The sequence below is a fragment of the Panthera onca genome, chromosome D3, assembly GCF_046562875.1.
Source record: "Panthera onca isolate mPanOnc1 chromosome D3, mPanOnc1 haplotype 2, whole genome shotgun sequence".
NCBI lineage: Eukaryota > Metazoa > Chordata > Mammalia > Carnivora > Felidae > Panthera > Panthera onca.
Window position 1 is genome coordinate 33,576,315 of NC_138350.1, and position 279,049 is coordinate 33,855,363.

The following is a 279,049-nucleotide window of genomic DNA, read 5'->3' on the forward strand; positions in this document are numbered from 1 at the left end:
GATCTTTCAAATATCACGGGCACTCCAAAATGCCAACCGGTAACTGATGTAAACTCTCCAGTAGAGAAACATCGGTAGTACATCAGTAGCATGTGGAATGGGAGATTCACCTCTTAAAATCTCATGATCTAACATTGATTTGGTGACGACTGATGGGCAAAGCTGTTCCTTTGGCTGGGCGGAGATCAAGGACCCCAAGTGGATGCCTGGACACCCCCCTTAGGACTTTGGCTCAAAAGGAATCTCTGAGGCCGGAGACGATTTTCATCCGGCTGGAAGCAGATCTGTCTTCAGAATGTTCACCTAAGCATTTTGTGCAGGAGAACAACAAATCCAAGTTTCATTATCACCGTCCCCTTCAGGATTCCAAAATCCCTCCTGAAATACAGGCCATGGTGGCAAATCAGCCTGCCTTGAAAGAAGGGGAAAAACCGAGGAGGTCAGAACGCAGAGCACCAGGTGTTTTCCAGAGGTGTTTCAGTCCCCCATGTCCCAGATGCGGTCAGCTCTCCCCGGCTTATGGAGGGCGTCCATCCACAGTCAGGCCCCGCGGCCCTCAGATTTACGATAACCTTAGCACACACGCCTCCTACAGTGCATGTTTTTAATTGAGATGCTCTCCACATGTTTCTGGGCATTCTTTCCTTTACACAGTGGCTTGGGCAATGCAGTCAATTAACTCAAGAGCCAATGCAGAATGCTGGGAAAAGTCGTCTGGTTGTTTTGTTTTGTTTTGTTTTGTTTCGGTAAGTCTTCTGAAAATTTTCACCAGTTCCATCTGTGTTTATCAGTGTCAGTACCCGCCCCCCAACTGTCCTTCTGAGACCAGTGTTGAGACCTGCAGCTTAGGCCTCTGCCCAAGTAGAGTTTGTGAGCCAGCGCGGATTTTTCACAGAAGTCCACTGTTGAACTGAGATGGAGTGGCCTGGAAGTGTGAAAATTACATTGGGCTCCCCCCAGAATTTACTTTTGATGCTCTTGTCAAGGGCAAGACTCATTGTCACAGGCCAACTTGAAGTACACACAAATGTTACTTGTCTCTTCCTTAAGGGAGACCCCCAAGTTCTCACAGACCTCCGTGCCTGTGTTCAAAGCCATCCGTCAGTAACAGCGTATAGGCCGCTCACGTCCAGCCTCAAAGCAGGCTTAGCTCGGGGCGCCTGGGTGGCTCAGTAGGTTAAGCAGCCGACTTCGGCTCAGGTCATGATCTCACAGTCTGTGAGTTCGAGCCCCGCGTCGGGCTCTGTGCTGACAGCTCAGAGCCTGGAGCCTGTTTCAGATTCTGTGTCTCCCTCTCTCTGACCCTCCCCCGTTCATGCTCTGTCTCTCTCTGTCTCAAAAATAAATAAACGTTAAAAAAAAAAATTAAAAAAAAAAAAGAAAAGCAGGCTTAGCTCAAATTGAGAGGAGATCAAGGGATTGAGGAGGACTAACCTAGTCGGCTGGGCTTTGCAATCACCTGGAGCAGGAACCGGAATATTTCTAACACTCAAAAATGCTAGATAGGGGGACTGCTGGAGATGTCCCAGTGCGATCAATGGCTTACCACTTTTTTTTTTTTTAAATGAGAAACGAACAAGCCAAAAATCTTTTTAAAAGTGAAATTATAGGGGCGCCTGGGTGGCTCAGTCGGTTGAGCGTCCGACTTCGGCTCAGGTCATGATCTCGCGGTCCGTGAGTTCGAGCCCCGCGTCGGGCTCTGTGCTGACAGCTCAGAGCCTGGAGCCTGTTTCGGATTCTGTGTCTCCCTCTTTCTCTGACCCTCCCCTGTTCATGCTCTCTTTCTCTCTGTCTCAAAAATAAATAAAATGTTTTAAAAAAAAAAGTGAAATTATAGAAAGATCAAGACAGAATTAAAGCTTTCTTCAGGCCATTCAAATGTTCGGTGTTTAGAAAACGCTTATCCAAACCCTGGGACTTATCAGAGGCGGTTGAGAACCCAGTGACATAGTCCAACCTCCATATCTCCCAAAGGAGGTAGCTGAGGTGGCAGGGGAGCGAAGAGGGTTCCCCACGGTCACACAGCAAGGCAGGGGCAGAGCCTGGTGGAGAAGCGGCATCGTCCAGCCCTTCCTCTACACCCCATGACCCTCCCACTCCTGTCCCTCCAGCAGCAACTCGCTGGCTTAGAGTAGCCAGATACTCTGGTGTTTCAATAAAATGGCCTTAAATCTCTCTGTCAGCTCCCGAGAGCTGGAAGCCAGGCTGTTTCTAAGCCTTCATTAAACATGAGTGTGTAGAAATCCAGGGAAGCAAAAAGACTCCTCAAGGGCTCTGGCCGTATCTTAATAGCCTCAGCCTCCCTTGCACACCACGTGTGAGTAATAAACGTTTGTTAAATCGACAAAAGTCAAAGGGGTGGCCTTGGCCTCCGGGTTTCCTTCTTTTTTTTGCTTTGTCCCTTGTCTTGGGCCCCAGGCGCAGAGAGTATGTTAAACACACCTTCCAGGTCTCAGCACCTTATCACTATCACTTTATCACTATCTGTGCAAGGTGCCCTGATTGTGTTTGTTTCTTTATTCATCCTTTCCTTTCCTCAGTCCTTCTTTTCCTGGGGAACTAGGACCCTGCCGGGGCAAGGCACCTTTACCTCTTATTAGTTGTTAAGTAACAAGTTTCTGGCCCTTCCAAATATTGCAAGAATTTTATTGTGTGCTCTGCTTAGAGCCCCAGAGATCCTGATAATTTTCTATAAATCCAATCTGTTTATTTTGACGGTGCAAAAGCTTAGTAAAGCTAGACTTTCCTTCATCCGAATGGTCGCAGCATTTAAAGGCATTCGCAGATTTGTTGTTCTGGTTATTGAGGTCATAGATAAGTAAATGCAGAGAGATGGGATGTGTTTCTTAGGAATGCTGTACCCCTTTCTGTCTTGGTGCACTTAGAGAAGATTCTTTATTGCATGAGGCATAAAGAACTTCAGAAAGGGGGGAAGGGGTACGAATAAAGGAGACTGTGTCCTTCAGTTTGGCTTGAGGAGAATATGGATAAAATATGGGATTTTATCTCATGCTCAGGTATTAATTAGTCTCTAGTAATTCATAAATAATACTTGAATATGCTTAGTCAATTTGTTAACTTTCACATACATGTGTGTATATATACACATGTATGTACATGTATTTTTGTGTGTATATACATATATACACATATATATGTCATTTGGCAATTTGGCTAAATGTACTCAACGTACATATATAATATAACCATGTATTAACAATAATGAAGTGAAATGGTACAAACCACTTCCCAGTAGGCAATGGTACAGCCTTTGGAAAGCAATGTGGCAACTACATTTCAAGAAACATAACAATATTTACAACGTTTGATTCAATCATCTCTCTCCTGAGAATTTATTCAGGAAAAGAGCCTATAGGAAAAATTCGAAAAAGGAGAAAATTTACATATTCATTATAGAAGCTCACATTCTAGTGAAATAGCTAAACAAAAACTTCAAGAAAGAAAGAAAGAAAAGCGTACCGGTTGTGGAAAATGCCATGATGTAAGTAGGGTGATCCGACATGATAGGGAAGAAGGGGGGTGCTTTCCGTGGGGTGCTCAGGGAAATCCTCTCTAAGGGGGTGGCAGTTGAGTGGAGACCAGTTTACGAGAACAAACCAGTCATGTGAAAAGCTTGGGCAAGACCATCTGCGAGAATGCCAAACAGACGTCTTGAGGTAGAAGGACGCTGGTCAAGAACAGGGTAGAGCAGCATGACCAGGATGTAGACAGCAAAACGAGAGTGGCAGGAAGTCGAGTCACAGAGGCAGATGATGTGATGTGGCAAAGCTTAAGGACAAGCCATGCTATTTACACCACTCCACGAGGACTTCACATGCCTATTAAAACAAGTTGAAAGGACTGTGGCTCAGTCGGTTAAGCATCCGACTTCAGCTCAGGTCATGATCTCACAGTACGTGAGTTTGAGCTCCACATCAGACTCGATACTGTCAGCTCATAGCCCACTTGGGATCTTCTGTGCACCCCCTCTAGCTCTGACCCTCCCCCACTCACATACACGCTCTCTCTCTCGGAACAATAAACATTTAAAATTAAAAAAAAAAAAATCAAAGGAAACATAAGAAAAATTTTAAAACTGATGTGTGGAGTTTTTCTTTCTTAGAATTGGTGTTAAGATTTTTATATTATCCACACACAGAAATTAAGATGCCCTTGACTAAATATACAAAAAGTATTGCACCATCACGATGTGCAATAAATCGTCCTTCATGCTCAGCCTGCAGAGTTGACATAGATGTTTCTTGAAAGGAGTCGTCTGTGCTGTGGTGTTGTCTACACTGCCAACCACAACAGTGAGGCACCATGAATCCGTCAAATTGAATCTGCCTTGAGAATTGGGTTCACCTTGGCAAACACCAATAAGCACCATTGTATGGTCTTTAACCCTGTAGGAGAGTTGCTCACGGTGTGAGGGAAGAATTCCACTAATATGAGATTTTTGTTTTTGTCTTATTTGCTTTAATTGAGACACAATTGACACGTAACATTTTATTACTTTTAGATTTACAACATAATGACTTGATACATGTATAACAGCAAAAGTTCAGTTAACATCCATCACCAGGTATGCTTAAAAACCAGTTTTTTCTTGTGATGAGAGCTCTTAACGATTTACACTCTTAACGACTATAGTCACCATGTTGTATTACATGCCCAGGACTTATTCACCTCAGAATTGGGAGTTTGTGCCTTTTGACTACCTTTCACCCATTTTGCAAACCTTCTAACCCCTCTGGCAACCGCCAATCCCTTCTCTGTATCTGTGAAATGAGGTCAGTTTTTGTTTCTTAGATTTCACAAGTAAGTGATATCACACAGTGTTTGTCTCTCTCTGGGTGACTTACTTCACTTAGCAAAAGACCCCCAAGGTCCATCCCTGTAGTCACAAATGGTAGGATTTCCTTTCTTTTTTCCTGGTTGAATAATATTCCTGTGTGTGTGTGTGTGTGTGTGTGTGTGTGTGTGTGTGACATCTTCTTTGTCCATTCACCCATTGATGGAAACTTACATTATTTCGATGTTTTGGCTATCGTAAATAATGTTGCACCAAACATGGGGGTGAAATACCCAGAAGTGGAATTGCTGTAGGGTAGTTCTGTTTTTAATTTTTTGAGGATCCTTCAACTAGTCTCCACAGTGGCTGCACCAATTTACTTTCCCATGAAAAACATGAAATATTATTCTGAGAAACAGACTGCAATGAATCAGATGACCAGGCTTACCTCAACACAGACAATGGACAATGCCTGAAGCCTTTTACATGTTCCAAGAGAAACAAAAATGCTTTAATAATCAATATTTTAACATCAATCAATGGAATATACAGTTAGTGCTCACAGTATCAGTGTGCTTGCACACATTTCCCAGGCTTTTTGCCTTTAGGTTGGCTGTGTGACCAAATATGGCATACAAATGTGAGTGGCAGTGAGGTATCCCCTCTACCTGGGCTGACCAAGTGTCTAGCATGATTTCTCTACAGGTTTTTTCCCATCCATCTGCTGAGAGGGAAAGGGTCCGAGGTGGCAGAGCACACATGGAAGAGACACAGATGTCCAAGTCACCACGTGGAAGAGAGCTTCCCAGAAGTGCTGCTGGATGCTGTCAGATTCTGTACATGAGAATGAGACTTTGATTGTGTCAAACTGCAGAGAGCTTTGGGTTACTTGTACCAGCAGCTAGCCTTTATTGCCCTTCTAAATCATGACGTGCTCTGTGAGATGTACCTGTAGAGTCTCCCCACTCGCTCTGCTTGATTAGAACTCTGCCTTCGTAAAGGATTGAACCCTGTGTTCCTTTGGAAGACACCAACCGTATTTCCCAATCTCCATTATTATGTCTACAGTGGAAAGAGAAACCATAAGATTCTCTGAAATGTAGAAAACAAAACATGGCCTAATATACTTGCGCCGCCAACTTGACGTTGCCTGTGAAAATCCAAAGAGCTCTAAGTTCCAAATGGTGCCTTTGCCTGGGGTTTTGTTTTCCTCTCATGTTGTTCCCTTTGCCCGAAGTGCCTTTCACCCTCTTCTCTGCCTGGCACAATCCCACCATATTTCAGGGCCCAACTCAAATGTCAAGTCTTCTGTAAAGCCTTTCTCTAGCTTTCTCTTGCCCCAGGCAAGATTAATCACTCCTTTTCTCTGTCCTTGCAAAGGTCATAGATGACTTCCTAACTGGCACATCCAATGTCTTATTTTCAGCCTATATCCTGTTTGACCTCTTTAGCATTTGTTAGTATTGAAAATACCCTCTTTAAAAAAATCTCTCTTCCCTTCGTTTTTAAGATTCTACTTGCCATGGATCCTGTGACTTTCTTTTCTTTTCTTTTCTTTTCTTTTCTTTTCTTTTCTTTTCTTTTTTTTTTAAACCATATTTCCCAACAACTTCCCTGGCTCCACCTATGCTCTCTCCTCAGATATTGATGCCTCCCATGGTCTACCCTAGGTTCTCACTCCACCAACTCACTGAAGACTTCTCATCTTCTCATCTGGTTTCTGTAACCAGCAATAAGCCAAAGACTCAAGGGTTATATCTCCAGCTGAAGTCTCTCCTTGGCTCCTGCCCCTTATTTCCAATCATCCACTAGAAATCTCTACCTAGATGACTTCCAGCCACTGCACAAAATAAACTAATTTCCTTCCTCCCCGAGCATGCTTTGCCTCCTGTGCCCTTATCTCAATTAGTGGTCTCTCCAATTGTTAGCTTCCCAAGCTAGTAGCCTCAAGGGTCCTTGTCGACTCTTCCCTCTTCCTTATCCTCCACATGCAATTTATACCAATTCCTATTAAAAGGTCCTTTATGTAAAGAAAAGAATGTGGATGGACTTTGATGTTAGAGACTTACATTCAAATTTTGACTCAGCCACTTACCAGTTATAGGACTTGGATCAAATTACTTAATCTCTCTGAGCTTGTAATTTCTTATCTGTAAATAGGGATAATAGTCAGATATGGAACTCTCCACAGTGTTGCAAACAGTAAATGAGAAAACGCATGAAAAATGTCTAGTGTAGGCAGAGCAGATACTCACCAATTTTAATTTTTTTTTTTCCCCTAAAAAACCCACATTCCCACTGCCTTCTTAGTTCAGGACTTCATCACCTCTCACCTGCATTATTGAGATGGCCATAGAAAGAGTCCTTCGGCCTCTCTTCTCTTCCCTGCCCTCAGCCCCAAGCAGTCTGATTTTCCAAGTGCTGCATTCTGTGCCTTTCTCACACACAAATCAGTCACATCTCTCCCCAGCTGAAAACTTTTGCTTAACTCCCAGAGATAAAACTGCTTATCATCTATCTATCTTCTATCATCTCATCTTTCCCTGACCACATCATGTCTGTTCTAGTTAGAGCTCTTTTGATTGTAAGGTACAGATACTCACTCAAACTAGCTTAAAAAAAGGGGGAAGTTTAGTGCAAGGGTGCCAAGAGCTCTTGGAAAGGCAATGACATTGGACCAGGTCCAGACCTAAGCAGACTGCCAAGCCCACTCCCCTCCTTCTGGCCCCAGAATATGGAATGTAGTAAAATGTAATAAAATAACTTTTTTGCTCTTTATGAATGTTTAAAACTAAGAGAGTAATCCCCAGGTGCCAGGAATAAGGAACTCAAATTCAAAGTAGTTAGTAGGAGATGAAACCCACATAGATTTCCATGGCTCTGCTGCCTGCAGGATGCATGTGGGATCAAGAGAAGCAGACCAGCACAAGAGAAGCTGGATCCTATCTACTGCATAAGGTCCCTGCATAAAGTCAAAAAGGGCTGAGAAAACAATGGCAAAAATTCTGCCCATTGGCCTGGGTAAGAACCAGAAAAACTTGCCATTCACAAAAGTTATGTTTGGAAAAGGGATTATCTGGTGGTAGTCAGAGCCCAGGATTGTGCCATGCCTGTGCACAGAGCTCAAACTTGGGCTTTCTACATGATGCCAGGAGCTCAAGAAAAGAAACTAAGTAGTGAAACCCTCCAGGCCAGGCAGAAGCAAAACCTAAGCCTTACTGTGCAGTGGCTCCTGAAGCCTGGCTCATTTGCATGTCCCAGAGAAAGCAGCACGTGCCAGAGAAGCACTCTCAAGGCATAATGACAATGACACAGGGAAAGGAGTCCCAGGTGCCACAAGTGAGATACCTGGTGCCCCTAGCACTAGGGGAAAAACCAAAATCCCAAATAAATGACTATTATCATTAGAACTTCATATATATATGTAACTATTAATCACCTCAAATTTGTCTTTTTATTTATTATTTGTGTCACCCCTCTAGAACGTAAGTGCTCTGAGGATAGTTCACTGCTATCTTGCACTGAAGAGGAAGGCACTGAATTAATATTTATTTGAGGAGTGAAAGGGGCCTCTGCCTGTGTGGCTCAGTCGGTTGAGCGTCCGACTTCAGCTCAGGTCATGATCTCACAGTTCGTGGGTTTGAGCCCCACGTCGGGCTCTGTGCGGACAGCTCAGAGCCTGGAGCCTGTTTCAGATTCTTTGGCTCCCTCTCTCTCTGCCCCTCCCCTGTTCACGCTCTGTCTCTGTCTCAAGAATAAATAAACATTAGAAAACACTAAAAAAAAAAAAAGAAAGAAAGGGGCCTCAATCAATCTTCTCTTTACACATCAGAGAACAGCCTCATACCAGGCAAACAGCACCTTAGTAAACTTTGAAAAGTAATGTTCTTATTGGCTTATAACCCCAGATTCATCATTAAAACTTTTAAATGGAAAATTTCAAACACATGCATTGGAGAAAATAAAGAAGCTCTATGTGCCCATCACACAGTTCCAACAATTATAAATTCATTGTCAATCTTGCTTTATAAAGTAAACATTTTTTTCAAGTTCACAAATAAAGGGGAAAAAAAGGATTCCATGAGGCAAGAATGGAACCCTACAAAATATGAGAAATCAAAATGAAAAACAACATATTAAAAGTGTAGAAAAATAGGTTATATCATTAGTTTCAAAAAAAACCTAACTAGATGGATAATTGAATAGAAATTTAGACACAACTCAATAGATACTTAAACTAGAAAATGCCTCTGAGTAAATCACCTAGAATATAGGGCAAGAGGCAAAAGGATGGAAAACATTAAACAAAAAAATCAGAGGCTGAGAGGTTGGAATAAGATGTTTCAGAAAAAGCAAATGGTGGTGGAGAAGACAGTGAGTCTTCCAAAGCTGGAGACAGAAGTTTTCAGATGTGAAAGAATACCCTGGATCTTTAGCAGAATCCATACAAATAAATGGAGTCACAGGCTCACAGTCCTGTGACTGTGGAACAAACACTAAAAGACAACGAGAAAATCTTAAGAACTGCCAGAGCTATAGCTACAAATTGGTAAATACACCTCACGGGTAAAATCAGCTTGTTGCCACCCCAAATTCATTCTCTCTTTCCATCTTAACATAATCATTTTTTGTTCCAAGCAGTACATCAGATTAAGCAAACAACAGCAGTCAAAAAACACACTTGGTTTTAGCTTCCCCCTTATGCTGGAGTGGCCACGTGACAAGATTCTAGTCAGTGAGACATGGATGGAAGCTCCCACCTCTGGAAAGTCTTTCTTTTCTGATACAGGCATTGCCCCTTTATATAATCTTCATGGATACAGCCCAAATTTCTTTAAAAAAATTTTTTTAAACATTTATTCATTTTTGAGAGACAGAGAGAGACAAAGCATGAGTGGGAGGAGAGGGGCAGAGAGAGAGGGAGACACAGAATCTGAATCAGACTCCAGACTCTGAGCTGTCAGAGAGCCCAATGCAGGGCTTGAACTCACAGACTGTCAGATCATGACCTGAGCTGAAGTCTGACCCTTAACTGACTGGGTCACCCAGGGGCCCCTATATGGGCCAAATTTCTAATTGCTTCCTCTTGTGAAAAGAGTGAGAGACCAAGGAAGAAAAAACAGAGAATATTCAACATTAAATTTAAGTTGTAATTTCTTGTTTTATAATGTATATATCTAGAAAAAAAACATAGCAAATATTTAACATTTGCTAATCCTGGGTAATAGCTATGTGGGTATGTTAAAATTTTGTCTATACATTTTTTTTTAATTTTATAATATTAAATCCAAAAGAAAGAAAAGAATTTCAACACAATGACAGGGCTCCTGAGAACAGAAATGAGAAGGTTCCAGGAGCTGGAGGCTAGTCTCCTCTTGGGGTCTCCCAGAATGAGGGAATGGAAGACGATGCATGAGAGCTCTGCTTCCTCTGTATGGCCTCTCCTTCATGGTCTCTCCTTCTTACTCCATTCTCCCATGGCTCATTTTCCCTCATGACTTTGTATACCCAGGCTCAACCTCAACTCCCTCAGCACCACTATTCATGCAAACTCATTCTCTCAGTTGCCCAGATAAGCACAGCGATCTTTGGTTCCCAATTTGGTCACTCAATAGAGACAACAATGCTAGCTGCTGCCTGAAGCTTCTCCATCCAGGCTGCAAGTCATAGAGCCCTATCCCAGTTATAAACCAGCTGCTTTGAAATCAGATATCTATCCCTGGTCCACTCGGTGTGACCAGGGGCTGGATTCCTATGGCACCGATGTGGGAAGTGGCCCCCATAGGTGGGTGGGGAGATGATGGTCATTTTCCAAGAACAATTCTCTCAGGTGGTTTCCTCTTCCTGAAACACACCTCCCCTGCCTCCTTCAGCCCCTTCTCTGCCTAGCAATGTGTTCTTCTTCAAAAGGGAGATCATACTTTTCTAGAAAACCACCCTAACTTCTTCAGGCAGCAGTACACCCCTCCTTTATGCTTCTATAAGCACCTTGTACTTACCTCTATGTACTATGCCACTTACATATGGAATCATAACTATCTGTCCACTTGTGTATCTCCTGTACTGGACTGTGATCATCTCAAGGCTAAAGACGGTATCTTAGCTGCCCTTGTATTCCCAATGCCCATTGTTGTCCCTACTGAGTGACTCAATAAGTGGCCACCATTTAACCTGTGAGCCAAGCCTTTCTAGTAAGTACTCTACAGCATGCTCATAATACGGAGAGTTCACAGAGTGGTGAACCTTGAGTCCAGTTCTCTCAACTTACAGATAGGGAAACTGAGACTCTGGCAAATGAGGGAACTTCACAGGGTCACATGCCTGGTAAATGGGAGCACTGGGTGGGAAGGCGGTCTCCTTTCTCTTCATCAATCATGCAGGAGCCCTTAATAGCACTACCCCTTCTAAGGGCAGTGCTCAAGATGACCCTCCCCAACCCCGTTAGGTCCCGGTGAACTCTAAAAATGGAACCCCTCTGTGTGTGTCATCATGTTTAAAGCAGCTTTGGAAGCATATAAACATTTCTAAGACACACAGTGCTCCATAGTATCACTCTTCTCGTTCTTTATCGGAAGTACCCTCAATGCACACCAGGTCCTCCCTAAGAAAGGTCCAGGCACTCAGGCTCTGACATTTGTGTCTGAGGCCCTCTCTGGCCCACGGTGACAGGCAGAGAAAGGACAGATGTGACTCCCTGGCCCTGGCACAGACCATTCCAGCTTATGACGCCGATCTGCCCTGCAGCCCGTTCCACTGTGTTGGAATAGGGCCATGCTTGCACAGGAAGCTTTGTGTATCACTCCGCACTGTGGGCAGGAACCCTGCAAAGCCCTTCCTATGACTGATAAACAGTGTTTGGTTTGGATCAAGAGGAAAAATAAGGCTCTCAGGATAATAGAGGCGGATGGGGAAAACACAGGACTACAAAATGAGAGCAAAAGAAGATTATTGCTTTGAACCACTCATGTGGTAACTAAGTCTAGGAACAATGAGGGTTGCAGCGGAAACAGCGGCATTGGGAGAGCAAGCTTCCTTCCACCAGCTGTAGTCAAAGCTGTAGGTTCTCTGGGGCAGGGAACTGGTCTGTGCTGTGTTGTAGCTGCCAGAGGACAAACAGTGCAGGTTGAGTAAGATCCTCTTCAAAGGACCAGATCCCAGGACTTCAGCCACCGTGGCTCACAGGGAAAGGTATCCCCTCACACAAATGGTGGCATGAGACCATCTGAAAGGAAGAAAAAAGCAGATGGTTAGGCTTTGCTTACAGTGGTTACATCCCTCTCTAACAATAGAGAGGTTGTATTATTTGTTTTTGTTGAACTGCTTTGGGTGGGCAGTGGGTGGCGGGTGAGCTCCCCCTCACAAAGGACATGTGTGAGGAAATGCCCTCCCTGTCTGACCAGCTCTGGGAGATGTTGTTTTGCAGAGCGAGTAACACAAGTTGAGGGAGAAAGGAAATTGTTCGGGGTGTTAGGAGGGAATTTGAGAGGCCAGGAGAGGGATGAGTAAGAAGAGAAACAGCTGGCAAGGGGGAGAAGCTTGAGGGGTGGGGAATAAAAGAAATGTTTGATGGGGAGTTCCATTTACCCTGAAGAATGGGCTGTGACTTTTCTTAACATATTCCTTTCTTCCTAAGACCCTGTGGGGATGGGGTTTGTTCTGTGGGATGCTGAGTTTGGACCAGGGTGGGTGTGGGGTGAGAGCTGAGCTCTCTGTGGCCTGCCCAGCTGGGTTATACTTTTAAATAAATTGTTTCTGTGGAACTTCCCATGCCAGGATCTCAGGCCTTTGACAAAAGTGCCAACTTGGCACGAATAAAGGAAAATAATTTCTTCCCTTATCTCTACTCCCAGAGCTCTGCAATTGTAGTTAAAACTAGATGATTTATTAATAATTTAATGCAGTATAGTACTTATTGAGAAATTTTGTACTTTGTTTTTCTCGGTGGCAGACTCTAGGGAAGAATAGAGCTGAAAAAAAGAGAGGTCACTAGGCAGGGCCTAGGATAAAAAAAAACCAAAATAAGACTTTTTTTTAATCCCCATGGTCTAGGCCTGCTGAGGATAAGGAAGCCAGGTTGACTCAGAGTAGGGGTGGATAAAGTCTGGCAGATGGAAGGCTGAAGAGGGAAGGGATTGACCAGCAAAGCAATGGGAAAAGAACAGGGCAGGGGCAGGGAAATGGGCTTCCTAGGGCAGGGGTCAGAGCTGGCTGGTGGGCGGGGCTGGAGTTGACTCAGATGGGATGGCAACATGGGCACCTGTGAGGCCCCAGGAGCCGCCATAGTCAGCACAGGTCAGTCACTCTGCATTAACAAATACACCTGAAAATTCTGTGGCTCCACACAACACATAAAGTGAGTCAAGTTGCTCTAAGTTAGCAACTTTCCCAGGCAGTTGCCTTTCATGTGGTGACCTGAGAACCTGGGCCGCTTCTATCTTGTAGCTATGCCTTCTAGAACACGTGACTTCCAAGGTCATTGCAGAAGGGGAATGAGATGGTAGACCTGTATGCCCAGTATGGTGGCTACTAGACCCATGAGGTTATTTGAGTTTAAATTAATAAAAATTAACTAAAATTAAAAATTCAGATCTTCAGTGCCATAAGGCTAGTGGCTATCATAGTGATCAGTGCGGGTATGGAAAGTTTCCATCATGGCAGAGAGTTCCGTCAGATAGAGCTGGTGTAGAGAGTCACATAGGCTCTGGGGTCACTCTGGGAGGTGATGTACATCACTTCTGCCATATCCCATTGGCGAGAAACAGTCTTTTAACCTCAACCTCACTGCTATACAAGGTGAGATATATGTGTGCCAGGGGAGAAAGTGGAATTGGTGAGTTACTGTATCTCATCTCTCTCAGGAGCTGTCAAGGGGTCTTCCTGGCCTGACTAGGAGTGACCCAAGAACTGCCCACCTAAGGTGCATCAGTGAGCTCAGGGCAAGCACCTACAGCAGAGCAGAGGCCACAGGGTGGGTCCTCTCCAGTGTCTTGTACAATCCAAAGGTAGAGCAGGAGCAGGGGAGGGACAGTTAGAGGCAAGGAAAGCCCTGAAAAGAGATTTTTCTAAGCTTTTTTTTTTCTAATGTTTTCTAATTTTTCTAATTTTTTCTAAGCTTTCTGAGTAAGAAATTAAGTCGGATTTTATTTGATTTAGAAAAATAAAGAAATCAAGGATTTTTTTCCACTTCATCTGCTCTTGGGCAACTTGCATGTTATGTTTCTCTGTCTTGCGAAAGCAATGAGGGGCAGCCAACGTGTTCCTAAGGGTTAGAGCTGGGAAGACTAGTGATGGGCCTCAATGACATCATGCATTGAGTGTTCTCAGCCATCTGAAACGCCCTGTCATTCCTCCCTTGGAGGTGATGTGGATTGAGGGGGAAAGCAGAAACTTTAAAATCCAATAGGTCAGAGTTCCGTTTCTGTAATGGAAGCCGGGTCCCCAAAGTAGGATTGGGATGAGTGGGATCTGGGCAGCCTGACCCAGTGGCCACAGATATAGTCCATGGTACTACAGGGAAGGAATACAGAGACTGCACACTTGGGGCACAGAACCAAGTCTAGGTCACAAGGGCACCAAGACCAAAACTGGGAAAGCAGTTCAGGATGTCAGAAGCCAGGAAGATCAGAGAATATTCAGGAAGCACAGTGCAAGGTAAGTCAGGGCAAAGGGTTCCCATTAAATTCTCTGATCACCATGAGAATAGGATCCAATGATCTTGACCAAAAAGTACGGCAGTGATCTGCCCCGGACAGACTCTCAATCTCTCTGAGTCAGTTTCTGCATCTTGACCAATGGAAATGGTCATTCCTGCCTCCAGTTGTGGCAATGAAGACTAAGGGACATCCAACAGTTTTCTTACTTTAATCTTCTTTTATTGTTGGTTTTTATTCTACCATATCTTTTAAAACCTAGTTAAAACCCTGAGTCCTTCATGGTGTTCATGTGTGTGTGTGTATGAGGCAGTTTCTCCAACTAGAATATGAGATTGTTACAAGTATGGAACGCTCTTGGAGTACATTTACAATAGGTCTTCAATGAGTTATTTTGCTCCGGTGGGTAAGCTAGGGGCCTTACTGTTCAAGCATGAGGTCTATTTTGGACAGTGTATAATTCACATAAGTTGTTAATTGATAACCCAGACATTATTCTGGGTCTTTATGTCAAAGAAACCCAGTTCAGAAAGCACGAGAAGTTATTCTCTTGAAAGTGTGAATCTCAACATCAAGGCTTATCTCTAGAATGCTGTGGCTAATTCTGCCCACAAGCATCAGGAAGAACATTCCACAAAAAGTCCAGAGGGACATGGATGGGTTGTGTTCCACCATGGGGATGGACTTCTGATGCCTGGGAACAGAGGCTGTGAGACAATGGGATGATGATGCCAGGGGAAAGCCCAGCTCAGTCAAAAGCACTAAGCTAAACAACAGAGACTCCTTAAAGTTTGAGGGAGGTTGTCTTGGTGACAAATAGAAGGAAACATTGTTTACTACGCAAGCTGTAAACATATGGAACAAATTATGCTGAGGATGTCAGGGAAAATTATAAATAGATTCAAAATAGATTCAGATAATTCATGCATACTAGGCCTAATTAATAGGATCTTAAGGGAAATTTGGGAATATTCTATAGGCCTTACTAATATTTGGAGATCAACTTCATATAGGAAAAGTGCAAAACTCACTCAGCACACATCTCCCAGCACCCAGGACAGAGATAAACTGATAGGGGGGATCACTAGCCTAACATTTTATGGCTTTTATTAGGTTCCTTTCTTTTTATGTCTTGGAGTCAAGAGCCATGGAGTTGTTCTACGCTGAATGGGATTAAGTGAATTTAGAGAGCATGGAAGGGTCGCTTGAAAAAATGGTTTATATTTCTGGGAGAAAAGATACTTTACCAGTACTAAATAATTTGTAAATACAGACAACCTCCCCCATTCCAAATAACCCAGTTAAATCAACCTTGGCATTTATTCAACCTCCAAAGCAGTCCATATGGCCCTGATGTGCGCCAATTAGATGTGTATTACTACCAGCCGTCAGAAGCTTATCTTGCCCTGGAGACAGGAGTAAGCCTGTGTTTTTAGCCACCCTCAAGCAGAAAATGTGAGAGAGAAAGGAAGTGGGTGGGGTCTACTGGTCCTAGACATAAAAAGAACAATTAACTTGAATAGAGAAGGGAAGGATTGAGGTTGAGAGGAGCTTCAGAGATGGTCCAAAGTGGACCCACCTTCTCAGTTTGTGGCTTAGAACAGGAGGTCAGAGGAGGGGAGATAACCAGCGGAGGATGCAGGGGAGGGGTGGATAGGTGAAAACTCTGGTCTTCCCTTACCTCCCATCCAGGACTTCCAGGACTAAACAATTTCCATGCTGTGCTGATTAGCTTGAGTCTGGAATGAAGAATTATATATATTGATGTCTAGAATGGAAACTGAAATGATTCCAGGATTTTGTTGGAAATGCTAACATTAAATAAAAAGGTGTAGGTTTAAAAACAGTTTCAAGAAAGTTTGGACATGCTGTCATTTGGAGCAATGCATTCAAGGAGATGTTGGAAAGCAGATGACCCATCAAGCTGATCAATAATAATACTTACCTTAAGAACACAAAGTATTATTCCTGTCCCCTCCTGCACAAAAGAAGGCTTTCCCATATAGGTAGAGCTTGGTTCCTGCTCTACAGTGTTAGCTTCTTCTGTTTTCATGGACAGTAGAGTTCTGACTATCATAATCTTTCTATTTTTGCTCAAGGAGCATATGAAGGAATGTTGCATAAGATAAGCATATCATTTGTTGGATACTTTTAAATGCTGACACTCATGATTTCTAGGAGATTAAAGTCCATTCTAACTACTTCCACTGGGGAACCCATTGTCAACACGGTGACATTTCAATCTTGTTTGACCTTGACCCATGATAAGAACCACATTTTATGTCACAACACAGGACACAGGCATACACCCATACACACAACCGAAATACAGGTTTCATAAAATAATACTTAGCCTCACTACCCAAGAGCCACTCAGGCACCTCCTATTCTCATTGTTCACTTTTGTAAATGCTAGTCCATGTTTTTATTACCCACAAATGGTCATGACCGGTAGGGGGAAACCCTAAGTATGAGAAGACTGCACATGCTCAGTTCACCCCTCGTGGACGCCATCTTCTAAGCCAGACCCGAGCAGCGAGCGGATCTGACAGATAATGGGATGCACACTTTTTCCCATTGCTACTTCCAGCATGGGGTTCCTACACGGCCCCCCTCCTTTTAGGAACCCCAGAAGGAGGCACTGCCACACCCCACATGTGCTCCTGGTTGGACTCAGTTGATGGCCTGAGATCTCCCTTGATTTTCCCTTCCCATAACCATTACCACTTTCAGACAGTGCTTGGAGCAAAGTGCTCAGTGTGACTCAGCAAATGCTGATGGACAGAATGAGGAACCAGTCTACTCATCGTTTCTTTGTGGATTTTATCTTTTTTAATGTTCATTCATTTTGAGCGAGACAGAGAGAGAGACAGAGAGAGAGCAGAGGAAGGGCAGAGAAAGAGGAGAGAGATTCCCAAGCAGGCTCTGCGCTATCAGCACGGAGCCTGACATGAGCCTCCATCTCACAGCCCTGAGATCATGACCTGAGCCAAAATCAAGAGCCAGATGCGCTTAACCGACTGAGCCACCGGGCACCACTCTCTATGGACTTTAAATCATTCCATCCTATTAATGATGTACAAATCAACTTCACAAATGTCATGAAATAACTTAGAGACGCATAATCAAATTGTGCCCAAAGCATGACCTCATACCATTGATGGATTAGATGTATATAAATATTAGACAGACAGGCAGATAATGAGTGGTTATATATGACAAAAACTCAACTAATCAAAACTCTTAAATAATTACATTTTTATTTATGCTACTCATTTTCCGGAAAAATAAATAAATGAGCAAACTGGGAACAGAATTTTAAAACATCTATAGTTCCTTACAGCTCATGTCCATCCCAGTCTCCTGCCTCTCAAATAACTCACAATACAGCACAATATGAAGGAATATTCATAATACAGGACTAATTTGAGTGAATTTGGATTGGATTTTTGAGTGAATCGGCGAAAGTCAGAATTAATTAACTAATGCCTTTCAGAAAGGTGTTATAACAAGGACTGAACCAAAGGAGATTTGACCTAGTTAAGTAGAAAACTGAATTTTAAAGTGCTCCATTCATTGGAAGGAGAGGGGGTGGGGATTTAGCATTTCAGAAACCATGAAGTGATAGCTTCATATGTAACACCCACAGCTCTCTCATAAGTCGTGTATGACTTTCCCACCTTAAAGACAAGCAAACTGAGACTCAGAGCTTAAGTCTCACCATCACTAAGAGGCAGGGCTAAGAGTGAAACACAATGATTCATTGGCTCCAAACCCATGCTTCAGAAAACTTTAACTCCACCCCATGACCTCCTGGAGAATAGTTTGTTTATGCTTTGCTCTCCCTCTCTCTCTCTCTCTCTCTCTCTTTCTTTTTTACTCTCAGTGTGTTGATGAATTTCACTTCATAAATTGTAACTGCTGCTCCTTTAACAGTGGTGATAGAAAATAAATCCAAATTCTCGATCTCCAACCACAGTATCATTAAGGACCTTCACGTCTCCACCCTCTGTGTATTGCAAACTATACATCCAACATGGTGAGTACCCCCGACCCTGGTGCTGGCCTCACTAGGTTGTCACTCTGCCCTGCTTTTTGTAGGTCCACGGTGCATTCCAGCCTGTGTCCCTGGAGCCCCCCACTCTTTCCACATAGGCTGAGTCCCCACAGCCTCCCGGTTGGCCTGCACCTGGGCCAGGTAGGCCAGGCGATCAGTTACCTCCTACAGTTCCCGTATCTGAAATCAGCCTCTCTTTCCCACTAATGGATCCCGCAGGGAAGGAGGTTTCTAATGACTAAAAGTAAATGAGGTTGGGTGCACATTTATGATGCAAATAACAAAGATTGTGATAATTCTGGACCAAATAACACCTGTCTGGCCACTATTCAATTCCCGAACTTACTGTGTTCCCCGGAAAGCTGGCCTTAACCTCTGCACAAGACTCAGCTGGGATTCTACTAGGCTGGGTATCGGGCCAGCTCCTCCCTGGAAAAGCTCAGTGCATTTCCCCATGGGTATGGACAACTATCTCTGGGAAGACATTCTATTTAAAAACCTGTTGGTGTGCTGGTTCTGTGAAATTCTACCTAATTTAAACGCTGGACAAACTTCTCTGGCAGGCATAAATTCAGAATCCTGGAGAGTGACACGGCTGAGCTATAGGTCACATTCGAAAGGCAATACTACTTATGCTCCCTCCTGGGACAAGCCAAGGACACCAGATAAGCTTGAAAAGCCTAAGCATTGGCCAGCTTCCTGCAGAAGTTTCTAAACCCCTGCCTTTCCCAACAGGACTACTGAAAAGAAAGATGAAGCTCCCCAGGATGCCAAGAAGGTCATTTGCCCAAGGCCTCACAGAGAGCCAGGAGAAGGTTCTGGGTGTGAACGAAGCTCTCTGGCCTGTCCTCATACTCAAAATGGAAGGGACAAGTCAGTGCAGTTGGGGATTCCGTTCCTCTAATTATTCCAGTTACCAGAGGCTTTCATATCTTTTCCTTGTCATCCTAAATGATTCGTTTTGAGTGCTGAGGTTTCATGTTGAAAATATAATGAGAACCTTCGTGAGTTTGGAATGAGATGCAGAAAAGTGCACTGGTAGCATTTCTCTGGGGACTGCGAAAGGGAAACCCTGGAGGTGGAAAGTGGATCTGGTACCCCTGGGGGACTCTTGGGTCACCGAGCAGCACACACTTCCCTGGGTTCCAATTTTCCAGCTCTTTTCTGAGAAATGTCGCTTGCCTTTGTCTTATAATCGTGGAGAAGGGGGAGACACACTGTGGGAAAAAGCAGCGTCTGGTACTACTAAGTAATTATTTGGAATGAGAGGTTGGCCATCTTATAAGTAGCACTGGGGAGAAAAGGGAGGTCAAGAAGAGGGCGGCCAAACAGAAAAAAAAAAAAAATCAACTTTTCTAGATGCTACCAGAAGAAAATCAGGCGTGTTGGGTTGGGCTTTGTGGGTGCCCAAATAACCAGGTAAAACATTTTAAATACAGCTAATATAACTATTTTGAATTTGTGATGCCGAACAACTAGCTTGTCTGGTATCTGCTCCTGCTTGGAAACCTCGCAAAGAATGAATATCTACTCTGCACCATGGAGATAGAATCTTTTCAGAGACTTTTCCTGGAGGCAAGTAAATTGTGCCCCATTGAGTGCTTCAAAACGTGCCGATTTCAAAAATCTGTCCTCCCTTTATTTTTTTTTTTTAATTTTTTAATGTTTATTTTTGAGAGAGAGACAGACAGAGCACAAGCAGGGGAGGGGCAGGGAGAGAGACAGAGAGACAGAATCTGAAGCAGGATCTAGGCTCTGAACTGTCAGCACAGAGCCTGACGCAGGGCTGGAACCTGTGAACCATGAGATCATTAGCCAAAGTCAGATGCTTAACTGACTGAGCCAACCAGGCACCCCAGTCCCCCCTTTATTGTTTGATTACCAGATACAACTTCGCATATTCCCTGTTCTTCGAGAAATTTCTGGGGGTGCCTGGGTGGCTCAGTCGGTTAAAGCATCTGACTTCTGGTTTTGGCTCAGGTCATGATCTCATAGTTTGTGAGTTCGAGCCCCCAAATGAGCTCTGTGCTGACAGCACAGAGCCTGCTTGGGATTCTCTCTTTCTTCCCCTCTTTCTCTCTCTGCCCCTCCCCACTGGCTCTCTATCTCTCTCTCTTAAAATAAATAAAAATAAACTTAAAAAAAAAAGACATTTCTGAATTCACAGCACAGCCAACCGAAATTTGTGGTCTCCATTCGTGGGTGTTTGGGGTCCAGGGGAAACTAACCTTGCTGAGATGCCCAGGTCAGGGCTCTACACTGGGCAAGGTGTCCCCAGGGACCTCCACAGCTGCTCCAAAGAATCACAGCACAGCAAGTATCCCTGTCCACTGGCCTTCTATGTCTCTCCACACATTTGTTTGACCTTCCTCAGTGGCATCCACAAAAGTGAGGACCATTCTTTTTGGACCAGAGCTGAAGGAGAGGAAGGAACTATTCTCTTCATGGGAATGAACTTATCCCTGTTCTTGGGGGAGATGAAGTCTAGGACCTTGAAGACAGTAAGAGTGATAGTTTTGCTCATTTTCAAACTCTTAACACCACCTTTCCAAGCCATAGAAGTAGTCAGAAATAACTACATTAGAAACAGAATGGAAAATGATGTTACTTATAGATACAGTTCCCATTTACTAGCCCCAAATTCATTCAATAAATGCTACTATTCTTGGTTTACTTGCCTCAGATGCCCTTCAGAGGGTGTTACCAAGTGAACAGATTATTGCTGATCCTGTGAGTGGCTGAAGTTAGATGGAATCAAGTCTGTTGAGTTATGAGGTGCCTCTGTAAACTCTCTGGAGCAGGAAGAGGGTGCTGCTGCTGGGCTTCTGCCTCCATACCCACTGCAGGCAATTCTGCAGGTTATTTGGAGTCTATGCCAGTCCCCAGCCAGCCCCAAGACTGTAGGACAGCTCCCTCCTGCCCTGAAAGACAAAGCACATCCCCTTTCTCTCCCACTCCCCCACAAGGACCTCCCTCACTGGGACCAGTTGCCTTCCCTACTTGAAGGGCGATGAAGTGAACTGCTTTTCCTGCAGAGCAAGAGGGAGAAGGGCAGCAGCGTTTTACCACCTGCAGTCCGTGTGCCACTTGGAGCAAATCTTGAGGTTCCCTTGGCATTCAAAGAAGAGGACCTTAGCCCCTCCAGTCACCACAGTTCTGCAAGGCGTATTAGAGATGAAGCCAAGTTTTTTCGCCACTTTGCTAAGTTCCTAAGCCACAGTTCTCAGTTGTAGGACATGATTTTGAAATTGGCGCAGAACTTCACAATTTTATTTCTGTGATATAGATGAGTATCCGGGTATTTACATCCATATATACGTATTGGTAAGACAGATGATTTGCATTTGGAATATGTCCTGAAAACCCAGAGCAGTCCTACACTAGCTAAGTTGGAAATGTTCTAGGAGGACAGAAGCGTAACTGTGAACATGAGCCAGCCTTAGAATCCTGTTGTTCCTCTTTTTAATGTTTACTTCTGAAAGAGAGAGAGAAAAAGAGAGACAAACCTGTGGTCCTAAGGGTTGGTGGAGCCTTCAGGCACTGGGCAGGAAGGGCTGAACAGCCAATGCTCCATGGTGGCTGCTTCCCATGCCACATGCAGCTTGTTGGGACGTGCCATTCAATGGGGTCTATTCGCAGCTTTGTTCCCAAGCAAGAAGCCATGCTTGCTGCAGAAAAGACTTAGAATGTTCCTCTGCAGCTAAGGGAAAAGAGAATACAGAAGCTGGCCCCAGATGCCGCACAGAGAACACAGCTAGAAAAAGAGAAACAGATTCACGACCCAGAGAACTTCAGCTTGAGGCACAATGAGCTAAAGCTCTGTCTCCAAGGTCTCTCCTTTCATTGGCTAATGTGGGACCCAGGCTCCCACATTTGTGAAAAGGTGATTCTGCTGGGCAGCCAGGTGAAGAAACTCTGATTTAGAGCATAAGTAATAAGTCAAATACGGTTCCTACCATGGTGTGACTCCAGCATTCTCAACAAATCTGTTTGTTGCTTTCAAAGGGCTCTGAGTTACTTGTTCTTAATAAAAGCAAATAAAATCCAAACCGTCCTCAGTTACCATTTCTCACTTATCAGACTGGCAAGAGTCCAAAGATTTGACAATCCACCCAACGGGGAGGTTGTGGAAAAACGAGACTCTCCTGTATCGAGGATGGAAATGTAAGAACCATAAAGCCCCATGGAGGACAATTTGGCAAGATCTAGTGGACCTTCAAGTGCATTTACTCTTTGACCTCATAATACTGCTTCTGGGAATTTATCCTACAGAAGGATTTGCACACATATTTACAAAGCTATCCATCGTAGCATTGTTTGTGATAAGAAAAGACTTGAAATGAGCCAAGCATCCATCTACAGGAGACAAGCTGACTAAATCATGATACCTCTAGACAAAGGAATACTATGCAGCTATGAGAAAACAGAGAGGACACCGTCTAAAGAGAAACGTGGAAAGATGTCAGAGCCTAGTGAAAAGGGAAAAGTGCAGGGGACTGGGCGTGGATGAAAGTGGTGAAAAGGTACAACCCCCAAGTTATATAGTAAATAAGTCATGGGATATAATGTACAGCAGGGTGACAGATAGGTAACAATTCTGTATTGTTTATTTGAAAGTTGTGAAGAAAGTAGACCTTAGAAGTTCTCATTACAAGAAAAAAATTGTAACTATGTGTGATCATGGATGTTAATTAGACTTATCATGGTGATCTAGATTGTATATGGAATCATTATGTTGTACACGTGAGACTGATAAAACCTATGTCAATTATATCTCAATAAAAAATCAAAACTAAATTCAAAAAAGGAGAGGTGCAGGGGCACCGGCGTGGTTCATTTGGTTGAGCGTCCAAATCTTGATTTCACCTCGGGTCATGATCGCAGGGTCATGGGATTGAGCCCCACATTGAGCTCTGCACTACTCATGGATACTGCTTAAGATTCTCTTTCTCCCTCTGTCCCTCTCCCCTGCTCAAGCTATCTCTCTCTCTCTGTCTCTGTCTCTGTCTCTCTCTCTCTCTGTCTCTGTCTCTCAAATAAAAAAATAAAAGATGGGGCACCCGGTTGACTCGGTTGAGTGTCCGACTTCAGCTCAGGTCTTGACGTCTCAGTTCGTGAGTTTGATCCCTGCATTGGGCTTGCTGCTGTCAGCTCAAAGCCCACTTTGGATCCTCTGTTGACCTCTTTCTATCTGCCCCCCCCCCACACACACTCTCTCTCAAAACTAAACATTTAAAATAAATAAAGGAAAGGTACAGATAATATAATAAGAATTGGTGGATGAGAGGAACACATTTGCTCATATTTCCATAAAGAACTAGTAGAATAATATATGGGAAGCAGAGATTATGGGGAGGAAATAATGAGGTGATAGAGAACAGGGTGGAAGGGAAGATGTGGGAGTCAGAATCTTCAATCTATACTTTTTTATATTTGACTTTTGAATCATGTATTTTGTTCCTTTTTCTTTTTCTTTTTTAATGTTTATTTATTTTTGAGAGAGAGAGAGAAAGCACAAGCAGGGGAGGGACAGAGAGAGAGGAAGACACAGAATCCCAAGCAGGCTCCAGGCTCTGAACTGGCAGCACAGAGCCCAACACAGGGCTGGAACCCATGAACTGTGAGATCATGACCTGAGCTGAAGTTGGATGCTTAACCGACTGAGCCACCCAGGTGCCCCTGAATCATGTCGTTTGTACCTGACTTTGAATCATCTGAGTTACACACACACACACACACACACACACACACACACACACACACACTGGATGATCAAATATAGATATCTAAACTGGACAAGTTTTACTTGATGATTAGGGTCAAGATTATGGCACCCAGAAAGTGCAAAATCAAGTGATTCGGAACTTTAACAGAGATTTTTTATTTCTTTTTTGGAACTGGTATGCTCTCTGTCAAGATTTAAAAACTGGAATAGAGCTGTTAAGATTTACTCAAAGCAGCTTCAGAGTTGAAGAAATTTAGAAATAAATTATCTTGCCCATTTCTTTTTCAGATGGGGGCACTCAAGTGCAGAGAGTTTCCGTCACATGCCAAGGGTCACACAGTTAGGGGCAGAAGCAGCTCTGCAGTTATGGCACCAGGCCCTAGCTCACTGCTCTGTGTTCACTCCTAGGTCCCATGACAGAATGGAAGATGGACTCCAAGACCATCCTCAACATGCTGTTAGCCCTAAACTGGAGATCCAGTGGGGAGAGATGAGACAAGGAAGTGAAATACTTGTAGACTGGAGAGGAGAAAAAGAAGAAATTTAATAAAAGTGAATCTTATGTCTAATAAATTGGAAAGGAGACAGCTGTTCTCAATCTTTAGTGAAGAGGGAGCTAGAATTTATGCCATAACATGAAGCATAAAATAAAAAGAGGAAACTCCTAATCTGGTTATAGGTGAAGACATCATCAGAAAGCTGTGATGTCGCCTTCACTGGAGGTCTTTATTTTTTTTAAGTTTATTTTTTTGAAAGAGAGAGAGAAAGACAGAGTGCACAAGCAGGGGAGGGGCAGAGAGAGAGAGAGAGAGAGAGAGAGAGAGAGGATCCCAAGCAGGCTCCACGCTGACAGTGTGGAGCCCAGTGTGGGGCTCAATCACATGAACTTGGCGATCATGACCTGAGCCAAAATCAAGAGTTGGTTGTTTAATGGACTGAGTCACCAAGGCACCCCTGGAGGTCTTTAAAAAGAGATTTTATTTTGTCTCCTGTAGTTCTTCCTAAATTATGTTTCATTTAACATATTTCTGCAATTTGAGAAAAACCTCACCTAAGGCACCTGTATGGTCCCTCCAATACACACACCACATACTGACTGTGGAGGCTGTGACCACTCCTTCAGCACCCTTGTGGACAGGGGCAGGAGGCTGTGCTCAGAGCAGCACCCCCCACCAAGTTTCTGGGATGGGGGTGTGACTGGAGCATAGAGCACAGCAGACTGCATAGTGGTGAAGAGTGTGTGTTCTGAAGTCCCATTACCTGGGTCCAGTCTCAGTTCTGCCACTTGTACGTCAGCTGTGAACCTGACAAGTGACTTGAGTTCCATGTAACATGTGCATACCATTCAAACCTGTGACACTCAGCACAGCACTTGGCCCGCCATGTATTTTGTGGCAGAGTCTGCTGTATTCCTCACCGGCACACAGCTAGACTGTCCCAGCATCTCCTGTGGGTTGGCAGGTGGTATTGACTGAGTTCTGATCCATGGGAGGAAGTGATGTGTGATGGCAGATCTAGCCCTTAAAACTTCCTACACACTTGCCTTCATGCTCTTCCACCTCTGGCTTTATGCAAATGAGGGAGGAGAACCTGAAAGCCACGAGTTGAAAATGACAGTGCCACAAGAGGAAAAAGAACTGGGACTTGCATCCTTACTTGGAGAAGAGCTATTCACTGACAGGGAAAACCCGTTGGAAACTATTACATGAGAGACAAGAAACCACCATTCTTTTGAGTCACTGGCATGATAGCTTTGTAAGTCACAGTGGCTAACATCATACCATAACTTATCTAGAGAATGATTGAGGACAGTAGCCTTGGGGGTGACTTCTTCAGTCTGGCATGAATCGATGTTTCTTTCCATGGTCCAGAGCAGACACAGAAACCACTGGCCATTTTCCACATGAAATTAGTCATTGATGAAGTAACATGAGGTGTCCCACGCAGCACAGGAAAAAAAAAACCCTTCTATGGGTAAACATTTGCTGAATGAATGAATGACCTTCATGCCAACTCTTGGATACATGAAAGGCTATGTATGATTCATTATTTTATGAATAATCTATCTTGTTTGCTACATATTTGACTTGTATTAAATACTAAATTGAATCAGATAGTTATTTCTTTCCCTGTGTGCCATCTCTCATAAAGACTTTTGGCACAGGATATTATTATTTCATTAACATGAAACAATATACGTCAACGTTGACAAGAAGTTGGTATATTAACCTGAAAAGCTCCCCTTTCCCTAGTTGCCAAATTCCTGATCCTTTGAGTGTCCTTCACCCCTGAAGCAATGGCCAAAATGAGACAATAAGTCCCTTTGTCCCTCGGCCACGTGCCTTCTTCATGATCCCATGGCAATCCCATGGGAAACCATGGCAGGTCAGTCTCTTTGACGCTTTCTTAGGGCCCTCAAGCAGCTTACACATCATAAGCCTTTTTCACATTCAAAATAGCTTCTGACTTCATGTTCAACGTGGGACTCATGCACTGAGCTGTCATGTTGGGTCAGGAATTCTTTGTCCTAATTCGCTGAAGTCCATCTTTTTCATGAATATTTCATATATATCTATTTCCTGTCAGCAAGAAAGTAATTTCTAACTTCCTATGGAACACATTTTTCTAAGACCAATTCAGAGACATTCCTCAACACCCTGTCTTGATGAATAAATAAATAATTGGATGTTGACATGTTGGTTGGATAGATGCTCATCTTCTGTAGCCTCTACACCTACTTCTCAGAACCTTGGAAACCTCAGAATCTTTGTGGGTCTCTGGAGACTATGCTTCAGGAGTTTGGAATTCAGACCAGGTGGTCCTCCAAATGGTCAGCTGTGCTCCTCAACCAACGCTACAGGGAAACCATATTGAAAAATGTATACTGTGCAGGCAAAGGCATACAGACCATTTTCTCATAAATAGGAGCTATTGGAAAAAATCAAATAATGGAAGATGTCATGCAACATTTTCCTTTTCCTCTTAGAAGATCTGAAAAGTCTAATTTGAAATTTAGGTTAGTTAGATTTTATCAACATCTTAAGTTTGAGGTGAGATTTTCGCGGCAAGCACAGTTTTTCGTCAATTTTTTTCTTCCCTCTGGAATGGTCATGGATATTTTGCCTAGCTTTTCCAGTCCGTAAACATTGTCTGCTGAGCATCATTTATGACTAGTCTGTGACTGTTTTGGAGAGTATGTGCATGGGCTTTCTTAAAAGCAGCAGCATTTCAGGTCAGAATGTCATCATTTGTTCATTCAAGCAGCAAGCCCAGCCAAATGGCAATGACCCCATGACACGTAAATATTAATATGAAGAAACAATCTTTTTTTCACCTAAGGTAGTTGTAGCAGATCCGCCAAGAGCTTGCTCTGATCTGTTATTCATTCATACTGTGTGGAATCCATCGGATTCCATCTACGTATAGCCCTGTAGGGAGAAATCACAGTGGCTTTCATCCAGCGAGTCTTGGCAGGCTCCTGCTATACACTGTTATTTGATTAAAGATTTGGCATATGAGCTAAGGTAAGCCTTTTTATGGCGTTATCCAGAATGAGCTTCCTAGTAAATGACATACCCCTCAAAGAATGCTTCCAAAGAGGCTGTCCTAACGCTTTCTGTGGGTAGAAATTTCATGTGTAGCCCGCTTACTTTATTTTGCAAACCTGGTAGAGTACCACTAACCCACTCCAGCACTTCTTAAACTTGGACCTGGACCTCCTGGATGTGCAGGTGGGAAAATCCACAGAGGCTCTGTGATTGCAGAAGAATGAATGGGAAGGAGAAATGCTCTATTCTGGGCCCTCCTCCTTCTTTCCATTCTGCCTAAATTTTTGACTCAGCTGTAAGGGCAAGAGGAAGACTAGAGGAAAAGGGACCCAAGCAGCTGTTGGCCATGGCAAGCCTGTAAGAAAAGCTAAGGAGCCTTTTGGAAAGTGGAGAGTTGTCAAGTGATGAGAGATCTGTCTTGGGGTTCTGCCTAAAAGGACACAGCGAATTTTAAGGACTCTGCCTGTTCAAAAGGCCCACAAGCCATCAAGGCCATTCAGGAGGACTGAGTCAGCCCCACCTGGTCAGGCTCAGTCCCGCAGGAGACCTTACTGGGGGGGAGAAGCCAGTACAGCCTTCCCGAGCGAGTCACTGGGAGACACAGAGCCAGAAGACAGTCCTGGCCTGAAACTCAAAGAGCCTGGCTTCATTCCCTTTCCAGAGTCCTCTCATTGCACATTGCCCAAAATATTCCCTCCAGTTCAGCAAGACAGGAGCCCCCAAAAGGTGGACATCAGCAATACTGGAAGCTATAGAGATTAAGTTCCCTTCTGCAAATGAAGTCTTAATGGGACTGTCTGGGAAGTTTCACTTGAGACAGCAAAGATCTCACAAGCATTTCGGACCAAGGGGTTCCGAGTAGAGAAGCCACACCCCCCAGACTACAAGAATTTTCCAGGCAGAGTTTCACAAAGTCTCATATCCCTCTGAGGCTCCTAGGTCAGCAAAGTCAGAAACACCCTCACATGCCAAAGGCAGGAGATGCCCCTTGCCACCTGCGGGCATGGTGACCCCAGGGCTCTCCCACAGCCACTCTAAAGCCAGCCTCTCAGCTTCATACCCTCCTGGCTGCAGGAAGGACCCCACCAAGAGGGCTTATGATGGGCTGGTAGGGGGGCTGCTGGCCTTGCCTTTCAACTCCATAGAGGCTGGGAATATAAAATGAACACCGTATTTGAAATGCTTTGGTGATTTTTTTTTTTTAATTTTTAAACTTATTTTTTCTCTCGTAACTCCACTTACCATACACACCGGGAAAGGATAAGTGAGAGAGGGAAGATTCATTTTCTGAAATTGCACTTATGAATTTCTATCCTTGAACAATGATGTTTTCAAAGTTTGGGCAGATGGCTCAAGCTTCCAAAATCTCTACACTCACGTCAACTCTTTTTTTAGAGCCACTTTGGAACTATCTGGGGACGAGAAAGAATATTTGAAATCAGGGATACCCCGGAAAATCCAAGCCATATGGCCTAATAAATCCCTGCTTCTTGTCGCATGAGAGCTGGCATGGGTCAGCAAGGGCATGGGGACAGGAACTGTACTTATACTTGTCCCAAGGGCCCCAGGGATGCCTTCCCTCAGACCGTCTGTGGGTCTCTCTCCAGCTTCCTGCCTTTGACTTTCCCCAGATTCTTTGTCCCATAGAATTCTTTTTCTTTCCCAAGTTAAATTGCTTAACTCTGTTTTTTAAATTGAGTTATAATTGACATTCAACATTATGTTAGTTTCAGGTGTGCAACGTGATGTAATATTTGTATCTGTTGTGAAGCGATCACCACCATAAGTCCATTTAACATCCATCACCACACATAGTTACGAAAGTTTTTCTTAGGATGAGAACTTTTAAGATCTACTCTCTTAGCAACTTTCAAATATGCAATACAGTATTATTAGCTGTAGTCACTATGCCATACATTACATCCCCATGGCTTATTTCTTTTACAACTGGAAGTTAGTACCTTTTGGCTCCCTTTACCCATTTCTACCCACCCCAAAATCTGTTCTCTGTGTCTATGAGCTCAGTTTTTTGGAGTTTTTTTTTTTTAAAGATTCCACGTAAAAGTGAGATCATAACAGTATTTATCTTTCTCAGTCTGACTTATTTCACTTGGCATGATGCCTTCAAGGTCTACCCATGTTGTTTCAAATGGCAAGATTTACTCCTTTTTATGGCTGAGTAATATTCCATTGTGCACATATACCACATCCTCTTTATCTCTCCATCCATCACGGACCCTTGGGTTGCTTTCATATCTTGACGATTGTACATAATCTTTCAGTGAATATGGGGTACATATATCTTTTCAAGTGAGAGTTTCCATTGGCTGTGGGCAGATAACCAGAAGTGGGATTGCTGGATCATGCACTAGCTCTATTTTTAGTTTTTTTGAGGAACCTCCATACTGTTTTCCAGAGTGGCTGCTCCCATTTACGTGCCCACCAACAGTGCACAAGAGCTCCTTTTTTTCTTCACATCCTTGCCAACATTTACTTCTCGTCTTTTTGATAGTAGCTATTTTGACAGGCGTGAGGTGATATCTCATTGTGGTTTTGATTTGCATTTCCCTGATGGTTACTGATGATGAGCTCCCTTTCCTGTACCTGTTAGCCATCTGTATGTCTTCCTTGGGAAAATGTCTATTCAGATCTTGACTGTTTTTTAGTCAGATCGTTTTTGTTCTTTTTGGTTTTGTTCTTTGGTTTTAAGTTTTATCATTTCTGTGTTGTATATTAACCCCTTACCAGCCATGATTCACAAATATCTTCCCCCATTCGGTAGGTGGCCTTTTTATTTTGTTGATGGTTTCCTTTGCTGTGCATAAGCTTTTTAGTGTGATGTGGTCCCACTTGTTCATTTCTTGCTTTTATTGAATGTCACACGGAATTCTTGAAAGCACGAGCTTAAGGGTCATGCAGGCCCCACCATTAACTGGCCAGTGACTTGGTACATTTTACCGAAATCCTCTAAACCTGTGCTTTCCTGGTACAGACTCAATCCTCAGTAACTCTTAGCCATTATTAATTGCAGTCTTTCTGTAGATTCTGAACCAAATGAGAATTATGCACAGGAATCAAAGATCCACACACCAGATGATTTTCAGGGAAAGCTGGGATGGAGATCAAAGCAGTTTCCCACTCCTTTCTTGTTAGGCTGAGACTTTGGGATACACTCAAGGGGAGAGTTGGGGCTGCATAGAGGTCATTGCCCACCAGACACATGGACCAATGACTTGCAGAGGAAAGTGCGCCCAGGAGCCCAGGACAGAGCGCAGTGGTTCAGGCAGTGCCCAGGTTTGTTTAGCACCTGGAAGCAGAGGTGATGGGAGAAAGCTTGTAGCCAGAGGTAGGTTCAAGATGAGAGAGAGACAGAGAGACCTAGGCCATGCATCCTACCTTGGAAAAGACAGAATTCTCATCTTGTGTGCGAGCAGGAATGCAGGGAGGGGGACAGGATGGTCCTTCTTCTACTCGTGGTGGTCTCTTTACTATTGTTTTCCTCTTTGGCCGAGGATGACCACACAAGGACCCTTCTTATGAAGAGAGCCTTTAGCTCCCTCAAATAGATATGGGAACCACCAGGGTTGCGTGTTCAGGAAGGCTGTGGATGCCAGAAGCTGTCATTAGGATATGGTCCCCTCCTGCACAAGTGGCACTTGTTGCCTGGGGTTCCTTCCCCCACCCTTTCTTTCTGTCTTTCCCCCCAGTGTCTTCCTCATTTCCCCCCTGAAGAATCCCCCAGCTCGGAAGTGAACAAAGATGGAGGCTGAAGCGCGTGCGTGGAGTCTCTGAGACGGGCCACGAGGATGTCGAAGGTCTGGGAGAAGGGCTCCGGCCCAGGTAGTGCTCATCCTCGGAAACTGCCAGAAGGAGGGGGCATGCTGATAAGGTTCCCCATAAAATAGGCAGGGGAGTGTAAGATAACATCCTACCACTTCATCCCTGACAGTACTACCTTCTTTCTTTAGATCTGTTACCCAGAAGCTAGTCCATGTAACAAATACAGGTAGGCGGAGGGACCACTTCATGAAGAGAGATCCTCTCCACGCGGAGAGGGTGGCTGGGATGCAGGCGAGGCCAGGCCCTCCCCAGATGTCCTAGGGCCAGCCAGAAGCTCGCGGTTCTCCACATCACCCTTCCCGAAGGCCTCTTCTTTCTCATTTGGCATCGTTGAGGCCTCTAAATGTCACTTGTTCTTTTTCCCTTGGTTGATTTTTCCCTTTCAAAACAAAAGTTCCTTCAAGCAACTGCACTTCCACCAGGAGAAAATTCTCCAGTGCTTCCGGTTCTGAAAAACAGAAAATGCTCCAAAATAAAACCCATTGTTAGGCTGCCCGGGAGCTTCTGCTCGGGGCGGGAGACGGGGAAGCGAGGGCGGTGGGGCGGAGGGAGTCACTCCTTCAAAGGCCTTTCCATCTGGAAAGGGCAGTGCATGGGGGTGTTTGGAAAACCCTGGGCACAGGAAATGTGAACTCTTAAAAAACAAACAAACAAGCCAAACAACAAAAGAAAACTGCATTATTATCCCAAAGCGATCTGAATGGAACCACATGGGTCTTCTGGGTGAACAGAGCCCTGGGCCTGTTCTTTGTGCCCTGGCCAAGCCAGCCCCTCCTTGAATTCGAAGCAGGCAGTCCTGGGCAGACCCTCCCTGCAGGCTCCCCCCCCCCCACCCTCTATCCCCTGGGGCCACCTCCCTGTGTCCTTCTTGTCAGGGGCGCCCTCCAGCCCTGTGAGACCCCCTCACTTCGTGGCTTGTTGGATGAGCTCCTTCACCAACCTGTGCGTGAAGGACAGGCCTCTTGGGCAAGGCTACAGTCTCACCCGGGAAAGCTGGGAGTCAGGAGAAGGATTTGGCCAGGAAGAGGGAGGAACCAGAGTAGGGGGCACCAGCCACCAGGCCGTGTGCAGGGAGTGGGCGGCTGGCATATCCTTTGCAAAGCCATTCTCCTCAGGAGTGTGGCATGAACCCAAAACGACTTTTACCCAACCACCTGCTTTCGGCCGTGTTCTCCATTCCCCGGTCGGAGCTGCCTCTGTATTTAGAGTAACAACTTCTATTTGGAGAAAAGAATGTTTTAACTTTGGTGGCTGGACCAAAGGGCTTTTCTTACCTTGTGTTTTCCCAGTGGAATGGTGCCATTAGAGACCACTTGAGCTGGAAGGATCTCAGAGCTCACCCAGGCCAGCTTTTCCACCTTACAGACAAGGAAATGCAGTCTGACGTCAAAGGGACAAGTGGCCCTGGCGCCTGACTTTCCCAGGCCTCTGTGCAGGCTCTCTCCCCCTGGGCCACACCTCTCACCGCGGCTGTTGTTGGCTGTTGTATTTTCCATTCCAGCCGTAATATTTGCAGCATGGTGACAGTGCCCCTGTGGGTGTCTCCAGGTAGAGTATGAGGACCCTAATGCCTTCTGCACACGGTGTGTGTTTAACAAATGCGTCTGAACGACAGGCACCGCAGCCTATAGGAAACTCACCCAATGTCCCCATCAGGTCAGACCTGCCCTTCTTGGATAACCTCCTCTCTGAACCCTTCAGTGTGGCCTGTAATGCTCCCCAGATGTCCCATGGAAGCAGCCAGGAGAACCAGGCCCCGGAAGGGAAGTGTCAGCCTTGCAAGCCTGAGGCCCCAGAACTATCTTTGCACGGATGTGTCTGCAGCCAAATGAGAGTTTCCGGAATTTGAACACACGACACAGATTCAACGGAGTTGATTGGATGGGATGCCAGTGTAATTAACAGGAAAAAAAAAATCTTTTCAGGAAAAGCACGTTTGGTAATTTCTCTGAGCGGTAAACAAGCCAACACAAACAGCAGACTCCAGGGGCACCAACCAGTAAACTCCAGTCAGGTCAGCTTCTCTAATCTGGTGAGTTCTCTTATTCCATCCTGTGCCCTGAGAATGCATTTGTCCAGAGGGAGGGGTGACCCCAGAACGATCAAAGGAAAAGGTTTCAGAGGACTTTTTAAAGTGATGTTTTTAGGGGCGCCTGAGTGGCTCAGTCGGTTGAGCATCCGACTTCGGCTCAGGTCATGATCTCTGTGAGTTCGAGCCCCGCATCGGGATCAGTGCTGACAGCTCAGAGCCTGGAGCCTGCTTCGGATTCTGTGTGTCCCTCTCTCTGCCCCTCCCCTGCTCATGCTCTGTTTCTCTCTCTGTCAAAAATAAATAAACATTTAAAAAAAAAAATAAAGTGATGTTTTTAAACACCTGGACAACTAAGAGTTCCTATGGAATTGTGAGATACAAAAAAACACCAGACTACAGCGACCTGAAGGATCCTATCCCAGGTCAGGGAATGTTTGTGAACGGGAAGCTCCCAGCTGGCCTGCTTGCGGAACTAACTGAAGAAGACCTGAGCAAAGGAGACAAACAGCAGGCTCTGGTCACAAGCCATCCACACTCTGTCACTGGCGAGTGACTCACCGGTGCTGCCATGCTTTCTCCTCTATGAAATACAACCTGCCCGGTCCACCTCATGGGGCTAATATGAAGATCGAAGAAAAGGCTCACGTGAACGTGTTCCAAAACACTGAAGCGTGATAAAAATCCAGCAATCTGGTTCCATATGACTGGCCGGTGACTGAACGAAGTAACGCCAGTGACGGGAAAAAAAGTAACGAAAGTTATGTTCTCCTTGCATGAAAAAATACTGCTAGTAATTGTGGGGCATTCTTCAAACTTACTCATTGAAGTAGATCTCTGTGGCTCTAGAAGCCAAAGAATAAAAGCTCTCTCGCAGATGCATGAGAATCGGGCAGTGGCTTGAACTTGGTTTTCCCTCCTCTCTGACAGAAGTGAGACAATTCTGCTCACTATGGCTTTGTCTCTGGAATCCTGATCCAGACTGTACCTAATGATTTTTACATCGCAGCTGAAAGCAAAGTTTTCGAACTTTTTTTTTTGTCTAATTCCTCCAGAAGAGCAATGCCTTTTGTATGGACTGAAGAAGCTCCCAGAGGAAAGTTGGGAAGCTTGGGAGATCAAGAGGATGCCAACATCTCTAGACCCATAATGTAGTCGGGGCAATGAGCTATCCAAGGACAGGTGAACCTTGGAGACGCGACCTCTGAGCTACAGCCTCCCCTCCCTCCACAGCCAAACTGGAGAATCTGGCACCGGCTTTATTAAGATGACCTGAAGGTTTGGGGCGCCTGGGTGGCTCGGTCAGTTAAGCATCCAACTCTTGTAAAATAGTAGCTAAGTCATTCGGCATCAAAGCATGAGATCAGCAGTGAAAATCAGGGTTTAGTACGTACCCTCTCAACTCCTCTCCGTCTCCACTCCCTCTGGGTAAAGAAGAAAATAGCAGAGCCTGCCAGACTTTGTGAAATGCAGCATTGCACACAGCCATGTCATAAAGGATCCTGCAAGAGCTAAATATCCGAGAAGCAATTCAAATGCCATTGACTTAACAGAAACCGACCGGGCTGTTTTTATGAACGTATCTAAATCATATCACATGCTTCAGGGGCTGGTTTTAAAAAGAGGCTCCAGGACCTTTTGCCCTTACAGAGAGCCATGTGCTTCTTTCTACACACTCAAGCCTGGCTGCAGTGGGTGCATTCCCCTCTGTGAATGCCTCTGGTCTGTCTCCTAGAGTGCAACGCTAGGCTAGGGGCTTGGGCTAAATGGGTCCCCAAGTGCGCACTTGACACATTTTCTTCTTTTGTTCCTCTAAGAAAGGAATACACATCTTAATGTCTGCATTTACCTCAGCTGGTTTGGTGGGTCCCAACTACAGAAACTGGGCCAGGTAGGGACTTGTTTACAACATATGCCCCCAACATACAAAACCCACATGGATGCCGCTTGGCTGCACTCTCAGATCCCTGGTCCAGGGCTCCGGGAGCCCCGGCAGGGTCCGGGCCTAACAGCAGCAAATAGAAGGAAGCTAACAAATGGGCCATAGGGGTGGTGCGGCTTCCGGGAATGACCGATTGCCATCTGGGGTAGGGGGTGGGGGTGAGCAAGGGAATGCAGGGGAGTGAGTGGTCTACTCAGAAAGACTAAAGTTCCAGACACAGGAGAGGGTCTTATTTCCTCCAAGACCTTTGGAAGACTTGGAGAAAATTTGATTTCAAAGTCTGACACCAGAACGGACGCATGGTTTTCGACTCAAGCAGGAATTCACACGGTCCTGATGGAGTCCTAGCACAGAGGACATAGCTCACCTCACCTGGCTGCCCTGGGAGATCAAACGCTCCCCTCACCCCAGGGGTATCCGTCTGGGGGCCAGGTCCCATGGACTTCTTCACAGCCTCGTCATTCTTTCCAGACTGGACCCAGCTCTGCATGCTGTGTGGAAACTGCCTGCTTACAAAACACTCTGACCATTGCCAGATGTGGGCACCTGGCCAGCTTTTACATAATTCAGCCTTTTCTTTGCTCAAGATGGTACAATTTAAAGGAGCCTTAGAAGTTAATGTGTTTTAACCTCCTCCCCACCTCTCTTCACGCTTCTCCTCATCTCGGCAGCGGACTCTCCTCACCCCAGCACACGGTGGCAGGGTATTGTGTGTGCTCGACATCAGTACGTGTGGCTGGAAAGAAGAAGACCACGCATTTCCCGTAAGCTTGCTCAAAATGAAGACAAAAATAACTGGGAAGATTTGCTGTCTGCCTCCCATTGCCCAGGCCTTGTTTTCTACACATGTCTCTCCCCAGAGTTGTCAGCTCTCGAATACTCAGTTGGAAAGCTCAATGCTCAGGAATGTGAGAGGGGATGCAAAGCCCAGCATGGTGGAAGGAGATCAATTTTATTCCTGTCATCAGAAGTAATCTTTTATAATTTAAAGTTACTCTTCTCATGTAAGAAGATCAAAGCAGTGCACAGAGCCCTGTTAAATGAACACCGACAAATGTATATTTGAAAGTCAGGGTTGAGTTGGGGCTTTCCCGCTGATCAAGCAAGGTCGTAGGTTCTGGGAATTCTCATTCCCATTTCATTTCTTCACTCAAGTGAGTGGGTTGCATTGCTTTTCGTGAAGATTCAAGCCATGCTCGCTTTTGTCATCTGGGTCTCATCTGAAAGACTGTAGGGCAAGGGAAGCCACAAATTTTCTCTGAGACATATGCTCAAGCACGTATGTTCAGGAATACATACATCCCTGATGTATGGGGATGGCAGACTCAATCTCTCCTCTCTGTCTCTGTCTATCTCTGTCTCTCCCTCCATCTCTTTCTCTCTCTCTCTCTCTCTTTCTCACACACACACACACACACACACACACACACGCACGCACACACACACACTACAGCTGACTCAGCCTCTCCCAATGAGAACAGAATGTCAAAAATCCAACTGATATTTCATCTTTCCCACTTGGTTGACTACGTCCAACTCCAAGTAGCCAGCAGAATCTGTCACCCATACATGGGAAACAGAACGTGCAAGGTCTCGGGCACTGCACTGTGTTGAGGAAGAGAAGCTTGTTTCAAAATGTGACTACAAAGTCGGCATTTACCTAGCAATCTCCAGGCCACTCTCCATGGCCATTACACTGACCATGAATTTTTCTTGGAGCTATCTTACTACTGACAAATAATTGGATTGGTAAATAGCCTTAATGGTTTCTCTTAGTTTAGCCAAGATTAAAACCAGCTCTTTACCTACTTTTAAAACGCACACACATTTTTAGGGGACTGAAAAATGTTGAGAAAGATGTTCTTTTGGTCTGCATTTTGGAACTCATGTATCTGAACATCTGTTTCTCTAATGGCCTTAGAAGTGGAATGGACAGGACTTCTGTCTAGGATTTATGGATTGGCCAGTGGCAGGGAGTCTGAGAACCATCCTCTAGATGTATATCCAGTTTGATTTTGCAGACCAGTTTCAGACCGTATGCAGTGGGATGTGTTTAAACCCGGTAAAATCCCATTGCTGATATCAATCAAGCCCAGGAAAACAAAAGGAGGAAAAAAATTATCTTGTCCAAAAGCCAGTCCACAGATCCGCCATGATTAGAGCTTTGATTGCCACATTAGAAAACCAAAGTGGTCATTCCATGATGGGGAAAACATTCCCTTGGTCAAACATCAACTGCTCAGAGACTCTGATTTACCTAATACAGGGCCTGTGGTCATGAGCAGACACTATAATAAAACATTTCATATGCTCTCTCATTTACCCTTTAGTGTAGCTGAGGGATATAGGCATGGTTATTTCCCAACCATAGATGGACCAATGAACACTAGGCTGGAGGCTGCCTGTAAAACCCAGTGACCTCCTCTATTGGACAGGTGTGTGCTTCATCCTTCACACACCCAGCCCCCCAAAATTGGGCAGCCCTGCTTTGTGACGCTCTTGCCCCTCCAAAATCATTTTTCACGGAAGTATGAGGGAAATTCCAAACTCCTCCCAATGTGATGGCTACTGCTCCATGATTTCTCCTTACATTTACCAAAAAGAGAGTACAGCCTTGATTCCTCTGATGGTACCTGATTTAATCCTGGGTTAACCCGGGGAGGAAGGCTGAAATATGGCTATTTTGGAAGAAACCTTGGAATCCCTCTTCCAACAGGAGCAGAATCTCTTTTCTCAGGAAAAGAGCTTGAGCTCTGGATCACCACTCATTGGCAACCACCTGGCACCACCGATATAATGGAGGAGACATCAGTTCTTGAAAGGGATTGGACGATGAGACTTAAGGATAATGCACATAGAGCTCCTAGTTCATAGCAAGCCAGCAATAAATGGCGACTTTTATCATCATTTTTTAAAAAAACTAGAGGCAGTGGTATATTATGGTTACTTGAATTTGGGAGGTTAAGTTTGTTTTAACCAGAAAATTCTAGTTGTTTCCATCCTCCATGTGGAAGACGTTTCTAAAACATATGCGTGCACTTATTTTCCTGCCACAGAACTGAACACAATTGAATTTTTCTGTGATGATTAAGGATCTGGCTGTGCCCCGGGCAATCATTCTGAGAGCGAAGGCTTCTCATTGTTCAGCACTTAGATACAGATGTGGGAAGTCGTGCAGACCCAAGGATAGGCATCAACCCCTCCAAGTTAGTCGGTTGTTTGTTTTAAATAAATCTCTGATATCAGAGCACTTTACTAGGGTTTGCCTTTTACTTATCAAAGCAGGTTGGGAACTATGTGTAAGGGTTGGCTGCGTTCCCAGTGGAAGGTTGGCTCCTAGTTAATCCAAGTTTTGTTTATTCTTTGTTTACGATGCACATGAGTCTTCCCCAAGTAGAAGGAAAGTTGTGTCAATGGCAGAAGCCCAATTTCAGCTGAACCCAAGACCAGGCTAGACCTTTATAATCAGACTGCAGTCAGAACTCCTTAAAGTCATCTGTCTGCCCAAATTTATTTGTAACGCCGAGCACTTTCTAAGGAAAGGGGAAGTGGAGATGTGGGAGGTGGGAAATCAGCCCATGTTTTTCTTATTAAGTCCTTATGAAGGTTATAGACATCAATCACACATTCTGGGAAAGGAGACACACATTTTGGTTGGCCCAAATCACTTAAGTTCTGGATTGAAACACTGAGGGGAGGAGTATTGGTCTGACTCAGGAGGGGATGGCCACTGTGTGTCCCATACCCTGTAAAGCTCTGTGACTATCTCCTAGGGTGCCTTGAACACCAATACCCTTTACCAGACAGCAGTCTGATGACTTAAGTGTAAATGAGTCAGAGACATACGGATTGCATTTCCCTGAGAAAATAGATCACTTTAAAAGCAAAGGGGCAAAGTGCTTGGGAAAATGTATTATGGGTTCTGTCAAGGCCAAAAAGGAAGTAAACGACTTCAGATATTCTCTAAATGCCAAATGTGAGCAAGCATTTTGAAGAAAGCTCTCTATGGGGGTGTGTATACACAATCGTGTAAACGACTCAGCTTGGGAACCTCACCAAGATGATGTACATCCGTGTATCATCTCAGGCCTGGAGAGTGATTTTTGCTAACAGCCAAAAAGAATATACACAGACAGGGGCACCTGGGTGGTTCCATTGGCTAAGCACCTGACTCTTGATTTCGGCTCAGGTCATGATCTCACGGTTGTGGGATCAAGCCCCGTGTTGGGCTCTATGCTACCAGCATGGAGCCTGCATGGTATTCCCTCTCTTGCTCTCTCTCACTCTCTCGCTCTCTCTCTCTCTCTGCCACGCAGAGATAAATAAATAAATGAATGTTTTTGAAACAAGAATATACACAGACAAGACAATAACGCTGACTAGTATCAAACATTAGAAACCGGAATTTAATTCAGTGTCTCCTGTGAGAAAACCATTCCCACTTCCCATCCCACCTCCCCTTTTTTTTTAACATTCTGAGTTTAAAAATCAAATGGGAAAATGAATGCAAAGGTTTGCTGTGTGATTTGGGTAGGGAAACAAACAAACAAGCAAATGGGAACCCTTAAAAATGCACAGCTGTAAGTGGATGCTGCTTTAATCAGGCTAAATTTTAACAACCTTTTTAGACGGTTGTCAAAATGGGTGGAAGAGAAATCCAGAGAATCACCCCTCACAACCAAGTTGCCTAGGGATGAAGTGATGGTGAAACCTCAGTGGCCCACCACTCCCCCCATTCCCATCCCATTCCCATCCTCCAAAGCTGGGCTCTAGGGAGCAAGGAAGGGTTCACTGGTGACCTACGAGATCTGTCTTGAGACGGCCCTACATTATCTTCTAAGCAATGACTCACCAACAGCATCATACTGAGAGCTTGGTAGGACGAGAGCTACAGGACGAAGAATCTTGGAGGACAAACCAGGTGGGCAGCCCAACTACAGCCACCTTCAGTCTGCCTTCCAGCCCCCTCTAATTCCTCCTAACCCACACAGGACAAGAGTATTTGTATTTATTGCCCTGGTTGCCCTAGGAACTCTAATGTGATCTCTTGCTCTCCCTCCCTGTCTGCTTTTCATTGAGTCCCCTTTTTTTCTCCCTCTTCCCGTCTCGAAAGTATCTCTGGGTCTTTATCTTTTCTTGAGTATTTCTTCCTCCGTATGGGTTCTTCTCTGTCTCTATCTGCTTCTGTCTCCCTCACCTTCTCTCTCTCAGCTGCACTGTGTTTGAGAAAACAAGGCCCATGGCCACCCCTGCACTTAGGCAGAACTGCCTCCATGAGAACTGGCTGCTTCTTCTCCATGTCTCAGTTGGGGAGAAGGGATGCTTCTCATTTCCTCTTGACGTTCCTTCATTTGAAGGCATCTCTATTTGTGTAACTTCCACACCTGCTCCTCCCCATGGGAAAAGAATGGCCTAAGAGGGTGGGTGGGTGTAGCAGCCTCACGTCTTCTCCCGCTCAGAGGCTGGCTCTGTCACTTCTCCCCACAGTGTTGCCTGAGTCAGGCCACCATACCTCCTGGAAGGGGGTACAGAACGCAGGCACACTAAGGCAGTCCTCAGAATCAGCCTTGTCAAAAACAAAGATGACCTTTCAGCATGCCATCAGAAGACTCCCATGCCTCATTTCTCAACTGGGTGGGATTAAGGCTGACATTCATTAGACTCCCACAAAGGCCCTCCCTAAGCCCTGATACCCAGAAGTCTTGACTCTGTGCCCCGGAGTGCCCCTGAATGTGTCTCCACTGTGGTCTGCACTCTGTCTTCACTTCTCAAGACTCCCCCTCTTTATCTTCTGCAGTAGTCATTACTTTTCTTCGCTGATACTTGATTCCCCTCTGCTTCTGGCACATAGGAAGACATATGTCTTCACGTGTTGAAATTAGACCCTGGTCTTATGTTTTCTGACAAAACGTGACATACAGGATGATTGCTTTCTAATGTTACCCACACCACAGGGGAATTTTACACACGATAAATGAGCCTTTATAGTTCGAAGGCCCTGATCAAGGAGATCTTTGTTATTACAGCGCAACCTCATCCGTCCTGACTGATACATATTCCTTGTTTTGTCTCGCTCAGTCCTAAGTCTCTGTGTCTCAACTCTGTTTTCATCATTTTACCAACACATCTCCATCTACTATCCTGGTTTTTCTCTGCCCCTCTAAATCACCTGGGTTCCTTTTTTTTTTTTCCTTTATGATTTGTGTTTATAGCTAACACAAACAGATTGGCTTTTATTTTCAGCAAAGATGGAAGAACATAATTTAAAGAGAGAATATTCAACAGACATAAGAAAAATACTTTTTAAGCCCTGAAATACTTTAAGTATTAACCTAAAATAAAAGACAGAGAAAGAATGTGTATTTGCTCATCTCAGAAATCAGAAGAGAAGGGATGTTTCTATAGCCTTAATAAGTCTGAACTACAAGTCCATGTAAGAATAGACACACCTCTTGGACAAATTGGAAAGAAACTGACAAACTCCCTGTGGCCTTGAAACCTTGAATTCCTCAATATATGAGGGAGAAAAAAAACAGAGAGCAGAGTGGCATCTCAGCATTTATTCTGCAAGTCAGTCCTTCCTGACCGTACAGCTTAAAGGCAAGCAACAAATTTCAGAAGGGGGAAAAAAGCACTTACCCTCCCTCTTAATGCAATCCCACCTTAAATTCCCAGTAGAACACAAACCTCATGTTGGTGTTATGGATAAATTCTGAAAAGCATCTGACAGTAAGTGTTTATACTTGGCGTGGCTACACCTTTTTACTCGCAGGAGAGGAAATCCCCCCAACTATTACCTGCATTTGACCTCCCCACACCAAATGAGAGCCTTCCTGGCTGCTCTCTCCAGGATGCACGGACCCGACTTCATTTCTGGGGCAACGGTAGCAGCACCTGAACCCAAAGCCTTATTATGTGTTTCTCTGTGGTTAGAGGCCAGGGGGACGCCCCCTCCGACACCCTCCATGGCACTAAATAAAAGAATTAAACCTTTTCCAGGCCAAGCCCCACATTGTCTATCTGGGAGAGTTCAAGGCAGGTTGGTAAATGGGATGACCTGCTCTAGGCTTGCTCCCAGATGTCTTGAAATTCTTATCAGGGGTAACACGGTGGTCTCTGAGTGGCAGAACGGCTACCCCTGCCTGGGTAGCAATTATGGGCCAGCCTCAGGCAGAAGTGAAGTAGCTAGAACACATTGTGCCCCAACTTCTTTTTAACACATGCTGCCTATAAATGATTCAATATTTCATACACTTCTTTAAGGTTTATTAAATATCAAAACAAAAACCCAGAGGAGCTGTTAGACACTCTCTGACTCGCCCTCCTTGAGAACCGCTGTGCTCGAATTTCTAGCCCTTTTCTTATTAACGGTTTTCTCTTCATCTATCTGTTTTCAACATCCACCCGTCTACACTCTATCCGTTTATTCAATCAGCAAATACTTATTAAGCACTTATTGTCCACTAAGCTGGGTTCTGGGCGTTAGACAGATGAAGTAGAATAAATCATGATCCTTGCTTGCGGGGAAGATAAACAGAGACAATTTTATTAGACTGTAGCCAATTCTCTGGTAAGGTGCGTGCTGGGTAAGAACCAAGACCTGCACTTGTCCCAAAGGTGGTGGGAGGCAGTGTTGAGGAAGACTTCCCCAAAAGGACGAAAGCTTTGTCCCTCTCTCTGTGCCCTGTTCAAACCTATTCACCAACACTTTCATTCAGACCAAGATAAAAATCACAAACTCTCACATTATCAAAATCTTAATTATCAAATCAAATTATCTTGACTGTTTAGTCCAATGTTACCCAAATGTACAATACAGAAAATTGAGGTTGGTAAAGATCAGCCGCTGGTCCTTAGGTGCTTAGGAGCAGGACAGGGACAAGAGAGAGGTTATACTAAATAACCAAAAACTTTGATCGGTCTCCCTTCCAGCTACCCCTCTCTGCATAACAAACAGCCGCGGAACAAGAGCAATCATTTATTTCCCTGATGAATCTGCCACCCGTCTGGGCCTGGCAGGGACAGCTTGCTCTAATCTGCGAGGCATTGGCTGGGGTGAGTGTCCCGAGCTAGAGGGTCACTTCCAGTGCTTGCTATGGGCTGGCCGCCCAGCCTCGGTTCCTCTTCTCCCGGGCCTCTCCACGGCGCTTCTTGGTCTTTCTCACAACATGGCTGCTGATTCCAAATGCAAGTGTTTGAGAGGCAGGAAGCGGAAGCTGCCAATTTCCTAAGGTCTGGTCCCGGAAACTGGCACAGCATAGCTCCTGCCATATTCTCTTTCTCCAAAATCCAAGGCAGTGGGGACATCGACCTCATAGTGGGAAGAATGGCAAGGGATGTTTAGCCATCCCTAATTCGCTACATCTGCCTAAATGATTTTGCATTTTGATGGACTTCAGAGACTTTGTTAAAAAGAATAAAAACCAAGTGCAAGGATAGTGGGAACAGCTTGCGGGTAGCCTTTGGCACTTGTGCTGCAGGCTGCTGCAAGCTCCTTCAGGGGCTTTTCAGGCACCAGCCAGCTGATGAAAGCAAAGGGGGGGGGGGCAGAAAAAGATGGGGTTTTGTGATCAATGAAGTTACCCACGCAGCCCCCTTATATGTACATGTAAGGTACCCACACTTTGCTGCTTATTAGACTAACCTGAGACCCTTCAAAAAAATAGAGATTCCCACCGCCACCTCAGATCTATTAAACCACAATTCCCAGAGGTGGCCAGAAAGCTATTTTTAAGAAAGTCCCCCAGGTGAGGGGAGGCAGTTCTGCGGTCAGCACCTGTTTGCAAATCCAGACGTTGAAACTGCTCCCAGAATCTCTGGCACTTGGTGGGGTGAGGGCCCTGCATATTTTTATAGATGTTTTAAAAAATGATGAAACTGAGGTCCAACGCTCTCCCGTCCCCCAATTATGAATTCCACTGTGGCTGTGAAAAATTATTCTGAGATAAGATAAAGAACCGAAGGAAATGTATGGTTCTTTCTGGTCCAAGAGCTCTGCACTGGGAAATACCAAGACACTGAGGCCAAAATAAAAGCCCAGAGGATGGGGAGGAGAGACCTGGCTCACTTTGGGGCTCCAGTATAATTATTTTGAAATTCGTTCATGGTGTTGCATGAATACAATAATTCATTCTCTTCTGTTGCTGATCAATACTCCACCATATAACTAGATAACAATATGCGAACCCATTCATCTGTGAGTGGCATTGGGGGTAGAAAGCAATCAGATTCTCCCAAAAGACCCCACCATACCAATAACAGAAAACACACTTTATTACTGAGTCAGCTTTAATAAGTTTATATGCATGTAGCCAAAAACCGACTGCAAAGTTTGGGGGGAAATCTGACACATTATATGCAGCAAAAGAAAATGAAAACCAAAAATGTCTCTTATCTTCCAAAGACTAAATCACTGCTCGTTACCACATTTCCTGTGAGAGAGTCTTGAGCTAATTCCTGAGAGCCGTCTGCTTGGCCAGGCCAGAGAAATACCTTTACGTTGCAGCACTGGAGACGGGGCTCACTCTCTAGAAACATGTACGTCTATTCCAAACAGAGCAGGGACTCAGATTTGCTACGTCTCTAAGAAAACACTCTAAAAAGAACAGAAAGGGAACATGGTCTCTTTGCCCTTAATCAAAAGGAGAAAATAATTTTCATTTATCCTTACAATGAACGTTTGGGTTGTATCCCGTTTGGGTTATTTCAAATACAGTCGCCATGAACATTCACTTATGGGATTTATGTCTCTGTTTCTCTTGGGTAAAGACTTACTACAAATGGAAAGGCTGGGCGGGGTTATACAGCGGGCTTATGTTTAACTTGAAAGAAACTGCCAATAGGTTTTCCAAAGAGGCTGCACCATTTTATTATTTATTTATTTATTTATTTTTAATTTTTTTAAATGTTTTTATTTATTTTTGAGACAGAGAGAGACCGAGCATGAGCAGGGGAGGGGCAGAGAGAGGGGGAGACACAGAATCGGAAGCGGGCGCCAGGCTCTGAGCTGTCAGCACAGAGCCGGACGCGGGGCTCGAACTCACGAAGTGTGAGATCATGACCTGAGCTGAAGTCGGACGCTCAACCGACTGAGCCACCCAGGCGCCCCGAGGCTGCACCATTTTACATGGCCTCCAGCAGCCTACGGAAGTTCCAGGTGGTCCATATCCTTACCAACACTTGGCAGCTTCTGTATATTTAACTGTCACCAAGCCAAAGAGAGCAAGTGGATATTCTGTTATACGTTTCATTTTTCTTTCCCTGATACAAATCATGTTGAACACAGCTTCCTGTGCTTACCAGACATTTGTGTGTCTTCTTTTGGAAGCGTCCCACTCTTTTGCCCACTTTTTCCTTGGGTTGTTTGTAACTGAGCTGTACGAGTTCTCAATGTATTCTCTATACATATCCTTTGTCGATATTTCCTCCTGGCCTGAGGCCTGCTCTTTCGCGTTCTTATGGTATCTTTGGGGGGAAAAAATTAATTTTAATGAAATTCAATTAACAAAAGGTACAACTGATCTCAGACTTCTGGCCTCCAGAAGTGTGTGGCAGATTTCTATTGGTTTAGGCCACCGGGGTTGTGGTGATTTTTAGATCAGCCTCGGGAAACTGATCCACCTGTTAGGCTGGTTTCAGTCTGCCCTTGGCAGGGGTGGCTCGGGGGTTAGGCTGAAATGCGTGTGGATTTATACACAGAATTAGCAGAGCCTCTGACTTGGTTTCCCCCTCTGGGATTATCCTACCCTTTTTTCATCGGCAGAGCCCCCTTTTCCTAGCTCCTCTGGCAACAAAGATAGAGTTTCTATTAAAGTATTCAGCTTTGTATTAAAGTATCCATGACTGGGGCGCCTGGGTGGCGCAGTCGGTTAAGCGTCCGACTTCAGCCAGGTCACGATCTTGCGGTCCGTGAGTTCGAGCCCCGCGTCAGGCTCTGGGCTGATGGCTCGGAGCCTGGAGGCTGTTTCCGATTCTGTGTCTCCCTCTCTCTCTGACCCTCCCCCGTTCATGCTCTGTCTCTCTCTGTCCCAAAAATAAATAAAAAACGTTGGGAAAAAATTTAAAAAAAATAAAAAATAAAAAAAATAAAGTATCCATGACTGGGACCTGCTCTCGTGTGGCATTATTTCTCCAAGTTTGCCTCTTCTCCATTGCTGCCTGCTCCTGTTTACTTTTCAAACCGCTAGATAGTTGTTTTTGCGGGTTGCCTAGAGCTTTTTGCTGTCATTGGTGAGTGCGAAGGGGCGTGGGGGGCTCGTCGGCACGTCTATCCCATCACAGTCAGTCAAGACCCGACGTCTTGCTGTGGGACACATGAGACGGTCCACCCAGAGCAAATCTTTGCTTTGGTTGTTCAGTTCCGTGGTCGATCTTGAAATCCTTAGCCTGGGAGATGTGGAAAGCGAGTGCAGAAAATGTCAGCCCCAACTAATATATTTCACGGGTAATTGCTGTTTGTTACCCTTTGCTGTTTGTATCAATACCCGGCATACAAAATCAGTTCTGCTCACAATTAGCTAATTAAGAAAATAGACCATTCTGGGGTAAGGAGGAACAAGTAACCTTTCATGATGACTCACCCCAGGCAGGGTGCTTGGTGCTCAGGACAGGAACGAAGTTCAGGCATGAATTTCTACGATGTTTGGGGGGAAAGTCCGTAGTGAGGCAACACTGGATCGGAACCGTAAAGATGTTCAGGTTCCAACAAATGGGGGGTCGGCCGGGTCACTCCAGGTCGGAAACACTAGGTAAGCGGGTCTCAGAGGTTGGAGGTGCCAGGCGTGGTGCCAGAAGGATGGCAGTCTGGTGTGATGAGAGCCCAGGGTGAGGCAAGAAGGCCACCCTGACCCACAAAACTGCCTGGCCACAGAGAAGCCGTGGCGGGAGTTCAACAGCAACCGCCTTCGACCTGATGGGGCCAGAGTCACAGCAAGGTGCCACGGTGAGTCAGGGAAGGGATGTAGTTCTTCTGACAGTGCCTGCTTTGCTTTTCCTTTCATACGGGGATCGGAAACGGCAGGGAGTGAGCCTGGCTCTGTTACGACAGCGGAGACGGTAGGTGTGCACAGCAGAACTGTGGACCCATTGCTGTCTTCTCTTTTCTTCCGTTTCCCAAGTCTTTCGGCCAGATAAGCTGGGGGAGGGGTTCTGGCACGTGCAATCCATCCCCAGGGGACCAAGTTTCTCTGTGACAAAGAGAAAACGGCACGTGAGGCGTCCAAGTGCCAGCTGATGTTTCCAAATAACAGTAAAAAGTGTTTTCTGGCCACCACCCAGCATCCGGACAAGCCTCGAGTCTGGGCCGACCAATGTATCGTGCCCAGAGGGAAAGCACCCAGCTGTGGCCTCCTCGGGCCTTATTCTCAGGCGACCGTCTCAGCAAAGGGACGGGGTTGCCAGCACGTCCTCAAACGGAGTAACAGCTCACGACATGGTGCCACACGTTCTGACCAAAAAAAAAAAAAAGAAAATTATCTCAATGTTCTACAACTTTAATCGTTTGGTTCCTCCCAGCCACCCAAAAGAAAGAAAGTTATCGTTTTGAGTACAATCCTAACTTTGATGGTTGCCAACAGGAACAAGCAGTTGGAGCCCGTGGGGACCGTAGGTGTGGAGCCATTGGCAATCTGATGTGCAAGAAAATTTAAGAGTCAAGGTTATGAACCATTGTTCCTAGCAGGTTGTTGATATATATGCTACTTGTAACCCACTTCAGTAAACAACAATGAAAGAAGAGAGCCTCCAGGGATACAGATGTACAATTAAAATTGAAATTTGGCGGGGCGCCTGGGTGGCTCGGTCGGTTGAGCGCCTGACTTCGGCTCAGGTCATGATCTCACAGCTCTGTGGGATCGAGCCCCACATCGGGCTCTGTGCTGACGGCTCAGAGCCTGGAGCCTGCTTCGGATTCTGCGTCTCCCTCTCTCTCTGCCCCTAACCCACTTGCATTCTGTCTCTGTCTCTCTCAAAAATAAATAAACATTTAAAAAAATTTAAAATTGAAATTGGGCATTGGGGCGCCTGGGTGGCTCAGTCGGTTAAGTGTCTGATTTCAGCTCAGCTCATGATCTCACGGTTTGTGAGTTTGAGCTCCACCAGGCTCTGTGCTTACAGCTTGGAGCCTGGAGCCTGGAGCCTGCTTCAGATTCTCTGTCTCCCTCTCTCTCTGCCCCTCCTCTGCTGGCACTCTGTCTCTCAAAAATAATTTTTTTTTTTAATCAAAATTAAGGGGGCGCCTAGGTGGCTCAGTCGGTTGGGCGTCCGACTTCGGCTCAGGTCATGATCTCACAGTTTGTGGGTTTGAGCCCTGTATCGGGCTCTGTGCTGATGGCTCAGTGCCTGGAGCCTGCTTCGGATTCTGTCTCCCTCTCTCTCGGCCCCTCCCGTGCTTGCGCTCTGTCTCTCAAAAACAAAAACAAAAAAATAGAAGTTAGGCACTTTGGAAAGACCAATTTTGATGTTTTCTGTAGAAGTCGACTTCTACGGTAGAAGTTGGACGGCAAATGCCCAGGATTATCATCATTGGCATAGCTGGTTCGTGTAAAGTTTCATCCTAATAAGGAAGGTTAGTGCTGTCATTCCCGGACTCCTGGTAAGGGCTGACTGTTTGTGTCCCCCACCTCCCCAAAATTCATATACCAAAACCTTACTCCTCAATGGCATAGATTTGGAAAGTGACTCAAGGTTAGAGGGTAGAACACTCGTGATAGGATTAGTGCCCTTGGAAGGGACACGGGACAGTGAGCTTCCTGTGTCTGCTCTCCACCCCGTAAGGACACAATGAAAAGTCAGCATCTGCAACCTGGAAAGGGGTCCTCACCAGAACCCAATCACCCTGGCACCCTGATGTCAGACTTCCGGTCTCTGGAACGGTGAGAATAAATGTCTGCTGTTTATAAGTTGCCCAGTCCATGGAAGTCTCTTACAGTAGCCTGAGCTAACTAGGAAACATCCTTGGGACATCTTTCATCTATAGGGTCCTTGGAGACCCAAGAATCTTCCACAGTAACGACCTCTGCAAGTGCTTCTTCCTAGTCTTTTCTGCCCACAAATAACCCTACCCCCAGGTCTGTCTCTGCCTTAGGGTCCCGTGACACCTGCAGCAGCCGGGATTCCATCTGACCTTTTCCACTGCCACACATTCCTACCTGCTCCCCTCCTGGCCTGACCTCTCCTCGGCCACACACATGCCTGGTCCTCGAGGGAAAGGTGGCATCCCATCATCCACCTGCCCCATCAAGGCCTGACCGCTAGTGCCTGGCCTCCGTTCCTCCCCTGCCACCAACTTTCTCAAGTTCTGGCTCTGTGTGGAAGATGCACAAGAGGATGAGATCATGGCCCCGTCCTTAAAGACCTCATGGTCAGATGTGGAGAAGCCACCATGGTACCCGTGAACTCAGCAACTTCTGTGAATCAGGTATGGAAGAACAAATCCATTCGTGCTGGCCAGCAAAGTGGTGGGAGCCAGGAGGCATGGGAAGGTGAACTTTGTTTGCACTGCATTCTGTACAATGAGTAGTATCTTACCAGGTAAGAAGGGCCCCCAGTAGAGGAAGCAGGCATGGGGGAGCTCAGAGAAAGTCTACGTTCTGGAAGTGGCTAACAACCAGGTCCAGGAGATAATGCACATAAGGGCTGAGTAACGGAGGATGGCTAGAACGGCTGGCTGAGCCTAGCTCCTGCCATAGTGAGGTGCTTGATCCTCATCCTGCGGGCAGTGGGGAGTTGTAGAGGCTTTGTAAACAGGGAGGTGACAGACATCACTAGTGACAGTGTGGACTGAAGGAGGGAGGGATTAGGAAGAGGGAGAGGCAGCTCGAGCCTCCTTCCTCTCTCCTTCCTCATTCCTAAACTACATGCAGACAAACAGCTCTCTCTAATCCCCCCCTCCCTGTCCCTGAAGCTACGCCCCTATACTTGGACGACAGCCCCTTCCAGAGTCACTGTCCCCATATACTTCAGTTAACTCCTTAAAACATGACCGCATTCATCCGCCATTTGGAACCTTCTGGACCTTCTGGAACCCAGGTCCACATCACCTTACCCCTGTTGTCTCCATCTATAAATCCAAGGGGTAACTGGAATGGCCATCTTAACACAGAGGGTCAGGGGCCTGTGGCACGTCCAGTGTCCAGGAAACAGAGATGAAGTGACAAGAAGCCAGGGAGCCCGGGTCAGAGTAGGTGGCCTGCATGGCAAAGCCGAGAAGCTCCTTCGACCTGGCAAATTGTTCTTAGGCCAAGCACTCTGACCCAGGTTCTTCCTGAGTTGTGTTACTCGGTCATCACAACCCGAAGGTGGAGGCTCTATTGACCCCATGTTACAGACCAGGCAGCAGAAACACAGAGTGCCGTACTCTCAGATCAGATCCCTGTCCGTGAAGGGGCTGGGACCCAGCTGTCCCAAAGCCAGGGTCTTCATCCTGACAGGCATCCACTTCTCCAGCATCAAACAAGCACCAGTCTCCCTTTTTGCAGGTTCACGCCAACCCGGAGCAACTCTGGCCTAGGATTGCACAGCCACGCTCTCTCACCTGGACCCAGCTTCGGAGTCACGGGGTAATAGAATTTTGCAGCAACAAGGAATCCAGCTGTCTCATTTACTGGAAAGTTCAGTGACTTGCCAGGGTCACATCCTAGTAAGAGTCAGGACAACAAAATCTGAGGACCTTACTTCATTCCAAGCTCAAGTCTTTCTGGGGGTCATCTCCCCTGGGCCGTGACATTGCATTTCTTTTCCTTCCTTTTCTAAAGTGTTTCTCCTGAGTTTCTTCTGGTGTTCGGAAAATAAACACCAGGCTAAGTCAACACCACCTCTATCTCCTGAAAAATGATGTTTTGCTGGTCTGTTTCTGAGACCTCATGTGATTTCCACTGACCATCTTGTAACTATCAAGTTTACACCTGAAACTTTCAATAGTCCCAAGACTTTTCACAGCAGTTTAGAACATACGTTCTACATGAGTACTTTTTTAAAATGTTTATTTATTTTTGAGAGAGACAGCAAGACAGAGTGCAAGCAGGGGAGGGACAGAGAGAGAGGGAGACAAAGAATCTGAAACAGGCTCCAGGCTCTGAGCTGTCAGCACAGAGTCCGACGCGGGGCTTGAACTCACAAACTGTGAAATCATGACCTGAGCCAAAGTCGGATGCTTAACCGGCTGAGTCACCCAGGCGCCCCTACAAGAGTATTTTTAATTGAGTTGGACTTTAGCTGTAACATTTGTTTGATGAAAACGATTACAACAGGTGCTCTGTGTCAAAAAATGAAACCTCTCAGATATTATAAATGCAAAATGACAGGAAAATGTCTTAGAGCTTAAAAAATGTCTAATGACATCTATGAAGGAAAATCATAAAGCAGGAAAATGATTCTAAATTAATATGAAAAACCATTTTGATTTTTGTGTAGAGCCATCAAAAATTGTTTCATTGTATCTCAGATTTTGAAAGATTCCACTTCAGTAAAAGGGAATTGATTCTATTGAATATATAGCTCCTAATTGAATTAACAGGTGCTGATAACCACTAATCTATTTATCTTGGAAAGAAAATCAGAAAGACATCCATAGCCTTTATATACATGTAAGAGTACACAGAATTTTCTAGACCCAACCTTATCTCAAGGTTTCTGAGATTATTTTAATTATTATTTTAAGTTTTTCTACAGCTACTTTTTTAAAGTGTATTTATTTATTTTTGAGAGAGAGAAAGAGAGAAAATGAGCAGAGGAGGGGCAGAGAAAGAGGGGGACAGAGGATCCAAAGCGGGCTCTGCTCTAACAGCAGACAGCCCGAGGCGGGGCTTGAACTCACAAACCGTGAGATCATGACCTGAGCTGAAGTCAGAAGCTTAACCACCTGAGCCACCCAGGTGTCCCCACAGCTACTTTTTTGAGAAGGAGGAGAGATGACATTTTTTTTATTAATCAAGACAGTTTTTGTCTCCATCCTTGAGACGGTGTCATTTCTCTGTTACTTCCCATGTGTTGAGGGCCAACTCCAGTTGAAGGAACTCCACAGAACAACCACGCTGTTTTTTCTCCAACACCCTTGTATTACAATGATTATTCACCTGATGGGTGATAGGTGGGGTTGGCTGCTATATTTGAGAACTGGAAGTATAGTTTTACTTTAGACCAAACATACACCCCAAATAACTCAGTTCAGGACCTTTCTTGGCTCTATCAGTCATCACATAATCTTCCATGATTTCTGAAGGATGTAGAAACTGATGAAGCTCAACTAGTCATTGTAAAGAACAACAACAAAATATATCCGTTATTGTAGAATTCCCGGAGTATATGTCAAAATAGCCCATAGAAACCTCTGATAAAGAATTACCCATTGCAATAAGATTTTACCTGGATGAATACTCCACAGTACTCTAAAAAAAAAAATCACTGGTCAGTTAAAATCTTCAAAACCTTTCACTGAAACATAAAAATAGAAATCTCAGTTCTGAAGAGCTGGATCTGAAAGAATTACTATAATTGAACTGCATTTTGCTGCTGTAAGTATGGAATAATTGTTTCCAGGCTAGTAAATTTTGTTTAATCAGGATCTTTGTAAATAATTTGAATATATCTGGTGGCTACTAAATTTTGGTTTGGAGAATTTTTGTTAAGTCCTAAGAGTAAAAAAGTTTAAAAGTAATCTGAAAATCATGGTTTTCTATTTTCCAAAAGAAGAAATACACACATTTAAAATATGTATGTATATGACATATACATACATGTAGAGGATATATAAATTAATGTTTCCTCTGATCTTTAGGAAATGCTCTTATCAGCGATGGCAAAACGTGTTCTCAATTCTGAATTAAATGTATACATTTCTTAGGAAACTTTCAGAGAGTTTGAAGTGAGTCTGCTTTCATCACGAAGTCATGGCTCATTCATTCATTCAACTCTTCATGAATAATAAGCATCTTGGTTTGCTTAATTAAGTCGCAGTTTAACAAAGACCATCAAGGCAGTTTTAATACAGACACCCGGAGAAAGAAGACACCAGCTGACCTTGTAAATGGAAATCCTGGGGCACTACTTCCTCCCTGGTTCACCTGAAGAGGGTTGTTTTAATCTCTCAGTGGTGGGTGGATCAGTCAGTTAAGCAGCTGACTCTTGGTTTGGGCTCAGGTCATGATCTCATAGTTTGTGAGTTCAAGCCCCCTGTTGGGCTCTGTGCTGACAATGCAGAGCCTGCTTAGGATTTTCTTTCTCTCTCTCTGCCCCTCCCCTGCTCCTTCTCTGTCTCTCAAAATAAATAAATAAACTTATAAAATATGTATGGTAGGAAGAGCCTCTCCATGGTGCCTCTTCCCAGCTGTAAAATTGATTTCAGTATTTTGAGTGTTCTCTTTTCTTTCTTCTTTCTTTCTTTCTTTCTTTCTTTCCTTCTTTTCTTTCTTTCTCTTTTTTAATGTGGTGGGATGGGAATAAGAGTTTGAAGCTGAGATCCTGGCCCAAAATGAAAACTGTATCTTCACTGGTGAGTCTGGGAAGATTGGACCCAGAGGAGATCCCAACTCCTTCCTCTCCTCACATCCATGGTTTGTGTCTACAGGTGTGGAAAGTGCCAGACTCCAATTTAGTTCTGTGATGAAAAAAGCACAGAGCATAAAAGATGATGATATCTGGACTTCAGAACAAACCTTGGATCTAGAAGATATTTGGAAACCTTTTGTGGGTTCCATACAGAGTTGTCGTGACTCCATCAGACGAGCTAGAGAAGCTGGACATCTGTACAGAAGGATCTGAAGTGCAGTGTGGTCTGGGCTCTCATATCACCCTTTCTCTCTTCCCTGTTTTCTTCCATGTGCCTTAATTAGTCAAACTGAAAGAGTATGTGTGTTGTTTCTTGGCTAAACCAAGTGAAATGATTGCTGTCATGATTAAAATTCCCAGAGGATTTCTCAGACTGAACATTTTTAAACCAATATGTATGAGAGGAAATCCAGTTGGTTGGTTGGTTTTTAAATGTTCTATGTGCCCTTACTGAACGCTACATACTTTATTACAGTTTTCTGTTTATTTCCAAAGAACACTTAGAGCTCTGAATAGAATGAGACAAAAGAATAAGGGCAGGGTTGCCTGGGTGTCTCAGTCGGTTGAGTGTCTGACTCTTGATTTTGGCTCAGGTCATGATGTCACAGTTCATGGGATCGAGCTCCACGTTGGACTCTGTGCTGACAGCACAGAGCCTGCTTTGGATTCTCTCTCTCCCCTCTCTCTGCCCCTCCCTCATTCTCTTTCTCTCTCAAAATAAAATAAACTTAAAAAGGGGGGGGGGGGGGCAGAAAAGCAACCGAATGGCTTCTTGGGCTGACAACAATGGTGGTTTCTTCTTCATCCTGCTCCCAGGCTGAGAATCAGTCAGTTGGGCTGAATTCTTCTTAATGGTCAAGTCAGTGGTTTGCGACAGTTTGAGATAGATAATAGGAAGGCTCCCGGCAATCCTAATTCACTGGATGAGTTCACCAGTCCCACCATTTTGTTGACCACTTTTGGAATCCGTCCTACTGTCCTGTCACAGGGGTGACATCTCCCCAGCAAAGACACAGGAATGGAAGCTAACAGCATCGAATATTCTGACTCACGACACTTCTAGATGTCTGCGTTGCCCTTCTTTTAGCAAAGAGATGTGGGTGAGGGAAGGGTGAGAAAACTCCTTCTCCAGAAGACTCTTGTTTTCTAGTATGGCTCCACACAGCAAATGTGCGAGAAACACCTACTGAGCAGCTCACACCTGGGTGCTGGTAAGGTGCATGTGAACGAAGCCCAAGCCCATGTTTTGGGCAGTAGCCACGTAGACACATACAAAGGAACCTAGCCATCGTGGAGGCATGAAATAAGTGTGGGGGTTGCCTAGGGGAGGCAGAGACTAATTCTGCCAGGAGAGTATTGAACCATAACAAATCAGGCAATGTTTTTTGTTTTGTTTTGTTTTGTTTTTAATCCTCTAAATTTAAGACTGGATGAGCAACCAACCAGCTGGAAAACTCAGGCTAAGCCTTCTGGTACCCACCCAGGCAGAATTAATCCAGGGGTCTTCTCTCTTAGCACTTTGTTTTTCTCATTAAGTGCAGCCCTATCACATTGTGTAATAAATAGGAAGCTGGTTATCTGCCCGTCTACCCCCATTCCTGCCTCGCAAGACCAAACTCCCGGTTGGTCTTTAATGCCTACTGGTATGAAATGAATGAGCAAATAAACAAAGCTGCTGCTACCTGCTCCTTTGGGGTTTCTTGAAACTGTGTTCATATATTTAAATCAGCCCCTTTCTTCCAGATGCTCAGAGACTAAGGGTGAGTCCTGCATTTCTTCCTTATTTCCTAACTATAATTTATTACAATAGAGCAAGGCATCGTGAGATCATTTCAAGAATTTTGGCAATTTCATGGTCAGATGGAATGGGCAAGGGTACTACTCCGTTACCCACTGGAATACAAACAGAAAGTGCATAGCAAATAGAAGCTTGAAATAAACACTTATTCAACCTACACGAATATAGGTTTCTTTCAAAGCGTTTACAGTATGCAAGACGAGCTAAATGGAGTCCTTTGTGGAATTAGTGTTTTTGAGTCTTTTCCAAACATTTCTATGTTCCCTTCTCTTTTCATCAAGGCATTAGTTTCCCACCTTTGGTACAAGATTAGAAAGCCCTGGTGGTCCTGCTTCTTTCTGTATGTACAGAACAAACAGTGACTCATTGTGTGGCTAACGTGTCCAGACAAAATTTGAAGAGAGATCAGAGGGGGGTGTGTGCGTGTGTGCATGCGCGTGCGTGTGTGTGCATGCACGTGTGTGCACAAGTGCACACTCAATTTGTATATATTTGTGGGCCAATTCAGACAATTAACATTCTTTCTCCTGCTACAGAAAATGAGTGTTATTTTTATCTTTAAACATTTATTTCCCAGAAAGGCTAAAGAAAAAGCAAATAAACTCTTTACTACAGACACCATTGGTAGGGTGCCTTCGGGGGATGCAAATTATCTTCCTTTACTCCATCCTCTGGAGAATAAAATTGATAAAAATTGATATTATTGTAACAGAGGAATTACCCTTCTGAGTTCTCCTACTATTTGAGCTTCTAAAATAATTTATAGTTTGGGGCTTTGTTATTTTTGTCGTTTGTCTTTATGTCTTAATAATATTATTTTGCTAATATTTTGACATATTTGTCTTCATAGACACCAGTTTGTCTTTGCTCATTGGTTTATGGGATCTATTTGACCAATGCTGATAATGGCAAGGAAAATGTTGATGGGAGGAACCAGGCAAGGTCCCCAGGGCCTCTTACATGGCATTATACACGTATATGACAAGCCTATGACACAGGTTTTATTATTCTCCGCTTTATTATTCTCTGGGGGGAGTTGAAGTTCAGAGAAGTTACGAGACTTGCTCAAAGTGACCTAGAAAGCAGGGTTCCATCGTGGGCTGCCACTTCTCCCCCTCCATCTGGTGTGCCCGAGAAAACTCATCCCCATTCCACGTTTTTGACTTCTACATAAATACACTGATGGTGGGATACCTGGGTGGCTCAATCGGTTGAGCGTCTGACTTCAGCTCAGGTCATAATCTCACTCATGACTTCAGCCCCACATCGGGCATGCTAGTGTCAGCACAGAGCCCACTTCGGACCCTCTGTCTCCCACTCTCTCTGCCACTCCCTTGCTCATGCACTCTCTCTCTCTTTCAAAAAAATACATAAACATTTAAAAAATTACACTGATGATTTCAGCCTGGATAGCTCTGCAGACTTCAGACATATATATCCAACTGCCAACTAGAGATTTCTACCTGCACACTGCAAAGTTTCCAAGTCCAGATCTGGATTCATTGTCAACACAACTTCAGAGTTTGTCCAACTCCCATACATTCTCTGTTTAATTGATGTCTCTACCTTAGCCCGGGGGCTAAGATTGTCAGATTTGGGGGGTGGGAGTGGGGAATGTATATATGTATATTGTTTCAAATCTTGCACGGGGTATACTTACTCTAAAAAACTTCGTTGTTTATCTGAAATGCGAATCTAACTGGGTGTCTTCTGTGTGAAGTGGCCATCCTACCGGGTAGCCAGCAGTGAGTGTGGGATCCATCCTCATGCCCTCCCACATCCTCACCTCGATATCATCAATTGACCCCTGCTGATTTTACTTCCTGAATGCTTCTCAGAATCACCTCCTCCCATCGGTCTTTATTCCTATAACCGCTGCCCCATCCGAGCCCTCATCAACCCCACTATGGATGTTCACTTCCAAAACGTTTTCCCTGTTGCTTATGTTGCTAGTTCCTCCAGACTTTAATCAGAAAGACCCTTCTCTGTCACACAGTTGACTAGCCCATGTCTTTACTGGGTCTCTTCAAAAGCTTCCCGACCCCCACAGGAGCAGTTCTCAGCCCTACGTGCACGTCAGTCACCCAGTTTGAGAAACAAACAAACAGCAACACAGCCAGACCCAGTCCAATTAAATAGACCTTTTGTACCGGGGCTGAACATTTTACCTTTTTAAAGCACCTCATGGTGATTCTAATACTCAACCAGAGTGAAATACCGAGTTCATGCTCTACAGATCCCTCCATCACCTGGCCCTGAAGATGTCATCGACCCTGCCCTTGCTACTCACCCCTGTTCACGTTTCACACTCCAGGAACACAGGCTTGCTTCTAGATCCTCCCACACACAAGGATTCCTTATCTCCATCCCTTTCCTTTCTGCCCAGAATGCTCTCTCCTCTCCCTTTGTCCCACCTTTCTGTGACCTCCTAACTTTCGTTCAGATTTAAAATTCAGATCATATTGAAGAGGGCATCTTTTGGGATGAGCACTGGGTGTTGTATGGAAACCAATTTGACAATAAATGTCATATATTAAAAAAATAATAAAATAAAATAAAATTCAGATCAAAGGTCATTTCCTCCAAGAAGACTCCCCCCACCCTTATCATTGATTCTACCCCCTGCCCTCACAGGGACTTGAGAAAAGCACCCATTCTGTATCCTTCCTCATATCACTTTCCTTCCTACATATCACATATCCTTCTACATATCACCTCTACACTTGTCAGATCTTTAAAGAGCAGCTACTATGTCCCCGCACACTTTTTTATGTCCAGAACCAAGCATATTGCCTGATGGTGTATTTGAATGAATGAATGAGTGAATGAGTGAATGAATGAATGAATGAACAAATAGTGTGGCAGAACCAAGATTCTAACCCAGTCTTCTTAAACCCAAAGCCTGTGCATCCCAAAACCATATAGTAAAATTTGTTTTATTGCCTAATAAACTGAAATTCAACACTCTCCACTTGCAGTAGACAACAACGATCACTTATTTATGTTACGAATCATGGTCCAAAAGCCAGGTCCCTAACACATCAGCCCCCTTGTCGTGTTCGCATGTTTGCGTACGTGGCTCTCTCAGCTCTCAATGCCTTTCTCCCTTTGCTCAGGCAGGCTTCAGCCTTCAGCTAAAATACTTTAATCTTGGGAAGACTCCGAGGTCTTCTTCACTCCCCCAAATAAAGCCATCCATGTTCTTCTCCCTGTTTCTAAAGCATTTTGTGCTCACTTCAGCTATGGTCCTAATTGTTTGGGACTCTGAATGTTCAAATGTGTGTCTTCCCACTGGGCTAGAAGCTCTCTGGGGTCTTGTGCAACTTTACGCAAAGCACAGTACGAGGGCTTAGTAGATTTCTGTTTCGGAATTATTACGTTCCACAGAATTTTGTGAAGGCTATTTTATATTGTTCCAATTCCTCGAAAAACTGGTAAGATCACCTCCTTCCATGGCACTGCTAAGTGACTAAGAATTTACACTACTTTCATCTCTGCTTTTTTATTTTAAGCAGTTTCAACTGTGTGGTCAAGGATTCTTTCACTTCCCAGGGAAAGTCATAAGCACTTCCTTATAAAGAAACCTCTGGAGCTTTTTTCACCATCCACTACCTGCCTACCAATCGACAGTTGTAATTGGATTGGACAAAGCTGGGAAAACAGTGTTTGTCCTCCACAACAGGATTCCCCCAATCCTTTTGCCATGGTTAATTTCATACGGCCCAGAAAGCATGCAATTGAGGCCAGAGCCAGGAAGAAGCAGCGTGCACTTCCCTGCTAAGCCTTTGATGTTCAGTCTTGGCTCTGTTCCATCTCTACCCCGGGCGGGAGCCACAGCTGGCCACCATGTGCAAAGGCAAGTATGGGGGAGGGTGCCGGTCTGTCGCCTGAGCCAAACGTGGATTCCACAACCGATGTGGAAAATCCACATCCTCTGTCTGATAAGCGCACAGCGTGGGCATCATAACGTCAGTCAGTCCTGGATAACCTGAACGTCCTGGGTTCGATTCCTTGCCCTGTCACCTCTTAGGGACTTGATCCTAAGCAGTTTCCCAAGGCTCTCTCAACTGATATCTGCACCATGGAATCAACTTTCTTTAGCTCAAGTGTTGCCGTAGGGCGTACGAATGAACCGCATGGAAAATCCCTATACGACTAAATCACGGTGGGTGCTTGAATGTTTGCACACTTTCCAATTCCTTGCCCTTCCAGTAGAAAATTTGAAAACAATATACAATTAACAAAGGCCCCTTCTACATCAGGATGTCTAGCAAGCAACTTCCATCTTGGTGAAAAACATCTATCCCCTCGGCATCTGAGGGTGACGATGTGCCCAACTCCCGGGCAGAGACGAGTCCCCCTTCCTTCCTCTTCTGAGCTTTGTCAGGACAGAGAGACCCTGAGGAAGCCTAGGAAGCCTCACCCCTAGATCCCTCTCGCTGCTACTCTTCCCTCCTCTTGCTCATCACTGCCGGAGTGACCAGCAGCAGCCTGTGAATCTCAGGTTCTTGTACAAGTCCACATTTGGTTATGACTTCTGATGTCCAATGAATCTCTCCAGCCTTTTTACCAAGTGACTCTGGGAGCCATGAACATTTCCTGAAGAAGAGCCTTCTGACACCTTCATGACAACCAGCCTTCCCAGTGACCGTCTAGGAGACATCCCGACCCTTAAAGGTGGGGGTGGGGCTCGAAGCCCCTGGGAGGTGTCGTGCGTGGTGCCCTGGTGCAGGTCTGGAAGAAAGGGAGGTGAGTGGACAAGCCAGGGTGGAAAGATGGTGTCTTACTCCCCTCTCCCCGTCTCTCATCAGTGGGGTCGCCCGCCCGGCAGCTGCTGCCCAAGTATTGGAAAGACTGGTCTCGGGAGAGAGTGAAATCCAGGCCTTTCAACACAGGATACTCAACTTAATCTCTAGACCTAATCCACTTAGAGAATTGCTTTTAAGTCCCATTTGAAGTGACACAGAGGCCAGGACTAAGGCAGATAAGCCCTTCCCACTTGGAAGGGCTCAGCCACACTAGCACCCTACCGTCAGCCTTTCCGAGGCCTGCCCGCTCGCATTGCTCACCATGTTGTGATGTACGTGTTAACGCAGGGGACACGGCCAAAGGAACCGCGTCTCTGGGAGGTAGGGTCCTCCGACTTCCTTTCCGTCACTGGGAGCCAGGGTGGCACTAACTTCCTGCCAGCCACCACTGGGCCCTCAGGAACAGCTAGCTCCATGAGCAAAAGAAGAAAATGCTACTTGGGGGTGCCCTGGATCATTTTCCACCCACAAGGGGGCCCAAATCTCTCAGGCTTAGGTGCATTGTCCGAAAAAATAGTGACCGCACTCTAAAAACAAATAGAGGATGCTGGGCTGTGAGTTTCTGGCAGATGTTCATTCAGATGCAGAAAGCAAACAACACTCTCCCCGAAGCTCTTCCGGACAGGCCCAGTCCCGGGGCCCCACTGTGAACGCGGGCCACGGGCAGCCAGACGGCACAGCCAACAAATAAACTGATAAATAAATAAAACGAAAATAAACCTCCAGAGTGATTATTTCCAAAGACATAATAGAACCCAGACAACAGAGACATTAATTCATAAGGAGGAAAAGAGATAGTTAGGCCATTTCCTCTCCTGTCCCCCCTGACTTTCACACTGATCCCCACTTTATTTTAAGAACTTGCGTAATTTAAAAAAAATTTTTTTTAACGTTTATTTATTTTTGAGACAGAGAGAGACAGAGCATGAACAGGGGAGGGGCAGAGAGAGAGGGAGACACAGAATCCGAAACAGGCTCCAGGCTCCGAGCTGTCAGCCCAGAGCCCGACGTGGGGCTCGAACTCACGGACCGTGAGATCATGACCTGAGCCGAAGTCGGACGCTTAACCGACCGAGCCACCCAGGCGCCCCTGAACTTGCGTAATTTTAAGAAAGCAAAATTAGTACTTCAGATACTTGAAGTCAATGGAGTACTTGCCCTCTCTTCTTAGGATGTGAACGCTGGAGGGAGCGCTCCTTTTCCCAAGTTTCCTTTCTTCTGTAAAAACAAAAGTGTGCGTGCACATGTGAGCAAGTGTATGTGCGTCTGTGAGAGCGCGTGTATCTTTTCTCCTACCACAAAGTTTGTAAATGCTGGCCTTAGTTAGGCCCTTGAAATGGTGTGGAAAGTCCAATGTGCAGTCACAGTGCACACTGTTGGGTCTAAGTGTGCAAACACGCTCTGTTTCAAACACAGCCTGGCTGTGTGACATCGGGTAGGACTTGAACCTATGCGGGTCCCCGTTTCCTCCTCCATAACACAAGCCCATTGCGGGACACAATCTTGAAATCTACTCTCCTAGTAAGTTCTGTGAGGCTGAGAAAGTCCTGATTTTCTGGACCGATATGGGAAGGGCTCCTTTCTTTACAAAGGAAGACCTTTCGCCAATCGTATTTCGGGAGACAGAGACGACATCCCAGCGCTCATACGGATCAGTGATTCAACTGGCCAAAACTCCATCCACACTTCCACTTTTAGGAACATGTGGTTTGCAGTAACCTCCTAAGGAACTTACTGAGAATCAGTTAGACTCACCGGATAAGAAAGTCAGGTCAATTAAAACTTAAAAATACAAGGGCGCCTGGGTGGCTCAGTCAGTTGGGTGTCCAACTTCGGCTCAGGTCATGATCTCACGGTTCACGGGTTTGAGCCCCGCGTCTGGCTCGCGGCTGTTAGCACGGAGCCTGCTGTGGATCCTCAGGCCCCCTCTGTCTCTGCTCCTCCCCCCCCCCTCACCATCTCTCTCAAAAACAAATAAATATTTTTTTTTTTTAAATTAAAAGTTGAGGTTTGTCTTTAAATGTGGGATCTTGAGCTCATCACAGTCCCAGACCATCCCAGACCACTTCTGCTCATCTTTGTTTCCCCAGTCCGGCACCTGCATCCAGGAGGTATCCTGGAGATGTTTACAGTTGAACTTCGGCCACTACCAAGTCACAGGTGAGAAACAGGCGTGAGCAAGTATTATCCCACCCAACTCCAGAATGGCTGGTGCCCTTTCAAAAGAGTTCACTGCTCTTTGGGGGGATTAAAGCATTTCATATAAATCCTGTTTATGTTTTCCCAAGAGTGTGTTTAAAGTATTCAGACACAAGTAAATGTGCCTGGCCTCCTAATCTTACCACAGAAGATAAAAGAAACTTTTTCCTTTTGAAGTGAGTAGGTAGCAGCTCCATTTATTCTTCGGTTTCCCTGGAAAGGACCAACTGAGCCAAGGGTGTTGGAATGTGGAAGAGGAAACTGGAGATGGCAAAACCATTCCCCCGCCTCCCCCCACCGCCCAACCAGGGCCTCTCTGTTTTCACGGCCATGGGGCCTGACACCCTCCCCCGGGGGGTTTATGTCTTGCTGTTCTCAGCTGGCAAGGCCACAGACCCCCTGCGTGCCTTTCCTATACGTAGGTCCAGGGCCACCTTGGACATGTGAATCCAACAGAACAAGTCAAGGGGTCCACAGCCAGCCTGAGTCAAGGCTGGAGCCCATCCTGGGGAAGAGTGAGTTCTATGGAGGTCTCGGTCAGGCATGGGCTCATGCGGATGAACCCAGGGTCCTCATGTCACCTGCCCAGACAACTAAGCCTCTCCTTGCTCTCTGAGGATTCTGAGATGTTGAAACTGTCCTTCTCCAAAACCATCCCCGACCCAGACACCCTTTCCCATGCCCGAAGCCCTAAATGCCTAGTGCTGGGAACGCATTTATATTTGCATCAGGTATAGATGATGTGTGAGAGCAGTTTTAAGAATCTTTATGATAGGAGGGACACCTGAGTGGCTCAGTTGGTTAAGCGTCTGATTCTTGATTTAGGTTCAGGTCATGATCTCATGGTTCATGAGTTCTAGCCCCATGTGGGGTTCTGTGCTGAGTGTGGAGCCTGCTTAAAATTCTCTCTCTCTCTCTCTCTCTCTCTGTCTCTTTCAGTCTCTCTCTCTCTGTCTGTCTCTCTCGGGGCTTCTGGCTGGTTCAGTTGGTTAAGCGTCCAATTCTTGATTTCGGCTCAGGTCATGATCTCAAGGTCCGTGAGTTTGAGCCCCGCGTCAGACTCCACACTGACGGGGCACAGCCTGCTTGGGATTCTCTTCCCCTCGCTCTCTGCCCCTTCCCCACTTGTGCTCTTTCTCTCTCAAAATAAATAAATAAATAAATATATTTTTTAAAAATAATCATTTTGATAGGAGGACTTGCAAAGAGGTGATGATATCAACTCCCAAAGTGAAGGAAACAGTACAAGGAGGGGCAGGCTGAAGGTGACAGCAGCAGCTGCCACCCACCTTCAGCTGGCTCCCCCTGCGACCCCACGGCCCACCTGGCCGCGTTCCTTCTGCTTGCTGGAACCCGGGGCCGAGGGTCTTGAAAGGCCAGAAGTCTCCAGCCTCGTGAAAATGACAGCGACTTTCCCAGCAAAAGTGAGGTGGGGGCCCCGCCTCCCCCTGGAACATCTCGGTCCACAAGCTCCCTCACTCAGCGGTGCAACCTGCTGAGGGGTGTCCAGGACCCCCAAAGTCAGGGCAGAGCTCACTCAGTGCCCATCGCTCAAGCAGAGCAAACCGGTTTCTTCTTTGTGTCCCTGTGAGCTGTGTTTTTTTTTCCCCTAAAGGTGACCTAGGAGAGCAGTACCCATCACCACTGGCTCCTTCAGATGGGAAGGCTGGCTCCCACGGTTTATTTGAAACAATCGTGTGGTGGTTTGGGGGGCCGTGAACTACAAATTCTCAACACTTGTGACCTTCACCTATTTGCCTGCTTATGGTCCAAGAAAGCACCCGGGGACTTGCTGAAGCCGTCATCATGTGAACCCTTTACCTGGCTGTGGGTTCAATCCTCCTCTGTATTCTGCAGGAGAATGTTGTTCCATTCCTGAGTTCTCCACGTAAACATAATACCGGAATAAATAAGCTTTTCGCCACTGAGGACGACTGACTGAAACGCCATGCCCTTCCCTTCACCTACACAGCGGCCGCTTTCACCAGGAGGCTGGGGAGTTGGTTCTAGGCCAAGGGTTTTCCAGTATTTGGGAGGGTAACTGCCTAACTCGCCTAACTCCCATGTTCAAAGCTCAGTCCGCCTTCCTTTGTTTTCCTTGGTCCCAAGTCGTTCTCTCTGAAGCTTCATAAAAACTCTGAATATTCATGAATGGGCTCACTCAGATTCTTTCTTCTGGGCCTCAATTCCATCACTCCTTAGAATAAACTGCCTAATGAGATCCAAATCACTCTGATGTTACTGATATTTACTGGCAGATAAAATATCCTTCTGGAGATATTTAAAAGACCGTGTACACACAATACATGTTAAACCAGAACGACCTGGGATCTACATGGAACATGTTTCACTTCTTCAAAAAACCCCAATAGAAAGCCCTGTCTGGGAACATGACATGAATCGGGGTTTGCAGCTGGAGGTTGTTTCATTAGAAATTATTAGAAATAAAAACCTATCTGGAACTATGGTGGACTTCACCCCTCTATGCCTTGCTTTATGGAAGAAGACAAAATGGCTGCCTCTGAAGGAAATTTGGGAACATGGTATTTCCACTGATTTGCTGAAGTCAGATATCTCATATTGTTCTTACTCTACATATCTTACCCTTCCGTCTCCTTCAGAAAAATATAAAATGACCGATATGGTGCGTCATGTTTTTTCTTCTTGCCCACACACTGTTTCACAGACTTGGACTTCTCTTCAACGGAGAATCTGTGTCCTCTCAACCACATAGCAAGGAGAATTATCCATGAGATAGCCAAGAACCAGCTAAGAATGACGGTCAGGAAGTCCCTTTATCGTATCGTGGAAACAGAAGTAAACTTAGAACGAGCAGTGGTCTCAGAGCCTAACTGTGACACTGTGAAGGTCACATGTAAGGATCCATTTGCTATCTATAAAAATGCTCAAGAGCGGCCCAGGGAAATGGGTTCACTTCTGAAATTAGCCAAGTGCCCACTTGCATGAGGTTCTGCGATCAGCGAAGCAGCCTTGGGGGAGAGTGTATTAACTCTTCCCGCCCACATTCCAGCTGACTCCAAGGCCAAGGGAGGGGAGGAAGCGGATCTAATTCTGCATGAGGCGTGGGCTTCTGGGAACGCCCTTCCACTTCTCCCAGGAGGCCCAGGATGGCAACCGGGACCAGGGAGGGGAAAATGACCTGCATCTGTTTTATTTTGGATCCGTTTAAGTGCCTGTCAGATGTAAGGGAGGCTTGGTCAAGAGCCCTCACGCAGAGTCCAGGGAATATTTGTTCACCAAATATAGACACCTCGTAGGCCAGCAGGCGAGGCTATTCTGGTGTAGCCGGTGAATGGCTGATGCTGAGTTATCCCACTTGAATATCGGAACAAAATAATGACAAAGGACTGTTCAGTGGGACAGCTATTACTGCTCATCTGAGAGGTGTGAGAGTTAACCAAGAGAAGGCAGGAGTTCCCCATCTCTCCAAGCTTGAAGGTCGCACTTGAACAACAAATACGTTTGGGCGTTCTACGCGGTGGTAGTTGTATCTCTAGGATCCACCGATTGGAAACACGTAAGAGGACAGTCATGACAGAAACCTGTCGTGAGTCAGTAATTTGCAAATAGATTTGTATTTACCAATTACAACAATATCAACATACATTTGAAATGTAGTGTGAGAATATCATTTTAAGTCTCCAAATGAAGGTAGTATGTACCGAAACTCATCCCCCTGCGGCCACCGTCATTTTCTCTGAAGCTTCATAACGACGCTGAATTTTTTTTTCATGTTTATTTATTTTTGAAGGAGAGAGAGACAGAGTGTGAGTGGGGGAGGGGCAGAGAGAGAGGGAGACACAGAATCCCAAGCAGGCTCCAGGCCCTGAGCTGTCAGCACAGAGCCCGACAAACTTTCTTTCAACAGTATGCAGACATATACATATATGCATATTCACACATGCACATATACATATGCACATACATACAAATATATACATATGTACACATACACACAGATACATATATATAAAGATTAGATAAGAGCTGACCTGCCTTGACTAAAGGGGGTGCAGGGAGGAGAAGGCTTCTTGTCTCCCATCTTCTCGGGACTCCTTTGAGCGCCTCCTGCAGCCTCCTACCTTCTTGGACACGTCTATTTTTCCAGAAGAAAGTTCTGCCTTCACCATTCAAGGGAAAACCCACTCTTACTCTGTGACACTTGTCACACTCGGGTATTTGTGTCAAGATGACTGCCCTCCATGTGACAGATGGGCAGATGAGCCTCTAAAATAGAAATACCTTAGAGGTCCTGTCTACTTTTGAGACTATTTGGAGGGCTTTGTTCCTTCAGAGAGGAATTTTGGTCCCTTTAGACATTAATATGAGAAAGCTGACATTTGTTTGCATTTTCAAAGGCAAAAAGGGTACTCCTAATATATTTCCACTAGGAATTGGACATTGGCCAGGTCAGACGACCAGGGTGTCACCATGATTCCTTTTGCAAGAATGAACATGAGAAATGGGGAAGACCATAAGATCATAATGGAACCAAAACCAAGCTGCCTTATGACACAGAAAATGCTGGCAGATTTAGCCTAACACAGCCCAATGCCATTAATAACAGTGTAAGATTTCATTGACTCTGGTGATAGCGTCAGGAGCAGCTCCAATGGAACACCGATAACATAATCAGTGATTGCAATCGGTAGCCTGGCCCAGGAAGGCCTGGCAGTCATGGTGATCTTGACCGGACGTGACGAATGGCTACACCAGGACCCAGGCATTTCTTGCCCGTCTAATTTGCATCGCAACCAGAAAAATCTAAAAATCTGTCCCAGCAGATGGAGGGCAACTCCCTTGATACAAGCACCTGAACGTGACAGGGTGAGAGCAACTTTTCCCTTGTAAGGTGAAAGCCGTAGACCCAGTGGCCCGAGAAGCAGTGACCTTTCTGCAAATGTGGACTCGCCCAAGCATGGCTGGTGTTGACAGGAGGCACCCAGGAACCCCACGTTAAAGACCAGTGGCTGACACTCTGAGGCTGGCCCGGGCCTCCAGGTCTAAGAACACTTAGCTGCTGAGGTCAAGATGAGTCCTTGTTCTTCCCGACCTTGTACTGGGTAAGAAGGGGTCTTTCCTGATATGAGGGCAAGTGTCTGGTTGAGGTGAGAGCCCACTCAGTGCCCTGGGATGCCAGTCAATCCCCTTTGGAGTGGAGCCGGCATCCTAAAGCAGAGGCACATGAGGTAGCTGCTTGGCACGGAGCTTTGGCAGTGGGATTCACTCAGCACTGAGGTCAGCGGGCAGCATGGTTGGTAACAGAGAGGAGAGGAGAGGACAACCAATCCTAACCACGGCGGCGTGGGAGCCACTAAATCAGAAGGGAGGACGGGCTGACAGGCTCCCTGCAGAGACAACGGGGAGGCATGTTCCGGTCCTTGGAGACAACAGGGATTATCTTGAGTAGACTGTGCAGACCTGCCGAGCAGGGGACAACCTCAGCAGTGACTCAGGCAGGTGACTCATCCGGAAGCCACGGAGGAGATAAGCTGAGATGATACAGGGAAAGTTGCATGTTCTTTGCAGCTGGTTAGAAGATCCAGCATTAGGAGTCCCAACCTTAACCAAGTGCTCTGGGCCAGCCCGGAATAATGACTATTTCAGAAGCAAGACCATTCTGCACAAGAGACGGACAGGAACTAGAAGGAGGGGAAGGGCAAGTAAGATGGCCAAAGCCCCAAATGCCAACTTAAAAAAAATTTTTTTTCATGTCTATTTGGGGTTTTTTTTGTTTTTAATTTTTTTTAATGTTTATTTATTATTGAGAGGCAGAGAGACACAGAATGTGAGCAGGAGGGGGGCAGAGAGAGGAGGAGACACAGAATCCGGAGCAGGCTCCAGGCTCCGAGCTGTCAGTGCAGAGCCCGACGCGGGGCTCAAACTCACAAACTGCGAGATCATGACCTGAGCTGAAGTTGGTCACCCAACCAACTGAACCACCCAGGTGCTCCTGTTTATTTGTTTTTTGAGAGAGAGACAGAGTGTGAAAGAGGGAGGGGCAGAGAGAGAGGGAGACACAGAATCCGAAGCAGGCTACAGGCTCTGAACTATCAGCACAGAGCCCGATGTGGGGCTCGAACTCACGAACCGTGAGCTTATGACGTGAGCCGAAGTGGGACATCAAACTGCAACTATTTTAAATACCTACAAGGCTTCTAAAGATCTGGACTTATATTTCCAATAATAGTGATAGCTAACATCAGACCCAGTACTAAATGCTTTCTATATTTATCCCAGTAACAACTTATGGGCAACCCTTCGCTTACGATTATCTCTATTTTGCAGATGAGGAAACTGAGGCTTGGAAAGAAAGGTCATGTGACTTGTTCAAGGTCATACGGCTCATAAGAGGCAGACGAGGCTTTGACCACAGGACCTTCGGTGCCTAGATCCTTCGTCACCAGGATATACCAACAGTTACACAAGTCTTGCTCAAATTTGGGTAGCAGAACTGGGCCCTGAACTTTAGCTAAAGTCTCCTAAAATTCTGACTCTAACTCTAAGCCCTCTGGAAAAGGAGAAACAATTAGAACGTCAAAAGGAGTTCTGAGGTGTCCATGAAAATCCTTAAAAAGTTATAACAGGGCAACGTCAGGGAGATACGAATGAAAAGTTTTTAGAATGTCATATTTTGAGGGTCTAACTATGATGATAGAATGAAAAGGAACTTCAGTTAATGACACAGAAACACAAGAAAATTCATTGAAATAGGAGAAGTTTTTCCTAATCAAGAGGCCCTGTAGGTTTGTGGACACTTTTCCAAAGGCAGGTCATGGAAAGCTCATTAGCTGAGTCATTTTGAATGGAACCAGACAAAGTGTCCGCAAACGTCCAGGAGCGCTCTCTCCCACATCGGACAAAATGACCTAACTGGGCTTTTCATCTCCCATTGTAAAGAACTCATTTTTCCACAGGGAACTGCACAATCAGTTCATCATCCTTCCCTGTCCTTTAGGTTCATAGAAAACGTGAAGCTAGAACATAACGGTGCCCTAGAAAATGCAAACAATTGTTACACTGCATTATGCTAAAACCTTTCTATTTTTTGGTAATCCAGTAAGAAGCAATTTTTTTTTTATTCGAGCACATGTAAAAACAATGTCATGGAAATATCCTGAACGGTATAGAGTGAACTGAAAAATAAACGGTCTGTACAATTTTGAAGATACCTATTTGGCATCATGATGGCTGCAATGAGAGCATTAAAACCCAGAACTTCGGGGCGCCTGGGTGGCGCAGTCGGTTAAGCGTCCGACTTCAGCCAGGTCACGATCTCGCGGTCCGTGAGTTCGAGCCCCGCGTCGGGCTCCGGGCTGATGGCTCGGAGCCTGGAGCCTGTTTCCGACTCTGTGTCTCCCTCTCTCTCTGCCCCTCCCCCGTTCATGCTCTGTCTCTCTCTGTCCCAAAAATAAATAAAAAACGTTGGGAAAAAAAAATTTAAAAAAAAAAAAGAACCCAGAACTTCATTATTTCAGAAATACAGTTTATCGTTAGCCTCTCAGTTCCATTAGACTGATTATTTAAATTCTGGGGAGTGACAGCTATGCATAGAAACACCCTACGTATGATTACGAGGGGCTTTGCTACATTGCCTATCAGCCACATTGGGCCAAGTTCCGGGGGGGATACACACATAGACACATAGACACAGGCTCTCACACTTGCTGGCTGCCTTTTATTATTATTATTTTTTTATTTTTTTATTATTTTTTTACTCCCTCTTCTTCTCCTCCTCTTTTCCCTCTCCCCCTGCGCTCCTCCTGCTTCTCCTCTTTCTCCTCCTCCCTCTTTCGAATGGCAAGAACATTCACAATTCTCCAAAGAATGGTGTTGCTGGGCTACTATTATCTATAACATCAATGATCACCTCCGAGGCTAACGTCCAGGGGCCACTGTAAGATGCAAACACCAGCTCCCTCAGTTCTGTTGGGTACTCACCTCTTCAGAAGTTTCAGTCTCTCCTCTCTGGAATGAGCTCCTCAGATACCTCGGGGCTTGGACCTAGTCCACAGGCAGAGTAGACAGAATGTTGCAAGCCTTCTAACAAACGAGCTAGGTGCCCCAGGAGGCATGGTCAGTTGAATGTTACCTCCAGGGACTCTGAATGTGGAAGGGAGAGGGTCTCAGCCTGGGAATTATTTTGCCCACATCTTCCTGCTTGTTCTGAAGGAAATACTATCCCCCAGGAGGCTGAGGCTGTTGATGGCTTTCCCAAGCCCCCACGCCTCTGTCAGGAGGGATAAGGGGGTCCCCGGACTCACTCTGCCATCTGGCAGGGCGGCCCGGCAGAAAATTTCAGAGACCTAAACAGCAGGAATTTCAGGAAACGTATGAGTCTGTCCACAGTCTTCTGTGTGTTTTTTCTCCTCTCTCTCTTCCACTGTTCTTTATAACTCTTTCCTCCACCCCTGTTCTCTCTACACCCCCCTCCTTCTCTTTACTTATTAGCCTCATCCCCATTCCTTCTCTAGGATCCCAGTTCTCTGTCTTCTCCTGGTTTTCAGCAGCCTGGGGAGAAAGTAATCATTCCCAGGGGGAAAAAATGCCTCCACCCTCAATTCCTGCAGCGTTAGGGCTTAAAGGTTACACTGGCCTCGATGGCACTGCCTGCCTGCACACTGTGATCCAAGCTTTGTGCTAACGTGATGGTGGCAGAACCACCTTCTCCACCCGCTGCTGTTTCTCCCATCTGGTCACTTGGGTTGTGTAATTCAGACACAGAGCGTGAGGCATGGGCACTTGACCAGTCCGATCCTGGAACTGGAGCTGCGGGGGTCTGGGACCAAGCACCCAGCATGCAGAGAGGGTGTGCCCATCAAGCAGAGAGCACATAACGAGAGGTCCATGGCCGAGGGCAGGCCAGGATGTTCAGGGAGCAGGGTATAGGCCCCTCTCCTGGTTCTTCATTGTCTCAGCTCCTTGGAGTCCCTTCCCTCCGTGGCCTCTGCTGTCTTTCCCCCAAGGACTGGTCTGAGCAAATTCTATCAGCCTCACAAGACGTGAATGCCCAAAGACTCCCCACCGCCCTCTGGGGATGAGCCAGGGGAGCAACACGGTGTGGCAACTCAACCTCATTGTCTGGACGGTTGCCCGCCAGGGGCACTGCGCAGCTGAGGCTTAGCATGCCTTAGCGTCCTTCCCTCTCAAGGCTCCTTCTGTGGCGGACTTCTCTCGTGTCTCTTTTACAGACACTGGGGGCCCAAGGGGAGTTCAGAAATGATCAGCTGCTGGGGAAACGATACACATTTAAAGTTCTACAGACACATTTCCAGAAACACATCTTTTGCATGAAGAGACGCACACCATCTCATTTACCCTCAAAAATGTCAGCAGGAACTTCTCGTTATAAAATCTTTGGCCATATAAGTGTCTCAGGAAAATATTCCCTGAGCGTACTGTGAGGTCTATAAGGAGCAAGAGGAAGAAAGCCGACAGAGGCAGAGACAAAGGCCACCTACGCCAACAGCTTGGCATCGGGATGCTGTGCTATCTGGATGGCAGATTCCACTGAGAGATGAACAGAGAGTCTCTCCCCGCTCTGGGGGAAGGACCCCATTTTAAGGTAACGTAAATGGTATTTGAGAAATGGTGCGTCTAAGGTGGAACCAAGGACTGAGAATCATTCTGCCAAGAATATCAAGAGCATCTTCGTGTAAATAACCTGTGACCTCATCAGTCTCACTGGATTACCCCGGACAAAAGGAAAATTCTGGAAGGGCCTGAGGCTTCTGCCCCAGTAGGACTACGGAGATGGCATTGGAGACCCTGCCAGACGTGGTCTGAGCTGAGTGCTATTAAGATACTGCCAACACGACCTCGAATCACCCTACACTCTGTGCACTGAGAATTAAGCCATAAGCAAGCCAGATTCCGCCCTCAAGAAGCTGATATTCTAGAGGGAGAAGAGGGCAAGTAACCAGCGGAACAAATTTTACAACTGGGACAACTTGAAGATGCTTCTTTCATAACAGGTGTCCCTCCTCTGCCTGAGAGGGTCAGACACGACTTCTTCCTGCAAAGCATATCTACGTTTCCAACATGCCTCCGCACCTCCAAATGCAATAGCTTTCATTAGAGTCCTACAGGGTTACAGCTCTAGGTAAAAAGGAAGCTCGTGATTGGTTTTTCCATTCGGGGGGATGGCATGAATCTGCCATTTTTGATGCTTCATGACTTAAGAGCAGACTGCTAGGGGTACAGAGTCTCGGAGGCCATGAGTCAGTAGAAAGAAAAGGCTGTCTAAATCAAGAGACCTGGGTCTACTTGCCATCTATCCATCTTGGCAGAGTCACTTAACGGCAGTGTCCTCGTTTGTAAAATGAGTCCAGTGTTGCCCGCCCTAGGAATCGATGCATCTGGCGGGGCGGTAGCAAGGATCCAACAAGTTCAAGTAGATTCGTGCACGTTCATGAACCAAGAGGTGCCACACACACAAAGGGAGGTTGCTCTCAGTGGCAGCTGCACCACCCGGTGGGCTTATAAGGTTATCATTCTTATTCAAGGAGATCTGGTAGGGGCCCTCGTTTTAAAACTGAAGGTCTCGAGTCCCCAAAAGCCCCCCAGTCCCACATGGCTGGCCCGGTGCCCTCTAATAGTGCTGGCAAATCAGACCTTGAGTTTTAATCTCTCATTTACTCCAAACCTTCCCTTCAAGCCCAGGTTAGTAGTTCATTAACCTTTTATATTTTTTTTAGTGGTTATTTATTTTTAAGAGACACAGAGTGTGAGTTGGGGAGGGGCAGAGAGAGAGGGAGACACAGAATCCTTAGCAGGCTCCAGGCTCCGACCTGTCAGCACAGAGCCCGACGCGGGGCTCGAACTCACAAACCGTGAGATCGTGACCTGAGCCGAAGTCAGACATTCAACCGACGGAGCCACCCAGGTGCCCCTCGTTAACCAACAACATCTGGACTTCACTTTGTCGAACAAGGAAATAGAATTAAGAATGGGTTTTCTACGTTGGTGCCGTGTTAGAACTACCTAGAAAGTGCTTACATTTTTCCATTTGGGGGACGCGCCCCACAGCGATGATTACATCGCAATATAATTATTATTCATTACTAAATGACAGTCTTTGGAAGGTAGCGCCCAGTCACCCGCGTTTGGCTTGATGTTGTGTTGTTATTGCCGCTCTTTGTCTCTGGGTGACTCCAACATGCAGCCAGCACCCCAAGTTCGAACTCTGTCCCTTCTCCCCCCCCGCCACTTACAGGAGGTCCCCGATGGGCCGTGACACCGTATCATTCAGAACGTGGTAACCTGAAGATGAATGTGCTCCGGCTGCCTGACTTCTCTTTTCGTGCGTTTGCTGTAATTGTTGCTGAGAGTTCAGGTGCGCTCATGTACTAAGGTTGTTATTAGTCTGAAAGTTGGGAACGCTAGTGGCTTTTGTCAGCAACCCACGTATTTGCATGACTAGCTCTGCTGCTAATGAGAAGCAGCCTAGGCGTTTTTTGAAATGCCAGGTGAAGTACCCAGATAAGATGGGAGAGCTAGAGACCAAATTGTACTGCCACCAAAATGCACCGTCTGTTGGTCGTGACCAGCACTCCCCTCCCCAGCCTACCCCCCTTCCAGATGTGTGAGTCCCCTGCAGACAGAAGCTCTGGGGTTCCGCGCCCCCCTCATAGGCCCTCAAGGGAGCCCCGGTGCCTGGCCAGACTCGTATGAACACAAAAGGCTTTTTGCCTCTCTTTGAGCAGAAGGAGGGGTGGGGGTGAGGGCAAGCTGTTCTTTAGAACTTGCTGCCAGAATGAGATATGAAAATAGACGTAAAGACAATTTGGGAATAAGGTAAACCTTAAGTCCAAATAAAAGGACTGACTTTAATTTATAATGTCATATTTCAAAATGACGTATCCCCTAATAACTAAAACGATAGAGCGCGGGCCACGTGACCTGGGACTGAAGAAAAGCCGGTGTGGGCATTCATAAAACTCGGCAGATGCAGACGGCGTCAGACGCCCAGGGAGGGAGGGTCTGGCCATTGGCAAGATGAGGGTTTCCCAGACCTGTCACCAGCAGCTCCGTCTGTGGCCTCGTCGTCTTGTCTTGCCCGTGAGTGACTTCACCCTCTGCCCAGTCCTCTTCATGTAAATGGAAGGTTCCAACCATTCCGTGAATTAATCAAAGGGTAAATGGCCAAGTGACGCTCCAAGATTCTGGCTCTGAAGAGCAACCCGTCTCTGACACAGCAGGCATCTCCCAGCAGGGCCTGGCAGTGCCGAATGTTTATACTTCCCAGAGTAACCCTGGTAACCCAAGACAATGTGCCTTCTGGCGTGCCTTCCTGGTCCCCGGCATATGGCTCTTGCCCAATGAGCGGCTGCCCTGCTTCTGCCCTCTACTCCTCCAGGGTCCCTGTCCAGAATATCCTCTGACCCCCACCTCCATTATCTGGGGCCCGCCACCCCTCAAGCCCCAGCCGATGCCCCGCTCTGAGGCCGCCCTGCCTCAGCCACCCCAGCTCACAGCAATAGTAACGGAACGCACTCAGGGTGCTTGCGCCACTAGTCTGAAATTCACAAAGCACTGAAACAACAAAGGTTTTTCATACTTCATTTAGCAGCAAAACCTGACCTGAATCAACACAAGGCTATTTTTAATCTTTGTTCATCCTACTTAGTATGAATAGCCGTACATTTCTCTGCAGAAATATTAACATGCTCAATTATGGGGCACAGCCCCAGGCCCTGTCGTAAGATTTATATAATACGTGGCATATTCACCATATTCCCTCTCCAAAGTATGAAAATTCTGAATTCTGAAACACACTGGGCCCTGGGGCTTTCAAATAAGGGACTGTGGACCTGTGTTAACACTTAGTTGGCTGTTACTCAGGTCAGGCACTGTTCTGGATGCTTTCCACATCCAGTTTTCTGCAGAAAATGTTCCACCACCAAGTTAATTACGAGGAAACTTCACAAAGAGGGAAAGTTACATTGACACCATACTGCTGGAGGCTTGTTTGATTTATAGGGTCTTTGCTGGTTGACTAGGGGAAAACACTGAAGATTTCTGAGCCAGAGAAAGGTAGGTTCAAAATGTCTAGGTTCATTCTGTTTTGAAACACCTGTTGATACAAGTCTGTGATCTGAGGTGTGTATTAGGAAGAGTCTCTGGTCAGTGGGAGCCTTACCATCAAGGGACTGGGGAGGAGAAATCTTGGAGCCAGAATAATCAGTTAGGGTAGCATCAAAATTGTCTTGGAAAAGGGGTCAAAGGGAACAAAGAGAGAACGGAATGGAATGTTAGTCCAAGGACATGGCCTCAGGCATGTTCCCAGGGCCAATGCTTAGGCACAGGAAGCAAAGGAGAGCTCCAGCTACCAATTCCGGGAGCTGTGTGGGAAGCAGAGCCTGGGGAGAAAGCGGGCTTGTAGTCATTAGAGCCAGGGCATAAGAGCCAAGCAGGGAGGGCTTCGACGTGGGAGTGATGTGGGTGTCACCAGTCCCCCCCTCCCCCCCCCGCCGTTGAGTGGCCTTTGAGTTCACTCAGCGACCCTGAGAGTACCCTGCCCCCTCTCTCTCTCTCTCTACCCCAGGCTCCATGCTTTTGTGGCTTCCTGTGCTGTATTGAAACAAACACGTTCCCAGGAGGCAAGGAAGAATCAACAAGTCAGGGGCTTTATGAGGAGTGCATTTTGCTAAGCCCCCAGAGGCTGCCCTGGTGCTCAGGCTCAAGATGCAGCGGCAGAGGTCCCTGGGGACAGGACCGTCCCTCGGGCCAGCACTGTGGTGACGTGCAGGGTGGCTCCAGGGGTCTCAGGCGTGAGCTTCAGAGAATGGGGACCCACGGGCTGGTGCTCACACACAGGATGGCTGTCGGGTGACACTTGGGACGCACACACAGCAAACGTGTGTCAGTGTGAATGAGCATGAACGAGTACAGAGACATCGTTCCCTGGAAGGAAGAAGGAACAGAGAGGTTTTAAGGGACAGATGATAGGTAGAAGAGATTTTGGAAAAGGCCAAAAGAGGAATTGTAGCTGTCCTAGCGTTTTGTACATCGGATTTGTGATTCCTTCTAGGTAACTTTCCTGCAGAGATTCTGGTAGGGGCTGAAATTCACCTATCAGGCTTTGAAGCCTACCTCTCAAGCTAAAGAAAATTTGTAAAAGGACAAGAAAGAAACCAACAAATAGGAAGAAGGCAGGAGATGTGAGGGGTTTGGGGCAGATGGGGTTCTGAGCACCGTGGCAGCAGTCAGGACCCTGAAGAGGACATCAGCCAGCGTGTGATCCTGTCTGGGGTGATCCAGTGACCAAAGAACACCTGCACCTGCCATGGGCTCACTGTGCCCCCACGTCACCCCGATCTTCACCCACACAACAGCCTGGGTTGCAGTTGCCTGGGGACTAGAAGGAAAAGGGCTTTGTCCCAACTTGAAGTCAACACTGAGGGAAAAAAAAACCCAAAACCCAGAGAATCTCCACAGAAGGCAAATCTTGAAAGCCATCGGGAATTCAAGGGGACAAGAAATCAGAGTGAGACGTGGCGACCACGAGATCAAAAGCTCCTCAGAATCTTGCAGAAATGTGGAGGAGACAAAGCCTCACTTTGTTGATAAAGATCCCGCCGTGGCTGGAGAAATGCAGGGGTGGCAGATGCTTTGATGACATTTCCGATTCAGCTCTTGCCTAAACCTTATCAAATTGGATTTTCTACTTGGACAAGCCAGGGAAGTTTATTTCGGCCAGTGGTTTTGCAAATGCATTTTGCCCCGCCTCGGAGTGGTTATTCAGGCTATGTCTTAGCCCAACGCCTGGGGATAGAACAGGTGCAAAGTGGTACAGCCATGGTTGGAAACAAGCAAGTGGGACTGGAACCCGGGTGCTCACAGGATCCTGCCCCCCTACCCCAGGCCTGAGGCAGGCCCACCCACCCCGTGGGCAAGGCTGGGGCAAGGGTACAATGGAGGCCTGTTCTTCCCACCTCCGTCCATCCTGGCCCTCCCGGAGAATTGCACACATGTCTGCGGGCACACTGGCCTGTGAACAGCCCCTGCCTTTGGGGTCAGCTTGCAGCCCTGGGGACCAGAAACATGGTCTAGAGGATGGGGCACAGGCTCTGGGTGGGCACGTCTCCGTGGCGTTTGAAGCCCCTCCCCACCGTGAGAGGGGCCCAGCAAGGAGAACAACAAGAGTGAGGGCCCCTAAGCTGTGGGGCTCAGGCTGGAACACCGGCCTTTGGACCTAGGCTCCAAGAAGCACATTTGCAAAGCTTAGACTTCAGCCAGGACTAGAGAGTTCGGTGAGACCCCTCCGCCACCCCCACCCCCGCCCACACATCAGGAGCCTGACTGGATAGGATTGCCTTGCCCTCCACTCTATCTGCACACCGCAGCCCTGAATAATCTTTCTTACATGTAAGTCTGCCCATGACCCTTCAGCAACGAGGCCAGGCCAGGTTCCTGACCACCCATCTACCCTCTTGCTGCAGACCACCCCTGACGCCCCTCCATGTGTTCTGGACAACTGGCGTACAGTTCTCTCTGCACGCTCGGCACTCTCCTGCCTCTGCCGTTTTTGTTTTTGTTTTTGTTTTTTTGTTCACGCCATTCCAGCCACTAGAACACCTCCGCCTTTATGGCTTCCCCGCTCAGCTGTCCCCTCAGTGTTGTGCATTCTCGATGGAAACTCTGCACCGTAGCTGCCTCCTGGTCCCCCCCAGACCCTGCCCTAGACCCTCATCTTCTGGCCACAGGCTCTGCAGCACATTCATCCGTGGGGCTTACGCAGGAAGCACAGAGGGTGTGTGGACCGGTCCTTGGTAACGTGGACTGGGCAGAATTTAACAGACATAGCCCTATACCAGGGTACGAAAACCCGGCCTTTAGAGAGACACTTCTTCAGAGAAGAAAAGAGATATGGAAGCAATCTTCGGGTGCCTGCTGTGTCCATCATGGGGTGTTTCCACAGGTCTCCTGAGCCCGGACCCGGATCACCACAAGCACAGAGCCCTCGGGGCCCTTTGGCTGCACTCAGCACACGTCCAGCTGACTTCCAATTCTGGAGTCTCTGTTCTATCCCATTGGTCTATGTGTCTGTTTCTGTGCCAATGCCGTGCTGTCTTGATGATTATTACAGCTTTGTAGTAGAGGCTAAAGTCTGGGATTGTGACGCCTCCCACCTCGGTCTTCTTCTTCAACATGACTTTGGCTCTTCGGGGTCTTTCGTGGTCCCATAGAAACTTTACCATATGTTTTCAGTCTTATGTGGATCCTGAGAAACTTAACAGAAGACCATGGGGGAGGGGGAGGAAAAAAAAATAGTTAGAGAAGGAGGGAGCCAAACCATAAGAGACTCTTAAAAACTGAGAATACACTGAGGGTTGATGGGGGGTGGGAGGGAGAGAAGGGTGGGTGATGGGCACTGAGGAGGGCACCTGTTGGGACCAGGTCTCCAAGGTGCTTGCTGAGTGGTCACCGATCAGCTGAGAGATGTTCCAGGTGCTTGCTGAGTGGTCACCGATCAGCTGAGAGATGTTCCACGGGTAAGGACTGGAAGCAACAAATCCCGGACCATTCCCCGTTGGGCTTGCAGATGGCCGTTACCGAGTTCCCAAGGGACCTCTGTCCCAGCCCCTGCTCTAGCAAACACAGCAGCTGGCGCCAAATCCGCCTCCAGCCGACTTGCTTTCCTTTCTCCCCGGAGTGAAGGGGACGGGCTCACAAAACGAATCTCATCAGCTCCTGGGAAAGTGATCCGTGCGTCACCAGGCCAAGCATGGTAACAGTAACGCTGGTTGGAGGGATTAGCAAGGAAACCCAAACCTGCTATTTTCTGGCTCCACCGACAGTACCTGTGAGGATCAACCAAGGTGCGGTCCTGCGAGGAGCCCGCCCTCACGGTGTGGCTGCTCTGATCCCGGGAGGGCTTGGGGTCGCCAGCTGCTCAACGTTTGATTTGTTTCAGAAACTATTGGAGCCTCTGCGTTTACAGTGAGACACACACACGTCAAGAGGGAAGTCGCTCAGTGACAGCACCTGCCTCCAGCTCTGTTGTCTGGGACGCTCCGGGAAAACGTCTACGGGGCCCAGCGTGGCCTGAAGAAATGCCGCCCCCCCCCCCCCCCCCCGTTCTGCTGGCATCCGCCACCATATGTGTCTGCTGAACACCGTGAATAGATGGGGTTGACCTTCTCATCCAGGCTCTGAGACAACACTGAAATTGAAATGCAGTGTTTGAAAGATAAGTCGTTTCTGACGATGACAGCACGCGTATCTGTAAAATATAACATATGATCCGTCAGAAAGATACAGCAATCATGAGCCAACATAGCCGCCCTCCTCAAAAGCAAAGTGTTCAGAAGTTTTAAGAGAAATGGACAAATTTGTAACTATAGCAGGATACATGGCATGCCTGTCTGAGAAATTAATAAATAAGTCAACAAAAGTTAAGTGGGCTATTTGCATATGATATAGTAATAAAATCTAAGAGGTTGGTTGAATATGATAAATAAATATAATTATTGTTTACCCAACGAATAAATTCTTTTCAAGTACACATCAAAGATTTGGAAAATACACACACACACACACACACACACACACACACACATTAAGTTCAAAAGAAGTGTTAATAAATGGAAGAGAATTTTTTCTGACAAATTGGCAATTATTTTAGAAACCCACATTGAAAGGTCGTTTAAATAGATATATTTGAAAACACTAAAATTGCACTCTTATATAACTCCAGGTTAAGAGAAGTCTTAATAGAAATTATAACATATTTAGGATGGAAGTGAAAGTATTTCAGTGTGTATTAAAAGTGATACATAAAGGAATATTTATTGCCTTGAAGTAGATATTAAAAATTTTTAAAAAATAAATCCATGTCAGTGGACTAATTGCTCAATTCAAAAACTTGAAGAAGTCATGAGATGTAAACAATAAAGATAAGAGCAGGAGGGGAGGCTGGGTGGCTCAGTTGGTTATGTGTCTGACTTCGACTCAGGTCATGATCTCGTAGTTCATGGGTTCAAGCCCCTCATTGGGCTCTGTGCTGACAGCTCAGAGCCTGGAGCCTGCTTCAGATTCTGTGTCTCCCTCTCTCTTCCCTTCCCCTGCTCTCTCTCTCTCTCAAAAATAAATAAACAGTAAAAAAACCTTTTAATAAAATAAAATAAAAAGATAAGAGCAGGAATTGATGAAATAGGAAACAAATATATAATAGAGATCAACAAAAACCAAAGCTACCCTTTAAAAAACTAAGTAGGACAAACATCCAACCAGAATTACCTAAACAAAGAGGAAAAAAACCAAAATTACTAAGATTAGTAATACAAAAGTGGATACTATAAAGATTTTTAAAATTCCAGTAAGAAACAATGAATACTTTTTATACTTTCATACTTCCAACTTGAAAAACTTGGAAGAAATGGCCAACTTTCCAGAAAAATATAAAGTTACACATACATCTAAATCAAATGTAAATATGAATGAAAATTTTATTCAAGAAGAAATAGAAAGCCCAAGTGATCACATAACCATTTCAGAAACTGATCTAGAAATCAAAAGTCTCACACCCAAAAGACACCAGACCCCGGTGGCTTTCCAGGGGAGTACAGTGCAAAACATTTACAGCCCAGTCACATTTATGAAAGCACAGATCTCAAAACATTGGCAAACTAAGTTCACAGTATGAAGAAGCAGATGAAATCATAAAGATGTTGCACTTGATGCAGGAATCCAAGGATGGCTTGAAATCCATCTCGAAAGAATGTAGAAGCTGTTGCCTACATATCCCTGGCCAGCAAGGGCAGTGGGAGACCCAGGTTCCTTTTAGTCACTGTTTTCAGATCTAGAAGATATCTATGTTGAACATGTTCTAATTCATTAAAATGTGTTGGACGATAAGGAAATCTTGTAATCAGAATACGTTGTTGTTTTTGTTTTCGTTTAATTTGTTTAAATGTTTATTTATTTTTGAGAGAGAGAGAGAGAGAGAGACAGAGTGTGAGTGGAGGAGGGGCAGAGAGAGAGGGAGACACAGAATCCGAAGCAGGCTCCAGGCTCTGAGCTGTCAGCCCAGAGCCCAACACAGGGCTAAAACTTAGGAACCGTGAGATCATGACCTGAGCCGAAGTCAGACACTTAACCGACTGAGCCACCCAGGCGCCCCGACCTTGTTTTTGAAGTGTGTGGTTTGTGATGGCTATCTTTTCTTTTCAGTTGCCTAAATGATTCGTGGCGTGCAAACGCCGCGCAAGTCTACGACCTGCGAACTGGAGAAAAGAGATGTCAGGTGCAGTCTTTCCCCGGGAAAGCCCCAACAGTTGGAGCCAACAGCATCACTGCTACATTCAGCCTCCTTCAGTGCACGGGCCAAGGTCTGAAAGCTTCGGCTCACTTCCCCAAGTGCTCACCCTCCCTTAGGGCCTCAAACCCCCCGGTTCACAGTCACACCATGCAAACCAAGCCCAGCAGACAGGGCTGCTCATGTCCACGGCTGTTCATCAGCACCTCCAATTGAGCAGGCGGCTTCTAGATATGGTGCTTCTGTCCCAGGGAGTCAATGATAGGCTTTTCCAGGAAGCCTGGGGCAACAGAGAAGAAAAGGCACCTGTGTTGTTGTTGTTGTTCTTTTTTTTCCCTAACGCTCACAAACCAAATGGAGGAAAGAGAGACAGACAAGAAATCTACACGGGGATAGTCGGTTGTCTTTTAAGTAATCCCTCGAATTGTTGATAATACTCTCGATACCTTTGTGTGGCTGTAACATGTAAACTATGAAAATAGTTCCTATTCCCCTGGTTATTGTGGTATGTGATGCCAGCTTTATCCAACTCTTGACAAAATTTTCCCATTATTGTATATCGTATTCCTGTTTATATTCTAAGTCGGGAAAATGGAAAAAAATATTAAGCGCTGTAAGTGGGCTCCAAGATAGCTCATATTATTCCACTGATACAAGTTGAGCTCATTCATACCAGTATCCTCCCCTGGGGTAGGATTCCACAGTGGGTCTGGAGCATGGCCAGGGCTGTTGGACCCCTGAGGTCACCTCGGTATGGAGGCAAGAGGAGGAAAGAAGGGCTCGCCATACTCTTCTTGCTCCTCAAAGAACACAAAGCGCAGGCGACCCCTTTTGTCCAAATCACCTAACAATACAGTACTTTTCATCTTTTTGTACACAGTCCTGAGACACAAACCAGGTAAGATCGTTTCTTTGAGGAGCAGATAAGCAACGTTCTTTCTCTTAGTGCACACTCCTTCTCTGGACTTTTTGTAAAAAAAAAAAAAAGAGACTAAATCTATTACCTCATCAAAAGTAAGATAAGCTAAAGTGAACTTTTGTTGCTGAAGGCCCCTGAGGTTTGGGGCTTACTTGTTAGAACAGCTTGCCTAGTAGAGGCTGACTAACATAGGTATCTTAGCTCAAACTAGTATAGGAAGGCTCTGCTTTAAAAATTGAAGCATAGCTGACACATAATATTACAGTAGTTTCAAGTGTATAACATAGTGATTGAACAATTATATACATTATGAAACACTCGCCACGATAAGCGTATTAGGGTATTATTGAATATCTTTCCTAGGCTGTACTTTTCATTCCCGTGACTTATTTATTGTATAACTGGAAGTCTGTACCTCTTAATCCCCTTCACCCATTTCACCCATCCTCCTGCCCTCCACCGCGTTGGCCACCACCAGTCTGTTCTCCGTGTTTCTGAGTCTGTTTCTCTCTCCATTGTTCTTTGTTTCTTTCGTTGTTTTTAATTCCACGTATAAGCGAAAGCATACAATATTTCTCTGTCTGTCTGGTTTATTTCATTTAGCATAATACCCTCTAGGTCCGTCCACGTCGTCTTAAGGCTCTTGTCAAAAACGGGACCAAAGAAAAAGAGCATAGGAATAGTCCACTTTGATGGGGAGACAGTAGTTAGATGTGGCCTATTCCCAAAGTAATTTATGGTGGATAAGTCAGTATATGGGGCCCATGGGGAGTTGAGCTTAGAGAATGTGAAACAAATTTTAGTCATCTGTGAGATGTTTATTGAAGTTTCCTATCCATCCCAACATTCGAAACAATTTAAGTGTCTACGACAGTTACATAAATTGCGGTAAATGTACTTTACCATTGCTGTCTAGCCATCGAACACTATAATTATAATTATAAAGATTAAGGAACCCTGGAGAATCTTTATGATAAACGTGAAGAAAAAATACAAACGTTTTTGTACAATCATCTAGAAATAAGTATGCCTATGAACAAATACTAGAACAGAACACAAAAACATTTTAAAAATCTTAACTTTTTGTTGTTTTAAATATTTAAAATATTCCTTTTACAACAATAAAAAAATACACAAGAACAAATTCACTAAATCAAACTGTTCCAATACCAAAAAGAAATGTATGGACTTTAAAAATTATCGACAAGAGGCACTTGGGTGATTCAGTCAGTTAAGCATCCAATTCTTGATTTTGCTCACGGTTTCATGAGTTCAAGGCCCACATTGGGTTCTGCCCTGGCAGCATGGAGTCTGCTTGGGATTCTCTCTCTCCCTCTCTCTCTGCCCCTCCCCTCTCATACGCATTCACACACACACACACACACACACACTCTCTCTCTCTCAAAATAAATAAACATTAAAAAATTGTTTTAAATAAAAAAGTTATTGACAAAATATTTGCATTTTTAGACTCTAACTTCCCTGCTACCATGTGAATTACTAGGAAGGACTCCATCATTTTTGTGGTTCCTTTTTAAGAAAGGCAATATTGGGGCGCCTGGGTGACTCAGTCGGTTAAGCATCCGACTTCAGCTCAGGTCACGATCTCACGGTCCGTGAGTTCGAGCCCCGCCTCGGGCTCTGGGCTGATGGCTCAGAGCCTGGAGCCTGCTTCCGATTCTGTGTCTCCCTCTCTCTCTGCTCCTCCCCCGTTCATGCTCTGTCTCTCTCTGTCTCAAAAATAAATAAACGTTAAAAAAAAAAAATTAAAAAAAAAAAAAGAAAGGCAATATTTACCCTCATGTTAATGGTCCTAAAGCCACATGACTTCCTATAGACTGGCTCTGCCGATGTTTCTCACAAGACCAGAAATGAACATTCATCAGATGGAGGACAGCACTTCTTTCCCTCAAAAAAGGACCCTGTAAACAAACTGCGATTGCTCGATGGCGTCTTTAACGTTTCTCCATTGGGAACATCCTGCTCGACCTTTTGCGTCTTAAAAAATAACAGGAGTATTTATAACTTCATTTGATAACTGCCTTGATTACATCATTCTTGTGCTTTCATGGATTTGTGTTTACAAATGATTGAACTCTGGCTTACATATTATCCAAGCTCTGCACGATTGTCATCAGTAGGGAGACTTAACTGCATTCATTTTATATCCAGAACGGTCAGCCCTCTTGACTCCACCCCGAAGCAACAGGAATAACATCCTCACCCCTGCCCCCACTCTTTGAAGAGCTCCCAGGGCCTGCATTCTCCTTTGGAAGGAGATACGGTAAGGTACGTAGTACCTTAGATACCTTAGGTACCGTAGATACGGTAAGATACGGTAGGGAAGGTTTCCATGTTAAAACTCAAGTCCTAATCCTTGGCTCCAAATTCCAAACCACACAAGGAATTCCAAGTAGCAGCATTTTTTAATTTTCCAGTTTTACCGAGATATGGTTACATATAGCACTGTAGACGTTTCAAGCGTCCAGCGTAACGATCTACATGTATCATGAAATGTCCGCCATAATAAGTTTAGTTAGCACCTCTCGTTTCATACAGATACAAAAAGAAGCAAGAAAAAAATCAGTATTTACCTTCTGAGGACCAACTGAAATTCCTACATGGAAGGAAAAAGACAAAGTAAAATCCATAAGGAGGATTATAATAGATGTGGCCTACTTCAAAATCGATCTCCAGTGATTCCAGAACCTGATTCCTGCACAGAAAGCCAGTTACAGTTCTCCCCGTGGAGATGCCAACACTATTTCCAAAGAGACAATCTGCCACATGCCTAGACATTCTGATTTTTGTGTTATCTTTCACACTACCTGTAAACTTCTTACTTGGGTGTCACATATTAGAACATACATCACTCAGTCCTGTGATTTTTCCTATCAGCCTATTAATGTCTAAAAATGAGACAAGATGGACTTGAGACAAAAAACACTCTTCTTTTGGTTACACATCAATGCTTCTCACCCTTTGCTCTATTTTTTTTCCATAGATTTCTAAGTCCCAGCCAAGCTTTTTCCCCATAAAATATTACTCATCAAAAATCGATTCTTTCACTATGTTGTACACCTGAAACTAATATAATGTCAGATGTCAACTACACTACAAAATAATTTTAATCCACTTTTTCAAAAAATTCTCTTTGCTTTTCCAAAATTCTCTTTGAATCTCTGCGCACAAGATAAATTAGAAATAAAGCAAGTTGACCATTTGAATTTGTTCATCAGAAAACACATGTATTAGAAAAGGTTGGGTTATGCTATGGCTACAAATAACCCCCAAACTTCAATGACTTAACAAGACAATGGTTTATTTTTCATTCATGCAAATTCCACTCCAGATCCAGGCAACTCTTCAGAGCATCTACCTTCATGCAGTGGCTCAATACTCCAGGCTGAGAGACACTTCTATCGCTAATTCTGCAAGGGATACAAAAGTTATAGAAGGTCTCACAGTCAATTGAATGTCGCTGCATAGAATTGTCGTCTTCCTGTGTGTTGGGGATAGGAGGAGAAAAAGATATGTAAGGTCCCCGGAAATCTCTGCCACATATAAATAATAAAATTGTGTATAAATGAGATCATCACACCCTCACTCAAAAAGTGTCTAAAGCTAGCTTAGATTTCCAGTCATCGAGAACAGCACTGTTCAATACAAATATAACGCAAGCTATCGATGTGAGTCATGTATGTACTTTTAAACTTTCTATATAGCCATATGAAAAATTAGTTCCTTTAGTAAAAAGGAACTAATAAGATTAATTTTGAGAATATATTGAAGGGTCACATGGGTGGCTCAGTTGGTTAAGCATCCAGCTCTTGATTTCAGCTCAGGTCATGATCTCACAGTTTGTGAGTTCGAGCCCTGCATTGGGCTCCATGCTGGCGGTGTGGAGCCTGTTGGGATTCTCTCTCTCCCTCTCTCTCTCTGCCCCTCTCCTGCTCTCTCTCTCTCTCTCTCTCTGTCTCAAAATAAATAAATAAATTTTAAAAAGAATATATTGTACTTACCCCAATATACTCAAAATATTATTTTATTATGCAATCAATCTATTTTAAAATTAAATATTTTCCTTTCTTTGTACAAAGCGTTCAAAATCCAGTATGCATTCTGCCTTGCTCGCACACTGTAATTCCAACTAGCTGCATTTCAAGTGCTCAGTGGACAGCACAGAAGTGGAATGTAGAGAAAACTATGTTCATTGACCACCGGCTTGCCAGACATTTGCATAAATTGGCATACTTAATTCTCATAACACTACTATGAGATAAATAACGTTGTCTCCATTTTTTTAATTTAATTTAATTTTTTTTAATTTTTTTAATGTTTATTCATTTTTGAGAGACAGAGCACGAGCAGGGGAGGGGCAGAGAGAAAGAGAGAGAGAGAGAGAGAGAGACAGAATATGAAGCAGGCTCCAGGCTCCGAGCTGTCAGCACAGAACCCGACATGGGGCTCGAACCCACGACCTGTGAGATCATGACCTGAGCCAAAGTTGGACGCTTCACTGACTAAGCCACCCAGGCACCCCACGTTATCCCCACTTTTAAAACTAGGGCACTAAGGTCTGGAGTAGTCTAATAAGAGACCCAGAACTATGTGGTTCATGAGTGATTTAGACAGAATTCAAAACTATGTCTAACTCCAAAGCCCATGCTTTTCTACTTTTTCCCATATGGAAATTTAGAGTCAAAAGAACAAACCAGACATTGAAGCACTATTTAGTAAGCACTGGTATCGTGCTTTATGGCTCTATTGTTACTTCCTCTAGAAGATGTCTAATTTCATCTTCTCTATAATTAGGACTCAATTGAACCATCATTTCCCTCGGCATTTTAAAAAGCAAATCATTTCTCTATTCTTAAGTATCTAGGTGTGGCAGAAGAGGAAGAGGAGGCAAAAGAAACAAAGGATGAAATAGAAGGTAAGATCAGCCCAACTAGGATAGGGGAGGCATTGACGTCACTACTCTAAAACTTAGAGGAAAGTTTCAAATAGCTTCAAACAAACCATTTTGTTATATATCTCATGATTTTGTGAGTCAGGAATTCGAGCAGGGCTTGGCTATTCTTTTCCTTTCAACAGGGCATCAACAGAGGTCGTTCAGGGGTGGATGGGCTGGTCTGGAGGGAACAAATTGGCTTTGGGCAGGGTCAGTGGAAGGCTGGCTCAGCTGGCCCACCTAAGCTCCCATAAAGCCCACCAGCATGGCAGTATCAGGGTGGTCAGACTTCCTTCATGGTAGCTCAGGGATCCAAGAGAGAGAGTCTCCCGGTCTAGAGCAATATCTGAAGGTCTCCCATATTACTTCTGCACATATGACAGCTTCAAAGGAGGCTAGGAAATGTCTTTATTCTGGCCATGTTCCATCAGAAACTGGGACTTTTCTATCACTATAGAAAGTGGGGAATGTATAAAGTCTGGAGCCAACCCACAGACCGTCACCTAGGCTTAACTGCAGAAGCTGAGAAGTTGAAAAACCAGACAAACACCTAAAGAATGAAGTCACAGTCAACAGGGGCTAACCCAAGCATCCATTCTTGTCCTGCCTTTGTCCCATCAGATGGGTGGAACAGGACAAGTGCAAAGCCAGGTGGGGTGGAGCGCCATCAGCCTGGGAGTCAGTCCGCAGGTGGCTGGGCCCCTCTCTGGAATCATGGGCTGGAGGCTTGGATAAACTCATGACTGCAGTAAAAAGGACAAGCTTTCCATGCTAGAGAGACTGGAATAAATGTTAGGGTTTCGAGAATAGAGGAATGCAGAGGGAAAGACAGACACCTATTTGATCCGATACTCCTGAAAAGTGGAAGCTGGTTCCAGCAGCAAGGAAGACAGCTGGGTTATGAGGAGGGAAGCCCAAATCTGGAGTCAGACATGCACATACCCAAAGTTCACAACTGACATTTTCTTTTTTTTTTTTTTTAAATTTTTTTTTAATGTTTATTTATTTTTGAGACAGGGAGAGACAGAGCATAAACGGGGGAGGGTCAGAGAGAGAGGGAGACACAGAATCGGAAACAGGCTCCAGGCTCCGAGCTGTCAGCCCAGAGCCCGACGCGGGGCTCGAACTCACGGACCGCGAGATCATGACCTGAGCCGAAGTCGGACGCTTAACCGACTGAGACACCCAGGTGCCCCACAACTGACATTTTCTTAAAATCTTCTGTGTGGATCTGAAAACTCAGGAGGGCAGAGCCAACAGAGGCCATGTGCCCCCCATCTCGAAGGAAAGACATGGTGGAGTCTGTGAGTAAAGCTGGGCCTCACAGTCTGTCCTCATCACTCCATTTTCCACAGTTGTACTTTTCAACCATCTCAGAAAAAAAAAAAAATCCAGAAAGTTCAATGGCTCCAAGTTTGGAAACCAAATAGTCATTAACATGAGTGAAATCAACATAGATCCCAGACTGGTCCTTTTTGAGTTTCTTTTGTATCTTCAAAAGCCCAATTCTCCTGTCCCATCTGGGACATTTAAAAAAAAAAAACACCCAAAGAATATTCTTTCAAGTGCATTGCCCATGCAGCTAGATGATTATTATCCAGACTATTAATTATTATTATGGTTACTACTGACATGATTTCTACGCTTTTCTGGGTGCCTGTCCAATCCCACATCTCACCACCGCAGCCAGTGTTGGGTTTCGCCTGGGAAACAGATGTCCGCACACAGATCTGAGCAGGCACAGACACTGAAGGCAGCCGAGCTGAGTGTGTTGGAGAGCAGGTGACAGGATCAAAGGCAGGTGAGCAAGTTTACATCCCCAGGAGGACTGGAATGCACAGGCCCAGTTGCTTGCTGACGAAGCATGGTTTCACCAAAACATTTACTCCAGCGAAGCCTAAGAAAGCAGAGCCTAGGTGTAGAGAGAAACGCAAAGAGTGCATTGAAGAGCAAGGCCAGACCACAGTGAAGGAAGACAAAAAACCCATGCCATCCACCATGATCCAGGAGAGAGCGGTCAGATAGTTCTCAAAAGGAATGCAACCAAAAATCCAGAAGTGCATCTAGACCCTACCTATCTGACTGTGCTTTTTCCTATGGTATTTTGGTTTCTGTTTTTCGTGCTGACGTTTCTGCAAGCCACATTACATAAAAGTTGCTAGTGTGCGTGTCTCTTTCCCTTCCACTAGGTAGTGAACTCCTCAAAGACAGGGCCTAGGGCTTCCTCATCTGGTTTCTCCCACACCAGGCACAACACTTACAACACAGCAAGATTTAACACAAAAAATGATTTCATCGGATTATGGGCCAAAAGGAAACATCTTTAAAGACTCAGAGTTGTAATGAATCTGGGGTATTATGAAACTGGCAGTTCATCGCTGATGGGGGAGGAGAGAGCCCAGGAGGGAGAGTGGCTGTGAAGGCCCCCAGCAGCCCTCTGTACGCATGCTCAGAGATGCCTCCACATGGACAGAGGTACCTCCACACAGACACAAACACACCAAGGGCACACCTCCACAACCACAAACCCGGAGACACCACCACACAGATGCCAGACCTTCCATGCAGAGTGATTCAGCCCTTCCAGAGAAGTCTCCTCCCTTCCTCTTAGGGTTCAAATGTCCCCCTGTGAGGGGCAATGATTGATCTTGGAGAGTGAATGCCATTATGAAAGCCAGGTATTACAGGAAGTAGATCAGACAGTGACAGTGCTGGGACACTGGGGCACAGCACTGGACTGTGAGGTGTTCAGCTCATGGCAATGGCAGGCTGATGTCAAGGCTCCCAGGAGGCCAGCAGGTGGCGGGGCGTCCAGGAGCCTCCAACATTCTACGACTGGAGAGTCACGCAGGCAGCCTGGAGCCACAATAGACATTTGGAATGAGGGAGGCAGGCTCTGGATTAGGGGGATAATACTGGAATCTGTGTGCATGCTACCAATGCAAATGGTATAAAGCAAAAAAAAGAAGAAGAACAACAAGAAGAAGAAGAAGAAGAAAAGGAAGAAGAAGAAGAAGAAGAAGAAGAAGAAGAAGAAGAAGAAGAAGGAGAAAAGTGGTGGAAGGAGAGATCTCGTCTCTGGGCATTGATGAAATGGGCGAATACCAATATAGAACCCAAGCTGCCATGATTATGAACTCACAGAGGACAGAACTCCCTCAGTGTCCGGGAACCCCAGGAAGCTAGTCCAGGGCCCACGGGTAAGAAAAGGCAACCAGTGGCTTCAGGTGACTGGGAATGAAGGGGCATGAAACAGGGTAGACTAGTCATTGCAACAAACAACCAGCAGATCTTGGAGGCTCAGCCCAACAGACATTTATATTCTGGGTCAGTGGAGGAGGCAGGCATGATCTGAGTCATTTGACTCACAGAGTCCCTCCCTTCCTCCATCTTTCATCTCCCTCTTCACCTCTTAGAGTCTTCCCCAGGGTTCTCTGCGTCTGGTCAGCAAAAGACAGAAGGAGAGAGCTTGGATCACATTTGGGAAGGCTTCACTTTTGCCCACGCTGGCCAGACTCAGTGACACGACCGAGGAGAAAGTCTTGGAGGAAAAGGAAGTGGGGCAAGTCAAAGCAGCAGCCCTTGGAGAGCAAACATGCCCAGAACACATGAGATCTGAGGCCGTGGAGCAGGAAAAGGTCAAAGAATAGAAATCAGGAAGGTACTGGTGGCACGGTGGCTGATGGTCATGACGTGTTGGGCCACTCACCAAAGCATCTGCCTGTATATCGGGATTGGACAACACAGCACTGTAGATGGGCTGGAGGAATCTGGGACAGTCTTTGGAGGACCCAGGAAGGATGCAATAAAAATCAGTAGCAAACAACAATGACAAACACAAGAGACAAGGTGCAACCCATCAAGGCAAGCTCCCCGTATGTGTGGCTGCGGTCGAGAATAACTCAGACAAGACACAGTTATTGAGAAAAGTAAAGAGCTGATGGCTCCATAGAGCCAGGGAGGCGGAGAGGAAAGACAGTGGAACAAGATTCCCGTCCACTTCCCACCCATCACATCTGCCATAAAGACCGTGAATAAACTTGGCACAGGGAGATCCGCACAGCCCTGGGTCCCACGTGTATATTCACAGTGGCTTTGAGGGGGTGGGGTCTGCACTCAGGTACCTGTCACCTTGTAGGGGTCTCCATGTAACAATCCACACGTGTTGTGTGGTGCCTTCCCATCCATAAACTCTGAATGTGACTTTGTGTTTCTAATGGTTCCACAACTGCCTGGAGAAGAGCAGGGGCACGCTTAAAACTAATATCTGGAGGGAAGTTATGAAATATTGCAATTGCTGTGCCCATTTGGGGGGAAAGCACCATTGGAAATAGACACATCATCCCTTTCTTGGAAAGATAGTTGATCCAAACCACCTCAGATGGAAATGATTTCTCAGTATATGGCTATGGAATATTTTCTGTCTTCAGCATCTCAAAAGTCCCAGGTAAGGTAAGGGCAATTAACCAGAGTCTTCTCTCTGATTTTAGTCCAGATTTGAAAGCTTGTCTCATCCAAGCTTGTCTAAAAAAAAAGAAAGAAAGAATGAAAAAAAAAAAAGAGCTTTTCCAAAATCCATTTGTCAGAAGTTTCCAGGTAACGATGGCCAAATCAAGACGACGTTTATGAAAGTTTGGGCAGAAATCAGGTCATTAATGATACTGGGCTTTGTTTCTCTGCCAGCCAGTGTGGCAATACACTCAGGAAGGCAGGAGTTAAAGGACCAGTGTGGACCATAGGGCTCTGTCCCTCCAAAGTGATATAGAGCTGCAAAGGTGCCTTCCAAGGGCCAGTGCCGGCCTGAACAGTTTCACTGTAGTTCCTGTTCTCCTCCCAGACATTTCTTCTTCAGCTACCTGCAGGCTATCACAGTGTCACAGAATGAGACTCCAGCAGCGACCAAGTGAGAGCCAATTTCCAGAATGAATCCCCCCTTCTGCTCATCCCCAATCTGCCAATCCCAAACTCATAGAGGCTAAAGAACACAAGTGAGAGACTCAGTCCTGGGCCGCACCCCAGTAGTTCTCAACTGGAGGCAATTTTGTCCCCAGAGATATTTGGCAGTGTCCAGAGACATTTTTAATCGTCACCATTGGAGGATGCCACCAGCATCCAGTAGGTAGAAACCAAAGATGTTGCCAAACATCCTATAATGCACATTGTGTTAGGCCAGGCTGCCATAACAAATCCCCAGACTGTGGGGCTTCAACAACGGAAATTTATTTTCTCAGAGCTCTGGAGGCTGAAAAGTCCAAGATCAAGGGACCGCATGGTTTGGTTTGCAGTGAGAGGTCTCTTTCTGGCTTGCAGACAGCTGCTTTCTCGCTTTGTCCTCACATGGTTCAGAGAGAGAGGGCAGGGGGTAGACAGAGAGAGAGAACAACCTCTTTAAAAATCCTTTTTTAAAAAAATTTTTAAAGGTTTGGTTCATTTTTGAGAGACAGAAAGACACAGAGCGTGAGCAAGGGAGGAGCAAAGAGAGACAGAGACAGAATCTAAAGCAGGCTCCAGGCTCCGAGCTGTCAGCACAGAGCCTGATACGGGGCCCAAACCCACGATCCGCAAGATCATGACCTGAGCTGAAGTTGGGAGCTCAACCAGCTGAGACACCCAGGCACCCTGAGAACAAATTCTTTAATGTCTCTTCTTGCGAGGCCGCTAATCCCATCATGAGAACCCCATCCTCATGAACTCATCCAGCCCTAGCCACCCCCCAAATGCCCATATCCAAATACATGACATCAAGGGTGAGGACTTCTACATGTGAATTAGGGGCAATGAAAACATTCAATCCATAACAGCACACAGCAAGGAATGATCCAGCCAAAAAAGCCAATAGAACAGTTCCAGGGCTGAGCGACCTCGTTCTCACAAGAATAAACCAGTATTCTGAGTTTAGCTTTGCCCTTCAGAGCCTCAGCCAGACCACTGTGCCAGAGTTTATGCAAGATTTAATGCACCATTGCTTCAGGCCAGGAGACCCACATTGCAGCAAAGAAGGTGTGGGACTGGGCCCATGACTGTGAGATCCGTGTCCACATCCCGTATCTCCCCTCCCAGAGGTCAGCCTGCTGAAGGCATAGCTGAAGGGCCAGCTCAGAAGCAACACTCACGAAGGCTCATGCCATACTCCAGGCACACAGGATACACACAGAATCAAAGACCTTGATATTGCACTGCACCCCTAAAAGGGTGAATATATGGGTCCAGGAATCAAGGGATAATAGCAAGAGTGGCCCCACCTGCCATCACCCCCAATGACCCACGAGGGGAGGTTTTGTCTCCCATGCCCAAAACACTGGGCTTTGCATGGCAACGGGTCTTGGTCTTCCAGGGAGCACGCTTTTACTTGGACACCGTCGCAAGAGTCTCCATGAATCGTAATCTCAACAGCCACCTACGCAGTCAAGGAGAGAAGTCACCATCCAGGCCTGATCATAGGCAGAGGTGAGGTTGCTGGTATACAATGGTGACGAGAAGAGCAGTCTGGCCCCTCAGTGTGTGACTGGACGTGGACGAGGATAGCAAATCCGGCTGGAGACAGAGGTGGTGACCGGGACCTCGGGAATCAGTCTCTAAGTCAAGGGCCCAGGTGAGACACAAAGACTACAGAGGTGGTGGCTGAGACTCCAGAAAATGAAGGAATGCGGCAGTGGGTGCTGTAATATGTCCCATGAGCCTCCTTGCTCTGTTTCACCTGAGAAAGAGAGGAGCCCCGGATTGTGGAGGAGTTGCCCCCCAAGAGTGTGGGCAGGCCCATCGAGTGGCACGGAGGTGGACAGAGAAACAACAGATGCACAGCCCCGATCGCCCTTCCAGAAGGGCTCCCATCCACAAGGTCAGCAGGCCTCACCTGAGGTCATGCCCATTCGGAGGTCACCAGTCAAGGAACAGACAAAGCAGGAATGGAAATGAGCACCCCGCCCCCCGAGGACAACTCTGCCTCCTGCATTCCCTGGCAGGTTGGCTGAGGCTTCATCAGGCCTCCCCTGCAGTTCAACAACTCCTTCTGCCCGCCTGTTTCTTTACCTTTCTTTCCACAGATGTTACTCCTGCACCCCAGACTCCTCCTCAGCATCGGCTTCCCGATCACCCAACAGCAGCACAGTCGCTGGATTTCCCATGGCCAACTATTACTCCAGTAGCCACCTAGCAGGAGTATGGGAAGCAGGGAGGGGAATTCTGTCTTCGGTGTCCCCCACTGACCCCAAAGTTGTTGTTCAATTTGACTGGCGCGTCTTACTGGCTCAGTCAGTTAAGCGTCTGACTTTGGTTCAGGTCAGGCTCTCACAGTTCCTGAGTTTGAGCCCCACATCGGGCTCTCTACTATCAGCACAGAACCCGCTTCAGATCCTCTGTCTCTCTCTCTCTCTGCCCCTCCCTCGCTGTCTCTGTCTCTCAAAAATAAACATCAAAAAAAAAAAAAAAAGGTAACTTATCCTCAAGGCCGGAAAGGGAGACGGAACACAAAAGGTCAGCCTGCAGCCTGAGATACATTTGTAGAAGGGCTAAGCTGAGTGAGTGGTTTCAAGGCAGACATTCTGAGGCACTGATGGGGGTGAGCAAATTTTTTCTGTGAAGGACCAGACAGTAAATATTTTCAGCTTTGCAGGTCACACGGGCTCTGTTGTAACTATTCAACCATAGCTGTAGCAAAAAAGCTGCCGCAGACAACAGGTGAAGCCACGGCGTGGCTGTGTGACCGTGAAACTCACACTGCCCACAGGGCAGATTGTCCCCCTGGACCTTAGTTTGCGGATCCCTCCATCTCTTCCAGTGATCGTTTCCGTGGGAGAAGATGTAAACCCAGGTTGCATGAGTCTGAGCACTCAAGACTCTAATTTTCAAAGGAAGGTTTCAAAACATTAACAGACAGTGAAATACACTGGAAATGAATTTGATAAAATGCTGCATAGCAGTTGTTGAATGATTTCACGAAGAGATAAGACTAAAAGACTAGACTAGACTAGAAAATGTCACAGTGTATATAGGAAGGGCAAGTATTGTTTCATGAAATTCTTTTTGAGGCGGCGTGTGTTTAACACAGAGACTGTGTGTGTGTGTGTGTGTGTGTGTGTGTGTGTGTGTGTGTGTATCAGGATAAGATGCGAAAGTATTTCTTAAAGTAAGTCATAGTCAGAAAGGTTGAGAAGCACTAGCCTGTCGCAATCACTCCCAATTTGCTCTCCCCAGGGATAGCACTAACTACAAGCAGATTTGCTCGTGACCTGCATTTGAACGATACGTAAGGGGCCAACTGGATTATCCATTATCCAGCCATCCTTGTCAAGGCACCTTTTCAAAAAACTCCTCTTCAAAACATTTTCTTATTCCTTTTAGGTTTTTTAACACTCTCTTTGGCCCCTCTTCAGTGTACTTTTTATGACTTCAGTTGCCAAAGGAGAGCTCAGGTATCAACTCTGAGGCCTGCTGTGATTTCATTCATGTGTAATTAATTCAAGCTGTCTGTTGCTTTTAAATGTCAGCATGTGCTGGCAGTGTGTCCCTGGAGCTTAGCCTCGGGGACTGGGAGAGCCCTTTGGATCATACCCCAAATGAAAGATTCTCACTTTGACCTGAGAGCCTCCTTACTGAAACGTCCTCTCCCCACCTCTGCCCTTACGAGGCCAGGCCTGTGTCTGAGCAAATGACCAACAGTTAGGACAGTGGCCATCACAGTCAGACTCAGGAGGGACATCTACACGACTGCCGTGCACACTTGGGACGGCACCTTTCCTTTTCAAGGCTGGTAGATACTTGCACCAGATTTGGCTACTGCACATTGTCCTAAGCGCCCAGATGCTTGCCTCTGAGCGTCACTACAGGCTGGGGCTCAGGACTTAACATCTCCTGGGACCACTGGCCTCCCTCTATTTCACCTCTGTCCCTTGCCCAATTTCTAAGCGGTGCCTCGCCAATTGGCGCTCAATGCACCTGTGCATGTGGCTGGGACAAGGCTACCCCCCGAGTATCAAGAGTTTATCATGAAAATGGAAGTAAACCAAAAGAATTTCAAATCCCCACTGAAGTACCTAAGTAGAGAAGGGCTTTTTGTAATCAAGTGTAGCTTCCAAATTGCCTTCCGAGAGGTTAAGTAACAAAATGAGTCAGAAGCTTTCAGACGAGGTCTGTGGCCTGGGATATATCTGATCACACATTACTTGCATGTGGTTAGTGTCACACACGGCAGTGTCTCCTTATGATGTGAACAACCACGAAGGCATCTAACATTGTGACCCAACTAATTTGAGTGCATGTCAGTTCCTACCGAGATACAGAAAATCCAGAAATTTTTTTCCTCTCTCCCTTCCATTCCTGTTACCTCCCTTATTTTGATAAGACTCATTTCAAAATGCCCCGAGCAGACATATTTAATCTCATTTTTCACTTCAAACACTGGGTTAAAGGAGAAACTCTCTGTGCCTCACCAGTAAAACAGGTGGCCCTCCTGTAACATGGAAATTTCTAAGTTTCCCACATTCCCCAAATCACTTATTGTTTCCCTCAAACACATTGCTCAAGCCCGAGCTGTTAATTCAAATAGCAACTCCTCACTAAAAACTGGCATAAAACAAAGTAAATAATTGTTTTTCACGCCGGATAGATTTTAAGATGCCCAGACACAATTTCATCTTCTCTGTCGAAAACCAGGCAAAAACAACCCATCTGGCAAAGGATGGCAGTGGTGAAGATCTCTCTCACCCTTGGAAAAGCAGTGCCCCCTTCTGAGTTAAGGACACTTTCCCACAAAAATGTAGCTATCCAAAGGGAAGCTTGCACCAGCCCCGGCCCAGATCCGAATACAAGGAGAGAGATGGCTTGAAACTGATGCCTCAGAATCCACTCTTGGCTTGACAAGCAACAGTCCAACAAATGCACTTGGTTTGGCAGGCTGCCATTTTGGATTTGCACACTTTTAGATTCTGCAGTGAATATTTAGATGTCATTGTAGGAACCTAATAAATGTTTGGCACCTGAATGCTTTTCTTCTTCGCTTTACAGAGGCGAGTTATGATATTAACATAATGAACCTTAGCAAAGCTAACGACACTAAAAATAATGTGAGGGACTCACCATACCAGAAAGACACTGATTGACTGTGGGGCGCAGGTCCTGTGCTACGTGAGACCCGTCCAGGGATCTTGGAGGAAGCTGCGAAGCCAGCTGGCCCCCAAGACGCTGCAGGGAACCTGCTCTCTCAAGGATTGAACTAAATGGTAGGGGCCGAAAGAGAACTAGGAAAGCCACCTCTGTGTCGTGTTAATATTAAGACTACAATGACTCCAAGTGTCAAAGGACCACTGGCTCCAGGAACACCTTGCATAAACATTAGTCCAAGGTTTATCTTAAAGTACTGTCCAATCACTGCTGGTTGAGTCCCACAACAGTCCTGAGGGGGCTGCCCAGGGCTTCAATCATATGAGCTATGACAAGAATACTGACTCCATCACATGGTTAGGCGAGCCTGGTGCTCATGAAATGCACAATAGATGTGAGATCCTCCCAAGGAGGAAATAGCACTGCTGTTAGAATTTCCATGTGAATTTGATCATCATGTGACTTTCTTCTTTCACAAGAGAGTCTGTGCAGATTAAGATCACTGGCTCAGGGCTTGGAAGATAGGCTGGAGGTGGTGGGAAAGGGAACATACCAGGGGAGATGCAGGGGTGTGGAACACAAACTTGGCTTACTCGAAGTGTTTTTCCTATGCTGTCTGAGTGGAGAAGTGGAGACAGCAATTGCAAAAGTAGGAGTGATGGGAACACTGTGACTGGGCCTCAGCCAGGAGCATGGTCTCAGGAGAAAGTGCCCATGTTATAAAGGGGAAAGGGCCCCATGGCTGCCTGAATGGGCAGACCCCAAGGAAGGGCAGCCAAGCAAAGCACAACCCTAAAGGCTGGGCCAATGCAGGATGAGGGCTTGAGAACGGGGTGAGGCAAGGACTAGGCAGCAGGAATGTTTGAGAATCGCAGAATTGGGGAGGGGCGGAATAAGCTGGAAATCACCCTGAAAATCACATGCTCAATTTTTGTTTTACATTTCATAGAAACTGAAGCCAGGTGCTTACATGACTAGTCCCGTGAAACAAGGAAAAGTCGGAACTCAGATTAGTTGTTCTTTTTAAATCTAATGACCCAGAGCTCTTTCATAGATAGATAGATAGATAGATGATAGATAGATAGATAATAGATAGATGACAATAGATAAATTTTAACTGCAACTTGTTTTCAAATTTCTCAATAACGCAATCAAGAGCCAAGTGAGTTCGATGGTAAATAATGTTCCAATATTGGGCAATGAAACCATAATAGCCTTTATGACTGCATTGTCTGTCAGGGAGAGGCTCAGAGCAATGGGAAGACTTGGCTATTTGCATCCATTTCACTACCTGAAATATACCAGCATGTCGATCACGTTGGGCTCTGAGGGTTTTCCTTCACCACAAGCAGGCAATGCTTGTAAGCGGTTTGAAAGTGAGAATTCCCTGAGCTGTCCAAATACGATGGTTGCTGCTAATTTGAATTATTTATCGGACCCTAGTGATAAAAGTGAAGAATTGGGAACTAAAGAAAGTACAGTAGAGAAGAGAATCTTGTCATGAAATCAGTTTGTGACTTTTGGAAGGTTTATGAGAAAAAAAAGTGGAACCTTTTACGTGCTCAATACACAGACTCAAGATGCTGATACCTCTTGCAATGTCACGAGGTGGGAAAGTCAGAGTAGGTGCATGTTGGTGGCCTCCTGAGGGACTGAGTAGAAAAAACATCCCAAGGAGGAGAGCCAAGTCTCGGGAGACTCCAGGAATGTGCAAAGGATTCCTTAGCATGACTTTTCTCTGATAAATCCAACTCTGTGAAATCGACGGGACCTCCTGGTTTCCCAGGAGAGTGGCTGGTGCCAGTGCGGGTGCCGTGCCTCCTCAGTGAGAATTCCGTCTGGGCGTCCGCCGCCCTGCAAGATATGAAATCTCTCCCTTTAACTCAAACCCCAGCAGAATACTCTGAGCTCTCACAGAGCAAGAGCTCTGGATGTTAAGCAGCAGCAGCACCTGGAAGAGAATTTGGCTGTTTCCAAACGAACGCCTCTGTACCCTTCACCTTGCTTGATGCAAACCAATCAGGTTGGGTGTCACCATGTCCATTGGCCATATGAGCTGTGGTACTCAGAACAGTTGACTCACCCACCTGCGTGAAAACAGTTCCCCTTTAGGACGTCTCCGTTTCTCATTGATTAGCGCCCCCAAAAGTCAATATCGACTTTCTGGGTTGGTTACAACTCTGCTTGACCATTCAATACGTTACTCATCAAACATGAAGGGGATCCAGGTCGATATCTAGTTAATGTTTCCCTTGTTGAATCTGCCCTATGACTGATCTTTCAGGTGCTTTCATCTCGAAAGCTGAAAACCAAACAGCAGTTATTTGCAGAACGGAGTGGCCTAAGTAGACGGTTCTCGGCAGGGGGTTGGGGTCCCACTGGGTGAGAATGGTGTTTGCCAACTTGGCCAGTCCAGTTTTCTCTGACCTCCACTGTCAGCCCCACTCCAGCTTTGGTGAAAAGTCTATATTCAACTGACAGAATCAGTCAAAGGCAAATGAGCTCCCAGGCTCAAATCACTTCAGGAAGTTTTACATTAAGACTGACCTCTGACTTATTTTAGCTGTTATTTCCTTATAAAAATGAAAAAAAAAAAAAAACCACCCCAAGAAATATATTTTGACTGTCAGGATTTATAAAGTGACTCTTGAGTAAGTCCTTGGGGTTAGTCAGCTATTCAGAGCTCAGGCAGACTGTAAATGAAGCATTCTATGATGGATTTTATAACAAATCCCAACCCCATACCTTCAAGGCCAGTTTCTCACCTGAGACTAAGATCAGCGGCCTCCTAAGCACCTACATTCTGATTCAACAAGCCAATAAGCCATTCCTTTCCTACTCCTCTTCCTTCTGCCCTTTGCTCTCTGTTTTATAAATGGAACCGCCATTGGCCCGTGGATTCAAGCCAGAGATCCAGCTATCATCCTGTCCCCTCCATTCAGTCCCCAGATCTCATCACGTGGGGCTTGCTAGGACTTCTCACACCTGCCAGCCTCCTCTCTACAGCCACTGCTACTGTCTCTCAGACAGGTACCCGTATCACAACCCCTAAGGCTCTTTCCCTTTCGGTTTGGCCCAATCCAATGCTTGGTCCACTGGGTAGTCAAAAGTGGGTTTCCCAGTGCAAAACCTCTTATGAAATCATCCTCCCTTTTGCAACACTGGTGGTTCCTCCATGCCCTACAGATAACACACAGACTCCTTAATAGAGCTACGGGGCACTCATTCAACAAGGATTTATCGAGTAGGTTCTCCGTGCCAGGTCCTGAGAATAAACAGGGCACATGTGGTCTCTGCCCTCCTGAAACTCGGCTAGCGGGGGATTCAGCACCACACACAGAGCCACACCCGTCAGCGCCCAATCCCAAGCTGTGCGTGCACTGTGACAGGAAATGTGATACAGAATGAGAATGAGTAATGGGGGTGGAGGGAAGGCTGCATGGCTTCCCCAAGGAAGTGATGAGGTGGAGGGAGGAGCTTTCCAGAAAGCGGGAACACCAATTATAAGATCTATCTGATTAGGAGGGAGCATGTGCTTGAGAAACTGAAAACAAGGCCCCCACAGCTGGAGTGGAGAGGACAAGACGATGTTCGGTGTGAGCTAAGACCACAGCGATGAGGAGGGCCAAAATCACACCAGGCCACCGGGCCACACGGAGAACGATGCCCTCTTCTCCATTGCACGCAACTGAACCAACATGGCTGGCATTCCAGGTGAGGTTAAGGTTGGGGAAATACCAGCCAGATCCTTGGACAAGCTGAGTTCGAGAGGGTTTGAATCATCCTAGGAGAGATGTCATGTAGAAAGTAAACATCTGTCTAAAGCTAAAAACAGACACTGCAGCCAGAGGGGGGCATTTGATAAACAAACCTTGTGCCTGGCCACCCTTCTTCATGGCCCACACCCTCTTGCTGTGCGGCACTCCGACCTACTTGTAATTTCACGAAGCCCCTCGGGCCCTCCTCTTTTGGAACCTTGCATCCAGACCCTACATTCAGAACCACTGTCTCTCTCTCTCTCTATCTCTGTCTCTCTGTCTCTCTGTCTCTCTCTCTCTCTCTCTCTAGCTTCTGCTCATCCCTTACTGATTATTACCTGCTGATCCCCTACTGGGTCCTTCAGAGCTTGGCGAAAACACAACCCCGGAAGCATATCTTCCCAAAGCACCCGGGCTTGCCCCCAGGGTCGCGGTGATCCTCCACACTAAGCTTGCTGACTGTCTGGTCTTTTCTCCCTGCTAGATGCCAAGCTATGGGGGATGTGCTCTGTAAATATTTTTTAAGTAAGAGAATGATGAATTGCTTAATTAGTGATTATTTATGAACCCTAAAACTACAGAACACCAGAAAGACAAAAAGGAAATCTTACCAACGGCCAGGGGAAAAAAGGCGAAATAATTTTTGACAAGCAGTAACTAGACTCACGTCTGATTTTTGACAAAAACAATGGAAGGCAGAGTGATATATACAAAAAGCGAGAGGAAGTAGCACACTGCACCTGGGGAAAATGTTCCTTAAAAGTTAAATAAAGACACTTTTATGCCCACAAATGCCAAAGTATGCAAGTGGCAAGTAGATCCACACTAAATGAAATACTGAGAGGCTCTCTTCCGGCAGAAGGAAATATTCCCAGATGGAAGGCCAGAGATAGTAAACAGTAAATATATGGAAACATACAAATAAAGACTATATAACCAGCACTTGTTACGTCTGGGCAAAGGGAGGAAAGGTACTTCTCTCTGGTCAGAACGGGTAAGTATTAGTTGGAACTTGGAAAAAAAAGGGAGGGGGGGAACGTTTGTTGAGAATCTGCTGTGTTCCAGATTTTTCTACCACCTGGCTACTATTCCTAGGGGTAAAAACTTCAGTCTCTGAGGATTTTTAAAATACTATAACTTTATCAGCAAACTTATGAAATCCCACTGATTCCACACAGAGAGAAAAAGAACCCCGTGACTCCGGGCCAGCTCTAAGTCCGCAGTAAAATCTTCTCTCTCCTTCCCATTCAATGGCTCAACAAAACAAGAGTTGCAAAGTCCTCTGCAGGTCTAGGTGACTGTCCACGGCAGCTGCCCCCCGTGTTTTGCCCAATCTTAGGACATTCCATATCTTCTTGGCTCTCATCATTCCCATGGCAGGGGGAGGGAAAGGAACACACAAGAGCACCAGCAGTAAAATGTTCTTTTGTTAACCTGAAGAAGTCATGTGGCCATGCATACTTCATGGGGGCAGGAGAATGGCTCCCCTAAGAACTGGAGACTCAAGAACTGAAAAGTAGTTCTCCAGTCTAGGATGATCCGATGTTAATGCCTACTTTAATCAGACTCGGCATTCTGAAAGTTCACTGCCTCTGAATTATTCCCAATGCCACCACGCAGTAAAAACATAAAAACATAAAAACATACATACATAAATAAATAAATAAATAAACTCACTAATCCCTCTTTATAAACCTGAAATTTACTTTTGATTTCTCCCTCCCTCTCTGTCTCTGTCTGTCTCTCTCTCATTCGTCTTACTCATGAAACCACATCTCCCTTTTCTCGTAAATATCTCTTGACTTTGCCCCCTTCCCCTGAGGCAACTGCCTTGGTCCAGTCAAGCTGTCTTCTCTCCTACAATCATTGCTTCTCCCTGCTTCCAGCCTCATTTTTGGTACCAACTCCAAATCAGAACCTTGAGCATGTGATGTCCCTCCTCTAAATGCCCTTGATGACTTTCCATTGCCTCAGGACAAGGTCAACCTCTACGTGGCATAAAGATGCTCCACTGGGGCGCCTGGGTGACTCAGTCGGTTAAGCGTCCGACTTCAGCTCAGGTCACGATCTCGCGGTCCATGAGTTCGAGCCCCGCGTCGGGCTCTGGGCTGATGGCTTAGAGCCTGGAGCCTGCTTCCGATTCTGTGTCTCCCTCTCTCTCTGCCCCTCCCCCGTTCATGCTCTGTCTCTCTCTGTCTCAAAAATAAATAAAAAACATTTAAAAATTTAAAAAAAAAAAAAAAAAAGATGCTCCACTGAGCTGGCTCTTCTCTTTCCCCATCCTCATCACCTTTTATCGTCCACTCCATGCTTTGGCCCTAACAAACAATTGTTTTTCCTCAAACCCTAATGCGCCCTATCGTTTTCACCTCTTTTCTCTCAGCCTCCCTGCCTGGTGCACACCTGCCATTGTGTAAGAACCATCTCATCTTCCCCTCGGTGAAGCATCTACCCTCTCCCCCCATCTCTGGTGCTACTCAAAGGCCCGAGTCCCATTAACTTCTGTACGCACAGCCCAGCAGAGTGTCTGGTGGAGTAAGTACTTTTAGATTTTTAAATGGCTGATCAATAAGTGAATACTAGCTCTCCCACTTGGCATTCAGAGGCTATGTCCCCAAGAACCTGGGTCCCTGTTTGCCGTTAATAAAAATAATAATAGGGATACTTAACATTCATATGGTGCTTACAGTATGTCAAGTACTATTCTAGGTGTTTTACGTGTATGAACTCCCATAATCCCCCTAAGTGCCCCCGGAGGGAAACGCTATTTATTACTTCTTATTTTCCTGGTGAGGAACCTAGAGCACTGGCTGGTAAAGTGCCAGGTTACACAGCTAGAGTTGAGATGTGAACTCCTGCTCTTCACCTCACTGGCTCCAGGGAGAGCCAAAGGCTGTGTCCTGATGGCCTCTCAGGGTCCACACACAGACCCTCTGGTGAAGACACTCCATACCCCGTATTTGCTCAACATGCAGTGCACCTGTCTCGTGTCGTTCCCTCCAAATCTAGATGGGACAATGGTGGTGCGTTTGGCAGATTGCCATAGAGGTCTGCTTTTACCCTATCGATTCTCCGATCAACAGAAGGCCATGCTAAGGAGATATTAAAAGTTCACGAGAAACAGATTCAGTCTCTTATCCGGTAATAATAATGAGCATAAAAGCGACAAGCACACAGCAGAAAGTCTTCTCAGGACATATACATACTAATTCATTTAATCCTCTTAATAACCACTATGCAGTGGACATTGCCACCAGCCCCTGTTTATCAGATAGGGAAATAACTCAATCTGACCATTGATGACCTTGCCCAAGGTCGTATGACACCTAAGTGGCAGGGTAGGGATTCCCACCCAGACACGTGTGGCAGAGGGTGCCAGGGGTACCTGGCTTCTCCAGGACACTGGGCTGCGTCATTGCTGATCCAGGGAGGCACAACTTGCTTAGCTCACCTTCTGTGCCTTAATGCTCTCATCCTCCTTCCCTTGAAAGCTCAGAGCTGTGCTACCTCACGCCTTCTCCCATCAGCACTGCCCTGGCTTCTCCACATGTATGCCTCCACTGTGATCTGTTCTCTTTTTTATGAGCAAACCAAGTTTGCATGTTCCTCCCATTTGTGCTGACCCATTCAGATGGTCTGTCCAGGAATTTCCTGTCCAATTGGCTAATTGTTTTCTACAGTCATCAGGAACGAAGGCTGAAGATGGGGAGTTCCCCAAGCCTCATGTTAAAGGAGATTTGAGTCATCTCTAGTCCGCATATGCCAAACTGATGTGAATTGCAAGGATCTGTCAAAACACACATACGCGGTTTTCATTAACTTGTTCCCTAGAATGAAAAAGAGAGTCCAGAAGTCCTGTGCTAGGTACATCCTCTGCAGGATAGAGCCTCCAGCTTGCCTTTAACTGGGAAGAACAGCATCTGGAAGCAGTCCACTGCCACGTTTTACTGGAACATTCAGATCACCTCATGAAAGACCCTGGAGACACAGAGAGCAGATGAAGGTTATCAGCCCTGTTGACATTGATCCTGGACCATCTGTATCCATCTTAATTTGTCATCCTGGCCATTCAAGAGCTGATGACTAGACAGACTTCAAATGACTTTTAACTTTGTTTTCTAGCACTTATGGAGGATACAAATCTTAATCGAGTGGTCTGTTGTTATCTCCGAGCCCCCAGACCGGTAAGAAACCAGAACTCATGTCAAATAACCCCAAAGTTTTCATGACGTTTTGTGAAGCATGAATGACAGCAGTTAAAGCAGATTTTTCTCTGCTGGGGCAGGAGATAATCCCATGATTCTTAGACCTCCTCAATCCCCCAGGGTTGAGTGAGAAGTAGAATATGGGGATCACAAATAGATAATGGGAATAATCGTTACGATTATACTTTAACTCTGCAGCAGCTCTGATCTCTTATTCCTCTTAAGCCACAGTGTCACATAAGATCATAAATTAGAAATAATATGAATATGTGACCAATTCCCCTCGTGGTGGTCACAAAAGAATACAGGAGACCGGGTCAGTTTCCATAAAGCACCTCCCCTGCCCAAAGACGTGACAGTTTTCAGTTATGAGTTGTTCTGTCCATATTTGTCTTAGGGACAAATGGAAGGGAAAGGGACCCAGGAAAATCCAGCTGTCCCCTTCACTGGGTGGTGTCATATGGTAAAAATCCTCTAGAGAAAGTGTCTCTTCTCAGGGGTTTGGAGACAGAGCCTCATCTCAGGAGACCCTGCGTCCTTGACCTTGCCTGTGTGCCATGTATCCTTGTTGAATCATGCAGGGTGGTGTGTAAGAGCGTATGGGCAGGCTTTGGATGAACACAATTCTAATATTTACATTTAGCTCACAACAGGCATAATTAGTTAACCCACCTCTGGACTCAGAGCCACAAGAAACGTTCACGATGCAAAGCACACCAGATACATCTGTTTCCATATGTGGTTTTGAAGGCACTCTTCATTTCATTCCAATAATTACAGGAAGATGTTTGGGGGCCACCAATAGACTAAATGTTATAGCATAATCTTCATTTCTCTAGCTTATGGCCTCTCAACTCTATGCACATTTTTAAAAAGACATGTTTATTTTTCTCTTAAGCTTTTGAATGTGGGGCTGTTCTATTCTCCTCTCTTCATTCCTGTAAGTAGTCCTTCTCTGATTTTTGTTGTTGTAGATCTGAAGTTATCTATTATTTCTTGACCTTGGCAAAAAGAAATCTCTCGTAGGTTACAGACAAATTATAAACATTATTATCTGGGGGAGAGGAGCAGAAATTCCTGGGCTTGTGAAGTTAATTCGTTAGAAAATAATAGTACGTGTCCTCCAATATTGGGTCAAATGTGACCTTGGCTACTCCTACACTCTGTAACACTTCAGAAAGCATTCAGCAAAGAGGAACTCAACCTTCTGACATTTTATTGCGTCCAAAAGACACCTTTATTTCCCATGAAGGCTATTCTGTCCATTTTAGGGAATAGTGTAATATGGAAGAGAAAGGTACCGACTATACATGGGATCAAATCTTGGCATCATGCGACCTTGTCAGAAGTCGCCCTTTCCAAGCCTTTGTTTGTTCGTTGGCTATAATATCACCTGGCTCACAAAGTTGTTGTCAGGATTAAATGGAGTAATATACAGGAGGAGTTTACTCAGTACGGAGCCTGCAGTGTATAAGTGTTAATAAACATCAGAAGTGAAAGCACCATTTTAATGATCCGAAAAAGATTATTATTGGCTTTGGTCTATAAGACATTGAATGTCATGATGTCATACACACCCTTTCCCAGTACTACTGCTGCCATCTTGCCATTGGTTTCTCTTCTTCGTGATAAATTCTTAAATTCTGTGGTTCCCTGACACGGTTCTGTGTGTTCTCTGTTAGGCTTCCAGACAAGGATATAACAAAGAGTTCGTGGTTTCTAGAAGGTTCTCAGAGTGGCAAGGTCTACCTTAGAATATGCCAACACCATTAAGATCCTTTTTTGGTGAAACGTTTCCAGTGATACTCAGATGCCACTGTTCAGAAAGAGCCCGGCAGGAGCGAACGAAAGTAGATTCCTCCTCCGAAGAGAGCCCAGGCAACAAATGGAGGCTGGTAAGTAGCACCCGTTGGCAAGAGAGATAAGATGACGTGGAACGAGTCTGAGTATCAGCAAGTCTGCACTTTCAAACTCAGGCCAATAGCTCAACGTCTATTTATGTCAGGTTAGATCGCACCCTTTGATAAAGCATACGGTCACTAGAAAGTGTCCTTTTCTCCCCCTTCCTTCCTCCTGTAGGCATAAATTCCCCCTTATACAGATCAGTCTGCAGTCATGATTGGGTCCACCCTGAGTAAAAACAACCAGGACTTTCATCTGAGAGAGGGGAAAAAAAAATCTATCCGAACCCACTGTGTGAAAATTGTACGGACCCCAAGTAGTTTTAATTGAATGTTGTACTTTTTACCATATACTTCTGCATCTTTTGTAAATGGGTTGGAGGCCACTTTGTATCTAACACAATGGTACCAACGTTGAATTTTAAAAACAAAAATGAAGGAAAATAGGAAAAACTAGTAAAACCAAAGCTTGCATTGGAAGGGGTCCACTAGAAAGTCCTACAGGATTGCTTAAGGTATCTCAAAACTTGGCTCTACTCTGCTTATGGCCAAGGCAAAGCTTATGCCAAGCACCGGAGAGGGACGTCTATAAAGGAAATCTGCAGGTTTCGATTATATGCGTGTAAGAAATGACCAGTGCTGAATGGGGAAAGTTCTGCGGAAGCAACCCTGTATAGGGACCTCTAAATTTCCTTCAATAATATCCACGCCACAGAGGGAATGAAAGGGCCTGATGGTGGTGTGGCCCCTGCCAAGCAGAGGGAGATTTTGGACAGGCTCACAGGAAAGGAAAAGACTCTGCCTGGGACCAGCAGCCAGAGTGGCTCCGGCCTTTCAATTTTTTCATTAAACAAGCCATGTTTCACCAAGGCGTCCAGGAGGCTTTCGGGGTGGGCAGGGGCTGTCTGTGGGCGGGGCCGAGACGGGTTTGGGCGGGGTGGGGCCCCTGGCTGACACCTGCTCCTCACCAGGGTCCCGCGCCCGCCCAGCGCGGGCAGGTGTGCTGGCTCCGCCCCTGTGCCTTTGCTAGGAGCCAGGGCCAGAAAGAGCGGCTGTCCCTGGGGGGCCGCGTGGAGGGCTCTAGGAAGGCAGGTGCACCCCAGACAACGCTTCACCCCGCAGTAAATTCCATAATTACAGGTCACCGAGTGGGCGCCCCTTTGAAGTGAGGGACTTTCTTGTTGTTCCTGCGGCGGATACAATTTGGCTGAGATATCAAATGCAGATAGTAAAAATTTAATTAACAAATCAAAGCCTTTATCTGGAGTTTTTAGAACTGTGGCCAACAGTTTTCTTCAATCTCAAGAGCTCCAGTCAGAGCCGAAGAGAAGAAAGCAGCGCCTTTGTAGTGCAGAAAACGTACAACTTTTCCTGATGATCGCTCTCACAGATAAGGCTCCTCTTAACTGCCCGCTCCTTCCCTCCTTCGGGAAGAGGCTTTGAGGCCCCTCTGCAAAGGGGCTGCATTTTTGAGAGCCCTTTGACACTCTGCTCTGGTTAACCCTTTAACTGGTTAACAGGATGGTTCTCCCAGCAAGCCAGGCTGTAGGAGATGATTAGTCTCCCTTGCGTGGTTGTGTGGACCGACAACACGCCCTGGACCTGGGAGAAACTGAGACTCCAAAAAGCGAAGAATGTGTTCTGCCTCCTTGTCCCGACAGAACTCTTACGAATAAAGCAAGAGGAAATGATGCGAGGCCGTGTGTAATGAACATGTAATTAGAACATCAGAATCCAGGGGCGCCTGGGTGGCGCAGTCGGTTAAGCGTCCGACTTCAGCCAGGTCACGATCTCGCGGTCCGTGAGTTCGAGCCCCGCGTCAGGCTCTGGGCTGATGGCTCGGAGCCTGGAGCCTGTTTCCGATTCTGTGTCTCCCTCTCTCTCTGCCCCTCCCCCGTTCATGCTCTGTCTCTCTCTGTCCCAAAAATAAAAAAAATAAAAAAATAAAAAAAAAACAAAAGAACATCAGAATCCAAATTTGCGTGTATGTACTATATACATGCCCATCTGTATAAAGTAAAATTATCATGGTGTCATCTCTGAATGTGATTAAAAGTGATTTTTATTTCCATTTTTTGGTGTGCTTTGCTCTAGCTTTCAGGTTTTCTAAATTAACATGGGTTAAATTCATACTAACAAATTGCTACAATGGTTAATTGAGCTCCCAAAGGCAGAGACCAAATAGCCCCAGTGGCTGGCTCCCAACGCTGACAGCACTTGGTTTGAGATTAATTGAACTAGACAGGGTTGAACTGGATGGAATGGAGAAGGAATAGTGTTCACTCAAGATTGCACACACAGGATATGAAGTGGGTCTGAAAGAGTAATACAGGGAGAAGCAGAGAGCTATCTCTAGAAAACAGCTATAAAGACACAAAAGTGAGACCAGACTTGGCTAGAGGAAATTTAGGAAGTCCCCCCCTCATATCACTCACTTTTCCAGTGTCCAGGGAATGAACATAACCTGGACGATTCTAACTACCTTAACCCTTGAACCACGCAGGGGTTAGGGGCACAAACCCCCTCCCACTCAAAAATCTGCATCTAACTTTTGGCTCTCCCCAAAACTTAACTACTAATAGCTTACTCAATTTGGTTTAATGTTTGTTTTTGAGAGAGAGACGGACAGAGTGTGAGCAGGGGAGGGGCAGAGAGAGGGAGACAATCCGAAGCAGGCTCCAGGCTCCGAGCTGTCAGAACAGAGCCCGACGCGGGGCTCGAACTCACGGACCGCGAGATCGTGACCTGAGCCGAAGTCAAACGCTTAATTGACTGAGCCCCCCCAGGCGCCCCTTAATAGCCTACTCTTGATCGGAAGCCTTACTTAACACCGGAAACAGTCGACTCAGGTATTTTGTGTGTTATGTGTATTCTATACTGTATTCTTACAGTAAGTAAGGTAGAGGAAAAAAAAATGTCATTAAGGAAATCATAAAGAAGAAATACATTTACAACACTGTACTATATTTATGGAAAAAATCCATGTATAAGTGGACCCGTGCAGTCCACGCTCCTGTTGTTCAAGGTCAGTTCTCTAATCCATCATCCTTTATGCTGCTCATGTTGGCCCAGTGATATGGAGAAGAGCAGAAGTGATAAGGAAGCATGAAGAGGGAAAGAGGAGGCAGCCCCTGAGACCTGAAGCACAGGAGCAGAACAAATCTCCCCATGTGATTTGATAGCAAGTGCATCTCACAGGCTACGTCTAAATGAGGCTAAAACCGGGATTCGTTTAGTCATTATATGGCACCAATATATTTGGAGGTGGGCAGTGAGGATACATAGGCAGGTTGTGCAGGAAAGGAGGTGGGATGAGACAAACTTAAGATGGCCAATTCAGAAGCAGCGTAACTTAGGAACCTTTATTATTGCATGGAAGCAGACAGAGCTCCTCATCACTGTGTCCCAAGTCTGGGAACCTGTTGGCATTGCCAAGCCATCTTGGGCAGCTTGTCTCTTGAAGGGAAGTGCCAGACTAGACTGAGACCACCACGTTCAAGGCCACCAAAGGAAAAGTCTGGAAGCAGTTGACCAAAGGAATCCCCTTCCAACTCTATGCTGCAACCCCAACTCTTTGCCCACCATCATCCCCCCCCCAAGGAAGTTTCCACCCTGACCACCAGAATGTTCCATTTCTGAACATAAATATGATCTAAGATGCATTTAACAATTAAAGCTGTTTATAACCATCATGATCTCCCTTTTAAACAACCGTCTTGTTGGGAAGACAAAAGAAAATGCCTGTGATGCTCTCAAGATGGGTGCAAGTGATCAGAAAAACTGTAAGAAGGTGCCGTGATGTTTAAAGCATCACGTAGTTTTAAAACATACGTCCTCACCCCTTAGTAAAAAGAGAAGGAATTTTATTAAGGGCTTCAGAAAACAATAGCATTGTGGGTCTTAATTTATTTTTACAGTTCACTGGGTCTGCAATGTATTAAACATGAGAGGCCCCTCTTGGCCGGTCTGTTTTTCATAAGGGTGCCTTGCTAATTCATTTGCACTTGCTTAATGACTGTGAGGGCTGCAGAGAAAGGCCCGGTCTACAGAGTTCTTCTTGGATGACACTCAGCTAAACACGTGCTCACTTAGGCATTTGATGAATAGGATCTGGTCAAAGGGAAGCTGCCATTTCGGCTACAAACCCTGAAAGGAAATGTCCAAAAGGTTAGGTGTCCCTATTAATTTGTTAACGCAATTAATTAATCAATGCTTATTAACTTTAGTTACTATTTACTGAGCACTTATTTTCTGGCCAGCCCTGCAGGTTATTGTTCAATCCCCACAGCATCCCACTGAGAAGTAGGAACCATTATGCTCACCTTTTTTTTTTAAATGTTTATTTATTTTTTGGGAGAGAGAGGGCATGAGCAGAGGAAGGACAGAGAGAGAGGAGGACAGAGGAATCGGAAGTGGGCTCTGTGCTGACAGCAGCAAGCCTGACGTGGGGTTCGAACTCACAAACTGGGAGATCACAACCTGAGCCCAAGTCAGACACTCAAAGACTGACTAAAGTGAGTCACCCTAAGCTCACTTTTTTAAGACATAATAATTGACACGATAGGATTTGACTCCGGGCCTACAAAAGGAAGCAGGTGACCTAAGGACTCCCCCCTTCCCAACTCCATGCTTCAACCCCAACCCTTTGCCCACCATCATCCCCCTGGGAAGTTTCCACCCCAACCACTAGAATGGTCTGTTTCTGAACATAAATATGATCTAAGATGCGTTTAACAATCAAGGCTATTTGTAACCACCATGATCTCTCTTTTAAATGAGCATCTTGTTGGAAAGACAAAAGAAAATGCCTGTTCTGAAGGAATCCAACCCCCCTACCATCCTACAGAGAAATCCATTGCTCGAGAGGAGTCTATAGTCTGCTTGTGCAAAGAGCTCTACCCATAAACTGTCAGCTCCCTGTGATGGGGTGGAAAATGCTCACGGTAGCACTCAAGAGGGAGGACGAGCCTGTCTGCTCGAATTACCAAGAAAGTTTCCAAAGAGAGAGCATGTGAACTGGCCGTCCAGTGATGATATCAGGAGAGGAGACTTGAAGGCAGCCCAGGCTCCTGTTTTCACAAGTTCTGAGCAGGTTATAAGATGAGAGGAGCCAGCCTTGAGACGCTTTTACGTGTTCGTGCAAAACTTAAGGGGAAAGAGTCGTTTGCTTGGCTGCAATAGTATCTGAGTTTAGGTCGATAATGAGGTTCACAACAGCACGCCAACAGCGGCAGCTACCATTTACTGAGCATTGACTCTGTGCGGGACACTGTAGTCGGTCTTTTGCAACTGTTACCTCATCAGACTTTCCAGTAATGCTAAATTCCTGTCCCATTTAACAGACGAGGAAACTGAGGCCAACGGAGATAGGTATGTTTCTCATGCTCACACAGCCATTAACTGGCAGAGCTGGAGTAGAGCTGGGTCTCTCTGACGCCAGAATGTGCACTTCGGCACCTGGCCATCCTGCCTCCCTAGTGCGGTAACGTACGGAGGGCACAGGTAAGGATTCAAATTGACTCCGGAAGGAGATTCTTGGGAGATGCACTGTGGAAGCAGAGTAGCTTGCACTGGGGATCAGAGGTGACTCTCACGGTTGGAGAGAAAGTGACATGAAACGTGGTGTCTCTCAGAGACCAAGAGTCATCAGTTCCCTTTTTCTCCTCCAAGAGAAGTCCACGTGGCAAATAATCCAACGCGGAGGGCGTGGCTAACAGCACCTGCGTGTGGCCCCGGACGACCACAGGTGATGCACACAACAGGAATCTGAATAGCTGCCCCCCCCCAACGAGGCCCAGACCCTCAACCTGAGAAACATGAGCATCCATGGAATAAAATCCGATGGCCTGGGGAATTTGCGATTCCAAGTGAAAATACTGACTTGATGTTTGTTACCTGTCATTTTCCCTCTGAGAGGCGTATATACCTAGTATGAGGGTCTGTCCCATAGTTAGTATTCCTCTGGTCGATACACTCAGTAGTAGAAAGCTGATGGGAGAATGTCACGTCCATCTGCAACTGGCTTTCAGTTTGATCGACGCCGAAAGGCGGTGCCAGCTGCGGAGGCTCCCGGCGCCTGCTGGGCAGACCGCCACGCCGCAAAGCAGGGTGTCTCATCCTGGGCTGTGACTTCGGCATGGGGTCAGGCCCCTGGGCACAGAGCTACCCAAAGGCCTCCTCCCCTCCAGTTCTTTCTCCTGCTTCCTCCCCTCCTTGAGAGTCTGCCCCTCCTCTCTCCACCCCTACACACACAGCATCAGAAACATTGCAAAAGGCATGGCCTTGGGGAAGAGTTAGCGACTGAGAGTCAGGGGTCCCAGATCAGCAACGTGATCTTATATGATAAGATAAGCAAAGGCAGTGGCTCAGAAGTTGAGCAGAGGTTTTTGCAAACTCACGGTGCAAAGAGAACCTGCACTCAGCAAAAAGAACAGGCCCTGGGAAGCAACTCAGGTTGTCCATTTGAATGCCACAGGCTACACTTGAGGAGCAAGAGGGAACCAGGAATGGACCAGCCTCACAAGGACTGCCACCTAGCTTGGCCCCTGAATCACCTCTTTTCTCAACTGGATCAAGATGCTCAGCAGCCTCTCAGAAGCAAAAGTAAATCCTTCAGGCAGAAAGAAATGGTTCCAGGTAGGAACACGAAAATGCAGGAGGACACAAAGAGGAATGAGTGTAGGGGTCAGAAGAAATGAATACTGACTATATAATACAATAATCTTGCCCTGAAGAGGTTAAACATGTAAAATTAAAGCACACATCAACAACATAAGAGGACAGAGATGGGTGTATATATATATACATATATATATATATATATATATGTATATATATATATGTGTGTGTATATATATATATATATATATGCAGTGTAAGTTTCTGATATTAAGCTTTTTAATTGTGATATAAGTCCCTGACGTTAGGCTTTTGATTGCCTGGGCATCCATTTCAAAAACATCTATCTGGAGTAAACATACTGCCAGCCATATAACACAGCTACTAGCAAATCAACTAGGTATGAAACCAGGATGCACCCAGAACTTTAAAAGGAAGTCCTTTTTACAAGCCCTGGGTAAACCCAGATAACCAACCATTTGAGTGACCCTGCTTTTCCATTCTCCTAGCCTAATTTCTAGATGCAGTGAGCCTGCAAAACCCTAGGCACCCTGGGGCACCTGGGTTGAGCCCAGTTGAGCATCTGACTCTTGATTTCAGCTCAGGTCATGATCCAGAGTCATAGGATCAAGCCTCATATCAGGCTCCATGCTGAGCATGGGGTCTGCTTAAGATTCTCTCTCCCCCTCCGCCCCTCTCCCTCACTTGTGCGTGTGCTTCCTCTCTAAAATAAATAACATGGAAAAAAAGAAAAACCCTAGGCACCCTACCCTGGACCCCAATAAAGGCAGAGCCCCGGTTCTGCTCTATATTTCTCACTCCCCTCCTCTCTCCCTCTTCCTCCCCACCAGTGACCTCACTGTGCGGCCCTAGGCGTGTTGTGCATCCTTCAGGACTTGTGAGTAATAAACCTTGATGTTTCGAAGTTTTCTGGTGGTTGCTGCTGAGGTGCATCTTGCAATCCTAAAAAGGACCACAAGGGCCAGCCCAGCCACAACGTTGGTTGCAGCTGGGGAAATGTCTGTGAGAGCTCACCACCAGACGTACTGGCCCAGATGAGGCCCTCAGGCATCCATAACCAAGAGTGCCACTATTAATAGACTAAGATCCACACAACAATGGAGTTAAAGTATCCTAACTGCACTCCATTCAGAAAGGGGTAAAGAATTCATTTATATTAGACTTTAGTGAGTCAGGGAAGGGGATTATCATTTCTATAATAACCACTAAAAGAACACTAAAGCAACATGTAACTAACAAACTAACAGAAGAGAGGGCTGAATTTTTAAACATATTAACCTAAAGAAAAGCAATACAAGAAAGAAGAAGGAACATAAACAGGAAGGCAAATGGAAAACAAATAGGAAAAAGGGTAGATTTTAACCAATTATATCAGTAATTACACTAAATGTAAATGTACATTTCAATTCAAAGACAAAGATTATCAGCTGGAATGGGAAAAAAAAAAATACTAATGCTTACAAGAGCCATGCCTTAAATATAAGAGTATAGAAAGATTGAAAGGAGGGGAAGGATTAAGCATGCAAACAATAACTAAAGGAAAGCTGGCATATCTGTCTTAATATTACAGACTTTAAGGCAAGAAACATCCCCAGAGATAAAGAAGAATTTCATAATAATTTGCCTAATAGAAAATAATCATTTTACCAATGTTTCGATAAGGAAGGAGTCAAGCCATAGAGTGGGAGAAGCTACTTTTCATGCATCTATATGACAAAGGACTCTTAAATTTGGAATATAGGAAGGACTTCTACAAGTAAATAAAAAAAAAAAAGAAGATAGTACAATTATTTTTTAAATAGGCAAAAATCTTTTTTTTAATTTTTTTTTAACGTTTATTTATTTTTGAGACAGAGAGAGACAGAGCATGAACGGGGGAGGGTCAGAGAGAGGGAGACACAGAATCTGAAACAGGCTCCAGGCTCTGAGCTGTCAGCACAGAGCCCGACGCGGGGCTCGAACTCACGGACCGCGAGATCATGACCTGAGCCGAAGTCGGCCGCTTAACCGACTGAGCCACCCAGGCGCCCCAATAGGCAAAAATCTTAAACAGGCGCTCTACCAGAAAAAAATATATCCAAATGGTCACTAGACCTGTAAAACGATACTGAATTTTAGTAGTAATCAGGGAGGTGCTAAGGGCATACCCCCACTTAATGGCTAAAATTAAAGACAGACATGCCAAGTGCCAAATGGTTGGCAAGAATATGGAGCATACGAAACTCTCATACCCTGCTGAGTGAGTGTATATGTTGGAACTGACCTTTGAAAGCTGTGTGATGATATACACACCGAAGTTCAACATGCACATCCCCTATGACCAAGCAATTGCACTCAGATACATAGGCAACAGAAATACGTGTACATGACCACCGCAGACATGTTCAAGGCAACTTTATTCATAACATTCCAGAAAAGGAAGCAATCAAAACACCCGGCAACTAGAGAATGAATTAATAGGGTGTCTATAGTATATCTATACAATGAAATTCTGCCTATAAATGAATGAAAAAGGGTGAACTTGTACACCATACAGCAACCTTGATGTACCTCAGCAGCGCAGGTGAATCACAAAAGCATGACGTGAGAGAAGGAAGACAGTGGTCATGTGGAGGGAAGGCAGTAATGACTGAAAGGAGACTCTAGGAGTTTCTGGAATGTTCTGTTCCTTGATCCTGTAGCTGGTTACACAGGTAAGTTCAGTTGTAACAAGTTCTTGTGTTGTACGCCTAACAGACATGCACTTTTCCGTGGGGGTGTCGTTCTTCAATTTAAACAAGAAGTTTGTTTTCAGTGAGTCTAAGCTATCTCGCAAGAGGAAGACTCTCTGGAAGTTTGCATCTTTCTCAGAATCCGTGATCAACCGCGTAGCTGGGCTGGGCCCTTATCCCAGGGCAATGGACGTTCGGCAACCCCTCACTCTCAGGTTCTTCCCAGACCCGGCTTTTGGGTTTGGGTTTATGATGAGCCAGTTTCTCTGTCACTAACACGCAGACCAACATAAGGTCCTGGGGCAGCAAACGGACTCAGGCTGAGGAAAGTAGGGTAACCAGTGGGGGGTGGGGGGATGGGGTGGCAAAAAGCCCTTGATTTTTGAGGGTAGCCCTACCCTGTGTGTGTTGCAAAATTACATTCTCTAGTAATTGAAGCACTAATTGGATTGAATCGCAACAGGCATGGGTCAGGAAAACAAAACAAGACAAAACAATAATAATTGTATCTGCTGGCATGGCAGAACGATGGCATTGGCCCCCTCACACCACTTTCCGTTATTTGTTTCTTAAGTGAACAGCTGAATGCCCGGGTTAATGACCTCAAATTACTGCGGTGGGAACCTCACTGTGAATTTGTTTGGGTCTTCAGCTGGTGAGACCTGGTGAGCAACAGACAATGGGAGGCGACCCCGGTTCCCTGAAACCAAATTGGCTATTATCCAAGTTAGAGACTTAGGGTCCAGGGCCATATGTGTCCTACGTCCCTCTTCAGCAGCCTGCTGGGCCCTGCCCCCCTCCCCCCCCCGCCCCGGACTTGGTGTGGAAGCTGTCACTGACACACTGAAAAGTGTCGCTTCCAGAAAGACAACCTGGTGGGGAAGCGGAGGCCCCCGACCCCATGGAGGAGTAGAGCGAATTGGGGGCTTTCGGTTATGTGAAGCCCCAGGCCCTGGTTTTAGGGATAAGGGCTGGTGTAGCTGGAGGACTCTCTCTCTCTAACTCAGGGAGGGATGCCGCGGTGAGAGAGTTGACAAGGAGACAGCAAAGGATAAGATGAGAGGGAGCCGAGCCCAGTCTGCAAAAGCAGAAGCGGCAGGAGGCTTTAAGAGCTGGAGCATCGGTCGGCGACCCGAGGCTGGGTGCTGTGCAAAGGTGCGGCATCTCTGTCCGCTGCTCTCGGCAAATCGGTGATAAAAGCCTATTACACACAATGCCCTGTGGCAGCAGTGCCTGGGAAGAGGGAGTTCCAGTTCCCGTGTGGGAGGAGCCAGAGAAGAAAAAGAAGCAGCCTCACCTCGGAGGGGAGAGAAAGAGAACCGTGTCACCGCAGGACGGTGGAGCAAGGGTGGGCCAGGAGGGCAGCCGTGCACCTGCCAGGCCGCACTCATGGGTCGTGGAGAGGATTTGGTGGGAAGACACCAAAAACGTACCAGCATAGTGGCTGGGACCCAGTCAAGAAAAGGGAGTGATGATTATCTTTCTTGCTCCTTGAAGTACCCTCCTTAGTCTGCCTTCTTCGTAAGTCCCAGCTGGCTAAGCAACCATTTTCTTCAACACATCCACCCCCAGGCTTTCTTCCTGTCATCCCTGCCCCTTCCCTAGCTCCCCCAGGAGAATCCTTCTTTAAACACAATATTTTTTATATATATATATATGTATGTATTTATTTTGAGAGAGAGAGAGATCATGTGATCAGGGGAAGAGCAGAGACAGCAGGAAAGAGAGAATCCCAAGCAGGTTCCACACGTCGGCACAGAGCCCAACACAGGTCTTGAACTCACGAACCGTGAGATCATAGCCTGAGCCAAAAATCAACAGTCAGACGCTTAACTGAGTGAGCCACCCAGGTGCCCCTAAAGATAGTATTCTGCCTTCAGACCCAGCCACTTCCCACAGTTGCCCATAGGTGTCTACAATACCCGAAGGGTTTTCACTCTGAGGCTTGGGTGTAGAACTTGCTCATTATGAGGTCTTGGAGCCAGAAGAAGAATTTTGCCACACGGCTAATACCTAATTAACACGAGTAACCGGACGACCTGCAAGAAAGATGTTTTCCCGTCAGTCAAGCACTCTCACACCTTGGAGAATTTAAGCTTTGTTACTCGACTTCTGCTTTCTATTTTGACATCTCCCCAGTAACATTTTAAAACATCATCAGCTGGAGGCAAGCCCCCCTGCGCCCTGATCAACCTGGTTTTGCACTTTTTGAGAGGGTGACACTGAGACAAGCTCTGTTCCCTAGATCAATACTTTATTAGGTTGAAATCTGCAGATGAAAAGGGCTGGCGAGGTGGTGGTGTTGCCTGCCAGGAAATCTGTGAAAACTATTTTCTTCTTTGCTAAGAGGTAAAATATTTATGTCTTTAATAAGCACAGCGACTGAGACATAAATGTACTTATAAATAGCTACACCAAAAATGTGCATATACGTACTACTTAAAAGGAGCATGAAACCCTCCATGTATTCTGATTCCTCCCCAGCCCATGGCCCGTGGGGTGCAAGATAGCTGCCTCCATAAACTTCAGAACAACTCTGTGTCTTCCACAGCCACCGGGCCTTGAGAGGGGAGGTCTCTAACTCCCCTATTTGTCACGGACACCCTTCTTGCAATGTCCCTAAGATAGCTATGGTGCTTTCAGAACAGGTAGAGGCAGTGGCCCACCTACGCGTTGCTTCTGCTGTGGAGGCACTGAACCGTCGGCCTCTTGCCAGGGGTCGGGGTGACCAGGAGGCCTGGGCATCAGGCAAGCTGGCTATGTGTCAGGTGGAGATTCTGGCTGTGTGTGCCTATCCACGTAGAGGCATCCTTCACAGGACCTTTCTGAGCTCCGTCAGAACAATTATAAGGCTGTGCAAACACACACACACACACACACACGACTGTCTAGTGGACAGGTCAGAATAAAGCAGTCATCTTACCATAACCACCAAACCACTCAGTACAGGGAGCTCAGATTACAGGGACTGTGAAACCTGAGTAAAACTTGAAGGACCCAGGACACTTTCACCAGCCAATCTCCCTTCTTTACTGCTGAGTTAATGGCGATGTGAAAGAAAACGTGTGCTGGCACCAGGAACAGTTATGTGACCCAGGTGCTATGGGCTCAGCAGATCCCAGCCGGGATCACACGTAAAGCTCACCGGACAGAGGGTGCTGAGGCCATTAAAGGTCTTGAAAGAGATTTCACTGCCATGGAAAAGTAAATAAACACAGCTCAATAAAGAATACATAGGTGTCTAGAATTCTTCAGGAGATGGCCAAGTCCCAAAGCACTCTGGGAAGCATTTTTGGCATTCAGTGTCTGCTCTGTGTGCATGCACACATCATCTCTCTGGGAGAGGTTTGGGCACATCAAATAAAGCCCTCCAGTTCCCTGATTTATAGGTGGAGTGGCCTTTGAGTTGGCCCTTATCCACACCCAGAGGTTAATCCTGTGATTTTTCATATGCAATTGAGTGGAGTGGGGGGTGATATAAAATAACCCCCAAGCCAAACACACAAGTCCTCACTGAAAAGTACAAGAACATAAACAGATCTTTATTTGACACACGAGTAGCCATAGTGCTTCTATTTAGACTTGGACCCAGGAAATTTTATGTGCAAGTTTTCAAATGAAAATGTTTTGTGAAAATTTTCAACAGACAAAGCATTGTTAAAATATTTTATTTAAAAAAAAATTTTTTAATGTTTATTCATTTTTCAAAGACAGAGAGAGACAGAGCACAAGCAGGGGTGGGACGGAGGTGGGGGGGAAACACAGAATCTGAAGCAGCCTCCAGGATCCAAGCTGTCAGCACAGAGCCTGACGCAGGGCTCAGACTCATGAACCGTGAGATCATGACCTGAGCCGAAGTCAGACACTTTAACGGACTGAGCCACCCGGGCGCCCCTAAAATATTTTCAAGTGAGAGATAAGTCCTAAACCAAAAGTTGGTGATTAAGAGTTTAATCATCTTCCATTTTAAACACTAAAACACATAATTATATATTGTTCTTACATAGTCCTACAGATATTTTTAGGATCTTTCCAATGTATCCCTGAGGTTCCCAAGGGAGGGTCTCTGCCTCTACCAATGAGATCGGACACAAACCTGTCACAGATGGGGCTTCAGGGGAGCAGGGATGTACTTTCCTCCAAGCTGTCCAATAAGGAAAACATGCATAATTGTCAGGAATGGGATAGAATTATCAAAGGCATATAAGTTACAAAAATCATAGAATGTACTTTTCCATTCTATTGTTTTGCAACAATGAAAAGCTGCAACTTTCATCAGGATGACCAACAGAAGCTACAAGCTCTCTGGGGCAAGACAACAGTCAATACTGCCTCAGGCCACCTGGCTGGTCTGCCTGCCACGTGGACACACACACACACACACACACACATCAACTCTCACACAACTTTGTTTTGCTCCACAGACATTTTACCTCTCCTAGTAATGGGATATCTTCATGGGGGTCAGCAGGAGTTTCTTTCTGGATAAATTGACATAATGGGAAACATTGTCCAAATTCCTTGGTAGCGATCTTTCCAGAGCAATGGTTTCTGTGTGGCATCCATTCTCTCATGCTATCACTCTCCTTGGGCTCCAGCTCCCTCTGTCCCCACCCCATTGTTGCCTCCCCTGACCTGGGTCTGGATTTTTGAGAAAGACTGGACACATATCACCTGTGAGCCATGGTTACGAGCAACACCAGTGCCTCCAATCACAAAACATGGTTCAGAACCATGGATGGCAGGACTCAGGTGGAGGTGGCAAGTCATATACACGTACTTGCCTGTAGATGAGTTAAATACTCGTGTGGGTACATGCGATGACAGATAGATAGACAGATAGAAAGATAGATAGATAGATAGATAGATAGATAGATAGATAATAGAGATAGATAGGTAGATAGATATAGATGATAGATGGATAGATAGATCTCCTTAGTAAATCGATTATATAGATAGATGATAGATAGATAGATAGATAGATAGATAGATAGATAGACAGGTATCCTTAGGAAATAGATGACAGATAGATTAGATAGATAGATGATAGATAGATAGATAGATAGATAGATAGATAGATAGACAGATCTCCTTAGGAAATAGATAGGATAGATAGATAGATAGATAGATAGATAGATAGATAGATAGATAGATCTCCTTAGGAAATAGATAGACTAGATAGATAGATAGATCTCCTTAGGAAATAGGATAGATAGATAGATAGATAGATAGATAGGTAGATAGATAGCTAATAGAGATAGGTAGATAGATATAGATGATAGATGATAGAGAGAGATAGAGACACATATACATACATACATACATACATACATACATACATACATACATACAAAGGCAAGTTAAATAATACGTATATGTAGTTGACCCTTAAACAACATGGGTTTGAACTACACAGGTCAACTTAACACAGATTTTATTTTCAATAAATATACTACAGTCCTGTAAATGTATTTTCTCTTCCTTTGATTTTCCTAACATTTTCTTTTCTCTAGCTTACTTTGTTGTAAGAATACTTTATCATATTGTAACAATATAACACATATCACATACAAAATATGTGTTAATCAACTTTATGTTATCGGTGAGGCTTCTCTGGTCAACAGTGGGCTTTTAGTAGTTAAGTTTTGGGGGAGACAAAAGTTATACGAAGATTTCTGACTGAGTAGGTGCATAGCACTCCTAACCCCCACATAGTTCAAGGGCCAACTCTATGTGTAAATTGTCTAAATTATATTATTCCTGTGTCTATGTTTGAATACTCAACAACTCTAAGCAATGGATATTTGGCTTCTGTTTGCTGAGACAACTGAATCTAAAATTTATCATTTATAACTTTAGTAAAACCCTACTGTCTGTTCTTTCCCTAACTTAGGAATGTCATTAGAATTTTTCTTACACCTCACTACACATTTGAGTCAGAGAGAAATTTTCCTACAAAAGGTAACTAGGAATTGGAAGGAATCAAGAATAAGGATGCTTTTGGTATGCACTTTGGAAAAAAGATTTCCTAACACAAAAGGCATGGATTCGTGAGAGATGAAAGATGGCAGCTGATGTGTGTCGCCTACAAAGGGAAGGGGGAAAAAAATGGTGGTCAAGACCTGGGTCAAAGAGTTTTCCACATCAACCGCTTGGTTGATTCATCTACCCAGGACTTGGGTAAAAATAACAGCAATGATAATAATACGTAATGTTGATTGAACACTTCCATTTTCCAGGCACTCTAGGGAGAACTTTTTCTATGTTAACTCACGTAGGAAAACATTGTGGAAGATTTTGAGATTACCGAAGAAGCCAGAAGAGATTGCTGAACACCTTTTCATTAGACTAACAGACACTCCTCTGAGGATGTTTGACTTTGACTAGACTGTTTCACAACTCAGTAGAGATGAAGATTAACTGAGAGTAACGCGACTTACTCCTATCCACAGAAATGTAGATTGTATCCAATGGAATGCCGTTGATTACAGCCCCGTGGATATTGACCAGTTTTGCCAGCTTTGCATCCACTTCTAAATTCACTTCTTCACTCCTTATCTGATTCTAGATGTGTGCCCCTTGAACCGGTCCTAACATCCAGTGAATCTCACATGTGTCTATGAGCTAAGTACAATATTTGAGACATGTTCATTTTGAAATTATATGAGAGTCATGGTTTGATTGTCTTTCAAAACTTAACCTTTAACACTCATCTCATCTTTGGAATAGTACTATTAATGATGGGAGCAGGGTTTATGGGGGCCTTCCAGCAAGTGGAGAAGGAGACACAGTGAACCACCAACCCATACACAGATTCAATCACTTTATACACACTCCTTCATAATACATGATACTTCTTCTCCAGCACCCCCACCTATAGAAGTAATGAGTGAACAGGAACTTAGTTAGAAGACAGCCCACTCCAAAGTTGGGAAACTACGTGCTTCGGCAGATATTTCCTATGTTGAAAGGAATTGTCGCTTTCTGAAATGTTAGTCAACCTCCTATGAAGAAGGCCTCCTCCTTTCTCTACAAGAGTCTTTTAACTGTTTGAAGGCAAATACGTGATATGCCCACAGTCTTCTCCAGCACAGAATACATCAACCTCTTCCTTATTTGAGATGATTTCAAGACCTCCTCACTATCTTGAGCCTTCTTGTGGCGCTCCGGCTCACAATATCCATCTAGAAACATGGCACCTAGAGTTGGAAACAATAGTCTGACCCACCCAGAACATCGTTCCTGTGATCTGAGTCCTACAAATGTGTGGGACGCTAAGGAGCCCCGGGTCTACAACATGAAGGGTGCCTATGATTTGCTAAAATTCCTTCATGTCAATGAAGCTGGCCCCAGTTCTTCTTGCCTTTCATACGTACTCACTATGTAGAGCCGAAGATTTTTTTTTAATATGTATGCTTACTTATTTCTAGTTAGATTCATCAAAAGCATTCATCCTGAAGCAATTAGTAACCTCTTCGTTCAATTTTTACCGAACAAAAAAAGATGCTGCTACCTTCTGTTTATGTTGAATTGTCTTTCTATTCACAAATTAACTCGAATGATTAAAATTTATCAAACTCTCTATTTGATTTAATACCCTATAGTCTGATTATTCCAATGCGATAAGGAATTCATTTTGACACTAAACTACAAATCAATCAATATTTATGGCTACTCTTCATACTTGTTTAGGAATTCATGCTGATGAATTACACATTTTTTTGACAGTTCTTTCCCTAGAAAGCTAGCCCGTTGTGGGAATCCAGTGTGGTGATGACAAGAATCCATGGGTCTGAGATGCTAACAAAGCTGTGAAGATTATCCCAAGGAAAGAAATACCCTCAAAGACCCTTGGGCCTGTAATTAAAGTGATCAACTACCCACTCCCGTAACTCTCCGTCTCCCAGCCCCTGGCCAGGCCAGCCCGTGAAAGCCTAACCTGTAATCAGAATGGGGGAAAAAATAACAAAGCCGAGAACAGGAAACTGTTGATATCTTCTCTACCAGATGTCCCTCTGCTCACTGAAGTTTCAAAAACACGGGAGCTTTAAATCTGACTTCTTTCCTTACAGAGCTCCCAGCCCACCCTCCCTGCTGAGCTCATTCGAGGGCAAACACCCGGGCCCCTCCCTGAAGGTTACTAGCACAACGTTATCCTTGTTTTTCAGCCATTGTTAATTATGCACATGGCGCACTCAAGCTCTATCACATTTTGCCAAAATAACTGTTGGATAAAGGAAAACTACGGTCAGCTCGCTATTTCATTGATCTTCATGATCTCCAGACACTGATTTTTTTTTTTAACCACATTGATTTAAATAAGGACGTTTTGACATCCTGGAGAGACAGAATCTAAATTCTTCGATGTTCTTCACTATAAACATATCGCTTATCGTATGAGTTCTTCATGACATGTAAAGGCCCCTTTGATACTGTATAACCATCATAATCATGGGGAAACAGATATTGAAAGAGGAGGCCATAGGCCAAAGGTCACTAGCAAGGTCAGGGATGAAATCAGATTTAAGAGTGAAAGTTTCCACTTTGTTAGTCATTATTCCCCAGCGAGACTCCAGAACATCCTGTTAGATCTTGTTATGTCTACGTTCAAAGCGAATTTCTATCCTTAGCAAGCAAGGAAACCATCTGAGCAACATCGCAGAATTCAATTATCCAATTTGATTATTTGGGGTATAGAAATGTGGATAACTTTCTCCATGTCAAGTAACAGCCTCAATGTTTCTCTTTAGTTAAATCTGGCTAATTCCTTACACCTAAAATGAGTTCCTAGTTCGCTATTGATTTCATTCCCTCGGGCGAGCCAGAGACAGGAAATTCTGACAGAACCCCTTGACCATCTGCTCTGCACACCTAAGCATTCAATTTCTGAGTGAACAGCATGTATATTCATTTGTGTACCACTTTAGCTGATGTCTGGAAATCCCCTTCACACACACACGAGAGCCTTGGGTGGGCAGTAAAGAGTTTATTTGAACAGAGAACCAAACTGACACCCTTAACACAATGATGTAGCAATAAGGTTAGAGCAGTCACTTGGCTACTCCAACCTGTTAGAAAAAAAAAAAAAAAAAGTGGAAAACTGTGCCAGTGGCTTCCATGGAGCAGACCAATCCACAGCCCATAGAGAGTACTCAGGGAGATGACAAGAGCTCCCTGGTGACAAAGCTGTCGTCAGGACAGGGCTGGTCCAGGAGTTCACAAGAGCTAAGGAGCAGGCCATCCATCACTCACCCTGGCCAACGGAACAAATAAACCATTTCTTGTTTCCTTGAGATGCTTGCAAAAAGAGCTCCTGGGCCCCAGCGTGCACAGAGCGAGCTGCTCAGAGCCAGTTGTGTCCAGGCCTCTCAGATCAAAGATGGGTTTGGGGCAAAAGGAAGTTTTGAATTTGACAGGATTTTCCTGGACACGTTCGAAACAGGAATAACGTGACAGGCCAGGAGCAACAAACTCAACCGCATGAGGTTCTTTTTTTTTTTTTTTTTAATTTTTTTTTAACGTTTTATTTATTTTGAGACAAAGAGAGACAGAGCATGAACGGGGGAGGGGCAGAGAGAGAGGGAGACTCAGAATCGGAAGCAGGCTCCAGGCTCTGAGCCATCAGCCCAGAGCCCGATGCGGGGCTCGAACTCACGGACCGCGAGATCGTGACCTGAGCTGAAGTCGGCCGCTTAACCGACTGAGCCACCCAGGCGCCCCCGAGGTTCTTAAGGGCGACGAGGTTGGGTGCGTGGGGGCAAATTCTTCAGGGTCCGAGGTGGTCCTGGTTTAAAGAAAAGCTTCAAGGCTGAAGACTGGCCCTCAGCACAGTAATCCACAAAGCTTGTGGTGAGACTTAGAAGTACAAGGAGGGAGGAGGGGAGGCAGATTAAAGTAAGCAAACGAATTCTTTGACATATGCCTTATGAGTTTTGACACTTTGATAGGAAGAATCTGTTACAGTGCTTAAAAGTTCCAAGCTCACCCCGCAGGGTATAGGGGAAAGGAGCAAAAAGTTCAAAGAGAATAATTACCTGTTATTGATGTATTATATTTAAAGACCCTGGCTGAGGATTAAAGACACTCTCAAGGCCGTTAACAGCCTGCAGTAAACAAGTCATGTTTCAGAGAGGAGGAGGAGGAAAGAATTTCAGAAGGATTTCCTCCATCAGTCTGGAACCCTCTGTAGGTAAGGCAGAGGATGCATATCTGCCTTCCACAGAAGGATACATTTCAGACCAGAAAAAAGAGTCATCAGATACTCCCGGAGCTTTGTCTTGGTCCCTGGGGTTTCCTCCTGTGAGCTTTATTCTCTTTCAAGGACTTTGTCTTACTAACCATTATATTCCTGGCACCACAGAAGGATGCGCAGCCAGTAGGGACGCAATGGATTTTAGGTGGCTGGGGGTGGGGGATGGGGGGCGTGGGGGCGGGGGTTAGTGGGTGGTTTCCTAGTTGAACCCAATTCCTTTTCTGTTTACACTTTAAGTTAAAAATGGGGTGCCTAGGGGGCTCAGTTGGGTGAGTGTCCAACTCTGGATTTCAGCTTAGGTCATGATTCCAGTGTCGTGGGATCGAGCCCTACATTGGGGTCTGTGCTGAGTGTGGAGCCTGTTTAGGATTCTCCCTCTCTCTCCTTCTGCCCCTCTCCCCTGCTGGTTATGTCTCGAAAGAAGAGAGAAAGAAAAAGAAGAAAGAAAGAAAGAAAGAAAGAAAGAAAGAAAGAAAGAAAGAAAGAAAGAAAGAAAAGGAAAAGAAAAGAGAAAGAGAAAGAGAAAGAGAAAGAGAAAGAGAAAGAGAAAGAAAGAAAGATTGTATCACTGAAGTAACTGGTGGGCCACCAGACCAGCACATCTTCCCTGGCACAGGCCTAGAGAAGGGATGGTCTCTCCCGAATAGTCCCCCAGAGGCAACCACTGGGTATCTCCCCGAAGGATGTACTTGATGGTCCCCTGTTCCTGTTTCCCCTTCTGCGGTATCTGATCTCTCAGCTGAGGACTATTATTCTAATGAAAAACACTTCCAGGAAATCAGTCCAAGACAGATTTAATTTGATGTGGAAAAGAATTTCAAATGCACATTATGTCCATCGGAAATTATGACCAGCTTTAGCTTTCAAGTACCCAGATCTGAAGATGCCACAGAGCTTTGAAGGACACAGGGAGGAGTACTTCCTTGTTTTTTGGGTTTGGCTGGTTTTTTGTTGTTGTTGTTGTTGTTGTTTTCTTTTTTTCAGGAAAAACTGAAGAAGAAAAAGAGGAGACATCCTTCCCCTCCTCCCGGGGAAAAGCCAGTTCTGATCCACATAATCACAACCTTTGCACGGGCCGTGCCTAGCTGTGTGCTGAAGCCACAAGGCTACGTGTGGCTGCTGGAGTCTGCCTGGAAGAGCCCAGCCTGCACAGGAAGAGTGCATCTGGTCCCCAGAGGCCACCTCTCTCAACCCACACTCTCCTATAGCACTCCCCTGCCCAGGAGCCCTCGGCCTCTCTACCTCAAAGCTCTGAGCTGAGAATCGAGACATCCCCAGCCCCTCTTCACTTGACTTTCCAAATCCAGTCCCCGCATGTGCCCTCAACAAACCATGCCCTGTATCCTGCAGGTTTGTCCAAAGCTTGTCACCAGACGACACTTCACGGAGCCGTGGCCAATCCTTCTCTCCGCCCCTACCACCCAGAAGGGGACAATTTCTAGAGCAAAAAGGGACCTAATCAGCACAGTACCTAAGTTCCAGGATAACAAAATAGAAAGATTAGATGTACTTACGTGCCACTGCCTCTCATCTCTCAGTTTTTCAAGACCCAACCTCAAGGTCCTTGTTAGTTGCGCTTCCTGTGTGCTGGGCTCAGAGGATACACAGTCAGATCAGGCAAGGTTCCTGCCCTAGAAATTCACATTGGTGAACGCACCCTGGCGCACGCTCTCTCTCCGTTTATATATTTTCTTATTGTGGCAAAATATATATAACAAAATTTGCCATTTTAAGCATTTTTAAGTGTTCTATTCAGGGGCATTAATTATATCCACAGTGTTGTGCAATCATCACCACTGTGTCCAAAACTTTTCGTCATCCTGCACAGAAACTCTGTACCCATTACGCAATAGCTACCCCCCCCTCCCCTCCCCCAGCCCCTGGTAACCTCTACACACTTTCTGTCTCTCTGTCTCTCTGAATTTGCCTATTCTACATATCCCATGTAAGTTGGAATTGCACAATACTTTTCCTTTCTTGTCTGGCTTATTGCACTTAGCATAAGGCTTTCGAGGTTCATCCATGTTGTGTATGTATCAGATTTTCATTCTTTTTTAAGACTGAATAATTCCCCCTTGTGTGTACGTCCCCCCCGCCCCCATTTTGTGTGTCCGTTCGTCTGTCGGTGGACACTTGGCCTGCTTCCATCTTTTGGCTGCTGTGAAAAGGGCGCCTATGAACATGGGTGTAGAAGTATCGTCTTGAGTCCCTGCTTTCAATTATTTCAGGTACATACCTAGGAGTGGGGCTGCTGAGTCATCTCTCCATTTATATTTGAGGGACCAATGAATGAACGACCGTTGTCAGCACAGACTCCAATTTGTGCAAAGGCACTAAAGCACAGCACAGCCCGCGTAACTGTGCTGCCAGAAGCTGTTCGGAATGGCTCCTCCGGGGGACCCGCAGATGAGGCCACAGGGGCAAGAGCTCTCCCGAAAACCCACCGTTTTCATCTTCTGAGTGTGCTTAATCTGACTAAACTCCCAGGAACAGCCACAACGGGACTGGTTCCCAAATATTCCTCTTCCTTGACATCCAGGACAGAGGTCACCCAAAGAAGCAAACCACCCATGGACCGTTGACAAAGCGGCCTTAGCCCCACCCCTTTTTCTGTCCATCCAGAAAGATCTCAAGCTAAGGAGACATGTTCTTTGGGAACAATCATTCTTATGTATAAGGAGAGACCAACGTTCAGCATTTTACTCTGAACAACTCTGTGGCCCACACCTCAGTCAATAGAAGCAAGTTACCAGAGGTGCAAGAATCTTCTGCAGCCTCTGTCTTGTGGATGCACCCCACGTGGATCAGCTGACTTTAGTGATGAGCTCCATTAGCCAGGGCAAAAATATGGGAAAAGAGGGGGCTGGGAGAGGATGACGTTTTCATTTTTCAGATAAAGACTGAGAAGTGGCCCCCAGGGGTAGAGTGGAGGCAGAGGACAGATCTCCAGGGAAAGGTCAGCCTGGAGAGACAGATATGAGAGTCATGGACACACAGGATGAGACAAACCAGCTAGGGATATAGCTTCAGAAAGAAAGAGTACCAAGGCCAGAAGTCTGAAGAATTCCATCTAAGAGATAAGTCATCGGAGGGAAGGATAGCAAAAATTAGCGGTCAAGGGAAGCCGTTCAGGGAGGGGTGATCGACAGAACCCAGCAGCACTGAGGCACGGTGCAAGGTAAGGATGCCATGGGGTCTGAGAGCTGGGAGCAGTCTCAGGAGAGCAGGAGGCACTATAGACATGTTGAATAGGGAAGGGAAGGGATGCAGTGGATTCCAAATGGCCGCCACATTTGATAAACGATGCAACCCATGGTAGGTGCTCAAATGTCTGTTGCATCTGTAAATGAGGGAATAAATACACACTTGGAAAGAAGTAAGTAGAACTATTGTCACTGCTGAATATATGACCGTCTATATTAAGAGTGGGAGGGGCGCCTGGGTGGCTCAGTCTGTTAAGCGTTCAACTTCGGCTCAGGGCGTGATCTCTAGATTCACGAGTTCAAGCCCCACATCCGGCTCCGTGCTGACAGCTCAGAGCCTGGAGCCTGCTTCAGATTCTGTGTCTCCCCCTCTCTCTCTCTGCCCCTCCCCTGCTCCATGCTCTGTTTTTCTCTCTCTCTCAGAAAAAAAAAAATAAACATTAAAAATTTTTTTTAAAAGAGTGGGAGATGGGCATATTTACAATCGCTAATTAGTTACAGAAAAGCCTCGAGTTTTTTTTTCAAGCCAGATGAACACTATTTAGTGATAGGACAGTAAAGTCGCCCATACTTATAATGAATGCAGCGAATCAGACCACGAAGTACACTAGAAGGTGATTATTAGATACTCGGGGCTTTGAAGATCTGATGATCTGGAAGAGTAGACCTTGTTCTGACTCGGGCCCACCTCACTAAAGGCAGAGCCAATAGTCTAAATACTTTTGGGTTATCTCACATGTTTAAGAATACGGACGAAAACAGAAAAGATGAGGACCATCGAGAGGCCAACCATCTGAATTATGGGCTGGTTTACCTCAGAATATTAAACTGAGAACCTTCCTTCAATCCTCTCAGGGGCCATGAGCTGAGGAGTGTGATGAACCCAACTCCGTGCACTGGACATAAGGAGAAATGAAATAAAATGAACACCAATCTCCCACATTACAAAACAAAATACCTCACATCCTTGTATCCTGCTTTGGCTCCAGAGTGGGTCTTACTGATAACCTGGGACTATCTCCAGAAAGACTGGAGTCAAGACACACAGAACCAGTGTTCCTCTGGGGGGTCCCGCACACCTCTGTCACTTTGAAAGGAGTGGCGGGGCGGGGGTGCGGGAGGCCTAGGTAATAGACCCTCCGAACTGGCCCTCCTCCCTCCAACCTCCTTATCTCGGTTCCACAAGTCTGTCAACTTACTCCTCCGAAAATGCTTTTTGCATCCTATGGCTCTAGACCTCAAGTCTTCAGTGAGTTCTTATTTGTATTTAAAAAAACAACGCAAACTCTTTAGGCTAATGCCATGCTAATTCTCGATTCCCTAGATTCTTGTCTTAACGGTCTTCTATGAATTCTCCAACCAAACTGACCGGCCATTTGTCCTCCAGAAACTCAACCAGGCGGTCCTGCCTCGATGCCGTGTCTCATGGGAGCCCCTCCCCGAAGGGTCTTCTCAACTAGTGGCTCCATCCGTGACCTTCCTCCTCACAGGAAGATACGTATCTAATCTAAGCTTCTTGGGGAGGTAGGCAGAGCATTAAGTTCTTGTGTTTCCCACTGCGTGGCATGGTGCTATTCACACAAAGGCTCAGGAAAAATAATTGAATGCATGAATAGAAAAGTGAATATGAATAGGGGCACCTGGGTGGCTCGGTCGGTTAAGCGTCCAACTCCATTCAGCTCAGGTCATGATGTCACCACTCGTGAGTCTAAGCCCTGCATTGGGCTCTGTGTGCTGACAGCCCGCAGCTCCAAGCCTGGAGTTTGCTTCAGATTCTGTCTCTGTCTCTGCCCCCTCCGCTCATGTTCTCTCCTCTCTCTCTCTCTCTCTCTCTCTCAAATAGAAATTAAAAAAAATTTTTTTAAAAAGAAGAGTGGATAAATAAAAGAGGAGCTAAATAAAATCCAAAGTTGTAATGATTTTTGGAAACTAGATGTATTCACTGGGGGGGCTTTTAACCTGCACTCAGACTTCCTCACGCAATAAAGAAATAGGCTATTTCTTATTATGACACATAACCAGAAGTGCAGCGGGAGGGAGAGTATCAGGGCCGGTTGATAAGTGACCCAGCACAGCCACCAGCAATGCAAGCCTTTCCTATTCTCCCTGTCCCACACCCACCCGGCTGGCTTCATCCTAAGCGGGTGGCCTCACGGCTGTGAGAGCGGCTGCCAGCCGCGACGGGGGTCATGGGTGTTTTTGTTCGAACCTGGTGGGAGATAGCACACTTCCCTACACGCATCCCAGGGAAGTGCCCTGCGGACGACAGCAGCTTGGACTGCAATTAGGGGTGAAGTCAGACCACTTAAGACACGTAGACTTCCCTGGACGGTTTTCTGACGAGACTAGACAGACACCCTTGCTAACAAGTTGCGCCATCTGGCATGGATGACCTCATCGAATCACCACGTGTGAGGCAGGCACGATTGCTCCCATTTCACTGAAGAGGAAACTGAGACACAGCAACGTCTCGGAACATGTTCTGCTCACGTAGGTTTCAAGCAATAGAGGCAAGATTTAAAACGTGGGTTCCTAATAACTTCATGGCTTGCAAAATGACCTAACTGGGAGGCTGTAGAAAAGTGCTACTCTCCTGTTTACCAAAGTCAAGAGCCAAGAATTCTTGCCATTAATCATTCCTTAAAGGAGAAATCAGCACCACCCCACCCACTCCACCCTCCAATAAGCAAAAACATAAAAGTGTTATTTGGGAACACTTACTTATTATCACTTCACATGCCTGAAATTAGGTAATCGGATTAAAAATTAATCATGAAAATGAACAAATGGGGACTCCAATAAAAGCTAAATAGGTGCCAGGCACTCTCTTAAGCACATGTCATGTACTTTATCATTAAATGGTCACAAAAACCCGGTGAGGTCATACTATTTCCAATTTACAGATTGAGAAAGTGAAGCCCAGGGAGGTTACATAACTTGCCTAAGGTTAACTAGCCAACGACAGGCAGAACTAAAATGTGAACCCTTCCTCTTAAAACCTATTCCAAATCCCCTCCATACATTAATAATTCTTCTATCTGTTATCTCTATCACAAACCTGATCGGGTTCCAAGCAAATTAGGAATGAGTTTCTTTTCCTGGGACAGTTTCCCATCTGTCCCAGGAAAAGAAGAAGGAGACGCCAGGTATGGCCTCTGGAAACCAGGCAATGTTGTTGAAACACCTGCTTGGACCTCCAAAGCATGCCCTCTCGAGGTGGGAGACATCACCCCTAATGGGGCACAAATTAATTCTCTGGGGCCAAAAACCACAGATATTATCATGGTTTGTGGCTTTCCAAAGGTGAATGTTACCCATCAAAAGCTTACTTCTCAGTATTTCATTTCCTTCAACAGGCAGAACTTTAATCGAAGCTATTTTTTCTCCTAAGGGAGGTGATAATGAAAAAAGTGATTGAGAAACACAGCAAGAATCCACTGGGAAGTGAACCAAGACTGAGAATGCCCCCCCCCCCCCCGGCTGTACCCACGCTCCTTCCCTGAATCTGAATCTGGGCAATGTTGGCTGCTAACCAGGTGGAGGGGATGGGGCACACTTTGGGAAGCGCTGCTTCAGACCACAGTCCCCGCCACCAGGCTGCACTCAGGATGGGGCGTGAGCAAGAGAAAATCCTTGCCGATTGCATTTTCTTTCTTGCCTTCTGAACTCAGAATGTCCTGATGCTCAGCTCTGCTCCAACCAGGCCAAGCCTGGGGGAAACCTCCACCAGAGAAGAACAGAAAGAGAAAAGCATCTGTCTGCACGGTTTTTTTGTCCCCCTTGCAATCTACACGCAGCAGCGCTACCCAGCCACCCCCTCCCCAAACACACACTCTGCCTGCCGTTAGTACATCTCGAGGGGTTTCAGGCCTGTGTCCGTGAGGATATAGGGACGGATTTATTCAGCAGGAACGTGGTTACAGACAAAGGAGAAGGAGGAGGGGAAAGAAGCAGAACTCTGCCAGGAATTCCTCTTGCAAAGGGAATCTGCCGAAGAAGATAAGGAGAAACGGAGACTCAGAAGGTGGAGTGAGTCCCCCAAGTTGCAGGGAGTTAACAGCAAGGCTGAGCACAAAACCCGGAGAGCCGAGCCAGGGTGCTCTCTGCCTATCTGCACAGCCTCTTACAGCCAGGAGTTCTTCTAATAGCACGCATTAAAAGAAAATACTCCAGAACGCTGAAATTGCCTGAGCACCAGCACCCTTTGTAAGGATTTCTGTGCTGCACATTTTCATCTCCTCCACTCGGCAGGACCACCTTCTTGGTCCAGGTTTCACCCACTCGAACCTAAGCCACCGACACTCGCCTGTAACAAAGCATTTCCAAGCTGGGGTTTTGGAGGGGGGCCGCCAGGCTATCCTTGACCACCTCCTCCCTTGCCCCTCCTCAGCCCAGTGGGTATTTTCCGAGCGCAGGCATTTGGTTTGGCCCTTGCCTAGTGTCCACAGGCGTCCTTGACTGATGAAACAGACATGTCTCCGGCGTGATTTGTTTGTTTGTTTGTTTTGCTGTCCCCTAAAGATATACATACTGGATTCTTCATGGCCGAGGATCTTAACCTCCTTCGTTTCAGACATTGCACCCAAAACTGCAAGAATCCCTAAGTGCACAGCATCTTGCTTTGTGTGGCATTTCCGCGGACATCTATAAAAATCAAATTCAAAGTTTAATTTCCATCTTTGGGACCAGTAAGTATTTTCATCAGGGATTTTTATTTCACCTAGTGATTTTTTTTTTCTTAGTGCTTTTTCTAAAAAAATATTATTTTGGATGTGAGTGGGTGTGCAAGGGCAAGGGTATGGAATGATGTTTCTTTGATTATCCCACTTAATCAACAACCCCAAGTGTCACCCCAGAGCATCTTACGCATTGCTAAACCATGTGTTCGCAATCGACAGTTGTTCTGTGAGCCGGGCTAGCAATACGTTTTTGGCTTTTGAATTCAATTTCGGCAACCTTGAGAAGGCCCAACATAGCTGGGCAGGAGTTTGAATGGCATTAGCTTAATTTGGATTCTATAGAAGCCCCTCTGTCGAGCCCCTCTTCACCCCTCTGTTCCAGGACATCCGTTTGCACGTGCACACCAATCTCTCGCTTAGTTGTGGGCCTCTTAGGCCTGGATGGATAAAGCGAAGGGAGCAAACAAGTCCACTGTCTGATTGACCGAAGCGTGTGTCTGCATGAGAAAGCCTGGGCATTTTTACACGATGAGGATAATGAAGCCGGCAAGGTTTCTGCCGAGCCCTGGCTTTTAATTAGTCAGTGACGCTTGATAAATTGCTCACCTCTTGGGCTGTATCTTCACATCCTCAGACATCTGGAGGGAAACTGGAAAGGAAACGTCCTGCTCATTCCAAAGAGCCAGATGTGTGCCATCACGCAGAAGGAATGTCCAGATGCCGGACGTCTCCACTGTATTCCTCCAAGCGAGGCTTTCCTGTAGTCTTTTGGAAAGTCAGATGAAGAACTTCTTTTTTTTTGTCTTGTTTTTTTTTTTTTAACGTTTATTTATTTTTGAGAAAGAGAGACAGACAGTGAGTGGGGGAGGAGCAGAGAGAAGGGGAGACACAGGATCAGAAGCAGGCTCTAGGCTCTGAGCTGTCAGCACAGAGCCCAACGCGGGGCTCGAACCCATGGGCCACGAGATCATGACCCGAGCCAAAGTCGGAGGCTCAACCGACTGAGCCACCCAGGTGTCCCTAGATGAAGAACTTCTAACTGAGACTTCCTGCACTTCAAACCCTTTAGCAGAGATAGGGGCATAAGTGAATAAACTCATTTTATTATGAGACTAAGGAATTCTCTCTTTTTCAAATTAGAATTCTGTGTTTAAATGGACTTCCTTACATACATGGAGTGTGTAAGAGTAATAACCTGAGTGTGTGTGTGTGTGTGTGTGTGTGTTGGTTAGAGCAGGGATTTTGAAATAAGGCTACCAGTCACTGTTACCTGAAAAGGTTTCTAGAAACACAGATCCCTGTTCCAAACTGGATCTGTTGAACTAAAGAACTGTATCTGTTGAAATTCCAATTTTGGAATTCAGAAATCAGTATTTTTTAAATGCACCCAGTTGGTTGTGGCATCAGAGCAGAGTGGCATTTGGGAACCAGAAAGTGGGGAAATTGAAGCTCAGTCACAAAGCTGGGTAAGTGGTGAGGCTGAACATCCAAGATCCCAGGCTAAAGGCTTGGTTCTCGTTCAATTACAGGCTCCTGCCTGGCCAAGGCAGACGTCATTCCCATAACACTTCCCCTCAGCCCTGAAGTCTCGTTGATTAGAGCTGAATCGGGAGATTAATCTATCCTCTGATCTAGCCCAACCTGTTTGTTTTACAGATGAATAAACTTTGACCTAAAGAGAATAAGTGACTCTTCTGGGAACACCCAGATGAGAACTTAAATTTCCTGATTTTGTCAGAGTTCTTAAAAAAGCACCACCTTTCTGGTTTAGTAACTAGCTCTCCCCATGACTTAAACATTAAAAAGTCCCCCTGGAAAGATAGCCACATTTAATGGTGCTCAATTAATTTCCTAAAAGTTCCAGGTTTAAGGATCTCTGCAACTAAGTCCTTCTAGAATCCCATAGTGCACCTGGGCTTTGTGTTTGTTTGGTTGTTTGTTTGTTTGCCGGTCTAGATAAGAAATATTTCCAAATTTATCTCAGAAGTCTGCTTTTGTGATCCCAGCTCTATGAGCGTTTCTTTAGGGGGTGAAAAGTTTTCAAATGATTACCTCGTGGCACTTGGAGACTCCAGACACATGTTTCGACAGTTTTCCCTGAGGCTCCCAACTCACATGTTGCTTACTGCTAAACTGTGAGTTAATATGACTGCTTGAGATTTAGACCTCAACAACCCGCCCACTGACATACTCTGGAAGCTTCCTCTCTCCATCCCACACCCAAGATTTGACTGTTGACACGATTACATAACTTACCTCAAACTCAGATTGCCAAGATGGGTGCATGGGGCTCCTACTGTCTTCTGAAGTGTAGCCGTGAATATGTCCGGATTCACAATTGCCTCTCAGCCTAAACGTGTGCACTGAAGGTTCAGGTCACTGAGGTGGAAACTTCACGCTGAAGACTTCTACTGAGATGTGTTTCGGTGTGTGCCTGCAGGGCAGCAAAGGTGGCGAAGGCAGACGGGTCAATGACCTGGTTCCTGCTGTGCTTCCCTGACAATGGCCAGATTTGTTCTCATTTCTTCAAGGATTTGGGGACTTTCTCCTTCTCTTCCAAGCTCGAGGTACCAACAATTCTTATTTATTAGAGAAACAACACCTCATGCAATTATGGGAAAACTAGGGAAATAAGGCTCCAAAAGAGGGATTCTTTAACTGGAACTGGAGAGGGATGGCACCAATGGACAAGTCAGTACTTGCCAGAGTTGCTGGGACCAGGCACGCCCATCTCCCAAGAGACGAGCCCGTGGAGAAGGCTGTGGAAGGCAGGTCTCGCTCACTGGTGGCCAGCAGGGCCAGCTGTCAGGAAGGTGAGTTGGAGGTGGAGTGGGACACAGCAAGGATAGTGTGGGCCCCACCAGCAACTGTCTGACGGACTCTCACTGAGGAGCAGAAAGAACAGCCCGGAATCCACTCGAGTCTCTACATTTGTCTCTTGACACATCTAACCACAACTATCTTCAGAAAGTAATGGCTGCTGCTTTCTTTCCACCTTTCAAGCATCACACGATTTCTCTTTGAGTGTGTCTAACTCACATCCACACAATGACCCTTGGGAACATATTTCCAGTGTAGCCAAGTTAACACTGCACAAAACCATCACAGCCCACCCTTTTTCAATGAGACATCCATATATACCTTTTGAAATCATTTTCTAAGCTTATTTGTTTTGACAGAGAGAGAGAGAGAGAGAGTGCACAAGAAGGGGAGGGACAGAGAGAGGGAGAGAGAGAATGTCAAGCAGGCTCCATGCTGTCAGTGCAGAGCCCAACACGAGGCTCAATCTCACAAACCGTGAGATCCTGACCTGAGCCAAAATCAAGAATTGGCCACTTAACAGACTGAGCCACCAGGCACCCCTTAGATCATGTTTAATTCCCAAGTAAGGATGATAACAAAACTACGTTTTCACCCAAAATGATGCAACTACCATCACATGACCAAAGAGAGACTAAGTCTCTCCCTAAAGCAGCATACAAAATCCTACTTGTTACTTCATCCATCTTTGGAGGGCCATGTCATGCAATCTTGTATAAGGTAAGACTGAAGTTTTTTCCTCTCATTAACCTGGTCATAACGAACCCCCAGTGATGCCATATGTGGATGCTGAGAAAGAGGAGGCAATAAAGCGGGACTGGGAGCCATGAGTATCTGAGCCATTTGTTTGTATAATTTACATGTGGCTTATCACAAGACTGATATTGTACATGTTACATCCAACCGATGACAGAAAGCTGTGCCTGCCCAACTTTATGACTTGGTCTGTCAGAAAACATTCAGTTCATGATGGACGGTATGGATTCCGTGGTTAAGTGTTCAGTCTCTGCTCTATAAAGACATAGAGACTGAGTCTTGTAATGAGCCAAAATCTATTTTTCAAATGAAGAGCCATCTGCAGAACGGCATGGCTATGCTCCAAAATCCTAAAGATCTTCTCTCTGATTCATTCACAAGGAGCTGCCAAAGTTTCAGGATAGCATCCATGTGTCAGAGACATGACGCGTCATAAAATATCCTTCATCGCAAGGTCAACCTGGCAACACAGCTTGCCAAGCCATCTACCACAGAGCCTTCTTTTGTTGGGGGACCCACTCAGAACTGGTACCTTGTGGAGTCTTTCAATGAATGATGCAGATGACATGACCAAATGAAGTGCCTGCTGCCTTCAACATCCAAAAAGACCCACTAGACTTGTGTCTTCTCCTTAGTGGAGGAAGTGCAAGATATGGAGAATTCTCTTTCAGTGTGTTTTGGCGCCTAGAAAGTCTCACTGAGCTAAAGCTCCTAAATTTTTATGGGATCCATTTCCACCCTCGGTTACACATATGTCTCACCGAAGTGTCTAGGTCAGTGTCCCCCAACTTACTTCTTGCTCACTAGGTCCAATCAGCATATCATCAATGGCCATCAGTATAATAGATCAGTATGATGTCCCGTGGGATAGAGGGACAAGCAAGAGCCCTGTGGATTAGATTATGACAGAGGACTAGAGACGAGTTTGTTTCAGTGAAGGTACATTGTTAGCCCTGCCAGCTAAGCGCACGCTGCTTCTGGTAACCTTCACTAACATGTATAGAGGGGAAGAGGCATCTGCAAAATCCTGGTAGCTGCATGTCAGATGCTAGAAGATGTGAAAAATGTACACATGTGGAATAACAATTGCCATTGGAGTCACCACGTGACTGAATGCACAATGACCCACCGTTGGCTCCTAAAATCCATCTGTCATCTGCGTAAGCCAAACAGGAAAGTTAAATGAAAACACTGTCGAATTTGCTAACTTTGACTTTCAAGTCCTTAATAGTAGCACTAACCCCTGCAGTCCCTCCAGGAATGCCATAATGCTTCTGTGGCAGTTCTAGAATCTTCCACTTGGCCTTTCCCACCATAATAGCCCTTAGGTCATCCCATGGGTCAGGAAACCAATGTGGGGATTCTGCCAGTTACTGAGTATGTCTTTTCCAATTATGTAGCCCAGAACTGGAGATATAAGCATAAAATGGGTTCAGAGATACACTTGGCCCACTGTGAAATGGACCTGAGTCAAAATCCTATTAATCGCTTGACCATAACAATCCCCTGCTCTGGCTGATGGGGGTTGAGTCCCTAAGAGGTTGAGTCCCTAAGAGGTAGTGTCATTTCACAGCCAGCATCTAACAATTCTCTCAAAGTCTCACTCGTTCCCCTTCCTCAACATGCAGTCACCTGCAAAATGGCTGCACATCCCTCTGGAGAAGGCCAAGGACATCTACAGTATGCACCTGTGGCTGTGCTTTAGGGTCAACCTCACTGCCGATGAGCAGTCACAGCCACACCTCCGTTTGCTCTGAGAAGCCAAATGGTGGGCACGCTCCTCAGAGTGATGGACTCTTCTCCAAACATGCCTTCTTATCCACCAAGGGCATCTTCCACTATGTGTCTGGACAGTCTTACACCCCTACAGTGTCGCTTATTGGGGAGACTAAGGCTCTGCAGCTACCCAGAAAGAAAAAGGCTGCCTAGCCTCTGCTCCCCTCTTGGGGGAACATGAGCTCCTAATGAGATTCTTTGCATATAAATCCGTTAGCACCTTGGTTAAAAAAAAGAAGAAGAAGAAAGAAAAAGAAAGGCCCTAAAGTCAGGTATTACAAATCCCCTCTGTATTCATTTCCTTCATTTCCTAGGGCTGCTGGAATTACCAGCAACCTAGGTGGCTTAAAATGACAGAAATGTATTTTCTCACAATCCTAGAGGCTAGAAGCTAGAAATCAAAATGTCAGCCAGGCCGTTCTCCCTCTGAAAGCTCTAGGGTAAGGATCCTTCCTTGCCTCTCCAGCCTATGGTGACCTCAGGCATTCTCTGCTCATGGTGTCATGCCAATGTCCTCTCCACCTTCACCTGACCTTTTCTTCTATGTGCACCTCTGTGCTCACCTCTTCCTATAAGGACCCCAGTCATTGGACTCAGGGCCTTCCCTACCCCAGCATGAACTCAACTAATTACGTCTGCAAGGACCCTGATTCCAAACAAGGTCATGTCCTCTGGTTCAGGGTAAACATGAATTCTGGGGGGACAGGCTTCAATCCCCCAAGCCCTCTGAGAGTATTTCTCAGCCTTAATGGCCTTGCAAGCCCTTGAAGGCTCCTTTCAGACTCATGTTGCCCAGATTCCCATTCTACCTCCTGAGATTCAGCGTTAGTCTTGCTAGAATGGAATCCAGGCGTATGCACTTTTGAAAGCTCCCCAGGTGGGTTTTACTGACTGTATCTCAGAGGTCCGCATGGCGTGTGACTTCCCAGCCATCCTAGATCCAAAGAGAACAAAGGTCTACGCCCTCCTCAAGTCCGGCTCCCAATCACTGCTGACAACCAACTGTCCAGCCCACAGGGATTCTGCAAGATCTACAACCACCATCCAAACTTTTACTTAAAAAAAAAAAAAGCACAGGACATCGCATCCACATGGCCAGAGTTAGGTCCTACACACAGTGAGTACTGCTCACTCAGATCTACTGCACCATTTTTACTTTGGGCATCTACACTGTCCCCTAAAACACCCCAGGCGGTAGGTTTCCCGGAGGTGACAACACTTCTCAGTTAGATGACATCTCGTCACGCCATGCCTCCAAGGTGCACAAAACCCTCAGAAAAAACACGGGCCCTCTTACTCTTGATGCTCCCCCAACAGAGCATCTCTTGTAGGTTAGGATGTCCCTGGAGGTGGGACGGACCCCCTCTGTATTCTTTCCTATCCTGGTGCCCAGCCCAGATGCCCATCTTCCTCTCTTCCGATATGCACACATGTACCTAAGTTCCCTTTGGCAAAGCCCTATGCGGCAACCCCACATTCCTGCCTTCCCCAGCATTTACATACATATCCCCTTAGCCCACCTCTATGGACTTACATGAAGATGCACAAAAATGTGTTTGCGTGTCTTCGGCTATGGTCTGACAGGTTTCATTTTAGGATGAAGTCAAAGACTATCTCCCCGGGGCACCTGGGTGGCTCAGTCGGTTAAGCGTCCGACTTCGGCTCAGGTCATGATCTCACGGTTCAGTTTGTGGGCTCGAGCCCCAATTTGGGCTCTGTGCTGACAGCTCAGAGCCTGGAGCCTGCCTCGGATTCTGTGTCTCCCTCTCTGTCTGCCCCTCCCCCACTCACACTCTGTATCTCTCTCTCTCTTTCTCTCTCTCTCTCTCTCTCTCTCTCTGTCAGAAATAGAGTAAAAACAAACCAAAAAAAAGACTGGTTTCTCTAAACCAAAACACTGGTAGTTTTCCTCGCTAGCTTCAAAAAAAGAAATTCTCCTTTGTTCCATGTTAGTTAAATTTTCCAATTGCAGAAGAAAGGCTTCGTTTTTCACTTAGTAATTAAACTTCCTAGATGAAATAAATCTGCATTTATTTCAACCCTGAATGCTCACGGAACTGGGGATTTTCCATTATAGAGTTGCCCCAAAATTGTCCTCCTAAAACGGTGCCTTGGGCTCCGGAGGACGGCTCTGATTCTGGGCTGCCTTATTATTGGGGCTCATTATTGTGTCTTCTCTCGATGCCACTACCGTGACTTAGCGGCAGGGAGGTATGGCCAACTTGCCTGGTGAATGGCAGATGACTGCTAATTATTCCCAATGCTCTTCCAAAGTCAGCTAATTCTGACATGTTTAATAGCAGATAATAAAATATATAATCATAATGTTATATACTGTATATAATATAATAATAATAAGCTATGTTTTGTATCACCTAGTAGGCTATAGGAAATTCTTGTGAGGATACCATGCTAATAAAACAGATCATTTGATTACACAGGAAAGTGGCCTTGGCTTATCTCTTTGAACTTTCCTCCACAATAGTGAAACACTCTCTCTCTCTCAATCTCTCTCTCTCCTTCTCCACCCTGCTCCCATCTAACTTGATGTTTCCATCCCTGGTTGTTTTCTTTCAAATTCTCTGCTCGGGGTATTAATATCTTTGTGGTGAGAAGCACCTCTTCCTATTCCTGGAAAACTATATATAAAGCAAAGGAAGTGAATCAGGTGCCACAAAAAGGACACAAAGAAATCTTGCCCCAGTGTTTTTCCCCAAGGCTATTGAACGCGGTCCTGCTGCTTCCTGCGGTTCCACCTGGAAGGGAGCCCCAACAGGATGAGGAGACAGGTCTCTGCCCTCTCATGGAAATTGTGTGTGCAAATGCCACTCGCTCCTTCTAGGTTTGCCTTGGGGCAATGGCTAAACAATCAGAAGAAAGCACAACCCCTCGGGCTCACCGATACCCTGGGGCATCTTTGACATCCTCTGCAGGAACCCTCCTTGCACCTGAAGAAGAACCCAAGTCCCAGAGGAAGCCCAGAGTGGGGGCGGGAAGATTCAGGTGATCCGGTCAACCGGCCAGCTCTGCTGTATTTTGAGGATGTCGTTCCCATCCCCATGCCTCAGTTACCCCATATTTAACAGTCAAGGAATTCAATTTAGTGACCTCTCATATCCTTCAAGATCCAGTGATCTGAAATGCTAAGGCAATGCAAACTGCTAACAAACATTGGCAATACGTCATCTCTGTTCTAGTCATTTAACTGAATTGGTAACACATATTTCATTAAAAAAAAAAAAAGGTCTCAGTGACTTGCATACACATCTAAAAGATTTGCACAAACAGGAAGTTTGTACCTATCTGTGAATATTTCACTCAATGCCCACCTCCCAGGGGCTTACTTGCCATTGCAAGCAACTGTCCAGCGCTCACGCCTTACTCCTCGACGTGGCTCAGCTTTTATTGATTTATTTCGGGAGTAAGTTCCTGGTTGCTACTTGCCTTGTTAGAAATAAGACTGCCATGTAAAAACTAAAGTATGACATAATTCAATGGACCTACAGCAGAGACATGTTAACTTACGTAGAAGAATAACAGAAACACCGCTGCGTGCTCCCCACACCAGCTCCGTTGTCCAGGAATGCTGGAAGACACCTTTCTCAGCCTCCCTGAAAGTTGGGTTTGACCCGCATGCCTGAGCCTTCCTCACGAGCCTGTGAGCAGCAGTAACGCCCCAGCCGGACCAGGGCAGTGGGGAACAGGTGTACCTTCTCCACGACCACTGACATCTGCACAGTTGGAAGGAGAGAACTCCCAGGGGGCAGAGCCGCAGTGAGAATCTCTGTGGGTCCCTGAGTCCCAGTTGGAGAAGGGCCTCTGAGAGAGACGTCGGATCACCTCAGATGCGGTGCGGGCAAGGAATCGACTTGTTTGTGTTAAGCCACTGACACGTCGGGGTCTATAACTCCAGCAAAGCCTACCCTATCCCGAGACTTCAACAGGCCCGTCCCAAAAGCAGAGAATAAGTGTTCCCAAGACTGTCAGCCACTGCCCCTACCCAGCACTGTCCTGGAAGGTGGGGGAGCTTCGTCCTGGGAGCTTTTTCTGGCTCCCACTGGAAAGTCTCCCAGGAGGTAGAAACTGATACGGTTATTCAGGCAACTTGTCTAGTTACCTGAAACTATTAAGTTACCAGTTCAACCCGGGTCCCTCGTTCATATTCACAGCTCACTGAAAATCTAATTCTGATTCGGTATCTGATACAGTTTTATTGACAGGGAGAGGATATCACATGAGATGAATTTTGAGTTAAAACACATCTGTGAAAGGAGCACCTGAGTGGCTCAGTCAGTTAAGCATCCCGCTCTTGGTTTCAGCTTTAGGTTGTGATCTCACAGTCTGTGGGATGGAGCTCCACGTAGGGCCCTGTGCTGACCATGTGGAGCCTACTTGGGATTCTTTCTCTCCCTCTTCCCCTCTCCCCCCGCCCCACCTCGTTCTCTCTCAATCTCTCAAAATAAATAAATAAACATTTTTTTAAAAAGGGAAAAAAAAACATTCCTGTGACAGAGTCTAATAATTAGACATAATCAGTTCTGGCTTCTGGCATACTTCTAGCCCCTTGTAGGGGAAATGTCCCTGCCCCTAGGCCCGGCTGATGGGCCAATTTAGGCAGCCATGTTCTGACCACGGGGTTCCCAAACCACAGTCTAGCTTATGACTCATTCATTTTTTTCATTCATCCGCTCTACAAGTATTTATTAAGCACCTACTATGTGCCTGTTATGGGCACTGGGGAAAGGGCAGTGAACAAACTCCCTGCTGTCATGAATATTGTATTCTGGAGGCTGGAAGGCGGCCTCTAAGTATGAAAATAGATAAATAGATAACACGTCAGATGGATATAAAGAGCAGAAAATGAAAGTAGGGTAAGGAGGATAAAGAGTGTGATATGGGGCAAAGGAGGGACTGCCATTTCTATGTCTCAAAGGAAAGGTTTCTCTGGTGAGGTGATATTTGAGCAAGACAGTGAAGAAATCAGGGAGACGGCCGTGTGGGCATTTCCCAGAGCCAGGGGAAAGTGTGGTTGTGAGAGGAACTACGGTTGCAAAAATCTTTAGGTGGAGCAAGCTTGTTTGGTCAAGAAACTGCAGGAAGCCAGAGGGGCCCAGAGGATGAACAAAGGAATAATAGGAATGAAGATCCATGGGGAACAGGGAGCCATAACACACAGGCTCATGTGGGCACGGCAAGGGCTCTGGCTTTGAGTAGAATGGGAAGTCATTTAAAGGTGTGGAGCCAAAGAGGGGCACTATCTGACTTAGACTTTAAAAGGGTAGGTCTGGTTGCTCCATTGAGAGGAGACACTAGGGCAATACGTAGAAGCAAGGAGATCCATTGGGAAGTCATTACATAATTCAAGTGAGTGATAAATGATGGTTCCTGTGGCCTATGGCATAGTTCATCAAATTCTCTTAGGGATCTGAACGGATAATACCAGGAGAATGAAGCAGGGAACTTCAGGGACAGCCACTGAGAACGCATGAGGCAAAGAGCTCGGGGCCCCTGGGCACAAACAGCCTCCCCTGACCCCCAACCCCAGACGCTGGCCTCACTTCCTGATACCAATAGCTTCACCTCTGGGGTGCTGAATCTTGTCTGCGTGGATATATAAAACCCATGTCAATCAGCTGTATCAGTCAGCTATTGCTGCATAACAAACCATCCCAGAACTCAGGGGCAAGCAATACTATGCATTTATTCTCAGGGTCAGAGATCTACAGTTCAGCTAGGGAAATTCCGCTTTGGGCTACAGTCTACAGGCCAGCTGGGGAAGCTCTGCTCCATGCAGTCATGCCGCCTTAGGCTGAAGAGGCAGCAGCTTCTTGATGGCATTTTTTCCACGTGAAAGCTGGAAGCTTCCAGAGGGGCAAGCAAAAACATGTAATGCCTTCTATTGCCAAAGATTGTCAACCGTCAGAGCAAGGGAATATACTTCTACTCCAGTGGGAAGAATGCAGAGTCGCATGGAAAAGGTGTGGATCCCAAGAGGGTGAAAGATCGGGAATAACAATGCAACCTATCACATCACCCCATTGGGAACCGAGTCAATGACCTCTGGTAGAGTTTCTCAGACACTGGCCCTCATAAGAATTGCCTCCAGCACTCATCAAATACAAATTCCTGGCCCCACTACCAGAGATCCAGATTAAGTAGGTCTGAGAGGGAGCCTGAAAATTTACATTTCTAACAAGCTCCCAGGTGACCCTGCCACTGCTGGTCTACAGGCCACATGTCCAATAGCAATGACCCATAGTGCATTCCTAAGAACTGAGTATCAGATCCATGGGACAATAGGTAAAAACATTTTAATTCTCCAGATAATATCTAATATCCCATAGTGCAATGGTAGGTCATCTCCTTAGCTGTGGAGGGAGAAGCCTATCAGACACATCTGAAGACAGATCTTGCGGGAATCAACACCTTGTCTCTCCCTTGACCTTGAGTAACTGAGAGCACACAACTTGTGCTAAACTGCTCAGTCTCTCTGTCTCTCTCTCTCTCTCTCTCTCTCTCTGCCAAATAAGGATTATAACTTCTAAAGAGCATGCTATAACCCTACCCCCAACCCAACCCTCCTTCCACTGAGCTCATACACAATCTCTTTTAAAATAGTTATGACAGAGTGTCCCAATTATCTCTTTTCAACTCCGTTTTCCCCAGAGCTGGTAAACTCTGTGACAGCCACCTCGTGTCCTCTCCATGGGTCTCCCTAAAGTCTAACACTTATTAAGGTCTCAACTCATGTTTGTTGAGTGAATAAACAAGGAGAAGTGCAAGATGTTGGCCTCCTAGAGAGACAGGACGCTTGTGAAACCATTTGAGAACACTGCAAAGGGTCTGTTCCCCCACCCTGTCCCAGGCCCCTGACCAACCTTCAGTCTTTCCTGAATTCACAGAAAGCAATGGTTTTCTTCATGGTTGCATATGAGAAGTACCAGGAGATATTTAAAAAATCTCAATGCCCAGGCCACCATCCAAACCACTTAAATCAGAAGCCTCGGGGCGGGCCTAGACATCAGTAATTTTTTAAGCTCCTGGTGATTTCCACATGCATCCAGGACCGAGGACAGCTGAGTGATCAGAGGACGGCCCGCTCCAAGGACAGCAGTGACACCTGTGAGGCAGAGACAGGGGTACCAATGAGTCATGGATGGAGTTTAACCATCCCTGCCACGGGCACTGCAGCTATTTAGAATCAACAAACAAGCTGGAGAAACAAGAAACAGATTCTCCCAACCTTGTTATGAAAACAAGGGATTAGCTGTTATTGCATAAAAGCTGGTGCCTCACTAATCCTTACAGAACCTGTTTTGTTGTGAGTTCCAAAGAAGCCATGGGTCCTTGGAAGGCCTTCTTGGCTAATGAATGGCCTGCCCACAGGCTAGGAGAGAGCAGTTGGCAGTGGGGCTGGTCCATGGGCCCCTTGAGAACACAGGAGCTGGGGGAACAGGCCCTGATATCAGAGAGGGTGGCATATCACAGGGTGAGGAGCACACGGAAATCACGTGCCTGGAAAGTTGGACAAAGGCCAGAAAAAAAGGAGGAGGAGGAGGGAGACCCAGATGAGCAGGGAAGAGAGGGGGGAAAGGTGGGGAGGAGAAGGGCTGAGAGGTGAGGCTGGCCCCTCGGAGGTGAATTTGCTTCTTCCCACTTGGCCAGGACCTGCCCCACATCTCCTTGCCCCCAAGGCCCCTCTCCAGCAGCCACTGGGGTAAGACCCGGGACAAAAAACACAGTGGCCTCCCCTTTCCAGCTGCCCCAGAATGCTCTATGCACCTCTGCCCTGGAGGACCTCATCTCCAGGGACAGGAGGTCATGGCCTCCAAGCAGAGAACACATGGACCCCAACTGTGACCCAAAGTCCCATGTCACACCCAGTGGTTTAGGTGGAGAACAATGCTGGTGGCTCTGGGCCCCTCCTACCAAGACAGTCTTGTTGGTTTCTTATCGCCCAGAGGGATAAGCACCGACGTGTAAAGCAATAAAAACTCGCCACAGATCAGCATCAGCCAGGCAGTAAAGCAGCCGGGCTTTATCAGATGCCTTCATAGCCGAACACAGGAGAGAATCCCTGCATCCAGTAATCAGGAGCAGGTAGCCCACGGAACCAGCAGAATTCAGCATCAGAACCAGGGCTTTTGGAGACTCCCAGTCTGGCTCATCGGTGTCCCGGAAACGGACTGACGGTGGACCAAGGCAGTCTTTTGGCTTGTGTCATACCATCAAGAAAATGCTCCATGACCATTCCCAGCCATTTCTTATACGGCAGGTACCACCAGCGGTCACAGCCCATCCCATCAGAGTGAGACTAAGCAAAGCTCCCACCTTCTCCCCCTGCGTGCGAAAAAGGAACAAGGATGTTGCAAAACTGGGGATTTCTGCTTTGGCCAGAGCAGAGGGGACGTGTTGATTGATCTCCGGATAACATTTTGCCCTCTCGGGAATCTGACGGCAAACCCTGTTCAAAGTGAGCCACCGACGCCAAGAAGACCGCTCACTCCCGCGTTAGGATTCTTAACAGTGTGTGCAGCCTGCTCGGGACCCCGTTTTGCTGGTTCACCTGCATACGTCAAGCGCTACAAGCCCCAGGCAGCCCCAAAGCCTGCCTTCCAGATCCGCAACCCTGCGGTCATGGTGTCCATTCGGGGACCAAGAGAGTCCAAATCGGGCAAATACAGTCTCAGCTCCATTTGGGCTCAACACGGGGCAGCAGCCACTGCCAAAGGGTCCCCGGAGTGGGGGTGAGGAGGTCCAAAGACATAAAAACACACTGAGGACTTGCGACCCTGCCAGGCACACGGTTAAGTGTTTGATGACTTTGGGCAAATATGCATCTGCTCATAGGACTCCTCAAGAGCCGGTCTATGTTCTGGTCACCCGTCCCCCGGGGTCACTAGTCCCAGAACCCAATTCTGTTTAAGAAGCAGCCCGAGAAGACAACTCGTTCTTGGCAGAACGCCCAGCTCCAATGCATAGAGACTAGATAGGAATTTTTGTCCCCTGTCCCACCACCCTGTGGGCTCAGGGAGAGTCTTAGGTTCCCGGGAAAGGGGCCAACAGCCTCCACAGCCCCAGGGCCCTGTCTTACCTCATCTTCCCCAGCCACGGGCCACTCTGCTCTGCATTTGGAGTGGCCATGTGTGGCTAAGGGGGAGTCACGCTCTTGTGTATTTGTTTGTTGATTTGATTGCTTTTGGAGAAAGAAGAGTTGTATGGTGTGCTAAATTTCTTTACAGAGCTGGAAACATTCAAAATCCTTCTCTCTGTAGCCTCTGTCACACTCACCCGTATCTGCCCCCTTCCCATCCACGCGCCCCCACCCCTCTGTGTTCTCATCTATTTTTTCCTCCCCTCTCCTTTGCTGCCTCTTTCCTTTCTTCTTCATTTTTATCCTCCTCTCCCTCCCCCTCCTTCGTCGCCCCCTACACCCACACCCCATGGGACCATCTGGTGAGGGTCAGCAGTGGGGGGGTCAGGTGGGAAAAAATGAGATATTCCAGCTCCTTTTCACCATCTCAGACCGCTCACGTGCATCCTCAGCAGGTTAAGCAAGTTTGTTTCATTATATTGTGCATTTCAGGATGAGAAACGCACCCCCCCAAACCAAACTGCTTTTTCAAATTGCAAAGTGAAATGCGTCTCGAGTGATGGAAAATAATCAGGAAACCTGGTGGCCAGCTGCATTCCTGTCATCAGAAGTAAACTAAAATCCACTGCAATGGCGTGGGGGGTGACATAGGAGCGTCCTCATACCAGAGTAAACAAATCCAGTTGGTAAATATTTACTACGACCCTATCGCAAGCAAAGTAGAGGACACAACTCTTCAGAGTTTCCGCCTCAGGCTCACCTAGATTTACATGTCCCTGCGGAACTGCTCAGCAGGGCAGCTCTGGACAGGAAGGGAAAATGGTCCTTCCTCTCGGGCCACATCCCCCGCCGCCCCTCCTCCAGCCAATCAAGGGCCTCAAGACCCTCCAGCACCCCAGCCCCGACTTGTGAGAACCATGGAGGAGTGGCCACAACTACATCTGAGCCCCAGTATGAGTGTGTGGACTCTGGTTCGGAGAAGGTGGGTGCCACCTCAAACTCACGGGATGGGTCCCTCATCTCGCCACCCCGCCTCCAGGGGCATCTCACCAGGGCCCTGGCCTCTCCCCAACCTCTCCTGAAGCCTTTGGAGCCATTGCCCTCACCCTGTGTGCCGCCCCGCCCCCCTCAGCATTTTGGAAAACAGCTCATCCCGTGACTATCACGCCAGCTGCGACATCATCGCGCCTACCCTCACAGGCGAAATATGCTCCTGCCCCAGACAGATGGGCCTTTAAGAATATGAGTGATTTTTTTTTTTTTTTTTTTTTTTACAAAATCTTGCCTGCAAAACAGTCACCAAAACAATTCCGTGCTCCAGGGTGCTGACCTAAAAGCTTCCGATCACAGCTCTCCCCGTTAAATGTCAAACTTTTCCCAGAACACCTCCAAAATGAGAGGAGTTCAAGACTGCACAGTAGATGCTTATGAACTCAGCTCTTTTGAAATGGTAACGCAATGGGAACGAGTCTTTGAGAAATAGGTCCTGGTCGAAATTTCCATGCGGGAGCCCCGGTGAGTTTGGTCTTTAAATTTCTTAAGAGATGTAAAAATAACAAATCCCATTCTTTCTGCCGGGGAGTGAGGCCAGACTGTGAGAAAAATCGTTTCTGGTGCTTTAAGGTGGTGAAGATCTCTCCTGCCGACACAAGGATCTATTTATGTTCATCCCTGCCTCCTGATCCCTGCAGATTCCTGTTGGTACACAGTCTAGCTGATACCTGGGCCTGGCCTGACGAGGGGGAGACAGAGGGATGCCTACTATGCCTGTCAGAGTACCAGATGGCCACTCACCAGGTGGCAAAGTCATCGCTTTCATGAGTTGTTTTGAGGACAATTTGACTGCCAACCCATTGATTTCTTTCCTTCCACAGCATTGCTAGAGATAGAGAAACACGAACCCAGTTGACTATTTTAATGGACACATCAATAAAAATAACTTTTGCGTAACACTGTGGATTGCATGGCATTTAAACAAAAATCGGGCTGCTTAACCATCTGAACAGCCAACAACATAGGAATCGCTATTTCCCCAATATTTTGATCCCTCCCTGGGTGGTAGAGAGATTAGACAAGTTGCCAGAGGTCTAACCACCCGCAGTGGTAGATGGGGGGCTGGGGCTCCTGCCTCGCAGGTCACTGCTCTTCGACAGCTATCTCCCATCAGGAGCTGCTGAGAAGCTGTTTCATTCTTCTACCTTCCAGCAATGTGACACTTGTAGAGAGAGCAAGTTCTGCCTATTTCCAAAGTTTTCCAAAGCTGACACTCCCAAAGTCTCCCAGGGACTGCAGCTTAGGGCTAATGCCATTATCTCACTGTGTCCCAGAGCAACACCCCGTTCAGTCATCTCTGACACAGAGGAGAGTGGCTGCCTTCTTCCTCCAAGTCCTTCTCTTCTCAGAGACAGGGAACAAACACATGTTTCAGCCAGGGTACAATCAGAGCAGTAGATCACCGCCTTGAGTGACGTGGAATACAGGCTTTATTACAGGGCATGGCCATTCCACCGTCGTGAGAGCCAGACAAGGCATCTGTGCAAGTCAGCTACCTCTGCCCCTGGTGCACAATTGGCCAGAAGTCAGCAGGCCAACCCCCAGGAAGGGAAGCAGGGTAGAAGTGGCAGAGACCAGGAACAGAGGGGAATGGCATCTGTCCCTCTCCGCTTCCTCCAGCCATGATGACATGGGTGACAGGGAGGATAAATTGGAGACAGAAGAAGAGGTTCATGGGAAGCCAGAGCCGTTCAGATCTGACTGCTGCCCCACGCAACAAGGTCAGCCAGCAGGTCAGGGAGTTGGGGCTCTGTCTGCAATGGCGACCCACTGATCATGACAATGGCCTCTACCTCACTCCTTCCAAGTCCCATACAAATTTCTCCTATGGCAGACTGTCTATTTTTTTTGTTTTTACCCCATCTACCCCTATAAGTGGTTTGACTTGACTTTGGACACTTACTAGTCTTTCTGCAGTTTACATCTCATTAGCTAGAACCCAAAAGGAAAACCTGATTTCAATAGGACTGATGCCAGACTTACTTAGGTTAAGATCCAATCTGTATGCTAAAGCCTATTTTGAAAAGGCTTCTTTAATATTTTCTACTGTTTCCTATTTCACATAAACTTTCGTGGAACTTTTTAGAGACGTGACCATGCATGAGATACCCTTATTTCTTGCCCAGGCAGCAAATCTCGCCCCAAAATACATTGACACTATTGACACACTGAGATTCATATTTTGTCACTCATCTACAAACTGGACAGGCTTTTCAAAGCAAATCACCTTCTACTATTCTAAAATGTGGCTTTAAATTATTAAACCAAAGTAACCACTGATCCCTCCCCCCCCATATTCACCCACGCAATTTGAATGGTGGTCCATCCCACTCTGCCCTAATTCAAGGCCATCTCAGGCTCAGATCAAAGGCAGCACACACCGAGGCTTCCCCTAAAAAGAAAATGTGACATCTCACGTGGTCCTTAAAGGCTCTGGTTGATGAAACCTGGCAAGTCTTTCTTCTAGGCATGCATATGACACACACACACTGATGAATAAAATCTGTCCAGATGTGTAAAAACTTTCTGATCTCTGTTATGAATAACAAAAGGACCCAGAAATCAATAGATTTCCTGGAAGTGTGGTGGTTTTTATTTCCATTAGTTGATTGAAGTGTCCAAGTCATGATGATGAAGGGAGTCGGAGCTTCACTGTTCTGGGGAACTATGCCACATTATCCCAGGAAACCCTTGCAAAATCACATGTCTGGTTAACTGAGTAAGTTCAGTATTCCCCAGCTCAATTTTACTGTCATTGGTGAAAATTTTAATAAAATATATTGGTCTATTTTCCTGTTTGACTCTAATAACACAGGCCTAGCACATGCTGAACAATAAATAGTCATGGATGAAATAATTAATAATGTTTTCCATTGTTGATCTAAGATTTTGAAGGGCTTCAAATTTATATTCTGTATGCAAGAATTCTTTTTCAATACCACAAAAACAAAAGCTAGGTATAAATTATTGGCTGGATCTCTAATAAACTTAGAATATACATTACAAGATTATTTCAAGTAAATCCCTACTATGAATTTGTCTTCTTACCACTTCCTTTTTGGACAAAGGATTTCCTGCCAAAGGATATTCTGGTAAATTGAGGAAATCCATTGATCTATCAATTCAAGAAAATTTTTTCATTGCCTTTGTTAGACTCTATGCTAGCCTTGAAAAAAAGGTAAATATAGAATTCAGCCTCTATCCTGAAAAAATACAGTCTAGATTTCAAGATACACTACAAAGCTGTAGTAATCAAAACAGTATGGCACTGGCACAAAAACGGGCATGTGGATCCATGGAGCAGAACAGAAAGCCCAGAAATAAACCCACATTTGTATGGTCAGTTAATCTATAATAAAGAAAACAAGAATATACAATCAGAAAAAGACAGTCTCTTCCACAAATTGTGCTAGGAAACCTGGACAGCTACAAGCAAAAGAATGAAACTAGATCACTTTCTTACACCATACCCAAAAATAAACTCAAAATGAATTGAAGTCCTAAGTGCAATACCTAAAACCATAAAATTCCTAGAAGAAAACATAGGCAGTAATTTCTTTGGCATCAGCCATAGCAAACATTTTTCTAGATGCATCTCCCTTGGCAAGGGAAACAAAAGCAAAATTAAACTCTTGGGACTACACCAAAATAAAAAGATTTTTTCACAGGGAAAGAAACCATCAACAAAACAAAAAGACAACCCACTAAATGGGAGAAGATATTTGTAAATCATATATTCAATAAGGGGTTAATATCCAAAATATGTAAAGAAGTTATACAACTCAACGCAAAAAAAGCAAATAATCTAATTAAAAATAGGCAGAAGACATGAACAGACATTTTTCCAAAGAAGACATACGGATGGCCAACAGACACATGAAGAGATGCTCAACATCACTAATCATCAGGGAAATACAAATCAAGACCACAAGGAGATATCCCCTCACAGCTGTCAGAATGGCTAAAATAAAAAACAAGAGACAACAAGTGTTAACGAGGATGTGAAGAAAAAGGAACCTTCATGCACTGTTGGTGGAAATGCAAACTGGTGCAGCCACTGTGGAAAACAGTCTGGAGTTTCCTCAAAAACTTAAAAATAGAAATACCATATGATCTAGTAATTTCACTATTGAGTATTTACCCAAAGAAAATGAAAATATCAATTTGAAAAGATATATGCATGCTATGTTTATTGCAATATTATTTATAATAACCAAGATATGGAAGCAACCCAAGTGTCCATCCATAGATACACAGATAAAGAAGATATGGTATACATATACACCACAGAGTATATATATGGTATATAATGGAATATTACTCAGCCATAAAAAAGAATGAAATCTTGGGGCTCCTGGGTGGCTCAGTTGGTTAAGTGGCCGACTTCGGCTCAGATCATGATCTCGCGGTCCATGAGTTCAAGCCCCATGTCAGGCACTGTGCTGACACCTCAGAGCCTGGAGCCTGCTTCGGATTCTGTGTCTCCTCTCTCTCTGGCCCTCCCCCATTTGCACTCTGTCTCTCTCTGTCTTTCAAAAATGAATAAATGTTTTAAAAAAAATTTTTTTTTAATTAAAAAGAAAAAAGAATGAAATCTTGCCATTTGCAACAACACGGATGGACCTAGAGGGTATAATGCTAAGTGAAATAAGTTATTCAGGGATATACAAATACCTTGTGACTTTACTTATATGTGGAATTTAAGGAACAAAACAAAGAAAAAAAAGAGACAAACAAAAAACAGAGTCTTAAATATAGAGAGCAACTGGTGGTTGCCAGAGGGGAGGTGGGTGGCATGGATGAAGTAGGTGGAGGGAATTAAGAGTTTACTCACTGTGATGAGCACTGAGTAATGTACAGAGTTGTTAAACAATTATATTGAACACTTGAAAATAATATAATACTGTATGTGAATGATATTTGAATTAAAAAATTTTTTAGGCAACGACAAAAAAAGGATGCTGACCTCATATAGATACATGTATATATACGACCTAACTGATGATGTAGAGAAGTAAACCAGAAATGACAAGACAGTGGGATAAGTTGAAATGACAAATGCTTTAAGTAGGGGAGGGGCTACAGTGGGAGAGGACCACCCTGGCGGGAAGGAATAGTCTATTTCTGCCATTGATTAGAGTTGCTAGTGTGAGGTAATAAATTGACTTCTGGTCAATTTCATCAATGTTTTAAAATTCTCTGGAGACCGACCATGCACCTCTTATTGCCTGCACTGCTCCAAGGCCACCTCCCTCCTTGATGGCACCTGATTGGCAGGGGGCCAAGAGAATCACCTCACAGAGCAGGACAGGAGAGAAGAACATGGGCAAACCTGAGTCCCAGCTAATCAAAGACCACCCCTCGGAGAACAAACAAGGACTTTGGGGGCAATTGAGTTTCTGGATCAGATCTGTTGTGATCTGGCCATAATTGGGGTATTAATCTTAATATGAAGTCATTTGGAGCCAAACTGGTAAGTCATGGTAATAATTAGGTAGCATGACAGAAGTCTCCAGCAGTTCAAAGAGGCCCAAAGAGAGAATGCTCAGTCCTATGGGGGGGGCGGGGGGGCGGCGGGAGGAGGGGGGACATCAGTAAAGAAACTGGAGAAGGGCAGCATCTGTCTTACCATGTCGATGCGTGGGTTTGGGGTGTCTGGGCAGAGGAAGCCTGCTGGGCAAAGCATGAAACAGCCTGGCACTGAGAGATACCAGTTGGCACAGAGAGAGCTAGAATCAGGTGCAGGAGGGTCTGGCAGATACAGATGGAGAGATGTACTAAGGGCTTTTATGCTGCCCTGAGGAATTAGGACAAAAATTTGGACTTGTACCTTGTGCTTCTCTATTCTCCTATGTCCCTCTTCCGATTTTGTGCTAGGTAGGTAGCTGGCACATCAGAAAGCATTTTGGGTAAAGGTGGTCAGAAGGCACAAAATTCCATTTGTAAAATAAGTAAGCCATGTTGATGTAATGTACAGCATGACTATAGTTAACCACACTGCATTATATACTTGAAAGTTGCTAAGATCTAAGACAGTAGATCTCATCACAAAAAAAAAAAATCTGTAACTATGGTAACAGATGTTAACTAGACTTATTGTGGTGATCATTTTGCAATATATGCAAATCTCAGATCATTATGGTGCATACCGGAAGTAATATAATGTTACATGTCGATTTTACCTTAATTTTAGAAAATGAATTAGCATGATCCAAAAAGAAAAGTATTTAGCAATTTTTCTAATAAATTGGCACTGGTGGAAAGTATCAAGCATGGAGTGCTGTCAGGTTACGTTTTAGATGCCTCGTCCTGGCTAGATCTGGAGACTGGACAAGAGGAAGGAGCCAAGACAGGGAGACCACAGCCCCACCAGGCCAGGCACAGGCCAGAAGAGGAGGGAGGAAACCCATTCGGTAAAAAGAAGCTGTGGGTTTAGTATCTGATAAGTCAGACCATGAGGAAAAAGGACCACTCTGGCCTGGCCCTGGTTTCTGGCACAAATGGTAAATGCACGACTCACAGAAGGGGACATCCAAGAGAAGGTCAAGATTCAGAGGCAAGAGGGAAACAGGAACTGGGGCCAGGTCGAGTTGGAGATATTGGAGGACATTCTCCTGGAGTTGTCCTGCAGAGTCTTCTGCAAATGTTATAGGTTGTGCACATGCCAGCAAAGGGGGGGTGGGGGGAGTCACTCAGCAAGAACAGATTGTGTGACAAGAGAACAGGACCCGGGACAGAACTCTGGGAAGCACCGACACGGAGGAGCAGCTGCAGAGACTATCAGCACTCTCAGGAAAGATGTCAGAGGGAAGAGGAGAGGCTGGGGCTCAGAAGCCGAAGGAGGAGAGAATTTCCAGGAGCAAATGACCCACAGCAGCGCCGTCTGATTAAGAAAAAGTGCAAGACGTGATGTTTCTGAAGCCACACCGAGAAGAAAATCAAAGCAGGTGAAACCAACTTTAATAACCCATTTTGTTTAACCCTCTCTAGCCAAAATACTATGATTTCAAAATGTAATTAATATAAAAAGCACTGAGAAATGTTACGTTGTTTCAAACCAGATCTCAGAAACCTGATGCATAATTTTACACTCACAGCACATCTCAGTTCGGATGCTAAATTTGCATCAGAGATGCTTGAACAGTGTTTAGATCTCATAAAATTTCCAGTTGAAAAACTACATTCACAGGCCCGAAGTTGTTCCGGTCATACTTGAAAAGTTTGTCAATCGCCAAATCCAGTATCTGCTTTTAATTTTGAATTTTAGATAATTAATAAATGAACAATTCAGTCACTTCATGCTTCACGTGTTCTTGAAATAACCCTCTGGCCAGTTGGCCACACTTCTGGACACCGCCGTGGACAGTGCAGGCCACAGAATCAAATGACACAGAGCCGCCAACGGACACAATGGGCCAGAGACCACTGCGCAAGGCAGTGCAAAGAAGCAACGGTTTGAGTGGGTTTGGTGCCACAGCCTGGGAACGGAGGGTCGAAGAATGAAGGAAACCTGAGGAAACGCCAATAGGCAAAGTACATTTCTTGGCTATTGACTTTATAAGAAAGGAGAGAGAACGTATAGGAGACACAGTGAATGTAGAACCACAGAACTTTGGATTTTTTTTCCCATAAGACAGAGGAGCGCTAGGAATATTGACAGGCTCAGGGAAAGAAGCCGTACCAAGAGAGACTTGTGGTATTGACGGATAATGGAGGCCATCTTTGAGAGCTTCCCGGTTAAAGCAACATGGGGTAACAAGAGTCATACAATAAGGTCCACTGAGTGCTTACTATGTTTGTCATACTTTCTTCACGTGTTATCACACTTAATCAACATCTAATCACAGACTCGTAGATGTTGCTTTGAGAAGAAAAGCAGAGACTGGAATGAGCGTTGTTAAATCACAGTTGGAGCTGAGGCATCATCAGAATCAAAACATAATCCCCGAGGGATCTGGGGACATTTGGACCTTAGGACGGACAAGAAAAGGGTCCCAGTTATACTGACATCCTCTTTCACGTGGTGGGCTTTGCCTGCTCACGTGTATAACTGACAATGCAGCTTCTGACTCAGAAGCGGTGTAGGCGCAAGCAGGAAGAAGGACGGACAGATCCTGGGTCAGCTGTCCCAGTGCAGCGCCTTCCCCCAGGCCTACAAAGCCTTGGCGAAAAGGCTGCCTGCGAGGAGCATTTGAAGACCACTGCTCTCAGTGGAGCCAAGGATCCACCTGGGAAATTCCCTCATTTGTCCACCGTGACCGAATCATGTGCAAAGTCCCGTGCAAGATCCCTCTACCCACAACTGGAAATTGTAAGGAAAAACAGCCCATCTGAACCAGCTCCGCAAAGAGGCAAACAGCTGCTCACACATGCAGAAAACATGCCTAGCCCACTTCAAAGACATCGTGCATGTCTTAACCACCAAAGGAAGGAATTCTAAAAAGAAAGCCATAAATAAGTCTTGCGGGGGGTGGGGGAAGGCATATTCAGCATTTTTGATTGCTCTGTTGAAAGGCAGGGCTTTTTTTCTTCCCTTTTTTCTTTTTGCTGATCTTGAGCCAATAAACTTATTGACATAATTTTTTTTTTTTTAACGGAGTACTAGAAATGTATTTTTTTTTTAAGTTTGCCCATCTGGAATAGCAATCCTGGCACATGAGAAAGAAGGCAGTGGCCTCACCTGGTCTGCAGAATTCCACCGCCAGCCAGTTCCAACAGAGAGAGACTCTTTGGGCCACGGTGGCAGGGACCAGAAGGATAACCTCAGGTTAATCCCAGTGCATCCCCACTTAGGGTCATGCTGGTGTGTTTGGATGAAGAGAATTAGCTCTGGGGGATGTCTCTCCTTGGGGCAGACAGCTTTCTGAATTCCAAATCCCAGGAAATATAAAAGACTCCACACTAACAGCTAATACTTGCATGGGCCAGGCAAAGCTCTGAAAGCTCTACAGATTTACAAATGAAAATTGCTTTTCTCTTCATAACAGCTCTTCTAGCTGACAAAAGTGAGGCACAGAACGGTTAAGTAATTGTCCCAGAGTCACACAGCTATTAGGTGTCAGAATTTGACTGGACTGCTTGGCTCTTGAGTCTGCGAAGTGCCTGCTAATCCCATATGTTTTACTTCAACTTAACTCTTTTCTGGACTGTTCTGGGGTTTTAAACCCCACTGGGTCCAGTGAGAAGGGACTGACACAATTAAGGAAAAGTCCCTCAGGTATTCCAAAGCTAAAATTCCTACATACGCACTAATGGATATATAGATGCCATTTTGAAGGTCAAGATTTTACTGAAGAAGGGCTGGTTATTCCCCAACTTGCATTTAAATAAGGGGCTTCTTTCTACCATTTCCAAAGCGGGGCCTATCCAGATGGACAATCGGTGGTGTTTGTTGGTCGTTAATCACATCTCTCCCAGAGTGTAAAAAATAATATGGGTTTCTTCACTAGTTGGGTTCTGGTTCTGGCTACTTCCAGAAGGTTCCAGGAAAGCAGGACATCACAGGCATTAGTGATCTCTGCAGAGAGAGCCAAGAGCAGTGGAAACAGGAAGTCTGTGAGGGCCTATTGTGTTTTCCATCCCTGTGCTCAGGTTCCTGTCACCCCCAAGAAATGACGGACCTATTGGCAGAGGTGATGTCAACAAGACAGGTAAAATATGGTAAACTCCAGCTTCAGAAAATCAAAGAGCCCCCCCCTGAAAAATGTCTCTCCCTGGAGCAGTCAGCTTTCTGAATTACAAATCCCAGGAAATATACATCCCAGAGAGCCTGGAAAGTTCTAGAACTATCCCAAATGTCAGAAAAAAAATGATTCCAGCCTCCTAAATGAAGCCAACAGTGGCCATGAAACTGGGCCAGCTGAACTCCTAGTACCCAGGAAGGAAAGAGATGGGCTCCTGGCCCAGGCTGGTCAGCAGTGCCCAATTCTGTGGGCTGCCCTCAGTGGCGGGCAAACTGGCCCAGGCTCTCAGCCAGCTGGTGGACCTGAAAGGAAAGAGTAAATGTGGCTGTTTCTGGCAGCTCTACGGGCCGATCAAGTTCCTCGTAACCATAACAAGTCCTGGCCATTTTCTTGTCCCTAGAGCTCTGGCTCACATCTAAAGTACAAGGAAGACAGAAACCTTGAAAGTGGCTGAGATGTGCCCTTGCATTTCTCTGGGCAGCCGAACTTGCAATGGAAGACTGTTCAAATAACACGCAGTTATGAGCCAGGTTTTGTCCACACGTTTTCCCGTTTAATCCTTAAAACCTGGTGAGGCCAGTGTTGCTCTCCCTATTTACGGAAAAGGAACAAAACACAGAAAGGTTGTACGTGAGGTTTCCACTTGTTAAAGCCAATCTCGGAACCCAGTCCGGTTGAGTCCACAACCTTACTTCACGATATACTTGTGTTTTTATCAACTCAATTAATTTTTGACCGTGGATCCTATGACTCGCGAGCCAGGAGAGGTGTTAGAGACCTAGCCCAACCCCTTCCACTGTGGCAGAGGAAAACGGGGTCCTGAGAGCTGAAGGCAGTGCTCCCCTATTCACATGCTGCCATAGTAACAAATTACCACAAATCCGATGCCACAAACGGACACCCACTTCTTATTCAGTTTCCCTGGGTCAGAAGCTGGGGCGAGGGAGGGCTCAGCTGGTTGTCCGCTTAGGGTCTCACAGGCCAAAATCAAGACGTCAGCAGGGCTTCAGCCCTTTCTAGACACTGGGAAGATTCTTCTTCTAAGCGCATTGACTTTGTTAGCAGAACTCAGGCCGTAGTGGTTATAGGGCCGAGTCCCCCTTTCCTCCCAGGTTGTCATCCAGAGGCCGCCTGCATTCCTGTCTCATTGCCCTTCCCCCCTTAAACCAGCAAGGACATAAGGAATCCTTCTCTTGGTTTGAATCCCTCCAACTCCTCCCTCTGCTGCATTTCTCCGACTCCAGCCAGAGAAAGTTCTCTGCTTTCGAGAGCTGATGTGATTGAATTGGGCCCATCCGGACGATTCGCGGTGATCTCCCTACTGTAAGGTCCGTAACCGTAATTAAATCGGCAAAGTCCTTTTGCTACAACATGGTCACACGGTCTGAGAATTGGGGCGAGAACATCTCTGCGGGGCCACGCTGCCCGTTAGAGACCCAGAAGAGGTGTTTAACTACCCATGGCAAGCATGGTGTGGGGCGGGAGCCTGCAGGCTCTGTGCTGGACAGGCTTCGGCTGAGGTGATGGGCCCATTCCCTGCCACCCGGTTTTTCTGGCCTGCCCTGGTTTTCTTGGCCTGTGGAGCCTCTTTTGGTAGTGTGCCTCATCATTTGGTGACGGCTGCTGCAAATCCTCAGAACGTTCAACACGCAGATGTGCAAATCCAAATACTAAAACCTACTGCAAAATATTCATTTGTATGTTAATGTATTCAGTCATTCAGTCAACATTTAGGGAGAGCTGCAAGCAGGCAATGTGAAAAAGATCTGTGGATTTGTAGCAACTTTGAATTATTTATAAGGCAGCTCCCTTGGTTAATATGAATAACAGAACCGACCACGTTCGGGCCTTTGCACAGGTCAGCATCCGTGCAGCCTCTAAAGGCCCCTGTGGGTCTAGTGGGGAAGTAACCAGCGCACTGCACACGTGGGTAAGGTCCAGACTGAAGCTGAGTCCCCTTACAGCACAGTAGGACCTGTGACTGCTGTCATTGATCCTTCAGGCCCCAGGGCCACGTCTTTCTGCCGAGGCACCCAGCATGGAAGGGACGTACAGGAAGACAGGTGTCCAAAAGGACACATACCTGACTCCTCAATGAGGCCAGCAGGGATGTCCTGCCTGGCGGCAGATAGAATAGACATTCGTTCGTACTCTGCCAGAGCCCTTAGCTTGTGTAGGTCAAGGCTGTGCACCATTAGCGTTTCAGCTCATCTCCGAGAGGACTGACATGTGAAAATCTGAAATTACCACAACAGCAACTTGAGGACTAACTACTCCCTTCTCAAAAAGATCCAGTATTTATTATAAAACTTTTTTTTAAGCTTATTTCTTTGAGAAAGAGACAGTGCAAGTTGGGGAGGGGCAGAGAGAGAAGGAGAGAGAGAATCTCAAGCAGGCTTCACACTCTCTGCCCAGAGCCCGACACAGGACTCGAACTCACGAAACCGTGAGATCATGACCGGAGCTGAAACCAAGAGTCGGCCGCTTAGCCGACTGAGCCACCCGGGGGGTCCCTATAAAACATCTTGTAAAGCTGGGAAAGGACTTGAAATCCAAACTTTTTATTTTAAAGTGAGAAGAATGGGACCCCTGAGGGGCAGAGTGATTTGCCCAGGAGCCCAGCCAGTTGGTGTAGGCGGGACCAGAACTCAGAACCTCTGAGTGTTTGCCCTCCCTCCATCACGGCACTCGACCTCCGACAGCAAAGCTTGCAAATTGATGTTTATAAACCGATAAGCGTGCACACGTGGATACATTATATGCCAAGTTATATTCCACATGCACATCACTTCATGCAGAAGCACCCAGAAGGGCAGGAGAGAGGTGGCTGAGAGGCAGGAGAGCTAAGTGCTGGTCCCCGTTCTGCAAGTAACAAACTGTGTGACCGCAGGCAAGCCGTTCAACGTCTCCGGGCTTCGTTTCCCTTGCAAGTAAACTGACTTGAGTTTTAAAGCCTTTCCATCCCCGATAGCCACGAGGAAATGCAAAAAGCCTTATGGCCTTAGCGACGTGTCACATGTAAAATAGAAACATGGAAGGATTTGGGCTGACGACTCTCATTTAGTTTGTTCTGTACAAGGAAGGCCCCGAAGCAGAGGTCTGCAGAGCTTGAGTTAAAGAACCCCAGGTCAGTGATGAGATTCCCCCTTCCCAATGCACGGAGGCACCGTGGGAGAGGCAGGGGAGCCACCGGGCAGGAAGGAAGGGAGCAGCTGGCAGTCAGCTACCCACCCTGCAAAGACCACATCCCATGGTTGCTGCAAACCAGACCAATCAGCTGTCTAGACCCTTGCCAGTGCCTTCCTCTTCTTGTCAAGGATGGTGAGGGATAGGCGCCGTGTTCTGGGCTCTTGAACTTTCTACCTGAGCCTTAATTTGAGACATGAGGCAAGGAAGGCAGAGGGACACCGAGTCCCGTGAGCCCCCAGCTCCGCCTTCTGGAGGCACCACCATCACTGATTGGGAACTCTCCGAATGCGTCAGGGCGGCTCTCCACTTGGCCTTTGCCTCGGCCCCATGAGGTCGCTAAACGGATATTCTCATTTCATCAGTGAGAACACAGAGGCTCTGCGAAGTGATCTGGTGGTCCTGCTTGTGACCCACAGTGTCCCCGTGAACAGTCTGCAGACCATGTACACATTCCTACCAGAATGGCATGCGACATGCAGGGAGGTTTTCCACCACCATCAGGAGATCAAACAAGGACATAAAGAAGACGTCCTGTGCCCAACATTCATACACTGCACATGAGGCGAGAGGCCGAAAATACGCAGAAGCTGATAATCCAGTGGGAAAAATACATCCAAGGCACTCAAAACCAACAGAGGAGGCTAACCCAGTCCTAGTTGGCCTGACTCATGCGGACTGAGGTTCAACAGAAGTTCGAGAAGGGAGAAGGGTAGTAAAGACCTCTCTCACTACCCTCACACGATTTGCTTGGCAAAAACAGGTATGTTGGATCCCAAGACAGTAATAAATGCCATCTGGAGACAGAAAAAAAAGGAGTCAAACCCCAGATGTTTTTATTACCTGGGCAATATTATGGTTTCCACTGTAACATGTGCCCTCTATTTATAAAAACGGGGCAGGGAAACGGGGCAGATGGGACTTTTCACAGTAATTTTTTCCCCAGCTACTACCGTGGCTTTTTCTATCAGGGGTAAATCTGAAACTCCACCAGCACAGGTCGTTACTCTGATCTTTCCCAGCAAAAGAGACGAGCAAATAAAAAGGAAACCACCTTATTAAAAGCAGAAACACTTTCAAAAGTTAAGAACCAAAATATTGAGAAGGGCAACCCCTTAAAAAAAGATTTAAGCATATCCAACAAATGGAAATCCCGCACCGACAGAACAAAGGTGTGCAGCCCAGATGAGTCAGAATCAGAGGAATGGGAAGGGAGCCGGTGTTTATGAATGAAACCATCTCAAAAGCACACTCCCATGGCCTCTCATAACCGGTGTGAGGTGCTGGGGGTGCGGGACCTCCTTGCACCTCGGTCACATACTAACTCTCTCTGGAGCCGAGGATCCCTCGTTCTGGTTCCCCTGTGCAGCCATCAGCATCTGCCTGGGCCGGCCCTCGCAGATCACGTTTCGGTGGAAACCGAGGATGGCTTCTCCTTCGGGCCCCTGGGTAAGGATGGGATGCACAGAGTTCTAGAAGCAGCAGAAACCTGCAAGGTTATCTGGCCTGCTCCATCATCAGAGAAGGAGCCTGAAGGCGGGGGAAGGGAAGTGATTAGCCTGAGATCACCCTAGAACACGGTGACAGAGCTGGGACCAGGACTCAGATCTTTGCACTTCTGGTCCTCAGAGGCACAGAGTATCTTCAACCATCAACAGAAAAGCCAGTGCAGACCAGGGTTTTGCCCAGTCCCGCTCCAGCCCTTGTAGATGTTCCTCCATATCACTATGCCTTCTGACGAGGCACCCTGGGTTCCTCTGTCTTGTCTCCTCTCCACCCTCTCTCCATCATGCCCACGGTGGGGGAGGGGGGCCCTCTGCTTCACTGGCTGCCCCCTGCACAACCCGAAGCAGTACCTCTATCTCACTGGAAAGGGCTGCATGAGTAAGGGGTCTGTGACGGGTGCAGGAGGAGGGGTGCACGTGGAAAGGGTACAGGAAGATGGGCATAGGAAGAGGAGTGCAGGTGGGAAGGGGGCAGGAGGAGGATGCACGAGGAGGGGTGCAGGAGGAGGGGGGCGGTGAAAAGGGTGCAGGAGTTGGAGTGCAGGGAGAAAGGTCCCAGCCTGGAGTGCACAGAGTATGTATGGTGAGCTTTGAAGGAAAAGAAGGATTGTGATGCTTTGGGGTTGGTTGATTTCACAGCACATGAGAAATAAATGGTAACTATCACAATCGACATTGTTGATATTTTCAGAGAACCAGCTTCTGGTTTCACTGATCTGCTCTTTTGGTTTTTTTAGTTTCTATGTCTTTCATTTCTGCTCTAATCTTTATTATCTCCTTTCTTCTGTTGATATGGGATTTTGTTCTCTTTTTTTAAGTGTACTTATTTATTTTGAGACAGAGACAGAGTGCAAGCAGGGGAGGAAGAGAGAGAGAGGAAGCCAGAGAATCCCAAGCAGGCTTCGGACTGGGTACGAAGACTTCGTACAAGGGTACCCTTGTACCCCACCCCCACCGCATCAAGATCTCCCAGAGGGAAGCCCCCCACGGGGCCAAAGCACCCCATGTCTGTCCCAGGACATCAGGCTGAAAGGGCCCATAGTGCCTGTTCTGCAGGTGTCCCATATCCCTTACTTTGGACGCCAGCAGAAAGGATTGTGTTTCCTGTGGGACCTCCGGCTGAGCAAGGCAGCAAGATTTACAGGCTGCTGCCTGGATGCCTGGAGTTGAGGCACCTCACCCTCACCCGGCTGAGACAGGCTTTCCAACTTGATAGCTCAAGAAGGCCGAACATTATTTTTTTTTAATACCCGCTAGATTCTAAGAAAAATAGGGAGGAATGGCAGTTTTATCAGCATGCAGCTGGAGTGTCTGATTGTCCGTTTTAAAAGCCTACCTCTATTTATGAGGCGAAGTTTAACCTCTACGGAATTTGTAGACCGCATGGATTTGTATTTCTTGATCCACAGAAAATATGAATGTCTGTGTGATTTTAGACTGAATAGACAGATACTGCTCCGTGTTCTTGATCATGTGGAAGGCCGTTTAGACCAACCCACCTGAGTGAACGAGTGAATCAAGTATGTCCGGTTGGTTTTGTTCTCTGATTCTAACATTTAAAAAAAAATGTTAAATGCATATTTATTTTGGAGAAAGAGAGAGACAGGCAGACAGAGAGAGTGCAAGCAGGGGAGGAGCAGAAAGAGAGGGAGACACAGAATCCAAGCTGAGCTGTCAGCACAGAGCCCGATGCGGGGCTCGAACTCACAAACCGCGAGATCGTGACCTGAGCTAGAGTCAGATGCTTAACCAACTGAGCCACCCAGGCACCCCTCTAATTCTAACTTTTTAAGGGATGTTATATGAAAATCACCTCAAGTCATTTGCAAATGAAGTTAACCACCAATCTAATTTTTAGAATAACTATCAGTTACAGAACATTTATATGGGTAACAACAAGTAAACACCAAACACTGAAACATATTCATATCTAATTGCCTTTACTCATCTTGGAGGCTATGTGATTGAAATCTGTGATCACATCGTATGTATTGCATACACACTACTCAGAAATATGAAAAACAAGAATAAGCCACTAGCACCCTGAGCGAACTTTTCCAAGTATCTGCTGTGTAAGATACGGCTTCCCAAAGGCTATGCAATAAAGCCTTCATCTGCAAAGTAAGTCCTGGTGCCGTTGGGGCAATAGGAATCTTTCCGGAACAGTCTGGCTCAGGACACAGGGTTCAATGGACTGTCGATACGTTTTGTGTTAAAAATAAGGGGGGTTGCAGTTTTAAGGACAGATAAGATTAAAGAATACTGGGTCAAAGAGAACTTGGTTTCTCATACGGTGCCTGGCCAGGTTCACTCCCTCGATGTCAATGACAAGAACCGCAGGGTAAATTGAGTTAGATCTCTGTCAGCTACAGGACGGGGCGAGAGCAGAGGCCCAGACGACCCAAACCCATGCCAAGAGAGAGAATGGCCCTGGAATAGTCCCGAGATACACAAACACACTGAAGCCTCTGCGACTGTGTTCCTGTCTTTTCTATCTTTCCACCCCAAACGCTTATGCCACTGGCCCACTATCTTGGCCACTCTCATCAGCCGAACACCCAGTTAAACAGTGTTTAGCGGCATCTGCAGATAAACCAAAAAAAAAAACCAGATGCTTCGCCTACAGAGAAGAAAGTCATCTTTCCTCTTTGCCAAAATGGAACAATGAATCGTAGATGTTGAATTGGAGGTAGAGGTTAAGAAATCAAAAGAAAGCTAGTTTGTTCACATCTACTTTTAGGCAAGAAACATTGCTTCACTTTGTGCGCGCGCGCACACAACACACAAAATGCGTACGTGTGTGTGGGCGTGTGTGTTTTACGTATACAAACTGCACCAAGATGACCTCAGCATCCTAACAAAGACTGACAAGAGCAGGGCGCCTCAGTCGGTTAAGTTTACGACTCTTGGTTTCGGCTCAGGTCACGATCTCGCGATTTTGTGGGTTGGAGCCCCACAATGGGCTCTGCGCTGACAGCTTAGAGCCTGCTTGGGATTCTCTCTCTCCCTCTCTCTCTGCCCCTCTCCCACTTGTGCTAGCTCTGTCTCAGAATAAATAAATAAATAAATAAACAAAAATAAATCAAAAGCACTGACGAGATCAACCAGCAAGCCTGGTGTCTCCGTTCTCCCAACTTCCCACTGCCTGGCATTCCGTCAAGCCCCTGAGTCCATCGGAGGCTGAATTATCCAGCCACCACTGGGTTGGTTGCACAAGGACCTTGGGTGGACCACGTGCCCGGTGTGGAGCCAGGCTCTGCAGCAATGCCCGCCGGTGTAGAAGACAGAGCCCCTGCTCTAACTCGTGTCACATGCTCTATCCACAAACGGCCAGGCAGGAGGGGAGTCTGAGGTAGAAAGGCAGGGTGGCCATGTTCTGTCCTTTGGTCTGACAACAGAGCATCACCAGGCTTCTCTCTAGCACACAGAATTAAAAGTCTGAAGTGTCAGATACTCCTTTGTCACAATGGACACAATTTTTCCACTTGCACTGTTGATTTTGTTCCCCTTTGGGAGTGCATGATGATATGCTATCGTGGCAGAGCCTGACAATGCGAGGTGGGAAGGGTTTTCCTTAGAATTGTATCTCTTTCTATAGTTGGCTTCTCCGGCTCCCTTCCCCCACCCCTCTTAGCGGCAGGCGCCATGCTAAGACCAACCAGGGCTCCCCGGAGAACTGGTTAGCACCCCAATGCCAGGGCTCTTAAAAATGACTTCATGCTTCAGAAGACATCCACTGAATGCAAAAACTAAAAGATGATGGAAGACAGCTCGGGATTTGGCCTCACTGAAGCCCACTCAGCCTCATGGCAAACGTACTTGCTTCAGCCGGTCGCCTTATTCTGAGGACAGGAGCCTGAGCAAAAGAGCTGCCATGAGAAATGCTCGCATTTTCCTTGGGTCACTACTCATTCCGCCACCCCTTTATTCATTTAGTGAACACAGAGGATACTGTATCTCCACATAGCAGAGCATACAGCGAAGGAAGTGGGTGGGCGAGAAGAAAGGCAGGGTGACCCAAGGATGAGGCTGAAGGAATACTCCACTCTAGAAAAGGAAATAGTAAATGCAGGTGTATTCCCACAAAGAAATGATGACACTCTTTAGGAAACACACTACATAAAGATCAAAACCCACAAGAATACTGCTGCAACAAAACAGCTGAGAAAAATATCTAAAACGCCACCAATAGTGGGTTAGTTGAATGAAACATAGTAAATACACATATTGGAGCCCTTAGAAAGAAAGAACGGTCTCCTTAGCATGGAGACGCAAAAATCTTTAAAACAGCGTTAGGAAAAAGATCTGATGAGGAATAAAATCAGCTCATTTTTAAAGTATCACTTAGCGTCATACCCTCTATATCTATCCATGTTGTCGCACATGGCGAGCTTCATTCTTTTTTCTGACTGAGTAATATTCCATCGGGTATGTATCCACCACACCTTCTTCATCCACTCATCTAACGATGGACAGTTAGATGGCTTCCATGTCTTGGCTATTGTAAATAATGCAGCGGTGAACATAGGAGTACATGTGTCTCTTCAAATTAGTGATTTCATTTTGGGGGAGGGGATAAATACCTACAAATTGAATTACTGGGTTGTACAATTGTTCTTTTTTTTTTTTTTTTAATTCTTTGAGGAACCTATTTTCCATAGTGGCTGCACCAATTTACATTCCCACCAACAGTGCACAAGGGTCCCCTCTTCTCCACATCTTCACCAACATTTGTTATAGCCTATCTTTTTGATAATAGCCTTTGTGACAGGTGTGAGGTGATATCTCCTTGTGTGGTTTTCATCTGCATTTCCCTTATGGGTAGTGATGTCTGTTGGCCACCTGGATGTGTTCTTTGGAAAACGCCTGTTCAAGTTGGCTGCCCATTTTTTAATTGGATTATTGGGTTTTTTGATACTGAGTTTTATGAGTCTTTTATATATTTTGGCTGTTAACTCCTTCTATGATTTCAGGTCTTATATTTAAGTCTTCAGTCCATTTTGAGTCTATTTTCGTGTTCAGTGTAGGATAGTGGTCCAGTTTCATTCTTTTGCATGTGGCTGTCCAGTTTTCCCCATACCATTTATTGGAGATTGTCTCTTCCCCATTGTAGAGTCTTACCTCCTTTGTCATAGATTAATTGAGCATATATGTGTGGATTTATTTCTGGGCTTTCTGTTCTGTTCCAGTGATCTCTCTATTTTTATGCCAGTGTCATACGGTTCTGATCATTATAGCTTTATAGTATCAATATCAGGAAGAAGGATGCCTCCAGCTTTGTTCTTCTTGAGAGTGTTTTTGATATTCAGGATCTTTTGAGTTTCCATACAAATTTTAGGATTATTTGTTTTATATCTGCACTGAAATGCAAAGGTCCCTGGAAAAGTGTTGTGAAAAAAAAAATACATAATGCGGGGCAAAAATCAGCTTATTTTTGTTTAACAAAAAAGCATAGAGACTCAAATCGGTGCTTTTAAAAGCTATGAAAGTTTCTGGAAGGATAAACAAGAAACTGTTCACAATGGTTATCTTTGGGGAATGGGACTTCATTCAGTTTGTATTTTTTACCATGAAAATATATTAGTTCTATTTTTTAACATTTAAACATTTTTAATAATAAAAAAAAATCCTACCGCAAAGAAAACCAGCTCAAATATCACTCTCACACTACCTGTGGGCCTCCTCACTACTATGGCAGGCATAATAGATCCCCTGAAATTTGAGGGCTCTGATTTATAATTCTAAAAGGCCGAATTGCTTTGGTCTTTGACCTTATACCACATACCCTCCCTATGAACCAACTACACTTTCAACAAAGTAAGGATTATCAAGAGTCTCTGTCAGAATAAAGGATAGAAAAGTACAGTAATAAATAATAGTAAAAATCGCAGAATATTAGTTAATTAACAGAGCTGGGGGTTATAAATTAAGTTTCCTAAGTTGTCCTTAAAAGTGGTTCACTGAAGCAAGAGCTGGCAAAAAAACAAAGCTAGGAGCCCACTACATGGTTGGTCCCCTTTCACAATGCTCTCATGGTTGTCATAACTACACAGCCTGCAAGATGTAGCCCTTGACAATCCCTTTGACCTCAAATCCCACCATTCACTCACCCATTCGCTTAGTTCCAGCCGCAACTGGCCTTCTCTCTGTTTCTTAAATAAGCTAAGCACATTCCTGCCTGAGGACCTTAATATTTGCTCTTCTCTCTGCCTGCAAGCTTCTTCCTCTGGTCGGCAATCTCACTTCATTCAAGTCTCCAGTCAATTTCCACCTCCGCAGAGGTGCTATCCTTTATTGCCTTATTTAAAATATCAATATCCACCCACCTCATCACCATCATCTTTCCTTAAAGTTCATTATATTTAACATCCGTTTGCTTTCTCCTCCCACTGGAATGTAAGAACCTAGAATAGTAGGGAACCAGGGAAATTTGTTGAATTAATTAATTAGCTAATTAATTAATTAATATGTAAAACTTCCTTTGTACTTCTACATTATAAGTTCCATATGAACAGAGGGCAATTCAATCTTAGTGTGTCCTATATTCCAGTGCTTAAATAATGCTCATCCTGGGGCGCCTGGGTGGCTCAGTCAGTTGAGCGGCCGACTTCGGTTCAGGTCACGATCTCACAGTCCGTGAGTTCGAGCCCCTCGTCGGGCTCTGGGCTGACAGCTCAGAGCCTGGAGCCTGTTTCGGATTCTGTGTCTCCCTCTCTCTGACCCTCCCCTGTTCATGCTCTGTCTCTCTCTGTCTCAAAAATAAATAAACATTAAAAAGAAATTTTTTTAAATAATGCTCATCCTGCTACAATGGAATAACAAGAACCAGACTTACCTTCTCACCTTAAAAAACTGAAAACACTGGACAACACAGAAGAAATAACGGTTTATAGACATTGGACAACAGACAATGCAAGATAATGATCCCTGAGAAGAGGGAAACAAACTAATGAGCCCTATGGTTGCCCTAGCTTACTGCCTGGAGAGAGTTTCCAGGCTGCAAGGCAGGGAGAGGAAGCCCGAATTGGTCTTCCTATGGTCTCACTAAACTGAGAAGAGAGATGGGAGAAATCAGAGAAGCCAGGACAGTTGCGTTCATGGGACATAGTAGCAGAGGGACCCCTGGAACTACTTCGCATATTCACCAGCCAGAGTGAGCAATGTCACATCATACAGACCATCAGGTATAGCACGGCAGGAGTAGGGAAAAATAAGTCCTAGACCAGGGAATACTCTGATTTCACCAAACAAAGTTCAAAAGCAATCCTCACTAGGGTTAAGTGACTTTCAAGTAACATAATATCCCAGAACAAAGCCCAAAACTACTTAAGTGAATACCAAAAATCCTAGCACTCTACAAGGTAAACTGTCCAGGTGAAATGTCTAATATCCAAGCAAAAATTAGCATCCAAGCAAAAATTACCACCCATGCAAATTAGCAGGAAAATAGAACTCATAATGAAAAGAAAAATCAATCAATATGCCCAGATTTAGAAATGACCCAAAAATAGAATTAGTAGGCAAGGACATTAAAACAAGTACCGTAATTTCATATTATAATTCTGTATATTCCAAAAGGTGGAGGAAGGCATAAACATGTTAAGGAAAGACATGGAAGATATAATAAAGACTCAAATCAATCTCCGGGAGATGAAAAATATAATATCTGAAATAAAAAATACATTGGATGAAATTAACAGCAGGAACGCAGGAAAGTTGAACCCTAGCAATATAATCTAATATGGACCATTGACAGAAAAAATGATAAAAGAATTAATGACCAAAACATCACTGTGTTGTGAAACTCATAGGCTTCATATATATATAATTGGAATCCTCAATGGTAGGGGCAGAAAAAAATATCGAAGAAATACTGACTACATTTTTTCCACAGATCCGAGAAGGTTAACAAATCCCAAACGCAAGAAAGATGAAGAAAACTACACCAAGGGACATCAGCATCAAATTGCTTAAAACCAGTGGTAAAAAGAAAAATCTTAAAAACGTAGAAAATGGACACATTACGTACACAGGAAAAAATATAAAAATTACAGCAATTTTCTCTGCAGAGACCATGCAAGTCACTGGTTCGGCATCATGAAAGCACTGGGAAAAAAGCTGTCAATCTAGGACTCTATATCCAAGCAAAAAAAAATTTCAGAAATAGAGACAAAATAGATTTTTTCAGACATATAAAAGTTGAATGAATTCATTCCCAGCAGACCTGCATCGCAAGAAATGTTAAAGGAAATCCTTTGGGCAGAAGAAAAATGATACCAGATGGAAATCTAGCCCTGCACAAAAGAATGAAGAACACCCAAAATTAAAAGACAATCGTGATAATGTTTTGTAAACAATTTCCCCGGAGAAGCTGACATTTTGGTCTTTTTTCTCTTCCCGTATCTCAAAGTAAGATGGTTGCACAGAGATCTTTAAGAAATTTCATGAAAATATTGGGGCACCTGGGTGGCTCAGTCGGTTGAGCGGCCGACTTCGGCTCAGGTCATGATCTCGCGGTCCGTGAGTTCAAGCCCCGCGTCGGGCTCTGTGCTGACCGACCAGTGCCTGGAGCCTGTTTCAGATTCTGTGTCTCCCTCTCTCTGACCCTCCCCCGTTCATGCTCTGTCTCTCTCTGTCTCAAAAATAAATAAACGTTAAAAAAAATTTTTTTTTTTAAAAGAAATTTCATGAAAATATTAACCAGCTAATATTATGGAGCATTAAAACAACATGTATTTAGTGAGCCATCACTGATCTATCATAGAAGATACTTATTAAAGGCTGAAGGAAGAAAAATGGATCGAGACGTGGGGGAGGGAGAAGGAGGAAACACCAACGTGGTATTGGAGGCCATTTGCATTCATCATATGAGCATCTCCCTTTTCCTTCTGAGAACTACCATATCCTTCAAGGCTCAGCAGAAGGCCTGGCTTTCCTTCTGCAAAGTGCTCCCGCACCAGTCCCTCATCTCCTGGGTGCGATAGAAGGAAATAAGAATGAAACTTAGCACTCTGGCTCTCAAAGGTTGTAGCCTCCATTCTAAGGATTTATAGGCTGGTCGACCAACACCCCCAAAGGAAGCCCTTGACAATAACTGCGAGGCTAACAGAATGTTTCTTTGTTTTGTTTTAATGTTTATTTTATTTTTGAAACAGAGAGAGACAGAGCATGAATGGGGGAGGGTCAGAGAGAGAGGGAGACACAGAATCTGAAACAGGCTCCAGGCTCTGATCGGTCAGCACAGAGCCCGACGCGGGGGCTCGAACTCACGGACCGTGAGATCATGACCTGAGCCAAAGTCGGACGCTTAACTGACTGAGCCACCCAGGCGCCCCAACAGAATGTTTTTGATGTCCAGACATATGTTGTTATACCTTGTGCAAGGTTTATAGCAAAAGACAGGCTCAGTGCATTTCCTGATGCGCTTAAATTTAAAATAAATCATGCATAGCATATTTATATTTTATGCCCCAAATTTTACTCCTGGCAAAAAAAAAAAAAAAAGAACAATTGAACTGGCTTGAATATAATAAGCCATCATTAATGCCCTGTCTTCAGTAGCAGACTGGGGCCCAAAGTAATGACCACAAAAACTCCAGTAGTGCCTCTCCTTGGGTTGTGCCACACGAGTCAAGACTGCCGAGCAATTTCATGACAAATTAGTCCAACCAGCTACCTACTAGTCTCAAAACAACAATAGAAATGTCTCTGGCATTTTTCTTTACTTGTTACTTGCGGACGTGCTTTGTGGCTCGTAAGTTTTATCCTCATAATGCAAATCAAGACTACAGTCAGCTCAAGTCAATCAGTCCAACAATTGCCAATTTTTGTACAGACAAAAATTAAGAATTACCTGAATTGTTCGTGTCTGATGTCTCCTTACTGAATAGATACTGACAAGGAAATTGTCTCCAGTGTTCTTCTGTCCCTGCTGGAGTCAGTCCTGTCCCCATCGGTGAACATGGGTCCCACCCTCGCTTTTCCAGAAGCAGGTTTTGGGAGCCAAGCCGTGTGGGCCTCGTGTGAGCCTGTGACAGGGAAGGGGTTCCTCAGAGGGACAGAGAAGGGGCTGGCTAAGCTGACCTTTCTCAGGCCAAAATAAACAGGCGCTTTGCGGTCATTATTTTAATTAGATAATTTAATCAGTCTTGACATGCTTTCTATACACAGACAAGAGCACGCCCGAACTGCCACGGGGTCAGTGATCATGAAAAGGTCTGATTTTTCCACTCACTCCTGGATACAAAAATAAGAACAAGCTAGGAAGAATTTTATTAACTCGTTTTTCCTTCACACAGTACCGCTGAATGTTTTCCAGAGGTCTAGAAAAGAAAACAAGCCTAAGTACCAATTTTTTTTAAGGAAGTTTTTCATTTTTCCTAATCTTCACGAAACAGGATGATTGCAGAAGCTCCCTGAGACAACCTGTATTCTCACCCAGCTGCCCTGTGTGAGAGCAGGTCCCTGGTCAAAGCAGCTGAGCCTTCCTGGGTGAACCTTCTGGAAAAGAGGGGATGAAGGTGGGTGGAGGAAGGCGGGGAGCAGAGGGGAAATAGAAACAAAGTGAGGATGTTTTCCTTTTTTAGAAAAGCATAATGAATAGGAAAAACAATACATATTTTAACAAGTTTCTTCTTTCTTTCCAGAAGCAACATAATGCTCACATACATGCAGAGTCCTAGGTCCAAATTATTATCCAGGAAGACTTACTATTTCTGCTCAACCAAACCTTTCTTTTTACCTGAAGGGTGGTCCCGTATTTGGCTTCCCTTAGAGGTTGTTTCAGGGCATCTTCATGGGTCAGGATCCCTCTCCCCTGCCGCTCATTCCCTGTTTAAAAGGAGACCCTTGGGGCACCTGGATGCTCAGTCATGAGCGTCTGACTCTAGATTCCAGCTCAGGGCCTGATCTCATGGTTTGTGAGTTCAAGCCCCACATCAGGCTGCATGCCGACAGCGCAGACAGAGCCTGCCTGGGATTCTCTCCCTCTCTCTCTCTGCCCCTCCCCAGCTGGGTCTCTCTCTCAAAGTAAATAAATCAACTTAAAAAAAAAAAAAAAGGGAGACCCTCACGTTACCACTTGGCCACTTCCCATTAGTCTAGAAGCATGAACCACTCTTCATTTTTTCTTAATCGACCAAGGCCCTGAACTTTCATTTGCTTTCCTGCTACTATAAATTCCAAGGTGCCTCTTACTTAATAAAGTCACCCCTGCAGCTCTGTGTCAATAATCCCTCCTGATTCCTTTCCCTTAGAGCAACTCCCACTGGACGAATAACTGTTTGTGGAACAGACTGCCTTCTCCAGAAAGGTCAGGCCCAGTGGATTCTACATATTTTAGGTACTAATCCTTCGTGACTTCCATGTATTACAGTCATTCTCATCCAGTGTTTGTGACCTGATCTTCATTTTCCTTTAAAGTAGGTTTCACGCCCAGCAAAAGCCCGACACGGGGCTTTGAACTCACGACCCTGAGATCAAGACCTGAGCTGAGATCAAGAGTCAGATGTTTAACCAGCTGAGCTACTCAGGAGCCCCTTCACTTTTTCTTTTAATGGCCAATATTTTCTTGATGAGCCAAATTTTTAATTTTGATGGGAGTCAAATCTATCATTATTTCTTACTTATTGCTTGTGCTTTTTTGTGTCTTCATTTAAAAAAAAAAAAATCTTTTCCCCCCAAATGGCGTAATGATATGTTGTTATAATGTTTTCTGATGTTTTAACATCTTTTAATTTCATCTTTGTTTTTAATCCAATTAGAATAGGGCTTTGTTATGCTATGAGGTAGGCCATCCTTTTTATTTGTTTTCCTAAGGGTAACCATTTGTCTCAGCTGCTTTGATGGCATAGCCCATCCTTTTCTCAACTGTGTGCAATGAAATCTGTCATTTACAAAGCTTCTACCCATGTGATTTGTCGACATATATGCATATTAAAGACATGAGTTCCTTCCGAGACCTTTAATTCCAATCCAATATCCTAGGGTTTATCCTAGCCTGCCCCCTTAGCTCATTTATAACTCTTTTCTCCAACAGTGAGAAATGTAGCTTTCATTATCTACAATATATTTACTTCTTTGCTCTATCCTAGAATAAACACAAAGTACTTTCAGACCCTTGCACAAGCAAAACAGAGGACATTATGTACCACCCCCAAAGAATTAGGTGTGGGAGAGAAAGAACCAAGTCTGCCCCTCTCCCTCCCATTGGTAAAGATGCAGAGAGTCATAGGACGGTGATCCTTATTCGGTGGTTGGTTCCACGTTCATTCACCCTTCCCAACAAAGAAAAATTCACAAAATTTTCCTCCCGCCTCGTTTTCCTGCCAAAAGGAAACCCAAGGAGATTTATAACAAAGAGGATTTTGTTTCTCTGTCTAATGCTCTCTAGGAATTGGTTTGGAAATGTAAATGCAATGTATTCACACCTTCGCCATTTTTTAATCTGTTCTTAACAGCCACACTGGCTGAATCGGAGGTGCCATCCACCCATCTGGAAACAGGGAAAACCGGGACAACATGGCTTCTGTCCTTGCAGGCGTCTCTAGCAGAGACAGCGAGGCTCCTAGATGAAAATTTTAGAGCTTTGCTTTCCACTAAACCATGTTGCTTTCCCAAGACGTTGAAATATCTGGAGGGAAACATCTGGGGGCGAGTCTGGGGGAGGTGAAGACAGCATGGAAGAACGGAGCTCCTTCCCTTCAAAGCCAACTTTCCAAGCCTGTGCCGAAGGAAGTTCCATTCTTTCCCACATGTCTCTGCCTGGCTAAATATAAATCCATCTTGGTTTATATTATGCTGCCTCTAATTGAATCACATTCTTCATTTGTTTAATTCAGAAACAATAAGCCATCCTGAGCCCTCCCTGGGAAGCCTGCCACGGCCTCTGCAGGCCCAGTTCCCAGGCACGTCGGGCAGGGCCTTGGCACAGCACCTCACCCAGGAGCGTTTCGGGGTTCAAACGTAGAGATAGCGAACGGGCCCGTTTTAGGAAGTCCTTAGCATGACTGCCGCATCAAGGATTCCAACAGAAAACCTAATACCCACCAGATGCTGAAAAAGGCATTTCAGAGCACTCACCCTTGGCTCTTGACTTTCACCAAAAAGTCCTAAGTGAAATTGGGACAGATGGTACTTCTTTGACATGAGGAAATATCTACAGCAGAGCAGAAGCCAACATCAGCTTGCCCCAGCAGTGAAGCTCTCGGGTATCGTGCCGGAAAATAGAGAGAAAGAAGGCAGATGTGAGGCAAAATGGTCATTATTTGTAGAGAATATGATTATGTACAGGAAAACCCAGAGGAATCCATTAAAAAAGTAACAGAATTAGGGGCGCCTGGGTGGCTCAGTCGGTTGGGTGTCCGACTTCGGCTCGGGTCATGACCTCGCGGTCCGTGAGTTCGAGCCCCGCGTCAGGCTCTGGGCTGACAGCTCAGAGCCTGGAGCCTGTTTCAGATTCTGTGTCTCCCTCTCTCTCTGCCCCAACCCACTCGCATTCTGTCTCTGTCTCTCTCAAAAATAAATAAACATAAAAAAAATTAAAAAACAACAACAACAAAGGGTAGAAGCAGCCCAGGTGTCCATCAAAAGACAAATGCAGAAACAAAATGTGGTCTATACCTGGCTGGACTATTACTCAGCCTTAAAAAGGAAGGAAATTGCGACGAACATGGACGAACCTCGAGGCTACTACACTAAGTGAAATAAGCCAGTCCCCAAAAGACAGACACGGTATGTTTCCACTTCTATGCGGTCCCTAGAGCAGCCAAATTCATAAAGACGGAGACTAGAATGGTGACTGCCAGGGGCCAGGGGAGGAGGGAATGGGGAGGTATTATCTAATGAGTACAGAGTTTCGGTTTTGCGAGATAAAAAGAGTTCTGGAGACGGACGGAGCTGATGGTTGCACAACCATGTGAATGCAATTTAATACCACTGGGCTGTCCACTGAAAGGTGGCTAAGGGGGTGAATTTGGGGTTCTGTGTATTTTACCACTATTAAAAGAGAGCGAGCGAGAAGAAGCAGGCCTGGGTTAAATAGCCTTTATCGTTTTACCTATTATATGGCCCAAGCGGCCTCGGCGAGCCATGGTTTGTTCATGGCCAGGCGTCTACAGCAGGCACACCAGGTAAGCAGTCCCTTGCAGAATGCAGTGGGGAGGGGAGATATCCCGTACGGAAATGTCACCCCCTGCCCAGGCCAGTGCCAAAAGGCAGGCCGCACAGGGGCACCTGCTTGCTCTCCCCTGGAGCCAGCCACTGCTCGCCGTCCCGTTCAGCGGAAACACCAGGCTGGCAACCGAAAGCCCTCCAACGGCGATTTAAATCTTCGTGGCAATCTCCGGGAAGATGGCAAAGGGAGGTCTCATTCAAGACTCAGAGCGAAGTCTGATTTTATGATTCTCTGGCCTGTGTCTCCGTGTCTCTCCCCATGCCACCCACATCCCTTCCCTCCCTTTAGCTGCCAAAGAAAACTCCCTCCCGCCGGCCGGCTCTGGCTGTGCCTCCTTCCTTCCTCTCTCGCTGATGTGGATCATACACCCCCCCCCCCCCGCCCACCGCCTTCTCCGAGCCATGCCAGTCCGGGCTGTTTTCATCTCCCTCGACCCAGCAAAGCAGAACAGAGCAGGCAAAGACAGACCTCTCCTTCCCACGCAGGGATCAGAGGGCAGCAAGCAAGCACTCCAACGTCCTCCCGTAGGATGTGAAGCGCCGTTGCTGCGCTGTTTCGTTTTCCCCAGGGTGTTCAGGGTTTGGGAGGCCACAAGCCAAAACGCTTCGAAGATCACACAGGCTCAACTGTGAGCGAGTGGACTGATCACGATCCCCAAGGATGGTTGAGGAACAGCCCCTGGAGCCACTTTGTTTACATTAGGACGTGGTGAACCTTTAAGCCCGTCCCACAGGTCTGCTACTGGGCATTGCACCGGATGGAGCCCCCTTTCCCAAACCTCCTTGTGGTGAGGCAAGCACCTTGGATTTTACCGTCAGACTATCGAAATGCCCTGTCCCTCCAAAGCCACGTGTCCTTCTGATACATTATGAGACAAAGCCAAATAACCGAGAGCTCGCTCTTAAAATCCCATCAGTACCCATGAAGGCTTCTGAGCTGCCCTTAGGTGCCATGAATCATGCCAGTTTCTAAGTCTCTGGTCCCATGTTTGTGCTAGTCTACCTTCCGAAGAGGCACATGTGAGTCCCTTCTAAGTTTGGGGGATTCATGGACTCAGGAGCTGGGCTGAGCCTTTTGCTCTTGGGGTGTTTACTCTCTGGACTCCCTGGGGGTGGGGTGGGGGGGGCTCAGGTGAGGCCCCGGCCACCTCCTGCTGGGTCACGGCTAGTTCACATCATTGCAACGTCTTCCAACCCAAGGCCAAGCCCAGAGTTTCTGTGCTTCTGGGTTTTCCCTTTGATGTGGTTTTTGAAAATACAACTAATCCTTAAAGAGCATCTCTTATTTCAAATCACAGCTCAGGGCTATTTTCCAGGAAGGAAGTTAAACTCCGCTCTGAACTCTCTCCTTCCCATTTTCATCATGGAGACCCGTTAATTTAATTTACCCCCCAACTGAGCGTCCGTGGCAGAGGGGGCAGAAAGCGCTTTGGGAAAGACTTGCACTTATAGAACTGTCCCTGTCACCCCCGACCCCTCCAAGGCCAAGGCAAACTCAACCACGTGCCGTGTCCTGGAGCCACGCAGCCTGCCTCTCAGGCCAGTCTCAGGCCTCACCACACCAGCCACAAGAATGTTCTTTCCCATTCTCTCCCTGGGCCTCCGCGTTCTCCTTTATGAAGAGGGAGTAGTAACCTCCAATAAAAGGAGGAAATAAAAAGTAATATTGGCTGATGGCCAAGCAACAGCTGAAAGTTATCACTTGGCTTCTTCACATTTCTCTGTCTGTGGATATTTACTCTAAAAAGACACATTTTCCCTGTAAAGCGGTTCCATGCTGTTTCTCACAGCAAACGTGATGATTGAACGGACAACAATTCTCAACTTAAAGCTCGCATTTTCACACGGTCCCAGGAAGTGACTTTTTCAGATGTCATAGTTGTGCGCGGTGTAACTTACAGACACGGAGCGCCATCCAGAGGTCCTGCCGGACCGGTCAAGGCAACGTCCAGCCCTGCTGCCCCAGCGGACCGTGAGCTTGGCATCCTTTTCACCGAGCCACAGTGACAGCAGGCTTAGCCTGCAAAGTGGCGAGAGGTCGACGCCACACAGAGCGCAGAACCCTCCACCCCGCTCCCCTCCGACACTGGGACGCAAAGTGAGCATTGTGTGGGGCGCCTGGGTGGCTCAGTCGGTTAAGCGTCCGACTTCGGCTCAGGTCATGATCTCACGGTTTGTGGGTTCGAGCCCCGCGTCGGGCTCTGTGCTGACAGCTCAGAGCCTGGCGCCTGTTGCAGGTTCTGGGTCTCCCTCTCTCTGCCCCTCCCCTGCTTGTGCTCTGTCTCCCTCTCTCTCGAGAATAAATGCACATTACAAAAAAAAAAAAAAAAGTGAGCGTTGTGTACGCGTGGATCCCCTGTGTAGTGAACAACTACCAGTAAATGGCATTGCTTTAAGCCCTTGACATGCCTCACGTTAGCCTCGCAACAAGTCTGATATGGATCCTTCTGTTCCTCGGAGAATCCGAATTCTCCAGAATGCTGTTTATGGACCCTCTGGGGCAGTGGGCATCGCACCCAGCTGCCTGAAATGTGTTATTCCTGAGATCCGGGCTTCTTTGGTCCCACAGTAAGGAAGGACTGATGGGGTGGGCCCGAGGGGGCCAGACTTGCAGGAGAAAGTGAGGGAAAAACTCACTCTAAGGGACGAGGGAAAAACTCACTCACAGGTACATACACACCTGTGGCTGAGGAGGAACAGGTCAGACTCCCATGGAAGGGCGCCTGCCGAGTGCCTGTCACTCGTGCTGCCCCAGCTCAGGCCATTTTGACACATACCTGGTGGGGGGTGGGAGTGGGGGACCAAAAGCTGAAGAGCTCTTCTGAGAGGTCCACGCTCCGCAGGTGCCCGGAACAGCAGCCCCATGGGGCCTCCACAGGGCAGTTTGCTAACAGACACTGATTGGCCCTGAAGAAGCATCAGCACGACCATGGCCTTGAGCATCGGGCACCGTCAGGCACGCCCGTGTCCCAGGCCTTAGCTCCGACGCAGGAACCACTCCAGAATGAAACGGAAGATGAGAGGCTGAGGCTCCCTGCAAAGCCTTTGCAGCAAAGGGGCTGTGCCTTCTATTTTCATTGCACGAATACTTCTTGTACCTTCTGCTGCGCTCGCCGGGATCCAGTTTGCTCCTGGTTAGATGAACACATTTTGCGTCGCCAAACCAGTATTTCTGGTCTCCGCCTCGTCCCTGAGCCAAAGGGAGTGAAGCAGATTTGTGGCCCCCATCCTGTCAGCTTGTCTCTGCGGCAGGCACCCGTGGGCAGCCCCCTGGGCTGCAGAGCTATCGTCAGCTCTGCTGTCTCTGCCCCCAGCATCCTCTCGGACTTAGAGAAATTGAGGTTTTGCCTGCAACATTTCTTCGGGCACATCAGAGAAACAAGCTGTATCTTCCAGGTGTTCTCGTATGATCTTCACCGGATGTATGGAGCCTGCGTCCTCTGTGATGTCATGTGCCATTCTCCCCCTCTCGTTCTCTCCCCTGGCATAATTTACTTTTTTGACGCAGATAATGCAGCTCTCTGACGAACTTTCTCCGAGGCAGAATCCTCTTATCCCCTCCTAAACCAAAGGTATTTTGCAAAAACAACAGGGTGTAAACTCTAAGGGGTGTTAATCCTGGGGATTGCACGGCGAGCCGACCAGTAGACCATCACCCCTCGCGCAGATGAAGAGACCTCGGGCCTAGAAACGGTGTCACCACAGCGACACTTTCAGAACCTGGTGTCCGACAAGCAATCGGATTTAACCAGGCGTTTGTATGACCTGTGAATTATGGGTCCTTCCATTACAAGCGTGACTTCGGCTAAGATCCCCGTGTCGCTGGTGTCTGGAGGAACGGGAGGCGGAACTACTGGATGGGGCAGGATGGGATGGGGGGACATCTTGAAGTTTGGGAAGAGGTAAAGTCCCACCCACTCGTGTAAACGAGAGCACTCCAGACCTTCAGGCAAACTCCAGAAGTGTCCCTCCTCCCCGCGTGCTGGGACCCTCTCCAAACGAATGAGAAGATCACGGAACTCTCCGATTAAGATGCACATGTCCTTGGAGAACAGCACAGACGCTCTCAGCCATAGTAGTTTAGGAAGGATCACTTCTCAGGAACAGGCCACACTGCTCCTGGGGCTGATGGCCAGAAGCGGGGTGGGGTGGGGGGGGCATCAGTGCCAGGAGAGGGCAGCTGGGCAGGAGAAGGAGAAGTCTGGAGCCACTGGGCTCGAGAGGAGGGGCTTGTGAATGTAGCCTGAGAGCAGCAGGGAAGGATTCTGGGGAATCCTGGACTCCTTCTCTTACTTTCTGTGTGCAGTCGATCGGCAAACCCTGCCAACTCCATCTTCCAACAGAATGTGAACCCCCTTCCATGGCCATACTCTCTGCTCAGGCCACCCTTGCCCTCATCTGGGTTAGAGCCTCAGCCTCTCCCTGGCCTCAAACCTGCCGTCTCCCCCTCCCATCCATTCACTCTCCACATTGCAGTCACACACTCTTTGGATTATTCGCGATGTATCTATCTGATGCCGTCTACTCTGCTCAAAGCCAGTTCCCTAGCCGGCTTTTTGGATGAGCGTCTAATTCACACAGCGTCGCTCACGGAGCCGTGACAGACTATCTCCACCTGAAGCTTCAGCCTCAAGTCACTTCTCACCACCCACCCAGCGCTCCTGCCAGACCCACCACCATCCCGTCTCTCCAAAAAAGCCTGTGTGTTCCTCCAGGCCCCGTGCCCACTGCTCTGGTCCTTTCCCTAGACCATCTTCCTCCCTTTTCTCCTTGCTCACTCCTCACATCATGTACAAGTCACGGACTTGTGTATTCCTTCCAGATCCCACCAGATTGGGTGATTTTCATCAAAGGCAGAGGTTCTCAACTCTGGCTGCCCGTGAAAATCTCCCGGAGAGTTTGAACAGAAACTGCATCAACGCCCAGGCTCACCTTCCCCTGGAACAATTAAATCCGCCTCCCTGGGGTGTGCTTGGGCCAGGGAAGTCTGCCAGGGGGCCAGGTCTGAACATTGGCATAGCCCATGCTGCCCAAGGAGCGAGCGATTTCACCACCATAACCTTGATCACAAACTGGGAATTGCTGGCATCTCCATCACATGATCATCACCATCATTACCATTTCAATCATGATAATCCTTGACACGCTTTTCAAACATCCATGCCTGTCTCTGGATTTTCACATATCCAAAGTTGAAAGCCATGCCCAACTTCAGCCCCAGGCTCCCTGCCAAAGCGTGCTTTTGACCTACAAAGGGATATCACCTATTTTCTACTCGGCCACCTAAGACACCAGGTGCCGTATCTCTATTCACTTCTGTTGTTTTGACACAGGAAATAAAGCCAACAAGTGAGGCCACATATTGGAATGGAGTTTTCTGGAGGCTCTCAGGCTCTGGCTGCAGGTGCCAAACCCTATCAGCACAGAAAGGCTCTCTTAGCCATGGTCTGGACAAAGAACTGTTCTCTCGTCATTGTTTATTACGAAGAGCCCGCAGAGATTCCTGAAGATTACTCAACAGTGCCTGCGACTCTGGCCTCTGTTGATGGCTGAGTGACTGTCATTGTTTTTAGAGCACAGCTCATAACATGGGCTAGAATCACTCAGGGCCAGTTAATCAGAAGGCAGAGGTGATAACAGCATCTTTATGATATACAGTTATGTGATAAGATGTAGACGTAATGAGAACTCTTTTCTGCTGGGAAAGATTAAAGACATGAAGTCCTGGCTTAGGAAGAAAAGACTCTTTGTCCTGCTGAAGCAAAGTGACCGGATGTCTTGATTTAAGCGGAACGGGGCCTGATGCCTTAGGACTTGCCCCCCATCTGTGATCTGGGGTTATTTCCTTCTGTTTTCTAGGTTTCTGAGGCACCACTTAAAAGAATCTGAACTCTTCTGAGGCTGACCTGCCTCCCCTGGGAAGTAGCGGCCCCACTCAGAGACCGGGGCTGGGCCATCCCAAGCACAGAGAGGAGGCCAGGGGAAGCGTGCCCTGACCTGCTTTCTTAGCACCCATTTTGGGGGGGTGTGGCATCAGCATCTTGACAAGACCAGCATCTGTGATCCAGAAGCAGCTCCCTGCTGGTCCCCTTCCACGGAAGCTGCTCTGGGTTTCCTCCTGCAAGGATCCATCAGATGGACCCATCAACCGTGTCAGAGGAATAGGAAGAAAAATCCAGGGGTTTGGAGCTGTTCTAAGTTGGTGGCCATGGCGGGAGTGGGGAGAAGTCGGGAGTGGGAAAATGGGGAACCTGCCAGTGACTAACCAGCCATCTGGCCTGGAGCAAAGTGGTTTTCCTTCTCTATGTCTGTTTTCTTCTTCTGTGAATTTAGAAAAGTGAATGGAAGACCACCGCTTTGTCCCCAAAGGCAAGGTCTATATCCATTACGGTTGACATTGAATCTCTAGCACCTTGCATGGTGCCTGGGGCACGGCAGGACCTCCGTAAAAGCTGCTGAATGAAGTAATGAATATCTGCGGGAATGCAACAACCTCTAAAGGTCTCCTTTGGCTCTCAATTCTGTGATTCTTGCCAGATTTTTTTTTTTTTAATCGCTCAGCCTGCAAAATTTGCGCTGAGCCCAACCCCTCATAACTTGGTCACTGCGCAATGAGTGACGGGATCTGCCTAAATGCTTGAACCTCTGTGGGGATTCCCAAAGAACACCAAGAAACACACAGCCAAAAGGAGAGAGGGATCGCATTTAACAACCTCTAATTTTTCGGTCCCGTGGGACTGTGGCACGCTCTAGATCTGGAGACAGAACACATGATCTGAAAGTCACTTTTGTCAAATACCAGATTTTTGCCTTTGAATAGGTTGCTTGATCCCTCTGAGACTCAGTTTACTCATCTGTAAAGTTGGATAACGTTGTAATTATTACACAGACTCACACACGTATACTCACGCACTCACGCCGGGTTGTCTTCGTGATTAAATGAGAAAATATTCGTGACCAGACCTCGTAACAAAAGAAATGCAATCACGTGCCAGGCTTCACGATCACATAAGGCCAGTGGTTATCTTCAAAACTGGCCTAAGTGGACAGAACATAAAAAGCAATTACTGATGTAACTCTCCCAATGCTGCCACTATAGAACTTTTGAACATCAAACAAATCTTCTGGAATAACGTCTTAATGTTTTTAGTATACACATCGAGGAGCATGTGGATTCAATTTCACTACATACATACACTAGGGTTGCAGAAGAACATCCTGGGGAAGAAATGTGAGATTTGGGAGAACCCGAAGCTAAAAAAAAAAAAAAAAAAAAAAAACAAACACGATAATTCAAAAGAAAGGAAAACTAGTATTTCATGAGTGCGTGGTATTGGCCAGATGCTTTCTGTACATCATCTCCCTTAATCCTCACAAAACCCCATGGAATGTGGACTGCTGCCCCTCGTTTATAGATAAGACAACAGGAGTTCAGAGAGGGTGAGTTATTTACAGGAAGTCACGAAGTGTGCCAAAGCTGAGACTTGACCCTGAGTCTGACTCAGGCTAACGCTGCTTGCCACGTTCTCCTCTGCCCTGCCCTGCTTTGCAAGAGAGTGGAGTCATTACCGCCCCCTCTGCACATAAAAAGTCACCTTCCCTCAGAAAAATGTGGATGTCTCCCCCCCCCCAGGGGCTCTGTGGACCTCCAAAGCTCTGGACGTTGATATGTTTTCTTAGCCCCTATTGGGAATAATCCATAAAATGGTCCCGCTCTGAGAATTAACGTCAATGACCACCGTGCTAATGCTAAGGCAGAAACGCATTGCCAAGTGCATTTGCTTATTTAGTAAATATTTATATGTCTCAGGCACTCGGCCACATCCCAGCCAGGCTCGTGAAAACACCATATTTGGGAGCTTTCCATTGGAGCAGAGACTCTTTGATAAACAGTGTGGAAATGACCATGAAATTAGCTAGGACTTCTTGGCTTTCCTGGAAGAATCTGGCTAACTCTCCCCTTCCATTTCCAGGGCGGCACTAGCTTGCTGTCTTCTCATAACAACAGAGTCTGCTGCTTTCTCCGCACTTGGCCGAGTCTTTCCAGCAAGACAGGATGAGACACCTGTCAAGGCAGTGACCCGCACAAGCATTCCGTCAGGCCTGAGGAAGAGCTGGCCAGCGCACACGGGAACGGCCACCTGACACCTTAGCTCTGCAACCAGAGCTGGACATACAATCTGCACAGCTGTCAGGAGGAAGAAGGGAACAGATACTCCATGCGATATGTGCATCCCATCCCGGTGGTCTTTTTACATCTTGCTGTACAGAAAAGAGGAGAGGGGGCTTGTTGAAGGTCAAGGCCAGGGGACATGGTTTCGGTTGAGGGGCGCTCCTGAGGCTACTCTATCCTCTGTCCGGAGATGCTGTCTCACACACACAAGCCTGAGAGATGCTTAGTTACAAGAACTCGCTCTTAAACAGACCAAAGAGAACTTTCCAAGCTCATAGGTGACTCAAGAAAAAAAAAAAAAAAAAAAAAAAAAGCTCCCAGGGTAAGATTTCTCAATGTGGACATTTCCCGATGTCGCTTAGCATAACCGCTTAAGAAAATAATTTCTATTTGTGTGACGTTTTATAATCTATCAAGTACTTTCATTTTCATTACCCTCATATAACCATTGGCACAACTCTTGAGGTAAAAATGGTTATTGTTGCTGTTGTTATTCTCGTATTGATCGTGTGAAAACCAGCTCAAGCGGAAGTTAAGATAGCTGCCAATGCCCGACTTTGTCATTAACGTTGGAACTCAAACGCACGTTTTCTGGCCAAAAATCCTACGATCTTTCTCAGGATTTCTCTTGGGATTTCTGTCATCGCTTGGCCAACAGTTTCTTGCGATAGGAATTACATCTCCTGAGCATGTGTTACAGAGCCCAGTATCTAAACAAAATGCAAACTTTATGGATGGTTTTAATATGGAGCCTGCGGTGAACACTTCCGCAAAATAATTGAATAGACGACGTGAAACAACATGAAAGACAACCGTGTCCATTTCTGCTATCAGTTTTTCATTACCCGTGCCCATCGTTGTCATCATCACGAATGTACATTTCGCTTGTGCTCCCAATACGCATGTCCGTGTGCCATTTTTATTGGCCCACACGATCCGCCATTATATTCGTGCACCACAATTTACCAACCCATTTCTCCATTTGGGGCTTTCAAGATAGTTTTCCTTTAAAACAGAGTTATGAGCTCCTCCCCCTGCATGTACCTGGCTGTGCCTCTTCTGACAAGCTCAGTTAGCCGGACAGGTAAAATTCTTGTTTGTACCTGAGCTACTTATTAAAAATTAAAGCTTTTCTGGGGCGCCTGGGTGGCTCAGTCGGTTAAGCGGCCGACTTCGGCTCAGGTCACGATCTCGCGGTATGTGAGTTCGAGCCCCGCGTCGGGCTCTGTGCTGACCGCTCAGAGCCTGGAGCCTGTTTCAGATTCTGTGTCTCCCTCTCTCTCTGCCCCTCCCCCATTCATGCTCTGTCTCTCTCTGTCTCAAAAATAAATAAACGTTAAAAAAAAAATTTTTTTTAAATAAAAAAAATAAAAATTAAAGCTTTTCAGGGTGGCTGGGTGGCTCAATCAGTTAAGCGTCTAACTCTGGCTTTCAGCTCAGGTCATGATCTCATGGTTCGTGGGATCAAGCCCTGTGTCAGGCTCTGTGCTGACAACATGAGCCTGCTTGGGATTCTCTCTACCTCTTTCTCTGCCCCTCCCCTGCTGACACATAGTCTCTCTCTCTCTCTCTCTCTAAAAATACAAGCAAATAAATTTTTTAAAAATTAAAACTTTTCAAAATCTCAGGCCAACTGAATCAGAACCTCTCTGGAAGTAGAAGGGACCAATCTCCATTTGAACAAGCTCCCTAGTGACTTCATAAGCATGAGTTATTTGTGTGAACCTACATAAAGCTGCTATCGATAATTTAGTGCCTTTCATTTGTTTACCTGATCTTACTTGAGTCGACAAATTCCTCCCACCATCGTAAAACATCTCTTGCCTCTTATCCTGCGTGGACAAGGATAGTTCTGGAAGACTCTGGGTGAGGAGTCCAGGCTTCATCTCAACCCAAAGAGGTAGCCACTTGTGATTCCTCAACATGTGACTGAATAAGAGTCCAGTGAGGGGAAGCCTTCTGTTCGGGAATGTATCTGCCGCTTTCTCCAATAAGCAATTACCCAACTGCTTCATGAACTCCATTATAAACACTCAGACCACCCAACAGAAAGGCAACATCGAGCCTCTTTTTGCAATCAGCTTGCCATTGTGTGTGTGTGTGTGTGTGTTTCTAAATATAAAGTAGCCACAAAAAGGGTAGATGAGTTTCCCAAGATGGCTCCCAGAAGAACTCTAAAGAATGCTATTTTTTTTCTTTATCGAAACTTCCATTCAATTAGAACTTAAGAAAAACTTTTTATAAAAATCATGTACCGCAGCACCTGGATGTCTCAGTCAATTAAGCGCCAGACTTCAGCTCAGGTCATGATCTCATGGTGCGTGGGTTCGAGCGCCATGTCAGGCTCTGTGCTGACAGCTCAGAGCCCGGAGCCTGCTTCAGAGTCTATGTCTCCTCTCTTTCTGCCCCCCCTTCCTCTCTCTCTCTCTCTCTCTCTCTTTTCTGTCTCTCTCTCTCAACTAAAATAAAAAAAATTTTTTTTTCATAAAAGTCATGTACCAAAATGCTTTTTTGACATTCAAGGCCCAGTATTCAGAAAGGTGAGATTCTGCTGTGAAATATGGTAGGAAGCTCTGGGGTCTTTCAGTACAGATGTAAGAGTGTACTCATTCAAAGGCCTGTGCTCATCACTTTGCAGCATGAGGCTGGGAAACCACTGTAGTTGGATTTCCCAAAGTCAGAGCTACCCTTGGTGGTTGCACGGACAGGCGAAGCCAGAGGGCTAGGCTCTTTCACGGTGATTACTCTCCTGGGCTGGCTTGATGTGCAACAGTGGGTATTAGGATTTTATAAAGGAAAACCTTTGGGTTTTGGAATCCAGCAGTCCTGGATCTGAATCCCATCGCAGCATGATCTTGTATAGGTCGGCTAACTGCTCAGTTGCTCCTGGATCTGCTTCTTTTTCTCCTATTTTATCAAAATGTATTAGTCGTGGGGCGCCTGGGTAGATCGGTCAGTTGAGCGTCTGACTTTGGCTCAGGTCACGATCTCGCCATCCATGAGTTCGAGCCCTGTGTCGGGCTCCGTGCTGACAGCTCAGAGCTTGGAGCCTGCTTCGGATTCTGTGTGTCTCTCTCTCCCTGCCTCTCCGCGCCAACCCCCCCCCCCCAACTCTCTGTCTCTCTCTCTCTCTCAAAAATGAATAAACCTTAAAAAAAATAAAAAATAAAATGAGTCCTGTGGCTCATTTGGTCAGCGCTCTACTTCAACAAAACCTATCCCAATAAACTGTGTATGGTTGATGGCTGGTTGATGCTTTACCCTTTGCAGTATAGCATCTGAGTTCTAGAAACAGCCTTAATGCCTTAAACTTGTAACTTCCAAAATGATGATCCCAGGTTTGGGGCACGCCATCAGTAGAGGTCTTGGTGGGGGAGCTCCAACCCTCCCTCCCCGTCTCTACCCACAGCGTTCCCTGTTCTTTTAGCCGAGCTCTGCCCAAGCTTGCATTCAAAAAGAAGGAAAAAGTCCCACTTCTGTGGAAGTCAGAATTCTACATTGCAGGACCCCATCCCAGGACTCCTTGCCTAATGTGTGAGTATGATGAGCTACCACTCCCATGATTAGATTATGTTGTGATGACACATTTGACCCTTAGACAGATTATCCAGGTGGCCCTTAAGGGCAGAGTGCTTTCTCTGGCTGATGGCAGAAGAGGGCTGATGGAGAGATTCCAAGCAGAAGGAGAATTGGATATGCATCTTAACTGCTTTGAAGATGGAGAGAGACTAATGCTTATTGAGATGTGCAAGGCATTTCCCTCCCACACCCCCAGGAGGCATAACAATCTACTCCCATTTCATACACAAGGCAAGAGAATTCAGTACAGATTAAGAATCTTCCCAAACTCAGTATGTGTAACTGAGCTTCAAAAACCCGGCTTCTCTTACAACTAAATGAGAAAAAGGTAACCAGCTTATTAAAACCCTCTGTAAAAAGTCAAACAGGCAGGTCACAGAAACAAAAATAGAAATGGACCCCGAAAAAGATGCTCAATCTCATTCAAAACTAAATACATGCAAATTACCTGAAATACTGTCTACTTATCTATTCACATAAATTTTAAAGTTTAACAGGTCACGATCTTGGGGTTGTGGGATCAAGCCCCACATCAGGCTCTGTGCTGAGTGTGGAGCATGCTTAAGAATCTCTCTCTCCCTCTGCCTCTCTCTCTCTAAAAAAAAAAAAAAAAAAATTAAAAGCTTAATAATACCAAGTATTAGGGAGGGTAAAACATAGATACTGTCTTATATTATTGATAGAAATGTAATTTGGAATATCCTTTTAGGAGATCAATATAGCAAAATTTATCAGAATTTGAAATATACATAGCCTTTGACCCAGGAATCTCTCAGCTAGGAATTGGCCTACAGATGCACTCACGAAAGTATGCCAGTGTGTCTGTATAAGGATGGTCACTACAGCATTCTTTGTAATAACAAAAACAGTAACATCTTAAATGTACAAGAAGACGTATAATAAATTATGATTCAGCCCCACAACAGAACATGTACACAACAGAAAGAATGAGATTAAGGTCAGCCTACATGGTCAAGGATCCAAAATAACCAAGAAATCTTCATGGGGCACCTGGGTGGCTCAGTCGGTTAAGCATCCAACTCTTGATTTCGGCTCAGGTCATGATCTCAAGGTTGATGGCTTCCAGCCCCGCCTCAGGCTCTGCACTGACAGCAAGGAGCCTGCTTGGGCCTCTCTTTCTCCCTTTCTCTCTGCCCCTTCCCCACCCGTGCTCTCTTGCTTGCTCACTCTCCCCCTGTCTCTCTCAAAATAAATAAACATTTTTTAAAAATAAGGCAGAAATCTTCAATGAGAGAAGCAAGATGCCCACCAACATATCATATGATATCATTTGTGCACATCGTTTTTAAACAGTATACATTAGATGAAAATATTTGACTTAAAATTCTTTAGAAGGATCAACAAGAAATCGTTAAGAGCTATTGCTCTTTGGAGAGAAACTCCAGAAAATACGGATGAGAGTAGAGGAGTTTTGACCTTCCTTAAAATAAAATACTTAAATATGCACGTATATGTATTATTTAAAACGTGTACGTTATCTTTAAGCATATTTACATAAGTGAATGTATGGATGTGTGTGTTTAGTTAGATAATTAATGAATATGGCTTGGAAAAGAATAAACTATGCACAACTCAAAGTCCGTTTCGCAGCAGCTTCTTGTTCCGTAGGATAAGGAAGACACAAAACCAGGGTGGGTGTTTGGAAAAATTCTGTGGAGCTGCTTTGTGCTGGGTAATAGGCACAAGGGATGGTGCCACTTAAATTCCCTTGTCACTAGGGAATTAAAAGCAAAAATGAATTACTGGGACCTTATGAAGATAAAAAGCTTCTGCACAGCAAAGGAAACAACCAACAAAACTAAAAGGCAACCAACGGAATGGGAAAAGATATTTGCAAATGACATATCGGACAAAGGGCTAGTATCCAAAATCTATAAAGAGCTCACCAAACTCCACACCCGAAAAACAAATAACCCAGTGAAGAAATAGGCAGAAAACATGGATAGACACTTCTCTAAAGAAGACATCCGAATGTCCAACAGGCACATGAAAAGATGCTCAGCGTCGCTCCTTATCAGGGAAATACAAATCAAAACCACACTCAGATATCACCTCACGCCAGAGTGGCCAAAATGAACAAATCAGGAGACTATAGATGCTGGAGAGGATGTGGAGAAACGGGAACCCTCTTACACTGTTGGTGGGAATGCAAACTGGTGCAGCCGCTCTGCAAAGCAGTGTGGAGGTTCCTCAAAAAATTAAAAATAGACCTACCCTATGACCCAGCAATAGCACTGCTAGGAATTTACCCAAGGGATACAGGAGTACTGATGCATCGGGGCACTTGTACCCCAATGTTTATAGCGGCACTCTCAACAATAGCCAAATTATGGAAAGAGCCTAAATGTCCATCAACTGATGAATGGATAAAGAAATTGTGGTTCATATACACAATGGAAGACTACGTGGCAATGAGAAACAATGAAATCTGGTCTTTTGTAGCAACGTGGATGGAACTGGAGAGTGTGATGCTAAGTGAAATAAGCCATACAGAGAAAGACAGATACCATATGTTTTCACTCTTATGTGGATCCTGAGAAACTTAACAGAAACCCATGGGGGAGGGGAAGGAAAAAAAAAAAGAGGTTAGAGTGGGAGAGAGCCAAAGCATAGGAGACTGTTAAAAACTGAGAACAAACTGAGGGTTGATGGGGGGTGGGAGGGAGGGGAGGGTGGGTGATGGGCATTGAGGAGGGCACCTTTTGGGATGAGCACTGGGTGTTGTATGGAAACCAATTTGACAATAAATTTCATATATTGAAAAAAATAAAAATAAAAAAAATAAATTCCCTTGTCACTGCTTTCACTGTTTCTTTGTTTGTTGGTTGGTTGGTTGGTTGGTTTTTGGGGGTTTTTTTTAAGTCATTTTCTTAGTGGTTGCCCCAGAGAGTACAACTCACATTTCAATGTATGATAACCCGGCTCAGATTAATACCAACCTAATTTCAGTAGCATACCAAATCTTTACACCTGTGTAACCCTTGCCCCTCTTCCCTCGTTTGTGCCATTATTATCATGCAAATTAGATCTTTATACTTTGCACGCCCATAAATACAGATTTATAAGTATGGCTTTATGCAGTTGTCTCTTAAATCAGGTAGGAGAGGAAAAAGGACTTACAAACAAAAGTGTATTTGCATTATCTTTTATATTTACCTTGGTGGTTGCCTTTCCAGGGCTTTTTTTCTTCGTGTGGACTGAGTTACTATCTACTGTTCTTTTATTCCAGCCTGATGGACTCCCTCTCATATTTTATAGGGAACATCTGCTAGTAACAAATTCTCTCTGTTTTTGTTTATCTGGGAATGTCTTGATTTCTTCTTCATTTTTGTGACGGATAGTTTTACTGGATATAGAATTCTTGGCTGACAGTGTTTTGCTCTCAGCACTTCAAATATGTCATCTACTTAATTGTTCCCACCACCACCTCCCCCCCGCCCCCGAATGATAATTATGTGACAGCTCTTTATCTCAAGTAACTCTTGTAGTTATGAGTTACTTCTGTCTTGGTGCTTTGAAGATTCTGTCTTGTATTTTGCTTTTAACTGTATTAATATGCTATGTCCAGGTGTGGCTTTCTGAGCATATACTAATTGGACTTCATTGAGCTTCTTGGATATTAATGTTTTGCATCCAAATTAGGGAGTTTTCAGTCATTATTCCCTCAAATATTCTCTTCCCTCTCACCCCCCCCCCCCCCCCCCCCCGTCCTTCTGAGACTTCTAGTATGCTTTCGATGGTCCATTTGGTGGTTTTCATCAAGTCTCTTAGGCTCTGTCCATTTTCTTCATTCTTTTTTCCTTCTGCTCTTCAGACTGGATAATATCAATTGACCTATCTTCGTGTTCAGTAATTCTTCCTTCTGTTCCCTCAAATCTCCCACAGAAAACTTCTAGTGAGTGTTTTATTTTAGCAATTGTACTTTTCAACTCCAGAGTTTTTATTTGGTTCTTTCTTATCATTTCTATCTCTTTGTTAATAATGTCTATTTGGTGAGACATTATTCTCACAGTGTCCTTTAGCTCTTTGTGTCTATTTAAAAGAGTTGACCTAAAGTGTTTGTCTAATAAGTCCAATGTATGGGCTTCCTTGGCGATAGTTTCTATCGATTGCTTTTTTTCCTTTCTATAGGTCATATTTCATTTTTTTACTTGTCTTACAGTTTTGGGTTGAAATTATATGTAATATAATGCTTGTATTATATTTAAATATAATGCTCAGAACATCAATTTCTCCCCCATTCCCAGAATTTTCATTGTTGCTGTTCATTGCTATTGTTGTTTTTTAGTGACTTTCCCGAACTAGTTTTTGTTGTGTGTGGCCTCTCATGTCCTTGCTAGTTAGCTCTGTAGTCAGCTAATGATTAGAAAGAGATTTCTTTAAGTGCCTAGCACCCATAAGTCTTCCAGTTCTTTGCCAGGAGCTCTGTGTGCCTCAGTCAGACAGTTTACACCTTTGCCTTACCCTTCACTTCCCACTTGCACAGAGCCACAAAGTCAGTCAAAGATGAGACTTTATGGTCCTATCAAGTCTTTCCTGGGAATGTGCAGGTCTCTGGGCAGTCCTACAACCTTTCGCCTGCATGTGGCCTTTTGTAGTCCCAGGAATACCCTGGAGCTTTTCAAATTTCCATATGGACATTGCACTCTTTAGATTTACCTTTTAAGCTCTTTGGTTAACCTTTTATTAGTCCCAACTGTTATCCAGTGCCTCAGGTAGCTGAGATGTTCAACAATTGCCTCTCACTGTTTTTGACAAACACCCCTGGGGAGAAGGCTGTTCACACTTGGAAAGCTCCTTGGCAGGTCAAATAAAGACAGCCGTGAGAATGGCGTCTTCCAGAGAACAAGCAGATGGGTCAAATAATGACAGTACTCTGGAAACAGGACTTTGAAGGAGCTCCAACCCCATTCTGCCCCCTTTAGTGGCTGCCAGGCTGCTGGTTTTTACCATGATCACAGGCTATCTGTTTTCAAGACAACTATGGAGCCAGGGCAGGGTACCCGGGGAAAGGTGGTAGGAATAGTGCAAGTCAAAACATCATAAAACTCACTGTTCTTACGGAGATTCAGCTATTTTTCTTGAACACTCTTTGGGTTGCCGCAAACCTTTGGTTCATTTCCAGAGTTCTGAAAAAGTTGATTCGTACTATTTTTGCCAATGTTTCCATTGCTTTTATGGCAGAAAGAATTTTCAGAGGTCCTTACTGCACCATTTTCACTGATGTCACCCTATTTTATTTAATTGTAATTAATTTAGGTTTAAATAGCCACACAGGATTAGTGGCTACTGTATTGGATGGCACAAGTCTATAAAGTACAATGTGAAATCAGTCAATTGGAAGTCAACTCAACTCTTATATAGGTATATACAAATACAATAAACTTAAAGTCAGAAAAACAAAATGAATACCTTGCTTTAAATGAAAAAAATTTATAACGTATAGGAAACCTTTTAAAACTTTTCAGAAATATAATAAGAAATACAGGTATCTTTCCATATATATTTATGATGTGAAATGGGACCACCAAAAGAAGCCAGTCCTAAGGGCTCCCATGTCCTCATCAATAGCACTGGTGTCAATTGATCTATAGATATTATTTTTTAAATAGACACTAGACTATTTTCCATATTTAATTATTTAGCCAACATGCAGCTTTCTAAGCTAAATGGAGTATAAATACAACAACAATATCAATAATTGCAGTTATTGAAGAACTACGTTGTGATTTTTTTTTTTAGTTTTTATTTTATTTTAGAGACAGAGAGTGAGCAGGGGAGAAGGGAAGAGGGAGAAAGAGAGAGACAGAGAGAGAAAGAGAAAGAGAGAGAGAGAGAGAGAGAGAGAGAGAGAGAGAGAGAATCTTAAGCAGGCTCCACACTCAGGGCAGAGCCCAACGTAGGGCTTAATCCCATGATGCCAGGATCATGACCTGAGCCAAAATCAAGAGTCTGATGCTCAACTGACTGAGCCACCCACATGCCCCTACTTTGTGTTTTTCAAGCTCTGTTCTTTGATCTTCCCAAGGGCCCAATGAGGTCAACAGTCATATCTCCACTTTGCCCAGAGAAGACTTAAAGGAGTGCAGCAGCTGGCATAAGACCACATGACAGTGTATAGAGTCGGGCCAACATCCGAGGCATGCCTAGGCCCATCCTCTTAACTTAGAAAGAGATATGCCCATATTTTGAATCATTTCTGCTTCTCCCGGCGTGTTTCATTTTAAAGCCACTTTGCTTACTTTGAGCGTATCTCTGCCTTGCCCTCTGAGACCATACCCAAAGGGCACGGAGCCTGTCGGCCAGAGAGCAGCAAATGTGTCTCTCCAAACACATGGACCTTTGTTTCATGAAAACATTGGCAGAATGGAACATAGCAGAACTATTTACACATCTTGTATTTTCCTCGCCTGGAAAACACGATTCCCCTGCTCTGATAACTCTATAAGTAGGTTAGGTGGGAACGCTGCAGTTTGGGCACCAAAAGCCCCATGTCCCATGAAGCCTTGTTCCCAGGCTGACATGACAGTTGGTCGCCCTATCTGCAAGTAACGTGAGGAAATAGCAGAAAACACCCTGAATTCAGCTGGGAATAAAGAAGCATCAGTCTTCACTAGGCTTTCGGTTACAGACTGTCACACTTTGACCCCCCGTTTTGCTGAAGAAAAATCCTCTTTTGCTAACCCTCTTTTATCTGACAGGGCTTGGGGCAAGAACTTCAGGGTCTTGTCTCAGGAGCTGGAACGATAGCCACGACCAGCCCCTGGAAAGGAGAGTTCTTCCGTTTCTCCACAAGCGAACAACACGTGCATGAAGCCCTCAGTGCGGACAGCATGGGCATTCCTTCTGCGTGACTTGGGATCCCACCCCAGGTGTAGACAGACATCTGTTTCACACTGGGAGTGTCACCACTTAGTGTGGTAATTGACCAGCTAAACGCTGCCTTGCGCTTGGATGTCTATATGGTTGATCGTCGGGGAGGCTTCCTCGATTTTGTGTACGGAAAGCTAAGTGTCAGCACTTTAAAAAAAAAAAAAAAAACACAACAGATTAAAGTGTCAGAGCCACCAGCCATCTAAATGTTTGGCACTGTGCTGACAAAATCTGTAGATGTTTTCACTGAGACCCCCAATGCCATTCTCTCCCTCTTCCTTTATCTGGTTAATTAATTCATGTCTCCTTTAGATTCTGGCTGAAGCTTTGCTTCTGAGATTTCCTGGGCCTGCCATCACTCACCCCACACACTCACATGGCAACAGGCCCTCCCCTTTTACAGCATTTTCACATCACGTCGCAATTACTAAGTTTGTGGGGGACAAGGCCATGTCTGCCCTGTTCATAGGTCCGCCCAGCATTCGGCACAGTCCTGGCACATCACGGATGCACATAAAATAGCTCTGGAATGAATGGTGGGTGCCCTTGACCTGAAACCTACAAGTACCCGTTGTGTTAAGCTTTTCAAGAAACCAAATATCATCTTTAGTCTTACTGGGATATTGGTCTCTGTGCTTCTGGGGGAAGAAATGGGAAAGTAAATAATTAGCATGATCCAAGTTGACTGTCACAAGAACACTGTTAAGTAGGCAGGCCACATATTATCATCTCCGTTTTATAGATGAAAGAATTGAGCACCAAAATGGGAAGAAAGTGGAGGCAAGGACCGCTTCCACCCGCCTTCAGGAGTCGGGTGTCAGGAAGCCAAGCAAAACGGAGAGCAGCTGAATTAAATGGATGCTGGTGCCTCGTTTTTTTCTAGTTCAATAAATTGAAAATAGAGAGTTTTGGTTTCAAACTAATACATTGGGGCTTACGGTTAGAGATTTTTGTTCTCCTAATTGGTTGGATTTTTTTTAATATTTATTTTTGAGAGAGAGAGGGCACAAGTGTGTATGGGAGAGGGGCAGAGAGAGAGGGAGAGAGAATCTCAAGCAGGCTCCGAGTTGTCAGCACAAAGCCCAACGTGGGGCTCGAACCCATGAACCATGAGATCATGACCTGAGCCAAAGTCAGACGCTCAACCAACTGAGCCACCCAGGCGCCCCGGGTTCTTTTGAATAACATTGGTTCCACTCCTGGTTGAGTGATGAATATTGGATTTCAGCGAAGTGTTCAGTTAATTAGCGCAGCTCACTCCGGATATCAGTTCACAACTCTCTCCATTTCTAGCCCCGGAGAGACGTGGCATTTCCCTGCCCAGCTTGCCACGCCACACCACGCAGGCTGGAGCACCCCAGAGTGTCAGCACGCACATACACCCTTCTGGCCAGCGGGCAACACAGAGATCTTTGCGTAAACTCAGCGGAGGCTGCCACAGGCTCCCGGACTTCCCCGATGCCAGCTGGTGGCACATCGTGCCAAGCAGCACTTCCAGAAAGGTAAACTAAAGCTGGGTGAGTAGGAGTCAGAAGCTTGTCCTAAGGTATCCAGTATGTTAGACAATCCAGGAAAAAGTTGGCTTACTATTCCAGATTTCAACCTGCCAAACCAGCTCTGGCACAAGACGACCAGAGCTCCCTTTCCATCATCTTTTAAGAGGCCCGACAAGGACATTAGTAATGATATGCTGACATAGAGAAACACCATTCTTGTAAAACCCTAGGACACCTTCTTCCCCAGGGAGCCTTCCCTGCCACCAAGGCGAAGCTCAGGGTCCTTTCTCCATGATTCCATGCCCCTGAGCACAAAGAGCAGGCACTTTGCTCTCGATTCTGTAAATTGCACGTTGCCATATTGGCCTCCCCAACCAGACTGAGCATCTCGGGAGAAACAGATTCGCCTTGGTTACCTTTCTATCCAAGCAGCTCCTAGCACAGAACCTTATGCATACCCTGCATTCAGTGACCTGTGTTTACATACTTCCTACATATACGTGTGCTGCTCTCGATAAACATTTATTGAACTCAACCCAAGATGGCTATTTCCAGGACAGAGGATGTGGTGTTTTTAGGGACCTAACGGTCAAACGATTTAAAATCGAATCTTCCCCCCCATCACTTAATCGGGGAGTCTGTCTTTATACTTCTTTGGTTTTTTTTAAGTCGTTCTTCCTTTTTTTGTTGTTGTTTGTTTTTTGTTTTGTTTTGTTTTGGTGTTCTTAGTACTAATCACGTCATTGCCCTGCATCCAGGGGTCAGGCATTGTATGATGTGCGTTTGATGGACACATGTTGATTAATACAGCTACATTCGGAATTGACGTACCCTGTCTGACGTCACTGGTACAGAGAAGCCAAATGACAGGGCCTCGAATACCCGTGGCTTATGTGGGACCTCCCTATTTTATTTCCACCTCCCAAGGAAAGAGTTCCAGTTGTAATGGAAGTGCATGAATTCAAAAGGCCACTGCCATGCATACTTATTCAGACCTGTGTACGGTTGTCCCAGGGAGCATCAGCTGGACGCGGGGGACGTGGGGAGCTGTGTGCCGTCCTCTACCTGGACATAGTTTTCCCTGCTCACAGCACTTCTAGGTAAAACCACTAGCCAAGATAGAGCTCCAATATTGGTCAGCTTCATTCTTATGCCACCATTATCCAGGTATATACCAGGCACTGTACCCAGGGCCATAGAGCTACAAACATGAAATAAAATGTGGATCCTCCCCTACGTGCCTCCAGGGCAAGCTTGCATAAAGGAAATTGTTGAAATCACCGGAATGACAGGAGGATACATTTTTTTTAAAAGAGAGAGAGAGGGGGGCGCCTGGGTGGCTCAGTCGGTTAAATGTCCGACCTCGGCTCAGGTCACGGTCTCACGTTTTGTGAGTTCAAGCCCCGTGTCAGTTTCTGTTTTGTCAGCTCAGAGCCTGGCGCCTGCTTCGGATTCTGTGTCTCCCTCTCTCGCTGACCCTCCTCTAGTCACACTCTGTCTCTTTCTCTCTCAAAAATAAATAAATAAATATTTTTTTAAATGTTACAAAAAAAGAGACAGAATCTGAAGCAGGCTCAGGCTCCGAGCTGTCAGCACAGAGCCCGAAGCGGAGCTCGAACTCACAAACCGTGAGATCATAATCTGAACCGAAGTCAGATGTTTAACTGACTGAGCCACCCAGGCACCTCTTTTTAATTGTATTTTTAAATTTTTTTTCAATATTAAATTTATTGTCACATTGGTTTCCATACAACACCCAGTGCTCAACCCTCAACGCCCATCACCCACCATCCCCTACCTCCCACCCCCCCATCAACCCTCAGTTTGTTCTCAGTTTTTAAGAGTCTCTTATGTTTTGGCTCCCTCCCTCTCTAACCTCTTTTTTTTTTTTCCTTCCCCTCCCCCATGGTCTTCTGTTAAGTTTCTCAGGATCCACATAAGAGTGAAACCACATGGTATCTGTCTTTCTCTGTCTGACTTATTTCACTTAGCATCACACTCTCCAGTTCCATCCACGTTGCTACAAAAGGCCAGATTTCATTCTTTCTCATTGCCATGTAGTACTCCATTGTGTATATAAACCACAATTTCTGTATCCATTCATCAGTTGATGGACACTTAGGCTCTTTCCATAATTTACCTATTGTTGAAAGTGCTGATAAACATTGGGGAACAAGTGCCCTTATGCATCAGCACTCCTGTATCCCTTGGGTAAATTCCTAGCAGTGCTATTGCTGGGTCATAGGGTAGGTCTATTTTTAATTTTTTGAGGAACCTCCACACTGTTTTCCAGAGCGGCTGCACCAGTTTGCATTCCCACCAACAGTGCAAGAGGTTCCCGTTTCTCCACATCCTCTCCAGCAGCTATAGTCTCCTGATTTGTTCATTTTGGCCACTCTGGCGTGAGGTGATATCTGAGGGTGGTTTTGATTTGTATTTCCCTGATGAGGAGCGACGTTGAGCATCTTTTCATGTGCCTGTTGGCCATCTGGATGTCTTCTTTAGAGAAGTGTCTAATTCATGTTTTCTGCTGAGCCTGCTTCAGATTCTGTGTCTCCCTCTCTCTCTGCCCTTCTCCCGCTCCCGCTCTCTCTCTGTCTCTCAAAAATAAACATTTTTTAAAAATTTAAAAAAATACAATTAAAAAGTACATTTTAGGGACACCTGGGAATCTCGGTCGGTTGAGCATCCGACTCTTGATTTCGGCTCAGGTCATGATCCCAGGGTTGTGGAGTCCAGCCCTATGTTGGACTCTACTGAGCATGAAGCCTGCTTGGGATTCTCTCTCTGTCTCTCCCTCTGACCCTTTCCTGCTTGCGCTCTTTCTCTCTCTCTTAAAACAAAAACAAAACAAGCACATTTTATCCCCCAAAGTGGTAAACGGGTGCAGCTCACAGACGCCCCCTCTGCTCGACCCCAGCCCCGCTCGGCTGTGAGCCGGCCAGCCAGCCGGAGCGGAGAGAAGCAGGGAGGGACACACATGCACACCTTCTCAAGAGTGACTGGCAGTGTGGGGGCTGTCCCCCCAGTGCCTCCAGCTCCACGGTGCCATCCGCCCCTCCAGGTGCCACCGGGGTAGTTCTGAGGCGTGACCGTCCTTGGCTCAGGTGTGGGAGCCTGTCCACCACGGGCTGTGTGGGACCCTGTGCACCAGACCTGGGGTCCGACACCTACTGCGGGAAAAAACCCTACGTTCTTATTTTCACGAGCCTCTAACTGTGATTTCGCACTTTCTTCCGTTATGAACATGGGCCCCATATTAGCTTCCTGGGGCTGCTGTAACTATGGACCCCAGGCGGGTGGCTGAAAACAACGGAAAGGTGTTGTCTCACAGCTCTGGAGGCTGGAAGTCTGAGACGAAGGTGTGGGCAGGGGATCGTTCCTTCAGGGGGCTGTGAGGGGGACTCTCCTCCGGGCCCTTCTCCTGGCTTCCCATGGTTACTGGCCATCTTGGCCTTACCTTGGCCCGTAGATGCATCACGCCGTCTCTGCCTACACCCTCACATGGTGTTTTCCCTGTGCGTGTCTGTTTCCAAATACCCCCTTCTCTAAAATTAAAAAAGAATTTTTTTAATTAAAAATTTAAAAATTAAAAATTAAAAAAGGAGACAAAAAGGCAGACAAGGACAAGTACTGGAGAAAGACATGTGCACAAAGGGGAGAAGGAGGAAGAAACATCTGAGAAGGAACAACAAGAAAGATGGGAGAGGGGCGTCTGGGTGGCTCCGTCGGTTGAGCCTCCGACTTCGGCTCAGGTCATGATCTCATGCTTCGTGAGTTCGAGACCCATGTCAGGCTCGCTGCTGTCGGCACGGAGCTTGCTTGGGATCCTCTCCCTCTCTCTCTCTGCCCCTCCTCCACTTGCGCTCTCTCTCTCTCTCTCTCAAAAATAAAATAAACATTAAATTTTAAAAAAGGGAGAGAGAGACGGGAGGAAGAGAAGCCTAGGGTCTGGCTTCGCTCATGATACAACAGGCTTCGTACAAGGCTCAAGAACACAAGGGAGACGAACCAGTGCCCGTCAAGGAGCCTGCCAGTCTGTGTGAGAAAGAGCGACAGGCCAGTCTGGAAACAAGTGCCAGGACCAGCTCTGGATGTGGACTCCCCGAGGGCTGACGTCTTACAGAGGACGACAAAACCACCCCAGCTTCGGGTGCTTACTCTGAGATTGTTCACCACAACTATGACTAGATTAGCTACTCAGTGAAATAGTTCACCCTACGGTGGCTGAGGCCCAGGTTATACTTGTCAAGTGTCCCATTGAGATGTTTGTCACCCATGATTCTAAAGGATGAATCCAAACAGACAAAATTCTCTGCACCCCTCAGATGTACGTCCCACACTGTCCCTCTGTGCCCATCCATTCCATCTGGTTATGTCTAAATTGGCCAGCCCACCTTCCTCCCCCGGGGTGACTTGTCTCACTACCGAGATCACGGCAGGCCACGCTGCTTATTAAGGCCGGTCCATGTCCTAAAGAGCTTGCAATATGCTGTCCTGCCCCTGGTAGCTACTCACACCCCACACCTGAAATGCAGCTCTGATCCTTTCTACAACTGAGCTTTCTGCCTAGGTGTTGTAGTCCAATTATTTACAATAGGCAAGGTACGGAAGGAGCCCAAGTGTCCGACGATAGATTAATGGATCAAGAAGATGTGAGATACATAAGATAGATAGATCAACCAGGCAGACCTTGCCTCTAACCCCCATATTCCATATATAGGGAATAATAGAACACTACTCTGCCATAAAAAAGAATGAGATCTTGCCATTTGTGACAACGTGGTGGGACCTAGAGAGCATTATGTTAAGCGAAATAAGTCAGATGCAGAAAGACACATAGCACGTGATTCCACTTATATGTGGAATCCAGAAAACAGAACAAATAAACAAAAGCAGAAATAGACCCGTAACTACAAAAAACAAACTGGTGATTGTCAGAAGACGGGGCCGGGGGATGGGCAAAATGGGTGAAGGGGAGTGGGAGATACAGGCTTCCAGTCATGGAGCGAATAGGTCATGGGAATAAAAGTCACAGCGTGGGGCATATAGTCAGTGGTATTGTCATAGCGTTGTGTGGTGACAGATGGGAGCCACACTTGCGAGCACAGCATAACATACAGAGATGTTCAGTCACTGTGTTGTACCCTCGAAACGAATGTAACATTATGTGTCAGCCATACAATAAAAAAAAAAGGAACATATTCAATATATAATAAAATCGGGGGGGGGGCGGTAGGTAGTGAAAGAATGAACGAGACCAATGAACTGTGACAGAAGAGAAACGAGGACAAGAAAAGCTTTGAGGGACAGAAGGGAGAACACGCAGCCTTCATAAAACTTCACCAGATGGCTTTGAACCTTTCATTAGCGACCGCAGATGCTTCGTACCAAGCTTTTGCTCCTTTCTAAACAACAGTCAGGAGGTTTTCAGTGGGACCACCTATCCTGTTTAACCCCGTTCGGTGGAAACAATCAAAAGTTTCCCCTGGCGTCCCCAGCACATCAAAAGTGCTGCCTGGCGTCTTCCTTCTGGGTCTCAAGAGTTTAAAACACGACATGTGTACTCATTCTCATACAGGAATTTTTAGTAGCGTTTTCTCCACTTTACATCGTTTAAAATGTAAACACTGAAAGAAAAGCAAAGCTCATTTAAGACCAAATAGCGCTAGCAATGCCGAGAGGCCAGGAGGACCTTGGTGGGGGTTAGAGGCAAGGTCTGCCTGGATGATCTAAGGGTAAAACCATGTCGCACGTGCACTAAATCGAACCTCAGCAGGTCACTTGGCCCTGGGAGGCTCCAGCCAAGAAAACTGTGAATCATTCCAAAGCCCTTCGGTTTCTGGGGCACTCACTGAGCCGGATTCCTGAAGGCAAGCGAACAAAGAGCTGTTCTTTCCCATGTTTTTGTTGGACGCTCAAGTGTGTCTGTGAAAGGACGAGTATCTACTAGTAGATTAACATTAAGAAAAAGTCAGGATTAGGGAGAGGAAAAAAAATCCGGGAGGCTGTGTAACTGAGGTCTGCAGCAGTTCCTAAGCTCAGCCTAACAAACCCCTGGCCACCGAGCACTTCCTCCTGGCCACGCTGATGGTCACCGAGCACACGGATGGGGCAGCTTGGGGACAGCCACCAATGCCTCCACCGAGGCAACACGTTCCCCCGCTTGCCCCCGAGCGCTGACCCACCCTCCACCCCTGCCCCGGCCAGCATTGTTCCACCCAGTCAAGCCTGTTGAACAATTTCTCTTCTGAAACAGCCCCTTTGATGCAGCCTCGTTCTGTGTTCAGTGACATGAAAGAGATACTAATGCCGATTATCAAAGGCATGTGCTCCAAACCGCCGAGCGGCTAATGCCCGAGGGATGTAACTTTATCTCTTCCTCTGACTTCTACATCCTCCTGCAGTGCAGGGCTCTGTGGGTAAGTAGCACATCTTTTTCCCCCTAGTAATTTCACATCAGATATTAATCTGAGTTCGGGGCGGGGGCGGGGGGGCACGAATTAATACCTTAAGCTTGTAGGTCACACTCAGGCAAACACGCTTCACGGAGCCAAGCACCATGGGAGAAAGCTGATACCCTGGGGTCCCAAGGGAGCAGACTTGGCCGAGGACTCACATGGAGGGCTCTTTCTCCCCAGGACCCCTCGTATGGAGAGTGTCACTGCGCGGTCCCACGGAAATTTGCGTCAATCACTTCCTCAGAATAAAAGATCTGGCCCCTTCCTGGACGGGGCTGACTATTTTCCATTCTGGACATTCAGATATGAAACATCCAAGCGTGCTAAGTCTGCGCGTCTGCAGTGGAATAGTACGCAATCATTGCAGTGATGCTTAGAAGGATATTTCACGACAGGCCAAAATGCTCATCGTACATCACTAAAGGGGAAAATGGAATACAAAACAGCATGTGCAGACCGGAGGGTGTGTTTGTGTGTGCCCAGAGAAAAGTCTAAGAGGAATTCTACCAAACTGGCCGCGGGGGTTGTGGCAGAACAATGGAACCGTGCGTAGCTTTCCTTTTATTTTTTCTTTGTTTGTATGGATCTCCTAGTTTGGCCACAAAGTGCATTATTTCCTTACGATACGACAATTTAGGATTCAACTGGCCGATGGAGTAGGGAAAGGAAAACCGTCCTTTTAGAGAAACTGCCCATGTGTATAGACAGAACATAGCCATACCCAAAGGGATAACTTTTAATTACTTATTTTTTTTTTTTCTAAACAGCCAGGAACGTTCCAAACTCCTCTACACCTGCTCATTAGGCCTGCTGATCCCCCCACCGCTTGGCATCAGCAGCAGGGATAGAAATCTCAGTTCAGGTGTGAAAATGAGATGGCCAAAATTATTCTATCTACCTCAAAGTCATTTTCTATCAGGCTCCTGGTGGAGGAATGTGTTAGGACCACGTACCTTTGTTGTTCTGGTTCTGGGATCAAATGAGGTAATGGAGGAAAACTGTAAGTCATAACTCACCATACAAATGTGGGTTCTTGGGCCTGTTCGTCAGCTGTATGGCACCTGGGAGCAGGCCTCACATCCACCTCAAAGCCTGACCCTCTGTCTACCATTAGCCTTTTGTGTTTGAGGAGGGTGTGGGTCTCAGGACTGCAGTAGAAGACATGAAGGGTAAGGTGTTTCCTCCCCGAGGTCTCACTGAAGATGGTTGGGCCATGGAAGAGCCCAGGGCATCCGAGAATATTCTGAGGAGCCCGTCTAATTGACGGACGCAGGCAAAAAGAAACCCACGGAAGACTCAGGAGCAAAAACTGGCCAAGGACCGGATGAGGCTCTCCAGTATCTGCCCCACTGAATTCACGATCAGAGGACAGGATGAAAAAGAAAATATTTGTTGGATGGTATGAGAGTCAAAACTCTACCGGAGTTTCTCGCCATTTAGAAACTACACACGCGGGGTGCCTGGGTGGCTCCATCAGTTGAGGGTCTGACTTCAGCTCAGGTCATGATGTCGTGTTCTGTGAGTTCAAGCCCTGCATCAGGCTCCATGCTGACAGCTCAGAGCCTGGAGCCTGCTTTGGATTCTCTGTCTCCCTCTCTCTACGCCCCTCCCCTGCCTGTGCTCTGTCTCTCTCTGAAATAAATAAACATTAAAAAAAATTGTTTTTAAAGAAACTCCACACGCCATAAACATATGTGTATCACACACACACACACACACACACACACACACACACATTCCTGGAACCCATGCCTTTTTCCTCATTCAGTAACTGGTTGGAAAGTTGGTATCGGTGTGAGTCACAAGGCTCCCCGGGCTTCCCAGCACTAAATGTGTCTGCAGGCCCCTGAACAGGCCCAAACACCGAAGGCCCATCCAGGCGGCTGGGTCCAGGGGGTCTGATTTCCCACACGTGTACACAGATAGATTTACTGCTTGAAAATCAATACTGCAAAGGGCACTTTCTCACCCTGGCTAAACTAATGTTTGGTCTCAGGCCCTCAGAACCAAACCCGGCCTTGGTGTCTGTTGAGCAACCCTGGGCATGAAAGAATAGTCAAGTATAGAACGGGAGCCGATTAAAACAGGAAGAAATCGAAGTTTATTTCTCCTCTGGTTGAGCTGTGACAATAACTCTTTGCCTTCCTAACCCCTACCAGACATGACCCGCCCCGGGCTGAGCATTAATGGAACAGTCAATGTTCCCACAACATCCCATCTGGATAGCACTGCCCCTTGGAGCTCTTTTGCGCCAAGGTCTGTCTGATCAGAGCAGAGACCCTCCCTCCCTCTTTCTGGGCCATCTTTTCACTAACTTCAGGCTCGCTGGGCCACTCTGAGGCTGAACCTCACAGCATTGGGCCCAGGCCTCCCGACCATGTGGACCTGTCTGCTCCATGGAGCTGTTCTGATCCTGAGGGCACCCACCTCCCCTCTGCCCAGAGGTTCCCCACCGCCCGCCACCCCGCCCAACCCCACGGACATCTGCTGCCCTTTGCTGCCCCCAAGTGGCTGACAGCAGAATCCCTGGAGGGGACAAGAAGGGTTTCCAACAGGGGGTGTTGGCTACTCCCCACACGGGTCCCCTCAGAAGCATGGTAAATTTGATTCCAACTGTATGCAGTCTCTTTAGGACGTCACTAATCCCCGAACGGAAGTAAATCTAAGACACACAACTCCACGCCATTCAGCCAAGTTTGGCTCCTGGAATTGTTTTTCTTTATGAGGTTCAGCGTAATGAAGAGGAGAAAACACAAAACTACATTCTCAACCTGGTCTCTCCATCTTGCTAACGGATAACTTGGCTCCCCAGAGTGTTTCTTCGTGAGTAATACCTTTTCTAACTAGTCAGGGGGGTGATATAAGAAATGTGCCCGGGAGCATGGGGACAGCTTGGCAAAAATAAAGCCCTCCCCGGGAAGGAAAAAAAAAAAAAAGAGGTTAGAGTGGGAGAGAGCCAAAGCATAAGAGACTCTTAAAAACTGAGAACAAACTGAGGGTTGATGGGGGGGTGGGAGGGAGGGGAGGGTGGGTGATGGGTTTTGAGGAGGGCACCTTTTGGGATGAGCACTGGGTGTTGTATGGAAACCAATTTGACAATAAACTTCATATATTGAAAATAAAATAAAATAAAATAAAATAAAATAAAAAAAAGCCCTCCCCAAATAGGGCTACCAGATGAAGCACAAGATACCCACGGAAATCAGAATTCAGATGGGGCACCCGGGTGGCTCAGTCAGTTAAGCGTCCAACTTCGGCTCAGGTCACAGTCTCGCAGTTCGTGAGTTCAAGCCCCGCGTCGGGCTCTGTGCTGACATCTCAGAGCCTGGAGCCTGCTTTGGATTCTCTCTGCCCCTCCCCTGCTCTCTCTCCCTCTCTTTTCTCTCTCAAAAATAAATAAACATAAAAAAAAGAAATCGGAATTAGGATAAACAACAAATACTATTTTAGTATGAGTACATCTCAATTGTTTCATGGGACGTACTGACAGCGAACACCTTTACCTCATTTATCTGGAATTCAAATGTGGGCATTTGGTTTGGGGGAGTTTTGTTTGTTTCTTCTTTGTTTTGTTTGGGTGGGGGGTTGTTTTTCACCCAAATCTGTCAACTCTATCCCCTCTAACACTCCTTAAACACCTTCCCCACAGTCTGCTTCCCAGCAACACGATCACATGGGCACACAGCTAGCTAGCATTTTCTTACGGGAAGTCATAGGAATGAACTGACAGCTTCCAGGCTGCATATGGGAGGTCTGTAAGCCCCCCGGTACCTCCTTCTGCTTCTGCCGGACACCTTAGGACAAGGGCACCAGCTGGCCTTGGGAGTTGCCTCTTATCCGATCCCAGCTAACATTTTTCTCAAAGTCAGAGACGAAAACCACTTTTAAGGCCCCCACGTGTTTCAGACATCTGTTATTCATTTTCTTTGATCTTGATTTTGTCTCAATCTTGTATAAGGACGCAAGCACGCATTTGACTATCTGGTTTGGGTTCTAAGCCGATGGAGCTCTGGAGTCGGTGCTTCTCTCTAGGTAGGAGAGATAGCACCCGCTTTTGTTCTCAAAGCCGTTTGACACCCATTGCCTCATTTTATCTTCAAATATCGGGAGATAATGTGATACAGTGCAGTAGCCTCCACCCTGGCCACACCCTGGAATCATCTGGGGAGTTTTTTAAAACCCTGATGTCCTCACTACACCTCAGACCAATTAACATCAGAATCTCTGGGGGGGTGCAGTCCCTGGCATCAACGTTTCTCAAGGTCTCTAGGTGACTCCTGTGTGCATACAAGACTGGGAACCCTGGTCGGGAGCAGCGGTTCTCAGAGTAAACCCTCGACCCGCTTCATGAGCATCCCCCGGGAACTTGTTAGACATGCACGTTCTTGAATGCACGTTCTTCTAGAAATACACCTGGGGTGGGCTGTGTAGTGATTCAGATGCACACCACCCACTGAGGAAAGCACGGGCTTGCAAAAGTAAAACAATCTGGCCCCAGTTGTAACCCCACAGCCACCACCAGTGACCTCTCAGGACGCAGCTTTCACATCTGCAAAATGGAGGTGATGCTCTCTACCTGGTGCATACGTTCAGGGAAGATTAAATGAAACAAGGTGCGTAGGTGGCCTAGTAAAGAACCTGACAGGGGCGCCTGCGTGGCTCAGTCGGTTAAGCGTCGACTCCGGCTCAGGTCACCATCTCGCGGTCCGTGAGTTCGAGCCCCGCGTCGGGCTCTGGGCTGACGGCTCGGAGCCTGGAGCCTGCTTCCGATTCTGTGTCTCCCTCTCTCTCTGCCCCTCCCCCGTTCATGCTCTGTCTCTCTCTGTCTCAAAAATAAATAAACGTTAATTGAAAAAAATAAAAAAATTTAAAAAAGAACCTGACAAAACTCAGCAGATGCAGCGACCAGCCACCCAGTTTTCTCAGATAAAGGGAGTTCCTAGGACTCGGGGAACTGGTGCCCAGTACCAGGTGCCGGGGTACCAGGCAGCCCAGCTCACGTGCATGATTGGGTCACTCTATCGGCACTCGGCAGTGCCCTTGAACAACTCTGTGAGGGGCGCAGGGCGAGCATCCATTTCACAAGGGGACGCACAAGAAGCCTGAAGACACTTACCTGAGACGCCACAAGCCTGGTACAGCCTGGCTAAGCCCTCGGTTGACTGACCCTAGAACAGGGCTCTTTCTCTGAACCCACGTGTCACACCCCTGAGCGACACAAGCACCCACCCTAAATTCTCTGTTGGTAGCAGCTCACTGGATTCACCCAATGACCTCAGAGGGAGCTGTTATCAGTGTCCTCAGCTACATGCGGAACTGAGTACCCGGGCGTGCTCCACGGAGGACAACCTGTGTGGTCTCACGGCCCCATGCTTGATGGAATGTTCTCTTACCAATCTTGGGGAAGGGCCCCCACGTTCTCATTTAGCAGAGGGCCCTGCACATGGTGTAGCTGCTCCCGCTTGAGGCAGAGAGATACTGAGCAACTTGCACAAGGCCACCCAACTGGGAAGCAGCGGGGCCTGGATTAAAACCCAGGGCGTTGGCTCCAGGCCCCGGGCTCCTGGTGAGAACACTCTGGTTCCAAGAGCGAACACTTCTTAACATATGTGAACACTGAGCAGAAAAAGAATTTCACATGTCGTTGGCAGAGCAGAGGAACTTAAAGCAAGCCCTCACCTCACTGCAAAGAGTGTGACCCGTTCGTATCCATGACTTTGCTTGCAGAACTAGAAGGCTAACTTTAAAGGGCCAAAGATGCAGACCTGTTTCAATTTCTATTTATCAGAAATAGAAAACCAAACTCAGTCATTTTTCTCCTCCCCCTTCAACTCAAGGAAAGCTACTCAGAACATTGCCCAAACTTGAGGACTCCTGGCAAATCACAGCGCCTGTCTCAGTCAGCTTGGGTGGCCGTAATGAAGTGGCTTAAAACAACAGAATTTATTTCTCATCGTTCCTAGGCTGGAAATCCAAAAGCAAGGTGCCAGTGCGGTCCGGTTCTTGTGAGGGGCCTCTTCCAGGTCGCCTACTTCTTGGCAAGCAAGAAGGCATGAGAGCTCTCTGGGGTCTCTTTATAAAGGCACTAATCCCACTCATGAAGCCTCCACCCTCACGGACCAATCACGTCCCAAAGGCCCCAGCTCCCCACACCGTCACGTTGGTGAATTTCAACATGTGAATTTTATGAGGACACACACATTCAGATCATTGTAACGCCTATGCTAGGAATTGTCATGACCTTACCTCCTTCCTAATGTAAGAAAACTGCCCCAAATTTCATGGTATGGCTGATGTCTCTAGTTGTACAAAACTGTGAGACAGGTGCAGAATTGGCAATATCCTGGACCCCCTGCCTCGTATCTTCTTTTCTTGTCCACGACACGACCCTAGGATTCTATCTTCTTCTCTTCCAGCCCTCCCTGTCATACCGTATACAATTTGCACAGGTGTGTTCACACCTTAGCATTGCTCTAACCCACATATACTTCCCTCCAGTGTTTTCCAGCAGTGGCCTTATGTGAGAGAGAACCAGCCATAAATCTGTGAAGGAAATTGGTGGCCATAAATGAGCCACTTTCCTTCTCTGATTCTCTTCCCACTCCCCCTCACCCAAATCACCTGTCACCCTCTCACAGAAGATGCGGGCTCATAGTCACGAAGGCCCAGTTAGAACTCAGTGGCAAGCACACCAAACAGGAAGGAGGAGGCAGTGGTCAGAGAAACAACTAGGTATGAGGCAGAAGTGTCCTACTTGTGTGTCTAGGGGATTCGGGACTCAATGTTCAAGTCAACTGTAAGCCAGTGGGAAGTGTTGGGTATCCCAACATCACACGTTCCAGAGTCCCAGCTCATTCTGGCTGAGTTCAGTCTAAACCACTTGAAGTTTGGAGAACTATGTTTGAAGAAGCCCATGAAAGGGAAATTGCAGTTGGAAGCCCAAAGCGATTAGAAAATGGATGAGAACTTCAAAAAAAAGAAGGAAAGAAATTAAGATAAATTTCAGCCAAGTGTCTGCATTGATAATGAACAGACTCAAGACAACTGTCTTGGGAGAAGAAAAGGGCCCTGGTGGATGGAGACAAGTCCAAGTCTTCCAGTGAGTAAGGTACTATCTGAGTCAACTGTACAGTTGGTGACACTCGAGTCAGGACCAAATGGACTATTTGTGAAGGAAATGCACCTGTTCAAATTTCAGGACCCAGAGATGGATGGATAGTAACTAACTCCCAGGGAAAAAGACAGAGAAGGGAAGGGATGATACTGGATGGCTTCAACTCAAAACCTGGAACAATAGCTAAGGAATATTGTAGTACATCACACAATGACCTATGTAGATTGTCATTTAACACTTTTCTTATAGTAATCATATGTTTTAGAGAAAATAGTGTAGCAGACAACAGAACCTAGAGAATGCACACATTAAAAAAAATAACAGATGTGAAACGGAGAGACATCACTGCAAACAGTGCCCTCTGAGAGTGGTCAAGAGAATGTAATCCAAAGAATATGTGGTTAGTGAGCCTAAAACTAGACACGAATGATAAAGGGAAAGTGTAAAGGAGTAATTCTGAGGCCTGGAATGAAGCAGAAACATTTTAGCAAGGATTTGCTTCAATCATTACACAAGCTGTGTTGCCAAAGTCATGATCTGGTCATTACTGTTTTCATCCGGTATAAGTGTAGGGGTGCCTGCTAATTGCTGGATGGGGCGAGGGGGTGTGTCCTGCTCTAGTAGGGAGGGGCCAGAACACTACTCTTCTGGGAGGGCTCAGGAGCTCCCTTTGCTCCTAAGGTGGGCAGACAGTTCTCTTACCCACTCACATTTAGGAGTTGAAAGAGAAAACCCTTCTAACCCACAAAGAAACATAGGTTATGGGGAGAACAGAGTTGGGGTTCTAGATCCTAATTGTGACACATGCCCAAGGCTACTCGATTCCACGTTCCAGAACCAGCTTGCATCCTGGGAAGAGACTGTGTATGTCAACAAGAGGAAGAGTGTTGCCAGCAAGAAGTCTGTTAGTACCTCAGGCAGAAGAGACTAAAATACCAAACTGAGACCTTGTTTCAGCTACATCCAGATCATCTCTCTTGAGCCCCGAGGCTCTCAGCACTCCTCCTCTCTCAGCCAGTCAGGAGACACCACTCACTGTGCCCACAGGTCTCTGAGGGCAGTACAGGGGCTCCCTATTCTGGGAAGCAACCACGCATGGCCCTTGTTGAGTGAGGCTGGAGGAAATAGCCAGCTTTCCAATGACATAAGGTAACTCAGCACACAGGATAGGCTTCAAGCTATTGAAACTCTTTCCCTGGGCTAAGTCCCAGGTCTACCTCCGTGAAACAAGTTATTTCTTTAAGTTTCTATTTCCTCAGCCGTAAGATGGGGATGATGATAATCATTATAGAACCTTCCTCTTTGGATTGTGCTAATGCGTCCTTGCAGCAAGAGGAAGGAAAGACTTGCATCACCACAGGGTGGGTAGGGCGTAGGGCATCACCGTAGAATAAAAGCCAAAAATTGAGGGGATCAAAACAACTCAATGTAGAGACAGACAGAGCTCCTAACATTCACAGATTTTTCCACATTAGGTTAACTATTCGTTTAGAATTAACAAATCAGTTGAGATATTAACACCAAGGAGGGGACTCGAGGCTGCAGTGCCTTGACAAAGTGCCTTGTTTCTATGATGCCATGCTCTGCCCCTGCTCTAGATTAATATTCATTTCTTTTATACTTAGATTCAATTCATCATTTCCTTCCTTTAACTCAACTAAATACTGATGGGTAAATGTTGGTCAGGGAAACACGGGGTTTTGGGTTTTTAATATGGACTAAATCATGTCTCCAATCATCATGGCTTTGCCAGTAGACTTAACCACCCAAACTTCTCTTTTCTGGGCAGGAATTTTGCATACAAAGCAACACAGGATTCTGTGGTTGCAAGAGAAAGGAAGTGTTCTCATTGAACAACTTACCCATCACACAATCATCTGTCAACAGAGACTGGTGGTGGGGATCACGTTCACTTGGATGGGAGTGGGCCAATGTCCAGTTGGTATGTTTACCCTAGCGAGGCTCAAAGGACAATACCAAACGGACATCTTGGGTCAATATGGTGATAATCTCACTTAAGAAACACCTATTTTTACAAATGAAACCTTTGAAGAAATCATCTCATTCAGAGATGATTATCTATGGCTGAATCAAGGGCTTTCTTTAATGATGAAAGTATCTTTGATAATAGAGAATCTTCCTGACACATGTGCACACTGGAAAACTGTGAACCCTCCAGAATGCGGAAAGAATACCAAATGGGGCAGGAGGCAGGTCCCGTTTCTCTCAACCACCTTCCAGCTCCTCAGAAAAGAAGACCATGGTGTCAGAAAGACTTACATATTTCGATCATGTTAGACCCTATTGGTTTGGCCTGTGAAGTGCTATGAAGAGCGTCCTGTGAGCTTGGGCCAGTGGCTTCCAGAAATAAATGGTAACGTTGATGAAGTTCTCCCTTAATCTGTGATTTTTTTTTTAGCATCATTTATCATTATTTTTTTAAATTCTGGTAAAATACACAGAACATAAAATTTACAACTTAACCATTTGTGAGTGTGCAGTTCAGTGGCAATAAGTCCATTCACATTGTTGGGTAACCATCACCACCGTCCATCTCTAGAACTCTTTACAGCTTACAAAACAAATTATATGCCCGTTAAACAATGACTCCCCATTCCCCCCACTCATTGCCTCCATAAGTACCTGGCAAGCACCATTCTACTCCTGTCTCTCTGAATTTGACCACTAAAGGTATCTCATGTACATGGCGTCCTGCAGTGTTTGTCTGTGTGTGACTGGCTTATTTCACTTAGCATAATGTCTTCAAAGCTTACCTATGTTTTAACATGTATCTGAATTTCCTCCCTTTTTAAGGCTGAATAATAGTCCACAGAGGTATAGACCACATTTTGCTTATCTATTCATCTGTCAGTGGACACTTGAGTTCCTTACACCTTTTGCTGTTGTGAACAATGTGGCTATGAACATGGAAATAACAACTATATCTTCAGGACCCTGCTTTCATTCCTTTGAATGTAAATCCAGAAGTGTTTTCCTTCATTAGTGATCTTTTATAATGGCTGAAAACTGAATAAGCATTGGTATGATTTCCTTTCACACAAGAAAATACGCAATGACTTTTAGTGAAACGTGAAGTGTATTCAAACTCCGTACTTGCGTGTGCTATATATATATGCCTCCATAGATTGAGCTGACATTCAACGAATCGCTACTCGTCAATAGACTGAGGAGTTCTCTAAACTGCAGTGAAAAAGAAGTCTTTCCTTTTCTAAACTTTGCTTCTTCCCACAGCATGAACACTTGAATTTAAATCAACCAAGGAAGTTAAAACTATAAAATCAATGCTGTGTTCTCACTCTACACCGATGGCTTCTACCGTTGTTTTGATTATGATAAAAAACACAAAACGCATAACATAAACTAGTGGTAAGTATATTCACATGGTTGGACAACAGAGCTCCAGAAATTTTCCATCTTGCAAAATTGAAACCCTGTACCCATTTAAAAACCTACCATTTCCCTCCCCTCGACACCCCTGGTAACTTTCTATTTCTATGAGTTTGATTACATTAGATGCCTCATGGAAGTGGTACACTTTTTAAAAATTAAACATTAGACAGAATCTCTAGGCAATAAAGAAAAGTGTCTATTTATTGACCATTAACCATTATGCATACACACGAAGAGCGCTTTGGTAAATCTTTTACAAACCTCTCCTTTGCTAGTGATTTAAGAATGCTAACTTCCCCTGAAAGAAAACTACTCAATTTTAGTCAAATATTTGATGAACAATTAAAGGTTTTATGACAGAGGCCTATATACTTCAGCGGATAAAGGGAAAGTTATTTTGAAAACCACCTATCATTTCAGGCTTCTTTAGTGGTTGATAAGTCTTGGGCAGAGTTGGCCTCACTTTCTGTGGACATGTGCGTGAGGAGGCTCGTCAAGCTTAAAGGGCCTGGAACAGCTCACTCCTGGCTAGAGTTCTCCTCACTAAGACTTCTTTAGGATTCTTGCAAAGAATTAGTCAGCAAAGTGAAAATTAACCTCAATATTTTATGAGTGAGATCATGACACTGCCATGGCCTTGCTTTCCCTCTTCTATCCCAGTCCAAACAGTGGGATCTCTCCCCAGGTGAGGTCTTGGAGAGGCAGCCCTCCTCCCTCACACCATGCCCCCAACATGCCACTAGTCCTGGCCTCCCTTCCCATTCCCCAGATCCTCAAGGATGCTGCTACCTCAGCAGAGCAAATTTCCCACCTTTATTTATTTATTTTTTTATTTTTATTTTTATTTTTTTTATTTTTTTATTCTTTGGCACAGTATGACAGGTACAGAAAATGGTAACGGGACCGTAAATGTCTTTGCCAAATGATCCTCCTTCTCCCTTTCCACTCTCCCTCTTCCTCCTTGCTCTTTCCCTATCACTTCAATTGGCTGGCCTCCACTGGCTTCTAGGGATCTCTACCAATGAACCAGTCAACTACCTACCACAGAGACCTACTGAATGCCTGCTAACAGAAGCCCAGGCCCAGAAAATCAAAAAGAAGGAACTTGGTACAGATCCAGTCATATCACCAGATGAGTTTTGTGACCACCGTTCCTTCCCCTGGGTTGAGTTATCTACAGAAAGCACACTTATGGAAGGAAATCTGCTCAGGACTCAGGAAGCTAGATGTCAGGTCTAAGATGTGACTTTACTCACTTACACACTAACAAGTTAGCCTAATTCTAATTTGTGGATGCTGGCAGGAGACATGAGCTCCTGGGTCAGAAACAAAGGACTATATTACTCATGACACAGCAGCGGCACAAGTATCAACATGTTGGCACCAGCTTCCTTGCTCTAAAGGTCCACAGGCATGACCCCGGGCCCAGATCAGTACGACAGGTAAAGTGGGCTTGTGTCATGGCCCAGGAATACTTGGGGAATCTACTGTTTTCACAGGCAAGAGTAAACAAGTCTGCTTTTTAGGTGCTGAGAGTAGGGAGACATTATCTCATTTCTCGAGGGCATCAGAACAACTCTGAAGACATCCTGGGAGAAAGACTAGTCTTGGCCCACTAGACAGGTGCACTTGTGGCCCATGGAAGACTTTCTTTCCCAACACTGGCTCCCAGGTCCAGCCCTGCCAGGCACTAATTGTGTGACTTTCAACAAGTCACATAACCTTTCTGGCTCCTCATTCTCCTTATCTATAAAATGGTAGTGGTAATACACACCTATCTGTCCCACAAAGCCAAAGATCCTGATGGAAGGTTGGTGGAATTTTGTGGAAGCAATGAAAGGTCTGGCTTCCTGCTTGGGAATCCACATGAAATCCCTAAGTCACTCTTGAGTCTCCTCCAAGCCATGCAAACAATAATATTTTGCAAAAAGCTTTGAGGCCCAAGTTCCACAGGTCAGTTTCAGCCTATTCTTATGCTAAGAGCCCAATTCTCACCAGTTTCCCACACTCTTTATGGAGAAAGCTCATTTCAGGCCTGATACTGAATACTAAGTGCTCCAGAAACCTCCCCCACCCTCCCACCCTACTCTCCAGTACAACTTATTTATGCTACACCTCTCACTTGAGCGCTTCATTTCTCTCCTAAAAGGCCACATGCCCTGAAGCATCAAAAGGTAACCAGATCTGTGCTGATGTGGGTCAGTGAACCGTACAATCACAGAAGATGTGCTCATCTGAAAACTTCTACCCATGACATTATGTTCCAAAAAGGCATTCTAACTTACAGATTCTAACTGAATCTAAGCTAGTAGCAATCTAAACTTGAGTTTTAGCATAAGTGGAACAGAGATAAATTGAAATAGAAATCTTACTCCATTGGGTCAACAACCCATGACATACACAAATTTCCTATGGGATCCTGAAAAAAGAATCTAAAGGTGGAAAGGTTAGTGTTTGTGGAGGGAAACACTTGGAAGACCTTCAAGTAACTCCATTTATACCTGAAGATGCCAACTGAACTGCCCAGGCCACTGGCCAAAGGCTTCCTCTTAACCACTTTCTCTCCAGCCTTATATACGTGAACACACCAAATACATATGTCCTCACTCCGACTCTGTTCAACAGAAGTGGATATAATTATCCCATCTTAAAGATGACCAAACTGAAACACCTAGAGAATAAATGACTTACCCAAGGTGAGACATTTGACAGGAGGCAAAGCTGGAACAGGACCAAGATCTCCCACCCCACACTGCTGTGTTGCACATCTGTCTCAGTGTCCTCCAAATTATTTCTAGGAAATAACCTGAATAATCAGGCCAGAGAAAGAAAAGAAAAATAACTCAGTTACTTTAATGAAGTCCAGGCTGATGGAGATACGTACCACACACATAGCTGGGATGACAAGTAGGTATGTAAGTAAACAGATAGGTATGTAGGTAGGTAGGTAGATGGATAGATAAGTAGGCAAAAACACATGCACACATATCTGTAAACATCGGAGGCAACTTAGAAAATTAACCACAATATACAACAGAAAAATAAATAATAAAAATGGAATCAAAATCGGTTGAAAGGAAAAAATAAATGGATGCCACCAGTCACCAGGATATGACAGATGCTGCCATTGGAAGCCAAATTCAGCCCTGAGTCCCTTGTAATTGTATGGGATATACTTGTCGCTGTCAATATAATGTTCACTTAGAGAATCAAAGGTCTTACAGATTCTTATAAAAAGGACATTGGGTGACATGATAAAATCCTCCACTATGCTTTTGTAAAATACCCAGCTTTGTTCTTCACAAGTACATTTCTGTGTCAGCTGCCCTCCATAAAAGCTGGAGACATGATATTAAATCTTAATTTGTTGGATGCTTTTCTGTGGGAAGCCAAGATAACGAGGTCTAGGAACATAGCTTTCAGATGATCTAACTCAGAGCTAAGGTGTACGTGGTCTTGTGCCCTGTTTCCTGTCTCTTAACATCTAATTCCCAGAGACAGGAAGAGTTCTTGATATGTAAGCATCTGACACCCCATAAACATCCTAGCTGAGAAGCTACAGATGTACCAGAGACAGATACCCAGGAGTTAGGAAGCCAGGCAGAAGAGAAGAGGTGAAAATGAAGGGAGAAAATAACAAGGGCTGTAAATGGAAGATTCTAGATAAGATTGCTTTTATGGTCCATGCAAATTAATATAGACATATTCCAAGTGCCAATTACATGAGCTTCTTGAAGGCTTTGATTCTTGCATCCATCTGGAAGCTTCTGCACTAACAGCACATGTAACTTCTATATGTTTGTTTGTTTGGTTTATCTTCTAAAGTCTCTGACAATCATTGTGCTTTGACGTTATTCTCGTGAGACTATTCCCATGCTTCTGCTGCCATGTGCCTGCTCACTCTGACACTTCTCCATTCATGGAAATAAATTTCCTTTCCAATTCCAGCTGCAGTCCAGAACAACAGGTGTAGTCTCTGAAAGAATAAATCGGGAAAGAAGATGTGAATTGAGTAGTGCTTCAATAAATGTATATCCGGTCCCACAAATCTTTACTGAGCTCTGGATATGGCAGGAACTGGGCTGGGTGGGGAGCTTTCAAAAATGAATAAAGCAGGTCGGACCCCCTCAGTAGCTCACAATTAGCAGAGAAAGGGGTGTCGTTGGTACCCAGTCACCAGGAAATCAAGCCATTGAGCAAACACATCACACTCTACACTTTGAGTGCTGTGACAAAGGAATGAATTCAGCATGGTGACTGGAGGAGCCCATTCTGATTCAGAGGATGGGAAATTTTCAGAAGGACAGTGATTGCCTATTCAACATCCATTCCACCACCCCAGGTCCTTGCCAACAGATCCCTGATTTTTGTTCAGGTATCTGTCCTCAAGGAACCCACAGGAATAAACCCTGAGTAGTATAATCCAGTCATGGTAATTCCCTTCCTCTTGCCAGGATGGATTTACATATGGACATGTGCTGAAATTATGGCCAAGAAAATATGACAGGAAATAGGCTGGGGAGACTTCCGGTTTCCTTATTCTTAAAAGGAAATGCCATTTTCCTCTGGATCCTGCTGTTTGGATCTGATGAATGGAACTGTCAGCTGTGATTGAGAGGATTGACAGACATACTTGCCTAAGGGCCCTCGGCAGTTGGTTACCTGGTATTTGTATGTGTGGATGTGTAACAGCACGTGTGTGGGTATAGGCACGTATCTACAAATCTGTGAGCTTCTTCATAACACGGATGAGGTCTTACACATCATTTTTCCCTCCCACAGGATCTAGCATAGTGCCTAATACATAGAAGACACCACCTAAATGTCTTTGAATAAATCAATACATAGAAAATCTACTCATAATGGGAATTAAGGAGGGCACTTGGGATGAGCGCTGGGTGTTATATGTAAGTGATGAATCATTAAACTCTATTCCTGAAATCATTATTATACTATATATTAACTAACTTGGATTTAAATTAAAAAGAAATAAATAAAGAAAGAAAATAAAGAAAATCTACTCATGGCATTAATCATAATCATGTATTAGAACATAACATAAAATTTTACTAAAATGTTAACAAACATATGTTTCCAGTAGATGTGATGTTTTCCATTTTTGTAATTTTGCAAAATACAACACAAGACTAATCTAGATTTGTACAGTCCAATATGGTAACCCCTGGACACGTGGCCTATTTGAACTTAGTTAAAATTTATTAAAAATTCAGTTCCTCAATCACATTAATCATAAGAGGCTAGTAACTTCCATATAAGACAATGCAGATAAGACCATTTCTATCATCATAGAAAATTCTATTGGACAGCATTGTTCTAGAGCATGCAATGCCCACCTCCGAATGTAGCCCAGTACTTGGCACATGGTAGGCACTCAATAAATATTTGTTAATTAATGCATTCTATAGATCATTCCAGATATTATTACAAGAGCCAAAACACAAAATGGCAACCCCCGTCCTGGCAATGAAAGCAAATAGAACTAAATATTTAGCATATGGCAAAGCCAATACCCACTGGTCTATAATGATGCTGAGGTATCTAGAAAGTCCTACAGGTCCCCTAACTGGTAGACCTCCCTCAGCACATGTGTTCCCCAACCACAATGTCAAGCCCAAGCTGAGCTGATGAAACCGGACTGATCATCCATTACACAACGGCCTAGGTTTATAATATATTCTTCCATTTGTTTCCATGGACTGACTCTCCCAATGTACATTTCAGAGCTAATGCTCAAATTCCACTCTCTTAAATTTCATCAAGAAATTTCACAATGAACCAGAGATTTGAGATTATTCTCCAAGCCCCAGGGGATAAAAACACCTTTTCTGGTCCCAAGGCATCAGGTAATACGCAGACGTGAAAGTCGGACAGACCTGAATTGAAAGCCAGCTCAATCCCTTAGCTGTGTGACCACGGGCACATTGTTCAACTTCTCCTAGACGTTGTTTCTTTACCTATGCCATGGGGATGTAAAAGGTTCTACCGGGCAAGATTCTTCCAGCATGTGATATGTCAGCGCGTGGAGGACACTTGGTTCCTTCCCTGTGCAGTGGGTCCCAGACGAACGGCCGGGTCGGCCAGAGGGGCTCAGCAAACGTGCATGCCTTTCTCCTTCCCTTCCCTTGCACAGTCTGCCTGAAGTCCCTCTGCATACACTCCCTGTTCTGAGGGCTTGTTAGTTTTGTTAATGTCGAGCTATAAACTTGAAGCTACCAACCAGAAGAAGGAGAAGAACCTGAACCTAAAGAGAAATCAGCCCCCAGGAACCACAAATGAAATGGGTGCCTGGCCTCAACCGACTCTCTGAGACGCAGCTGCCTTCAGAGCTGTCTTGCTAGCTCGTCTTCACACGCTCCCCCTCCTCGGGAGACCCAGCCTGTACTCGGAGTGTAATCCTGAATCTAATCAAGAAAAAGGAAAGCTGCTCCCGGCCAGTAGTGTATGGAAGCGGCTGAGAGAGTGGTTGGGGGCGTTGAGGGTAGGGGTGGGGGGGGGTTGTACCCAGGCCCCAGCAAACAGGCAGGTTCTGGCCTTGTCCCTTGAGGCTGTCCCCACCTAGAGCCCAACATCCCTTTCTCACCCTCTGGACACCCCCCTCTGCGGGCTGCTTTGTCTCCTGTCTCCTGTCTTCTGGGGACTGGAGCTTCCCCCACCACTGACCTGTCCTCCTTCTGTCTTTTTCCAGCACGCTTCTTTCTTCCCTCAAGCACCAGCTCTCCCCGACAGGATTCCTGAAAATTCGCACTAAAATGGTAGGGTGTGCCCCTAAGGATATGTGCACCTAATAAGGATATATTCAATAGAGCAAATGATGTTAGAACAGGGGTCCCTACTTAATCCCATGCTTCTCACCTTCAAGAGAGTCTCAGATTTAAAATGAGAGCCTGTGTTTATAAAGATGACCAAACATTGGTGGTGGTGGTTGTTTTTTTTATCTCCAAGAAATATATTTCAATACCTGTGTCTCTCTCTCTGGGGTAATACAGGCAGGTGAGTGAACTGCATTCACTCTTACGAAACCAGTAGAAAGAACTCTTACAGAACCAGTGGTTCACCCAACCCAGTATTCTGTCATCTGTCATGAAATTCACTAATGTCACCTACCCACAACTTAGCATCCCTTATTTAGCCTGCCTCTACGTATTTGTCATATTACAGCCTATAAAATACTGTTCTACTCAGTATGTTTAAACATCTTATGAGCCCTGAAATTACATTCTGGCTGCCAGATCGAGCATTAGCTCAGTTCAAGCTTTTCATGATTTTATCCACTGGATAAAATCCCCCTTTTCCACTTTTGTCCACCCTGGAAAAGCCTTAATGGTTTTATTTGCTTCTCTTTGGGTCTTTGCCCATCAAAAAGTCTAAAAATACATCATAAATATTTTAAGACACTTATTTTAAACCATCTTTAGTATTTTTTTTTAATTTTTTAACATCTATTTATTTTTGAGACACAGAGAGTGAGGGAGAGGGAGACACAGAATCTGAAGCAGGCTTCAGGCTCTGAGCTGTCAGCACAGAGCCCGACGCGGGGCTTGAACTCACGAACCATGAAATCATGACCTGAGCTGAAGTCGGACACTTAACCGACTGAGCCACCCAGCCACCCTGAGCCACCTTTAGTATTTTAAAGATGAACAGGCTTTCAATAGTGTTTTGTTTTTGCTTTTGTTTTTTTAGGGATGTGTTTCACTATTGACCACAATCTCTCCATTAGTGCAGTGAACATTTAACTATAGTGTATTCACGTAATGGGGGGCAAGCTTTAGAGGAACAGAAATATTTAATCACGCATTGGGGCATCTGGGTGACTCAGTTGGTTGAGGGAAGGACTTCTGCTCAGGTCATGATCTCACGGTTCATGAGTTCGAGCCCCGCGCCAGGCTCTGTTCTGACAGCTCGGAGTCTGGAGCCTCCTTCGGATTCTGTGTCTCCCTCTCTCTGCCCCTCCCCCACTCGTGCTCTGTCTCGGTCCCAAAAATAAATAAACATTAAAAAAAAATTTTTTTTTAATATTTAATCACTCATATAAAGTTCTCAGTTTTTCCTTTACAGTTGTAACCTATCTATCGATGCTTAACTTAATCGAGCCCTAGCGTTTCCCAGGCTGAAGGAGATCTTGCTTTGAGCCATCTTCCAGGACACAACCAGCTTCGAGTGCTTCTGGGATGTTTCAGAGGTGAAGACAGCCACGCATCAAGTCAGCCCCAGGCAAACTTTTATCCCAGTAGGGGTGGATGATGTTGACTGCTAAGTTTTGGAGCACAGTTTCAGTTTTCTGTAGCTCTTCCCGGAGATTAGAAACCAAAACCCAGACCATGCTTTGCTTTTCGTACTACCACCTCTGTAGGAGTTCTTTGTATCTTTCTCCCACAGACCTTCCTGTCCCCACAGCGTGAGAAGTCACAGTGCTGCTCTGCTCCCCTGAGCTGAGCGCTTGCCTCTTCCCGCTTCGTAACAGTGACTGTTTTCCTGCTGCAGGAAAAGAGTTCGCCTTACCCACTCCTGCATTCACCAGCAAGCAGTTAGGGACGGCTTCCTATGTACTAAACTCTGCGCTGGATCCTGGCATATGTATTTAGTGGAGGCAAGCTCTAGAATAAGACATAAACAGAAAAACAAAGGATCACGGCAGCACGTGGCACAATGACAAGAGGGGTCAGGGGACCCAGGGACACAGAAGGGAGAACGACTATTCCATCCTGATGACTTGGTGAGGGCAACAGAGAGATGGTGACCTTTGAGAAGGACTGGAAAGGTCAATAGTAACTCTCCAAACTGGGAAAGAAGGGGAGGGGAACATTCTAGACAGAAGATGTCATTCGCCAACTTAGAAAATACAGATGCGGCAACACAACCCAATTCTGCCCGGGATGTGTCTGTGGGGCCTAGAACTGGAAGCATCTGCAACAGGTTCAAAATTGGAGTCTAGAGCTCCAGAAAGATGGCAAAGCAAGAGTCTCAGATTGATGACCCTTTGCTTGAAGCCACGGCACGGTGGGTCTCAATCAGGAGTACGTATGACGGAAGAAAAAGAGACCATGGATAGGGGAGCACTCAAGAGAAATGGAGGCAACTCACAGCAGTGAGGGTACGGGTGGGAGTATTTCTGTCCTTTCTGAAAAAACTCCGTAGGCAAATGTAGGCGGGTGTCCAACAATCTCACCAACAGAGCCGAGGAGACCTCCGCCTTGCGAGTCACATGCCCACTGACGGTTGCTGCTCTGTGCTCGTCCGTCGGTAAGTAGGCAGGCATTTGCCCTCTCCTGGTTTCCGCATCGCTGATTTGACCCTTTGTTTTACGTCCCCTCTAACTCTCACAACTGCTTTTTCTTCTGCATCGTTAAGATCTTTGTAAGTAGACCGAAAACCATATGTGGAAGAAGAGTTTACAAACAAAAATAAAGATCCAAAATACTACTTGACACTGCATCTAAGATGTCTTATGTCCCAAAGAAGAAACCATTATTTTTTAAGGAATTAGTTTGTCAACATCGTTGGATCTGAGGCATTTTCTTGTGGCATTAATCACATCCTCTCCGGCATAAGTGGTACAGGAGTCCCAGACTCTCTGATGCGCCTCCAGTCCCAACACAAAGCTCTTCTCTCTGACGCTATGGTCATTCAGGTTCCCGAAAGGCCGTTGACAGATCGTCCGGGAGGTGGGCAACGCGAGCTGGAATTTTGTCCGAGGGATGGGAGAGCAGGGTGTGGTCGCCTTTCCCTCCACACGCAGTTGTCACTGTGACCTGTCATCGCAGAGGAAGAGTGAGGCTTGGGACTCTGGGGATGCAGTGGAGGGTCAAGGAATGATGCCACCACTCAGCGGGATCCTCAGAGAGACGAGCGGTGCAGGGGACCACACAGACCCCAGGGATCACAGAACGAAGGGAAGCAGAGGGCAGCTGTCTGCAGGCCATGCAACCCTTCAGCTCTGTGCTACTCAGACGTCCCTTAATTAGGGCCAAAGAGCAATAATGCAGCCTCCATCCCACCTACCTGCTTCTGGAAATCCCAGAGAACATTTACACAGCTCACGAGTCCAAGTTTGCTGTCGTTGGCCAACTGTCCTGTTACCAGGAAGTCTGGCCGACCACCTTCTGCCATATCACAGTGCCCTCCCTGAGCCGTGCTGGGCTTCCCATCCCCTTGCCCCCAGAATGGGCCACGCCTCAGTTTCCCCAACACTGAGCTCAGGCTATAACAATGAACTGAGGAACTGGGGATAATAGATGAAACTTACAAAAGAGAAAAGAAAAATCTTAGACGTGAATGCCAGATATAACTGCACACAGTTGTCCACAGGCTTAAGCCCTCTAGACCCCTCAGCTTGCCTGGGAGGGACAGCACAGTTATTGCCAGATGGGTCCCAAACTAATCACTGCTGGCTTCCCTCCTGCTCTGTGAGTGCCCCAAAGAGAAAGATGAACTGCATGATTTACCTGCCCACCATGGAATTCAGAAGGGCTTTTATCAGCATGTCGTGGGTGCCTCTCTCCAGAGTCCTGGGCCTCTGCCTCTCCAAAGATCAGCAAGAGGGAAAAGGTATACCCTGTCCAAGACCGGCTTTGTTGTCAGAGTAATAACATGCAGAGTGTAGTTCTGTTGGTCTATGCTATCAGATTAAGTTCAAAAATTTCTTTTTGGGGGGGCACCTGGGTGACTCAGTCAGAGTGTTGAGCATCCGACTTTGGCTCAGTTTGATCTCGCAGTTCATGGTTCGAGCCCGGCCTCGGGCTCTGTGCTGACGGCTCAGAGCCTGGAGCCTGCTTCGGATTCTGTGTCTCCCTCTCTCTGCTGCTCCCCGATCACGCCCTGTCTCTCTCTTTGGAAAATAAATAAACATTAAAAAAAAATCTGTTCTTAATTTTTTTAAGAACTGAGTCATAAATGGATATTTTTTTTTCTTTGCTTAATAAGGCTCCAACAATATCTGAGTATTGGCAAATCAGAATAACCTTATGGGCGGGGTCCCAGGCAGCTCACCTGAAGTCCCAAGCTGGGAGCCAAGAGAGCTGTTCCTACTGGACGTGCTCCCCAAACACTGGGAAAGAAAGAAAGGAGTCAGCCAGGACTTCTCCCCAGAGTCCAGGCCATTACGATGCCAGCTGGCAGAGTACTGTGCCATTCCATGATTCTTGTCACCATTCTTGACCAACCCATGGGGACAGGCACCCTTACCCAGGGCCTGTGGAAACCAAAGGGCATGGGGGTAGGGCAGTAAATGTGATCTGGCTCTTGGCCAGATCTGGCATGGCTTAGCTTGGTCACAGGCAGGAACCAAGGAGAATGCCAGGAAAGGGTCACTTCCCTCTATATGGCTGTGAGGGGCTCCCTGGGGAACTCTAGCACACAACCAAGAGACCCTTTGAGGACTTTCCCCCACCAAACGAAGAGGTACCTGCAAAGAACAATCCAAACTTCCATCCAGAAAACAGAAAACGTTCTTGGCAGCTTAAACACAGAGCCCCCCAGGGTCCCCCACATTCTAGCCATCAAGGGTTCCACAGCCCTGAGCCCCCCGCACACTCTGCCGCCCCTCAGACCTCCATCTGTTGGTTGTGGGTCATCGCTCCTGTCTCGTTCACCATCCAGGAGAGGGACATGCTCACTGAGGGGCCCACACGGACTGTGCAGTCATCTGGAAAGCAGCACCATGCACCTGACCTAACACAGTGCCTCTGGGATCAGGAAAAGTGGACTTTGTTCTCTGGGCCCTTGATTGATTTATCATGTGACTTCAGGCCTGTGTCTCCATAGCCATCTGCTCCACCTAACTATATAACTAAAGAGCATTTATAACTAAAGAGCATTTATAACTAAAGAGCATTTATAACTAAAGCACTCAGTATGGAGCTGTGAAGTTTTCACCTCCGTTACTCTATCCAAAGAAAACCCCTTTAACAGAGATATGCTGTAATGCACCCACTGCACAGTCACCCATCCATTCACCCCAGCAAAAGCATGGCATTGACTTCAAAATGTAGTTTTGGGAGTTTAGTGCTCGTCCCAGCGGTTTCTGTTACACAGTGTCAAAGTGATTTTTAGATCTTGAGCAAACGGCGGCCTTTGTCTTTCTAAATGTCCACTGGTATCATAATAAGGGAATTCCTGACCCACAAACTCTGGTGGTTTGCTATTTGTACCAGAAATACCAAAGTCAACAGAATTTACTAGCCCAGGGAGCCTTGCAGGTAAGTGGGGACAGTGCAAGGACACTGGGATTGAAGCCATGTGACAAAGAAAATGCACTGAGGACAGATCAGGGAGGAAACGGGCAACAGTTATACTAATGCAGTGATGGGCGATTCTTCTCAAAGCAGCCTTCGCTGTTTTCGTACCGTCTCCACGATAAAATCAGCAGTGGGAAGGGAAAAAAATAAAAGCTCACCGAACTTCAGTTGGAAGGCTTGAATTACAACCCTCGCTTTACTTCTGTGGTTCCCTGGACAAATCACTAACTTTCTTAGCACTTCTGTTTCTTCATCTGTGACATGGGGACAATGGTATACACCGTTGTGATTGACCCACCAACCTCCATAACCCTTCCCTGGTAAGAGCATCTTAAATTCATTGGGGGAAATAACCTTCCTCTGCTTCAGGATCCAATGCGCCCTCCCCTGTTGAGTCTTGACAGGGCTCTGTCGGTAAAGGCTCTGCTGACCCAGGAGCAGGGTACTGACCCCAGTTGGGCCCATGAGACTCTCTCCCCCGATCCTTGACTCTTAACCATAGGGTCCCAAGGATGGACACGATGAGCCGATACATCTCTGGCTGGTTTTTCAACTGCTCCTTCAATTATGTGAGTCTTCTATATCCTCCAGATAAAGCCACTTTTGGCTGCAGTTAGCCAAAATTGGTTTCTGTAGCTCACCACCAAAAAAGTATAATCATCCTGCATTTGATAATTGCCCAGCCACCTCACAGATTGTTCTGAGATCAGATAGACCCTGGGTGTGAAAGCATTTTACTAACCAAAACGGTCTGTACGGATATTGGCATTTCTACCATGTGGGGTCAAACTCTCAAGGTGCACACTGGGCGGCATGAGTCCTGGACGCTGTGAAATCTCCATCACGTTGGCCTAGAAAGATCTGGGACCAACGGTGCCAAGGAATCTCCCCTCAGGACGAGAACAGCCGACACGCTGCCTGCCCCCACCCCATCTGCATGGCGTTCTCTGCTCCAGCCTGAGCTCCTGGCCGGGCAAGGGCTGGCTGGTGCCCGCTTCAGGCAGGCAGGGCTGCAGGCATCGTGAGCTAGATTAGCTCATGGATTAGCTAATGGATTAGCTGAGAAAAATTCTCCCCGCCCTCGGAGGCCAACTAAATAAACAAGGGGAGAACATAACGTCAGAATGAGCTTCACTGCCTGAAGCACTAGGCACGGCCAGAGTGATGCGAGAGCTGGAATGACTTTTATCGAGATGCTTTTGAAAATGCTCAGCAGTTTTGATGCTGATGACTGAGCTTGCTGTTTTCTCGCTTTTCCTCAGTGGCTCTTTCCAGCCATGATATATGGGCCCAGAGTCCCAGGTTTGTTCTTTTGAAAGAAAGAGCTTTACAGTGAAAGTCAGGGGTGAGCTCGGAGTCTGCCAACCAGCTGAAGGTCTTCTAAACAGCAGTCCAAAAGGTAAGTGCTCGGGGCACCTGGGTGGCTCAGTTAAGTGTCGGACTCATGGTCTCGGCTCAGGTCATGATCTCATGGTTTCGTGAGTTCTAGCCCCGCATCGGGCTCTGTGCTGACAGCACAGAGCCTGCTTGGGATTCTCTCTCTCTGCCTCCTTCCCTGTCCCTCCCCCACTCACACCGTCTCTGTCTCTCTCGAAATAAATAAATAAACTTCAAAAAAGAAAAAAAAGGGTAAGTGCTTATCCCAGTGCTTTCTGTTGTGCAGCATCTAAAGGAAACTTAAACCTTGAGTAGACAGAAATGGTTATAGAAATGAGCCACCCTTGCCTCTCTGTGTTGAGTCGTCCTTACAGAGGAGAATGCTGCAGAAGAGGCATTGGGTTCCTCAATTTAGGGTCCAGCATGCACAGCATTCTCTGCATGAAACCCAATTCCTGCCTCACACTCCCCTGCTGACCAGGAGGACACAAGCCACAGGGGAAAGTCCGCCCTGTGCAGAACCGGCTTCATTCAAAGGTAGAAGCATGCAAAGTGCCCGAAGGAAAGCCACCACAAAGTTTTCTGGACATTCCAAATGGAACACGGAGACAACAGAAGAGTTGGTACAGGGGTCGCCCGGATGACGGCACAAGCAGGACATGTCAAGGTGGTGGGGGTGGCAGGAGAGAAGCTCAGAGTAAAGTCAAGTGCGAGGGTGTGGCCGCCAAAAACAGGAGGGAAGGCTCGCTGGGGGTAACTGGGCCAAAGCCACAGTTAATAAGTGACAGGGGCACCTGGGTGGCTCAGTTGGTTAAGTGTCCCACTCTTCATTTCAGCTCAGGTCTGGATCTGACAGTTTGTGGGATCGATCCCCACATCTGGTCCTGCACTGGCAGTGAAAAGACTGCTTAGGATTCTCTCTCTCTACCTCCCTCTCTGCTCCTCCCCTGCTTTTGCACGCACTCTCTCCCAAAAGAAATCTAAAAAATAATAATAACATAAGTGACAAATGCCACACTTTGAGCCCAGATCTGTATAACACTTCCACAAACCAGAGAGAACTCACCGATGCTTCATTTTTCAGATCCTGGCACATATACACAATGCCAAAAAGTCTACAAAGGATGGGGTGCCTCAGACATGGCCTCTGACATCATGAGCCCTAGGATCCAGCTGAGGGAGTGTGTGTGAAGCAGACCCCCCAGCCCACACCCTCTCCCCTAAGCATGTAGGCAGGATCTTCAGCAGCCCGATCCCAAAGTACTCCTAGGACCATCCAAAGGGAACATTCCATGCTCCCAGGCCAGACGTCCAGCCGCACCTACCACCCCTCCTCTTCTCTCAGACCCTCATGTCAGTGCCCATGACCCTGAGGACTGGGGTAGGGTGACCCACCTTGGCACTGCTTACTGTGCCCATGTGAGCACAGCTGTCCTTATAGGTGCTGTCTCCTGATGCTTTGGGTACCAGAGGAGTGCAGGATCTGATAGAAGGAAGAGCCCTGTGTTCCATGGCTCACAAAATCTTCCCTGAAAATACCTGTATGTGTGTGTGTGTGTGTGTGTGTGTGTGTGTATTGAGAAAGGGAGAGAATGTTCATAAAAGGATAACTATATAAGGCACAATGTGACCAATGACCAATATCAAAAGCATAATGCCCTTTGATGAAATATCAATCTTCACAGAATGCCTTTCAAGGAAAGTAAAATCTATTCAAGAATTAAAAGACAGAGAAGGAAAAGGCTCCTTCATGCATCCTTTCATAACTCCCAATACTCCCTCTATCGGAGCACTTCTCACACAAAATTGTACTTGCCTATTTATTTCTCTATACCCTCCAGTGATCTGTAAGATCCATGATGGAAGGTCTTGTGTAGTTTTTGTTTTACATCATAATATAGAGGCCTTTTGGAGTGTCCAACTCATAGTAGGTGTGCGATCAATACTGAACAGATAGATGGATGGATACATGGATGGATGGAAGGATAGAAGGATGGATGGATGCATAGATGGATGGATGGATGGATGGATGGAAGGATGGATGAATGATTACATGGATGGATGGATGGATGGATGGATGGATGGATAGGTGGATGGAAGGATGGATGAATGATTACATGGATGGATGGATGGATGGATGGATGGATGGATAGGTGGATGGAAGGATGGATGAATGATTACATGTATGGATGGATGGATGCTTAGTTGGAAGGATGCATGAGTGGTTGGGAAGATGGACATGAGAACTATATGGACAAAAGGTGTTCTTTGTATGTATCAAGATGGACCCTTCCTTGCTTTCCTTGATAATTTTCCAAAAACACCTATTTAGCATTCCTTGGAGACTACAGGTATATCACACTACAGAATAATTGTAATTGCCAAAATTCCTTTTCAGTGAGAGCACCAGGTAACAGAAACATGTGAATGAGATCAGAAGGATGGCCAGTGTAAACAGGAGCAGGAACCAGAGAACCTATATGCAGAGTGATTACTTAGGCAGGCAAGAACAATGAACAACGCCAAATGGGCTATCCTCAACTTGAAAAAAAGTTATGGACAGATTTAGTCTAGAATTTCTTGGGCAACCATGTGGCATAGGGAAAATGCCCAGGACTTGAACTGAAACATCTGGCTGGGTTCCAATCTGCCACTTATTTACTCTAATATTATGCACAACTCACTCAGTCTCTCTGGTGCTTTAGTGACTTCACCTGCAGAAGGGCAATAATAATAATACCTAGTCTTCCTGGTAAGTAGGAGGACTAAAGAAATTATGAAGGTGAAAGTCTATCAACTGGCGGGCACCTTACAAATGCCGATATTCATAGTCAAACCTTCAACCAACCTGTGGACATAGGAATATCAAAGAGCATCCTTATCCATTTCCAAGTGACATTGAGACACAGGGGATCCAAGTAAGTTACCTCAAGGGTTGATGCTAGATAAAGCTATGAAAGTCTGCTCCTCAGGGCGCCTGAGTGGCTCAGCCAGTTGACCATCTGACTCTTGATTTTGGTTCAGGTCATGACCTCACGTTTTTTGGGTTCAAGTAGAGTGTTGAGCTCTGCACTGACAGTGTGGAACCTGCTTGGGATTCTCTCTCTCCCTCTCACTTTCTGCCTCTCCTGTGCACTTGCTCTCTCTCTCTCTCTCTCAAAATAAATAAATAAAAACTTTTACAAAATTATAAACAGAAAGAAGAAGGAAAAAGAAAGAAAGAAAGAAAGAAAGAAAGAAAGAAAGAAAGAAGGAAGGAAGGAAGGAAGGAGGGAAGGAAGGAAGGAAGGAAGTCTGCTCATCTCCTGGGCCTGACCTTCAGACTCTGCCCCTGGGGCTCCACATGACAGGAGACAGCTAGCTAAGACCTTCAAGAAACACCAGGACATCCCAGCTCTGGGAGACACATGTGATCTTATGATGGTGCTTTATAACATAAATTTTAAGTACAAATACCACTGCCTTTCAGGCCATCCTTTGTACCCCCTGCGTATCTGGGCAGAAGATGAGCGATGGTGTGCCCCCTACCCTAAATTTGACACCTTCAGCCATTGGAGGTACTCATTGGATGTCAGGATTCTCTCAGATAGTCTGGATTTGGGACCTTAAAGGTCACCTAGTTCAACCCTGTCCTTATGAAAATGAGGAACGTATGTGCTAAAGAAGTGATATGATTTACTGAATGCCCATGATCTATTGGCCCTGGGGACTTCAAAGTAGTTACTGCATATGGCAGTAAAGAAATAAGAATAAGCATGAAATTCTAATTTATGAATTCTTTTGAGGACACAGATGGGAGGAAAATGCAGGAGTGCTCTTTATCAAGCGCTGCTGCCCATGGCAACATGATAGTGTCTCTTGACTAATGAGGACTTTGGGGGAAGTTACCATTTAATATAAATGTGAGTCGTAGTCTGCCTTGGGTCTTCAGGCAGAGTTCTCTTTCGATTCTGCCCCAAGGCCAGATGGCAGGATTGTGGCTGCAAAAAGATTAAATAAAATGCACATCTTACTCAAGGACAAAGAAATTGAGCGCATCTCAAAGGCCTCTCATTAGGCTCTTCTCTCTACTCCCACCCCATTGTAAGTTACTACAAAGACCATCCCAGTACATTTAAGACACTGCGCCAAAGTGACAACCCAGCCCTGGAACAACTGTCTAGGGCACACCGTCTGAACTTGAGCTAACGAGGTGGAGTACCAAGTACATCATAGATTGAAATACAATATTGGTAGATGCACTCTCCAGGGAGGCTTCTAAAAATAAAGCTCAGGGAGCAGCGCAAACATTCTGCTGAGGTAGCAGAGAGGGGCCTAGGGCATTGTGTGGCCTCTGTGTGAGCAGGAGTCCATGATCAGATGGATGGAGCTGGACGTCACCAGCCACATATGAAACCGACTCTCCCTTGGAGCTTCAGAGTAGGTAGTGAGGACGTGGAACAACAAAGGTTCCATGTGCAAAGATGGGGGGGCTTGAAGTGTAAGATCCGGAGGCCCAACCCTCTTCAATCTTTGCTTTTTCCTTTGTATCCTCCTAATTACTATTTTCTACATCATCAGCACTAGATTTACCTTTGCCCCGCAAGAGAACAGAGTGTGTTTCCTTGTGCCCACAGAAATACCAAGTTGAAAGATTTGAGAAGGTAAAGAGAAATGAAATTGAATGGAAATCAACGTATACCTGTTGTGCTAGGTACTGGTTATACAAAGCCCATGGGAAAGCTGTAGAGTCTTGAGCCAGATCCTTGCCACCTCAGTAACTTAGTCATCTTGCGTATAAAGTGTAGTCAATGGAAATTAATACTTACCTTGCATAGTTGAAAAGGACAAGAGATGGTGACTCCGAAGAACTTGATTCTCAACACCTGGAAGCTGTCAAGGTGCAGGCTTGCCCTTGAGAACACCACAAATCAGAGCCTCTGCTCTCTGGGTCTTTGTACAACCTCCTTTCCACGTACACCTAGGGAAAAGGGCACTGCACACAGGGTGTCCTCAGGCAGCAAAGCTGTACAGACCTTCTGAAGGACAGTCAGCATCGACCCAGGACCCAAATGGAGGAACTGACCAGGTCTGCTCTGCACCTGCCATTACAGTGCTGGCAGGGGAGGTGAAAATTCCCCGAATGCACCTGACCATCTGAGCAATGGTACACTGGGAGGCAGGTAGATAGATGCTTCCCGAGCTGAGTGTTGAGTAGCACAAAGTGGACCCCCTGTGGCCCACAGACCTGCCGTTCTCACAGGGCTTAGTGGATCCATTCTCATTACAAGTAGCTGAACCTTGCTTCAGTCTCCCCAGCATTGCAATGTCCAGTTAATGAGTCAGGTGCAATTATACATCACAGGCAAGTGTCAGAGCCTCTTCCTTCATTTGTCTGGACAAGGAAATGTTACTCCCTAATGAATGGTCACTTACGTATAAACTCAAGTCAGTTTAACATGGATCTGGGCCAGGCACACACAAGGCATGGAACTATGCTCTCCACAGGCTGAGAAGTCACAAACGCTGCACTCGTGGAAAGCTACATATAGTGCAAGGGAGCTACGATAGCAGGTAAATATCATTAAAAAAAATACAGAACAAAACTGGGAAAGACTTCATGTCATGTTGACCCAGGGGACCAGAGCAATTCCCAGTTGTACCAGGATTTGATTTTTCATTTATTAAATCAACCACAATTTCTGAGCTCATGGTATGTACCCACCAACACGTTAGAGCTGTGGATATTCTTGCAGACAGGATCGGAGAGAGAACCCGGGTCTGTGCTGGTCAGTCGGGACATCCCATTTCTAGAAAAGGATCACCTGAACAAAGACCTTCTGTGGATGCTCCAATCCTGGGCTCATCCTCAGATCCCAAATTCCCTTTAATTTCATTTTTAATCCAGAGTTCAGGGCCACGTGGCCACCACAAAACACTTTTTTCAGTCCGCTCTTTAAGATCCCATCCTGGAAGTACTGGGAGTGAATGCCTCAGCGGTCTCAGCTCCCTGCCACGCCGGGCCCAAGTCCCAGGAGCCCCTTGTGCTGACCAAATCACCAGTTGTGGTTTCAAGCCACAGTTGTGCAAGCCGTCATTTTCCCTTCTCAGATTGCTAGGTTCTGTTCTCATACGCATGCCAGGCTCATGAAGCTGTGCAAGGTTCAGGAAGTGAATTCCTCTGTAGGCAAGTGATTTATAATGTTACAGCTGTAGGCCCACACACTGTCAGAATAAATCTAGTTCAATTTTTTCCAAGTTCTTCTTCACCATTTATCTTTCCTTTGTTTCCTCTCCCTGCCTTGTCCAATCCATCCTAACACACACACACACACACACACACACACACACACACACACAGGCACGCATGCACGCACACGTGCATGCAAGGCCCACAGCCCCTCCATTTCATTCTCATGTCCCAGGGCTGGGGTCGGATTCCCTTCTGGGGCCACATCCCCATTTCTGTGGTCCTACTCACTGGCTGGCCAAGCCCGGGGCTTGGGACCCAGCTGGAAAGCCTAGCTCAAAATGTCAACCTCAAAGGTGACTCCAATAGTGAGAGTCTTCAGATGGGATGGATATGGTCCATGCGCTGGCAGACAGGCCAAGCCAGCTGAAGTCAGCAGAACCTTCCTGGGAGTCTCTGTCCAAATGGTGTCATTAATAATCAAGAAAGGTAGCTAATAAGCAAGCACGGTGTGTTGCTTTCAGATGGCAGAAGCAGACCCGGGTATCTTGCAACCGTTCCAGCAACCTCCAAGAACCACAGTGCCATACACAGTAAAGTGAAATCTGGTTGTCCACCCTGGGGCGGGGTGGGGGGGGAGGCGTCTGTGCCTTTGACTTTAGGATAAGCGATGGGTCAATGTGAGGAACGGTTTTGTGACTCGGCATTACATCTCCTTCTACTGTGCAATTCTGCCTTCCTGTTTTCAACAGGTTGGGGGAAGGTAAACAGCTAATCTCAAGGTACTTTTCCTCCTGCCCCTTCTTTTTCTTGTAGACTTAAGAAAACATCTACACCACTTTCACAGTTGTTCTTAAGCTACTGGCCCTGGCCCTCGCCAGGGCACCAGCCCTGCCCCTCCGTGTCTCTTGCAGGAAGCAAAAGCAGGAGCATTTGCCCACACAGTTTCAACGGCCTGTATTCTGGCCCCAGATCAGAAACTTGGAACGACGGGGTTTTTAATTCTACCCTGCTTGTTGGATTTCTTGGAGTCTGCTTGGATTTCCCTCCACAGTGTCAGCCAGGAAGGAAGAGCTGCCACACTGTTCTCCCAAAACTTGGGTCAGTTCAGATGCCCTCCCCATCTCTGGCTTTTGATGGTAAAGTCAAAAGAGAGAAATGTACTGAATTCTGTCTGTACCAATTCCAACAAATGTTATGAATAGGTAATCATCTGCTCCCAGCAAGAAAACGCCTCCTTGAGAGGGAAGCAGACACGTTGAAACAGAGGCAGGAGGAAATGCCTTAGCAGACAGGCCACAGGCGGGTCAAGACTGCAAGGATGTATCAAACCGGACGAGTCTCTGAGGTGGAGGCAGAGTTGACACCCCACTGCTATAGGTCCAGGCAGCTCTTTAGAACTACACAGGAGCTTGATTCGTCTTGATCTACTTATCAGATTTCACTTAAACTTATTAAAATCAGGTTTGTCCATTTGAAAACCATCAAGTCTCGTGGTTGGACAAGGCTTCTCTCTGATGCTTACAAATGGGGTGGTCATCAAAACTCCATCCCCTCGAAGAGATCTGCTGGAGGGGGTCCCTCATGCTGAGGCAGCACCACTTGGTGTCCTGGCCTGGGCATGTGCCCCCAAACGGCCCAATGGCCCTTCAGCTCTCTTCACCAAGAACCAATCACAGGCCTCTGCCAGTTTCCCTTGCAGCGTGGTTTGGGATGCCCACATGGATCTGGTTCTTCTCCTCTCATGGTGCCCCCATTCGATATCACCCCTTTAAGGAGCAGTGCCCCTGGCAGACCCCAGCTGTAAGCCACGGGGGGCCCAACTAAGCCAGAATCAGACGATCACAGCTCTCCTTCCAAAATTACACTCTTGGGGCACCCGGGTGGCTCAGTCGGTTGGGCATCCGACTTCAGCTCGGGTCATGATCTCGTAGTTCCTGGGTTTGAGCCCCGTGTTAGGTTCTATGCTAACAGCTCAGAGCCTGGAGCCTGCTTCAGATTCTCTGTCTCCCTCTCTCATTGCCCCTGCCCTGCTCACACTCTGTCCCTCTCTCTCTCTCAAAAATAAATAAACGCTTAAAAAATAATAACAAAACAAATACATAAATAAATATAAATACAGTACTGAATATTAACTTTATTCTCAACCAACCTTTAGCCTGTCTTATTCCTGTACCCGCTAAATCCCATTACCAGACCCTGGACTTCTGCAAATCGTTTTCTGGACCTACAGGCTGGGCCTTTTGTTTGCCGGGTATTTTCACTTAAAAGGAGACAGCTAAACCACAAATCACTTAGGGCACACCCATCCACATCCTTCTAATGTTTCCTCAGAACCAACAACAACAAAAAAATCCAGCAGGAGAACAAGAACCGTCAAGTTGAAATGAAGACCAGACCACATTTCATGTAGACAATTACTGGCCTATGAATTTTAGTCAATTATTAATTCAAGCCCCTTGGTATCCGGGCAGCCTGAAAGAATGAAGGCATCTATCAAAGCAAGTTGCTCGGGTGACAATGACCGTGGGGCCACCCTCTCGCTCTGGCCCTCTCCGGGGTCGAGACATGCACTGCTGCAGCTCACCGGCCTCCGGGTGTTGGTGAGGCTGGGGGAAAGCCCCGCAAATCAGTGATCTCCCGCCCAGACCAACTGGTCCCCAGGCTCCCCCACCACGAGTGGGCTCCCACACTAGATTCTGTCACCAGAAAGTATCAGCACGATCACTGGGTTGTCCCGCTGCAGGTGTTAAGGGCAAGCTTCCATTTCCTCCTTGATTTCCAGTCTCTAAATTGCACTGGTAGGAAGAGAGGAAGAGGAGGGAAGGGGAAGGCAAAAAAAGAAAGAGAAAAGAAGAGGGAGAGGCTAGTCGCAAATATGAGCCTGGCACCTCTTTAAAAAAATGGACAGAACTACGTACGGAAGCGCTTGCATTTTGTAGGAGAGCAAGCTTGTAAGAGGGGTAATAGGATACTCACTGACCCCCTGACTTGGGAGGAGGCAAAAGCCTCCCCTTCCCAGATGCACTGGCAGAGGACGTCCTAGGACATCAAGCCACCGGGGAAGGAGTCCGACGCCCTGAGCACAGAAGGTCGAACAGGAGGGTCATCCGCAGAGGCTCTGACTGAAGTGAGCCTGAGCGACAAGCCCTCCCTGAAACAGATACTGGCTCTCGCTCACTGTCAAGGGTGAACCAGAGTTCTTGCCTGCTAGCTGGGCTTACAAATGGATCGCCAAAGATCGTTCTTCCCGATGACCCTCTTTTCCCCTCCTGGGGGTTTTATAAATCACTTTTAATTGCCAGCCCTCACGTCCTCCTTTGGACTCACTTCTTTTACGTGGCTTTTCGTGAAAAGGAAAGCCGAGCGCGCTGAGAAGCAGTTTGAGTTTCTCCCCGAACGTTTCCATGACTTTGTCGTTGTTATGACTCTGATGTGGGGGCTGTGTTGGCCAGAGGCACCAACTCCACTTACACACAGCTGGCAAATGAAAACAATATCAGCACATCTCCGCTGCACAGCAGGCTTTTATACGGTGATGCTTCATATTTTACTGCAGTTTCCTTTGGAAATGCTCAAAGCAACGACATCTGTTTCCTTTCATTGGGATTGTTATGTTCTTCCAGCCAAAAAAAAAGGAGAGGATAGAGTTCATTAATTCAGCGTAGTAATAATTACAACGTCCACATAAATTTTGTTGGGTTTGGTGCTTTTAAATGGGGAAGCGTCCACCACCCTCGTCCCCTCCCTCTTTCTTAGTTAAGATGACATAAAACTGGTAAGCCTCAGCGCGACACTCCAGAGGTCTTGCGACCACAAACACTCACCACAGGCTCCAAAGGAAGGTGACATTCCCGGACTGCACCCCTCCCCTCCCTGGGGCCCATCAACGACCCTGGGAATGCACAGGGAGGTGCTCACACTGCGTGCGGTGGGTCAAATCACCACGGACAGAGGGGGGTTTAGACAGCCCCACATTTTATTCCTTGAAGAAGGTAAAAATCTGCCACAGACAAGCAGGGGCAGAAGAGGGGAGTAAAAGCAGTCGGGGCCAAGACATGAAAATCCGTACAACGTTAAGAAGTTTGGACTTCTTCCTAAATGTGTGGAACCCGCTGGAAGTTTTCCTCAGAGGAGTGACTTGAGAATGTGCATTTTTAAAAGATCCCTCTAGCTGCCGTTTGGAGAATGGATTGGAAACTACCAATACCTGGCACAGCCACCCAGGAGGCAGACACCACGACTTGTGTGAGAGCCGATGGTAGCCCGGGTGTGGGGGACACAGTGGGTAAAGGGACACAGGCACAGACTCAAGAGGCATTCGGGACATAGAATTTGTAGGGCATGGTGACCGGTCGGATGGCGGGGAGTCAAGGAAAACGTAGAAGTCAAGGGTGACTGGGTGGAGAGAGGTTGCACTCCCTTGAGACAGGAAATGGTCAAGGAGTGGGTTATGGATGAAGGATAAAAGGCTCGATTTGGGACATGCTGAGTTTGAGGCATCCATACACGCCGCATGGAGAGGAGCACTGGGGTGGATTATGCACACCCGGAACGCAGGACAAAGAACGAGACTAGACACTTAGATTTGAGTCATCAGAGGACACGGGTAACACTTCAGACCATGGGAAGAGAAACAATCAATCAGCAGAACGTGTAGGATGGGAAGAGAGGAGAAAGCAGGACATGACCCCCAAGAAGCTCGACATCAAGGGGAGAGCTGAGGAAGAGACCCGCAAGGAGACCGACGGGAAGAAAAACCAGAAGAGGGTCCTCTGTGTCATAAAAGCTGAGGAAATGTGTCAGGGAAGGCAGAGATGACCAGCAGTGTCATTGGTGCTGTAGCCACAAGATGGTCATCGGTGGCCTTGTTGAGAACCGTGTCGGTGGTGGGGCACCTGGGTGGCTCAGTCGGTTGAGCGTCCGACTTCGGCTCAGGTCATGATCTCACAGTTCGTGGGTTCGAGCCCCACGTCGGGCTCTGCGCTGAAGGCTCAGAGCCTGGAGCCTGCTTGGGATTCTGTGTCTCCCTCTCTCTCTGCCCCTCCCCCACTCACGCTCACTCTGTCTCTCTCTCTCAAAAATAAACATTAAAAAAATTAAAAAAAAAAAAAAAAAAAAGAACCGTGTTGGTGGCAACAGAATCAGGAAATGAATGAGATGTGAGGAGAGCAGACGAACTCTCAAGAAGTTTGGCCATGAAGGGAAGGAGCCTGTAGTCGGGGGGCATTTTTGTTGAACTTGTCAATGAGACCTAAGCAAGTATGAATACAGATGGGAAGGCGCCCTAGAAGGAGCTGGAAGGCACAAGTGGGGAGGAATAACCAATCATAAAGAGAAGTCCTTGTGGAGACGAGAAGGGAGAGGAGCCGCCCCACCTTCTCCACAGCAGCAGCAGCTCTCAAGAGAACAGCTGAGGAAGAAGGAATGTTGTAGATTTGGTAGCAGAAAGTTCTCAAAGTTCTCTCCCATAGTTTCTGTTTGCTCTGAGAGTGAGAAGGGAGGAATGGGGCGGGGGGGGGGGGGGGGGTGTCAGAGATTCGAGAAGAGTGTAGAGATGTTAACATAGCTGAAGGGAGGGAATTCCTACAGCCCCGACCTGAGGAGACCAGTGAAGTGAGGAAGGAAAGAAGGTAGCACCCAGGGAAGCCGGGCCTCACGGCTTCTGGGCTGCAGTCCTCTGAGGGCAAGATGCCGGTTATATACTATACTATTCATCCCGCCATTTACTCTCTACTGACACCAACAGACGGAGGTCCTACTGAGAACCAGGCCTATTCAGAGCCACCAGGCAAACAGTAATGATGGCATAAAGCAGTGTAGCCCAGGGCACTGGCTCAGATTCACCTCAGTTGTCTGCTCAGCTTTCCCCTGAGCATCTTCAGGATTGTCCTTCGGTGAGAAACTCAAAACCTTTTTTTTTTTCCTTTGAACATGCTTATTCGGGCTTTGATTCTGTGTTCCTCCAAATAGATTAGCTTGGTGGTTATGCCAGAATTTGAAGAAGCTGAAGAACAATGGGCCGACTGACTTTGAATTTCCTAAGCTTTCAGGATATGTGAGGGATCTGAGGCCCGTGAAAGCAGCAGACCTACAGTGAGGCTGACCTTATGGTGACTTCCTGGCTCACCTGCCCTGGAGCTGAGTGGACATTTCAGAATGAATGATAATGACTTTCTGTTTAAATGGGTCGTGTCACCTTGCACGTCAGCCCCCTCCATGCAGTACCCTGGGATGGATTCTGTTTGGAAGGCAGAGACGTGACCTTGAAGTGAAATGAAGCAACTGACTGAAATGAGTCCTCAAACATAAGTAACCCAGCAAGCTCAGGTGGGCTGGGACTGAGGTGTGAGCTCAGGGGGGCCAACATCCTTGATTGATTGGGACCCTGGCTCAGAACATCACCACGGAGAGCTCTGTAATGGTCCCATGCTTGTATCATTAAGCAAAGCTACAAACCACCCTGTGCCTCAGTTCCCTCCTTTGTAAAATCAGGATTAAAAAAAAAACCCAAAAAACAAAAAGGGGCGTATCTACCGCACAGGGTTGTCGTATAGATTAAATGAGTTAATATTTCCATGAAGCGTTTAGAATAGTGCCTGGCATGTTGAAAATGCTAAGTAAATAGTATTCTTTTTTTCCATCACAAAATGAAAGTTGGTCAAAGGGACAGGGGACTGGGACGGGGAGGAACCACCGTCCCTTCCCCACTCAGAGGGTAAGTTATGAGGAATGGAAAAAGTGACCGTAAGGTCAGTACCTTCCGTCAACCCCTACGTGAGACCATGTCCTTCACTCATGCCAGGAACTCCGTGTCAGGGCCCACGCTTCCGAGGGAGGGCCTGTGTCACCCCAACACTCTCCTCTGTGCCATGCAGACAACTCAGGGAGCCTCCAGCACTCCACTGTGAGTTGTTCTGACCGAAAAGCTGAGGTAACAGGAGGGCCTTAGCCACTTGGGAAGAGATTACTGAAGTCAAGGGGAAGTTGTAGAAAGGTGACTTTCCAAACCAAAGTGGGGGGAAAGTGGTCTAAAGACAACACAGGAAACGTGAAATCAAGGCTACCCCCGAGGTCGAGGGTGTGCAAACCCCCAGGGAAGCGTCCGGGCCGGCTCTGCCTCACTCTCCCCAGAGGAGAGGCCAACCCTCACCCTCACCGCACGACTCCTCTTACTTCAAAAGGCCTGTAAATTAATTCAGGGTGTTACAAAATCACAAACCCCATTTAAAAGCCATGTTTAAGAAATACAGAGAAACCTCAGAGAGCGCGCCGACAGCGTAAGAAGGCCCCGGACTGACTGCCAGGGACAATTTCCCCTTTGCGCCCTCCATGCCTCCATCCCCGCCCTCCATTCGATTTGTTTCCAAACTGCCTGGGGACGGTGGTGGGTTGGGCTGCGTTTCCTTGACCGGCCAACCCAGGGTCATCGGCTACAACATTGTGACTGATATTTTGAACCCTGAAAGAGAAATAGACACTCTGTGGCATTTGCCTTCTCTGATCGCATGGTGTAATCTGTTCTGCGTTTCTGGCTGTTGGGCTACGATACAATAGCAAGAGACCCATAAATGCATCCAGTTTGTATTATTACACATATCTGGGTGTAGGGCGAAAGCAGGCAAATAAGACCGTCACCAGATTAAAAAAGCAACCAGAATCTGGGGCGGGCAGGAAGGAAGCGTTGTTGACAGAGGACAGAGTACGGCTGCGTGATGCGAAAACCGGGTTCCAATGGGGGTCCGTTCCTACTCTTACTGCCTTATATCTGCTCCTGCAATCTCAAACCTACTTTACAGAAACTCACTTCCTGCCAATTAGGAGGACAAGAAAGTTCGTAAGAAGGAATTTCTTCACAGTTGTGATGAGCTTTTGCCTCGACGATTCTCAACAACTTACCTGTAGAAAAAAAAACATATTGATGTGTGTGTCTGTGTGTGTGTGTGTGTGTGTGTGTGTTGGGGGGATGCTGTTATTCATCGTGGCCAAGTGGGCTTAGAGACCACACACTTCAAAGCAACCCTGTCCCTAGGGAATAGGGCCCACTGTCGTCTCCCCTGGCTGTCCCGAGCAAGGCTCCTCAGTGGCCAAGCCCGGGCATGAGGAGTGGAAAGCAGATTGACCGTGGGAGGGGACAGCAAAGTCACACCTGGCAAAAGGTGGTGAGGGAAGGAGCCGGCATGCTTTTCATGCCCCGAGGCAATATGGCAATTCATCACACCCAGGGGACGGGTGAAGCTGTCCCTCCAGTGAAACAGTCCTGGGTTGGAACAGCGTCCATGAGAACAAAAGGCCTGTGTTTGCGTTCCAGGGTTTTGTTTGCTCAGAGAAAGAGCCCAAGCGGACCCTGACAATTTGTCTGTCTGCGCTCCTGCCGCTCTAAATGCACCTTCAGAGATAAACAGCGGGCACCTTGTTTGTAACGTTGGTGAATTGGGGGGTGAAATCCAGCTTTATTTTTCCTCCCTGTGTTTAATAGCTCTGTGGTATCTAAAAGGCGGCAGAAATAACACTTACAACAAAGGTAAGCTTGATGCCATTAACCAAGTCAACAAAATGACGGTGTCAGTGGTCTGGACCATTCTAGACGGAACAAAGGAAACATTCCCCTGGTGGCATTCTTTTTATACAAAATAAACCTGGTAAAGACAGCATGCCAGCTCCATGTGGTGGAGGGTGATCATGTGGGCTCTAAGGTGTGCTGGCTTGTCCCTGAAGCCACTCCAGTGGGCCCTTCGTGGACGCCTCAGCCAGGGGTCCAACCTGGTGGTGACACTAGGCATGCCTGACCATCGGCACAGCTCACGGGTCACAGCGGGCCCACCTCGGCCCAGTACTGGTGGGGCTCTGAATTCCCTAAGAGCAAACACATGAGATAAATCTTGTCCAAAAAATGAGGCCAAGAATCTGCAGTCAGAGACAGATGGGCTGAAGAAGAAGGTCCATTGAAATCCTACCGGGCCTCCAAGCTGCACGGTGTCCCGGCACAGGCACAGGACTTGAGGGGAGAAGACCCGGCTGGGCCTTGGGCTGCTCTTAACTAAGCGGGGAGGGCAGGGGGGGAGGGGACAGGAAGCGGCTTCACTCCTGCGGCCTTGGCCATTCATCCTGCAAACAGAGCCGCGAGCTGAGATGAAATGGGGGCGATGTGCAGGCACCAACAAGTGGAGCATCCCACACGGAAGGAGTGCCTTTTTCTTACCCACCTGCAGATACATCCTTAATCCATCTGTTCTCCCCAAGTACAGGTTTCATAAGAAAAAGGAACCAGAGACAAGCCATGAGTTTGGGGATCATTATAAGCGTATTTTAGAATTTTTATAAATAACTACAGATACAAATATACTTACTAGGGGCACCTGGGTGGCTCAGTTGGTTAAGCATCTGACTCTGGACTTCAGCTCAGGTCGTGATCTCAAGGTTCGTGAGTTCGAGCCCCGCGTGAGGTTCCGCACTGACCGCGCAGAGCCTGCTTGGGATTCTGTCTCCCTCTCTCTCTGCCCCTCCCCTGTTTGCCCTCCGTCTCTTTTTCAAAATAAAATAAAAATACACTTTATAAATACAGTTACTATTTATATACAATATATCAATACACATATAATTTTACAAACACAAACACATTACAAATTATAAAATTTATAATATATATACAAATATAAACAATATATATTATAAATAAATTATACATCACAATACATTTTATATAGTTGTAAATATATATTTGCATGTTATATAACAGTATATAAAGTTATGATTAATTTAATTTAATTTAATTTAATTATGTGATTATAATTTAGATGTATTAATATATTTCATTGCATATTATATTGATTATATAATTTAATTATATTATGAGAAGAATATATTAAGTATTTTATAAGTATAAATGTACATATTTAATATATTTCATACACACATACACACTGCACAAATGCTTCTGTCAGGCAATGTGCCAAGCACTTCTTTGTATTGTTTTTCCCATTGCATAGATGAGAAAACCGAAACAGGAGGTTCAGAAACTTGCCCCAAATTATCCCTGCTCTTTGCTGAGCCCCTTGCAGGGAGAACAGCAGAGAAAGGACTTGGTGGCACGTTTGTCCCAGCTGGTGAGTTGCCCCCCGCCCCCTGCCACCACAACAGGTCTGAATGTGAGGAGTGATCCTGCACCAGCCCCAACCCAAGGTCCTGTGACACTCCCACCCCCACAGGGGGCGGGATCCTTGTCCTCTGTTGACAGTGCAGGAGTTGGTCTTGCCTCACTCACCCAATGGACCTGGGATCCCCATTGTGCTCAACCTATACAAGCTGAATCCCACCTCCTGGCACTTTCCCACTAACCCCCTCTGCTCATTCCCACTGCCAATGCCCTCGCTCATTCCTTCCACCGATCCTACTGCTCCTTTCAGGCCAGGCTCCACCTCACCCCTTCCATGAAGCCTTACAAACTGGCACCAGCCCACACAGACCCCTCCCTTCCAGAACACCTGCCATCCTCAGCCTGGCCCTGCCCAGCTTGGTTTCTCCCCCAACTGTGCCCTGAATATTCACTTCGCTGCTCTCAGTTCCTTGAAGGTAGTGACTGTGTCATATATAATTTCCATTGTCTCAGGCTCTAAACCTGGTTTGGAAACAGTTGAGCAGATTATGATGAATTGATAGGATTGACTGATGGGCTGCAATTAAGCAGCAGTACCACGGAAAAAAATGAAAAACAGCTGTGGCATTTTGATAAGGACACCGGGAAGGCTGCTTATTTGGGACCTCAGAAGTTTCATAAACGTTCAACACATACTTCTTTTGTATGGAACAAACTAATTAGTTTTCTCATAAGAGCATCTGGGTATACATTCTGGGAGCTTATCAGCGAAGCAGTCACGGACCTGATAAGAGGTGAGTTCATTTATCATCATCAACAGCCGGTGACGGCGGTGGACTGAGCTTCCAGGACAGGAGGCAGGCACACTGCCCCGAAGTCCCATCGCCCACGTTCCTTCTGCAGTCACAGCAGAGCTGGACTTCTTGTTTGTGCTTCAGTCATTTGTGCTTCAGTCATTTATGACCTTTGAGCTCCTAAGTATATGCAACCTGTCCTGGCCTGACAAGCAACGCCACAGAAGGCAGCTTGAACTCTCAATTTCCTTCCTCTCTCTATTAACTAATTTAAAAAATTCCTTTGTGCTCACTTAAAATACTAGAGCAACAAAAGCGAAAATAAACAAGTGAGAGTATATCAAACTAAGAGCCTTCTGCACAGCAAAGGAAACCCATCAACAAAATGAAAAGGCAGCCTACAGAATGGGAGAAAATATTTGCAAATCATATATATATGATAAAGGGGTGATATCTAAAATATATAAGGGACTCTTACAACTCAAGAGCGAAAAAGGCCAATTAAAAACAGACAGTTTCCCGGGTGCTTGGGTGGCTCATTTGGGTGAGCATCTGACTCTTGACTTCAGTTCAGGTCATGATCCCAGGGTCTTGAGATGGAACCCCACATGAGGCTCTGGGCTGAGTGTGGAGCCTACTTGAGATTTTCACTCTCCCTCTCTCTCTTCCCCTCTCCCTTGCTCTCTCTCTCTCTCTCTCTCTAAAATGAATAAAAACTTTAAAAATATAATAAATAATTAAATTTAAAAAATAGTTTCCCAAAGAAGACATAAAAATGGCCAACCAGTACATGAAAAGGTCCTCACCATCACTAATCATCAGGGAAATGCAAATCAAATCACAATGAGATATTTATTACCTTGCACCTGTCAGAATGGTTATTATCAAAAAGATAGGAAATAACAAGTGTTGATGAGGACGTAGAGAAAAGGGAACCCTCATGTACTATTGGCAGGAATGTAAATTGGTACAGCCAGTATGGAAAACACTATGGTCGCTCTTTAAAACATTAAAAATAGAACTATTATACGATCCAGCAATCCCACTTCTGGGCGTATATCCAAAGGAAGTGGGAACAGGATCTCAAAGAGATATCTTCCCTCCCAGGTTTATTGCAGCATTATTCACAATTACCAAGATTTGGAAACAGCCTAAGTGTCCATCAATGAATGAATGGATAAAGACGTAAGATAAACACCACACCACACGCCACACACACACACACACACACACACACACACTGGAATATATACATGAGAAAGGAAGACATCATGCTGTTAATGACAATGTGGATAGAACTTGAGGACATTATGCTAATGAGATATCAGACAAAGAAAGACAAATACTGTATGATCCCACTTACACGTGAAATTTTAAATCGAACTCATAGAAACAGAGGGTGGAATGGTGGTTACCAGAGGGCTAGGGATGGAGGAAATGAGGAGATGTTGATCAAAGACTACAAATGTCCCGTTATAAGATGAACAAGTTCTAGGGACCTAATGTACAACATGGTGATTACAGTTAACAATACTGTACTATATACTTGAGAGTTGTTAAGAGAGTAGATCTTAAATGTTCTCACCATAAATGATAATAATAATAATAACAATAATAATATGACATGTTGCAAGTGTTAGCTAATATTATGGTGGTAATCCATTTTGTAGTAAAAATGTCTCAAATCAACATGCTGGACACCTTCAACTTACATGATGTTGTATGTCAGTTATATCACAACAAAGCCGGGTTAAAAATTAAAAACAAAATGCTAGAATCCAAGAATTGATCTATGTCACTTCTCCTACTCTTTGATATGCGTGAATGTCCCTACACGTTCTACTCTCTTAAGTGATTTTACTCTATGAAACCTCGACAAGAGTTTCACTTTTATTCAGCAATGACTACAATCATAACACCAGGATGAGGCCCAAGACTCTAGTAATAGCAGCCATGTTTCATAATGGGAATTCAAAAGCTAAAATCCCTATTAGCAGACCAGTTCCAAAGTGATCCCAATTCTCCACTCCTCCTGCATTCACTCCCTTCACATTGTGACAATGTGGCTCCTCCCATCAAGAAATGGATTCTAGGGGATGGCTCAATTGGTTAATTTTGGCTCAGGTCATGAGCTTACAGTTGTGAGATCAGCCCCACGTTGGGCTCCATGCTGGGCATGGAACCTGTTTAAGATTCTCTCTCCCTCTGCCCCTCCCCACCCCACTCACACTCTCTCTTTCAAAGAAAGAAAGAAGAAAGAAAGAAAGAAAGAAAGAAAGAAAGAAAGAAAGAAAGAAAGAAGAAAGAGAAAGAAAGAAAGAAAGAAAGAAAGAAAGAAAGAAAGAAAGAAAAGGAAAGAAAGAAAAGGAAAGAAAGAAAGAAAGAAAGAAAGAAAGAAAGAAAGAAAGAAAAGGAAAGAAAATAAAAAGTGAAAATGAAAATGAAAAAAAAGAAATGGATTCTATATCCTACTTGTTGAATTTGGGCTGGCCGTGACTTGCTTTAGCGATAGCATGCAATTGGCCAGTTCAGAGCCAAAGACTCAAGAGACCTCCACCAGCCTTCAGCCAGCCAACTCCCCTACGTGAGAATCCAATCAGAGCTAACTGGCCCATGTCTGGCTCTGGATGCCAGTGTGAACAGAGCCAAGACCAGAAGAACCACCTGGCTGACCCTGAAATACCTCAGCAACAGCAACAAGTATGTACTATCTTGGGCCTCTACGTTTTGGAATGATTTCGAATGTGATCATACGAAAGTGCACTCTGCTTCAACTGGTAACTGGTAGGCAAGAAACAGCCATTGTTGTCCAACCCCTCCTCAATAACAAACCTTCTCTTTGTGGGTTGGGAAGAGGGCGCTACAGACAGAGAAGCAGAGTTCTATATGCACAAGTAACTCCTAAAGAGGGACATGACACAGGGAGGCACAGAGCAGATAGGCCCAGAAGAAAATCCCAGCCCTTCAATCACTTTCTATAAACCTACCGAGTTTGGCTTCTCATCTATTAGAACGATGACACTCATCACACAGAGTTGCTGTAAGATGAATGATAATATGTATGCATAGGTATGTGCATGGCAGATGGTTGTGGAAGACACTGTTGGCTCACCCAACATCAAATCTCCAGCCGCCCCTTCCTTGCTCGTTTTTATTATGAAGTCTACACAAGCGAATTATTTGTTTCCCGGTTTCCTTTGCAGATAGAAGCCGGGAGTGACCGTGTGACGCAGGTCTGGCTAGTAAAACATAGCAGCCTGCAGCATCACCCCTTGTTTCTTCCCCCTCTTCCCGCCTTTACCGCACACCTGGATGGAGCTACATCTCTTACCACCATGAAGGAAAGGCCAAGAGAACTTCAAGAATGTCACCTCTGACATCATTGAGTTGCTAAGCAATACCAGCAAGTTGCCTACCCTGAGACTTGTGACATGAAAAAAATCATAAACTCCAATTTCTTTAAGCAATTGTGAATCCATTTTTGTCACTTATAGCTGAAAGCATTCCTAATGATAAAGTGCTCAGTAAACATTACCATTAAGCTATTCAAATACCAATGAAAAGAAGTCTAATTGCTAGTATTTGGTAATACCCACTTATTCTGGCTTCATTCATGAGTTAAGTTATACAATTATTGCACCAGTGCAGAAAGGACTCAATAGGATATTATTTTTTTCTTATGCCTTAAGAGAAATAGTCTTTGAGCTCTAGGGAATAATGGCCAAATACCACATTTTGCTCAAGGTATAGCATTGATCAGAGGGCACGCAAAAGCCAGAGTTTAGAAGATACATCAGTTCAAGACCTAATAAAGTTACTTCTGACTCTGCTGACCTCCAGTTCTATGACTGGGACATTTAGCATGGTCCCAGGCAGTGAGACACAAACTACATAATGTGCTTTTGACCATTCAAGGAAAATCGCCTCTGACAGCATCTGGCGCTAAAGGACATTCTATGGAAATCAGCAAACACAGAGCCTCTACATTCACACAGCACCTGCATAGGTCATTCGGTGACCTGTGGGAGAAGGCTGTTTCCGTAAGATTTCACAGTATACCATAAGGTGCCTGTCCGTCCACCAGTCCAAGGGGCAGGATGTGTATGTGGCAATGGCCATCAAAACTGCTAATCTGTTAAGGAATCTATTAAGGACCTACTAAGGAAACCCACCACATTTTACAGATGAGCTGTATACACCAAGTCAGAGATGTGCACCAGAAAGGCAAGGTGGTCTTCATGTTTAGTTGTGGAGCACGATTGTGGAGCACTTAGGAAAATCGCAGACCACATCAGGACGAGACGCTGGATGCCCTTGGGAGGATTTAGTCCTGCTTCCGGGCTGGCACTGAGCCCTATGCTTCACTCATGCCTGGGTCCCAGGGACAAATTGATTGCACTCCCAAATCCTGCCATGCCACAGCCCCATTGTGAGAGAAGTGCCATATCCCCACCCTGCCGCCCAGTTAGGGCATGAGCTGGACCTCAGGACCCCACCACCGTAACAGTAACTGGTTAGACCATGAATGTTTGGGGACCTCACCTAAAAACAGCCAATCTCCTGGCTACCCAGAGATAGCTTGGCTCGGGAGCTTGGCTAAGACAGATGTCTGTATTGGATGAAGACCAGGTCTCCTCTTTGGGGAAGTTGCCCTTGAGACACAGAGAAAGAGGCAGTTAACAGCTGCAGAGCAGTAGTAGCAGGGACAAAGGGAATGAGCAAAAGGCACAGCTCTGAAGCCTGGCATGAAGGACACAGCTGGTGGAGAGGCCCCATATGGTCCGCGGGGCCACACTCCATCTTTAGCACAGCCGTGACTGGGCGCTCAGGCTTGGAACTAGACAACCTCGGTTTGAATCCTGGTCCTGCCACCCATCGGGGGCTGTGTGACCTTGTGTAAGTTCCTGACTGTGCCACAGTTTTTCCCATCTGTAAAATGGACAAATAACAGTACCTGCCTCATAGGGTTGTTATAAAAGTTAAATGAGACAATATTTATGCAATGCTTAGAGCAATTACTGGCACGTAACACGCTATGTAAGCGTTTAATAGATAAACTCTAACAACCATCCAATTCCTAAGCTGTGTTGCAGTCTCCACGAGGCCCTACTGAGTTGATGTTTTCCTTATTGACTGGGTCTCTATATGTCTGTTTGTTCTTTTTAATTTGTTTATTTTGAGAGATAGAGAGCAAGTGGGGGAAGGGCGAGAGAGAGAGGGAGAGAGACAATCCTCTGTATGGCTTTACCTGTTGGTCCATGAGAGCTGGCTGTCCAATCAAAATTCCCATCACCCTTACTTCCTGGATCGTTCTCCCTAGAAATCCCCAGAGTTTTAATAATCCTGTGTGTGTCCCAGCACATTGCAACCTGAAATCCACTCATGGCTCTGCCCTCACCAGCTGTGGGACTTTGGGCAAGTCATTTAACCCCTCTGAGCTTTCAAACCATCTGCCCACTAGGAAATAAGAGTGCCTAACTCACAGATGGCTGCCAGGATTAAATGTGAAAATCCACGTAAAGGCCTTAGATAAATTCCAAATAGATTAAAGACCCAGATGGGAGTAAAATCTTGAGGGAAAAAAAAATAGAATAATATTTTTACAGCCTCAGAATAATGCGACTCCTTAAACAAAGATCACAAGGAAAAAAGTGATAAATCTGACATCATCAAAATTTAAAATGTCTGTCAAAAGACAAAGTCCAGTCTGAGAGGAGAAAATGGCGATACTTATTAAGAGATGAAGTATCTTTACGTATTCAAAACATGTAGAGAGGGCACTTCGGTGGCTCAGTCGGTTAGGAGGCCAGGTCTTGGCTCCGGTTATGATCCCATGGTTTGTGAGATCGAGCCCCACATCGGCTGTTAACTGACAGCGCTGAGGCTGCTTGGAATTCTCTCTCTCTCCCTCTCTCTCTCTCTCTCTGCCCCTCTCAGCCCCGCTGGCTCTCTAGGTCTATAAATAAATAAATAAATAAATAAATAAATAAATAAATAAATAAAAATATAGAGACTTAGTCAATAGGGAAAACATCAGCTCAATAGAAAAATTCTAAAAATGTATGAAAAATTTCTCAACCTCCTAACAATCAGAATTACGCAAATGAAAACAAGGAGATACTATTGTGCGCCCTCTGATGGACAAAAGCTCTAAGTTCACCAAGCATCACAGCTCTGGGGGCCCACCGTGGCCCTCCACCAGCTCCAGCGGAGAAAAGTCCACGGAGCCAACAGATGTGTTCAGAGACACCGTGCCCCACCCCCACCTTGGGGTACCCAGAGCCCTACCCTATTCAGAGAAGTCTGCTTCTAGAACCTGCATGGACCTCTTCCCTGGGGCTGCCCTCCTGAGAGCAGACCACACGTCCCTGGGTGTGTGGTACCCTAAGAGGCGTGGCTGGGCGGGGACCTGCGCGTGTGCGTGCAAGGCCTCTGGCAGTGCAGGATGGAGCTGGGGGTTGGACAAGAGGATAGGAAGAGGCCAAGGACACCATCGATGCTCCGTGTTGCCACGTCATAGCACAGAACTCCAAGGAATCAGAATTCTAAGTTCACATCTGGTTCTCCAGGTCAGTATGAAGCCATATTCTCCAGAGGAAGATGCTATCCAAGATATCCAAGATGTCCAAGTTTTACTTAGATGCTTAATATCTTAACTCCAAACTTTTAAATAGGGAGATATTTAGTATATGGGGACGTGTCCTCGTGCGCTGGGCAGGCCTGATCTGACAGTAGAAAGCACCAGCAACAATGCAGAGAGATGGGAACCTACTTATACTGCTGTCAAGCATGTATATTGACATGTATTCTTGGAAAATAATTTCACAGTACCTAGTTCCCACCCTAATAACACCAAAACTCATCTTCTATTTCCTAGAAAATCTCTTGCAAAGATGATGCATTGGAAGTCACCTAGAATTACTGAGCGTGGTAACCAAGCGTCAGGCTCTTTGTTAAGTGCTTAACAAACTGCATATTTAATCTTTCTAGCAATCCAGTGAAGTAATTCTTAATGGAGCCCCATTTTCAGATGAGAAAACTGAGGCGTACAGAGGCTGGATATATTGTTCTTGGTCACACAGAAAGTACTAGATTTGAACCCAAGCCCACTGGCCCCAAGACTTTCCCCTTATCCACTGTGCTACTTGACTGACAATTTTTTTTTCTTTTCTTTTCTTTTCTTTTCTTTTCTTTTCTTTTCTTTTCTTTTCTTTTCGAAAATTTTCATTGAAGAATAAAACTCCAGATAACAGCTGCCTGACTTTGGAGAGCATTCAAAAGCAGAAAGAAAAACTGGGATTTAATATGACAGAAAGAATGAGTGAAAGTTTTTCATAAATTTTAAATGTTTAAATGTTTAAAAATTAATTTTTTAACAAATGCTTGCTGAATTGAATTCTATGCCGAGAGCAGAATTTAATATGGTTTATCCATGAAAAAAAAATGGACAAATTTAAATCTCTAACGTTTTAACATCTTGAATTTTAGAATTTTGAACTTTCCATGGAAAAGAAATGAGAGAAGTTTAAGTAAGAGTTAGTATCTTCTAGGGTTGCCTGGGTGGCTCAGTCAGTTAAGTGTCTGACTTCGGCTCAGGTCATGATCTCACGGTTCATGAGTTCAAGCCCCACGTTGGGCTCTGTGCTGACAGCTCAGAGCCTGGAGCCTGCTTCGGATTCTGTGTCTCCCTCTCTCCCCACCCTTCCCCTGCTTGCACTCTGTCTGTCTGTCTCTCTCTCTCTCCCTCAAAAATAAATAAATAAAAATTAAGAGAAAAAAATTTTTAATTTTTTTTTAACGTTTATTTATTTTTGAGACAGAGAGAGACAGAGCATGAACAGGGGAGGGGCAGAGAGAGGGAGACACAGAATCTGAAACAGGCTCCAGGCTCTGAGCTGTCAGCACAGACCCTGACGCAGGGCTCAAACTCATGGACCACGAGATCATGACCTGAGCTGAAGTTGGCCGCTTAACCGACTGAGCCACCCAGGCGCCCCCAGAGAAAATTTTTTAAATAAAAAATAGAAGGGGCGCCTGGGTGGCTCAGTCAGCTGAGTGTCCGACTTCGGCTCAGGTCATGATCTCACAGTTCAAGGCTCAGAGCCTGGAGCCTGCTTCAGATTCTGTGTCTCCATCTCTCTCTGCCCCTCTTCCGCTCCTGTTCTCTCTCTCTTCTCTCTCAAAAATAAAAAATAAATATTAAAAAAATTAATAAATAAAAAATAAAAGAGCATCTTCTAGCTTGGGAGAACTGACTGCAACTACATCACCACTCTATCACCCACGTTACGGCCGGCGACCTCACACGCCTCTCCGGCAAGGTGCCCCTACCACTGGCAAGACTTCCCGAGAGGTGAGAGATCAGCAATTTTCCCTCTGGAAGACTTACCAGGGCTGGGTCTTGAACTGCCCACTTTTCACAGAGAGTTAGCAATTCTGCCGTCCTGGCGAATTCAAATACCAGCGTCTCTTGCATGAACTACCTTCCCAGGCACCCTGGACTAGAGCATATGCTTACAGCTGCTCCGCACAATTCTTTACCTTGTTTCACTACTAAAGTCACCCGATCCGGAAGGACAGACAGCCCAACTGATTGCTGAGTCGTACTTGCACTCAGGGGGCTTTGTAGGAAAGCGCAGCGGGTTCCCAGTGACTTCTGCCATCGGTGTGTAAAGCCATAAATACCTGAGATCTTTATGATCTCATTTCTTTTCTTGTTTTGGTGGCGGCTTTTTGTTTATGATTTTAAAACCTTTGTTTTTTTTTTTTTTCTGAGTAGATGAGCAACACATCATCACTAACACCTAAAAATACAAGGAAGAAGAGAAATTCACACCCTGAGATAGTCCACCATCCTGAGACACACGTCATTGACCATTGGGCAATCGTTCCCTCATACAAACCTTTCTGCATACATATATGCACACCTATAACCACACACATGTAATTTTACCTAATTGGATCATATCTTACATAATGGTACACGAAGGAAATCCTTTTTAATGTATCTCTGGATTTTGTTCATTTGTTGTTTTGCGTGTTTATTTAGTTTTTGCTTCTTTCTCCTTCCCTACTCCTGCCTACACCCAACACCATAATTTTTATTTTGTTGATTTATAATGCATTCTAATATTTGATCGATCTACCATCACATGCACCCCTTATTTTTCTACGTTTCCTTGGTATTCTCATACTGTTTTTTTTTTTTAACGTTTATTTATTTTTGAGACAGAGAGAGACAGAGCATGAACAGGGGAGGAGCAGAGAGAGAGGGAGACACAGAATCTGAAGCAGGCTCCAGGCTCTGAGCTGTCAGCACAGAGCCCGACGCGGGCTCGAACCCACAGACCGTGAGATCATGACCTGAGCCGAAGTCAGACGCTTAACCGACCGAGCCACCCAGGCGCCCCTCATATTGTTTTTTTAAATATAACTTTGAAAAAACTGACATTCTTATGATATTAAATCTTTTCATCATGGGATGTCTGGATTTTTGTCATTCTTCATACAGATGCTATATCTTTCTTGTTAAACTTACTCCTAATCATTTCATCATGTAATTGTTACTGCTATTATGGATACTTCCCATTTCATTATCATGCAGGGTTTGCTATTGGGATATATGTGTATCATATACATATAGATGACAAAGTAATTGGCTTTTGTATATTCTCTTAATCATTCATCTTTCTAAATTGTCCTATGAAGCCCAATCATTTTTAACAGGGTCCCTTGAATTTTCTGGGTATATAATTACATTATCAGCAAAAATAAAAAATCTTACTTTCCAATATTTATACCAATTATTTCAATTTCAATTTCATACTACATTAACTACCCCCTCAAAAATTGATATTATTAAGTGGCAATGGTGGACAATCCAGCTTGTTCCTATTTATAATTGAAATGGCTTAGAATTATGTTTATAATAAGATATGAGTAGGCAAAAGTATGAGTCAAGAGCAGAGATCAGCAAACTATGATCCATGGGCCAGATTCGCCATCCATTTTTGTAAAGTTTTACTGAAACAGAGCCCTGCTTTTTCATTTCTGTATTATCTACGGTTGTTTTTCGTGCAATGGAAGTGTGGAATAGTTGTGACAGAAACCATAGTGACCTGTATCATCTAAAATATTCACTCTGGCCCTTTGCAGGAAAAGTTTTCCAACGATCCCTGGTCAAGAGAGGTTATGCTATACTAACAAATAACTCCAAAGTCCCAGTGGATTAACACATTTATTTCTCATTCTCACAAAACCAGTTGTGGGTCTGGATAACCACACTCTGTTCTCTGCGAAGTGGCAAAAAGTAGGCTGTTCCAATCCTATTATTCTGCCATGACAATGCCAAGCCTCTTGGATCACCACGGTAGACGAAGAGAACACAGTGTTCTCACACCCACCCTCACATGCTACAGTACAATTCATAAACCAGAACGAATCACATGAGTCCACTGAGTGAGCTGTAAGGGGACTAAGACGTAGAACCTGGAAGGAGAAGAAACTAGATATTGGAAAGCATTATTAATATCTACCAAATAGACTTTATTACATCTTAGTAATTTTCCTCCACTTCTACTAAAAAGTTTTGGTTTGGTCGTTAAAATTTCAACATCTACTGATAGATTCCTGTGAGTTTTCTCCATAGGAAATGTAATGCAATAAATTCTGCTCGTAAACTTTCTGTGAGGGAATCATTCATGGTGTCACTACAATATAGTCAAAGTTCGTTATTTTTTGATAACAGCCGAATTGAATGTAGTAATATTTTTGCAGCTATATGCATAAGTGAGATTAAGTGGCTAAGCTTTTATCTTTCCCTTTTGTACTATCTTCATCATATTTTATGTTACGGCAGATCTCAATCGTGGTACCCATTAGAATCGTTCAAGGAGCAGTTGCAAAATATTGATGTCCAAACCCAACCCCAGACTAATTGAGTCATAATCTTTGAGTGTGGAGTGCAAGAGCAATAATTTTTAATTTTTTTTTAACGTTTATTTATTTTTGAGACAGAGAGAAAGCATGAACAGGGGAGGGGCAGAGAGAGAGGGAGACACAGAATCTGAAACAGGCTCCAGGCTCTGAGCTGTCAGCACACAGCCCGACATGGGGCTCGAACTCACGGACCGCGAGATCATGACCTGAGCCGAAGTCGGCCGCTTAACCGACTGAGCCACCTAGGCGCCCCAAGAGCAATAATTTTTTAAATTCTCTGATGATTCTAACTGTGCAGAATGCACTAAGGTTATATTGATTTGTATCCTCTTTGTAAGATCATAAAAATCATTATAGGTCCCAAATTATTTAACTTTTTTTATATATAATCACTGGCACCAAAATTAAAACAACCTAGCATACTAGAAAATACGAAAAAAAAAAAAAAAAAAGGAAATTTACCCTTTGGATTCCAGATAATTGAAGCATAAGGCACAGAATTTTGAATAACTATCCTTGGGGAGCCTGGGTGGCTCGGTCGGTTAAGTGTCTGACTTCAGCTCAGGTCATGATCTCGCGGTCCGTGAGTTCGAGCCCCGCATCGGGCTCTGTGCTGACTGCTCAGAGCCTGGAGCCTGTTTCGGATTCTGTGTCTCCCTCTTTCTCTGCCCCTCCCCTGTTCATGCTCTGTCTCTCTCTGTCTCAAAAATAAATAAACATTAAAAAAAATTTTTTTTTAATAAAAAATTTAAAAAAATAAATAAATAACTATCCTTAACAGGTGCCAGAAGATAAAAGACAAAATATTGAATTTTGCCAGAGAACTAGAAATTGTTTTAAAAAGGAAACATTAGAACTGAAAAATGCAGCTATCAAAATTCAAAACCCAGTATATAAGTTTAACCACAGATTGACATAGCTGAAGAGAAAAATAGTAAATTAGAGGGTAGATCAGAGGAAAATACCCAGGAATAAAGCACAGAAAGACAAAAAAAAAAAAAAAAAAAAAAAAGTAAAACACTAAAGAGAATAAAATATACAGGATGTACACCAAGAAGTTTAACATACAAATAATTGGAAAATCATTAGGGGAGAAGAAAGAATTTGGGTAGATGCATATTTGTTTTAAAAAAAAATTTTTTTTAACGTTTATTTATTTTTGAGACAGAGAGAGACAGAGCATGAACGGGGAAGGGGCAGAGAGAGAGGGAGACACAGAATCGGAAGCAGGCTCCAGGCTCTGAGCCATCAGCCCAGAGCCCGACGCGGGGCTCGAACTCACGGACCGCGAGATCGTGACCTGAGCTGAAGTCGGACGCTTAACCGACTGAGCCACCCAGGCGCCCCATGGGTAGATGCATATTTGAAGAGATAATGTTGGAAAATCTTCTAAAACAGATTTAAAAATACGAAGTCACAAAGTCAGGAAGTCTTTCAAACCCCAAACACAATAAACAAACAAGAGCAAAAACCAAAAACACCCACCCCTCACTGCATCATCATAAAACTGCTAAAAACCAAAGACAATGAGAAGATCTTACAGAAGTCTGAAGTATGGATAAATAGATCAATTCCTTTAAAGAGGCAATAAATAAACTAATGGCTGACCTTACAGAAACAGTAAAAACCAAAGGCAACGGAATGATACTTTTATTTTTTGTGGGTTTCTTTAATGTTTACCTGAGAGAGTGTGTGTGTGTAAGTGAGGGAGGGGCAAAGAAAGAGGGAGAGAGAGAATTCCAAGCAGGCTGCAGGCTGAGTGCAGAGCCCAATGGGGGGGCTCGCTCTCACGACTATGAGATCACGACCTGAGCCGAAACCCAAGTCAGATGCTTAACTGACTGAGCCACCTAGGCACCCCTAGAATGATATTTTTAAAGAACTTAACGAACTACATAGCAAGTGTTGTATACTGACCAAAAAAAAAAAAAAAAAAAAAAAAATCCTTCAAGAACACAGGTGAAATAATGACATTTTCAGATAAATTTTTTCAAAGAAAAGGCAGGTGAAGAAGCACCACACTGCTTGGGAACACCTTTCAACAACAACATCATGTGGTGAGCAACAGACTCTTACTAGTGGGTAATTGGGTTTTTCAGGTTCTCTCTGTCTGCTTTCTGCCTGGAAGCATGATGGATACCCTTGGCCAATTGTGAGGGGTGGGGGTGGGGGGTAAAAGGAGAGAGAGGGTAACTGAAGAGGAAGAGCCTAGGCTTCCCGAAACTATGGGCACATGGCAGTGAAAGTGTTTTAAAAGGAAAAATAGAAGAAGTGTAAGCATGTTGATATTAGTGGAACGTCGTATATAAATTCGAAACGCAGAAAATTTGACCACGAGTCAGTTAGATAAATTAGGGTCATTTTTCTCATGGTATGTGAAATCCAGGAGTAGAGCAGTTGGCATGAGTTCAGCAGCTCAAATACATCAGGGCTGACAGCTCTGTGATCCTCTCAGTCTTTGCTTCATGGTCTCGAGATAGCTCCTAGAGGTAAAGCCAACCAAATTCATGTTTTAACCTTGGAAAAAAGGGAAAATAACACAAGAGAAAAGTAGTGGAAGCCAAAATAAAACAGTTCAACATCTCAGAAGTTCCCAGAAGTCTTCCTCTTACTTCTGATCGTTAAGAACAGTATCACATGGCTCTCAACCCAACTACGAAGGAGACCAAGAAATATCTTTTTTTTTTTCTAAGTGGGGCACAAAGCTACCCTAAACAAAAGCAGGGTTTTACTGACTCCTTGCTGTCAGCAAAAAGGGAGAGAATGAATATTGGGTAGGCAAGTGGTAATGTTGCTACTACAGCAAGAGGAATTACACATGAAATCCACTCTCCTAACTTTGTCAAGATTAAGTGCGATGCCTTCTTGGATTTCCAAAATGCCCTTATTCTAATCAGTAAACATCTTCTTAAAAGTTACATTTTATTCTCTAAAAGTCTATATGGTATTATTAGTTAGTTATTTAGTTAGTTAGTTGGTTAGTTAGTTAGTTAGTTAGTTAGTTAGTTTTTTGGTTAGTTGGTTGGTTGGTTGGTTGGTTGGTTGGTTGGTTGGTTCTTCCCAGATGCTTGCAGACTAAATTTATGACACATGGTTTGGACACTGCTTTATTCTTTAGGGTCAATAAAAAGTGTTCTCTTAGACGTCAAAGAACATCATTAGAAATGGTATGTTAAGGAATAAACACAAAACTATTCCCCAAAAGTTGAAATCAGATTTTTGAATTGGAAAGGTCCGAAGTCTTCATTCGCTTCCATTGAGGTAGGTCAAGGAAATGCATTCGTTCATTCTTAGGATAAACTAACTAATGATGTTAATGAACTCTACCTAGCCCCTCTCCCCTCCCCTCAAAACAACCTAATGAGAAGCAGACATTCCCAGTGACACCTCTGTCGCCCCCCACCCTCGTTCCCCCTTCTAATGCAGACAGCTTTCAGCAGAATCAACCACTTCTGGAGAATGCTGGCAATCCCCTCTTCCTAATAAACCATGTCAGGCAAGGGAAAGATGCCCCTTTTAATTACAGGAGGGGGAGAGAGCCAAACCATAAGAGACTCTTAAAAACAGAATAAACTGAGGGTTGATGGGGAGTGGGGGGGGGGGTGTTGATGGGCATCAAGGAGGGCACCTGTTGGGAGGAGCACTGGGTGTTGTATGGAAACCAATTTGACAATAAATTTTATATTTAAAAAATTTAAAAATTGAAAAAAATTTAAAAAAAAAAAACACCAGCCTTCTCTTCCAGATGCTGGCCATACGACCAGCTTTCCTTACCCAGAGACCTTCAAGCCTCTGCCCACCTTCCCAGGCATTATAGGGTGTGAGAAGCCTGCTCTTTGAGAACAGACACCCAGTCTCCAATCCCAGTTCAGCCTCTGCGTAGGCTAAGCGCCTGACGATTAGTTTTTGATTACTAAGGCGCCCACTTCAAGGACATCCATCTCAAGCACACGTGGCCAGCTACACAACTAGATAAAGGGCCAGGCTGCCCCAACCATGACGTTCCCCTTTCAGGAAGCCCTGGGTAACCTAGAAAACCGACCACTTGAGTGACCCCGTTTTTCCCTTCCAGTCCTTAAAGACCTGCTCTTCTTACATTTTAAATTTGCTAATAAATTAGGCATCCCTTCCTTGACCCCAGCGAAGGCAAAACCTGAGGTCTGCTCTTCTCTCTCTCTCTCTCTCTCTCTCTCTCTCTCTCTCCCCACAACCTCACTGTATAGTCCCAGGTGTGCCATGTACCTTCCAGAACTTGGGATAATAAGCCTTGTTTTGTCAAAGTTCTCGGATGGTTGTTGCTGAGGGTGCAGCTTGCAATCCTAATGACAACCACAGAGCCACTCCAGCCATCATATCAGCTCTGGTTGGGGAAATGTCAGTAGGGTCTTGCCCCAAGTAGTACTGGCCCAGGTGAGTGATGCCCCAGGTGAGTAATGCCAATAGCATTACTATGGATAGGCTGAGACCAACACAAAACAATTGTGCCATAGAGACATTTATAGCAATTCCCAAAGCATGCATTTAAATGGCCTCCCTTAAAACTTAAGAAACAAAACAGACGAACATAAGGGAAGGGAAGCAAAAATAAGATAAAAACGAGAGGGAGGCAAACCTGTTTATTTACTTTTGAGAGAGAGAGAGAGAGAGAGAGAGACAGAGCATAAGCATGAGCCGGGGAGGGGCAGAGAGAGAAGGAGACACAGAATCCAAAGCAGGCTCCAGGCTCTAAGCTGTCAGCACAGAGCCCAACGCGGGGCTTGAACTCACGAACCATGAGATCATGACCTGAGCCGAAGTTGGACCCCCAACCGACTGAGCCACCTAGGTGCCCCAACCATAAGAGACTCTTAAGTACAGAGAACAAACTGAGGGCTGCTGGCAGGAGGGGCGGTGGGGAGCAGGGCTAAATGGGCAAGGGGCATTAAGAAGGACATTTGTTGGGATGAGCACTGGGTGGCATATGTAAGTGATGAATCACTAAATCCTATTCCTGAAATCATTGTTACACTACATGTTAACTAACTTGGATTTAAATTAAAAAGTAAAGGGGCGCCTGGGTGGCTCAGTCGGTTAAGCGGCTGACTTCGGCTCAGGTCATGATCTCGCGGTCCATGGGTTCGAGCCCCGTGTCAGGCTCTGTGCTGACAGCTCAGAGCCTGGAGCCTGTTTCAGATTCTGTGTCTCCCTCTTTCTCTGACCCTCCCCTGTTCATGCTCTGTCTCTCTCTGTCTCAAAAATAAATAAATGTTAAAAAAATTTTTAAAAAATAAATTAAAAAGTAAAAAAATAAATTAAATAAATAAATAATAAATGGCCTCCTTTAAAACATGTTCCTCTGTGGGTTCCAGATTTATTGCCCTGGAGCAAGAGAAGGCAAGTACTTGGCCCTTTAGCAGGACAAAAGGCCTGGAAAAGAGACCCATCCATTGGGAAGTGTATTACAATTTTCTTTCGTTTATAAAGGACTAAAGTTGGAGAACTCAAATCAAGCCCATCCCCCGCCCATCATTATGATTAGACTAGGAGTTGGGGGTGGAAGAGACGATGCAAGGTCAGGCTACAGCTCAGAGCACAGAGGGGAGCTGGGCAGTGAGGGGACACAAGGCTACTTGAGGGACCAAGTACAGTTTGGGCTAGCCCAGCAGTCAGAGAGCAGGGCCTTCCCAGATCAAGGGTGCTGTGGATCTGGCGGGAGCAGCATCTGTAGATGGCGGGAAGATCCTTCAGAGGAAAACACGTGCAGAGCTGGGGAGAAGCCTGGTGGGCAGGTTCTCCATGAAGGCACAGACTGGGCCTGCCTACAGGTAACCAAGGCAGAGCAACTGCCCTACCAAGGCCCCACCTACCAAGGTCCCAGAGCTCCCCAGGAGCCAGGAACCTCTTACCCCACTGTCACCAAATCACCACACACACACACACACACACACACACACACACACACACTCTATCAGAATAAAGCAGGTGACCAAAGGAGAAATACAAAGCGACAAATTACTAAAAACAAAACACAGCATTGTGGAGATTTCCACAAGATGGTGGTTTAGAAAGATCCTGAACTCACCTCCTCCCATGGACACACCTCATCTATAGTCACACATGGGTTATTTCCCTCTGAAAACCAGATGAACTGCTTCCTCACAACAAAGGATAAAAAGACCACATCAAGACGGGTCTTCACACACCCTCAACCATGGGGACATACCAAGAATAAATCAGGCAGTTGGGCAACACAAAGGCTCAAGAGCCAGGGCTAGGTTGAACGAGACGTTTCATCACCTACACAAGACCACTCCTTCAAGACTGAGACAGGTGGCTGTTTTGCCTAATAAAATACAAACACAGAGAATCAAGCAAAATGGGAAAACAAAGAAATACATTCTTTTGTACAATAAGAAATTGAGGAGTTTTCGCTTTTTAAAATATTATTTTTAAGCCCTTGCTCAAGCTTTGCTCTTCCCTTGGCCAGAGTTTCCATTTGACAAGTGGCAGGTAGGACCGGCCATTTATATGTTAACCTGGGGAGGGAGGGAGGCTACATATGGAAGTCAGAATTTAACAATTTCAATCGTTAAATCAAAAAGCTATTCAACATCTGAGGGGAGGACCAGGTAAAAATAAACACCTTATGCAATTATAAGATATTATAAAAAATTAATACCTGCAACAAAGTAAGTCACACAGGTGAAAGTTAATAATGAAATTAAAGATATTATTCTATAATATATTTTAATCAAAGATTAAAGGGTTCACCCACATTATTGCTGTAATTATCCCAATTTTATAATGGGAAAACAAACTTAATATCAACTATCTGATATATTCCGAGGGGCAAGAAGTTTTGTATTTATCCTTAAAATCAAGACAAACACTTCCTTCAGTTGGTCATTAAAATTTGAGTGAAAAACATAATAGTTTGATTTTGTTTCTGATGTGGATTTTTAAGAGGAATTCACACATCAGTGCAATTGGGATAAACCAACTTGGGTTTTTCATCATCCGGAAAGCCTCAAGACATGAGACCACACTGCCACCTGGTGGCAGGATTAAATTTTGCAAAAATTCATTTTGAGAGTTCCCTAGCCTTTGATTTACTATTTAAAAAGTGAAAAGTAGGTGTTTCAGGTGGTTATTGTTTAACTTCAAGAAAAATGAAAGGATATGAGGGGCAAGGTTGTTGGAGGTGCCAAATTTAAACAAAATGTACTCTGAACGCCGAAGTTGAGAAAAGCCACTGGCCCAATTCCTTCTGTGGAACATAGCCCCACCCCCACCGACAACCTAGCTGCCCAAGATGCAGAGTACGGCACATCAGAACTTCCAAGAAGCCTTCCTCGTTTACCTTGAAATTCAGCAGGGCCATTTAGCCACTATAAAATCGGTAAAGCTTTGGAGATTAAGAACTCAAATGTAGTTAACCTAGTTTTAGAAAGCATAAAACAAAACAAAACAAAACAAACCCTCCAAGTATAGGTGTTACTTGAATCAAAGAAGTGCTTGTGATTCCCTTTTCAAACACATCACAATAGTTGAAATATTGGGGTTGAGATATTACAGAGAATTCCGTAAGAGTAAATGATTTAGCACAATCGCCAACATTTCATGGATGGAGAACCCCGAGCTACTCCTTCCATGTGATGCTGGAAGAGAAGGTGCATTTCTCCCCCTGAGTATTTTGGAAGATCTACTGCGAGGGTCACTCTCGGGAGTTGGCTGGCGATTTGCGTCTTCCTCGGGAAGCTTTATGATCCTAAAACAACTCAGCGAGCTGATTCCTATTTCAAACCGATACCACTTACGAGTAACACTAATTGTTATATAAATCTGACCCAATCAGCAAATTAAGGCCACACGTATCTTCATAATAGGATTCAGGGGTCAAGCACGAAGCACGCGGTGCACCTGGGGCTGCCCCCTGGACATCTACGAGGACACTCAGAGGCGGTTTTGCCATCACCCAGTCTCCCCACCCCACCCCCACCCCCACCCCCACCCCCCGCCACCGACTTCACCTGTTGCCACCTCCTGGAATAGCAAGACGTACGGGGAGTGCCCTCTGGCTCTTGCCTGAAAGCCAATCCCTGCCTGCTGGTCTCAGAGCCTCAGCTCAGCTCAGCTCCACTGCCCTTCCCTGAGATTCACCGGCGACTCCTCACGGGTCTAAGGAAGCTGTTTGAGAGTTTCTCTCAGGAAAACTGCCAGCTCTTCACGATCTACTCTTCAGATTCACACCCTGGCTGCCATTCTACCCTAAGAACTCCGGGGGCTGAGTTGAGACATTCCCACCTGAGCCCCAGGCCCCTCGATCAGGGAAGGGGCCTTCCTCTCCTCATGTTGCTCCCGTTGCTTGAGAGTAAGGCAAGAACACACATGTCCCCTTAGGCTGGAAAGAACCCCCGACCCCCAGAGGCCTCCCTGCCAGCATATCTCCCTGGTCAGAAGAAACCAAGTTCCACAAGAGCATGGGCAGATCCCGGACCACCCAAGCTGGCCCTGCCTCCCTGTTCTTGGATTGGGGTCCGAAGAACACCAGAAGTCCCTCTTTCCCCAAGACCCAAGGCTTACCTCATTTCCAAATAACCACCTCCCAGAATAACTACCAATGGGCACATCAATACCGTTCCAGAAAAGTCCCAGTCCCTGGGGTCCCAACGATCATTAAGAGGCCAGCATAAGTTCACTTCCTAAAGACAAAAGTTGTTTGGTTTTATACCCACGTGCTCATCTTGAATGCAGTACGGAAAGGGCCCTAAATTAAAATGAAAGGGATGCCCGAGCCACCTCAAGGCCTCTGCATTTTCTAGAACCTTCCCCGGGGCTTAGATGGCTCTCTCAACCCAGAGAGGGGTTGGTGTTTGCTAGACGGGGATGGTGAGTGGAATCAATAAAGTTACAAGTATTGTTGAAGCAGGATTATAATCACGGACAGTGGAACCAAATCTAAATGAGGACAAAAACACAAAACAAAAAAAACTCTTCTTAGTGAGAAAGTGGTCCGTTTTGTGGCTCGAAGAGTTAGGGTCAAAAATTACAGCGATAGAGGGTATTTCTGCACGAAGATGAAAAGACAGCCATGGTTGCAAAGTGGTGTTTCTACAGCCAAGCTCCCCGGGGCATTTCTGTCCTGGTGGTGACAACCTCCAGGAAGACTGGAGAGTGAGTGGCAGAGGTGTGTGGACGGCAGAGCCACCAGAGAGGGGAGATCAGAAACTAGAACCCCACCCTGTGAAGTCACTGGGAGCTGCGAGAGCAGGGTAGAGAGCAGGGAGAAAGGGAGAGAGCAGGGAGAGAGCAGGGAGAGAGGAGGGTGTGGAGCCAAGAGCTGCCATGTTATGGTAACGGGAAGCCATGAGGCCATGAGTAGAGAACAGCCGTGGAGCAAGGAGGGGAGTGGGCACGAATGGAGTGCGTTAGAAATGGTAGCAGCTGTTGCAAGAGGAATTCAGAACAAATTCAGAAAATGAGGAAGGAAACCAGCCCCTCCTCCTGGCTCTGAAGTTTCTTCTGCATTTGATATGTAGGGTTCTGTGAGAGCCTGGTGGCCAACGGCCATCCCTAGAAGAAGTCTGTTGATCACACATGGTGAATTCTGAAGCTCTGTGCAGATTAGGGTAAGGAGAAGGGTAAGGGCTGTAGTCAGACTGAGGCAAGGTGGGGTTTTAACCAAATCCCATAGGAAGAATGCATTTTATGTTGTTAACCTGTGTGCATGCATGATTGTACCCTCCCTCTGGCTCCCTGTCATCCTCCCCCAACAAACGTTTATTGAGCATCTACTATACATCAGTCAGTTCTAGGCACTGAGGGCCCAGCAGTGAACAAAGACGTAAAACCCCTGCTCTTACAGAATTTTCATTCTGGTGTTAGAGCAGACAATAAACAGATCAAGTATGCAGCATATTCAATGGGAGTGAGGGACACATGGGAACAGAGCACACGGAAGGAGGCAGAGTGGTACGGTTTGGGCTGGAGAGACCAGGGAAGGTCTCTGGAGTGAAAGCCTGAGAGAAGTGAGGGTGAGCCACAGGACACAGGGGAGCATTCACACAGAGGCAACAATGTCGGTCTCTGAGCCTAGAATGTCCTGGAGTATTCCACAAATACCCACAGGCCAGCAGGACAGAGTGAAGGAAGGAGCAGAAAGTCAGTCTAGAGAGACAAGTGGAGGTGGGGGGAGACGGCAGGACACTGTGAGATCAGAACGAAACAGGAAAACTTCGGGGCAGCGTGCTTCTGAGACCCAACGACCAGCAAGCAGCCCTGGTCCAAATCCAAATCTTTGAGACGACAGTAGAGTTGGTGATGAACCTTGAGCTGAACATGAGAAAGACTAAACTAATCTGAAAGGGATGGACTGAACCAAAAAAAAAAACCCTGAAATCCCCTTAAGGGGTGCAGTTTTGTCTTATTCCATGGGCTGTGTCACACTCCTCTCTGAACCAATGGGATTGTACCAGTTGGTTTAGATCAAGCTCTTCTACTTCCCCTCTGCTGGAGGTGGGGTCCAACCCAAAGAACTCAGAGAGTGAGGAAACGATGGTGCCTGTGGTCAGCAGAATAGCGGCCCCCAAAGATGCCAACGTCCTAATCCCCAGAATGTGTGGAGATATTGCCTTACGCAAAGGGACTTTGTAGACGTGACTGGGTGAAGGGCCCTGCAATGAAGAGATAATCCTGGATTATCCAAGCGGGCACTGTCATCACAGGGTCTGTAAGAAGAAGGCAGGAGGGTCGTAGCAAGCGAAGGGGTGATACGGAAGCAGAGGTCAGTGTGATGTGGTTGCTGAGCTGGGAGCCACCCACCCAAGCAGGCAGGTGGCCTCTAGATGATGGAAAAGGCAAGAAAGAGGTTCTCCCCTGGAGCCTCCTCAAGGAAGGCAACCTTGCAAATGGCTCAGACTTGGGAGTCCAGGGACTGATTTTGGACTTTCAACCTGCTCCAGAACTGTAATAAATTTGTGTTGTTTGTAGCCACTACATTTGTGGTCATTTGTTACAGCGGCCACAGGACACTAATAGTTCCCCAGAAGGGCATCAGGGTTTCGCTACGAAAAGAAGAGGGAATGAAGTCTGGCTGAAAGACCAGTCACAGGGGCACCTGGGTGGCTCAGTCGGTTGAGTATCTGACTTCGGCTCAGGTCGTGATCTCACGGTTCATGAGATTCTGCTTCGGATTCTGTGTGTCCTTCTCTCTCTGCCCCTCCCCAGCTCACTCTCTGTCTCACTCTAACTCTCAAAAATTAAATAAATAAATAAATAAATAAATAAATAAATAAATAAATAATAAATAAATGTAAAAACAGTTTTTAAAAAGAAAAAACAACTGCACTGTTTCCATCTTTCCTGGTTCAGTTCTTCCTTTCGATAAGCTCAGCTTGTTGCCCTTCCATTCTCTCCACCTCACTGCCCTGACCCACTAATGACTCGAGAGACAGGAGTCAGGGCAGGTAGGAAATGGGTGGTGTTTTGCTAGCATGGTGTGGAAAATACCCAGGAATTCCATACATGCCACTGGGCGACTGCCACCTGGACGGGGCTTGGTTCTGCTTATACGTCTACTTCACTTTTTGCAGTGAGAGTTTCTGGATTGCAGGGTTTCCCCTCTACAAAATCAACGGAATCAAATCCTTTCCCAAAATCAGACGACTGACATTGCTAGAGATCTACATCATTTCACGTGAATATCTATGCAAAGGAGAGAAGACCTAGCTTGTTTTCAGCATGTTTCCTCTGCCTGTGCCAATGCACAGAAAGGAAGCCTCCTCCAAAAATGAAGAAAGACAAAGGGATATGCAGGCAGGTCCCAAGTGATCACAGTTCTATCCAAACACACTTGTAAAGTCACATAAAGGAAAACTTCAAATTTTATCACTGTGCCTGAGAGTCAACTTGGAAATTAGCGCCCTTTTGATCCTTATAAAGCTCTAAATATTTTCCACAAATGTTCCGAGATCTTTCAAAATAATATGAACCTGTTTCATCTGGTGGTGCCCACTTCAACAATGATCACTACCTCCCAAATGAATGAGTTCTGGTCAAAGGCGGAGCCAGAGCACAACATAGATACTTCTCTACAGAGACTGAGTGTGGGAATGACCCCAACTTCTCTCCAAGAGGCTCCGTCACCATGTGAGACAACAATGTGCTCTTCTGAAATCTCCCAAACCTCGTCTGTAGAAATCGCGTGTGCTTGCAGCAGATCTTATAAAACCGAAATAGAGATTATCACAAATAAGGAAAGCTCAGTAGGTAGCTTATGAGAATTAGAATCCTACCTGTATGAGCTGAAACAATGCACATAGCATTTTAGCATTTCTGAGGCTTTGTTTCTTAACTTTTCAACATAACGGTAATACTTATATGATTGGGAGAACCAATACGGACAATGATGCCTAGTACCTACGGTGTTAACTATGAGCCAGTCACTTCCTTCAGCACTCTACCTAGGTTAAGTCATTAAATTCAAAGAACCTTAGGAGGTGGGTATCAATGCACTTTTTAAATCCCTGTTTCACGGAGGAGGAAACTGAGACACAACAATGCTGAAAGCTGCCCAAGGGTGACAGGGCAAAGCCAGCATTCGAACCTAGGCAGTGTGACTCCAGAGCCCGAAGTCCAGAGTGTGTCCATCCTCTTTCTGTGCCTTCTTCACAATGAGGGGCAGAACCTCACGGGTCCCTGGGCATGAGGTCCTGAGGACAGAATACCATTTCTGTAGTAATCCAGCTAAGACTCTGGAATCTAAACCTAATCGTGAGGAAATGTCAAAGAAAGCCCAATGAGAGATACTCCATTTTAAATAAAGGTGAGGGATGACTGTATTCTTCAGAAACATCGATGTAATAAAAGACCAAGGCTGAGAACTGTTTCAGATTAGACACCAAAGAGACACGACAATTAAATGCAACATGGGACCCCAGCCTGGATCTGGCCCCGGAGGGAATGCTATAAATGACATTGGATGGATGTGGACGATGGGTTTGGGAAAAGTAAGTATTCTCTCAGTTTTCAGTGTATTCAAGGTGACAGCTGCTGTAGGATTATGCAAGAGAAAGGCCTTATTCCTAGGGAATACGCACTGAAGTGGTTAGGGGTCATAGATGCATGCCAAATGCTATTTGTAAATTAGTCTTGGTTTTAAAACAGAACATGGGTATATATGCACATTTGTGAACGTACGTGTGTATATATGTATGTTATATGTGAATGCATGTGTGTGCACATATGTACGTATGCAGAAAAATGTGTATATATATTTAGGTGTGAAGAGAGCACAAATATTGAAGGAAGTGGGGCAAAATGCTAACAATTGGTTAAACTGCCTGAAGCGTATATGGGTGGTTTTGTACTAAACAATTTCAAAAACTGTTTCCAGGTAAGAAGTGAATTAAGTTAATTGCCAATTGGTTTACAAAAGCATCCATGTTGATTTTGCTACTATTAATATATATTTACACTAAATAAAACATTACATAGATCTGATATTCCCCTAGACACTTAAAAAGCTGTTAATAACAAGTTGTCTCTGGGGAGTGGGATCCTGAAGTTTGTCCTACTATATATTTCCTCTATAATTTCCAAGCTTCTATAATGAATCAGTGTCACCTTCACATTCAGAAAAAAGAAATGTGCGTCACACTTGACACCCATAGGCTGCTTACCTACAAGAATAGCCTCTTTTAAATGTTAAAGTGTTTTTACATTTTCTAACTCAAGATCATCCATTATCATTAAGCAACTCTTAAAACTCGTAAATTCTTGCCATATCGTTTTGATACGTGATTGAAGGACAGAGTAAAAATGCAATTTCCATGTTTATTAGGTACCAGAAACTATGCTACATTCTTCAAACTGTCTTACAGTCCTCACCGCAACCCTACAAGGTTACAAGAGGAAGGTGAAAACCGGGTGGCATCATTGGCGACAAAGCTGCACTTTGGAGAGGTTCCATCACTTTGTTCAAGAGCACATGTCCCGTCAAGGGCACAGCTGAGTTCCAAATCCAAGTTTGTCTAACCTCAGAAACCCACGCTGTCTCTCCTGCTGGCTCCCCACAGGTGCTCGATGAAAGTCTGTCGTGTCTATGTGGCCAGATAATGCCTTCAACTGCGGAACTGGTTAGTAAGTTCAAAAACAAAATTCCAAGGCAAATAGCCGCTGTCTGGATACCCCGTTTAATTTTTAAGGCAAATAACCCATCCGACAACTGCCCAATTTCCCACCTCACGTGTACGTAAACAGTAACTGCTGACATTCGCTGAGCTTGGTGCCACCCTCTGCTCCAGGAGCCGCACCTCTTCTATTCCCTGCGCACCCAGGGATGCAGGCCTGGTTAGTATCCTGTCTTTACGGAGGAGAAAGCTGAGGCACAGAGAAATAAAACGCCCAAGGTCGTAACTAGTAAAGTGACCAAGCCAAAATTACGGCCTTACACAGCATCACTCCAGATCCCGTGCTCCTAACCACTTTCATATGCTTCCTTCCCAGGCTACTCATGCTTAATATATGAAACTATAATGCTATAAATACCACTTATAAAGCTATCAATCTAGGTTAACTGGCTGAAAGGCCAGCTATAAAGAGTCTGAATTCCAAAATACCGTAAATTCTGCAAGCTTGTTGCTGCCACACCCCACCCTCTGGCCACTAGTGTAGTGTGTAATGAGCTGTAGGTGTATTCTTTGCCAAGATCTTCAAAAGCAGAAACAATATTTTATACTTCCAATGGGGTGACCAAGACCGAAGCAAGCTCTCTTTGTAAGTGAATTAATGCCATGAAGACTAGTTCACAGCATCATTTCCCTTTCTGAAAAGCCATATGGCACAGGGGCGGGCCCAGTGGTGGGAAATCGACCACCACTGAACGGACAAGTTCATTTCTCCAAGTTCTTCTCTGTTAAAATGTTTAAAAGGTTGTTCTGAAGAGGAGATAGTGTAAATAAAGTACCTGAGATACAGTAGGTACACCATAAAAACAGTTTTTCTTGTTCCTCAAACCTTAAGCCTGTTCCAATTGACAATGTTTTGGGGGCATTCCGGGCCCAAACACCTGTTGACTAGGTACAAGTGTCGGTAAGTATCCTTTTGCCTCCTGACCATAGGATCCCCCTAGATCCCACTGTACATCCCACTGGCGCTCTCGCCAGTGTGCAGGGCAGGGGAAGAATTCGGTATTATGCAGGGAGTAGCTCAGCCGAGTCACATATTCAGGCAGACAGTGCTTGTGCAGGTCACTAGCACGAGAAGAGAGGAGAACTGTAGGTGGAACTGCTACTTGGCCCCGGCAAATTATTGCCCATGGGAACGCAAGTCCTGTGCTCCAAGTCTTTTCTGAGAGTAGGAATTCCAGGGTTTGGGGGAGGGGGGGGGGGACATCTTTCTATTTTTAGGAATGTACAAGAGAAACCACTCCCCTAACAACACACACGTGCACATACGCAGTCTCCAAGCACAAACAGCCAAGATGCACAGTAATGCGATCTCCCACGTGTACTTGAGCACCTCGTCTTTTCCCTTAGGCTTGTTTTACTTCTAAAATTATGGGGGCGCCTGGTGGCTCAGTCTCCATCTCACGGCTCACAAGTTCCAGCCCTGCGTCAGGCTCTGTGCTGACAGCTCGGAGCCTGGAACCTGCTTCGGATTCTGTGTCTCCCTCTCTCTCTGCCCCTCCCCTGCTCGCGCACTCGCTCCCAAAAATAAACTTAAAAAAAAAAAATCTTTTAACTGAAATTATGCGTGCATATGTACATACACAGTAACACATAGTAGCAGATAGCTGTTAGGACTACATTTGTCCCACCAACTGTCCCCTGGCCTGCAGCTTCAGCAGCGGCAAGGCCTTTGGTAGGTATTAGTGTCAGAATTTCAATTGTAGCGTAAGCAGCAACAGAAACACAGATCGAAGCTGATACAGTGGAGTGTGTTAGTTCATGAACATATACACACAAGTATATGAAGAGGATACCCTACTTCAAAGCGTGGGGACTTCTGAATAAGACATTTTAGGTGAGTAAGAAATATTCTAAGTAAAAAACACTTATGTCACATTTTAAAAGACAAAACACACTACGTAACAGATTATTACATACACATATGTAGTAAAATCTATGATACACACAAACCTCATGCTAGTGGCCTGACAAAGGAAAATGTGCTCAGAGAAGGGTATAAAGGAGATTTCAGTTCTTATTTTTGAGGACTTGCTCCTTAAAAAAACAAAACAAAACAAAACAAAAAAAAAACACCTAAATGGGAAAACGAAACCTGGGGAAAACTTCATAATGATTAACAGTAAAATCAAAGCAAAAGGTAACAGCATCTGCAGCCACAACAGCCCCTCCGATCCCCACACTCCAAGATGGGGAACACATTACATGAACATAAAATCCCATGATCTATTGGCATCTGCAGTGTACCTTTCTGGAGTTAAGAGATCAAGAGGTGGATGGGAAGGATTATTTACACATTTAAGTAGTTTAAAACACCATTTGTTGGAAACATTTATACCATTTATTACCTCAACTAAATGCAAAGATGTCACAAGACTTGTTCTCAGTAACAGGAGCAGTCTCTTACTACATCGCTATGCAAACATGATTAACACAAATTTTTGCACTTCTGGCCTATGTTCCAATATACTCAACCCCCTGAAATTCCCATTCCACCCACAACTTACCTTACAAAAGAACCACTTTACCCAATTAACGTTACAGTTCTTATTAAGACACTGCCTCACTGCAGTAAAATCTAAGAAATCATGGTTTCTTACATATATTAAAACATATATAATGAAATTCCCCAAAGGACAAATTCCATGCGAGTCGCAAAATGCAACAGCATTTTTCCCTTGGGGAGACAATTCACTTATTTGATACATTAAACATGATCATTAAATATGATCATTAAACTTTTAAGCGAAAATCTAAAGTTTACTTCAGTAAAATTATAAACTTTGCTTGATAGTGAAAAGGCATCGAAATACTTTGCAACAAAACTTTCCTTTGATTTCTCACAAGTTGGAATTTCTCAAGTGAAATATTTCCCTAGGTTTAAAGTGGCATGATACACCCCTCATATATTTACCTACATACTACACATTTAAGGATATACTTTTAGATTAACGTAGCACACAAAAACCAAGTTTGCCCCCTCCCAAACCGTATTAACACCATTCTGTAACTCCTACCAGACCTCTACTCCTTGAAACAAGAAAGTACTAAAATGAGGAATTCTTATTGCTCAGGTATGTAAAAGTTTTCAATCACTTACAATTTCAACTCTCCGTAACACTTTCTTAGAATTTAGGTGTAACTTCTCTCCCTCAAAAAAATGTGTATTTTTCCTCAAGTCTTAAATACCTGTATTACTTGGCACCCTTTGTTCCTTGTAGAACAGTATTAAGAATTTACACCATGATGTCAAAATTCAGATACTTTAATGATTAAACTTTTTTTTTTAATGTTTATTTTTGAGAGAGAGAAACAGAGCATGAGCAGGGGAGGTGCAGAGAGAGAGGGAGACACAGAATCCAAAGGCAGGCTTCAGGCTCTGAGCTGTCAGCACAGAGCCCGACGTGGGGCTCAAACCCCATGGACCACGAGATCATGACCTAAGCCAAAGTTGGGGCGCTTAACCGACTGAGACACCCAGGCACCGCTATAATGGTTAAATCTTAAAAGACCACTCCAGCCTTGGTTACATAACCCTTCTTTAACACACTAATAAGGATCTGAGTGACGATTAAATGAGTTGACATAAAATACCTGGCACATACTTGTAAGAACCTTGAAAACCAGCTCATGCTTTGAGAAATATCTGACAGGCAAAACACATTTCTTAGGTGAGTAAAGATAATCACTTGGGTTGTCAGCAAAGTCGTAATTAAAAGTGAATCCCATAAAATTTCTCACTTTTGCAGATGGCTCACATTTATCTACAAAACATTTGCTTGTGTTTTAACAATCAACTTTTACAGATAGCTCTGAATTAAGCAATACCTAAAGGTGACTCCTGCAACTTACTTTAAGATTAATATACAAAGAATGCTGAAAATGCAATTTCCCCATACTGTAAGACTTAAGTCTCACATAAACTTAATTTGTATCTGGCTTTGGCATTTAAAAGCCTATATAAAGCAGTTGTCTGGTTGCAGATTAAAATGACTAAAGCTAAAAACAAATGACCATGCCAGGTCACCACTCCAGGCCAATTATCTATCACTGGACGTACTGTTCAAGCATCAGTATCTTTATTTTTTTAAGCTTCTCACATGAGTTAATGTACTACTGGAGCTGAATACCAATGCTAAAAACAGAATGAATAGTTATCTTAACAGTTCCCTGCACCTTCTTTCAAGATGGGTGTTAATACAAAGGAACTGGAAAATAAGAAACAGAGTTCTACAACAAAAGAAATGAGGTAAGTAGGAGGATGTGCCTAACTAGAAAGGGAACCCACCTGACCAATCAAGCTTTCCATCATACATAAAATGTTCATAACCTTATGGCCAAGAACGTGATTGTAAACATAAAGCAATTTTGCAATCACTTCTACTTGGTTTTCAATACACTACAGAGAAATGATTAAGGGAAAGCACGGGATACAAAGTTGTATGTATGATGATTATGCCTAAAGGGCTTAATTAATACTACAGGGAAATAAATGTTCACACAAATCGATGCTGCTGGATGGCAGGATTTGCCATGACTTTTTACAATTTATTTTCCAAATTCCCTAAAATGAACATATTATTTCTATAGTCAGAAACGTAGGAAGATAAAATTTCCTTTTTTTAAGGATAGATGTTCAAACTTCTTCACACCAACCTCCATCAGGCTGAGCAATCCCAAGAGGCCACTGTTCCTGCACAGAACTCTCCAGGAGCATGGCTTCTAATAACAGCGGGCTATCAAATATAGAACTGAAAAACCCAGCTGTTCCCACTTCCCACTAAAAAGTACTTTACCTCTAGGTCACTAAGCAAAAGACGATATGCCATCAGAACTCAAGCGCCAGTGAGAGACCGACTATTACTATGTAACAGAACATACACATACAAACCATCATAATCTGTTGAAATCAAATTCCTTTTTTTTTCTTTTGTTTCTTAGAAAGGAAAACGACACTTCACCCCGTCTTTAAACAGTTTATTTATTCACGCAATAGTTTGAGTTCTTTTGAAAGCTAGAAAATAAAGATCATTTACCTTCTTAGTTGGTTGTTTTTCCACACGGTAAACATTGATCTTTCCCTCTCATAAAGGTTAATTTTTAAAAACCTATGCACACACCAAAGTCACTGAATAGGAATGTGCAAAGCTCTAGGAAAATCATCACTTGCATGTTTTCAAAGTACCCTGGTAAGAACTTTGTGTTTATCTTGATAAAACTTGGTTTTCAAAGGGGTGTATTTTGAATGATTAAAATCCAAAAGAAATCCCCAAAGCAGATAGTATCAGTTTTAAGAGAACTTCTTAGTTAAGATACTTGAAGGAGAAAGTAAAATTATTTTGACCAGAATTTTTTTTTTTTTTTTTGAAATTAACACATACTTTTTTTCCAAGTGTCATCGCTTTTTTTTTTAAGAGGTAACAAACCACACACTCAGAATACAATTCTTAAATATGTTTCTTGTAAATACAAGAACGGGCAGAGTTAAGGTACATTAGTTATAGAAAGAATGAAATAAGGTAGTGCATTTAGCGTCACATATGAACTTAAGGCCTTAGTTACTTGACTGTGATTTCAATGTTAGCAACAGATTTCCCTCATGCTTACATACACAAGTAAGCAGGCAGACAAAGCAAAAATTTCTAAACATGTAAGGAGTGAAGACAAACAATTTAATCTATGTATTATCAGTCAATTAATACAGTTGGAGTCTTTCAAAGTAACTGTTGGTAGTAAAATAATCTGATCACATTTGATACAGCAATTAAAAAGAGTAGAAATGAAGTCTTCTATACAACGAGAGCATCTCCCGACATGTAAAGCAGTTAAAAAGCCCATGTATACTTTATTTTGCAGATGCTGCCCAGACTACAATCTACCCCAGAATCAACCTTTGCAGAATGCATTCTGTAAAATGCCTATCTAAAAATACATTCTATTTCACAGTATTCATTCCCCAGGGGGGGCGGGAATTCTAACCAAAACACTAAAACCAAACATATACATGAGACTATTCAACAGTAGCCTGGAATACAATTTTATGATGGGAAATTTCACATACGTTTATCAAATAGCATCTTATGTTTGTAATTTCAGTCATGTCAAATTAGGACAAATTTCTTTCTGCAAAGTTACCAGAAAAGACACTAGAGTCAGGAGAGCAGATTTCTAGTTCCAGCCCTGCCTCTACCTACATGAGACACAGGACAAGTTCCCTTAATTCTCAGAAAGGCCTCAGATTCCACGACTATAAAACAAAGGGGCTGAAATAAATGAGTTCTAAGGAGGATTCCCATAAAACGGGATTTTGCTAAATTTTTGAGAACTTAAATTTTTAAAAAAATTATACCTATGAAATATTAAGCTTAGTACTTATCACCAATAATGCTGATTACATAGAGAGCTTTAAGCCATGGAAGTACTGATTCTGCATGTATGGGACAAAATGCAACACGTTTCGTGAGCATGCTTTTCCAGTTATCAGAAAGGGAGGGAAATTTTACAGTGACTAGAAAGGGTTGGAACAACAATGGAAGCATTACCTG

General features: G+C 45.6%; 1 long non-coding RNA gene and 1 other non-coding gene across 6 annotated transcripts; both read right to left on the minus strand.

The window, feature by feature from the left end:
- Positions 1-133,572: 133,572 nt before the first annotated feature.
- Positions 133,573-242,013, minus strand: LOC132665752 (uncharacterized). Of its 5 annotated transcripts, none has more exons than XR_013551294.2 (12): positions 239,842-242,013; positions 235,151-235,302; positions 234,231-234,322; positions 227,719-227,776; positions 225,814-227,557; positions 220,431-220,684; positions 219,400-219,514; positions 186,490-186,618; positions 147,766-148,007; positions 137,792-137,969; positions 136,142-136,326; positions 133,573-135,500 (listed from the first exon to the last, which is right to left on the minus strand). It is a non-coding gene; the product is annotated as an uncharacterized LOC132665752 (long non-coding RNA). The 5 variants fall into 5 exon arrangements; XR_013551290.2 differs by lacking the exon at positions 239,842-242,013 and adding an exon at positions 236,043-239,835; XR_013551291.2 differs by lacking the exon at positions 239,842-242,013 and having other exon boundaries at positions 225,814-226,481; positions 227,175-227,557; positions 235,151-239,835.
- TRNAQ-UUG (transfer RNA glutamine (anticodon UUG)) lies at positions 199,306-199,390 on the minus strand. Its single transcript has one exon. It is a non-coding gene; the product is annotated as a tRNA-Gln (tRNA).
- Positions 242,014-279,049: the final 37,036 nt, after the last annotated feature.